The following is a 288,358-nucleotide window of genomic DNA, read 5'->3' as shown; positions in this document are numbered from 1 at the left end:
TATCGTCCATGTTCCACTTCCATACATGGCTACACTCCATACAAATATTTTCAGAAACGACTTCATGACACTTAAATCTATACTCGATGTTACATATTTCTCTTCTTCAGAAACGCTTTCCTTGCCATTGCCAGTCTACATTTTATATCCTCTCTACTTTGACCATCATCAGTTATTTTGCTCCCCAAATACCAAACCTCCTTTACTACTTTAAGTGTCTCATTTGCTAATCTAATTCCCTCAGCATCACCCGACTTAATTCGACTACATTCCTTATCCTGATTTTGCTTTTCTTGATGTTCATCTTATATCCTCCTTTCAAGACACTGTGAATTCCGTTCAACTGCTCTTCTGAGTCCTTTCCTGTCTCTGACAGAATTACAATGTCATTGGCGAACCTTAAAGTTTTTATTTCTCTCCATGGATTTTAATACCTACTCTAAATTTTTCTTTTGTTTCCTTTACTGCTTGCTCAATATACAGATTGAATAACTTTGGGGAGAGGCTACAACCCTTTCTCACTCCCTTCCCAACAGCTGCTTCCCTTTCATGCCCCTCGATTCTCATAACTGCCATCTGGTTTCTGTACAAATTGTAAATAGCCTTTCGCTCCTTGTATTTTACCCCTGCCACCTTCAGAATTTGAAAGAGAGTATTCCAGTAAACATTGTCAAAAGCTTTCTCTAAGTCTACAAATGCTAGAAACATAGGTTTGCCTTTTCTTAATCTACCTGTAGCGTCTAAGATAAGTCATATGGTCAGTATTGCCTCATGTGTTCCAATATTTCTACGGAATCCAAACTGATCTTCCTCGAGGTTGGCTTCTACCAGTTTTTCCATTCGTCTGTAAAGAATTCGCGTTAGTATTTTACAGCCGTGACTTATTAAACTGATAATTTGGTAACTTTCAGATCTGTCAACACCTGCTTTTTTTGGGAGTGGAATTCTTATATTCTTCTTGAAGTCTGATGGTTTTTGCCTGTTTCAAACATTTTGCTCACTAGATGGTAGAATTTTGTCAGGGCTGGCTCTCCCAAGGCTGTCAGTAGTTCTAACTGAATGTTGTCTTTGTATTCCTTTTTGCCTGCTTCATTTACTGCATTTTTATATTTTCTCCTTTCATCAATTACATTCAATATTTCTTCATTACCCAAGGATTTCTACTAGCCCTCGTCTTTTTACCTACTTGATCCTCTGCTGCCTTCACTACTTCATCCCTCAAAGCTACCCTTTCTTCTTCTACTGTATTTCTTTCCCCCATTCTTGTCAATTGTTCCCTTATGCTCACCCTGAAGCTCTGTACAACCTCTGATTCTGTCAGTTTATCCAGTTCCCATTTCCTTAAATTCCCACCTTTTTGCAGTTTCTTCAGTTTTAATCTACAGTTCATAACCAATAGACTGTGGTCATAGTCCACATCTGCCCCTGAAAATGTCTTACAATTTAAAACCTGGTTTCAGAATCTCTGTTTTACCTTTATATAATCTATCTGATACCTCATAGTATCTCCAGGCTTCTTCCATGTATACAACCTTCTTTCAGAATTCTTGAACCAAGTGTTAGCTGTGCAAAATTCTATCAGGCAGCTTCCTCTTCCATTTCTTACTCCCAATCCATATTCACCTACTACATTTCCTTCTCTTCCTTTTCCTATGATCGAATTCCAGGCACCCATGACTATTAAATTTTCGTCTCTCTTCACTATCTAACTAATTTCTTTTATCTCATCATACCTTTCTTCAATTTCTTCATCATCTGCAGAGCTAGCTGGCATATAAACTTGTACTACTGTAGTAGGTGTGGGCTTTGTGTCTATCTTGGCCGCAATAAGGCGTTCACTATGCTGTTTGTAGTAGCTTACCTGCACTACTATTTTTTTTATTCATTATTAAACCTACTCCTGCATTACCCCTATTTGATTTTGTATTTATAACCCTATATTCACTGACCAAAAGTCTTGTTCCTCCTGCCACCGAACTTCGCTAATTCCCATTATATCTAAGTTTAACCTATACATTGCCCTTTTTAAATTTTCTAACCTACCTGCCTGATTAAGGGATCTGACATTCCATGCTCCGATCTGTAGAATGTCAGTTTTCTTTCTCCTGATAACGACATCCTCCTGAGTAGTCCCTGCTCGGAGATCCGAATGGGGGACTATTTTACCTCCGGAATATTTTACCCAAGAGGGCACCATCATCATTTAACCATACAGTAAACCAGAAAATGGTAGCACGAATAATTACAGGTTTGTTTAAACTGTGTGAGAGAGTCATAGAGATACTGGAGGAACTGAACTGGAAGACTCTTGAAGATAAACGTAAACTATCCCAAGAAAGTCTACTAACAAAGTTTCAAGAACCAGCTTTAAATAATTACTCTGGGAATTTGCTACAACCCCCTACATATCGCTCACATAGCGATCATGAGGATAAGTTTAGAATAATTATTGCGTGCACAGAGGCTTCAAACAATCATTCTACCTGTGATTCGTATATGAAAGGAATAAGAAGAAACCTTAGTAATTGGTACAATGGGATGTACCCTCTGTCATGCACCTTACAGTGGTTTGCAGTGTGCAGATGTAGATTGTAGCTCTGTCTAGTGTCAGTCTATTAAATGCATTTGAGCTATGTGTGTTTAAGTCTAAATTTGAAACGAATGGAGAGAAGTAATAGGAAAAACCCAGCAATTAATGACTGATACAGTTTCAATTTCAGAAGGGTGCTCTGCTGCAATATCTTAAAAGTTAAACAATTTTACACCATTCCACCATAAATTGAGTGAACAGCCTTTGATCTTCACTCTGCAGGATAATTCCCATTATTTACAAAGGAGAGTGTGCAGACAATGATTGGCAAGCAGACCATGCACCCAGCACGCACCTGCTCAAATGCTGCCACTGCCTATGAGGAAAAAATAATTTTAACAATTAATTCTTAGCCAATACATAGGAACAGTTGGTCACAAGTTGCATGAAATATAGAACTACTTCACTTTCCGTAGTACACAATGACAGTTTGCTAAGACAAGTTTTGGATTATTCATTCTGTAAAAATGCTTCATCTTTACTTTACTTATTTGTTACTAATTACCTTTCAGTTGAACACAACCACAACAACTTAGTTTACTGAAGCATTATCTTTGAAAAGACGCCAACACCATGTGATACTCTTCTGTTGAATTTGGATATAATTCTTCTTTGAGCTCAAATTTGTATCTAAGAAGAGCACACATCAGCCCCTACTCAACACAGCAAGTTCATGATTTATAGCCATAATGAGTTTCTACCTTGGTTGTATGAATCAGATTATCAGATATTTGAGGGGTAGTGCAAGGAGTGGTGATCTTCACAAACCTGTCTGAAAAAGACAGATCAGTGTTATTGATGTGGCAGCCTGGAAAATTACAGTCCACCATGCCATGGCTCACTAGTTACTATTTCGAAGAGTGGAAGCCATTTCTTTGAATGATACAGGGTGTACATAAAGTCCGGAAACACTTTCAATTACTTATTGCATAAGAACCAAACATTGCACATATATCATACATATGTCATTTTGAAGAGGAGAAACCCTGAAAGGTTTTTTCATGTATACCACCACAGTGTAGTATGGTAATTTGCCAATATCCAGCACTAGTCACAAACATGGTGAGTTCAGGTATGGAGCGAGTTTTCTGTGTGGTGGAGTTCAACAAAAATAAGTGTGCTACAGCTGTTCAATGGATGTTTAGAACCAAGCACTGTAAGTAGCCACCAACAAGGAAGGCCATTTAACACTGGCACAACAAATTCCCTATGACAGGTTGCTTGTGCCCAGCAAAGAGAAGTGGACATCCCATTGAGAGTGAAGTAAATGTAAAGCACATACACAAGACATTCATAAGGAGTCCAAAGAAACTGGTGTGTCATGCATCCCATGAACTTGAAATGGCTCCAATAGCAGTGTGGAAAGTCCTGCGACAGAAGCTGTCCACGAAGCCATTCAAATTGGAGCTAATGCAGAAGCTCAATGACAATGACAAAGACATGTGTTTTGAGTTTTGTTCACAGTTGCAACAATTAAATGAAGATTGGGATGGCATTGTTGATCGCTTAATTTTTAGCAACGAAGCATTTTTTCACACTAATGGGAAAGTGAACAGGCATAATTGTCTAATATGAGGTACAAAGCATCCACACGAATGCATTGAATTTAAGTGTGATTCCCCAAAGGTAAATGTTTTTTGTGCCTTGTCACATCAAAAACTGTATGGGCTATTCTTCTTTGCTGAGAGCACTGTCACTGGATATTCCTACTTGGACATGCTGCAACAGTGGCCGATGCCTCAAATGCAATTGAACTCTCCGTTCATCTTTCGGCAAGATTGGGCTCCACCCCATTTTCATTGTGAAGTTCATGGGTACCTGAACATGGAACTGCTGCATTGATGGACTGGCTGTGCTACAGAAGGGAACAGCTGTTTTCGTGAATTGGCCTCCCTGATCACGAGATCTCACTCCGTGTGACTTTTTTTTGTGGGGACATATTAAAGATCTGGTGTATGTACTGCCTCTACCATGTGATGTAACAGAGCTCCGGGAGGGAATACAGAAAGCGACTGCCACGGTCGACAATGCCATGCTGAGACGGTTATGGCAAGAATTCGATTACCGCATTGACATCTGCCGGGTCACTCATGCTTCGCATTTTGAATGTTTGTATATTTAAAAAAAAAAAAAAAAAAAAAAAAAATTAAAAAAAAAAAAACTTTCCGAGTTTTTCTTCAAAATGCAATATGTATGCCATCTGTACAATGTTAAGTTCTTGTGCAATAAATAATTGAAAGTGTTCCAAGACTTCTTGTACACCCTGTATTATCTGTCCAGATTGTTGCTCTGCAGCCTTGCATGCACATTTAGTAAAACCATATCTGAAGGTTCTACTTCATAGATGTTTGCCATCCAAGTTTCCTGTAACTAGCCTATTTCTGATTCCTAGCTGTTGGTATCACTGATGCAGACAGCTTAGAAAGTTAAGGTATTTAGCAGTGCTAATTTCTGTGGTGGATAGTGATGTAAAGTGGCATCCATCTACTCATGTTGATGAGCTACTTGTGCACCAATGTGAACTGACAAAATTCCCAGTAGCAGTTGGTTTTACCATGGAACATTTTGAACAACAGGACATCAAGTAGTGTGAAATTAAAAGTATCTTGTTGGCATCACTGCATGGATGATACATTTGTTATGAAGCCACAAACTACAACAGCAGAGCTATGTAGGTTTCACAAATAGAATAATGACAGTCATGTTAAAGTCAACTTAATACCTTTGTTGGTTTATAAAAGATACGACAATACATAGGGACACAAGAGTATACAGGAAGTCTAAAAACACACACAGGTATTTATTTGTTTAACTTTTCTTAATCTTCAACAGTAGGTGGAACAGGCAGTGGAGCAAAGCTCCAGATGTTCCGGTGATGAATGGAAGCAATGTGTCTTGTGAACATCGGTGATGTAGCGGGGCTTTGAATTTCGCTGCGCTACACTCGTTCCCTCAGATAAAAAATATCTCGTCGCAGCGGTATGAGCACTCGACGGCAGAGAAACTACTAAAATTGTTAACTTTTTTTTGTTTTTTTATTCAGTTTCAATTGTCTCTTGATAGCCGTAGCTTAAGGCAGGCGTGATCGGATGCTGACGTAAAAAACTTAATGGCTAATCTTGATCTGATTGTAATGTGTAGACATTGTGGAAGTTGTTAAGAAATTCAGAGGATGGAAGTAGCAAAGTAAATTAAATTGCATACAATATCAAGATGATTTTAATTGGTATAAATTAGTGATTCCTTGACTATTGCAAGATTTCGGAGCAGATTTTTCACGCAGAAATGAAGGAGATTTTTGAAGACCTGGACGCCGCCCGAAAGGAGATAAGTTAACCTGGTAAAGGATGATCTCTCATCTACGCCACTTCCCCCTGTCAGTTACATTCTGTTATTCTCTGTTTCTTTTCAATAACTTTTGTAGTGAAAATTGGTTTAACTTTTGCTCAAAAACGCCACAAGGACCACCCCAACTATAGCTTTTCTGTAATACGAAGTCCGATCTGCATTTTTTTCATTCTTTCCCTTTTTCACGGTCTCTCTTCTCCCATTTTTTTTATTAACCACTACAGTGAGCAGCCGTGTGACCAATTTGGCACATGGTTTACAATATCCAAGGTGCTGGTGAGCAAAGGAAAATACACTGCTATACAAAATATTCAGTTCCTGCAGTGCTATATGTCAATCCTCTCTAGTGTTTACATCCACTCAGTCAACATTTGCAACAATACTTGATACTGCGGGCCTGACTTTGCAATATTCATCATTGAGATCCATATGTCTGGCATCAAACTGCATAAACCACTTTACAATATCTGTGTGAGAGACTGCATGATAACCATATACAACAGTGATGATGAATGTCCATGAAATTGAGCCCTTTGGCCAATAGAAATCCAATCATTACATGCTCCTTGAATTCGGAGTGAACATCCAGTTGATTCACCTTTGAGCCTAGCCTGCTCAGCACAAACACCACCATGGGATACAACACCACCCACCCTGCCAAATGTCAGCAGTTACTGTTGTGTGCTACACATTGGCCATGGTCAAAACATACAGCATGCTCTCACAGTGAGCTGGTGTAATATACTTTATGATTCATCCTCGAATTGTAACACTTCTTGTCTGAGGAGTCATAGGTACCACAAACAACATGTTCTCAGTTGTGTCATCACTATTTCAAAATAAACACACAATATTGTCAGTGTTAGATCTGAGGTTTAGTAGTGGTTGCAGACTAAATGACATGGATGCAAACATTGCAGTGCCATGAATTGAGAACTAGGGAGCCTAGTAATGAAGATAGCTCAGTAAAAAGTAGACACTATTTCACAGCATCATCCAACTTAGCAGCAAGTGGAAATAAACAATCAAACTTTCTTACTAACAAAAAAACAGCTTGGAATCATATTTAAAGTACTCCAGGCAGAGACCGGTAGTCAGTGGCTATGATGTTCTGCTGAAAGCACAAACAAGAAGGATGAGAAGGTCTTCCTGCTCTGTAAGTCAATCATATTTAACTGACTTGACAGGTCAAATTCTTTGCCAAAGTGATGTAAAATTTTAATTCTTCAGTCAATATAAAATTTTTGTTGCTTAAAAATATCCGAATAGTGGACTGGCCTACCACAGACCCTTCTTATGATCTCCACACTCCATGATTTTTTGTTGTGACTAAACAACACAGGCAAAACTGTGAGATAAGAAAAAAATACATGAAGGGAGATGAAAGATTCAAAACAAAACTGAAATATGTGGACAGAGAACAGGATATAGATTTTAACAACATTTGTTTGTTGGCTGCACAATATAATATTTAGAGAAAAAAATTCTAGAAAATAACAGTCTAACTCTAAAAGAAATGTTGACTATTGGATTTTAGTTATGTATTTCCAGATATCAGGCAAGTACTAGCAAGGTTCAGTGTGTGAATAGTAGAAACATTGTCTAGAAAGCACCTTCAAATGCAACATAATTTTGTTAGGACATATGTCCAGTGCTAAACTTTGCCAGAGCAAGTGTTACAGCAGTTTCAAACCTTATCTGACTTCTTATAAAACTCAGACTTGGACTTCAATCAAGCCAGTTTACACAGTGAATAAATATCAACAAACGATTGTCTTGTAGTGATTAGTCAACATCACTTTCAGTTATTATGTCTAGAAGACAATAAAGTCTGCTTAAAAGTTAGCTGACATCCACTATGTTATCTGAGTATGAAAACAGAATTGTTCGGTTGATATCAACAACATCTTCAGTAAAGGATTGTTGCTCCCAAAAAGTGCTTGATTTCCAAATAAATATTGCTTCCAACTTACCATCACAAATATTTTTGGTCACACAAATACACTCCTGGAAATTGAAATAAGAACACCGTGAATTCATTGTCCCAGGAAGGGGAAACTTTATTGACACATTCCTGGGGTCAGATACATCACATGATCACACTGACAGAACCACAGGCACATAGACACAGGCAACAGAGCATGCACAATGTCGGCACTAGTGCAGTGTATATCCACCTTTCGCAGCAATGCAGGCTGCTATTCTCCCATGGAGACGATCGTAGAGATGCTGGATGTAGTCCTGTGGAACGGCTTGCCATGCCATTTCCACCTGGCGCCTCAGTTGGACCAGCGTTCGTGCTGGACGTGCAGACTGCGTGAGACGACGCTTCATCCAGTCCCAAACATGCTTAATGGGGGACAGATCCGGAGATCTTGCTGGCCAGGGTAGTTGACTTACACCTTCTAGAGCACGTTGGGTGGCACAGGATACATGCGGACGTGCATTGTCCTGTTGGAACAGCAAGTTCCGTTGCCGGTCTAGGAATGGTAGAACGATGGGTTCGATGATGGTTTGGATGTACCGTGCACTATTCAGTGTCCCCTCGACGATCACCAGTGGTGTACGGCCAGTGTAGGAGATCGCTCCCCACACCATGATGCCGGGTGTTGGCCCTGTGTGCCTCGGTCTTATGCAGTCCTGATTGTGGCGCTCACCTGCACGGCGCCAAATACGCATACGACCATCATCGGCACCAAGGCAGAAGCGACTCTCATCGCTGAAGACGACACGTCTCCATTCGTCCCTCCATTCACGCCTGTCGCGACACCACTGGAGGCGGGCTGCACGATGTTGGGGCGTGAGCGGAAGACGGCCTAACGGTGTGCGGGACCATAGCCCAGCTTCATGGAGACGGTTGCGAATGGTCCTCACCGATACCCCAGGAGCAACAGTGTCCCTAATTTGCTGGGAAGTGGCGGTGCGGTCCCCTACGGCACTGCGTAGGATCCTACGGTCTTGGCGTGCATCCGTGCGTCGCTGTGGTCCGGTCCCAGGTCGACGGGCACGTGCACCTTCCGCCGACCACTGGCGACAACATCGATGTACTGTGGAGACCTCACGCCCCACGTGTTGAGCAATTCAGCGGTACGTCCACCCGGCCTCCCGCATGCCCACTATAAGCCCTCGCTCAAAGTCCATCAACTGCACATACGGTTCACGTCCACGCTGTCGCGGCATGCTACCAGTGTTAAAGACTGCGATGGAGCTCCGTATGCCACGGCAAACTGGCTGACACTGACGGTGGCGGTGCACAAATGCTGCGCAGCTAACGCCATTCGACGGCCAACACCGCGGTTCCTGGTGTGTCCGCTGTGCCGTGCGTGTGATCATTGCTTGTACAGCCCTCTCGCAGTGTCCGGAGCAAATATGGTGGGTCTGACACACCGGTGTCAATGTGTTCTTTTTTCCATTTCCAGGAGTGTATTTCTGGTCAGAACTTAAGGGTGGAAATAATGTTATCTGACTGAAGTGTTAATGTAGTTGCCCATTTATAATATATGTCTGTGCTGTTGAACATGCACTGCAATGAATTAAACTTAAACTACACACTTTGTTAACATAATTAAATCATCCTAAAAAATGAATGGCATGTACGTAACTTGTGGCATACATTTTGCTTCTAAAATGCTATTTTATTCAGCTTGACTGACTGTAAGTGCCATCACCAAGGTAACTGGGACCTGTAGTAACTAAAAGTAGTTACATTTCACTGCAATCTTAAAATGGGTTAACAACTCGTAACTGAGTCCTGGACTCATTTTTGGGATTGGCACTACATTGCCATCCTTAATTTTGTAATTAGATGAGAGTGCAGGTTTTTCAACCACAGAACACTTACAAAATCTAACACAAACCATACAGGGTTATCAGGAACTAACAACATCTATATTACGAGCAGCACAAGCATTAGCAAATGTAGCAGAAACATCTCCTGCATCTTCCTTGTTTACAGTTTTGCTACCATTTAACCAACAGTCTAAAGAATGAGATGCTTGTAGCGTTGCCACAGGTTCTGGAAATCAGGGAATTTCAAACAGAAATTTAAAGAAAAATAATAATAATAATCAGGAAAAATTTCGTTTTTGTCTCAGTAGATGAAATGGTTTGCTTACTGAGGTGTCATGCATTGTCGCCTGCTAGATGCAGCTTAGTACATGCACCACTTCCTACTCTCTCATTACAATTGCTTCTCCCCTTCCTATCACTGTTCTCAGCTTGCAGTCAGTGCTGCACCACTTCTTGCCACTAGCCTAGCAGTTGCCAACGAGAGGCACGGAGGCATGAGGAGTGGTCTGTTTGAATCTAATTGTTAGAGACTGTAGATGCTGCTGCCAGAGATGATGCTCATATGTGCACGAGTTGTGTGTGAGTGATTGTGTGTGTGTTCTGATTTTCTGACAAAAGGTGTTGCTGAAAATTTAGTTGTGAGAGTGTGATTGTCTTTTCTACTTGCCTTTCTGTTGCTCAGCGACCATCTTTATGGTGAGTTGCTACCTATCTTCATTATTATTCATTCTGAGTATCTGTTGCATGGAGTGATCACCTAGGTCTCATTTCATCAACTTGCTGTCTGTGACTCGTGAATAACTGGTGGATTTCCACAGTAGGCCAAAACTGCAGGCCATTTCTGCAGATGTCTCTAATAGGTCGGGCCTGCCGATCTGAAGCCCATTGTTCCCCACTAATGTGTAGGCCCTGCCTGTCAGATATAGCCTCATTGATCTGCCCGCAGACCAGATGGCATAATGCAGTGGATTTTCGTGGTTTATTCATGGACCCAGGCCTGCAGTGTTCCTCAGCAGGCCAGAGGTCATGGGCGATGGATTTCAGGAACTGTGACTGTCTCACCACAAGTGCATTGTACAGTGTGGCGTTTTATAGACATTTGATTTGTTCTAGTACATTTTGGCTTTTCAAAAGTTGCTTGTATATTAAAAAGTATGGATGATAAGAATAAGAAAACTGTGTCAGTTGCTGGCAGCTTTTACATTATGTACTCAAACATTCTCAAAAGAAAAAAATCATGCAATACCTGTAGAATGATAGATATAACACAGAGGGTAATACTTGACAATAATGAACATTTTATTGGTGGTCACCTACAGTGTTGGTTTACATGATTCTTCCCCATCTTATACACTTCTTTCAAAATGCCTACTTCTTTCTGAGGTTATTTCTGAAATCAGTGAAGGTATTTTAAATCTGTCTTGTGACTCCAAGACCATGCGTATTTCTGTCACCAAACATGCTTTGTTTTTGTGAAATAAAATAACATAAGTGGTCTTAATGAAACACACATACCATTTGGCTTGCTTCCTCCATCTAAAACCAGTTCATTATAAGGAACATTGATGTTAGTACTTAAGACTTTTCCTCACATCAGGAAATTTTGACTGCTTGCAAGTCTTTTTTCAGATTTTCCTTGTTTCCACTATTGTTTCTTGTACCGTAGTTGCAAAGACAGATTGTCATCTTACATCTTAACTTACCCTGGAGATATGAAAATTTGTCATGGGAAAATGCTAAAACTTGTCTGGAAATATCAGGGAATTTCACTAGGGGAAACTTGTGGCAACCCTGTGTTTGACTCTGATGACTGTCATTATATTTTTTGGCTTGTCAAGTTTTTATGCAGGAAGACTAAATTCCATACTCTTGTCAACTTGAGATTGTTTTCATTACTGTCAAAACATTTTCCAGCAAAGATACTCATTATTGCAGACATGTTAGAATTCTGGCAGCGGATAAATGGGGCCCAATCAGTCTTATGTAGACTGGAAAACCAACCTACTGTGGTTAAGTAGGAATTGGAATTTTAAATGTTGTTGTGGGAGACTCACACGGACTCTAAACGGGATGTTATGGTGCATCTTAACTATGACATGGAAGTGAGAAACCACACATTGAGGTAATTAGATCTGTCCCTGATGCAAGTAATGCAAGTGGATGAAGCCTATAAAACTGCCTACACAGCCCAGAGTTTGTTTATGATGGAAGAAGATGTCGCAGCAGTCAACTCCCTGGCAGCTGTCAGCTCCTTGTCACCAGGACATCACACTGCCTCGTATGGGATTCCCACTTGCTCCACAGATCTGACAATCTAAAAACAACCACACTTTAGTGAAAGGTCATATCAATGGCAGCACTGTTGCCCAGGTGTAAACATTGTTTCCTTCACCACTTAGTGCTTGCCCCCATTGACATGCAACATGCCACATGTGCAGCAAAAACAGGCACTTACAATATATGCCCCTCCCTATTCAGATATATCACTCCCTTGGGAACTGTACTACAGAGATATAGACTTCTCGGAATTCAATCCAGCAAATACGCCTAGTTATGTTCGTTGCCAAATATCCTGAGACATTACTCATTGACACAGATGCTTCTTTGTTACTGCTAAAGCAAACTCCTTACTCAAGTAAGACAGGCAGCCAGGGCAAATCTTTGAGCCTATGGAGGTCATCACGTGACCTAGGAAAAATACAATTGTAGCCATATACATTCAAGTCACTTGACCAGTAAATTTCCTAGTAATAGCTGATCCTGCTCAAGAAAGAGTATGCACCATGCAATCCAAAGGGCCTTCCACCACTTTAAAGACCCTCTGTGACAGGGATGCTCAAATATTCTCACCTGGGTGAGAGTAGACAAATGATTTCAAAGCTCATGTTACTCTTAAAGTGACAGTAGCCTGTAACTGTTCCAAAGCTTCTTTGTTGCCCCAGGCTCTAATGGGTGCTCTTCAAACAGAACTGGATTGACTCACTAACAGAGATGTAGTGCATATTCCTCGTAATCAATAAGCCACTCCACTGGTAACATTATTCAAACCCCATGAAACCTTAAACTTTATGGTGACTTCAAAGACACAGTCAGTACACAAGCAGAAGTGGAAACTTTAGAGGTCCTGGATTAATTCTTTTCAAAGTTAAGCCACTGACTTTATTCAATAGAACTTACCTTGCAAAGTCATACTTTGAAATTTGTTTGGATACTTCATCACAAACTCACCTGGTGCTCAATACATGATGTGATCTATACTGCCATAATCAGCTACCTTTCAAAATCTCTTTGGCCCCTGCCATATTCCAGTGGTTTATGGAGCAGTTACTAAATGTTATTCCAAACTGTGCTGCATACTTGGTGATATATTGGTGGTTGCAAGTGCAACTCTACATGGACTGTCTTCACAATCTCAAGCTTTTGTTCTAAGGGTTAGCAAAAAAAAGCACTAAAACTGCAACCTGCACAGTTGTTCTCTCACACAATCACCTTTGACAGAATTGGTATCCAAAGCATTGGGCTCGCATCAATGAACCATTTTATCGCAGCGGTCACCTATATGAAAATGACGTCCAACACCACACCCAACTCCCTCTGTCGTTTTCTAGCACTTGTATGGAAAATCCAATTAAAGGCTGCAGCCCTGAAGCACAGCATCATGACCACCTTTCATTGCACCATCTTGGACCCACTGCTGGTGCAAGGTATCACCAAAATCTCCCCTTTCTGGCTGGGCACTCCAGCATGAGCCTGCAAGTTCAGATGCACTCAATCTGTATCTAAAGGGCAGTCTCCAATAACAGGTTCATGTTGTGTAACATGACCTCTCCACATGGACTTATCAGTGGCACTAAAACCAACTTCACCTACTGTTCCCTCCATCCCAATACCATCAATATATATTTTTAAATGCCTGGAAATGATAAGTAAAAATAACTGCAATCTCCAAACCAACTCAAGCTACCATGATCACAATACAAGGCATTGTAAAGACTTCCACATTCCCTATGTAGCAAAAACTAGAAGTCAGAAACATGTTAGCCACTTAGGAATAAAGCTTTTAAATGCACTTCCATCTCAAATTAAAGAATTGAAAGGCAAAAATAATTTCAAGCATGAAGTAAAAAAATACTTGATGGAAAAATGCTGCTACAGTGTAAATGAATACCTGTCTCAGACTGTGGATTGAAACCTGTAGCCTACTTATTTTCTAAAAATTCAGACTAATTTAATGATGTTTTCAACTTTGTAATGATGATACTTAGGAAAAATCTGTTAAATATCCGTAATACATTTTGTGTATATCTGTGATACATTTTGTGTATAAGGCATAGTTCATGATCTAAAATTGTTTATATTGAGCACGTACTTTTGTTTTTTTGGGTAATAAGTTCTTGTACACTACTTATGTACTATGTGTATGTAATTTGTTTGCTGTTTTTATATGTTTGTCAATTTATTATGTGTATGTGTTGTTATGTGTTACGTGTAATCAAATGACAAATCCTATATCACATGTGTGATCTATTGGATGCTAAATAAATAAATAAATAAATAAATATATAAATAAATCCCCAGGAAACCCTCTCATCCTGTGCTGACTCTTGCAACTTCCATCATCCATCAAGCCTTTCTTGTCAATGCTTTTTGCAACTAATCTCATGGACCCGATCCACTGTCCTTCCTGGTGGTGATGCCTCTGGACCATGAACTACCTATCACCTATGTTCCTCTGCCCCCAGTGGTTGGTGCTGGGGGTGGTGGAAAGGGGGGGGGGGGCTGGATGCATTGGTGCCATCTGACATCGCTACGCAAACAGAATAGCTGGCACAGTATTACTGCTAACTGATGTGGTGTCACTGCCCAGAGGGCGCTGGTCATCAGGAGGTCCCTCTGATGGGACCACACATATAGTAAGTGTGCTACTGGTTTGGCTCAGCTGGTAATATTGTGGGCATTATTTGTCATAGGTGGAACTTTGTACTGCATGGCTCGAAGTGGCATTAGAATACAGACTTCATCACTTGCACTGTTTCCAATGAGCCTCCTGTATATTTTTCAAGGTGAAACTGGTCTTTACAAAACTTATTTAGATTTTTCTTTATTTCCTGAACCACTTCAAATGCTAGGGTGGCTTCTTCAACAATAATAATAATAATAATAATAATAATGACAATGATGATAATATTCAATAATTCTGTGGCTGACTCCTTTCTCCATTACTGTCCAAACTGAAATAGTTATACATATGCTACGGTTTCAAAATCAATGAACAGCTAAACTACAGCATCCCCTCTTTTCCATGTTGTATCTGCTAAAAATAGTAACTGCAGGAATGTTACCTGCAAACAAAAGTGAGAAAATAATTTCACAATTGTTCTGTCAGAATATTCAATGAGCAGTGATAGATGTCACAAAAGGAGAGGTAAGTGTCAGTGCCATACAATTCATCTTTCACATATCTTGCTCAGTTTAATGCGTTTTTCATTCACTATACAAAGTGAAAAAGTTCGGTTGTGTAGAAAATTTACATTATGATCTGTAGATCTTAAAATAAATCACAATACAAAAATATTAATTTCTCCATCTTAGTACAAATGATAAATTCTGCAGTATTGGGTGCATAATACATTACAATGTAGTTATATGTCTTATCACAAGACCATTGAATTCTCATTTACAGTTGAAAGGCAGTGGCCTAACAGGTTTCACAGGCACATTGTTCTACAAAATATATGAGTTTACATTGGTGGTCCACACTGTATCTTTACAAATTATGTATGATAACACTTATTAAAATGTAAAAGGTATATGCCATCACAATACATCTTGTACATATGTAAAATTATTCATATTTTATGCTTCTCACATAAGAAGCCTGGCAGGAAGTTTTTACAGAGTTACAGTTCGAGGCACTTTATTCTGGAAACAATGCACATGCTGTAGTACGCTGCACTTTGATGTGGCCCTCACAGAGTTACAAGTAGAATTCTTGTAAAGTTCCATATCACTCACTGAAACATGCAAGTATCTTGTGATGGTTACTATGTTGTTCTTCTGCCTTGTTCAGATTTGATTAATCCCATTTGAATCAAATACTTCAGATCTTGTTCTTTGTCTTCAGAACCTAAAAACATATTTGTAGGTAAAAGCAAAAGCTTTAGCAACAAAAATCACTTAGTTTGCAGTACACATAATCCATTATTGGAGAAAATTTTCAATAAGCAGTTAAATGTACATTCTTTTGATGGCTGTGTTTGGTTTCAAATTTAAATATACTGTACAACAAATGTCAAAGTTAATGTGTGAAATCTATGGGACATACCATCACACTTCAACACCATGTCAGTTACACAATCCCATGGATGAAAACATCAATAAATGTCAGAATTATTACACAATCAGCATTCAAATTAGTGAAAAGAATAATACACAGAATAAAATAAAAGAAAGTAAAGGATTTGTTAGATAACAATCTTTTGGACAGTTAAAGGCACCAGGGAGTGAGTTCTGGTGTAACGTTTCAAATTAAAACAAGCAAGAGGAAACAGGAAGAATGGAAGACAAAGAGAAAAATGCTTGATCAAAAAGGGCATAAGGTGATGAAGCAGTCTTCCTCCCCTACTGGTAAACCTGTACCTCAAAGAAGTGATGATGTAAATAAAGGAACAGTTTAAGAGTGAGACTAAAATTAAGGTAGTTGGAGTATCAACGACAATAAGGACCTGAAAAAATCACATCTGTTTTTAGCAAAATTTGTGTTTTTTCATTTTTTAATTACTTATTTACTTTTATAACTTTAAACTTTTTGTTTGTAAATGATTACTCATATAGATTTAAAATCTTGTCATGCTAGCTGCCTGAATATGAAGGCTTAGTGCTTGGGAACTGACTGAATAATTTATGTAGGAGCTTCTGGAATGGAATGTTTGTTTTTGCTACAACTTCAACTTTTTTTTCCGGGATGCTCTTTGGCAGATTTTTTTCTTTTCATTGTATTTGACCTTTCAACAAAAGATTGTTGCTGTTGAGATGAAGCATCTTTTTCATGGCTCTGAGTAAGGGGGTTTCTCAACATAATTTTTCCCCTACCCAATTTGATAATTACAAAATCTGCAAAGCATTGATTTCAACCTTTCATGAGCATTCATAGCCGTGCAACCCATAGTTGACAAAGTAACTTAGAGACTTGATTAGGTACTTGTCTATAAGTAAGACTGAAAAAACTCTGCTTGCACATAAAGGAAGAGTTTTGGTATGCTTGAAATACAATGGCAGGCTTTGTTTCTGGTCACACTATAGTAAACGTAACTAGGGCCTCCCATTGGGTAGACCGTTCACCGGGTGCAAGTCTTTCAATTTGACGCCACTTCAGTGACTTGCACATCGATGGGGATGAAATGATGATTAAGGCAACACAATACCCAGTCCCTCAGTGGAGAAAGTCTCTGACCCAACTGGGAATTGAACCTGGGCCTGTAGGATTGACATTCTGTCGCGCTGACCACTCAGCTACTGGGGGCAGACTCTCACTATAGTGCAGAGTGTAAACTTGCAGTTGGCCACAAGCATAATAAATTTTGAATTCTGACAACCAGAGGGCAGAAGAGCAATGTGGGCAAAGAAGCCCACATGCAGGGCAGCCAGCCTTCACCCATGTTCCGTTTTTCTGCAAAAGGAGACCTTGTCAGATGGTCTAGAGGATTGCCAATACATTCTTGTGTATCATGGTCAACAAATAATCAAACTTTATGAAGCAATAGGATTAGTTTCTTCATTCACCTTACAAAAAGGAAAGAAAACAATGAGCAATGCATAATGCAAAAGATTCAGTAATGGCTACCACACAGTTTTTGCTGATGTTGGCAGTGTCGTAAATGAGGTAGTTCAGTCCTGACCTCTACCAGTAATTGATTCAACCACAGTCAAAACCTCTGCCACCTTAAACTGTCACGTTAAAATATATGTGTTAAATCAAATTTCAAACATTTTCAGTATTTATAAGCAGAAAATAAAGCTGTTTCAAAGTATCTCTGATAAAATAGACACATCTAAAAAAGTCTTGCATCATCTCGGTTCTGAGAGTTCCAGAACCTGTACAGAAAGTTGGAACAAAGAGCAACATAAACATCATTTCCGCCCTTTTTATTGCTCATGAAAACCACACATTGCATGTTGTACCACAATATGGCGAGACCCCCAGAGGTGGTGGTCCAGATTTCTGTACATGCCGGTACCTCTAATACCCAGTAGCATGTCCACTTGCATTGATGCATGCCTGTATTTGTCATGGTATACTATCTGTAAGTTCATCAAGCCACTGCTGGTCCAGATTGTCCCACTCCTCAATGGCAATTAGGTGAAGATCCCTCAGAGTGGTTGGTGGGTCACATTGTCCATAAACAGCCCTTTTCAGTCTATCCCAGGCATGTTCAATAGGGTTCATGTATGGAGAACATGCTGGCCACTCCAGTTGAGCGATGCCATCATCCTAAAGGAAGTCATTCACAAGATGTGCACGATGGGGCCACAAATTGTTGCCCACAAAGAAGATGAATGCCTCGCCAATATGCTGCCAATATGGTTGCACTATCAGTCAGCAAATGGCATTCACATATTGTACAGCCATTACGGCACCTTCCATGACCACTAGCAGAGTATGTCGGCCCCGCATAATGCCACCCCAAAACCACAGGGAACCTCAACCTGGCTGCACTTGTTGGACAGTGTGTCTAAGGCATTTAGCCTGACCAGATTGCCTCCAAACACGTCTCCAACAACTGTCTGATTGAAGGCATATGTGACACTCATCAGTGAAGAGAACGTGATGCCAATCCTGAGTGGTCCATTTGGCATGTTGTTGGGCCCATCTGTACCACGCTGCATGGTGTCATGGTTGCAAAGATGGACCTCGCAATGGACATCGGGAGTGAAGTTGCACATCATGCAGCCTATTGTGCACTGTTTGAGCCATAACATGACATCCTGTGGCTGCACAAAAAGCATTATTCAACATGGTGGCTTTGCTGTCAGGTTTTCTTCGAGCCATAATTAGTAGGTAGCACTCATCCACTGCAGTAGTAGCCCTTGGGCGGCCTGAGCGAGGCTTGTCGTCGACAGGTCCTGTCTCTCTGTATCTCCTCCATGTCCGAACAGCATTGCTTTGGTTCACTCTGAGACACCTGGACACTTCCATTTTTGAGAGCCCTTCCTTGCACAAAGTAACAAGGTGGACACGATCAAACCGCAGTATTGACCGTCTAGGCATGGCTGAACTACAGACAACATGAGCCATGCACCTCCTTCCTGGTGGAATGACTGGAAATGATCGGCTATCGGACACCCTCCTTCTAATAAGTGCTGCTCATGCACAGTTGTTTATACCTTTGGGTGGGTTTAGTGACATCTCTGAACAGTCAAAGGGACTGTGTCTGAGATACAATATCCATAGTCAATGTCCGTCTTCAGGAGTTCTGGGAACCGGAGTGATGCAAAACTTTTTTTGATGTGTGTAGCTCACCTGGATGGAATTTGCTGTGAAATAGCAGTTGTTAGATAATTTTGCTTTTTGAGGCAGAATTTGCAACTGTATTTGCATTTGTCACAAACTGTAAATTTTTATGGTATCTGGTGATAGCATTCACTGATGACATTGCTGTTCTCATTGAAGCTCAGGAAGCTGTATACAATGGAATGAGAAGTCTAGTGCTCACATAATATGCATTATATGCAAAAAAAATGGCAAGGAGGCTATAAGAAGCAGATGTAAAAATAAATCTACAAGAATGAAATATAGGCCTTGACTTGAGGAGTAAATTTCTGAGAATGGACATCTGGAGCTCCGTAACATACAGACGTAAATTGTGTGCTGGAGAAAAACCAGAAAAGAAGATAACTGATCCATTTCTACAGTATGAAAAGAACACTTTGACGATAACTGGATTATTTGTGATGTGGTGTTACAGAACGATACTGAAAATTAAATGGGCTGGTAAGTTAAGGAATTGGGAGGGTGCCCTCTGAATCAGTAAGGAAAGGAGTGTGTGGAAAACACTAAGAAAAAGAAGATACAGAATGTTGAAAGTGTCTTAAGGCATCAGAGAATATCTTCTATGGCTGGTCTTAGATGAAGAGGTGGGCACAGTAGAAGAGAGGGAGTCCTGGTGGGTCACATTAAATCTGTCAAGAATGATCCATAAAAAAATAAAAGGAGAATGTACCCAAGAAAAGTTATGAGGCAGATATGCTGGCCAGTAGTACACATTAAATTTGTCAATTGGCAGTTCAAAATATTACGCCTCCTGAAGGCAATGACGAGCAGTTTTTTCTCCGTTTCTTATAATTACACAGTCCAGTCATATTATTGTGACCACCATCTACATTCAGTGTCAATGTGCAATAACCACTCTCAGATGGCAGGTGGCAGCATAGGCTGTAGAGAACATGTAAAGTGTGTCGAGGGGATGCGGAAGACAGTGCCGTCTTTTTCGTATTGGGGAAATTGAGTGATTTACCTAATGTCCAAAAGTGCATAATCATTGGCTCTCAGGATTAGCATGGAAGCATTTCTTAAATGACTAAGTTTGTAAACTATTTGCATGCTGCTGTGATTAAAGCATACCATGCCTGGCAAAATGGTGATATCCAAAACTGGTGTGGGACAACTTTGGTGCACCACGGGCCATAGATGACAAGTGAATAATGTCTGTGGAGGGTATATTTGCCCACACACCTGTTGCACAACTGATTGCCGGGATGAACCAAGGGGGCAACCAATAGTTTCTCCTCAGTGACAATTCAGAAAACGTTGCTGCGTACGGCCATCCGCAGCAGGTGCCTGTTTCATGTACCCAGGTTGACTAATGCTGGAATTTGCAGTCAAAAACTGCAACTGGATGTACACTGAGTGGCAAGAGGTAGCCTTTTCGGATGAATAAGTTTTATGATTCATCAGACAGGTAGCGTGTACAGCATAAAACATCTGAAAGCAAACACCCTGCAAGAACTGTCGCAAGGGCTGAGGCCAAAGGGCATTCCCTGGGTGTTCTTGTCATTCTGGGAGGCACAATGGATCAACACAAATATGCCCCCACCCTTGGGGACCATGTCTAACCTTACATGTAGTTCGTTTTTTCTCAGCACAATGGCATCTGCCAGAAGGACAATGCAATTAATCACACCGTTTTCAGCATACATGTGTGGTTCAAAGAGCACCATGATGAGTTTACCATACACCCCTGGCCACCAGACTCCACAGATTTAAACTCAATTGAGAATCTGTCTGATTCGGGCTGTTCATGCACTGAATCTTCAGCCAAGAAACTTAGAACAGTTGACCATGGCAGTGGAGTCTGCATGGCTCCATATTCCTGTTGGTACCATCCAGAACTTCACTGACTCTCATCCTGCGCATCTTGCAGTGCTCTGCACTGCACAAGGTGGTTATTCAGGCTTTTGACAGCAGATTACATTAATGTGACTGGATGGTGTGTATACATTTAAGACGACAATGAAACCTGTGTTCAGGACTGATGAATGAAAAATCTGATAAGGATGAGAGAAAGGCAGGCAAATGTTGCTCAGAACTCCAAATTAAGAAGTATTCAAAAAGGATATGTCTCTGAGAACTCCATGTCAAGAGAGGTGCTGCAATAAGGTGGAAGTGATACCAAACTACTTTTGTTATTAAATTCAATAGCTTTGATGCAAAGAATGGATAAATTATAGATGATAGCTACACATTGAAAGTGAATGTAAAGTATATAAATAAAAGATAAAGTTAGAAAATAAACAAAGAACAAACTTATTTCTGGAGAGGAAAGAGGATAACAAGCAAAGTACAAAGTTGAACTTGCTATTTCTTAAGTGTTATGAATGGTTTAGGCATTCTGTTTCTATCTTCAGAAGGTTAAAGTCTTGGAGTTGGAAATTAAATAATTACCTGTACATAAAGATGACAGAGAGCTTGATACACTCCTGCTGCCTTCACAGAAATAGATATGTATGTCGTCATTAGTTTTCAAATGTACTTCAGCATCAGTTTTATCTTTGTATTTGTTTATAATGCTTCTTAGTGTCCTTTCATGGTTTTGTTGTAGATCTGAGTATGGAAAAGATACATAAAAAAATGTGTTACATATAACCACATGTGCATAAACACAATAGATTTCTGGGTGTAAACAAAAGAAATCAGTGATTAGAACATAAGAGGAATAAACAGTGAGATACAAACCCAGACAAAAGGATAACAACAAATACAAAGGGAACCAATGAAGGAATATGCACAGAGAATGATAAGTTGTCATTATAAAACATACAGACACTTTCAAAAACACAGGGACATGAGGAGAACAGGTAGTCACAATGAAGAACGGAAGCTCTTTTACTTATAGTACTGAAAAACAGAGAAAGTAAAGTAAAAAAAGGCCAAAATATTATCAAGGCCTTGGTAAAAAACTGTAAGGATTAAGGAATTACGAAAAGATTTAGAGGGAGTCAGAATGAACAAAACAGAGGAATATTAGCACTAGGAAAAAAGGGGATGGAATGAAACAAAGAATAACCAACTCAGGGAGAAAGTATTAGTGTAAATTATAACATGGCGGAACATAGAGTCTACAAATGCTTATAGTGGAGAACAATGAACACTTTTAAAAGTAATTTTCTTATGAGTAATATGTTACACACACATTTTGTTTTCAAAAACTGTTTCATACAAACTATTAATAATTTGTAGCATTTTTCATTTTATTGTACTGTTTTGTAAGAACACAAGAAAAAAATGTGATTATTTTTCTAGTATTTCAAAGTGGTAACAAGTAGTAACAAATGGAAGTTTCGTATTATTGTTAAATATGCAGTTCCATACCATTTGCAGTAAGATAATGAACATTGATTCCAGATGTGAGAGAGTTAAGTGACAATAATCTTATACCAGTGTACTTTTGGCTGTAACTCACACAATTATTTAAAACAAAATAAATATTTTTATAAGATCTCTATTTTATTGCACATATTTGTTAACATTTTATTTGTTTATGTTGCATTAATTAGTTTACTAACATTGTGTTATTTATTTTCTGTACTGTACTGTTATTGACTGAACAATTTTTTATCTCATATATTCCATGTACTATGTAATAATATTTGAAATAATATTTGTAAAATGTATTTTCATGAATCACTTGCTAATAGGATATTCAGAATTTGAAATTACAAATAAATAAAACTGAATGTCAACTTACATGAATGTGTGGTGTCTGTTTTTTTGGACATGTCCAGAAGAAAAGACACCACACAGAATCCACAGCCAAATTGTAGGTGGATGAGGGAGAAAGAAAAGGAAAGGGAAGGGATTACTGATGTCAGCTGCATAGAGACACTATGTGGAATCAGCAGCAATGAGTGAAAATTGGCTGGCCGGTGTGGCCGTGCGGTTCTAGGTGCTTGAATCCGGAACCGCGTGACCGCTACGGTCGCAGATTCAAATCCTGCCTTGGGCATGGATGTGTGTGATGTCCTTAGGTTAGTTAGGTTTAAGTAGTTCTAAGTTCTAGGGGACTGATGACCACAGATGTTAAGTCCCACAGTGCTCAGAGCCATTTGAACCATTTTTGAGTGAAAATGTGTACCAGACTGGGATTCGAATCTGGGATCTCCTGCTTACTAGGCAGATGCGTTAACCACTGCGCCATCTGGGACACAAAGTTATCACAACTGCACGGACTGTTTCAACATGCCTCATGGCTGAATCACATTCCATCGAGCACCACCTATCTGCAGCCCTGTCCATTTCCTCCATGCTTTCTACTTTCAGTTTCATGCAGGTTGTTGAGTGTATTTGGGCATCTGCACTGAAGAAAATGGATCCATTGCCCATCTAGGGGAATCAACTGTATGAATGTGTGGTGTTTGTCGTTTTGGACATGTTGGAAAGAGAAGACACCATGCATTCATATAACTGATCCACCTCAATTGGTAATGAACCCACCACCTTGAGTGCAGATGCACAAGTATGTCCAATGACCTGCAGGAAACTGAGAGCAGCAAGCATGGAGGAAATTTACTGGGACTGGAGATAGGTAGTGCTTGGTGTAAATGTGGGTCAGCCATGAGGTGTGCCAAGATAGTCCGTGCACTTGCGATAACATTGTGTCCTGGATGGTGCAGTAGTTAATGCATCTGTCTTGTAAGCAGAAGATCCTGCACTTGAATCCCAGTCAAGTACACATTTACACTCATCATCACTGATTCCATGTAATGTCCCAAAGCAGCTGACAGCGGTAATCCCTTCCCTTTCCCTGCCTTTATCCCCCGTCCACCTTCAGTTTACATATAATGAATGTCATTTTGTCAATTTACATTGTTGTTAAAGAATAGCATCTGTTTCATAGTTGCGTGGTCCTTATCATCATTTCATCATCATTGACATGCAAGTACCCAATCATTTCATCTATTTGATACACAAAAAAAAGTTCTTTAAATATAGTAACACACTAAGAAGAAGTTCTTGACATGGCTGCTCAAACCATTATAAATACAAGGACATGCTTAAAAGAAATATCTCTGAATGTTTTATATGAAAACTCAATAGTTTTTTAAACAAAACAAATGTTAATATTCTACACAATATGAAATTTCCTGGCAGATTTAAAATGTGTGCCGGACTACCAACAGAGCTACCCAGGCACAACTCATGACCCGCCCTCACAGCTTTAATTCCACCAGTAACTCATCTCCTACCTTCCAAACATCACGCAAGCTCTGCACCTTGCAGAACTAGCACTCCTGGAAGAAAGTATATTGTGGAGACATGGCTTTGCCACAGCATGGGGGATATTTTCAGAATGAAATGTTCACTCTGCAGTGGAGTGTGCGCTGATATGAAACTTCCTGGCAGATTAAAACTGTGTTCCCAACTGAGACTCAAACTTAGGACCTTTGCCTTTCACAGGCAAGTGCTCTACCAACTGAGCTACCCAAGCATGACTCACAACCCACTCTCACAGCAAAGGTCTTGAGTTCGAGTCTTGGTCTGGCATATAGTTTTAATCTGCCAGGAAGTTTCATATCAGTGCACACTCTGACCTGGCCCTGTCAGATTTTAGTATGTTACCAAAACTTAAAAACAACTTCAAGGATGTCACTGTGATAGTGCTGAAGCAGTAAATGCAGAAGTGAGGTTTTGGCTCTGTCAATAGTCACATCCTGCAGTGATGGTGTCAACAAACTGGTCTGTCATTGGGAGATATGTGCTAATTGCCAGGGTGACTATGTTGAGAAATAAATATGTAGACATGAAGAATAAAGGTGTAAATTGCTAATAACATTTGTTCTACTTAAAAAACTTTAAGAGTTTTCACACAAAAAATTCAGAAGCATTATTTTTCAGCATGCCCTTGTACCTACCTTTCTCACAAATGGTGTGAGATTTTAAAGAATATACATTGAAGAAAGCCTTTCCTGAAAGCATATGTCTGGAATGTAGCCTTGTGCAAAGCTAAAACAGAGGAAAAGTAGTTCCAATAAGAACAGAAGCTTTTGAAATTAGGTGCTACAGAGGAATGCTGAATATTAGAAAGTTTGATGGGATAATTTATAAGAAGGTACTAAGTCAAACTTGATAGAAAACCAAAATTTTGGCATTGCTTGACCAAAATAAGGGGTTTGTTGATAGGACGCATTCTAAAGCATCAAGAAATCGTTACTCTGGTTGTGAACGGAAGCATAGGGGATAAAAATTGTGTAATAGAGGTCAAAGCTTGACTGCAGGATCTCTTAATCTGGGCAGTATGTAAACAGGTGAAGTCAACGTACATTGTAATAGTTATGCAAAGATTAAAAAGATTGTACAAAAAAGTCAAGCTAGGGAGCTCCATCAAACCGGTTTTGGAGAGTAGACCAGAACAACAACAACAACAACAATAACAGTGTTATTGGAATTAATGTAAGGTGTATCAAGATTTGCCATTACTATATAAGTTTGCAGACTTTATGGCAGTTGTCACTGAAGGAAAAATCTTCTACATTGTTAGATCACTTCATGTTCCTATTCAATTTGTTCTTGTACAATCAACATTTTAACACCACTGCAACTGAGCGAGGTGGCACAGCGCTTAGCACACTGGATTCGCATTCAGGAGGAAGACTGTTCAATCCCATGTCCAACCATCCTGCTTTAGGTTTTCTGTTATTTCCCTAAATTGCTCCAGGCAAATGCTGGGATGGTTCCTTTGAAAGGGCATGGTCAACTTCTTTCCCCATTCTCCCCTAATCCTATGCGACCTTCCCCCAAAACAACCCAACCCAACACCACTGCTTGGATCATCAAGATCTTGTGTTCCTGGTTAGTTGAACACTGTCAAAGACTACTGCCATGTCCACTTATAAAAGAAGTTTTTCCTTCTCTTATTCTGAAGAACTGGGGTTACTGGCTACAATTCTTTCAGCTACTATTAATACGTAACTGTCATTGGATAGATAGCAAAGTAGGCTGAGCAAGAGAGTAGGAATGTTAATCAAAATATTATCATCATGCTGTCACGTTGGCTGTCTGGTTGATATTTGTACCCCTCCCACACCATGGCTGAGTATTTACTTCATTGATTAGGGGAATCCACAAAGTTGAAAGCCTATAGCTTTCTCCTACATTGAAATTATATTCACTTTTGTAAATTTCTCAGATTTTCCTTGATAAATATTGCTTTCCCGGGCTAGCAGATGTACACTGTTGAAATTTACACCCTTTCTGCAGATCTCCTGATATTCTGTTACCATTCTTTTCAAACTTTGTTTTAACAATGTACGAAAAGACAGACTGCTTCTTACTGTAAAGAAGACACGTCAAGTTGCAGATGTGCACAATTAAAAGACACTCACATACTGCTTTTGGCCACAGCCTTCATCAATAAAAGACACACACACACACACACACACACACACACACACACACACACACACACACACAAAGAAAACTGCGACCGCCATCTCCAGCATCTCGAGTCGGAATGCAACATCATGTGGAATGCAAGCAGCAATCTGGAGGGGCTGGGGAAGGGGAAGGGGAAGGGAAGGGATACTCATGTCCAGACCACTACTATCCCTTCCCCTTCTCCACCCCTCCAGATTACTGCTTGCATCCCACATGATGTTGCAATCCGAACTGAGATGTTGGAGTTGGTGGTCGTGTATGCATTTGACATGTCTTCGTTACAGTAAGTAGCAATCTGTCTGTTCCTACATTGTTGATATTCCTACCTGGAGTTTCCACACTTTGTTTTAACCACATATGGTATGCATATTTTTTAATACATTGTTTTACCACCGTCTTGTTTCATCCATATATACTTTCCAGTCACACATCACGCTATCTGTACAAGAGGCATTTCCAAAGAGTGAGTACTGTTTTTTTCTACCACCCCAACAGCACTAGTGTCACAGTTTTGCACATTCACATTCATCTCTCTGGATTATTGTCTTTCCACTGATGCCATTGCAGTTGAATTGTGTTCTGTTCACATTTGTTAGTGATCATTCAAAATGTTTAAGACAATATCTGAGCCTGTCAGATATGAAGAGCATTCTGTAATACGGTTGTTGAATGTGAAGAATGCTAAGCCAGTTGAAGCTTACTGTTAAATTATACAGATTTATCATGCTAATGTAATAACTCATGGGACCCTGATAGAGTGGCTGGCACAATTAAATGATAGATGAACCAAAGTTCATCACAAAGCATGGAGTGGGAGGCGTTCTGTAGTCAGTGTTGGTTTGGTTGAGAAAGTGAGTGAGAAAATTTATGAAAACAGATGGTTTATAGTAAGTTTCCACAAATTTCAAAAACCGTTTTGTATGAAATTGTCACAAATGACTTAAATTTTTGCAAGTTGTGCTGCTGTTGAGTTCCAAAAATTCTTAAGGATCTCCATAAAATGAAGAGACTTGGCAGGGCTTTGACATTTCTTACCTGATACGATGATGAGGGAGATGAATTCTTAAATGGAATTGTGACCTGTGATGAAATGGGTCTGTCATGTCACTGCAGAATCAAAGCAACAGTTGATGGAGTGGAGGCATTCACGATTCCCCAAAAAACAAAAATTCAAAACAAAATTGTCATCACAAAAAATCATGAGCACTGTGTTCTGAGACAGAGAGAGCATCCTGCTTGTTGAGTTACTTCCCAGAGGTGAAACCATCATATGGTACAATTCTGTGAAATATTGAAAAACTTCAGTGTGCAGTTCAAAACAAAAGGTGCGGAGTGCTCAGTCAAGGCATTGTTTTTCCTCATGAGAACACACATCCACAGTCTACTGGTATCACTCAAAACCTTATTAAACAGTTCGGTTGGGAGCAGTTCAGTCACCTGTTGTATATCCTTAATATCATACGTTCTGACAGCTTCTTGCTTTTGAAGTTGAAGTGTGGTTTTGGAGGGAGGTGCTTTGACACCTGATGACAGTGAAAAAAACAGTATTCAGCAGTGGCTATCCTCACTGGTGACATCTTTCTATGAAGAAGGCAGAGAAAAGTTTGTTTCCCACTTGGACAAATGCCTGAACACAGGTGGAAACTATACAGAAAAATAATTTAAGAGATGCTCTTACTTATAAAAAGAAATTTTAGTTTGAAAAAGATATTTTTAGGACGTTCTTTTTCCAAAATGGTACTTATTTTCTCGACATACCACACACCATTTTCTCAACAATTCTCCTTATGTGGTCAGCAACTCTAGCATAAAATGGTAGCCTAACAGTGAGAAGGTGGTTCATCATTCATCTTTAAGCATTTACACAATGGAAACTCCAGATAGGAATATCATAGATGTAGAAAAAGACAGATTTCTACTTACCATAAAGAAGATACGTCAAGTTGCAGATGGGCACTCTCAAAAGACACTCACATAAAACTTACGGCCACAGCCTTCATCAGTAAGAGAGAGGCGCGCACACGCACACACACACACACACACACACACACACACACACACACACACACACACACACAAGCAAGCAAGAAAGCATGCCTTACACACACACAGGACTGCCAACTCCCGCATCCCAGACTGGAATCGTTCCAGCCCAAGATGCTGGATTTGGCTTTCGTGTGTTCATGCGGTGTCTCTCTCTCTCTCTCTCTCTCTCTCTCTCTCTCTCTCTCACTCTCACTGATGAAGACTATGGCCAAAAGCTTTATGTGAGTGTCTTTTAATTATGCCTGTCTGCAATTTGATATGTCTTCTTCATGGTAAGCAGCAATCTGTTCTTTCCTACATTGAAACTTCCTGGCAGATTAAAACTGTGTGCCTGACCGAGACTCGAACTCGGGACCTTTGCCTTTCGCGGGCAAGTGCTCTACCATCTGAGCTACCGAAGCATGACTCATGCCCGGTACTCACAGCTTTACTTCTGCCAGTACCTCGTCTCCTACCTTCCAAACTTTACAGAAGCTCTTCTGCGAACCTTGCAGAACTAGCACTCCTGAAAGAAAGGATATTGCGGAGACATGACTTAGCCACAGCCTGGGGGATGTTTCCAGAATGAGATTTTCACTCTGCAGCGGAGTGTGTGCTGATATGAAATTTCCTGGCAGATTAAAACTGTGTGCCTGACCGAGACTCGAACTTGGGACCTTTGCCTTTCGGGGGCAAGTGCTCTACCATCAGAGCTAGCAGAAGTGAAGCTGTGAGTACCGGGCGTGAGTCGTGCTTCGGTAGCTCAGATGGTAGAGCACTTGCCCGCGAAAGGGAAAGGTCACAAATTCGAGTCTCGGTCAGGCACACAGTTTTAATCTGCCAGGAAGTTTCATATCAGCACACACTCCGCTGCAGAGTGAAAATCTCATTCTGGAAACATCCCCCAGGCTGTGGCTAAGCCATGTCTCCGCAATATCCTTTCTTTCAGGAGTGCTAGTTCTGCAAGGTTCGCAGAAAAGCTTCTGTAAAGTTTGGAAGGTAGGAGACGAGGTACTGGCAGAAGTAAAGCTGTGAGTACCAGGCGTGAGTCGTGCTTCGGTAGCTCAGATGGTAGAGCACTTGCCCGCAAAAGGCAAAGGTCCCGAGTTCAAGTCTCGGTCGGGCACACAGTTTTAATCTGCCAGGAAGTTTCATATCAGCGCACACTCCGCTGCAGAGTGAAAATCTCATTCTGGAAAAATCTCCTTTCCTACATTGCTTAAGCATAATTAACGACTTTTTGTTTGAAAGCCCTACCTACTGATAAACCTACATAGCTGCTGGCCTTTCATCTCTCATGTACGAAACAACTCCAATTCAATGTTTCCTGTCACTGATGTGGAAGGCAACCGATGACAGAGTGTTGAGCACTGCTTGTTCTGGGTTGGATAATAGTGCAAAGTTGCATCTAAATGCTCCATATATTTGTGACCTGATTGAATTATGCCTGTGATCAAGCTAGGATTCATCTTTTGTTACCAGTAGCAGCTGAAGTTTTTATGGAACATTTTGAACAACAGGCAATAAGTAGTGCACCGCTGAAGCCTTCTTGGCAACACTGAAGCCTTCTTGTTAGCCCCACTATGTGGATGACACATTTATTATATGGCCATGCAGCAGAGTCTCTCAGATCCCACAATTTCTTACATGTGATTCATCTCAAAACCAACTTCAACTTGCAGATAGAGAGTGAGGTCAATCTTCCGTTATGGGGTGTTACTTTATAGAAGATATGACATTACTCTAGGACACACAGTGTATACAAAACCTGCAAACACAAATATGTGTTTTGATGCCATTTTGTACAAGCACCCAGCCTAGAAGCGAGTAGTACCCAACACTGTCTTCATGTGTCGTCTGCATCAGTGACAATAACAACTTGTAACCAGAGTTGAATTTCCTAAAGAAGACACTGGAGGCCAAAGGCTATGATGATTTGTCCATAGACAGGGCTCTCAAATGAAATAATATTAACTGTTCTGACAAGATGGATGAGTACTCACCTTCGCAGTCTGTTAGGCTACCAATCGTTACTGGGTTACTGACTGCATCAGCAGAATTCTTTGGAAAACTGGTTTACAGACTACATTTTTCAACACAGAGCAAATAACTTTTTCTGATGCAAAACAGACAAACCTGATTACCTTCAAGCTGTGGAAGTCAATGAAACGGCGTGTGGCTGCAGAAAACTGTGCATAGGTGAAACAGACAAGACAGTAAGGTAACTAGTAAAGAGCATGACTACCATATGTGGTTCAAAGTGTGTAACCTGTGGTAGTGAAACATGAGGAGACTATGACAAAGAAATTATTTTAAACTATGTATGTGTGCCATTCAAGGAAAGTGGCATTTATAGAAGGAAAGTCCAAGGAGCAGTTGAGATTTACAAAGTGAAATGTAATTTCAACAAAGGAGATGGAAATAGGCTTCCAGCTTCATGAATTCCTACTACCAAAGAAGTAAATACACAGCTACAGTGTTAAAAGTACACAAACAATCACCAGGAAGTCATCACTATGGCACAACAATAATATTTTGATTAACAGTCCCACTCTACTGTTCGGCCCATTTTGCCATCTATTCCATCACAGTGGCCCACCCATAATAGCCAAATAAATTTTATCTGATGACCCCACCTCTTTATCATAAGCATGGGAAGATCCCCTTTTACAGCAGGAAAACTTCCTTTTATAAGTGCATGCAACACTGGTTGCTGACAGTGTTCAGCTAACCTGGAAAATAAGAAGGTCCTGATGATGAAGCCAGTGCAGGTATCAAAATGTTGGATTGTACAAGAAGAAATTGAGGAAGAACATGACATGTCCTGGCAACCTTGAAGACTTCATATTAATGTCAGAACAGTGAGATCTTCACAGTGGTCTCGGTGTAGTACAGTTAAAAGAGGAATAAAAAAGCTAGAGGAATTTTCAGATCTATACCTACATACATATTCCGCAAACCACTGAAGTTCATGACAATTAACACCTCTACTAATATGCAGTGTAACTGCTACCCATTCTGTCACTGCTTTAAAGTCCTATAAGTGTGACAACATAGAATAAATCAAAAGAGAAGGATTTTCTTCTTGAAAGTTCCTGACAGATTTAAATATGTGCTGGACTAGAACCTGACGAGAAACCTAGCCTTTTGTGGACAATGATGTTACAGACTGAGCTATACAGTCTGTAAGGGATCCATGATCACACGAACATAGATGCTAGTATCAGACACCCAGGTCGATAGTAGACAGTAGTCGATTGTCGAGCGCTGCAGTAGGTAGTGAGACGAGTGTCGAGTGAGTAGTACTAGAAAGTAGAAAGTATCGAGTGAGAAGTAGTGCAGGAAAGATGGGCAAGAATGGTGGTCGAGTAAAATTCACCGGAGTATGATGAGTGAGCACGTCCCCCTGATCGTCGTGGGGTTGACCCTCACTAATACCCATTCACGAGTGATATGAAACAGAAAGTGACAAGTGCCGAATTACGTGTTTCGCGTCAACCGCGTTGGCCAGCAACAACCATGGATTGCAGTGAGGATTGTTGTGAATGTTAACCATCAGCATTGCGTGTGACAAAGTACTGAAAATCAACAACCAATAAAAAGATATAACTGTGATTAGACGTGTAAGGCGAAGGTAGCAACTGCCTCAGCATTTGTGTGTTAGTAGGAAATATATATCAGTTTGTACATCGCAACCTTTGTGGTCCTTAATAATAGACAAACTTTCGATCATTTCCACTATTCAATCTCAGAACAGCCGCGCTCGGTTGAAATACCCCCGAAACCAGCAGAAAAACCGATAGCCTTTCTTCCATTAAGCACACGGTCATATAATCATAATAATTAACTGCTTGGTGGCTGTGATAAATTACACAAAACCCAATAAGGAATTAAACGGGGGTGTTTCAAGTCACAACACATTACCTGCTTTCACAGTTTCAATTCTGCCAGCAACCTCGTACTTTCTCAACTTTTAATTTTTCAGAAATTTTCAAAGCTAAAAACTTGCTACCCTAGATCCAGACTTACCTTTGCTGTAGCTGAATAAAATGCTGATTACAGAGGACTGAAGCTTTAATGAAAATTTGATTTATATGTTAGACAGAATGTTCTGTCATTTGACATGAAATTAGTATAGAAATAAATTAAGCACAATTTTCATTCCTGTGACTGCCCATATTGTCAGCTTGCTGCACACAAAAGTACATGTATCCTCTGTTCTCATTTTTCATCGAACTCCTTAACTCATTTACATATTCCAGAGATGTCTTATTGTGGGAGCTATGAACTACCACTAATATAATACAGTTTCAGATTTCCTGCTCATATGTTATCATCTTTTGCCTCAGAAAAGCAGTCAGCTCTGACACATATGAAGCTGTTTTGTTTTATAAATTTTTCACCGCAGTTTGTAGGCACTAGTTTTCTGTTATAAAGTTTTCCAGCACATAATACTGGCGTTTTTCCAAAGAGTAAAATAATAATTAAACAATAATGGATCAAAATAAAACAGGAAGATAAACTGCCCACTGGGTTCTGTCCATAAATTAAGCAATGAAGCAATGGAAGATGCATGAATACTCTTGGTGTGGCACAAATGGCTAACATTGCTACTAGGGTACAGAAAAACTCAGCATCAGAGATACACCGTGTACTTATGGACACTGACAGAGAAAAGTGGACAGTATTTGTAAGAGATCTTTGTCTTTCTGGTTATTACTGTCAGTTAATAAAGCTAAAGACAGCTAAGTTTTCTAGATTCTGCACATTGTTTGAACTAATTTTTGAGGAGACATTTCCAACAGCAGCCATAGAACATCCACAGGGATTGGCAAATACTGTAAACGACTATTTGTGTAGTACTGCAGAGACATTCCAACTAAATTTCCTAAAACACATGTAGCACCCACAGTGACTTTGTAATGATGTTGTATCCCACAACAGAGTTTTACACAACAGAGCTGGAAACTTTTTCCCTGCCCCCCTCCCCATCTCAACCACATTAAAAGAAGCACTTAGTTTTCTGCTCTTATTTGCTGTTTTCTGTTCAGATTATCTCTTGCATGATATTTTGCCAGTTTATTGATCCAATAATATTATGTCTCCAGAGCTTGAAGTTGGGAGGTAATACAGAAATTAGAATATAAGAGGTTAGCAAGCACAGATGAAGTTTCATTCTCTGTTCTGAAGGCATGCATGGAGAGCACACAAGCTCAGTTAACAAACATAATAAATGGGTCCTTTAATTCAGGTATTTTTTCAGAGCACCCAAAGCACATGAGTTGTGCCCTCACTAAAGAAAGGTAATCTGAACAGTATTGAAAGCTACAAGCTAGTTTCACTACTGTCTGCATCGTAAAAAAATTACTGAATCAATCATGAAAGACTAAAGAACTACATGAAAAAATACAACCCTTTTATCAAAGCACACTTTGGTTTCCAAAGTGGAAGAAGTACCATATTAGCGAATATAGAGTTCACGAAAGTTGTACTTGAAGCTCTTCATAAGGACGACTGTGTTACAGGCATATTCTTAGGCTTCTCCAAGACTTTTGGTACTGCTGGCGATAAAATACTTCTAAACAAGCTAGAAGCTTTACATATAAGAGGAATAGCAAATGAGTGGTTCTAATCTTACCTGGAAAACAGGGTGCAAAAGTTAGAGATAGTTCTCACATCTACTGATGATACATATTTAGTAAAACAACTTTCAGGTAAGAAAAAAATAAACATAGATTTTCTTCAGGGTACTGTAAGGGTCAAATTCTGCTGCAAGGGCTATCCAGAAAGTAACAGACATTTGGAAAAAAAAATTGACAATACAGATAAACCAAATTTTATTAAATGCATTTTAAAGGTACTCTCTTAAGCTATTTTTCTACACAGCCACCATTAAAACTGAGACACACATATCATATTTTGGCACAAGTTTTTCAGTACCATCTCTGTAGAAATCTGCAGCATGTGATTGCAAGCACTGGTTTATACTGGCATGCAATTCAGCAACAGTATCAAAGTGTTGTGTAGTGAGCCATATCTTCGTTTCTGGAAAGAGGTAGTAGCTGTTCTGTTGTGTAGTGGGCCATGTCTTCATTGATGGAAAGAGGTGGTAGTTGCTCAGTGTCAAATCTGGGCTGTATGGTGGATGATCAAGCACCTCCCATCCAAAAACCCTTGGAGCTCTCAATTGTCCGCATGTGGGCATGTGTATTCATGAAAAAACACAACTTTTATGCTAAGTTGTCCTTGATGCTTGTTTTGTATCACCTGCCTTAACTTTACCAGTGTTTGGCAAATTTACATTGGTTTGAAGATTTTTGCTAACAAAATCCTAACCACAGAATGCACTTCAAAAATGGCAGAATTTTCTATTGCAGCGCGTATTTTAACACATCACAGAAAGCAAAGCAGCAGAGAAACAGACCATACACTATCATTGCTGGATGCATAGTGAGTGTAGGAATGTTACAGCATAAAGATGGTGGCTGTAGCCCCACCCACTGCTGCAGTAGACAAAATATCTGTTATCTTCTGGGTAGCCCTCGTATATCAATGACTTTTCAGACAGTATAAGACATGGACAAAAGTTCCCTTCACTATATCAAAGTCACTGATAAAACACCTAAACTGCTATTAGAGAAAGCAAATGATACCCTGAAGGATGTTTATGATTGAGCATTATATAATACTTTAATGGTCCACTTAAAGGATACAAACATTATGCACTTCATAGTAAAGACGGAAAACGATTCTGTTGCATTAAGCACAGATGATAAATCTATAGATTGTGTAACAAGCACAAAGTTTTCAGGGATGAATTTTGATCATAAATTAATGAGCAGACAAAGAAGCTGGCAAAAAGAATGTCATTAGCATGTTTTGCTCTTAGGGATCTATCAAGAGTTTGTAACACCATTGTCTTGTGGTGACATACTGTACCTACATTCACTCAGTTCTTGGCTATAGGGTTCTTTCTGGTGGTTGATGGAACAAAACATGGGCACAATTTCAAACTGCAGAAAAGGCTGCAGAAACAACAACTAGAAATTGTAGGTGGGTTTCTTGTAAAAAAGCCTTACAAAACTAGGTATCCTCACTACAGCAAGTGTGTACGCCGACCACTCTGTTGTGTGTATCAGGGAAAACATTCTACACATAATCATTGAACCAGTGCCAGTTTGGAGTTAGATTAACCATGAAAAAATAAAAAAAGAGCTCAAAACAGCATTTTCTATGAGAAAATGAAATTGTACAATAAATTGCAAAAAGAGATGAAAAATAATATTAAAATATAGCTATTTAAAAAGGTAGCTAAAACATTTCTCATCAGTAATGCATACTACACAATCAAAAATTTTGTAGAGGTCTCATAATAGTGGTTAACAATGAAAGGTGGTAACTACAACAACTTATCACAGGACAAAGCTTTTACAAGAGAACCATGTACTAAGATCTGCAGTGAATGATAGTGATGTATTGTCATTTTTCTGAGTTCAGAGTGTCACTCATCATGGGGAAAGACATGAAGATGTGCATGGGGTACAGTAACATGTTTATGGGCCTGGTGTCAGTTTTATGAACAGCCTGGATTTAGCTCAAGAGGTATAGCACCTTGCTCACAGTGCAGGAGTATATAGTGATGAAGAACCAATCAATGCTTACATTACAAGTTGTCTGGAGAAAATTGAGTGTATGTCATAGCACTCTGTACAATAGGGACAGCCAAGCACTCATCCTATCCTCACAAAAGGATGCTCATACAGACAGAGTTCAGTAAGCATTACTTCTTTCTTTTTTTCTGAAAATGGGTTGGTTCTATTCAGGATCCCAATGCACTATGTCATTTTCCTCTCTTTTTTTATTTTTATTTATTTTTTATATTTTTTCTATCTAACCCTAGTTTCAAAACAATCTCTGTTCAATGTAATGGCCTTTTGTCACCTCACTGGGAAAGCCTGTATGCCCACATGATACCACTCTACAGGTCGGCATCAAAGACATCTTGCTGTGTCAATAACCTCCCTTTGATCCACATGCTGATTCCTGCAAAATGTACCCTTTATTGGGCTAAACATGTGGAAGTTGGAAGGCATGAGGTCCAGACTGTAGGGTGGATAAGGATGAACAGTCCAATGAAGATTTGTGAGCTTCTCTCAGATGTGCAGACTTGTGGGAGGCCTTGGAGAAGGAGAAGTTTATTTGCATTTTTCTGGCAACAAACATGCTGAAGTCTCTTCTTCAATTTCCTGAGGGTAACACAATAATTGTTGCACCACAGAATAGCACCATGACAGTCCCAGATCTTCACCATGATTTTACTGACTGAGGGCATGACTTTGAACTTTTTATTCAGAGGAAAGCTGGTGTAACACCACTCCGTGGATTGCCATTTTGTTTCCAGTTCAAAGCGATGAACTCATGTTTCATCACTTGTGATGATGACAAAAAAAAATTGTCACAATGAGCCTTGTAATGCACAAGCAGTTCCACACAGATGATGCTTCATTGCTCTTTACGATCTTCTGTTAGGCAGTGAGGAACCCAGCACCCAGCAGGCCCAGACTTTTGAGTACCTGAACAGATGGCACTGTGTCAGCACTACCAAAAGAGACATCCAGTTGAGCGGTGAGGTGTCTGATCGTGAATCACTTCAAATGAGAGTGTCCACAAGTTACAACTTTGCAGGAATCACAGCTGTGTGTCGCCGACTGGCACACAGGAGATTGGACAGGCTTGTGCAACCACATTGCAATGATGACAGATGTCTCGCCCAGTGACTCATGATGATTTTGTTCACTACCAGGTCTCTCTAGACATTTGGCAAGCAACCACAAATATCTGTAATGCTCTGGTTTTCCACTAAAAGAAACTCTATGCTTGGAGCACACCACAGTTACAGACATCATTTTGAAGGCTATGTATAGTGCTGCCACCTACCAGAGCTTCAAGAAACTGTGGGAATATTCCACAATGTTCCACAACAGATTCTGCACTTTTTTTAACCAAAACTGGCAGAGAAAAAAGTTATATTGCATTGCTTATTGAATACTCCTTGTATATTCTGTGTGTGTGTATATTTTTGAGCTGTTTATCTTCATTGTATTATCATGGCAAATCGTACATCATTGTAAGATGGTCCCTGGATGAATGAATGAATAAATAAAATAAATCCTGCTACTCACTGTTAAAGGTGTGTATTTTCCACTATGTTGAAGTAAATGCGAAGTATGCAGTATATGAGTAACACAAATTTTAAAGATTATATGTTGGGTATTTTGTAGTACCATCTTCAAATAACTGTTGCAATCTTACTTACTTTGTAGTTCAAAAGATACTACAATTTCAGTTTCGTTGACAGGACTCATCAGTGGTTTCACATTGGAGGAAGTCATGTCACCTTCACCAACACCTTCATCATCATAATGAATTACATTTTCTCGTACATCATTTTTTATCTGCTGTTTCTTCTGATCAGTGTTGTGGTGATGTTTATAAATAAGAATAATTCCAGCCAGAACTGTAATTTGAAAGAACCTCATAAGTATAATTTTTATAAATAAGACTAAAATGTAGTTACAGACAGGATTTCACTTAATATACAAATGCACGGTTGTGCATTGACATGTACTTAAAAATTCTCTAGAGCTTCCACCATGTCCAGTCATTTAAAATCCATGAACTTCTGGCTCAGTAGTCCTCAACCACTGTCAAGTGGAAACAGTATTTTCGTTGGTGTTACTGTCCTTACATAGCCATTCTGCCTTCTGTGATGTCACTGGTGCTCACTCCAGCACCATATAATGGAATTTCTTCATTGCATGACCACTACACCTGCTTCAATCTTCTGATAGTCAGGTCCCAAACCATGCTTAGCTGCAGGCCACCAGCTTTGTTGAGCATGTTGTCACAAATTTTTATCTCAGTCGCTTCTTTTATTACACTACCCCAGAAACTCTTAGTTTGTGTGATAACAGATGTTTCATTGATTGCCATACAATGTCCATTTTTTAGAGCATGCCCTGCTATTGCTGATTTCTCAGGGTACCAAAGGTGAAGCTTCTTTTATGTTCTACACAGCTCTGTTCAATAGTATGCACCCACATGGTATTTTATATAGTACTGGTGTTCTGAGGTCACGTCATCAGAATGTGCCTAAATAAATCCACAACGGTGTTGTCAAATAACTGGGAGAGAAGATCTACAGAACTTTTGATGGTAATGTGTGTGAAGATTCTATAGACTGCTCTCCAAATTATTTGATGACAATGATGTGGATTTATTTAAGCACAGTCTGAGAGCACTGTAATTTTTTTGCATGATGAGAATATTTTAACCAGCAGATAGTGTCATGCTGTGGAGCCTATTAGCTCCAGTTGTGGCCATCCTGTTTATGGAGTACTTCGATGTTATCACCCTGGACACCACTCCTACATAGTCTTGTTACTTTTATCATTATGTCAGTGACACATTCATTGGATGTGAAAAGCTGGAAGAATTCTTGGACCAAATCAAAGATATCATGTTCATGATTGAGACAGAGAGAAAGGGTACCCTGCCATTCCTTGACATCCTTGTCTTCCATGAAGCAAATGCATGTCTCAGCCACAGTGTTTACTGAAAACCCACCCACACAGACAAATATCTGCACGCTATCAGCACCCACACAGAAAAATTCTATTCTGAGGAGCCTGATGCATTGAGAAGAAGCTATCTCAAAAACTGAAAACCTGTTGAAGGTACTAAGCCATTTATGGAAAGTCTTCAGGTGCGATGGTTACAACAACTGCCAAATTTCACAAGCCACCTTTCAGAAAACATGTGGGCAGATGGACTCCAAGGAGGACTCAAAGCAGCTTGTGTCTTTGCCATTCTGTCGCTCAGTCATGTAAAATCAATTCAGTCTTTGCAAAAATTACACAACTCATGACACCTGTGAAAGATGATGATGGCCTCAGAACTCCAGGAGTATAAAGAACACCATGTGGGCATGGAAAATTTTATGCTGGACAAACTGTGTGTAGTAGTGTTTACTGAAAACCCACACACACAGACAAATATCTCACACTATCAGCACCCATCACAGAAAAATTCTATTCTGAGGAGCCTGATGCATTGAGAAGAAGCTATCTCAAAAACTGAAAACCTGTTGAAGGTACTAAGCCATTTATGAAAAGTCTTCAGGTGCGATGACTACAACAACTGCCAAATTTCACAAGCCACTTTTCAGAAAACATGTGGGCAGATGGACTCCAAGGAGGACTCAAAGCAGCTTGTGTCTTTGCCATTCTGTCGCTCAGTCATGTAAAATCAATTCAGCCTTTGCAAAAATTACACAACTCATGACACCTGTGAAAGATGATGATGGCCTCAGAACCCCAGGGGTATATAGAACACCATGTGGGCATGGAAAATTTTATGCTGGACAAACTGTGTGTAGTATTGAACAGTGCTGCTTAGAACATAAGCTATGCTTTCACCTTTTGTATCCTAAGAAATCAGCAGTAACAGAGCATGCTCCAGGAAGTGGACATTGTATAGCATTCATACACCTGTTATTGCATGACTAACAGTTCTGGGGATAGTGCAATGAAAGAACCAATCAAGATAAAAATTTGTGACAACACCGTTAATGGAGGCGGTGGCTCGCAGCTAAGCATGGCGTGGGACCCAGACATCTGAAAGCTGAAGTGGGCATGGCAGGACGGCAAGCAAGCAATGAAAACATTACCTTATATGGCTCTGGAGCAAGTACTGGACATGTAATAGAAGGCAGCATGGTTGTATAGGGACGGTCGCAGTCCCTTGACAAGGGCCAAGTAGTATTCAGCCAAAAGCTCTTGGATTTCAAACCACTTGATGCAGCTGGAAGCTCAGGAGAATTTTATCAAGTTTTTACTTAGATAATATTAATTTTAAGTTGCAGAAGTACTTTTTAAAAGAAAGTGAGAATATACCAAGAGCAGGTTTTCAAAAATAGCTACAAGTCGCCCTTTGTATTTTTTATTATAACTGGTTTCACTCTTCAAATGAACAAGAGCATCATCAGAATATACAGTTTAAAGTTGCCTGACATATTAAGATTACCTTTACATTTGGCTGACAGCTCTAAGTATTAATTTGGCTGTACTATAGTACTTAAACTTATGTTTACAGTACGTTTAAAGTGCAGTAGTGAATGATGACATTGACAGCAAGAAAGATGAAATTTCATCTGTTTTCAAAAACTAAGTGAGAATATGTTGATCCTAATCACCAGACAATGTTTGTTATGTTCTTAATACCTGAAGGATATAAAATAGGTCACTCAGTCATACATTGGACACATTTGCTGACAAAGATAGTGTCAACAAAACTGTCACTCAGGTTACAAAAGACCTTTGATTTTAAGAACAGGAAAAAGTGAATAAGTGTTAACAAACACAATAACATATGAATAACATTTTCTTAGTGTGAGCTAAAGATAGTGGAGAACAGAGCTCTTCATTATTAATAACTTTTTAAGGTTCTGAAGCATCTGTAGCAGCTTCAGTCATATGAAATAAAGAGGTAATGGTTCATTGATCACACTAATTATCACCTTTTCAGAAGATTCTGCAAAAACTGACCATATTGAACTGTATTTTTATTGATCCTTTATATCATACATTATTATGATGCATTTCATTGTACAATGTATGATCTAAAGGACCAATGAAAAATACGATAAAAACTGTAAGATTTTGCAGCATCTGCTGAAAGAAAGTTGTTGCAGGTATTATTAGATTAATGAAACACTAAGTGCTTATTTCATGTTGTGCTCAAATAATTATTCTTCACATAGAATATGTAAATGAAATGGAATAAATAAAGCAGTCAACTGTTACTACTCCTATATTCACATTGTACATCGCTGATACAAAACAACATGAAATACACAATTCATAACTATATATGTGTAGCCTACTATAAAATGCTTCCACAAAATATGGAAGTTGGTAGTACGACATTCTACTACTATGTACCGTACTTCTTGTAACAGGAGAGAAGTTTAACCCAACTTTTTTTAATTTACTACAAACAAAAGAAAAAATGTTGATGGTGATAAGTGCTTATGATAATGCTTTTGTGTTTAAGCTTCAGTTAAGGACAACAGTGAAGACATTCATGTTACTTGTCTAATTCTTTGGCTGGTTCCTCCTTGAGGTGAATACTGGAATGTCTGAGATGCATATAATGTTTGCTGTGTGAGAATGGCTCCTCTAGCAGGCTAAATCACATAAAAGGTTGACAATGTCATTATTCTCTGTCTTTTACAAATGATTTGAACAAATCACGTGTCTGCATTCCCCACAAGATCTTACTCAAACTATCAGAATGCAGTGGTGTGGAAGGTGCTGTTCACGCTATCCTTCAGTGCTACTTAGAAAACAGATGGCACATTATTACAGTTCAAGGAGCAACAGCTCAGGAACAGGAGTTAGAACATGCCAATAACACAAGGTTCTGTCACAGCTTCCACCTTTTTCTCAATTTTGCAAATGATCCAAGCCAAGATGATAACACACCACAATTGGCTTATGATACTACTCTTATTGCAAAGGAGGAAAATCCAACTTGAGCAGTCCTGCAATCAGATGCGCTATTTGGAAGGAATGGGTCACCTTAAATAAGATGAATGTAAATGCAGACAAAACTCAGCATGTGGTATCCAGCCTCAGCAGAAATACATGTCTGGAAAATGGAGAAACTGTGAAACTGCTGGGTTCTGTAGTGTACCACAAACTCACATGGAATGGACACTCTTAGCATGCATGCAGAAAAAGGTTGCATTTAGTATACCTCCAGAAGAAATTAAAAAGCATAGCTACAGGGCAATATCTACTGCATGGTCTCTTCCATAGCCATATTACCCATGGACTATAAGGTCTGGTGTCATTCATCAGGTTGCAAGGACGTGCTATTACTGCAAAAGGAGGCAGTAAGAATTATTACACCAAGTATGACACAGGAAACTACATGCCATTGTTCACAAAACTGGGAATAATGAGTATTTTTGTGCCTCCTTAACATTAAGGAAATTTAGATTCCTTCACAACAGCTGCAACAAAGAGAACATAACTGTACCAAAACAAGAGACCTCTTTCCAATGACTGCTCTGAGAATGTTCAAATACCTGCCCATGTCCTGCCACTAGACAGGTTCAAGAAATAAATTTCACAGGACTCAAACTATGTCCGCAACACTTTATCCAGGAATCTTTTGATTGTGAGGAAATAGAATGGATTTCCTGAACTTTGATCAAACAAGTAAATCTTGGAGGGAATTAAAATGTCAGTGGTAGATGAAATGTATCTGTAGCAAAACGCTAAACATGTTCAAATATTTTTTAATATCACATATTATTTGTACCGTAATATATCAATTTTGTAGCTTTGAAGCAGTCTATCTAGCCATGGCTGGTGAGCAACAAAGACTTGGTAATAAATAATGATTAAGGGCCACTAGTTAGCTCTTTGCCCACACTATCCATTCAGCAGCAATACTATCAGGGTGGAGTAATTTTTTGCAACTATAGTAAGACACCTATTCTGTTTCAAAAATTTACTGACACTGTAAATTGTCCCTTAGTATAAAAGAAAACTGATGTGTCCTCATGAAAGCTTCATTGGGGCAAAGAAATGGGATATGTAAAATTGGATTTTATTTATATTTGAAAATATTTTGAGTATGCATGGTCAAAATTAGAAAGATATTTAATATTGATCACTGCAGAAGCAGGAAGAAATAGCACAATTGCATAACAAATTTACTTTAATGCCAAAAGACTGCAGTCACATTCTCCCTTACAGGAAAAAATATGAGAGAACAGATTACATTTTCAAATTATGGCCTGCCTTCCTATACGAGAGTATGGTTGCAGCACAATTTAGTTGTAACTATTTATACTCAAAATAGACAATAATATAAAGGGTCCACAAAAGAATGTCCCAGTTTCAATCATACATAACAGTTTAATTTAGACTATTTACAACAAATCAAACATCAAACTGAAGATAAACTAACCTAGTTTTGTATAAAATATTCTTGGAATAAGTGTAAAGCCCTAAGCTCTCAATGATTACCTCCATCACCTTTGTCCCGAGCAACTGACTGACAATATTGCTGCTTTGGTGGCATTATATAGCCCATAGATGGCTTGTGATTGGTCAGTAATTATGTATTGCTGCACCACTCAGATTATATCTACTGTCACACTCAAAGTTCTTCTTGCACATTCTTATTTCTACAGCCTCTTTAATTACAGTCAACCATTACAGCAGATATAATCTTAGCTTGATGTTGGGACAAAGTGCACAAAACATTTAATTTTGGTGACTCTCTTTGATTTTGTACAGTTTCATGGGTATGTTCTGACATGGGTATTTATCTTCCCTTATAGGTGAAAATTTGCCTCATCACTAAACACCGCACAATCAAGAAAGTCTTCTTCTTGCAGCATCACTTCACTCACAAAGTTACATATTCATCTGTCTTTAAAGAAATTATCAATTGTATCCACATGTGTAAATGTTGTCTTAAAATCTTCCATACTCTGATGACTGAAATTCGAGATTTTATTTCCAAACAGACTTCTTAGGACCATGAATGTAGTAAGATGCTCTGACACAGTCAAAATCCTCTTCAGAAATATTTGGTCATCCAGTACTTTTCCCTTTACACACTTCTGCTCGTTTTGAACTTATTATGCCATCAGTGTATCTTTTTGTATGTGGGACATCACAGCTAAACTTTAAACAAAACACACGTTTAACTGAAATTACAGTCATTTTTAACAAATTCTCCTTCTTTTGCTTGTGCTTTTGTCCTGCGTCAGCACAATGTTATGAATGAATTTGGCTTTGTTAGTTTATGGGGTGACTAGGTGCCCTTCCTGCCATCCCCCTTTTCCCCCCTCTCAGAATGGAATATGTGCACCAAAACTGTCTGAGTATTCCTGTAGAATCAAGTGAAAAATATTTTAAATGTTTGTGACACATGTAACTGAGGTGGGAATTGGGTACCAGCCTAGTATTCACATGGCACATTATGAGGAACCACCTGAAAACCACGTCAAGGCTGGCCAGCAGACTGATGCTCTTCACTAATTCCCTGAGCAGAGCTGATCCTGGGCTGGCATACCATGCCATCCCAGAATTGGCACTTCAAAATGCACAGTTGTCAGGTGTCTTAGAAAATTGCAGAACAAAAAATGTGTTACACTCAGTAGCTGCCATTTTGCATGTGTGGCCTGCAAGTGGGAAAATGACAAAGCAGTACTTGTGCATGCACTTAACTGAATATTTTTGAGTTACTCTTTAATTAGGACCTTTAACCAACACTCTACAACATTTACAGTTGATGCTAGTCATATTTACTGCTGGGACATTCTTTTATTGACACCCTGTACAATAAATACACTGCCAGCAACGTAATGAAATAGTTAGCATGAGAATAAAGAGAGAAAGCTAAATATTTTTTTCAATGTTATAAATATTTTAACTGATAGAGAAGGCAATAATCATTGTGAAAAACCTGAGAGAGGTAGGATGTATAGGCACAAAAATCTATATCAACATGCAACCTTTGTTTTTTTAAGCATCTAAATAGTGATGTTGTAAGGAAATGTTCCTCACAAAGGTTAAATATTATGGTTTTCTTAAATGAATCCTTTACAATTATGTATTGTACTTCAGTTCTTACCTAATATTAAGAAAAGTGTAGACAACAAAGCTATTAAAGCCCAAACACCAATTCCAAATGTGTCTTTATCACCAAGAAATTTGCAGTTCATGGTTGTTGTATCATCAGGACACCGACATTCATAATAGAACTTGGAATGAAGATTCAGACAGTTCTCAGTATTACCACAAGAGGTACTTGCACAGTCTTTCTCAGTGCAATCCTTACTGGTTGCAGCTAAAATCTGAGCATCACTGCACCTGAAGAGAATGACACAAACATTGTTTTTATTTATAATTTTATCATGAGCTTTGTTTTTCCCACAGTACAAGGTGCGTCCAGAAAGTAAGTACAATCGTTCTGCCACCACCAAAGCACTAGTGTCACAGTCCAGCACATTCACACTCCTCTGTGGTTCATTGTATTTCCACTGATGATGTTACAGCTGGATTGTGATGTGTTAACATTTTCTAGTGATAGTTCAAAATTTTTAAGACCCTCCAACTGTGAAGTGCATTCTGTAATACATTTTTTGAATACAAAGAATGTTAAGACAGCTGGAATTCATTGTCAACTTGTAGAGATTTATGCTGAAAATTCAGTGAGTGATGGACTGGTCAAAAAGTGGGTGAGACAATGATTGACGAAACAATTTTTATGATGAAGCATGGAGTGGACAGCCTTCTGTTGTCATTGATGGTTTGGTTGCGAAAGCAGATGAGAAAATTCGTGAAAACACACATTTCACAATAAGAATGCTTTGTGATGAGTTTCCATAAATTTCAAAAACTTTTTTTGCATGATATTGTTACAAATTGCTTAAATTTTAGCAAATTATGTTCCCATTTGGCTCCAAAAATGCTAATGGATGTCCACAAAAATGAAGAAGCTAGTCAGTGCTTTGACATTTATTATCTGATATACTGATGAAGGAGATGAACTTTTAAACAGAATTGTGACCAATAATAAACTTGGGCTTGTCATGCCATGCCAGAACCAAAATAACAGTCATTGGACTGGAGGCACTCATGATGCACCAAAAAACAAAAATTCAAAACAACATTGCCTGCACAAAAAATCATGGGCTCTCAGAGGTGAAACTGTCACTGCAGTAGGATACTATACAAAATTAAGAAAACTTTGGGAAGCAGTTCAGAACAAAAGATGTGGAATGCTCAGTCAAGGCATTGTATTGCTTCATGGCAATGCACATCCCCATTCTGCTGGTGTCACTCAATTTTGTTGGGAGCAATCTGATCACCTGCCGCACAGCCCCGATCTCACCCCTTCTGACCACCACTCATTTTTGAACCTGAAGCATGATTTTGGAGGAAGCCACTTTGACAGCGGTGACAACACAAAAAGCAATGTTCAGTAGTGGCTGTCTTCACTGGTGGTATCTTTCCGTGACAAGACATAGGAAAGTTGGCTTCCTCCTAAGAAAAATGTCTGAACAATGGTGACAACTATGTTGAAAAATAGTTTAAGAAATGCTCTTTCTTGTAAAAATAATTTTGTTTTGAAGAAACAAAGGTTTTTATGGTTTTTTTGGTTTCAAAACAGTACTTACTTTCTGGAATGTCTCATATTTGAGTAGCTAGGATATGGAATGAGTCGGTGTTTTAACAGTATTTACAATCACATCATCATCATCATCATCATCATCATCATTTAAGACTGATTATGCCTTTCAGCGTTCAGTCTGGAGCATAGCCCCCCTTATACAGTTCCTCCATGATCCCCTATTCAGTGCTAACATTGGTGCCTCTTCTGATGTTAAACCCGACTCCTCCTACCCTCTACTGCTGAATCCATGAGTCTCTTGGGTAACCTTGCTTCTCCCATGCGTGTAACATGACCCCACCATCTAAGCCTGTTCGCCCTGACTGCTACATCTATAGAGTTCATTCCCAGTTTTTCTTTGATTTCCTCATTGTGGACACCCTCCTGCCATTGTTCCCATCTACTAGAACCTGCAATCATCCTAGCTACTTTCATATCCGTAACCTCAACCTTGTTGATAAGGTAACCTGAATCCACCCAGCTTTCGCTCCCATACAACAAAGTTGGTCGAAAGATCGAACGGTGCACAGATAACTTAGTCTTGGTACTGACTTCCTTCTTGCAGAAGAGAGTAGATCGTAGCTGAGCGCTCACTGCATTAGCTTTGCTACACCTCGCTTCCAGTTCTTTCACTATGTTGCCATCCTGTGAGAATATGCATCCTAAGTACTTGAAATCATCCACCTGTTCTAACTTTGTTCCTCCTATTTGGCACTCAATCCGTTTATATTTCTTTCCCACTGACATTACTTTCGTTTTGGAGATGCTAATCTTCATACCATAGTCCTTACATTTCTGATCTAGCTCTGAAATATTACTTTGCAAACTTTCAATCGAATCTGCCATCACAACTAAGTCATCCGCATATGCAAGACTGCTTATTTTGTGTTCACATATCTTAATCTCACCCAGCCAGCCTATTGTTTTCAACATATGATCCACAAATAATATGAACAACAGTGGAGACAGGTTGCAGCTTTGTCTTACCCCTGAAACTACTCTGAACCATGAACTCAATTTACCGTCAACTCTAACTGCTGCCTGACTATCCATGTAAAGACCTTTAATTGCTTGCAAAAGTTTGCCTCCTATTCCATAATCTTGTAGAACAGACAATAACTTCCTCCTAGGAACCCAGTCATATGCCTTTTCTAGATCTATAAAGCATAGATACAATTCCCTGTTCCACTCATAAGACTTCTCCATTATTTGCCGTAAGCTAAAGATCTGGTCCTGACAACATCTAAGAGGCCTAAACCCACACTGATTTTCATCCAATTGGTCCTCAACTAATACTCGCACTTTCCTTTCAACAATACCTGAGAAGATTTTACCGACAACGCTGATTAAAGAGATACCTCTGTAGTTGTTACAATCTTTTCTGTTTCCATGTTTAAAGATTGGTGTGATTACTGCTTTTGTCCAGTCTGATGGAACCTGTCCCGACTCCCAGGCCATTTCAATTATCCTGTGTAGCCATTTAAGACCTGACATTCCACTGTATTTGATGAGTTCCGACTTAATTTCATCCACCCCAGCCGCTTTATTGCACTGCAATCTATTGACCATTTTTTCCACTTCCTCAAATGTGATCCTATTTCCATCATCATTCCTATCCCATTCTACCTCGAAATCTGAAACATTACTGATCGTATTTTCACCTACATTGAGCAACTCTTCAAAATATTCCCTCCATCTGCCCAAGGCATCCACAGGATTCACCAGCAGTTTTCCTGACCTGTCCAAAATGCTTGTCATTTCCTTCTTACCTCCCTTTCGAAGACTGCTAATTACACTCCAGAATGGTTTTCCAGCAGCTTGACCCATAGTCTCCAACCTGTTTCCAAAGTCTTCCCATGATTTCTTCTTGGATGCTGCAATTATCTGTTTGGCTTTGTTTCTTTCTTCAACATAACTTTCTCTGTCTACCTGGGTTCTGGTATGTAGCCATTTTTGATACTCCTTTTTTTTCCTTTTACAGGCTGCCTTGACTGTATCATTCCACCAAGCTGTTTTCTTCATCCTACTTTTACACATTACTGTTCCAAGACATTCTTTAGCCATTTCTAGTACTGTGTCCCTGTACCTTGTCCATTCCTTTTCCAATGACTGTAATTGACTACATTCAACTAACTGGTACCTTTCTGAGATCGCTGTTATGTACTTGTGCCTGATTTCCTTATCCTTAAGTTTCTCCACTCTTATCCTCCTACATATGGACCTGACCTCTTGCACTTTTGGCCTCACAATCCCAATTTCACTGCAAATTAAATAATGATCAGTGTCATCAAAGAATCCCCTGAATACACGTGTGTCCCTCACACCCTTCCTGAATTCCTGATCTGTTATTATATAGTCAATGACAGATCTGGTTCCCCTACCTTCCCAAGTATACCGGTGAATGTTCTTATGTTTAAAAAGGGAGTTTGTGATTACTAAGCCCATACTGGCACAGAAATCCAAGAGTTGTTTCCAGTTCCTGTTGGCCTCCATATCCTCTCCAAATTTACCCATAACCTTTTCATACCCTTCTGTTCGATTTCCAATCCTGGCGTTAAAATCACCCATGAGCAGAACACTGTCCTTGTCCTTTACTCTGACAACTACATCACTGAGTGCCTCATAAAAACTATCCATCTTATCTTGATCTGTCCCTTCACAATGCGATTATACTGACACAATCCTAATTTTCTTGCTAGACACTGTCAAATCTATCCACATCAGTCGTTCGTTTACATACCTTATTGCAACTACGCTGGGTTCCATTTCTTTCCTGATGTAAAGCCCTACACCCCATTGTGCTATTTCTGCTTTGACTCCTGACAGGCAGACCTTGTATTCTCCCACTTCCTCTTCTTTCTCACCCCTTATCCGGATGTCACTAACAGCTAAAACGTCCAGCCCCATCTCACTTGCAGCCTCTGCCAGCTCTACCTTCTTCCCAGAGTAGCCCCCATTGATATTAATAGCTCCCCATCTCATTACCATTTGTTTGCCAAGTCGTATCTTAGGAGTCCCTGGTTTGTCAGTTAGAGGTGGGACTCCGTCACCTCCAAAGGTCCGAGGCATTTTGCTCTGATTGTTGCCAGCATCATATTTAAAGTACCAGGGAAGCAGGTTGCTAGCCTTACTTGCCCCGAGTCCCATTGGGTTTTACCCCTAACAGCTGAGGGACTAACTGGTGGATTTGATAGTCTTTGCCGTATGAGCACAAAGGTGACCACGACTCAGAATATGTCCGAGATGCCCAGCCTTATTCCAAAGTAACTGGTATCCCGACTGTCGGGACCACTTACTTGGCCACTCATACGTTGCTCGTGTTTCATGAACTAGGACATGACTACAGGAACCCACACCATGAACAATCACAACATTTTGTAAAATTTACAATAATGGAGATAGTAAGGTGCAATATAGTACATTCAAGAAAGTACTCATATCAGCTAACATTACACCATAATACATGAAAATAAATTAGCTATATAGCACAACAAGGTACCAGTATTCTTTTTATTCACTATTGAATTCTGGCGTTTCAACAGCAATATTTTTTCTGTCACAGATAGAACTTAATAACTGTGTTAGACTTTCACACACTATACGTAATTTACTTCTTGCTTCAAAGGGTGAAGTTTGTCTGGTTAATAAATAAGTCTGTTTTGACCATGTAGTGTAGCTGCGCACACTATCAGTTTTGAAAAGAGAATGGTTTTCGTTAATGAACATAAAAAGGAAAGTTACATTACTTTCATTATCATCATAGCTACTGTTTGTCTTAGCATTAATTGTGCATTTATACTTTCAAATTCATTCACTCATCATGTTCCAAATTAGATTCCGTTATGGAGTACAATCATCAGTCATATGCAATGAATCAAAATATTATTAAAAATGTGAAGCAGTTCTAAATAGCTGCTACTTATCTCCTACTGTTAGCATGATAATACTAGTATTCATAACAGAACAGTTATTAGCTGCATTTCATGAGATAGAGGCCCAACTGCCAAAAACATTGTTACTTTTCTTGCTAATGATTTCTTTGAAACAGACAATGCTTTCTAAAGAAGAGACGACCCTCAGTTGTATAGATGACTCCATTCTGGTTTGCTTTAACAGACAGTACACTGAACTTCAGCACTCTTTTGGAACTCTCAGTCACATGACTTGAACGTTAATGAGCATTTATTATTTGTTTCAGTGCTGTGAATCTAGGGTAATTCATTTTCTCCTCACAGATGGTCCTTATTGCAGCTCTGGATGGCAAATGGGAAGAAACATTCTACAGAAAGGGTTAGTATGTTAAACACTTATAGTACTTAATTGTGAATAATATCTGTGTCACAGATGAAATATTGTCCAGTGCTGCAATTAAGTATTTTCATTGTGTTAATAATGATCTGCAGCATAGAGTGACATATTAAGTAGTGAGCCACTCACATTATTACACATCATAAAATGATATAAAGGCGCAGCATGGTACCAAATAATATAAAAACTTCCAACATCATTAAAATAATTTTTGCCTGTGATTTGTAGTTACATTATAAGAAAGCTTCCAGGAATATTGACAGTGGTATCTCATGCAAATTCTACATGTAGGAGCTATAAAGATACATATATAATTTGTTTACTTGCAGATTAATGACATTCAGCAATCCTTATTTGATAACCACTCTCTCATTAAATGCAGGAATTTATAATGTCTGACATCAGTGAGTTGGCATGTGCTAGTGCAGAATTAAGTGTTTGCCTAGTGTTGGTGGTGCAGTGTGATGTGATGTAGCCAAGTGAACCATGGCTGTCAAAACAGTTCCACACCCTTTTACCAGGGGTACTGGATTTTTTATGTGTGTTAAGCTTATTCTGTCTATCCTTTTATTCCTTGTTTTTCTGAGCTTATTATGTCATGTTTGCTGTTTGGAATAAAGGCATCTCAAACTCACATGTCTTTGACTGCAGTGAAGGAACTTGCAGACCGAATACAGGAAGCCATCAGCTCAGCCCAGGCTATCACATTTACAACATAGTTCAGCACTATGACAGCCACAGCAACTGTTGCACTCACTGATTATGACTTGCTCATGGAAAAGGTGGAAATGTTATGCATGCAGGTCGGCACGCTGTAGCCAAAAGACGACACTGGAAACAGTAGAGCATGCTACTGCAAATGTTTGAGGAGCTGGTTCCCTAGCAGTGTTACTTCTTCTCAGGTTGAGCTACCTGGGTGTTGGTATCACCAGAGATTCAGCAAGGAGGCACCAAAATGTATGGCACCATGCTTTCACACAAATGCCGGTGGCAATTGGTCACAGGTGCCACTGACTGCCGATCACCATCTCATCACCTTTTCATTAGCAACAGAAGTTCTGGCCTGAAATTCCTGGTGGACATTGGTTCAGACCTGAGTACCCTACCGCAGCTTCTGAAACATTACCGCAAGCTGCCAACTGCCTTCTGTCTAGCTGCTGCCAACAACTTGTCTGTTGTGACCAACAGCATACAGATGATTAACTTTATCCTAGGATTACACTGTCTATTCACCTGGGACTTTACTGCCACACATGTCACACAAGCTATAACTGGTACAGATCGTTTGACACATTACAACCTCTTAATCAGACATAATGAACACCCGGTTGGTCAACAGTATTACAAAGTTAACTGCCACAGGTTCGTCTCAGTGCGCCCATCCACAGCATGAAGCTGATAAGGGCACAAGTGAGTGAATACACCTTTCTATTAAGTTAGTTTCTGAATTTGACCAGACCATCAGCAGCTCCAAAGCAAATACCATACAACACAGTGTATCACATCAAAATGACAGATGGTCCGCTAGTTTCATGCAGACCTAGGTCTTTTGCAGTAGACCACCTCACTACTGCCAAGGCAGAATTTGACACTGTACTAAGAGAGGGCATTATCAGATAGTCAAGAAATATGTGGTCCTCCACCTTACACCTGGTTCCTAGGAAAGGAGGAGCCTGGCACCCCTGCAGAGAGTACTGTGTGCTTAATGTGAGAACACTGCCTGACCATTATTATGGGACCACTTTTTAGGGACTACAATTTGAATTACATGGTGAAATGAACTGTGTGAAAGCCAATAAACAGATACCACTGGCAAAAGAAGACATTCCAAAGACTGCAATTAGATCACCCTTTGTGCTATTAGAAAGCATGTATATGACACTGGGATTAGGGAATGCAGCACAGACATGGCAAAGGTTTATTGTCTCTGCCCTTCAAGGCCTTCTATTCTGTTTTGCATACCTGGGTGATGAGCTTGTATTTTCAGCCACCCTAGAACAACATCAGCAACACCCACAGGAAATGTTGAAGCATTTGGTGCATTACATAGTCATTTGGAAATGTTGCTAAGTATATTTTCAGGCAACCAGAGGTTATCTTCTCAGGACACAGAATTTCGTCTGTGGGCTCTCCTCCTTTGTTACAGAAGGTCAAAGCAATTCTGCAGCTGGTTTACCAACCACAATCAAGAAACTGAGGTGGTTTCTCAGCATGATAAACTTTTATTGTTGTCACCTACCTCATACAGCAGAATTGCAGGAACCTTTGCATTTGCCTAATGTGAAAGGCAGTTTCTCTGTGAAGTGGACTGAGGCTATGCACTCCATATTCAAATCCGTGAAACAGTTCTTGACTGATACAGCACTCCTTGCACATCCAAAGTTCAATGCAACCCTAGTAATAGTGGTGGATACAAGCCAGACAACTACTGGCATGGTGCTACAACAACGTTCAGACGGGCCATGGCAGCCACTGGTGTAATTCTCTCACAAACTGTTCACATCTCAGAAAAAGTGGAGCACCTATGACCATGAGCTTCTGGCTGCATAGGAGGCCATTAAATACTTTCGACCACAGATCGAAGTATGAGCATTCACAATCTTCACAGGCCATAAACCGTTGAGCTGTGTATTTAAGTGCAGCAGCATCAACTGCTCTCCTGTCCAGTATAACCATCTGGAATTTATACTGCAATACAGTACTGACATCAAGCACATTTCGGGTATTGATTATGTGATGGCTGACTGTCTTTCATGTGTCAGCAGGGTGTCAAGCCCTATTGACTTTCCTGCACTGGCCCAAGCACAAAAAGATGGTTCAGAGCTCCAAATAGTCATTGATGATGCTAGTCAACATTACAATTGCAACCCATTGACATTCTGGGAGAAGATGCCAGGCTGCACTGTGATGTCTTCGAGGAAGACCTTGCCAGTTTCTTCCATCAGCATTCAGAAGACAAACTTGCAATAGTGTCACAACATGTGCCATCCAGAAGTCTGGCCCACCTTTAGTCTGATGTCTCAACATTTTGTTTGAGCAGGGATCAAAAAATACTGTTGAGGATGGGTATGAGAATGTCTACAATGCCAACAGCCTAAAGTTTCTCACCACATGCATGCATCAACTGGTGATTTTCCCAAGCAACACTATGTTTTGTGCATGTTCACCTCAGTTTAGGAGGACTGCCTCCTACATCAAACATCAATGTTATTTATTGACCCCAACATATCTTTTCACCTGCTGACCAGAGGTGATGCCCATCAACAACATTAGCACTGGAACATTGGCCTCTACATTTGCATCAGCATGGTTAGTGAGATTTTATGCAGTCTGTATATCACTATGGATTGTGGCCACCAATCTGAGTCAGGCTTCTTTAGGCAGGTTGCCAAGTTTTGTGGGCATGTCCACCACAAGACTGGCAGTTATCATCCCGCTAGTAATAGAGTGATTGAGTGCTGCCATTGTTCCCTGGAGGTTGTCCTCAGGTGCCACAACACAACTTAATGACATGTGTTGTTGTTGTGGTCTTCAGTCTAGAGACTGGTTTGATGCAGCTCTCCATGCTACTCTACCCTGTGCAAGGTTCTTCATCTCCCAATACCTAATGCAACCTACATCCTTTTGAATCTGCTTAGTGTATTCATCTCTTGGTCTCCCTGTACAATTTTTACCCTCCACGCTGCCCTCCAACCCCAAATTGGTGATCCCTTGATGCCTCAGAACATGTCCTGCCAACCGATCCCTTCTTCTAGTCAAGTTGTGCCACAAATTTTTCTTCTCCCCAATTCTATTCAATACTTCCTCATTAGTTATGTGGTCTACCCATCTAATCTTCAGCATTCTTCTGTAGCACCACATTTTGAAAGTTTGTATTCTCTTCTTGTCTAAACTATTTATTGTCCATGTTTCACTTCCATACGTGGCTACACTCCACACAGATGTTTCCAGAAATGACTTCCTGACATTTAAATCTATATTCAATGTTAACAAATTTCTCTTCTTCAGAAATGCTTTCCTTGCCATTGCTAGTCTACGTTTTATATCCTCTCCACATTGACCATGATCAGTTATTTTGCTCCCCAAATAGGAAAACTCATTTACTACTTTAAGTGTCTCATTTCTCAATCTAATTCCCTCAGCATCACCTGATTTAACATGACTACATTCCATTATCCTCATTTTGCATTTTTTGATGTTCACCTTATATCCTCCATTCAAGACACTGTCCATTCTGTTCAATTGCTCTTCCAGATCCTCTGCTGTCTCTGACAATGTCATTGGCGAACCTCAAAGTTTTTATGTCTTCTCCATAGATTTTAATTCCTGCTCCAAAATTTTCTTTTGTTTCTTTTACTGCTTGCTCAATATACAGATTGAATAACATTGGGGATAGGCTACAACCCTGTCTCACTCCCTCCCCAATCACTGCCTCCCTTCCATGCCCCTCGACTCTTATAACTGCCATCTGTTTCTGTACAAATTGATAGCCTTTCGCTACCTGTATTTTACCCCTGCCATCTTCAGAATTTGAAAGAGAGTATTCCAGTCAACATTGTCAAAAGCTCTCTCTTAGTCTACAAATGCTATAAACATCAGTTTGCCTTTCCTTAATCTATCTTCTGAGATAAGTCATAGGGTCAGTATTACCTCACATGTTCCAACATTTCTACGGAATCTAAACTGATCTTCTCTGAGGTCAGCTTCTACTTCCCATTTGTCTGTAAAGAATTCTTGTTAGTATTTTGCAGCCATGACTTATTAAACTGATAGTTCTGTAATTTTCACATCTGTCAACATCTGCTTTCTTTGGGATTGGAATTATTATATTCTTCTTGAAGTCTGAGGATATTTTGCCTGTCTCGTACATCTTGCCCACCAGATGGTAGAGATTTGTCAGGGCTGGCTCTCCAAAGGCTATCAGTAGTTCTAATGGAATGTTGTCTACTCCCATGGCCTTGTTTCCACTTAGGTCTTTCAGTGCTCTGCCGAACTCTTCACTCGGTATCATATCTCCCATTTCACCTTCATCTACATGCTCTTCCAGTTCCATAATATTGTCCTCAAGTACATCACCCTTGTATAGACCCTTGTGTAGACCCTCTAACTATAAAGATACATATATAATTTGTTTACTTGTAGATTAATGACATTCAGCAATCATTATTTGATAACCACTCTCTCATTAAATGTAAGAATTTGCTCTCCCTTTATTGCTTAGAACTGAGTCTCCATCTGAGCTCTTTATATTCATACAAGTGGTTCTCTTTTCTCCAAAGGTCTCTTTAATTTTCCTGTACACAGTATCTATCTTACCCCTAGTGATATATGCATCTACATCCTTACATTTGTCCTAGCCATACCTGCTTAGCCATTTTGCACTTCCTGTCAATCTCATTTTGGAGACGTTTGTATTCCATTTTGCCTGCTTCATTTACTGCATTTTGACATTTTCTCCTTTCATTAATTAAATTCAATATTTCTTCTGTTACCCAAGGATTTCTACTAGCCCCCATCTTTTTACCTACTCAATCCTCTGCTGCCTTTACTATTTCATCTCTCGAAGCTACCCATTCTTCATCTACTGTATTTCTTCCCCCCATTTTTGTCAATCATTCCCTAATGCTCTCCCTGAAACTCTCTACAATCTCTGGTTCTGTCAGTTTATCGAGGTCCCATCTCATTAAATTCCCACTTTTTTGCAGTCTCTTCAGTTTTAATCTACAGATCATAACCAATAGACTGTGATCAGAGTATACATCTGCCCCTGGAAATGTCTTACAATTTAAAACCTGGTTCCTAAATATCTGTCTTACCATTATATAATCTATCTGAAACTTTCCAGTATCTCCAGGCCTCTTCCATGTATACAATCTTCTTCCGTGCTAGCTATGATTCTTTCATGTTAGCTATGATTAAGTTATGCTCTGTGGAAAATTCTACCGGGTGGCTTCCTCTTTCCTTCCTTACCCCCATTCCATATTTACCTATGTTTCCTTCTCTTCCTTATCCTACTATTGAATTCCAGTCACCCATGACTATTAAGTTTTCATCTCCCTTCACTATCCGAATAATTTCTTTCATCTCATCATACATTTCATCAATCTCTTCATCACCTGCAGAGCTAGTTGGCATATAAACTTGTACTACTGTTCTAGGCGAGGGCTTCGTGTGTATCATGGCCTCAATAATGCCTTCACTATGCTGTTTGTAGTAGCTTACCCACCCCCTATTTTTGTTATTAATTATTAAACCTACTCTTGCATTACCGCTATTTGATTCTGTATTTATAAGCCGTTAATCACCTGACCAGAAGTCTCGTTCCTCCTGCCAAATGACATACACGTATCAAAAAATGTTTTGCATCACTTCAGTTTTGAGAGTTCCAGAACCTGTACAAAAACTGAAATAGAGATCAAGATAAACATCATTTCCGCCTTTTTTATTGCTCATGAAAATGACACATTGCATGTTGTACCACCAAATAGTAAGACCTTCAAAGGTGGTGGTCCAGATTGCTGTACACGCCGTTACCTCTAATACCCAGTAGCACATCCTCTTGCACTGAAGTATGCCTGTATTTCTCTTGGCATACTATCCATAAGTTCATCAAGGCACTGTTGGTCCAGATTGTCCCACTCCTCAATGGCGATTAGGTGAAGATCCCTCAGAGTGGTTGGTGGGTCACATTGTCCATAAATAGACCTCTGCAATCTATCCCAGGTATGTTCAAGAGGGTTCATGTCTGGAGAACATGCTGGGCACTCTAGTCAAGCGATCCCATTATCCTAAAGGACGTCATTCACAAGATGTGCATGATAGGGGCACGAATTGTGGTCCATGAAGATGAATACCTCACCAATATGCCGCCGATATGGTTGTACTATCGGTCGCAGGTTCGCATTCATGTATCGTACAGCTGTCATGGTTGCTTCCGTGACCACCAGCAGAGTACGTCGATCCTATATAATGCCACCCCAAAACAGCGGGAACCTCCACCTTGCTGCACTTGCTGGACAGTGTGTCCAAGGCGTTCAGCCTGACTGGGTTGCCTCCAAACACATCTCCAACGATTATCTAGTTGAAGGCATATACGACACTCATCAGTGAAGAGAACGTGATGCCAATCCTGAGCGGTCCATTCAGCATTTTGTAGTGCCCATCTGTACCGTGCTGCATGGTGTCATGGTTGCAAAGATGGACCTCGCCATGGATGTCTGAAGTGAAGTTCTGCATCATGCAGCCTATTGTCCACAGTTTGAGTCATAACACAACAACCTGTGGCTGCACAAAAAGAATTATTCAACATGGTGGTGTTACTGTCAGGGTTCCTCCAAGCCATAGTCCATAGGTAGTGGTCATCCATTACATTAGTAGCCCTTGGGCAGCCTGAGTGAGGCTTGTCATCGACAGTTCCTGTCTTTCTGTATCTCCTCCATGCCCGAACAACATCACCTTGGTTCACTCTAAGACACCTGGACACTTCCCTTGTTGAGAGCGCTTCCTGGCACAAAGGAACAATGTGGACATGGTCAAACTGTGGTAGTGACTGTCTAGGCTCAGCTGAACTACAGACAACATGAGCCGTGTACCTCCTTTCTGGTGGAATGACTGGAACTGATCGGCTGTCATACTCTCTCCATCTAATAGGTTATTTATATCTTTGGACGGGTTTGGTGACATCTTTGAACAGTCAAAGCGACTGTGTCTGTGATACAATATACACAGGAATTGTCTATTTTCAGGTGTTCTGGGAACCGGGGTGATGCAAAACTTTTTTTATTTGTGTGTAAACGCAACACTGATTCTTAGGCCATGGAGCTAGTATACAGGGAAACACTGCATCTGCCAGGGGAATCCATTCATGCCAATGGCCTCCTTATTCCCATACAAGACCAGCTAGAATTGTTATGTCATCTACAGGCCCATATCACTTAGATCTGGCCTTGCAAGATTCCCATCATGGCACATCACCTTGTTACATGCATCAAGATCTACACAGCTGCTCCATTGTCATGCTCCATACTGACAGTGTGAAATGACCAGTGCAACATCCATACAGTGGCTGATACAGTTTCAGGGGTGCACTACACACAGAAAGCAGCTACATGGGTAGCAAAGTACGTGTGGCGAGCACATGGGTTTTTTTTAGATTAGGTTCCTCCCCATGGGAAACAAATCGCTGGCCCGAAAAATTACCAGTTCATGACACTGATGTGGGTGTGCCAACTGTAAAAATTGTTAGTTTGCCTAAACAGGCCATTCCAAAGGATTTAAATATGCTTAAACTGATGTTAGTAAATTGTTGAAGTGCCTGTAGCAAGATCTCTGAGTTAATCTCCGAAATAAACAGTAGCAATGCCAATATTGTATTAGGTACCAAAAGCTGGTTGAAACCAGACATAAAAAGCAGTGAAATTTTGAACTCTGATTAGACAATGTTTATGAAGTATAGAACTGATGCTATAGGAGGTGGTGTGTTCATTGAAGTTATAAGCTGTTTAAATGCAGTTGGGATCGATACTGCATCGGACTGTGAAATAGTCTGAATAAAGCTGTCAATCACACAAGGATTGAACATTGTATTGGGATGTTTTTTATAGACCACCAGCATCTGCAACAAATGTTGCAGAACATTTCAGGGAAAGTGTTGAGTACATAGGAAGTAAATAACCATATTATCCATTAGTTATAGGTGAAGACTCTAATCTAGCACCCATTGACTGGGAAAATTACACATTTATCACAGGGGGGAGAAGCAAAGATTCATGTGAAGTTATTCCAGGAGTGCTCTCAACATACAACCTTGAGCAGTTGGTTAGAAAACCAACTCGAGATGCGGACATGTTAGATATCCTGGCGACAAACAGACCTGATCTTTTTGAGGAAGTTAATCTAGAAGAAGGTATTAGTGACCATAATGTTGTTGTGGCTTCTATGTCAATGGAAGTTGCAAAAAAACCAAAGAAAGTATAGGGGAGGGAAGGATCCACCTTGGTTCAACGAACATATTAGGAAGTTGCTGAGAAAGCAGAGAATTTTGCACAGTCGTTTTAAATGTAGTCACTGTCCCGCTGACAAACAGAAATTATGCGAAATGAAAGCAGCTGTCAAAGGACAAGGAGAGACTCTTTTAATGAATTTGAAAGCAATATTTTATCTGCAGATTCTAAAAATAAACCCAAGAAATTTTGGTTGTACGTAAAATCTATGAATGATACAAATAACTCAATACCTTCTCTTGCTGACAGTACGGGTAATGTAACTGATGATGAGAAACAGTAGGCCAAAATACTAAACCTAGCTTTCAAAAACTCGCTTCCGATTGAGGACTGCAGCACCATTCCTCCTTTCAATTATCGAACAAAGGAAAGGATGGCTGACATAGTGTTTAGTGTATCTGGGGGTGTAAAACAGTTAAAGTCCTTAGACGCCAGAAAGGCATCTGGCCCAGGCAGTATCCCCATAAGATTTTATGTTGACTATGCTACAAATATAGCATCATTCTTATCCATCATCTATCAGAGATCACTGGAATGGCAGAAGTCCCAGGTCATAGCAATCTATAAAAAGGGTAGAAAATCGGATGTACATAATTACTGACCAATTTCACTGACATTGATTTGTTGTAGAATCATGGAACATATTTTGTGTTCAGACATAATGACCTTTCTAGACACTGAGAAGCTCATCTGCTGGTTTCTGCATGGTTTTAGGAAACAGCGGTCATGCGAGACACAGCTGGTCCTCTTTGTGCATGATATGCAACAGGCTCTACTGGCTCCCAGGTTGATGCCATATTTCTTGGCTTTCGAAAGGCATTCAACTCAGTTCCGCATTGTTGCTTGCTACAAAAAGTGCACGCTTATGGTCTATCCAGTGACATATGCGGTTGGATAGAAAGTTTTCTAACAGACAGGGAGCAGTATGTCGTTCCTGAATGGGGTAACTTCAACAGAAACAAGAGTAACTTCAGGTGTGCCCCAGGGTAGCACAATAAGTCCTCTGCTTTTTACGATTTACATAAACGATCTGGTTGATGGTATTGACAGTGGCCTTGGACTGTTTGCCAATGATGCTGTACTCTACAGGAAAGTAGTAGCACAAGAAAGTTGTGAACAAATCAATGAGGATTAGCAGAAAATAAATGTGTGGTGTAATGACTGGCTGTTATCTCTCAATATTAGTAAGTGTAATCTACTGCGTATATCTAGGCAAAAATCCCCATAAATGTATGAGTACAAAATAAGTGATCAGTCTTTGGAAGCAGTAACATCTGTCAAGTGGGGTGTGACTATTCGAAATGATCTCAAATGGAATGATCAGATTACACAAGTAACGGGTAAGGTGAACTCTAGATTGTGGTTTATTGGTAGAATCCTGAAGCGATGCAGTCCTTCAACCAAGGAAATAGCTTACAGTACATTAGTTCGTCCAGTCTTAGAGCATTGTTCATCTGTATGGGACCCTTACCAGTTGGGTCTGATTCAAGAGACTGAGAAGGTCCAAAGGAGAGCAGCAAGATTTGTGACTGGTACATTTAGCCATCGTGAGAGTGTTACAAATCTGATAGAAAGTTTGAGGTGAGACACACTAGCAGTTAGATGATGCGCTAAACAGAAGCGGCTGCTCTCTAAAATCTGAAATCCAATCTTCACCGAGGATGTAGAGCATATATTATTACCACCAACTTTCAAATCACGTAATGATCATCATTGAAAGATACGGGAAATAAGATCTCGTATTGAGGTGTTCAAACAGCCATTTTTCCCTCGCGTAATCCGTGAGTCGAACAGAGGGGGGGAGGGGGGGGGGGGGAGGGGGAACATGATTTTGGCGTGAATTGTGCCCTACACCACACACCACTTAGTGGCTAGTGGAGTATATATGTAGATGTAGATATGTAGTCTGATATGAAGAGGTACAAAGATGTCAGGCATGTTGGTGAATGGCAAAACAATGACCATTTCCCTGGTAGAGTCGACCCTGCATATATATTCCAAAAGACTTCACCATCTGCAACTGCACAAACACTTCGGAAACTTCCAGAACTTGAGACACAACCACAAGTACTGCAACCACCGAAAACACTCAATGCAGAACAACCACCAATGTGGACAACCCATTCTGGACAACAAGTTCACTTCCCTACATTTTTCCTTGACACTAATGCTCCACTTCCACCAGGGGGGGTTGATTTAGTGTCTGACACAAATTTAGTCACTTGCTAGTGCAGAATTAAGTGTTCACCTTGTGTTGGTGGTGCAGTCACACATGATATAGTCAAATGAACAGCAGTTGTCAAAGCAGTTCTGCACTCAGCCGCCAGGAGCACTGGGTGTTTTACGTTTTATGCTTACTCTTTGTATTTCTTTTATTCCTTGTTTTTGTGAATTTATCATGCCATGTTTGCTTCTTGCTGGTTAACTGTGTAACTACAGCTTAACTAGTTCCCTTTGAGAAGTAATTCTGTTGCCTGTGAGGGATCAGTGCATTAAAGTATGATATGTCTCTTACGTTGATTAGCAAGGGTATCGGTAGATGATGCAGTCATAATAAATCTATTATAACTCCAGATAAGTGTTTGATTGCTATTTTTAGTTATGAACATGTCCAAGCAAAAGTTGGTCAGCTGAAGATGAGCCAAAACTGACAAATTTTGCTAATAACTGTTTTCTATCTGTTCTTGTCTAGCAAAGACACTAAACCACCTTGCACCCATTGTTTTTCTTAGACAGATTTTCACCATATTCAGTGTAGAGAAATAGTGTTCAGGTTCACTTGTTGTTAAAGTAGGTCATGGTCATTTCAAAACTTTCATTATTGGTATTTAAGCAAAAATGGAAGCAAAATGGTTTTCTCAAAAATACTAAAGTAAATTTACAGCTCCACTAAGCTTTCTGAATTCTTCCTTAGAGTACATTACAGAAAACTTTGCACACAATTTTCCCTTCTAGAAGATTATAAATAATTTAACACATATGTTTAAAAGTGTGGACTGTACAACAAAATAATGATATGTCATGTATGACCCTAAAACCATTGGGATTTGACTTGGCATGCTAAACATGGTAATGCTAAATGAATTAGAACCCAGTGAGACAGATGTACTTAATTTTTACACCAGTTGGGTAAGCAACCATCTCCACTTTGTAAGTGCAGAGAACCACAGTACATCAGACACATCAAAAAAGAATGACCCACAAGATCATATGATGGTAAACTGGTAGATTTCTCAATGGCAACTCCAAGGTTGTTAGATTAAAAATATGCTCTAGTCCATTTTATTTCTTTCTTCTACTGAACAAAAACTTTAATTAGTTTAGGCACATTGCTCCTGAAGATAATTCTATAAGACAATAGGAAATAAAAATGAGTAAAATAGCCAACACTCTTGCCTGTAGGTGAACACAGTGACATAACATTCTGAAATGAACTTCCTTGATTAGTTTATCCATGTGTTGACCTCATTGTAACTTATTCTACAACTGGATCACAAGGAATTTTACACAGTGTGCTTCATTCAGTGTACTACGTCTGGTGCTAGAAGGTCATTACTGCTTGTTTCAAAGTGCATAATACAAGTTTTTGTAAGATTATGAATTAAAACCATTATCTGTGTAACACTTGTAGGCCTGTTCAGCTATAATCTGAGTTGTACTTGCTTGGGTTGAGGTTGAACCATTGATCAGTATTCTTGTGTCACCAGCAAACAATGATATAGGTTTGTAATTGTAAATGAGTGTTACAACAGCTTATTTAATCTTGCAGGAAACATGCTACAGGTCATTGATTGCGTACAAAAATAGCTTAAAGAGAGTCCTTTTACATCAGGACAAGAATTTAATGTTCTGGTAGAAACAACATCATAGTCTGCAGAATTATCAGTTTTTAGCAACCAGATGAATTCTCTTTTCTTCTGGGGGGAGGGGTTGTATTTTTGAAGCTAATATCTGTTAGTTATGCATACAGTGACTGCACATGTAAATTTAATGACCTGTGTTAGGTTGGTCATAGTTGTGAATTTTCCTCAAGCAATTCTGATCACTGGCAATACAAGAGGGCACCAGCTGTATCTGTCTCCCACCTGGAAGTTATTAACAGTTATTTCGAAGGAACATCCTCTTGATTGAGTGCAATATGACAACAAATATAAAAGCTCTGCATTCATATATTTCACCAAGGAAGTATAAAATGACATTTATTATCCTTTGACTTGAGAGAAGTTCACTCATAATAAACAGTAAAAAAAAAAAAAAATAATGTGAGTAAGACTTACTTACACACATTTGTGTTGTTTTAATGTGTCACTGCACTTTGTTGGTTCTGTACAAATTGTAAAGCTACAGTCTGTAGAAAAACTGCAACCAAATTCCAAATTAAGAGCCACTGTTGCTTGTCCCCATTGAGTGATGTTGGCAGCTGGAGGCAAGGGAAGAATTCTTCCATTCAGGCGAATATCATCCACACAGCCTGTAGGGAAGAAGAGAAGAAGGAAGTACTAGAAACAAAAGTGATGGCCTTTTTGTGATTATTTTAACTTGTGAAGCTGTGCTACTAGTTACTGTTAGTTTTAATCATTGTTGTTGTTGTTGTGTTCTTCACTCCAGAGACTAATTTGATGCAGCTCTCCATGGTACTCTAACCTGTGCTAGCTTCTTCATCTCCAAGTAGTTACTGCAACCTACATCCTTCTGAATCTACTTAGTGTATTCATCTCTTGGTCTCCACCTACGACTTTTACCCTCGATGCTGCCCACCAATACTAAATTGGTGATCCCTTGATGCCTCAGAACATGTCTTACCAACTGATCCCTTCTCCTAGTCGAGTTGTGCCACAAATTCCTCTTCTCCCCAATTTTAATCAGTACCTCCTCATTAGTTATGTGCAAGCTTCTTCATCTCCAAGTAGCTACTGTGACATACATCCCTTTGAATCTGCTTATTGTGTTCATCTCTTGGTCTCCCTCTACTATTTTTACCCTTGACTCTGCCCTTCAATACTAATCAGTACCTGCTCATTAGTTATTGATCTACCCATTTAGTCTTCAACATACTTCTGTAGCACCACATTTAAAAAGCTTCTATTCGATTCTTGTCTAAACTATTTATCCTCCATGATTCACTTCCATACATGGCTACACTGCATACATATACTTTCAGAAAAGACCTCCTGACACTTAAATCTATACTCGATGTTAACAAATTTCCCTTCTTCAGAAACACTTTTCTTGCCATTGCCAGTCTACATTTTATATCCTCTCTACTTCAACCATGGTCAGTTATTTTGCTCCCCAAATAGCAAAACTCATTTACTACTTTAAGTCATTCCATAATCCTCATTTTACTTTTGTTGATGTTCATCTTATATCCTCCTCTCAAGACGATGTCCATTCTGCTCAATTGCTCTTCCAGGTCCTTTGCTGTCTCTGATAGAATTACAGTGTCATTGGAAAACCTCAAAGTTTTTATTTCTTCTCCATGGATTTCAATTCCTGCTCCGAGTTTTTCTTTTGTTTTCTTTACTGATTGCTCAATATATAGATTGAATAACATTGGGGATAGTCTACAACCACGTCTCACTCCCTTCCCAACCACTGATTCTCTTTCCTGCCACTTGACTCTTCTAACTATAATCTGGTTTATGTACAAATTGTAAATAACCATTTGCTCCCTGAATTTGACCTCTGCCACCTGAAGAATCTGAAAGAGAGTATTACAGTCAAAAGCTTTCTCTAAGTCTACAAATACTAGAAATGTAGGTTTGCCTTTTCTTAACCTATCTTCTAAGATAAGTCATATGGTCAGGATTGGCTTATGTATTCCAACATTTCTATGGAATGGAATCCAAACTGATCTTCCTCGAGGTCAGCTTCTACCAATTTTCCCATTCATTATTAGGAACTCGTGTTAGTATTTTGCAGTTGTGGCTTACTAAACTGATAGTTCAGTAATTTTCACACCTGTCAGCACCTGCTTTCTTTCGGATTGGAATTATTATATTCTTTTTGAATTCTGAGGATATTTTGCCTGTCTCACACGTCTTGCTCACCAGATACAGTTTTGTTATGGTTGGCTCTCCGAAAGCTATTAGTAGTTCTGATGGAATGTTTTCTACTGCAGGGGCCTTGTTTACACTTAGGTCTTTCAGTGCTCTGTCAGATTCTTCATGCAGTATTGTATCTCCTATCTCATCTTCCTCTACGTCCTCTCTTCCATTTCCATAATATTGCTCTCAAGTACATTGCCCTTGTGTAGACCCTCTATATACTTTTCCACCTTTCTGGCTTCCCTTCATTGCTTGGAACTGGTTTTGTATCTGAGTTCCTGATATTCAAACAAGTGGTTCCCTTTTCTCCAAAGGTCTCTTTAATTTTCCTGTAAGCAGTATCTATCTTACCGCTAGTGATAAATGCCTATACATTCTTACATTTGTCCTCTAGCAATCCATGCTTAGCCATTTTGCACTTCCTGTCGATCTCATTTGTAATTAACTGTAGCAAATTGTATGTCTTTGATGCTGAAATGACAAGAGATATGAAAGTACCTTGTTGAGGGGAATTAGAAAAAATGATGACCCATAAAAATCAGGACAGAAGGGCAAAAAGAAGGATAAGAAATGTCTTAAACATCAGGAAAACATGAAACTATCTTTCTAGCACAATTAACATTTTTGCTACATCCTCTTCCAGTTTCTGATTCTAATTTGAGTTTCCTACACAGGTTCATGCCTGGGTCTAGTCTAACGAATAATCTAAATTTAGCAGTCATTTCTGTGTACATTTTAGTATAAGAGATTATTATATGGTGTTATACATGCAACAAAATGTGAAGAATTACCATTTCTGTAGTCAGAGTAAACTTCTATCGTATTTATGCCTGTATTCTCTGCCCTCCCACCAGCATGAGCACCTTCTTGTTTATCAATGATGAGCCACTGATGCCCCTCAAAAAATGAGGTCTGATTGCGTCTTAAGAATTCGCCATCATCCAGTTGCAATATTGACAATGAACCATATCGTGAAACCTGAAAATTGAAAATTTGGTTCATCTGTGGTAAAGGTTATTAAAAGAGAAGCTCTTTTACTTATTATTTGCAATTACTCCTGTTTCAAAGTGAGTAATATTAAACCAAACTTACCTTTGCCATGTGCCAGTATCCATCATCAACAGAAATATAACATAAACAGATACTTTTTTCTTCAATACGTTTACTATTCAAGTTATAACGAAAATATAAATATCCATGTTGTATCTAGGAGGGAAGAGAAAAGTGTTTTGTTACTTAGAAAATAATTAAAATATATATCAGTATAATAGAATCTTACAACAATTGCAACTTAAACATGGTAATGTCACAATATACACCATTATTATGAAAATTATCTAGTGAATTTCTTCAACTGTTCATGAGTACATAAAAAACTAGATTGATGGAAGGACCAATAACATGGAAACCTACCTATTGTAGTGCATGGTATTTTGAAAACGTGAAGAGTATTGGTGAACAAACTGACAGGTATAGAAACCTTTAAGCAAATTACCTGTTTACAACTAAAGAAAGTGCAAAATTCCCAACCCCACACCACTGAACAAGCAATGCATTACTGTATACAAACCTCAAGTATATTACATTTTAAGGACAAATATAACAGTTCTGTTTGTGCTACACCAGACTAACTGAAACTCACTCAAAATACACATTTTAATATTATTATGTGTTAACATTTTCACAAATTTATATAACTGCCAGTTTGATAACTTAATAAACATTAAATTTATTCCATTTTAATAAATATTCGAAAAAAGAAATTATGTATCTCTTTGATTCAGTCCACACTTCACTACCCTGTTTTGTACCTCAATTTTGATTCTGTAGAGGAGGCATCTCAGAAATTTATGGCAACTTCATTCCAGTTAAACTATACACAATTAATTGAAAGAACACTTAAATATTAATACAGTTTTTACTGTATGTAAATAGCTATTTCTACACAATAAATTTGTGATCAACTACATCCTCCTAAACTCTTAAGTCTTTCTTTATCAAGTCTTCCACAGTGCTGTAACACCTCTGCAGTGATGTACCATTAGTAAGTTTCTTTTCAGTTGACATAACATTTTGTTTTGAATGGCCTTGTCTTGTAGGCTTGTAAATTGTATTCTGGTACACTGAATAGTCTGCGCACATAATTTATTTACTGTAATATGAATCATAATTTTTTCCGCATTTTTCTATTCATGTCCTCAGTGATTATTCCACTAATCTGTCCTTTGGCAACCTTTATCTTAAGAAGGGCCAGCAGATTGGTTTCATTTTTATCTGACCCCATTTGCGTTGACGGTTCTCCAATCCTGCTATCAGTGGAGGAGACTTTAAAGATCCAATAATAAACTGAGAAAACTGGTTTTGAAAGAGGTGGATGTGACAAGACATTCAGATGCTTTGGCAGTTGTCATGCAGGTAATGTAAAACATTCTGATACAGTTCGAATGTAACCAAATAAAAGATATCATGTAAGTCACACTCACATGTGAATATCCATTACCTTGAGTGATTCCAAATTCCTGCATTTGTTTACTCGACAGTACCTTCCACTGAAGGTTTGTCTTTTTACTCAAAAAGTGACATTATTTGTATTTTTAATTCAGGGATTGTAATACTATGTAAATGACAAACCTCAAGGATGGCATACTCCAGAGACTGTTGATCAGACAGACCAAATAATTCACCATCCTTTTCCTCTGTCCTGAATCTGAGCTGGATAAAAGTTGTGAAGTGCCCAATTTCAAATGAGAGTGCAAACTTGACGTAACTGTGAGGTAGAAATGTGACAGGTTGTGTTGGTGAAGAGCAACTTGGACCCCTCCACCCAGCATCACACCAACACCATGGTTCTCTGGCTGTAAGGTCTGCTTGGCAGGTCCCATGTCCAGAGCAGTCCAGATTGCTGCATGCAGGCTTTGTATGAGAACAACCAGTTACTGTGCCCAATGACAGCAGTACATCAGACAAGTCCAAAATCTGTGGGTAACAGTGAGAGTCAGGAGTATTTGTTCACACAATCTGAATACTTAACAGTCACACACATATTTAAAATTGTTATAATAATTAAGTTATGTTGCAGTTGAACGCCATTACACTGTATACTGAGCAAATACACACTATAGCAAAATCAAAAGCGAGAGGGAACTGTGTTATAACATCAAATTGTATTCTTAATACATGCCTGAGTGCAAAAGGCATTTCCTTTGAATTTTATTTCGTTAGTTGTGAACATACACTGATCAGCCAGGACATTACGACCACTGACTTAACAGTCAGTATGTTCAGCTTTGGTATGAATAACAGTGGCAGCGCATCATGGCATGGAAGCAATGAGGCCTTGATAGGTCATTGGAGGGAGTTGACATCACACCAGCACATACAAGTTACCTAAATCCTATAAACTCCAGAGGCGGGGGGGGGGGGGGGGGGGGGGGGTGACAACCTCTAATGCCATGTTCAATCATATCTCAGATACATTTGATCAGCTTCAAATCTGGTGAGTTGGAAGGGCCAGCACATCAATTAGAACTCCTCACAGTGTTCCTTGAACCACCCACCACACTTCTGGCCTTGTGAAACAGCGCATCATCTTGCTGAAAAATGCTGCTGCCATCACGAAACATGATGGTCATGATGGGGTGCACGTGGTCAGCAACCAGTGTACAATACTCCTTGGCCATTGTGGTCCCTTGCACAAGCTCCACTGGACCCATGGATGCCCAAGCGAATATTCCCCAGAGCATAAGAGAGCTGCCGCCTGCTTATCTGCGTCATGCAGTACAGGTCTCAAGGAGTTGTTCCCCTGGAAGATGACGGATTCGTGTCCTTCCATCAGCATGATGAAGACAGTATCAGGATTCATCAGACCACGCAATGTTCTGCCATTGTGCCAATGTCCAGTGCCAAAGGTCAGGGGCCCATTTCAGTCACTGTTGCTGATGTCATGATGTAGGAAGTAGGTTACAGTACGCTTGTTCGCCCACTGCTTGAATACTGCTAAGCAGCGTGGGATCCGTACCAGGTAGGGTTGAGAGAAGAGATAGAGAAGATCCAACGGAGAGCAGCACGCTTCGTTACAGGATCATTTAGTAATTGCTAAAGCGTTATGGAGATGATAGATAAACTCCAGTGGAAGACTCTGCCGGAGAGACGCTCAGTAGCTCGATACGGGCTTTTGTTAAAGTTTCGAGAACATACCTTCACCGAAGAGTCAAGCAGTATATTGCTCCCTCCTACGTATATCTCGCGAGGAGACCATGAGGATAAAATCAGAGAGATTAGAGCCCACACAGAAGCATACCGACAATCCTTCTTTCCACGAACAATACGAGACTGGAATAGAAGGGAGAACCGATAGAGGTACTCAGGGTACCCTCCACCACACACCGTCAGGTGGCTTGCAGAGTATGGTTGTAGATGTAGATGTTAACATTGGCACATGCATGGGTTATTGGCTTCGGAGGTCCATCCTGAGGAGTGTTCGGTGCACTGTGCGTTCGGTGCACTGTGTGTTCAGACACACTTGTACTCTGCCCACTATTAAAGTCTGATGTTAATTCCATAACAATTTGCCGACCTGTCCTGTTTTCCCAGTCTGATCAGCCTACAACATCCAACAACTGTAATGAGGGGTGGCTGCCCAACCCCAAGATGTCTGTACATGGTTTCATCTTGGTTTTGCCACCTGTTGAAGACACCACAGCACTCCTCCAACATCTAACAAGTCACGTAGTTTCTGAAATGCTCATGTTGAGCCTCTGGGCCATTGCAATCTGGCCTCAGTGAAACTCAGGAAGATTGTGCACCTTTCCCATTCAACACACTGACAGCATGCTGACTGTTACTACATACACGGTGTGTGTGTCTGACTAGCAGTCATTCCTCACCAGATGATGCTGCTATTGCCTGGGTGGGGTTACATCAATAGAAGGTGAATGGTCATAATATTCTGGCTCACCAGTGTAATATAATGTACAGATGGACAAAGAAGTATTATTCCTCAGTGTTCATCGAATCTGTATATCTCTTCTTTAAAGAGGTGGTTAAGTACATGATTTATGCATGAAATAACAAGGACTGTTGAGGGAGAAGGGCAGTAAATGATTGAATGGAAAATTTGCTACAGAAAATAAATAACAGTGTTACATTAGACTGTTAGCTGACTGATTGGTTCATTCCTTATTTGTACCATATACCTGTTAAGTACATAATTGTGCAGGTGGCATGAGACAATTCAATTGTATTACAACAAAATAAATTGCTATTTACAGAATAAACAAACATTACATATTCACTTCTCTTAGGTGGGATCCAGTCACATAAAACTTTTTAAATGACATTACAATCACCTTTGATGTAAAACTGTATATTTATAAAATCCACTATTGCAATTTCAGCTATTCAGCCATGCAGCCATTATCAATTTAGCACATGTCAAAACCTGAAAAAATATTTGACTTTTAAATATGTTGTTTTCATGTCCATATGTTGGTATTTAATGTCACTGCTGTAACTACTCCCCCCACCCCTCCAAACCTAGTTTTCAGGCTCCTAGTCCTCCATCCCACTGGTTGCACATCACCCATTAACTAGAGTAACTAAACCACCAGGACTGCAATTACCCATAAGTGAAGAACATCCAATTCACAGTCCTTCCCACCTCTCACAAAAGGGGTATTATGCTGCCCTTGAAATCTCCAAAATATTGTGGTTCAGCCTTATGCTACATCCTCACTCAAACACTTGACACACAGATTATAGCCCTGTGGAAGATAATTAGGCAAAATTTGTCTTATGTACCCACCCTGTACTACATCCCATTCCAACCCTAACACAGTCCTACCCACAGCTCTATCAGTGTCAGGACCACCAACTCTGCTATACCTTCTGTAGAGTCTTTTATTGTGGGCATGACCACTGACTAGCTGTCCACCCGAATGATTAGCCGCCATGATATTGTGACCAAGAACAGAGTTGAGTGCCCAGTGGAAGTACACTATGCAGCATGCAGCACGCTCTACTTCAACGGCTGCTTCACAACTGTACCATATGGATCCTACAGCTTCTCTGAACCTTGCAGATGGAAACTGTCCATACAACACTTGTTCATTGCCACAATCCGCGTGACCTCAATCTTCATTAGTCCGTGTCCCACTACCAGTTCAACCTCTGTCCCCACTACCCTTGCTTCACCCATACTACATACACACCATTCTCTCCTTTATTCTTCCTCATCCTCTGTTCTATCTGCTGCTTCCCAGTTCAGTCCTCCACATCACAGTGTGCAACGTGTACATCCCCTTTACCTGTGCTGGAGTGAGCACACAAAAGCTATAAGCCTATGTCATCTTTTCTTTTTCCATTATATACATTATATTCCATCCAGGACTTTCAGTTATCATATTAATTTTATCAAATTCTTGAGATTGCCCAATTTTTAGTGACTTAATTACATTCACAGTCCCTTTAACAGAGCATGGAGTAGTTATAATTTGGTTGTTTGTATGTGGCATAGACATTTCTTACCTCATGTACTCTACTGCTTTGTACCTTGAACTGCCCATGACAATTTCTCAAGTTTTGCTGCTAACGAAAAATAATGTCAAAATGTACTTCTTAGGGGTATAATACAGAAATAATTGATAAAAGGAACAGAAAACAAGTAAAAACTGTATAATGTTTTTTTAAAGCTGTTAAAATATTAGTACATATAAAAGAAGAGTGGTCAAATTTGAAGAGAGCTGATAATATAGTGTCAAATGTGTTCCTATTAGAGTTTTCTTATCTGCTGAACATATCCTAAGGTTCCTTCCTACACATGTTGTAAAGTTAAATTGCTTTGTTAGTTACTTGTTCCATGGATCATTTTGCGTGGTACTTCATAATTATGTTGAATGAATAATTTTACATTCACAGTGAAAATTAATTAATATGTATGGTTACATTCAGAACACCACTTCCAAGTTTTTTTCCATAAAAAGGAAAAAGCTATACAGATGTGAGTTAGCTATTCCTACTCCACACCTTTTACACATTACAATAATTGAAATTCTTCTATGGAATAGAAGAAGTTCTCAAGGAGAAACTTTCTCAGTTTGTTATCAAATTTTACTCTGTTGTCTATCAGACATTTTACATTGCTGAGTAAGTGATAAAAAAATTATTGTTGTAGCATTGTACATCTCTTTTTGTGCTAAAGACAACCACAATGTGGGGTAATGAATGTAATTTTTCATTTTGGTATTGTAATTATGTGCCTAATTGTTCCTTTTGAACAGCAATCAATTATTTACAACAAACTTCATGAGGAAATAAATATACTGCGAGGCAGTACCGTATTTACTCAAATCTAAGCCACACTCGAATCTAAGCCGCACCTGAAAAATGAGACTCGAAATAAAGGAAAAAAAAATTCCCGAATCTAAGCCGCACCTGAAATTTGAGACTCGAAATTCAACGGGAGAGAAAAGTTTTACGCCACACCTCCAAATCGAAACAAAGTTGGTCCATTGCAATATGAGACACAATTTAGGTCGAATGAATGACGATACGCCTACAGTAGTTTGGTTCGAGTTGTAAGCTTAGCAGTTAAGCTTTACCAGGTAGCCATTGCTATGCGTCAGACGCTCCGTCTGTATTTGTACGGGTACCCTCTCTTTTTCACGTGCTTCATCTGGTTTGAATCAATTGCTTATTTTGCTTTGATCTGATAAGTGTCGTTCTCTTTGTTATAGATGTTTACGTCACTCTAAGCTGAAAATGCATTACTGTACTGTGTCATGCATTGTTTGTTGCATTCTGATAGTGCGTATTTACGACCTGTCAGTGCTCGCAGCATGGCTTGCTTTTGTGCGCGCTACTGCCGCTTACAATTAAAAAAAAAACAAAGAAAGAGAGGAATCGTCTCATTAGCGAAACAATGGCAAGAGAATGCTATTTGTTGTTACTTACACTGCTGCTTTCTTTGATAATGATCAACAAGAACCAAATAATAGACTGCGTATGATAGAACATGTTCTGAACGAGAGTTAGGCGAAAATTTTTCTCCGTTTGAAAATCTTTGCGGCCGCTTCTTTAGTACATCAAATTCTGCACAGAAATTAGAGTCATCTTAGATTTAAAAATCTAGTCAGTTGCCGTGCTTCATTTCTGACTGTATCACTACTAGGCATAAGAATAATATGAATATAAACATGACACGATATGTATATTCTTCCGTGTTTGCTGTTGTCTCACTCTAGTTTCGTAGTTTATTAGGCAGACAGGATTTAAATGAGATAGCAGCAAACACAAAAGAATACATGCCAAAATGTTTATATTCGTATTATTTTTATGGTGAAGAGAATACTGTATGTGATTCACTTTTCGTCAGGTTCTTATTAGCAACCATCACTTCTCACAGGTAGGAAAAAATTCAGAACGTAGAGTTGGCCATATTGACAAACATCCCAAACAGTCTTGCCAGTCGGATTTTCATAGTACATTGTAATTCTGCTACATTCGAAGATGAACAATGCGGAATTTATATTTACTTCGATGGATAATGTATGAGAATGCAGTGGTCGAAACTTGGGGTGGAGAAAAAAAGCTCGTCTTCCACCTTTTTTTTTAAATTTATTTACTGACGCAGAGGTTCTGGCACCAGTATTTATCTTTGTGCCTACAAAGCATGCCTGTGTAGCGCTACATATATTCGACGGCAGAACTTCCGCTTGCTTTGCACTCGATTCTAAGCCGCAGGCGGTTTTTCGGATTACAAAAACCGGAAAAAAAGTGCGGCTTAGATTCGAGTAAATATGGTAATCAGATTGTCCAACTCCTTAACCAGACATCTACAAGATGATCATAGGGCATCACTACGTATTATTCTTACAGAACATTTTTGTACAAAGAAGACTTTTTTCTTAAAGATGAAACCATGGAAATTCAAGGATGGACTAACAATACTGTGAAAAGAATAGTTGCTACTCACAATACACTGGAGATGCTGAGTCAACATATCCACCACAGGGTGAGTAGCAATTATCCTTTTCATAATATTGTTTCTTAAAGATGAGTTACCTCAAGACATTATTCCATATGACATTACTAAATGAAAATATGCAAAATATGTCAACTTATTGATTTGTCTCTTCCCACAATTTACAATGATTCTAAGTGCAAATAAGGCTGAAATAAGTTGTTTTAGGAGGTCAAAAAAAGTGTTTTTCCAGTTTAAATTCTCGTCAAACTGGACTAATCCTAAAAATATTCAAGTTTCCAAACTATTTATTATTTCCTCTTCACATGTTACACTTATCATTGGTGTAGTACCTCTCAATATGAAGAACTGAATATATCATGCCTTTTTAAAACTGAGGGTCAGACCATTCACAGAAAACCTGTCAATGGTACTTTTACAAACCTTGTTTACCATTTCTTCTATTTCTGACCATATGCTTGGACAGATTACAATACTAATGTCATCTGCTAAAAGAACTAATTTTGCTTGTTGTATACGAAATGGAAGATCTTTTACATATGTGAGGAACAGTAGTGGACCTAAGATTGATTTCTTCCCAGGCAGAATTATGTCCTGTGACTATCCTGCTTGAATTATAAATTTTTGCATTCTTTTGGTTAGATGTGACGTTATCCACAGGTTGGCTATACCATCAGTTTCATAAAACATCAGTTTATCCAGAAGAATACTATGATTCACACAATCAAAAGTCTCAGAGAGGTTGCAGAACATACTAACTGGAGCTATTTTATTATTGAATGCTTGTAAAATCTGGTGAGTACATATGTAAATGGCATTCTCAGTAGAGCAACCCTTCTGAAACCCAAAACTATGATTTGCCATGGATATGGCTGTTACTACAGTGAGATACTATCCCAAAATACATCATCTTTTCAAAAATTTTGGAGAATGATGTAATCAGTGAAACAGATTGGTAGTTATTGACATCTCTCTAATCACATTTTTAAAGAGGGCACAGTTCAGTCTCTCTGGAAAAATGCATTGAGTTAGTGATACATTATATATTTCAGATAAGACTGGGCTTATTACATGGGAACAAAATTGTAGTACTGTTTTGGAAACACCATCAAGAGCAGATAAGCTTTTATTTTTGAGAGAATGTATAAGCTTCTTAATTCCAGAAGGAGAAGATGGTGTACATTCATATGATTTAATTTTATGAAAGTTACATTTTCAGCGTACTGCTGTGACTTTGCTCCTGAACTGCAACTGTGTAGGCTGCAGATCCCTTGATTTGGACCACATAGTGGCTGGGTTTCAGGTTCCATTGAATAGGTCAGGAGTCCACTACATGCAGGAAGCAGCTGCACAGGTAGCATGGGCTGTGTGGTGAGGACTGAGTGGTTTTTTAGGTTAGAGGGTCTTGGGGAAAAATAATAAAGGCTTCAGTCTCAAAGGGTGCAGGACAAATGTAGGTCCAGGAACCATTGGTATAACAGTTGTAAATTAGCATAGCTGTGTTGGGAAACTACCAGAGCTCCAAGTGCTAATAGAAAGCACCTGATGCTCAAATTGTTATATGCAGTGAAAGCTGTCTAAAGCCAGAAATAAGTTTAGCCAAATTTTTTTTAGGATCTGATGGCATTCAGAAAAAATGGGCTACACACAGTTGGCAGTTGTGTGTTTACTGTTCTTATAAAAAGTTTATCTTGTAGTGATATTGAAGTAGGCAATCCCTCTGAGCCAGTGGTGGCACTAGGCAAAAACTGAATTTCAGCAATGAATCAACTTTATGAGGCCTCTTTAACTTTTGAGCCAGAAAGAAAATTAAATTAAATGAACTGAATTATATGCTAATAATAATTACATACAAATTTTATTATTATAAAATACTAGGATTATTGCAATGACAAAAATTACATTAAACAACCACACATTAAAATAAACAAAACTTCTGGCTTTTCCCCTCATTGAATTTTTTTTAAGATTATGTCATAGCTAATACCAACTGTTATTTCTGCTTCACTTGATAGTACTGAACACAGATAGTATTTCTTGGCGCATTCTGCTTGTTAAGTATGTCTTAATCAATTTTAATTTTGAGGAACTTCTCTCAGCAGAAACTGTATTGAGCACAAATGTGAGCACTATTCTGATCGTTATGTAAAGATTTGGATATACTTCTCCTAAATTATTTTCTAGTATGTACTGAATAAGTTGTTTTGCATCTTTGATTGAGTCCTGTAGGTTGGATTTTAAAAGTTGGAGTTCCTCATAAAGTTTGAAAGGCTGTATGTCACTATTTTCACTTTATTGGAAGTATTGTACTTAATCACTAAAATGTTTGTGAAGGTTTTCCTTGGATAACAATTTAAAATAATTCGTATCATAAATTAAACCACATCATTCAAAATATTCATTGAACACTTTGAATTGACATTTGGTGTCAATTACAAAGACCAACAAAAATTTTTTAAAAACTTTTTTTACTTTGATAGCTGATCTTTATAGATTTTTATGACCTGAATCCAAATCTAGCCTTAGTTGTTTTGTATCACCCATAGTTTTCGAGCAACATGCTTTTTACTATACAGTATAAGAATCCTATGCTGAATGGTAAATGGGGAAATTAATGAAACGCTTTGTTACAACATAAACATGGTTTGTATTTACAGTAAGCTACTTAAAACGATGATGTGTGTTAATAGAGGTTTTGCTTGTCGGCTGGAATTGGTTTGTATTTTATTTCTCTTTTTTCTTTGAAGATTCTTGTGTAACTTTTTCTACAGTGAGTCACTGCCAAACTTCTCGGTGAAGTGACCAACAGTAGTCTCCCATCATGTTGGTGTTCCAAGAGCCTTGGTAGCATTTTTCCATCACTTTACTGTCCTGGTGAAAAAGCTCTCCTTGTTGCTCACTATCATCTCCCATGTTTTCTGGGAGGTAATCAAGGTGACTGTTCAAAAAGTGAACTTTCAAGCTCATTAAACATCCTAAAGTTTTAAACTTCTTTAACATTGTAGCTATAATAGAAACATATCCTGAGTCTTTTTCATGTCCTAAGAACCTTGAAACAACTTGCTTGAATGATACCCATACTTCTTTCTCGTTTAAGGTCATTGTGGATTCAAAGTTAACATCAAACATCAATTTTCTAATGTCAGCTCTGAAAAAAAACGCTTTGTTTTAGTTCATCTTTTGAAAGCTGTGGAAAGTTTTGGCAGAGATACTTAAAACATGATCCGTCTTTAGGTAAAGCCTTTACAAACTGTTTCATAAGGCCTCACTTTATATGTAGAGGTGCTAGGAGTATGTTTTTTGGATCTCAAGGTTTTTGCGTAGAATGTTCTTCTCACCAGGTTTTAAAGACTCCCTCACAGGCCAGTTCTTTCTGCAACAGTGTTGATCCCTAGCCCTACTGTCCCATTCACACAAGAAACATGGAAATTTGGTAAAGCCACCTTGCTGACCAAGGAGCATGCATGTTACTTTTAGATTGCCACATATCATCCAACCATGAGCAGAATAGCCTATTTTATTTAGCACTATTTCTAGGGTTTAATAGCTTTTTTCGTATGTAAGATAGGTATAGATACATACATGTTACCATTGTTTAATAAAACAGCCTTTAAACTAGTTTTGGATGAATCAATAAACAGCCTCCAGTCTTCCTTTTTGTATTCAATATCAAATCCATTCATTATACCGGGAATGTCTGAGCAGTACACTAAATCACCTTCTTGTTGAAAAAACTTGGAAAATTGCTTCTCTGTCTTCCTATTTATGTTTATGCTTGTTCCAACTGCCAATAAGTTCTTTTCTTTTAATCTAGAGCCAAGCAATTCAGCTTTTTCTTTCGCTGAGCCCAGATCCCTAACCAAATCATTAAGCTCAGTCTGAGTTTCTGTATTACAATGGAATTCATCATCATTTGGTTCATCTAAATCACATTGTACATCAGAAAATACTTCTGTTGGAATAGAATTTAAATCATCTGTTGGTTCAGGAACTGGCAAATCTACACCATGCCCTGCTGGTCGGATGGTGCGGAAGGTTATGGTAGCTTATTATCTTCTTGTTTTTCATTTTATGTCCAGTAATAACAGCACTGCAAAAGTAGCAATCATCAGAATGATTTCTTGGCTCCCTCCATATCGTAAAAACAGCCAATCTAAAGGCTTTTTATCCTTTTTGGACCATTTTCTCAGATCTTAAACACACACATAACATATCTTATATGGCGCCCAAGTTTAGATCCAAAGTATGATAGATAACCTTTTTCAAAAAGTCTGTAACGTTTCTTTGGCGTTTTTTAATCACAAATTCACCACAAATATAATAAAAAACTCTCAGCAGAATTTTTACAACCACGATTAGAATTGTGCTGAGCACATGTACAGAAAATGGGACAGTGAGGTTAGGTTGATATAAACAATACACCATCTCAAACAGTCCATGGGTGGTCTGCCAGTCCATAGTGTCCAACAGGCACAGTATTTCAGCAATCAGAAATGTCGCCATCGTCAGATGCTCTGACGAAGGTTCACTTCATCGGCACATCTGATGATGGTGACATGTCTGATCGCCAAAATATTGGCATGTTGGAAACTATGGACCGGCAGTATACCCATGGATTGTTCAAACAAGAAATACACCGGGAGAAACTGAAAAATTAATAAACACCATCTGTTAACCAAAAAATAGAATCGACGTTTTTTGCCAGCAAATGTTTTGCAGCAGTGCTACCAACAACATCTACGTTCATTAAACCTATTTTTAAAATTATTTTAACTATATATATGCTGGTACATTCTTTAAAAATGGCTTAATTTGATAAATTTAACTGTAAAATGTGAAGTAATGGTGGGTGATACAGTTTTTTAAGTATCATAAACATAAGAATAAGGTATTTTCAGCAAAAAAGTTTTTCCATCGTTGGCCTGTGGTTATAGCATCTATCAGTGTGTCAAAAAAAGTAAATCTGTACTGCATTTCAGCAGATTGTATAGGTTCATCAGTTTGTTCATAACCAAACATTTGTTTTTTTTCTATGTTATTCTTTAAACTGAGACTAAATTACAAAATTACTTTTTTCTACAAACAATCAAGCTTCTGCAATGCTTGTTTCAAATCCTGTGTTACTGAATTCTTGAATCCAGTCACAAAATGAACGTAAAATATCAATAGTGACATTCAAGTTCACTTGAACCAATTGCTGTAGTTTACTTATATTATTGACACATAGTAAAATCCCCATACAACACATGTAGTGCAACAATAAACTCAAAAGTTAACATTTCCTTCAGACTGCTTTACAGTCGCTAATAAGTTTCCGAATCATCAATTTTGTTTTTCAGATCACTCACACTTTCGATGAAATATCACTTTTATGGCTCCAAATCTCCCATTGTGTTTCTGACAGAGGTTTCAATGTCAATTTCAATTTACTTTTTATAAGATCCTAATGCTTGCTTGATTTTCTTAAAAGCACATAAAGTTGACTGCTGAAGATGAAAACTGTGGTGTCACCGCCAGACACCACACTTGCTAGGTGGTAGCTTTAAATCGGCCGCGGTCCATTAGTACATGTCGGACCTGCGTGTCGCCACTTTCAGTGATAGCAGACCGAGCGCCACCACACGGCAGGTCTAGAGAGATGTACTAGTACTCGCCCCAGTTGTACGGATGACGTAGCTAGCGAAGCACACTGACAAAGCCTCGCTCATTTGCAGAGCAGATAGTTAGAATAGCCTTCAGCTAAGTCAATGGGTATGACCTAGCAAGGCGCCATAGCAATTGATAGTTATCGTATGAAGCATGTCTCATCAAGAACGATGTATACAAATGATGGATTAAAGTTAAGTATTCCAGCAGCTACGTACTTTTCTTTATAGCATTCATTACGTATCCTGTTTCAGACCTCACGCCATCCTGCGTGAGCTTAGCGCGTGCCTTTCGGCTACTTCCTTGGCGTGGCTGTCTTGCTACGCCACAACAAAAACATTTTAGCTGTTGTAGAAGTTTTAGTGGCATCTAGCAAAAGAAAATTCCAACAATGGCATCTGCGTGGCATGAACAACACTCGTGTATTATGAGTATTCTTGTTCTAACACCTTTCTTAATGCCAACCATATTGGCACTGTTATCATATCCTTGTTCTCAACAGTTTTGGATATCTAGACCATTATTTTCTAGTTCCTTTAAAATGGCGTTTGTTAAATACTCTCCCACTGCTTCTATTATGGCAATAAACCCAATGAAATGTTTCTCTATCTCTCCAGTTGAGGAATTAAAAATCTTAATATTATTGACATTTGTTCAACATGGCTCAAATACCTGGTACAATTGAGAATGGAGGCATAACATTTTGCTTGTTTGACTCTGTTTATAATTTCATTGATAGCAGATTTGGACATTAATGTAACTAATTCATTTTGTGTGTCACATCTCAGATAATGCTGACAAAGTTCCTTTTTGTTAATACACTTCAAGTGCTCTTTTGGTGTTACATCATAATTGGATAACAGTTGAAATAGATCTATAAAATTTCCACTGCTTCTGCTATCATTCAGGTTAAGGGATTCGCAATGCCAGATCATGTGAAACTAAGTATTCTATAATATTGATCAATCTTTTGCTCAATTTATACCAATAATTTTGGGGTCCCCTACTCAGTCTCCCGTTTTTCTCATATATTAGTCTTCCATATTTGATTCCTTTACAGGATTCCAACCATCTAATCATGAACTCCATATGTCATTGACTTTGTTCATGCCTTTGCAATATACTACTCAGATCTTTCCAGTCACAACATCCTTCTTTTACCATCTGTATATGCAAATGTGAAAAAAGTAGACATGAAAAGCAATAAACTTTGTCTTGAGATATGGAGTACGCTAACCATCTGCAATGTTGCTTTTCACCATTACTCAATTTTCTAGTAAAATGAAATTTAGTAAAATGTCTTTTATTTGCATCTTTGGTGTAACTTTTATCAGGTTTCTCTAGGTTCTGTTGGGGACCATTTTGAATTAAATCATGATGCTGCGAATCTGTTACTGGAAATACCTACTCTCCTGGATCTAATTCTATAAATGACTCTCTTATACAAACAGTTTGCTCTTGATTATCACTTTTGAAGTCTTTATTTGGCTCACAATCTCAGATCACAGCAGTTTCACCTGCTCTGATGCTATATGAGAGAGGGTGACACATTCATTCAACCCTGAAGCAGGTTCTGTTTCAGAAACTAAAGACTCTTGGATAAGAGCTTCATCAGAGGCCTCTGGAGCAGTAACACCTTAAGTTTTCTTAAGAAATTTCATCATACTCAAACTCATAGCTTGATTGGATATAATTGTCTCAGTGTTTTTTTTGCTTTCTGATGCACCGGATTCCCATTTTCTCCCTATTTCTCTGTCTCTTGAGGGTCTTCCAGGCATGTTGGTCTAAAAAACATTTTGTGCTTAGTACATTGATAAGTACAGTAGGGTACTTAAAGTACTCAGTGTCATAGTACAGAGTGAATAGGCTGTGTGATTATCATAGATGGCAGAATATTTTTTTTATTCTGTCATGTGTCATACCAGACAAATAAATACACGAAGAAATGTATTTGTATATTGATTTACCGTAGGATGGGGTTCCTTTAGTATGTATGGCTGAAACTGATACAACCACACCTTGAGAGATAAAAGACTTGTTCACTTGTACCAGTTCAATAATTTGAAAAAAGAGTAAGGTGTCACTTGGCAGGATTGGTTTTAGAGAGCTGACATTATTGGCCAAGACAATGCTCCTGCCTGTATTGTGTCTTCCACAGAGCATTGTTGCATCTGCTTGTTTTTGAACTGAAGTGTCAATTCAGAAAAACTGTGCATACCAATTGGGTTTTTTAATATGGTGTAAAGAAAAGTAAGTATATTTTCCATTTTACCTGCATCTTTCTTTATTATGGTGATCAGCTTCCTGTCTAAGAATATAATTTAATAATTTGTTTTACAAAACATTTTTAGTCTGTAAGAATGACTTTACAACAAAGTTCCATGTGTTACTGCCGTCTAGTGTGCCTGTGCTGATTCACAACAGCTATATTCCATATGAATCATGTAATGTAATAGGCCTATCAGTACCAGTCTGCAGTCCCAAATTTGTATTCTTGGTGCACTGCCACGTAGGTGTACAACTTAGATGCCACATAGGTGTACAACTTAGAGGCATCTTGTAATGGGGCCTAACTGTCATAATGTTGCCAGACAACCCTAGATAAATACTGCTACATTCATATGTAAATACAAACAGACAAGTAATTGGCTACAATTTTAACAGCTTCAACAACATTTTTTGCTAGGTCCTCACAGGCATAAGGCCATCTGTGATCTCCAATGGGTATCGCTGTCGCTGCTGTCATTTACTATGGCCAGAGGTAATTCTTGGCAACCGAAATAAAATAATTATTGGATCCTTTTACCAAACTCCCAACTCAGATGATACATTTTCTGAAAGGTTAAAAGAAAATTTAAGTTTAATTTCAAACATGTACTTGACTCATAGAAGTATAGCTGGTGGTGGCTTTAATTTACCCTCAACATGTTGGCGAAAATACATGTTCAAATCCAGAGGTTTGCATAGAACATCATCCAAAATTGTGCTAAATGCATTCTCTGAAAATTATTTAGAGCAGTTAGTTCATGAGCCCATGTTGTTAAAACACACTTAACCTCTTAGCAACAAATAATCCAGAGCTAATGACAAGCATCAAAACTGGTACAGGGAATAGTGAACGCAGAGTTGTCATAGCGAGACTGAGTATTGTAACCCCCAAACCCCCCAAAAATAACTAAAAATATACCTATTCAAAAAATTAGATAAAAATTCACTTGATGCCTCCCTGAGAAACAATCTCCACTTGTTCCAAATTAACAATGTAAGTGTATACCAAAAGTGAATTGAATTCAAAGAAATAGTATCAACAGAAATTGAGAGATTTATTCCAAATAAATTAATGAACGATGGAGTTGATCCACCTTGGAACACAAAACGGGTCAGAACACTGTTGCAGAAGTAATGAAAAAAGCATACCAAATTAAAACAAATGCAAAATCTCCAAGTTAGGTGATCTTTTACAGAAGCTCAAGATTTAGTGCAGACTTCAATGTGGGGTGCTTATAATAGTTTCCACAATAAAACTCTGTCTCAAAACCTGGCAGAAAATGCAAAGAGATTTTGGTTGTATGTAAAGTAGCCTAGCGGCAAAACACAGTTAATGCCTTCCCTGTGTGATAGCACTGGAAACACTGTTGGCAACAGTGCTGACAAAGCAGAGTTATAAAACACAGCCTTCTGATATTTCTTCAGCAATGAAGATAAATTAAATATTCCAGAACTTGAATCAAGAACAACTGCCGATGTAAGTAGCTTGCAAGTAGATATCCTCAGAGTCACGAAGCAACTTAAATCACTTAATAAAATCAAGTCTTCTGATCCAGACTACAAACTGATTAGGTTCCTTTCTGAGTATGCTGATGCAATAACTCCATACTTCACAATCATATACAACTACTTGCTCGATGAAAGATCCATATCCAAAGACTGGAAAGTTTCACAAGTCACGCCAACATTCAAGAAAGGTAGTAGGAGTAATCCACTAAATTACAGTCTCATATCATTAATTTTGATATGCAGCAGGATTTTGGAAAATATATTGTGTTCGAACATTATGAATTACCTTGAAGAGAACAGTCTATTGACACACAGTCAACATGAATTTAGAAAACATTGTTTTTGTGACATGCAACTAGCTCTTTACACACACAAACTGTTGAGTGCTACTGACAAGGGATTTGAAATTGATCCTGCATTTATAGATTTCCGAAAGGCTTTTGACACTGTACCACACAAGTGACTTGTAGCGAAATTGCGTGCTTATGGAATATTGTCTCAGTTGTGTGACTGGATTCATGACTCCTGTCAGAGAGGTCACAGTTTATAGTAACTGATGGAAAGTCACCGAGTTAAACAGAAGTGATTTCTAGCGTTTCCCAAAATAGTGTTGTGGGCCCTCTGCTGTTCATTATCTATATAAATGATTTAGGTGGAAACCTGAGCAGCTGTGTTAGGATTTTTGCAGATGATGTTGTCATTTATCATCTAGTAAAGTCATTAGAAGATCAAAGGAAATTGCAAAACAATTTAAAAAGGCTGTCTGTATGGTGTGAAAATTGACAATTGACCCTAAATAAAGAAAAGTGTGAGGTCATCCATATGAGTGCTAAAAGAAATCCATCAAACTTCAGTTACACGATAAATCACTCAAATACAGAGGCCATAAATTCAACTAAATACCTAGGAATTAAAATTAGAAACAACTTAAATTGGAAAGAACACATAGAAAATGCTGTGGGGAAGGTGAACCAAGGACTGCGTTTTTTGAGAGGATTGCTTAGGAGACTGCCTGCATTATGCTTGTCCATCCTCTTTTGGAGTACTGCTGCATGGTCTGGGATCCTTACCAGTTAGGATTAACAGAGTAAATTGGGAAAGTTTAAATGTTTTGCAATATCGTGGAATAGGGGAGAGTGTGACACTGACATTTGGGGTGGACATCATTAGAACAAAGGTGTTTCTCATAGCAGTGGCATCTTCTCACAACATTTCAGTCACCAACTTTCTCCTTGAAATGCAAAAATATTTTGTTGATGCTGGCCTACATATGGATAAATGATCATAATAAAATAAGGAAAATCAGAGCTCACGCAGAAAGATACAGGTGTTCATTTTTTTTTTTTTTTTTTTTCTGTGCACTGTTCGGGATTGGAATAATAGAAAATTATTGTGAAGATGATTCAATGAAAGCTCTGCCAGGCACTTAAGTGTGATTTTCAGAGTATCCATGTAGGTGTAGATGGTCTGTTTGTCCTTATGCTTTCTACTGTATTTAAGAAATGATTATTAAATGCATTTGCAACCTGTGTCTCATCATTTATAGCCCTCCCATTCAGTTTAATAGCAATTTTGTCTTGTTCTGTGACTGGATATCCTTCCTTTTGTTTCACTAAATTCCTTATAGCCTTAAGTCTGTTGTTGGAAATACTGATTTCTGACATCATGTGCATGTGCTTTGATTTTTTAATAATTTTTCTTAGTAATTTTGAGTAGTTTTTGTAGTGTGCAGCTACTGCAGGATCCCTACTTGTTCTTGCCAAAAGATACATCTCCCTTTTCTTTTAACAAGATACTTTAATCTCTCTAGTGACCATGGTTTTTGCATGGCTGTTTAATGTCCTTTCTGATTAGCTTATGTTAAAAAATTATGTAAATTTATCATGGAATAGGTTAAATTTTATGTTAGCATTTGGTTCACTACAAATTACATCCCATTTCATCTCTTGTAAGCTATTCTTAAAAGCATTTGTCCTGGAGTCATTGATTAATCTAACTGATTTCTACTGAGGAGTACACATACTGTAAGGTGCTATGTTATTTGAGGTGGTTCACTATTGTTCCCTCTATTGGGTTTGACTTCTTCCATTTCTTTTTCTTCTGCAAACTGTTCATATTGTCAAAAAACATCATTGGGAGTGGTGTCCACTAGTAATATTATGTAACTCAATAACCCTGGATATACATCAGTCATTTATCAAAGTATCTTTTGACCCTATGACTACAGTTTCAAATTATGCCAACTGATTATTTGCTTTTGATAAAACAAATTAATTTTTGAAAATACTATTTGTCCTTTATATTTAATGTATGAAACAACCCTCATTTCACATTCTAATGCATTTGTATGAGAGTGTCAATTTTATTTTTATTAAAAAAGTGGGACATCTTAAAAAATTAGGGAAAAAATTGGAACATTTAAGGAAGAAAATGGGACACAAATTGCAGTGACAAAATTTAATGGACATCAAACTTTAGCTTCGCATCATGCACTCAGATGACCCCAAATGATTTTTTACATTTATTCTGCAGTGCTGTCACTGTACTTTCAAATTTTGTGTCTTCGATCATGATTTTGTGAATATGTCATGGAAATCTGTTTCCAGATTGGGTTTGGGGGATAATGTGTATCAGCAAAGGTACTAGTAAGACCTTCAGCATGCTGAGCAAAGAGTGTGATTCCACTTGCCTTTTTAAATCTTGGCAAAGTTAAAGGAAGGTTCCTCTCTCACATCACATGTGCTGAGCTGCATGTTGTACCACTGGGTGGTCAAATTTTCTCTTGACCACAGTTTGGTGGTGGCCCTTCATACTGCTGGACAGTTGGTTGGTTGTCATACCAACATAAAAAGCTGTGCAGTGATTGCAGAAGAGTTGGTATATGACTTGGCTGCTTTCACAGGCGACCTTGCCTTTTCCGGTGGTCAAGGACAATCCTGTGACAGGACCAGAGCAGGAAGTGCTTGATGAGTAGTTTGGGCAGATCTTGCACCTGGTCTTCCACAGGCATATGATCCCTGTGACAAGGGGATGGGAGTGGGAATGGAAAAGAGATGGACTAAGATGTTGTGTAGGCTGGGTGGGCAACAGAATAATACTTTAGTAGGGTGGGAAGCATTTTGGGTGAGATGTCTCCCATTTTAGAGCATGCTGATAAATAATCTAAGCCCTGAAAGCTCTAATCGTGTACTGCTAGGAGCTCAACATTCCAAATTATACCTAATTACATTTGATGCAGCTACGTGCCAGTGGTATCACATTTTACAATTGTGATGTAATTTTGTTACTGAGTTTTATAAGTAGGCAATATTTCAAGTTTCTAAACACAGAAGTGAAGTGTTTCATTTACTTCAGAGACAGGAGGAAAATGCTCTATCTAGGCAGCAAAGACTGTGCTATTAGGGGAAAAAAGGTTGTAATCTGATTGGGTTCCATTTTAGGTCAGTGGACTATATCTAACATTTTCATCTTTTTATTTATTTATTTATTTGTCCATATAAATCTCTTTTACGGTACATATGTTGTACACAGGATATTGGACAGAAAACCTTTTTAGCTATTGGTTTTACAAATGTCAAACATACATTATTTAAATTTTTTATAACAAACTGGATAATACAGTTAATAATTACAAATATTTTTAAAATACTGTATATTTATAACTTATTTCTACAGTTAAAGATACAAATTACATTTTTTCTTGCATAAGATACTGTGAGATTGAATAGTAGCAGATTTTCAGAAGGTAGGCTGTCACAGACTTTTCAAAGCTCTGTAGTCAGGAAGAGATTTTATGTGCCTTGGTAATCTGTTGTAAAGTTTTGTTCCTGCATGATATACACCTTTTTGGCATGATGTGGTGTTACAATGATTAACATGTATGTCACTGTCTGATCTGGTACTGTAATCATGGACACTTTTGTTTTGAGGAAAAAGTTTTTCTTTCCTCAGTATGCTTTTTTTGACATGCATGACTACTTCCAATATATAAATGAAGGGAAGGGGTAGGATCTTTAGATCTTTAAAGAAAGGTTTGCATGGTTCTCTGCTGCTCACTTGTCTCATTATTCTTACAATTGCCTTTTCTTTCCTGAAAACTGTTATGGCCTGGTGTACATTTCCACAGAAAATGATACTGTGCTTCAGTATTGAATGTACACGAGAAAAGTGTACACCCCTAACTGTTTCTGCACTACTATTGTTACAAATAATTCTTACTACATAACTCATTTTTGCTAGTTTTGAATTTAGGGATGTGATATGAGTGCTCCATTTAAGATTTCTGTGGATATGAATCCCAAGAAATTTAGTTTCATTGGCAGCATTTTTATTTTGATCAGTGTTGAAATTCTTGAGTACTGGTTTTTGGGGATTAGCTATTGGCTTGTTTCTGGTAAACCATTCAGACACTCCTTTTGTAATATCTTTTGCAGATGCATTAAGATTTTCTTATTTATTCCCTTTAGTCAATACACTGGCATCATCTGTAAACAGTACTGGTTTAGAATCCCTAATGTGTGATGGGAAATCATTAATGTACACCAAAGAAAGGAAGGGGCCTAAAATGGAGTCCTGTGAAACACCATGACTGAGTCCACATGGTTCTGAAAGTTGTACCTGGAGTTCATTTCCTTCCATGTACTTAATTTCAGTTACCTGAGAGCAATATTACAAATATGATTTAATCCACTTATTTGACACACCTCTTACACCATACTGTTTGAGCTTCCTCAGGAGTGCAGAATGATCAATCACATCAAAAGCTTTTGTTATATCCAAGAATAAACCTGAGATATTTCTGTGGTTGTCCACTGCATTTAAGACATGGTTTGTCAGATTGAAAGTGGCTGTTTCAATTGATTGCTGTGGTTTGAAGCCATGTTGACATCCAGAAATAATATTATTCTTGTCAAAGAATGTAGTTAGTTTTGAAAGGAACATTTTTTCAATAATTTTTGAAAACCCTGACAATAGAGACATAGGCCTGTAGTTACCCATACATTGATGATCACCTTTTTATATAGGGGTATTACTTTTGCCATTTTCTGTTGCTGAGGGAAGACACCACATGATAAGGATGAATTGCATGTACCCACTAATGGTTTCACCAAATTTCAATGAATGTGAAACAATAAATACCAATGAAAGAATTCTTGAATTTTTACATGAATCCAAGATGATGATGTCATTTGTTGCTCTAACAGTAGTGACATTGTAAATGTCTACGCTACTTCAGCAGTAATGTTACAGTACAGAGAACAAAATAAGTCTGGAAAGCATATTTTGTACGAATTAAAATGTAAATATATGTCTAAAACAGTGTTTGATGTGAATGCAAAAACTATAGTGTCAGAATATTTTCTGCCAAAAACTTACCTGACCATTGTAATAAAGATTCCTTATACACCCTGTGAAGCCAACAGCACTTGGACTTGCATTCCATTTAAATGTTTCCTGTGATGTTTCATCCCAGTAAATGCCACCAATCTGCAGAGGGCTGTTTAAAGTCAGGTGCCCTCCAAATATTGGTAATTTCCCCTTAACCAGGCAACTTGTTCCATTGAAAAACGATGTTGTCATATTTTTTGTTTCCCTAACATCAGCTGATTTACAATAATCCAATATGAGATGAACATACTGTAACAAGAGATTTTGTTACATAAATATACTTTATTGACAACATTTACTAAGAGACCTAAAAGACTTTTTATTTTAAATTGCCAATCCCAAGTATCAGACTTTCTTTTATTTTACTACAGTAGAAAAGCTCTAATTATAAATATAATTAGATAACTATACCTCTGAATTCCAGAATAAATCCATTTGGTGCCACATTCCATCATTCAACTTTTTCTTTACTTTTATAAATAACTCAGTAGTACTGTATCCAAAATGAAAAAGTAGTCTTGGTTTACCATCTTGTAGCTCCAGTGCAATATAGTCTGTAATTAGAAAGCCTGTAGAGAGGTCAATAAATAATGAGAATATGTCTTCTGACTTGGTGTGATCAAAAGTGTAATATACCTGACATAATAACTTCATCTATTATGACGGAAGACAATGGGCCATTGTAAAATAGTAAACCATGATCTTTATTTGTAAGGAATTCAAGACTAATGTGATTTTCAGCTTGTGGATGAATTGCCTGAAACCAAGCCCAGCCACCTCCTTGGAAACTTATTCCCATCTGTTGGCAACGTGGCCCCTCATATCCATCTGGGCAAGAACACCTGGATAAAGAATGGAAGTAGTAAGATAAAATGTTATGGTATAGTTATTATATGTACAACTTATAGCTTTAATTTTTTGTCACCATGTGGAAAGTAAGCAATATCATTTGAGTTTGCTATTATAGCGTACATTTTCATAAGAGAAATGACTATCTTTCTAGCTGTTGGTAATGATAAATCACTGCTTATGATTCACATTGATTGGAAACACAATTTACAGTATTTGAAAAAATCAGTTAAACCAAAAAACGTTCCTCTAAATTATCTTATTTTACATATTACATCACATTAGTGTAAAATAAATTCCCTTATTGCTGTACAGAACATTATAAGAAGAAATAAAAGAAATTCATATATCCAAAGTTATTAAAATCAAACAACAGAAACTCCAGAGTTGAATATCAACAATATTAGGAAAAGGATAGATTGCTACTCACCATAAAGAGTTGCAAACAAGCACAAAGAAAAGACTGTTACACATTTGTCTTTTAATCAGAGCCTTCTTCAGAAAAGAAAACACACAGACAGACAGACACACACACACACACACACACACACACACACACACACACACACACACGCACGCACATTCACACATGCAAGCACACCTCAAGCACACATGACCGCCACCTCCAGCTGGAATGCAACTGTCACATTGAATAAAAGTAGCAATCTTGAGCATGGCAGGAAAGAGGGAGCAATAGAAGGATATTGGTGGGAGTAGAGAAGAGTGCCATCTGGTGTGGCCTGTAGGAACTATATGGAGGCACAGCAAAACTGCCAGGCACAGCATTGAGAGGTTGTGAGGCAGGGAGGTAGGGGTTAGGGGTGGGTTGGGAATGGAAAGCAGAAAAGGAGAAAAGGAGAAGAGCATTGACAGGGAAAGACAGGTAGGTGCATTGGCAAAGGACAGCACACAGTGAGGATGAGGCCATGATAATTTTGGGACCAGAGAATGTGTTGTAATGACAACACACATCTGTGCAGTTCATAAAACCTGATGGTGGAGAGGAGGATCCAGATGGTTCAGGTTTGTGAAGCAGCCACTGAAATCAAATATGTTATGTTCAGCTGCGTGTTGTGCCACAGTGTGGTCTATCATGCAGCAATGTGCCCTTGCTTTGCATGGGTAGCAGTAAGCCTCTATAATGGGACCACTTGTCTGATGTAGCAGTTATTTTGCTGACTGGCCACTGTGAAGAGTTATGATAAAAATTCAGGGAACAATTTCAGGTATTGAATAGCATCACTTTCAAACAACTTAAACGATGCAAGCAGCATTTGCTAGGAAAGCCTTCAGGAGGCATGAGTGTTATCCATTCCAAATTTAACTGATGTGACTGGTGTTTAGAGTGACATCTTGTGGCAATGATATGAGCTGCAAGCTACCACACCAACCATTCTGCCTGACTACTGCACCATTTTGGCATGAGCTTCAGCCACTTACCAGCCGCCCAACAGCAGTGACAGTACGGTGTGGCCTGCCAGACTGCAACAGAATATTGCACAAGCTACTCCCACTGCCAGTCCAGCTTCAACTACATTTTCTGTGTGACCTTTTCCTGTTTATCACTACAAAGCAGCCTCTGCTATGCAATGTTGGTAGAATACACTCTCTGCCACAACACATTGGGATGTAACACCCTTACAAAGCACCCTCTTCATGCATGATTGGTGTGGCATACCCTTCACCTCACAAAATGGTACAAAGCCCCCTTTTCCATGCAACTTTTTTATGTAGAACCCTCTGCCATGCAACATTGACACAAAGTATCTTCTGTCATGAAACTTCATTACGAAGCACCCTCTACCATCACCCTCCAACAGGCAGCATTTGTTTGAAGCACCCTCTGCAATGTAACATTGCTATGGAGCACTTCTACAACCCAACATCAATTTATGTATATATAGGTAGGTCAATATTTTGACACAAGAAATAAGGAGAGACGCAGCAACTTTGAGAAATGCACAGGTTCTTCTCATACTCAACTGAACAGTTGGTTTTATCCAATTCATCAAATTTATATAACTTTACAAAAACGCTACCAGATATCTCCACTTCTGACCATCAAAAATGACATGCCATGAAATCAACATGAGACAAAAGTCAAATTGGCATGACTGCTTAGATAAGCAAATGATTTGCATTTCAGAACAACTACACAAAGTAGGTAGGAGTAATTCCATCTACATCCTGTGTAAAAGGAAAGCAGTTCGTTTCCCATTCAGAAACAGCATTTGATTGTTTACTGTTTGTGACAAGATGTTACATCCATTGGAGGAGAAATATCTATTACTACATGTTGAATTCAACAGTGGCAGGATTGTGACCTATTGTTCCTCGATACTATTGCAAATGTTGCTTATGATTCCAAGAGTGACATATGAATAGAGAATAAATGGATTCAGGAGGGCCATACTCAATGCTATCCAGTATCTCAATAATGTGACTAGTGCCTAAGAGGCCAGGAAAAGCACAAAACTGCAAACGAGCACGATTTTAGAAAGTATCACTGATGTGGAACTAAGCTTGCCCTTTCCCCACATCATATCCTGTGAAATATGGATGAAAGTCAACAGGCAGATTCAATATTCCTAGATTTCCAAAAAACATTGGACAGGGTGGCCCACTGTCTGCTCCAGGTAGCTGAGTGGACAGCGTGACAGAATGTCAATCCTAAGGACCTGGGTTCGATTCCCGGCTGGGTCGGAGATTTTCTCTGCTCAGGGACTGGGTGTTGTGTTGTCCTAATCATTATCATTTCATCCCCATCAATGTGCAAGTCACCAAAGTGGCATCAAATAGAAAGCTTGCACCCAGCGAACAGTCTACCGACAGGAAGCCCTTGTCACCTGACATTTAGGGTGGCCCACTGCAGACTGTTGACAAAGGTACACGAATATGAAGTATGTTCCCTTATATATGAATGGCTTTAAGACCTCTTAAGTCATAGGACCCAGTTAATTGTCCTCAATGGTTAGTGTTCATCAGAGACAATGGTGTTGCCAGGAGTGCCCCTGGGAAGTACGATAGGAATGCTATTACCCTTTATATACATAAATGATCTGATGGACAGGAAGAACAGCAAACTGTAGCAAGTTGCTGATGTTGTGGTGTACAGGAAGGTGTCATTGTTGAGTGACTGTAGAAGGATACTAGATGAGTTAGGCAAAATTTCTAGTTATCTGGTGAGTGACACATAGTTCTAAATGAACAAAAACGTAAGTTAATGCATGTGAGTAGCAAAAACAAACTTGTAATGTGTGTGCTATCTGACACAGTCAGGTCAATTAAATATCTAGACATAACGCTGCTAAGTGGTATGAAATGGAATGAGCATCTAAGGATTGTAGTGAGGAAGGAAAATGGTTGACTTAGGTGTACTGAGAGAGTTATAGCCATCTGTAAGGAACACCACATATAGAACACTAGTGTGACCTATTCTTGAATGCTATTCAAGTGTGTGGGATTCACACCAGGTCAGATTAAAGGAAGACGTCATAGCAATTCAGAGGTGGGCCATTAGATCTGTTACCCATAGGCTCAATCAACATGTAAATATTGCAGAGATGCTTTGGGAACTCAAATGGGAATCTCTGGAGGGAAGGCAATGTTCTTTTCAAGAAATGCTACTAAGAAAATTTAGAAAACCAGCAATTTTTAGTTTACTGCAGAATGATCCCCCTACCACCAACAAACATTTTGTGTAATTACCACAAACATATCTTATAAGTTAACAGAAATTAGGGCTTATATGAAGGTATATTGACACCCTCACTTCATTTGTGAATGGAAAAGGAAGGAAAATGCTAGCAGTGTACCATATGGTGTTTTGCAGAGTATGTATGCAGATGTCGATGGAGACATATATTATTTGCTTGGCCATGTTGCACAGTATAACCACATTATGCAACTAGAGTCAGGAGATGGGCTTGTCTGCTTCTGTGAACAGCGTCACCGTGGTTGCATCCATGTGTTGAAGCTCCATGTAGGAGAAACTTTGACTTGCAGTCATCATTGGCATACAGGGCTCAGCACCTGGCAACTTGTGGGATACCATTGGGTAAAAAATGAGATCACCTCAGGTTTTGAGTAGTGGGTAATTTGGGCAGCAGGTGCTGCATTTCTGATGTGTTAAGTACATAGTTTGTACCTCCATCTGTGAGACTTACATGGCATTATCTTTCATCAAGATAATGCAAAACTGCATGCACCCATGCTGTCCTAATGTATCTCAATACAGAGTGTGTTTGTCTGTTACTGTGGCCAGTGAGTTCTCCAGATCTCTCACACATTAAAACACCTGGTCATGGGTTCCCAAGAGACTGGCATGTCATCACTTACAAGCCAGTACAACTGATGAACTCTAATAAAGAGCATGGAACTGTGTATTCGTATCTGTCATATAAGCACAATTTGATACATCTGTCATCCAAGGACAGTCTGTATCAATGTCCAACTGGGTTGGAGCCACTGTTACTGCCAGAGATGGTAACTCTGTGTACTAGATTTCACACATCTACAAGTTTAATCATGTACTCTTCCTATACTCTATACATAGAATAAGTAAAATTCCATTATTTGCCATTGTTTGTGGTGTTGCAGTCTTAATGGCCAGCACTGTAAATACCGCCTACATCAGTACAACATCCCTGAGTCCAAATACAAAGTGTTCTAAAAGTCCCATTACAAGCTTCCAGGACTTGCAGAGGAGAGTCAGTAGATAATATTTTGAATTGGAACCCATATCTTGAAACATACCATTTCCACACTACAGCCATTTGAAAACATGGCAATGTGGCAACTTTTAGAAGTAATTGATTAGACATGACCCAGTGCATCACTTGTCTTACAATTACACTCATCAATAGTCAAATGAATTGCTCATGTACTTGTTGGTGGGTTCTCTTCAACATGATGCAATATGGGCTCTCCCAATTTGGGTGTGTGGCATCTTGTTGCGCAACAGTCATGCCTGCTGACAATGAAGGTATCCTTTCTGAGAGGTGTTGTGTAATTGTGGTGAGTAGGGTATGCAATGGAATCAGACATTGTGGAGAATGAACTTGAGGGACGCAATGGACAGCTCTTCCATTACTGTGAGCTTTGTCATTCAGAAGGTCCATACAATGTATTCCTAGCAAACATGTTTTCAAATGGCTGTACCAAGAAAACAATATGTTTTTGGACATGAATTTCTATTCAAAATAGCATGCACTCACTCCCCTCTACACGTTCTAGATTTTTGTGAAATGCATTTCCGAACAACCTGTATACTGATAAATTGTAGAAAAAGTGGTTAATAATTTTTGTTTCTTTTTGTTTTTTAATGTTTGAAAGCAAACAGAATGCCTCTACCTTCAACCTCTCAGTTTTTAAGGCATTAGTGTTGAATACTCACAAAGCAAAGATATATTTCTGCTATGCAAAGATATATTTCTGCTATTTTTATCAATAAAGAGGACTTAATGCTTTTCCTTCACTATTTAATACCTACAGAATCTGGTGAGATATCCTACAAACTTAATTTAAAAAGAAATAGAATCTGCCACTCCTAACTGTGTGAAATGAAAACATAATAAGTGCTTTATTGTGCATATATGATGTTCAGCAGAAATATGTGTTAATAAGCATTGGAAGATCTTGTGAAGCACACAATAGGAATCTAAATACTGGATTTTTAATTTATTCCTGCAAAAGACAAAAACAAATGCTCAGAAAAGTAATTGTGATGTGGAAGCCAGTATGAACATAAACATTGTTAAAGGTGTCTGGGATGTCTTCCTAGAAACATTGGGTTCTCTGGAATACACTAACCACTGGGTAGGTATATAGAGCAATTAAAGTGCAGGTATTCACAAAGTCCAGAGTGGGCTGTAATTATCATATGACCGCAAAACTTGTTAGACAATCTCACATGTTAATGAAAAACCCATTTACACCAGAAAAAAATGAGATCCAATTTTGGTTACAATGTGTAAATCTAGCACCGTGAATGCAAGAATGATGTTTCCACTGTAATGGATTAGAGACACGATGTGGGCAGAAAAGGTCAAACAAATGAGAAAGACTTAAGGTTGATTTTATTATTAACTACTGCCTACACAATTTGTTCAATATGAGCATCAAGATATCAAAGAATTGATGTACAGTGCCATATATGCCCCTGGAGGCTTATATTGGAACTATTTTTTTCTGGTGTGAAATGATTTCACATTAACACATTAGCATACCTACCAAGTTTTGTTGTGACAGGAAAATTACAGCCCGCACTGGGCCTCCATGAGTAGTTGCACTATAATTATAACCATCTGGTATAATTACAACATGATGTGAAATGTGGTTGCTTTAAACATCAAAGAAGATCAATCACTTTGATATCTAAATAAACTATTAAATCTACAGTCATGATCAGATTTTAATTTTTTTTGAAAAGGTAACTGTTTTTGGCTTTACAGCCATCATCAGGTGTTATAAAGTTGGGATCATGGAGGATGCACAGTTGTTAATAGCTGTGTTGATGGCTGTAAAGCTAACACCATCTATATGTTGAAACATAGGGGGCAATTAAAAAATTTCTGTTTAAAAACCATACAGTCCAGAATTGGTATGCCAATCATACAAAATTGCTGTGAGCATTGAGGCAATCATTGCAGTGACACACCAGGCTGAAGATATCTGTTTGGTAAAACACCATGTGCTGCTGCTTGAAGAAGTCTGTGACTGCCTGGTGTACATCCTCAACCAACAGGAATTGTTGATCCTTCGAGGCCTTTTGTAAGGGACTGAAATCATGATAATTGCATAGAGAGAAATCAGGATTATAGGGTAGGTAATCAAGTGTCTCCCACTTGCATGGGCATAACTTCTGCATTGCAACATTTGCAATATGAACGTCTTGTGTCGAATCATTACCAGCACAGAATTTGGAACAGCATATCACAACAGTGATGTTTAACAGATATGCTGCCCCTTTTACATTCCACACTCTCTGATTGATGTCTACCAGTGTTTGTCCTTTGGCAGGCAAAAAAACAGAACAATAACATGTTGTTCATGCTTTGATGCATTTTGTAAGTATGTAGCTGTAGTTCACATGGCCGCATTTACAGAAAGCATCTCAGCAAGAGGGTTTAATTTCATATTAATTCCTTATCAATGTTGGCACTTGAATACTCACATTGGAGTAATGATATGATGTGTATACTCTACAGCAATGCCCTCAAACAAAAGTGGTTTTATAGCCCTTATAAATTAAGATATGATGAATACTGCAGAACTGTACATTATACAGAGTGTAAGCTTCATAACTATAATAAAGTAACAGTTACTCATATCTTTTTCAAACCATGAATGTAAATAATTGAGTCTGGTATTCATAAATAATCAAAATCCGCTTTCAGAAATATATTTTCAGTATTACAATTCCTTCCTGTGGAAATTTTAATAGGGAACTTATGGTCCAGCTTGGAATAACAAACAACATTAGAACTAAAGATAAGCACTCACTCACTGTGTTGTTGACATATTGAGTGGTTGAGTGGTCAATAGGAGCATAAAGAAGTTCAAAATCATCATTACACTTTTGGGAAATTCCCTTCCTTGGAGGCAAGAAACAAACAAAATAATGTGCGCGCACACACACACACACACACACACACACACACACACACACACACACACACACACACACAGAGTCAGGCTGCAGCAGTAGGGCAATGCTACCATGTCTGAAGGGCACTGTGAAAAAGCATAGCAATTATTTCAGTCATATTTATCTGCTTGACAAAAACTCATTGCCTAAATTATATAGTCTGTGGCTCCCTTAGCTTCTTCCATTGATCAAATGTAAATTTTGTGTGGCATTACTGCCTGGGATGGCCTCTCGGCATTCAGCTGCTTAAAGTGGAAATTCTTTCTTTATTCATACCTGCTGGACATCAGTATTTTGTAATGTTTGAGTGTTGTGTCTTAAGTGTGATTTTTTGGCATAGGTCACAGTGATTAGTGAATGTGTAATGGCAAGGCTGCCAGATTTCGTAAAATAAGAAACAGAGTGTCGACTCATCACCTTTTTATAACAATATTTTGAATACTGAAATACACGTATGTACCACACAAAAATTACATAGCCCTTCCATATATTTAATAGAGTGCCAAAATATTAATAGTGAGGAAGAACACAAAAAGTACATCTTTCTGTATTATGGAAAGGATAGTTGCTACTCACCATATAGCAGAGATGCTGAGTTGTAGATAGGCACAACAAAAAGACTGTCAGAAAATAAGCTCTCTCTCTCTCTCTCTCTCTCTCTCTCTCTCTCTCTCACACACACACACACACACACACACACACACACACACACACACACACACACACACACACACCAAAGAAGGCCTTGTTGTCCAAAAACTTACTTTCTGACAGTCTTTTGTTGTGCCTATCTGCAACTCAGCATCTCCACTAGATGGTATCAACTATTCTTTTCATAATATTGTTACAATCCATCCTGGATTTTCCATTGTTGAAAAGGATATATTTATCATTCTGAAGGGCTACTCAATCAGATTCAGATTTATTCTAATTTATTTCGCTGAACTTTTGGTATCTTTTAATAAAAATATCACTCTTTCCTGGAGGAATCTTTGATGGAACTTCTTCACCACCAAACATTTTTAATTTGAAACTAATTTTCTACTGAGAACTAACAGTTTAAGTACACACACTGAACCATGCTTGAATCAGGCTAGGGACACTAGAGAAAGCAGTGTAAATTACTATTATTGGTTGTCACTTTGGTTTATAAACTCAAGTGTTGCCAGCACTCATTAGATTTAGCATAAGTAAAGAAAGGGTAACACAGTAATTTTTCAAGGGGATGGGTTTTAAGTTTAGATGTATTCCATAAATTATAATTCATAATAGCATGTAATATAAAAATAGAGAATTATTTATTCTGGATGAAAAGTAAATTAAGGGAGAAAATTTGAGTGAAAAAATTGAAAAGTCCATTAATAACAGAGTGTCTGGTAACCATAGAGAAATGTAGTGCTGTGCTGACAGTGGAAGGGAAAGAAGACAGTGAAACCAAAAGTGTCATGCAACCTACTTATTTTGAATAACATAAATGCGACCACTAAGCTTAACATCTTTATCAGACAAACAGATCAATGTCAACAGTGTCACAGGCCTTCATTCAGTGACTCATGCCATCATCACACCTCCCCTTGCTGAAAATCAGTTGTAGTGATTCATATGTGGGGGTTGTAATGAAATGTAATATAGGAAAAATGAGAATAAAAGGAGAAATAAAAGATAAAAATATTACAAGAAATGTCTTCTACATAGACAAATTCATAAAATTTACCTTATAAATTTGCCTTTCTGAAAACACTGGCCACCATTAAAACAATGATTCTCATGACATCTATCAATCGTAGCCAAGTTTTGTATAGATGAGTCACATTCTGGTGTAATATTTACTGAAATTCCTACTAAAGAGGTCATGTTTGCATCTACTAAGATTGGTTGGCTGTTTATCCTGTATCTGTCAATGCATGGTCCTTGGCATTTTATTTTATCAATGAAGCAGTAGTGTATTCCAGCCACAACCAAGTTGAGATCAGTTGTCCTTTCTATCTGAAAAATATGTCAAATGACCTCAGAATTATTACAAAACAGAATATTAATTAAAATATTACAACAAATCAATAATAGCTTTGCATAGTGATGAAAATATTTGTGTTAATTACTTTGCTAAAGATGTTTTCATTAATAAAGCAATTGACAGAAATGACTGTACATTGTGCCTGAATTGCTGTTGTTCCCCTCTTTAAATGCAGCAAACAGTAGGGCGAGAAGGAGAGGGAGAGATGTAGACACAGAGAAAGAGAGAGAAGGCAGAGACCAATAGTAAGTTAAATGAACACTTTGACTAAAATGTAGACTTGGGTTAAAAAATTATGTGAAAAAGAAGCAACAAGTCCATGTGGAATTGGCTGCGGAGCCAAATAATCTTAAGGGCAGGCTCCCTCCTGCTATGTTATGCTTTAGTAGCAAAGAAACATAAAATGACCCACCTGGTGAAATAGATATCTGATTAATGCCATCATACTGTATAATAAAATGCACCATTTGCTCATCTATTCCCTTTTGTAGATCAACCATAATGTCTTCATTACTGGTGAATAACATTCCAGGAAGTAACACTTTATCTGGCATAATCTTATATTTAATTTGTTTCACGCATTGTACATAGCCTATTCCTTTAACCAAGCACCACAGTGATGTGTGATTCTTTGCACCAATCTTCTTGTTTTGTAAGTGTTTTCAGTTCTCCTCTTCCCTGCCCTTTGTCACTGGATCAATTAATAGGAATTTATAGCCTGTAGAATTAGAGTTTCTCAGATTTTTCAAGATTTCTTTGAATTTGCTGCCATTTCTTACTAGCCACAAACACACTAAAAGTGTACAGTTTTGAGGTATTTTTTGTACATGCTTTTTCTAATTGCATATTTGTTTTAGTATATAGTAGTCTCACATAAATTTGGAAATGGAGCTAATACTGATATATGTTACCCACAAATCATACATGTTAAATGAGAAATAATGTCATGTGGTAGAAATGAAACTAGTGACCTGCATGTTGGATTCCGATTGTTTTGTCACATCGTAATGTTCAGTGAAATGTTCAAATGGTATTGTTTCTGTTCAGGAATTGAGACTGCTTCTGGTCTTCATGTTCATTGCATTATGGGCCCCATCATCATCATCTTCATCTCAGGACAGGCTTTATGCAGGGGTCATGGAAATAATTCTGCTGTTTTGTCTTCTCATTGTAGGATATCATCTTTAACTTTGTAGGTACTACTGGCAAGTCATATGGGATTCATTAGTGGTAAAAGTAGTGTTTTAATAATTTTTCTGTTAGCTTGACATTCCACGTTATCTTACAAATACTCACTAAGGTCATGTGGGTTGTAGCTTACAGGCCAGTTCTTGGCAATCTAATATTCACATGTCCATAGTCCATATATGTGCCAGATACCTTGCTTTTTCAGTTGATTCAATTGTCATAAGCATCCATTGTTGTTTCAGTCTGTTGAGTGTGGATCAGGGAAAGTGGCATGAAACCTGTAGTGTCTTGCTATGCTGTATTGTATCTGAATGTCATGATAGGGAATATTATAATCCTGTTTCCATTTTTTGTGTCAATGTACACTTAAAGTAGATCTGTGGACATCTTATTAAAACATTTCATGAGGCCATATATCTTCATAATGCTCCATGCTTTAAAATTATGTTTTTCACTAGAAACTTTGTGACTTCTAGAGCTTCAGCAGTTGGTACAACCTTAGCAACAGTAGAGAGGATGAAGCAGGCAGTGTAAACAGTTATCAGTTTATTCATATTTGTTGACTTCGGACCACAAGTCATTCACCTATGAGACATGCCAGTAAATCTTCAAAAGGTCTCAATCCATCCTACTTAACTGCTGATCATCTAATAATATGCTCACTCCATAAACTGTTTCCTAGTGTGAAACAGAATTGTCTTATTTACTTTTCTCACCTCTTACCCACATGCAATATGTGTCAACAGTCCAGAAGGAGCCCAGGAGGCATTTACTTAAGCTTTGAGTGTTCGAACACATTGTGAGATTTATATCCCTTGAAGCACAGTTATTTTAAGTCCTAATGGGAATTGCTATCTTCCATATTGAACAGTTAAGAAATGGCTTTGGTTCCTGCCATTCTCCAAATGTTAAAATCAACAGTAGAGAGCACAATAATAATTGTTTATTGACCAGTTTTGGCTTACATTAAAACCATCCTCTAAATTTTTTGACCCCCTGTGGCTGGTGCTGGTAGCTCCTCAATTTTTCATGTGATAAATGTGTGTGTGTGTGTGTGTGTGTGTGTGTGTGTGTGTGTGTGTGTGTGTGTGTGTGTGTGAGTGTGTGTGTGTGTCTGTCATCCATTTTTGACAAAGGCCTAGTTGGCCAAAGGCTTATTTTGTGACGGTCTTTTTCTTGTGCCTATCAAAAACATGACTCACCATCTCTGCTGTGCAGTGAGTAGCAACTATCCTTTTCATAATATTGTCTAAATTTATGAACTTTAAAAGTAATTGTGCAGTATATAACTGATGAGTGCTGACAAACTATTGTCTGTCTTTGAGCTTATACAGAGACAGGCAAAGCAGGTAATGGTGATACACATCATTCTTAGCTTAAGCTTAGCAGTATAATTGTATGGCAGTGGTGCTGTGTTGGGTGGTTCTGTCCACCAGAAATACAAGCTGACCAGTCCCTGCCAACAAATCTACCACAACAGGATTGCACATCTTGGCTGACCATAACACATTTGTTTGTTTTTCAGTGGAACTCCAGCAGACACCATACAAATGGGTGTCACCTGACTCAACATAGATGGCTCTGGTATCACCATTGGTACTACCCACTTCTGCTGATCACTTGCACAGAAGTACATGGAGAAAATAACATCCCATCTAAGCTGTATATAAGTGGCCATACAGCCACAAAGAAGGCAGTTCCAACCACACTGCCAAGAAGTTCAGCACAGCAGCCTATCACAAGTAACCAGCTGTTGCAGCCAGAGCCCTCACCTCTTCCAGCCTTGGCCTCACTTGGACTCTTTGCTCCAGGACTGGTAAAAACTTGAATATTGTGATCAGTTAATTATCATCTGTGATAGGCATCTGACCTGACATAGATCTGTTCCAATTAATTGTCAGCAGTGATTGGTATCTGATCAGACTTATTTAAGAACTTCAAGTGTTTTTGTTCCCTGCCAATGAACTACTCACATCACAGACCATTCATTATTCCTTACCTAAATTCAGATCAAGAAGATTATTATTTTTGTGGTAACAGATGTAATTTGTTTTTATTTCTAACAATTGAGTTTTGTGAATCCTGTCATTTTATCTTTTATCAGAATAGTGTTTTATTTTGTCACTAGAGGGTAGTCTTGTTGTAGAGTGTGTAGATTCACTCAAGTCAAAACAATTGGTTATATCCTAGTTGTACTCTATTAAAGTTTATAGTTATTCCTCAAACTTGCCAGCTGTTGTGGCCGAGCGGTTCTCGGCACTTCAGTCTGGAATCGCGCGAACACTATGGTCGCAGGTTTGAATTCTGCCTCGTGTATGGATGTGTGTGATGTCCTTAGGTTAGTTAGGTTTAAGTAGTTGTAAGTTCTAGGGGACTGATGACCTCAGAAGTTAAGTCCCATAGTGCTCAGAGCCATTTGAACCATTTGAATCTCAAATTGATGTGCAGAAGATCTTATAAACAGTTGAAGTGGAAGCAAATAAAAAGTTCTCATGTTTACATAACTGTGCTTGAAGATTCTGTCATGAGTGTATAATACACAAATTGATGTTCCCACAGAAGACTACAGAAACTTCAGATTCAGAATGACTTTGGAAGTGGATTCTTGCATGCACTAGGCTCCAATGATCATGAACAACCAGGTTTACAGTGAGATGGTGTGCTGTAACTGGCCTAGTGGAAACACTACTCAGTGGACAGTGCAAAATCTGAAGATGTCATAGTGGTAGCAGAGCACAGTTGCAAGCAAGAAACTTTACCTTTAATCAGTATATTCACTGAAGAAAGGAAAATACAATAGACACACTTTATAACAGCACATACACATATACTCAATGTACAGAAGCAGTCAGAGACTCTACATTACCAAAAATGAATACATAGCAAACAAATCATCAGGAGCGCAATACAGAACTGCTATTATTTCACATGCAACCTTAAATATTTCCATTCACTGAAATGAGATTTTGATTACTCTAATTCACAGCTCATCAGTATATATCCATTCTTTCATTCTCTCCCTCCTCAGATCAAACAACACTGCTCATATCTGAATGAATGTCACAAAATATCATCAAAAAAACAACAAAAACAATCAATTTTTGACAAAATAATTAAACTTGGTAGATAAAAAATCTACTTACTGAACACAGCAAAACACATACATAAAAGAAGGTTGCAATTAGGCAAGCTTTCAGAGCCAGTGGCTCCTTCTTCAGACAGAAGGGTTGAAGGAGAAGGAAGAGGGGTGAAGGAAAAGGACTGGAAAGGTCTAAGAAAATGGGTAGATTTCAGGAAAAACACCCAGAACCACAGGTCAGGGGAGTCTTACCATATGGGATGAGAAGGAAAGTCTTACCAGACAGAAAGAGAAGGAATGAGTCTTTCCTTCTCACCCCTTCTGGTAAGACTACCCTGACCTGCAGTTATGGGTGACTTTCCTGAAATCTATCCCTTTTCCTAGACCTCTACAGCCCTTTTCCTTCACTTCTCTTTGCTGGACAGTGTGGCTGAGCGGTTCTAGGTGCTTCAGTCTGGAATTGTGTGACTGCTACAGTCGCAGGTTCGAATCCTGCCTCAGGCATGGATGTGTGTGATGATCTTAGGTTAGTTAGGTTTCAGTAGTTCTACGTTCTAGGGGACTGATGATCTCAGATGTTAAGTCCCATAGTGCTCAGAGCCATTTGAACCATTTGAATCAGCTCTCTTTCTTCCCATTCAACCCTTCTGCCTGAAGAAAGAGTCACTGGCTCTGAAAGCTTGCCTAATTATAATCTTCTTTTATGTATGTGTTCTGCCACTGCTTGCTGACAACATATCATCAGCTAAAACTGTTATAATATGTTCTCTGCTTTTAAACACTCCACACAATAACTGGTTATTACTTGCAGTAAGATTTGTAGAAAGTGTATATGAGTAAATCAATGAACAGATATGACAACTGGATCCAGGAATAATACAGAGTCAATGATAGTAAAGTATTACATGTGCAAGTTAATAAATACCTCTGCTTTATGTACTTGAAGTAGCCCATTTATCTTTTCAGGGTTGTCGTATCTTGAATCTTTTACAGAAAAGAAGATGTCCAACATAGGTATTGTTCTTTTATGTTGCCTTACACTGAATATGTCAAGATTTTTCTTTTCAGTATTCAGAACTTCTGACAAGGCTTGCTTAAATCGTTCTGCCTTACTTTCCTGCAATTAATTTTCAGGAGGAGTATAAATTTTGGCACTACAACATTTTATATGTAACATAAATTGGAGGAAAAAAGTTAATTTACCATGTTGTTCCATTCCTTGATGAAGTCTTCATCAGAAAGATGTGAAATTCTTACAGAACCACAACTGATTATGGCATCAACGGGAATCTGTTTCACAGTAACAGTCACAGTTGCTGAAACATTGTTTTGTGAATGTCTGTGATCAGATACTCTGAATGCCAAATTGTATCTGAAATCATTTGTTCCTCCTTTTAACAAAATAAAGATAAATTGAAATGTAGAAATGTACAGTACTTGAAACATTTGACTGGCAAATATCTGGATCTAATTAATGAAAATTAACTTACATCCCTTCTGGTGTGTTGTATTTCATAGTAATCATTCCTGAGGCTTCATTAACTTTAAATCTATGATGTTCATCCGCCAGCCAGTAGAATTTCTTGTCCGGTAAATCCCAGTCATCTGGATCTTGAACATATATCCTTCCAATATCTGTTTCTGGAGTTTGATCCTTTATATCAGTGTGGAAACATATTAACACGCACTAAAATATGCATGCAGGTCCAGCAACCTTCCTAATAGTATTACTAATAGAAATGAATTTTACTGTTTTGAGTTTTTTCTGATGTTACATGATATATGAGAAGAATAGTGATGTACATTCTGAGTAATGCCTTAATGCAAAGACACCTTTCTTGACACTAATGTCAGATCAGGTTCATGCATTATTTAAACTACACAGAATGGTAAAGGAGCAGTAAAATTTATTTATGAATTTTATATTAGTTTTTTTATAAATACAGACATCATTTGAAAAGGTTAAGAAATTTGTCAAAAGTCTTTTGGGTATAAAATCTTGACACTTACTTCACTTATTTCCATTGCCAAAATGTAGGAAAAAATTAACATATCACAAATGCTATAATAATGAAAGCCAATTTCAAATTATGATATCCACTGTACAAAAATAGTTATCTCTGTCTATAGTACGAGGTGTGTTTTTTAAGTAAGTACCATTTTAAATTAAAAAAATACATGCTAAGATATCTCAATAATTTTATTTTTACGTGACACCCTGTACCTTAATCTACTTTTCTGCATAATTTCTGCCAATATTGAGGCAGTTGTCATAGCATTGTATCAATTTCTGAATACCCTCTTCATATAAATCTGCCGCCTGACTTGTTAACCACTGCATCACCACTGTTTTGACTTTGTCATCGTCTTGAAGATGCTGACCCCCCTGGTGTTTCTTCAAGATGAAACATGGGTGGCCTATGTCACACCAGAATCAAAGCAACAGTCCATGGAATGGCGGCATTCAGATTCACCCTGAAAAGTGAAGTTCAAGCAAACAATTTCTGCCCAGAAAATCATGTGTACAGTTCTTTGGGACAGAAAAGGAGTATTTGCTTGTGGGATCTCTGCCTCATAATGAGACAATCAATACAGCAGCTTACTGTAACACATTGCACAATCTGCACCGTTCACTTCAGAACAAAAGACGTGGCAAGCTGAGCAAGGGCACCATTTTGCTGCAAGACAATGCCCTTCCACATGTGGCAAATGAGACCAATGATCTCATCACATCTTTTCAATGGGAAACTCTAGATCATACTCCCTACAGCCCCGATCTTGCGCCCAGTGACTACCATCTGTTCCTGCACTTGAAGAAACACCTGGGCGGCCAGTGTCTTCATGACGAAGTCAAAACAGTGGTGATGCAGTGGGCAACAAGTCAGGTGACAGACTTCTATGAGGAGGGTATTCAAAAACTGGTACAACATTATGACAAAGCCTCAATATTGATGGATATTGTGTAGAAAAGTAGATTGAGATACAGGCTTTCATGTAAAAATAAAATTATTGAGATATCTTAGCACGTCTTTTTTTAATTTCAAAATGATACTTACTTAAAAAACACACCTCGTATTTCATCTTTTGTGGACCACAATGCTCCAAATTTTGTTGCAACACAATCCTGTCCAGAAATGAGTGAAGAAGGACCAGTGTCAATATCCTAGAGCTATACGCATGTAGTAACGTAAGAATTTTTATACATAATCTGGGAAAGATAGGAGATTTTTATCCAATATGGTCATCATTCGGCTACTATTCAGGCATTAATTTATAGACTGTGCTGTCATAAAGCAGAAATTCTAACCATCACTTTCACTATAACATATTTGATACGTCCAAAGTCAGTTACCCACATCTGCCAGTTAGTTCAAATCAATTATGTGCCCCTCAATACATGACTGACAACATAGGAACTGCAACTTGCCACTACTGTGGACACTCTGAGTGTTAGAAGACACTCAATAAGTTGTACCTTCTGATTTCCATTATCTCATGCCAAACTATTGAGGTCTGCACGCTAAGTAACTACTTTTTTTCCACTGTATTCATAAGAGAACTACACTGTACAATTAGTGAATGAGTTAGCCCTGTCTTAAATAACAATTAGATGTAACTTTTGACAAAACTGAACACAGATCAACGTAGATAATTAACCGCTTAAAACAACATATAAAAGAAATGTTGAAAAACTTAAATGGCTGGCACTCAAAGCAGGAGTTATATATCTCAGGAGAAACTGCTTAGAAAGTGTCAAGAACTGTCCAAGAAAGAAACTAAGAAATTTCTTTGGCACCTTATGGGTATATTTCATAGAGATTGTGCAGATAAAATTAGGCAGATAACAGCATGTACAAAGGTAAACAAGCAATCAGTCTTTCCACACTCCAGTCATTAATGTAACCAGGCAAACTTAAATATATATGGTACATAAAAAGGAAATCTGCAATGCACTTCACAGTTATGTGCATAGTAAAGATGTACATGGGACTATATAATTTACAGCTACACATGTGAACATTCATTACCTGTGTTAGAAATGATTTAGACAGTGATTCAGAGGAAAGGATCATAATAGCACACTCACAAGAAATTGTGCATTCAGATGTAAATAACATAACTTATGTGCATATATCCTGATCAGTAGTGAGAGAGACAGCCATGCCACCTGTTGGACAATGAACAAATCGCTCCAATGCATGTAGGAAGGCTATCAGTCATTCTGTGCACTTTCATCAGCTGCTCCAGCACCCTCTGTTGGTAACTGCCTGCCAATATATATGACTGTGATGGCTTGTGCCTGTCCTTGTCATTGTCATTGTCATCCAAATACCTATGTTACCACTGCAGCATCAGCATGACCAACAGTTCCTCTTTGTGGCTGCTATGATTTTAACATGACCACCACTGGATCCCACACTGTCCTAAATTGCTATAATTTGCCCCTGTACAGCAGATTACTCCCACTGTGAATTTCCAACAGTTCTTTAATAATGCTGTCCCAGTAAAAGACAATTTTGGAGTTTTTGTAGTTCATACTGGGTACTTCACTGACAATGTTTGGCCACTGTCTGCATTTTATTTGGAAATGAATGCTGAATAGCACCTTGATATGCTTCAAGATTATGTTCACAGTGTTGGAACCACCTGGAACAATTGTAATGACCTAATCTTCATGCAGGATAGGGCACCAGCTCACTTTGCAATGGCTATCCATGCATGGCTCAGTGGCTCAACAACAATTTTCTAGGATGCCCCTCTTGAATGTCGAGCAAGAAATCCTGACTTATTACTTCTTCTTCTGGAGGTAGAAAAAACATGAAGTTTATCAGACAAAACTAAAATCTCTTGATAAGTTGGAAAAGCAAATTTGCCAAGTTCTTGAAAATATACTGCTGGACTATCAGTAGAAGTCTGACCCAAAGATACCCTTCTGTTTATGGAAACAGACTGATAATGATGTTGCATATGTGTAGTTTTAGCAATGAGTAATAATTATACCATTATAATGAACAGATTGTTTTTGTTTCACAAAAATTGGTTAAGTATAAATAAAGTTGTAATAGAAACAAAGATGAGGTGACTTACCGAACAAAAGCGCTGGCAGGTCGATAGATACACAAACAAACACAAACATACACACAAAATTCAAGCTTTCGCAACAAACTGTTGCCTCATCAGGAAAGAGGGAAGGAGAGGGGAAGACGAAAGGAAGTGGGTTTTAAGGGAGAGGGTAAGGAGTCATTCCAATCCCGGGAGCGGAAAGACTTACCTTAGGGGGAAAAAAGGACAGGTATACACTAGCACACACGCACATATCCATCCACACATGTAGACACAAGCAGACAAGCAGAAATATGTCTATCGACCTGCCAGCGCTTTTGTTCGGTAAGTCACCTCATCTTTGTTTTTATATATAATTTTTCCCACGTGGAATGTTTCCTTCCATTATATTAAAGTTGTAATAGTTTTTAATAGGAAGTTAATTGTTGACCACCCTGTATTTTGTTACATAGTATGATGTTTATTTAAGAGAGAGAGAGGAGGGGGGGGGGGGGGGGGGGAGAGTGTGTGTGTGTGTGTGTGTGTGTGTGTGTGTGTGTGTGTGTGTGTGTGTACTGGCTGGAACAGCCACAGCTGTTTTTCTTGATGTAGTTTAATGCAATAAATAACCAAATGCTGCTTACAATTTTATTTTGTTTGAAGCAAAACTTACTGCCTCATATTTCTATCAAGTACCAACAACTGTTGTTTCTCCTAGTGCTACACAGTATTAGTTTATAAAAAAAACTCCACTCTTTCACTATAACATTACTTTCCTCAATACAAAAGCAAAAATAATAAATCATTTACTGTGATGGTAATCAAATAAATTTCAGAAAAAAATCCATATGTGCAACATGGGCAAGTGATATAATCACTTAAAAAAATATTTTTTTCTGCCAAATAATCATTAACATAATTATTAATGAGTTAGAGAGAACTATTTTACAGAAAGGTAGTGCATATTACCTGGTATTTGTAAACTTGTATATTTTTTCTCCCAGGTTTCATTTTATTGTCATTAATATCACCAATAACAATTCTTACAGTAGTTGTTCCTGTCAGAGGTGGGTAACCAGAATCTGTCACTAGTATTGGTATGAAATATTCTTTCTTTTCCTCTCGATCAAATGACCTTAGTGATGTTATTATTGCTGATCCATGGCCATTTGGGCCCTCTGTAAATGAAAATTACTTGAAGATACAATAATTTCCTCAATACCACATTTTACAGCTACAGTGCACCTTTTCCTTGAATGGGAATTGAAACACATTAAGGTGGTGCTGTCCGTTTGATCAAAAGATCATTAAGCCAACAAAAACATTAATATATTTTGTCTAACAATGGAAAATCCAAGATGAAATTTAAGAGTTTGTGACAGTCTTTTGTTGTGCCTATCTGCTACTCAGCATCTCTGCTGTATGGTGAATATATTTTGTCTCTTATTTTTTGCAGCTTTACTGTATGGTTAATGATGATGGCGTCCTCTTGGGTAAAATATTCTGGAGGTAAAATAGTCCCCCATTCAGATCTCTGGGTGGGGACTACTCAAGAGGACGTCGTTATCAGGAGAAAGAAAACTGGCGTTCTATGGATCGGAGCGTGGAATGTCAGATCCCTTAATCGGGCAGGTAGGTTTAGAAAATTTAAAAAGGGAAATGGATAGGTTAAAGTTAGATATAGTGGGAATTAGTGAAGTTCGGTGGCAGGAGAAACAAGACTTTTGGTCGGGCGAATACAGGGTTATAAATACAAAGTAAAATAGGGGTAATGCAGCCTACAAACAGCATAGTGAACACATTATTGTGGTCAAAATAGACATGAAGCCCACACCTACTACAGTAGTACAAGTTTACATGCCAACTAGCTCTGCAGATGACGAAGAAATTGAAGAAATGTATGATGAAATAAAAGAAGTTATTCAGATAGTGAAGGGAGACGAAAATTTAATAGTCATGGGTGACTGGAATTCGGTAGTAGGAAAAGGGAGAGAAGGAAACATAGTAGGTGAATATGGATTGGGGCTAAGAAATGAAAGAGGAAGCCGCCTGGTAGAATTTTGCAAAGAGCACAACTTAATCGTAGCTAACACTTGGTTCAAGAATCATATAATTAGGTTGTATACATGGAAGAAGCCTGGAGATACTGACAGATTTCAGATAGATTATATAATGGTAAGACAGAGATTTATAAACCAGGTTTTAAATTGTAAGACATTTCCAGGGGCAGATGGGGACTCTGACCACAATCTATTGGTTATGAACTGTAGATTAAAACTGAAGAAACTGAAAAAAGGTGGGAATTTAAGGAGATGGGACCTGGATAAACTGAAAGAACCAGATGTTGTACAGAGTTTCAGGGAGAGCATAAGGGAACAACTGACAGGAATGGATGAAAAAATACAGTAGAAGAAGAATGGGTAGCTTTGAGGGATGAAATAGTGAAGGCAGCAGAGGATCAAATAGGTAAATAGACGAGGGCTAGTAGAAATCCTTGGGTAACAGAAGAAATATTGAATTTAATTGATGAAAGGAGAAAATATAAAAATGCAGTAAATGAAGAAGGCAAAAAGGAATACAAACGTCTCAAAAATGATATCGACAGGAAGTGCAAAATGGCTAAGCAGGGATGGCTAGAGGACAAATGTAAGGATGTAGAGGCCTATCTCACTAGGGGTAAGATAGATATTGCCGAATATCAAGAGCTCAGATGGAAACCCAGTTTTAAGCAAAGAAGGGAAAGCACAAAGGTGGAAGGAGTATATAGAGGGTCCTTACAAGGGCGATGTTCCTGAGGACAATATTATGGAAATGGAAGAGGATGTAGATGACGATGAAATGGGACATACGATACTGCATAAAGAGTTTGACAGAGCACTGAAAGACCTGAGTCGAAACAAGGCCCCGGGAGTAGACAACATTCCATTAGAACTACTGACGGCCTTGGGAGAGTCAGTCCTGACAAAACTCTACCATCTGTTGAGCAAGATGTATGAGACAGGCGAAATACCCTCAGACTTCAAGAAGAATATAGTAATTCCAATCCCAAAGAAAGCAGGTGTTGGCAAATGTGAAAATTACCAAAATATCAGTTTAATAAGTCACGGCTGCAAAATACTAACTCGAATTCTTTACAGACGAATGGAAAAACTAGTAGAAGCTGACCTCGGGGAAGATCAGTTTGGATTCCGTAGAAATATTGGAACACGTGAGTCAATACTGACCCTACGACTTCTCTTAGAAGCTAGATTAAGGAACGGCAAACCTATGTCTCTAGCATTTGTAGACTTAGAGAAAGCTTTTGACAATGTTGACTGGAATACTCTCTTACAAATTCTGAAGGTGGCAGGGGTAAAATATAGGGAGTGAAAGGCTATTTATAATTTGTATAGAAACCAGATGGCAGTTATAAGAGTTGAGGGGCATGAAAGGGAAGCAGTGGTTGGGAAGGGAGTGAGACAGGGTTGTAGCCTCTCCCCGGTGTTATTCAATCTGCATATTGAGCAAGCAGTGAAGGAAACAAAAGAAAAATTCGGAGTAGGTATTAAAATCCATGGAGATGAAATAAAATCTTTGAGCTTCGCCAATGACATTGTAATTCTGTCAGAGACAGCAAAGGACTTGGAAGAGCAGTTGAACGGAATGGATAGTATCTTGAAAGGAGGATATAAGATGAACATCAACAAAAGCAAAACGAGGATAACGGAAGGTAGTCGAATTAGGTCGGGTGATGCTGAGGGTATTAGATTAGGAAATGAGACACTTAAAGTAGTAAAGGAGTTTTGCTATTTGGGGAACAAAATAACTGATGATGGTTGAAGTAGAGAGGATATAAAATGTAGACTGCCAATGGGAAGGAAAGTGTTTCTGAAGAAGAGAAATTTGTTAACATCGAGTATAGATTTAAGGGTCAGGATGTCGTTTTTGAAGGTATTTGTATGGAGTGTAGCCATGTATGGAAGTGAGACATGGACGATGAATAGTTTAGACAAGAACAGAATAGAAGCTTTTGGAATGTGGTGCAACAGAAGAATGCTGAAGATTAGATGGGTAGATCACAATACTAATGAGGAGGTGTTAAATAGGATTGGGGAGAAGAGAAGTTTGTGGCACAACATGACTAGAAGAAGGGATCGGTTGGTAGGACATGCTCTAAGGCATCGAGGGTTCACCAATTTAGTATTGGAGGGCAGCATGGAGGGTAAAAATCGTAGAGGGAGACCAAGAGATGAATACACCAAGCAGATTCAGAAGGATGTAGGTTGCAGTAGGTGCTGTGAGATGAAGAAGCTTGCACAGGATAGAAAAGCTTGTAGAGCTGCATCAAACCAGTCGCAGGACTGAAGACCACAACAACAACAACCTTTTTATAAAATAGTAGATCGTAAATTTTTAATACTAGTACATTTTTATTTATAACTTAAAACCCAATAATTTTGATCATTGGTTTTTAATACTAAAGAACTTTATTTCTCTGAACCTATTTGATGAGGAAGCTTTCCACCATCTGTTCTTTAATGTAACTGAAACAATATTTAAATACAGATCATCATCATCATCATCATCATCATTTAAGACTGATTATGCGTTTCAGCGTTCAGTCTGGAGCATAGCCCCCTTATACAGTTCCTCCATGATCCCCTATTCAATGCTAACATTGGTGCCTGTTCTGATGTTAAACCTATTACTTCAAAATCATTCTTAACCGAATCCAGGTACCTTCTCCTCAGTCTGCCCCGACTCCTCCTACCCTCTACTGCTGAATCCATGAGTCTCTTGGGTAACCTTGCTTCTCCCATGCGTGTAACATGACCCCACCATCTAAGCCTGTTCGCCCTGACTGCTACATCTATGGAGTTCATTCCCAGTTTTTCTTTGATTTCCTCATTGTGGACACCCTCCTGCCATTGTTCCCATCTACTAGTACCTGCAATCATCCTAGCTACTTTCATATCCATAACCTCAACCTTGTTGATAAGGTAGCCTGAATCCACCCAGCTTTCGCTCCCATACAACAAAGTTGGTCGAAAGATTGAACGGTGCACAGATAACTTAGTCTTGGTACTGACTTCCTTCTTGCAGAAGAGAGTAGATCGTAGCTGAGCGCTCACTGCATTAGCTTTGCTACACCTCGCTTCCAGTTCTTTCACTATGTTGCCATCCTGTGAGAATATGCATCCTAAGTACTTGAAACTGTCCACTTGTTCTAACTTTGTTTCTCCTATTTGGCACTCAATCCGTTTATATCTTTTTCCCACTGACATTACTTTCGTTTTGGAGATGCTAATCTTCATACCATAGTCCTTACATTTCTGATCTAGCTCTGAAATATTACTTTGCAAACTTTCAATCGAATCTGCCATCACAACTAAGTCATTCGCATATACAAGACTGCTTATTTTGTGTTCACATATCTTAATCTCACCCAGCGCTTCTATTGTTTTCAACATATGATCCATAAATAATATGAACAACAGTGGAGACAGGTTGCAGCCTTGTCTTACCCCTGAAACTACTCTGAACCATGAACTCAATTTACCGTCAACTCTAACTGCTGCCTGACTATCCGTGTAAAGACCTTTAATTGCTTGCAAAAGTTTGCCTCCTATTCCATAATCTTGTAGAACAGACAATAACTTCCTCCTAGAAACCCGGTCATATGTCTTTTCTAGATCTATAAAGCATAGGTACAATTTCCTGTTCCACTCATAACACTTCTCCATTATTTGCCGTAAGCTAAAGATCTGGTCCGGACAGCCTCTAAGAGGCCTAAACCCACACTGATTTTCATCCAATTGGTCCTCAACTAATACTCGCACTTTCCTTTCAACAATACCTGAGAAGGTTTTTACCCACAACGCTGATTAAAGAGATACCTCTGTAGTTGTTACAATCTTTTCTGTTTCCATGTTTAAAGACTGGTGTGATTACTGCTTTTGTCCAGTCTGATGGAACCTGTCCCGACTCCTAGGCCATTTCAATTATCCTGTGTAGCCATTTAAGACCTGACATTCCACTGTATTTGATGAGTTCCGACTTAATTTCATCCACCCCAGCCACTTTATTGCACTGCAATCTATTGACCATTTTTTCCACTTCCTCAAATGTGATCCTATTTCCATCATCATTCCTATCCCATTCTACCTCGAAATCTGAAACATTACTGATCGCATTTTCACCTACATTGAGCAACTCTTCAAAATATTCCCTCCATGTGCCCAAGGCATCCACAGGATTCACCAGCAGTTTTCCTGACCTGTCCAAAATACTTGTCATTTCCTTCTTACCTCCCTTTCGAAGACTGCTAATTACACTCCAGAATGGTTTTCCAGCAGCTTGACCCATAGTCTCCAACCTGTTTCCAAAGTCTTCCCACGATTTCTTCTTGGATGCTGCAATTATCTGTTTGGCTTTGTTTCTTTCTTCAACATAACTTTCTCTGTCTACCTGGGTTCTGGTATGTAACCAGTTTTGATACGCCTTCTTTTTCCTTTTACAGGCTGCCTTGACTGTATCATTCCACCAAGCTGTTTGCTTCATCCTACTTTTACACACTACTGTTCCAAGACATTCTTTAGCCACTTCTAGTACTGTGTCCCTGTACCTTGTCCATTCCTTTTCCAATGACTGTAATTGACTACACTCAACTAACTGGTACGTTTCTGAGATCGCTGTTATGTACTTGTGCCTGATTAAAGATCTCCACTCTTATCCTCCTACATATGGACCTGACCTCCTGCACTTTTGGCCTCACAATCCCTATTTCACTGCAGATTAAATAATGATCAGTGTCATCAAAGAATCCCCTGAATACACGTGTGTCCCTCACAGCCTTCCTGAATTCCTGATCTGTTATTATATAGTCAATGACAGATCTGGTTCCCCTGCCTTCCCAAGTATACCGGTGAATGTTCTTATGTTTAAAAAAGGAGTTTGTGATTACTAAGCCCATACTGGCACAGAAATCCAAGAGTTGTTTCCCGTTCCTGTTGGCCTCCATATCCTCTCCAAATTTACCCATAACCTTTTCATACCCTTCTGTTCGATTTCCAATCCTGGCGTTAAAATCACCCATGAGCAGAACACTGTCCTTGTCCTTTACTCTAACAACTACATCACTGAGTGCCTCATAAAAACTATCCATCTTATCTTGATCTGTCCCTTCACAATCCGAATATACAGACACAATCCTAATTTTCTTGCTAGACACTGTCAGATCTATCCACATCAGTCGTTCGTTTACATATCTTATTGCAACTACGTTGGGTTCCATTTCTTTCCTGATGTAAAGCCCTACACCCCATTGTGCTATTCCTGCTTTGACTCCTGACAGGTAGACCTTGTATTCTCCCACTACCTCTTCTTTCTCACCCCTTACCCGAATGTCACTAACAGCTAAAACGTCCAGCCCCATCTTACTTGCAGCCTCTGCCAGCTCTACCTTCTTCCCAGAGTAGCCCCCACTGATATTAATAGCCCCCCATCTCATTACCATTTGTTTGCCAAGTCGTATCTTAGGAGTCCCTGGTTTGTCAGTTGGAGGTGGGACTCCGTCACCTCCGAAGGTCCGAGGCATTTTGCTCTGATTGTTGCCAGCATCATATTTAAAGTACCAGGGAAGCAGGTTGCTAGCCTTACTTGCCCCGAGTCCCATTGGGTTTTACCCCTAACGGCTGAGGGACTAACCGGTGGATTTGATAGTCTTTGCCGTATGAGCACAAAGGTGACCACGACTCAGAATATGTCCGAGATGCCCAGCCTTATTCCGAAGTAACTGGTATCCCGACTGTCGGGACCACTTACTTGGCCACTCATACGTTGCCCGTGGTTCATGAACTAGGACATGACTACAGGAACCCACACCATGAACCATGATACAGATAATTTAACATAATCCCCAATAATAATAATAACAATAAATGTATCTGCACTAAATGTCATTTATTACTATGTAAAAGTTTTAATGATAAGAAAAATACATTAGCACACAAACAACATCTATTACATCATAGTTGCTTCATTAACATGTACATTCCATAAATGATTTAAAATATATGGAAATATTACAATTTGTGATACAATCTTCTTGGGTGATCAGCTGAATGGTGGCATCATCATTTTGTCAGAAATGTTTCAATGAGTTTCTTACCCATTATCTTCAGGCAAAATGCACATTAAAGGGATTGTTCATGTCTGAATAGGAAGAAGGCCTAGTCGAACATTATACAGTAATGCAATTTTAATTGAGTAAGAGATGTTGCTGGGTGGATATACTGACATGCTTCCAGCACTCCTGATGTAAATTGTATTGATATGTTTAAATATATTTTCTTATTTTATGTAAGAATTATATATTTTGGGTGTTATAAAACTCAGTAATGTCTAAATAAAACCCGTATGTGTTTCATTTTACTCAAAATTTTGACATAGAAAAAATTCTGATTCACTAAATTTTATTATATTTTAGAGCATAAAAGTTAAAATGGTAGCCTTTATGGTAACTTCCCATAAAGAAATAGTTTACCTGAAAGTCTACCCTAAGAAATAGGCCTCATTTTTTATGTTTAAGAGAACATCAAAAAATAAGTTGCACATTATTACTGCAAGCCAAGTAACTTTTATTGAATGCTGCACTACAATTCACAATGACGCAGATACATAACACTATCTTGCAATGTAGTCACCAAGTTTCTGTAAACAATGGTTAGAACATTCTACCAACTGCTCAGTTCCTCAACAATATAAATATGTTGTTTGTTCATGTATCCATTTGAGAACCACTCTGTGCACATCCTAATCGCAGGAAAATCTGCAATTGCTGTGAATCAATCCTCAACTGTCTGGACACTGTCATCTGTGGTTGATGTGAATGGGATGTCTTATTGATCAGCAGCCCTTATCAAATTGCTGGCACCATTTCACTGTTGCAGGAAGCAGCATTGCATGTGTCCTATACACTGCCAAAATTTTATGGTGAATCTATGTGCTTGTTACCGTATTTACTCGAATCTAAGCCGCACTCAAATCTAAGCCGCACCTGAAAAATGAGACTCAAAATCAAGGAAAAAAATTTTTCCCGAATCTAAGCTGCACCTGAAATTTGAGACTCGAAATTCAAGGGGAGAGAAACAAAGTTCGTCTAGTTGTAATATGAGACACAATTTAGGTCGAATGAGTGACGATACAGTTGCAGTAGTTTGGTTCGAGTCGTAAGCTTAGCAGTTACGGTTTACCAGGTAACCATTGCTACACGTCACGCGCTCCGTCCGTATTTATACGGATATCCTTCCTTTTTCGCCTGCTTCGTCTGGTTTGAATTGATGGCTTATTTTTCTTTGATCTGATAAGTGCCGTTCTCTTTGTTATAGTTGTTTACGTCACTCTAAGCTGAAAATGCATTACTGTACTGTGTCATGCATTGTTTGTCGCATTCTGATAGTGCGTGTTTACGGCCTGTCGCCGCTCGCGGCGTGGCTTGCTTTTGTGCGCGCTACCGCCGCTTACAAATAAAAAATAGAGAGGAGTCGTCTCATTAGCGAAACATTTGTTGTTACTTACACTACTTCTTTCTTTGATAATGATCAACAAGAACCAAATAATAGACTGCGTATGATAGATGATGTTCTGAACGAAATTTTAGCGAAAATTTTTCTCCGTTTGCAAATCTTTGCAGGCGCCTCTTTAGTACATCAAATTCTGCACAGAAATTAGAGTAATCTTAGATTTAAAAATCTAGTCAGTTGCCGTGCTTCATTTCTGACTGTATCACTATCAGGCATAAGAATAATACGAATATAAACATGACATGATATGTATATTCTTCCGCGTTTGCTGTTGTCTCACTCTAGTTTCGTAGTTTATTAGGCAGACAGGCTTTAAATGAGATAATAGCAAACACGAAACAATACATGGCAAAATGTTTATATTCGTATTAATCTTATGGCGAAGAGAATACTACATGTGATTCACAGTTCATAAAAGCTCCTATTAGCAACCATCTCTTCTCACAGGTAGGAAAAAATTCAGAACATAGAGTTGGCCATATTGACAAACATCCCAAACAGTCTTGCCAGTCGGATTTTCGTAGAACATTGACATGCTGCTACATTCGAAGATCAACAATACAGAATTTGTTTTTACTTCGTTGGATAATGTACCAAAAGGCAGTGGTCGAAACTCTGGGTGGAGGAAAAAGGCTCGTCTTCCACTTTTTCTTTTTTTTAAATTTATTTACTGACGCAGAGATTTTGGTGCCAGTATTTATCTTTGTGCCTACAAAGCATGCCTGTGTGGCGCTACATATATTCGACGGCAGAAGTTAGTTGTGGCGGCACCCACCAACATTTTTCAGAACTCCCGCTTGCTTTGCATTCGATTCTAAGCCGCAGGCGGTTTTTTGGATTACAAAAACCGGAAAAAAGTGCGGCTTAGATTCGAGTAAATACGGTAGTCGTTTTGCACACAAGAATCATAGTGCCCCATGTCATCGATGGCTGCAACTTGATTCCAAATACATATAGCTTCTTTCTACATAGAGTGAGTATTTCTGTTCTTATGGATACGTTTCTGGTGGCTGAACAGACCAATCCTGGCATAAAACATGTATCCACACAAATTGTATTGAATGGTCGGAGGAGGGCAGGGTTGTAACTGACAGAGCTTTCTTGCTTGTTGACTGGCCTCTTCATGTCTGCAGCATTCTCCTTCAAACAGGCTGACAGTGGTGGGTCTAGTGTTCCTCCTCAGTAAGCAGTCCACAGCACAATCTTCCCATCCTTTTATCTATATTCTAGTCATCTTCATGATGTGTTGTAGCTGGTCCTTAAAGCACTTGAGAGGGGCTTCTTGAGATCTGTTGCCAGAACAGAATTCATCATAAAGGATTTGGTGGAGAAGTCTTGTATCACTCAGGTGATAAAAATTTCCTAACCATTTCAGATGATGAGCAATGGTGGTTGCCTCACTCCTATTTAAATGAGCTTTCTCAACAACCACAATGTGGGTTGCATGGTCCTCCCACTTAATGTTCAAGATGTATCTCATTTTTTGTTGGTGGAAGTGCTTGAGTTCCTTGATATCTTGGTAATGGAGTGTCCAAGTTTCTCAGCCATACAGAAGCACAAAAGTAACAACAGCTCTCTGTACACCATGAGTCTGGTAGGCAGCTTTAGGTATTTATTCATGAAGACTCTGTGTATTAATCATCCAAATGCTGCATGGGCATCCCGAATCCTTTTATCAACATCTTTTTCACAGGTACACCATTTAGACAAGATGCTTTGAAGACATGAAAGTGTTCAGTCTGCTCCAGTATTGTGTCTAGGACAGAGATATTGAACCAAGGGAAACTTAATCCTCAGGTAGGTTGTGCAAGTACCTTGATTTCTCCTGCACTGTTGGTGAGACCAGAGCAATAACATGTAATTTCAAAACAGTTGACTGACTGTTGTAGGTCTGTCAGCATTAAATGCAGTGTCATCGAGATACTGTAGGTCTGTCAGCCAGGTAACTTGGGTACATACGTCTTTGCGAACAGACTCTTGCCAGATTTAAGAGACTTCCATTGAAACAAAATTTAATCTCCATGCCTGATTATTTGCGGAAGGTTCACACAGCATGGCAGCCACAGTGCAAAGAGTGTTGGAGCAATCACACAACCTTGTTTCAAACCTAGAGTGTCTGGAAATAATCTGATGCAGAATTACTGTGAAGAACCTGTCCAGAACTGCCATCGTGTAGAACTTAAATCAGTTCCACATAGTGTTTAGGACATCCAAATTGTTTTACTATCTTTCACATGGCAGATCCAGTACCGAATAAAATGCTTTTTGCAGGTCATAGTAACTAAATATAGAAGCTTCTGTTGCTTCCTGCATATTTCCTGGAGTTGTCTAGCACAAAACATCATATCTATTGTGCCTCTGGAGGTTTGAAAACCACATTGGGAGTCATGCAAAATCCTCTGTGAAATAACATGAAGCTGATTGAATATAATCCTTATGAGAATTTTACCTGCAGCTGACATTAGCGAAATACCATGATAGTCACCACAAACACTACAGTCACCTTTCTTGAGGAGAATGATGAGTGTATTACTCTTGAAGTCATCAGGTATTTCTAAAGTTTCCCAAATTAAGAGGACAAGTGTAAAAAGTCTAGTCTTTAAGGGTATATCTCAATTTGGTATCAGTTCAAGAGGTATGTTATCAGGATCCCTTTCTTGGTCTTTGTTGACTGATGCTGTGGTAAAGTCTGTGTATGTGGGTGGAAGTGCCATCTTGGCTGTTGGGTTGCTGAGGGACATTACAATGAAAGTCCTCAGCAACACTGGTGACATGATTTAGAAGCACAGAGATATGTTCCTTCCAATGCTCTAAGATTTTTCCATTCTTAGTTAAATTGATGGAACTGTCAACAGTGTCCAGTGTTCCTGATGAGGATCAAATTGTGCCCTATATCTCCTTTATACTCATGTAGATGTTTTGCTTGTCAAGAGCATCCGATAATCTTCACAGTTCTTCAGTTTTTTGTTGTCATCATTTGCTCTTGATTTCCCAAATTTGTGCCTGACAAGTTCCTTGAAATGTGATTTCTTCACACTGGAAGACAGATCTTTAAGAAAGGACAGATGGCTTCCTGTTTGGCATTGATCAGATGCATAATTTCTTCAATATTTTCATCAAACCAGTCTTGTCTTTTTTTCTTCATGAAATCACTTGTTTCTTTAGCTGACTCACTAATAACCTTCTGAAGTGTGCCCCATTCCCAATTTGTGTTATTAGTGCTGACCATGTACTTCAGCTTGTAACACGTATATCGATAGAAGTAAGTTCATATTACGTAATTGTGTATCTGAAATTATGAAGAGTGTATTCTGTGTTATTTAAACTCCTTGATCTGTGGCAAGAAAATTAGAGTTTTGTAATGTATGTATAAAAAAGCAAAAGGATATGTTAAAATGATAAATTATTATAATATATGGTAATATGCGTATGTTCAAAAAAAGAAAATGTTTATTGAAAGCTGGTTCATGCTTACGGAACTTGTATTTCTAACATGTAAAAGCTGTAGGTAAGTCCCCCGGCAACGGAAGTCAAATGGTGCGATGTAAAACGTGGTTTTGGTGGTCAAACTGAGTGGCCTCTATGTGTGAATGGCACACAGTATGTGGCTAGCTGTAGCATGGTACACTTTGATGGTGCTAAGAGAGGCAATTGGAAGCTGCTTTACGAAGGATTTGCCTTGGATGTGGATCTGGCTATTATTTGGTATTCTCGACATAAAGGAATGGCTCTAATATGTTGAGAGTCTGATGTCAAGATGAGATTTTATATAGCATTCTAACATCAAGAGCCATGAGTACAGCTAGCCACCATATCGCTTGCCATCAATCTCTGCCACTGCTTCACTAACTTCATACATTCAGTAATGTATATGGGCATGGACCAGTTAATTTGTGTGTTGTTTTAATAATAATCACAAAAACATAAATTTGTGTCCATAATCATATTTTCTATCTTGACCACGAACCTATGCAGGGTCCTCACCTAAGTGCTACTAAAACCGAGTATTCTGATTTAAATGAACAGTTCTTGCATTCAAGTGTTTAAAAGTAATTTTTTTGTCTAGTATAAAAGGAGTAGTAAAAGTTAAAGCTAAAACCACAAAAGTGAAGTTGGATAGGTTTTAACTAAAGTATCCTCAGATTACTACAAAAAATAGTTTTGTAGGAATACAGTGCAAGATTGCGTAAATATTATTGTCTAAAACACCTGCTTCACAGGTGATAAAAAGGCAAATAAGTTATGCTCATTTTCAAAAATAGTGTGGTTTTGATTTGTATCATGAATGGTTCCTTGTTTGAAGTTAATTAAGCCCAGTGTTGTATTTTAATGTCTTGCAAAGTAAATCATGAACTACTCCAAGTGAAATGAATGATTAATTTTTTTGAATTAGTCTTTTCTACTGCAATAATCAGAGCGCATTGACTAGTGAAGCTATACTAGTCTTTGGGTCCCCATCATATTCTCCACACATTAGGAAAAAAATTGAACTATAACCATTTGCTATGGAAAACTGATGTGTTTAGAGGAGTTTAAACAGTGTATTTATGATATTATTCATCTTTATTTGTGGTTTTTTTCATGTCAGTCAAGATAGAAGCCCCTCATGTTGAAATTTAGTTCTGCACTGCATGCAGTAACATTTCAGTATTTTATTAAGTAATGCTCTTGAGTGTAGGTGTCATTAGTATGAGTTTGGTGCAAAATTACTTCATATAATTTACTGGTGTGTGCATTATTGGTAACTGCTGCTACACACATTTGAGAGTGCACTGTGTCAGTTTGTATTCTGTTTGCTATTCAAAGGGAAATCTCAATGAAAGTAACTTCAATAACCAATATTCAGTTTTCTTAAACATATATTTCCAAATTAATGTGCCTAATTGGGCTGGCAACAGTTCATTTATTTTTTTTCATTCATTTATGATTTTACCACTTTCATTAACTCCCAAGGATAAAGTCTATTTGGTTTTTTCTGTTAATTTCACAAAATTCAAAATTATAGTTTGATACTTTTGTCCATTAGACACACATGTGGTCAATCTTCGAAATCCTCTCACCCCTATGGTCAAATTATGCTATCCAAAACCAGTGCAAAGGCAATTGTGGTACACCATGGGCAATAGATGACAGAGGTGAATGATGGCTAAGGTGATGTGCATGGGCAAACAGATGTTCAGTTCTTGGTCAACTGACTGCCCAGATGAACCAAGGGTCTACTAATGATGTCTCCACAATGACTGTTCAGTGAACTTTGCTGCATATGAGCCTCTGCAGCAGACACCTAGTTCGTGCACCCATGCTGACTCTTGTTCATTTCCGACAGAGGATGGAATTTGCATGGGAATACTGTAGCTGGATGTCCACTGAATAGTGACAGATGGCCTTTTCTGATGAATCACATTTTCTGCTCCATCAGACAGATGGCCTTTGGAGTGTACAGTGTGACATGTTAAAGCACACACCCTGCATGTTTTGTGAGCTGGGAAATGTTTTTGTGTCATTCCATTTGTGGTCTCATCATTCTGGATGGTACAGTTGATCAAGACAAGTGTGTATCCATCCTTGGGGATCACATTCACCTTTACATGCAGCAAGATGGTGTCTACCAACAGGACAATGCAAGATGTCACACAGCTCGCTGTGTACATGTTTGGTTCAAAGAGAACCAGGATGATTTTATTGTACTCTCCATAATCCCTGGAGTTAAACCCAACTGAGAATCTTTGGAACCACCTCTATTAGGCAGTTCATGCCATTGATCCTTAACCAAGAAACCTAGTGCATGTCTCACAGTGGTCCACAGCGCAAAAAATGGTTATTTAAGCTTTTGATGGGTGGTCACATTAATGTGACTGGGTAGTGTATATCCAGTGAAAATTGTTACTATTTAAGCAGTGATTAACTTGGTTGGAGAAGAGTCATTGAGCAGAGAAAGCTGTGTTATCACTTATAATGTAAGTATTCATGAACTGTGAACTTCTTGTATCAGAAATGTTGCTGGGATGTTGTTAGTTATAGTTTGGAGAAATGCAAATTTTAATGAGAGTATAATAATTATGAAGGCTGTATTTTGAAGTATCTAATGGAAATTTATGCATTTGTATGTGAATCCTTACATTCTATTGGTCACTAACAACAATCACATATGTTTTATTGTTATTTATTATAGTTATAAATCGGGCAAAAGTATGGTGTTTATTCTGAATTGTGGTTAAATAAACAAAAAATGCTACACTGTTCTTCTTAACTAATTGAATTCTGAACAAGCTACCACAGAACTAAATGAAATATTATTTATTTAAAAAATAGCTGAAATGATCATGGAAATAATTGTTTGCTTGCAGTTAAAAGAAAGGGACAAGGAAATGAGAAATTGAGAAATTTTATTCATTTTTAACCTGGGGTTGATTGACATAGATGGGGAAAATCAGCTGTTTCCATTGTAATTAACAAATCACTCAGCACTTACATCAATGACTAGGCATTTGTATATGAAAGAGCTGTCACTCATCATCATGTTTTATGGAATTGAAATAGTTATAATTGGAGCATATGCACTAAATGAAGATATGCCACAGAAAATAAAGTTATCTCCTGCCAGAAATTAGACCTCCTACTAAAACAAGTTAAAAAAGAACAAGAAGCAGTAATAGAAGGAGATTGTAAGATAAGAGTGGGTTCAAAAGCAAATGATACAGTAACAGGAGAAAATGTTATTAATGGCTCTGGAGAAAATCCTATAGAATTCTGTAGTCAGTATAAGTTGAGAATTCTGAACGCACTATTCACATAAATATATTCACAGGTACGCATGGGGAAGACCTTCTGTACAGCAAAAATAAAAATCATTAATTAATTACATCATAACTAGGCAAAGATCAAAAATAGTAGTTTGAGACTAGAGTCATGTATGGAGCCAACTATGGATTTGATCATTGCTTAGTTGCAATGAAGATGATATATCTGTTTAGGAGAAAACCATCAACAAATGGACATCTGGCTAACCAGAAGAATGATGAGAAAGTAGAGCTCTTCAAGCAATTCTGAATAAAGAATTTCTTTAAATGCAGATTATTGTGAAAGCTAAAAATGATACCAGAATATAATTATGTTGAAAGAGAATATGATATTATACTAATTGGAAGGGAAAACTGTTATGGAGACATTGGGAACTGAAAATAACAATATAGAAAAACAGAAGTCTCTATGGATGTCAGATGGACTTAAGAAGGTGATTTGGCAAAGGAGAATGCATATAAAAAATGGGTGTCAATTAAATCACCTCATGGTAAACAAAATCACCAGACAATAAACCAGGAGTTAAAAGAACAAGATGTAGGAACAGAAATGCATGAAAATTGAGAATCCACTAAGTAGATCACAAACTACCTAAATGTAGGGGACAAATACAGCTATGAAAGAAACCACTAGTAAACAAAGCAGTAGACAGTTTAATTCTATTAGCATAATGGGAAAAGCATCATATAGATCTTATAATTGAAAACAGGCACACAAGAATGAAAAACTCATAGTTAAATGTAAATATTCAGAAACTGTCAATCAAGTAGGAACTTCCTAATTGGATGCTGATTTACAAATATAAGACTAAGATGAAGAAGCTGCAGACATGAAGGTGGAAACCTGAGTAAATAAGGATCAGCATCAAGAAGATTGTTCAAAAGAAAAGACTAATCTACAAGTAATGGATAGTAGTGTAACTGAAACGGATGGAGAAATGTATACCATCAAGACTTCAGTAGTTCCAAATTTATGCACAGATAGCACATTAAAAGCAGGGGGGATGATGGAAAATAAAGTAGAGTTCAATTTTAGGAAAAACATTGTGAAGATTTGGAAGGGTGGACACAACAAACAGTTATGTCTAAAGAGAAAGAAACTGTTGAGAACACAAAAGCATCTTTGAGAGTATATTGGACTATGGTAGAAGACAATGATGAGAAGCAAGCAAAAATGGATTATGTAAAAAACAGCAGTGTGAGCAGCAGCTAGAAGAGGAAGAAACAGCATTAAAGAAAAAGAAATTACCCAGAAAATTGAAGACAATGGGCCATAACAAGAAAGTGAACAGAGAAAGGGCATGTTGAAGAAAGAAGAAGGAAGAGCCAATGTGACGGGAAAGCTGATGAGGCACAGGACATGAATCAATTTGAAATATGTGATATATATGTCATGAAAGAAGAAATGGAACTTATTGTACAGTGTGACAATGAATGGTAAAAAGATGAAGAAAGACATTGTACACTGAAGTACACTGAAGTGCGAGCCAGGAGACAGTGGTGTTTTTATTAAACTTTATGAATGTGAATGACTGTGTTAATGTTAAAATGTTATTTACAAATGGATGCTTAGGCACAGTTAGTTTTACTTCAAGTTTACAACACATCAAAAGAACAGCAGCAGATCCAGATATCCACACTGCACAGGTGTGGAGCAGGTTGCTATGCCAAGTCCAAATCTCAACATGGCGCAGGTGTGAAACACGTCTCCACACTGAACATAACAACCATGTGTTGGGATTGCCAGGAAGACTAACTTGGCAACCAGCAGCAGAGCAGAAACATGACCTGCCAACAGCTGATTGCTAACGAGGCCATAGACACTGATGCACAGACCATGGTGTACACCTGCCACATCATGATGAACTACAAGTGGTATGACAGCTATGGGTCTAATGAAAGTATTTCACTGTGTGAGTGCATGTGTGGAAAAGGGTGTACTCCATGCATTGTGCTTTTGTTTTCTTGTTTTGTTTCAGTGAACGAATTCAAACTAAAAGACACAAGGTGATTGATAATATGGATAGTGTTTAAGATGGATCAATAAATGATGGATGAGTAATATTTCATTTTCTGGGTTAAGGTTTGACCTATTGTTTTCTTCTTTCTACATTGCAATTTTAAAAGAAAAAGAAAAAAATCAGAGGACAAGGAATCACATGATTAGCACAAGTTTGTTTAGTGTATACACTGACGAGCCAAAACACTATGAACACTTGTTTTATAGTGTGTTGATCCAACTTTGGAATGCAGTACAGCAGTGATTCTGCATAACATGGATTCGACAAGCCCTTAGTAGACTTCTGGATGCATCTTGTAGTGTGTGTCAATACACTTTCTGTAAATTATGGGCTGATGGCTTCTCAGTGCAGGGTTGACACCTGATAACACCCGCAATATCTTCTTTTGGGTTTATATCAGGCGAATTTGATGGCCAAGATATCAGTGTGAATTCACTGTCAAGCTTCCCAAATCACTGTAGCACAATTATGGCTTTGTGACATGTACCATTACCATTTGAGAAGATGCCATTGCCACCATGGAAGACATTACCCTCTAAAGAAGAAAGTAGCTGCAATAATGTCCATGTGGGTCACAGCTATAATGACACCTTCAATTACTAACACAGGCCTCATGGAAGCCCATGTAAGTGACCTTTCTAACATCACTCTGCTCCTAACAGCCTCCAACCCTGGTGTGGCACATGTATTGAACATGACGACATATCTAGACATGATCATCAATCTGGTGTTAAGAAGAAATGTGAGTTTTCTAACCAAGTGATGTTTTTCAATGCTTTATGATCAAGCCTTGATGATCCCAGGTGTACTGAAATCATAATTGACTTTATAGCTGGGTCAACATGACAAAACTAGAGGTCGTCTTCTGCAGAGCACCCTGTTCGACAAAGTATCCTGAATGTTGTGCTCCAAAACATTTATGCCTGCACCAGAATTGTAAGACATTGTCAAAATGCCTACCATACTTTAGAGAATGGGCAGGTCTCCAAGCTCTACATTCTGTGATGAGGCATGGATGTCCAACAAATTGTCACCTACTCACCATTTCACCACCTTTTAGATACTTTTCATAGGTGCTCATGACACCAGTATGTGTAAACTCGACCAGATTCATAGTTTTTGAGATATATGTCCCCAGGTACCAGGTTTGAACTTTTTAAAATTCACTTACTTTATCTGATTTCCCCCTCTGTGGCCCATACCATCACTTGAATGACTCTCTACTTGTTTCTGCTCTATTCACATACTTTTCTTATCACATCACATAACTGCCAACACTACCAAGTGCAATTAAATCTCACAATGGGCAGTGGTCATAATGTTTTGGCTGATCAGTGTACATATATCTGTGTATGCTACAATAAACAGAGCACTATATGACACGTGAGTTGCCTCTAATATTACTATGATGTCAAATGTTTGGTGGGTAGTTTATTGTAACCATACTAGTTATGTGGTTTTGTCTGATTTTGTTACTTGCAAGTAACCTGTGCTTGTTGTGTTCCAAATTCTTTTGCTATACATGAAAAAGAAGTCAATCGTGGAATACATGGCATCTTTGCCTCACAGTTATCTTTGGTGGACACAGTAGTAGTAGTCAAGTGCCAGATAGCATGCCAAACTGGTTGAAGCTGAAGTGAAGAGCTAGATTTCTTGATACAAAAACAGCCTGAGTGTTAAATGGATAAGCACGCAAATTATAAATGTATGTTGATGGAATTGTGTCCAATTAGTTGCTCATGGTTCCCAAGACTGGCAGATGTGGTTTTGTTATTGTCCTCTCATGTTTAACGAGCAAATCAGTACAGCATCAGACATTAGGCATAGTGTATAAACGTATTCTTATCCTGTGAAAATTAACATATTTTGGTGTAATGGATAGAGTGTTTAATTAAATGCTGTGTATGAAGTATTATTTATTTCCTTTTACCCATCAGTATGTTGTGTAACTGATTACATATCTGCCAGGTATTTACTCTTCCCTGCACTTGGAGCATTGAAAAATCAAAATATAATCTCATTTCATCAGCTATAAAACATATTTTAAGCACTTACTGCGATCAAAATACACAGCAAATGATGATCTTATTTGATCATTTGCACTGGGATGCAGCCGAAAGGTGAAAGGAGGTCCATTATTTCTGGAATAGTCATCAGCATCAGCTCCAAATATTTCTAGTATTTCTGTAGGAGAACTATGTTCAGACAAAATGGCCTCATAATTTTCTAGAAGATGAGGAGCATTATCATTAACATCTTCAACAATTACTGTCAGTGTTGCTGTGGATGTCTTTGCAGGTGTTCCATCATCTACTGCTAAAATATTCACCTGAAATACAAACATTTGAAGTAAGTAAAAGTAATCCTCTGCTCTCAGATACATATATTACAAAATGCATTATTGGGGTATAAAAGTTGAAGTAATCACATACTCAGGTAATGAGTGCTGGGCATTCTACTGGATGCAGTGGGAATAATATCAACATTACTTGGAGCAGATAAAATTCAAATTGCAGCCTGATAATAATCGAATGGGCCAATTCACTGGTCAAAGAAGAAACACTGAAATAACATGACATGAAAAATTGAGGGAGTTCAACATTTTGTGGATAAGGATCTCATCAGAATGAAACAGAAGGTAGGATTGTGGAAGTATGGTAATGGTAAAATAAGAGAGATTTAAAAAAACCATGAGGAGGCATATGGACTATCAAATATTCAAATCCATGTAACCTAGAAAACAGGAAAGGACAGTTTTGCTGTGATATTTTTAAAGGAACCATCCAATCAGTCATGCTAATGAATGTTTGGAACCCTTGGACAATTTAAATCTGGATGGATGGATCATCCTCATCAATGTTAGTTCAGCATCTTTACCATTGTAACAACTCGCTCAATGATCATAGAAGAAATTAGAAAAGAAAGACTTGTTTAGGGAAAAGGAGCAAAATACTGAGTAGATATTCAAAGATAACAGAATGGAAAAGTTATTTTAATCATATGTACAATTGTTGTTCTGGAATGGGAAATGATAAACATGATACAATGAGTGTAAGTATTTAGGAAATATAGGTGATGATTGAGAAATATCATAATTCCATAATAGCTGAAAGATGTGCTGTTCAGCAAGTGCTGCTCTGAGACTAGGAAACTCCCCATCCAATCCAGATAATGATAGCTGTAGGAAACAGAGTATTAAAATCCTAATGCTAAACTACTGAAGCATTCACAAGAAAGTGCCACAGTTTGAAGCACTCATAAAAAGCACTGAAGCTCATGAAATGCTGTGTACAGAAAGCTGGTTGAAAGCTGAAACTGATTGCAGTGAGATTTTTGGGGAAAATTTAAGTGTTTATCAAAAGGTTAGGCAACTGGGAAATGGGGGTGGTGTATTTGTCACAGCAGACAAGAAACTCAAATCCACCAAGATAGAAATTGAAGCTGCATGTGAGATCATTTGGTCAAGACTCAGTATCTGGGGTGGGCATAAAATGATAATTGGATCTTTCTACTGCTCACCAGACTCATCTGATGATGTAACTGAAAACTTTAGAGAAAACCCCAGCTCACTTGTGCTTCCAGTCATACTATAAACATCAGTGGAGACTTTAATCAGGCAACAATTAACTGGGAAAATCACAATTTTGTTAGTAGTGGGTGTGATAAAACATCCTGTGAAACTTTTCTATATGTCTTCTATGAAAACTACCTATAACAGATATTAGCCCCACTCATGATGGTAATATACTGGATCCAATGGCAGCAAACAGACCTGACTTCTCTGAGAATGTCTACACTGAAACTGGTATCAGTGACCATGAAGACAGTCATGGCAACAATGATTAACTACGTACAAAGGACAACTAAAACGAGCAGAAAGATATACACTCCTGGAAACTGAAATAAGAACACCATGAATTCATTGTCCCAGGAAGGGGAAACTTTATTGACACATTCCTGGGGTCAGATACATCACATGATCACACTGACAGAACCACAGGCACATAGACACAGGCAACAGAGCATGCACAATGTCGGCACTAGTACAGTGTATATCCACCTTTCGCAGCAATGCAGGCTGCTATTCTCCCATGGAGACGATCGTAGAGATGCTGGATGTAGTCCTGTGGAACGGCTTGCCATGCCATTTCCACCTGGCGCCTCAGTTGGACCAGCGTTCGTGCTGGACGTGCAGACCGCGTGAGACGACGCTTCATCCAGTCCCAAACATGCTCAATGGGGGACAGATCCGGAGATCTTGCTGGCCAGGGTAGTTGACTTACACCTTCTAGAGCACGTTGGGTGGCACGGGATACATGCGGACGTGCATTGTCCTGTTGGAACAGCAAGTTCCCTTGCCGGTCTAGGAATGGTAGAACAATGGGTTCGATGACGGTTTGGATATACCGTGCACTATTCAGTGTCCCCTCGACGATCACCAGTGGTGTACGGCCAGTGTAGTAAATTGCTCCCCACACCATGATGCCGGGTGTTGGCCCTGTGTGCCTCGGTCGTATGCAGTCCTGATTGTGGCGCTCACCTGCACGGCGCCAAACACGCATACGACCATCATTGGCACCAAGGCAGAAGCGACTCTCATTGCTGAAGACGACACGTCTCCATTCGTCCCTCCATTCGCGCCTGTCGCGACACCACTGGAGGCGGGCTGCACGATGTTGGGGCGTGAGCGGAAGACGGCCTATCGGTGTGCGGGACCGTAGCCCAGCTTCATGGAGACGGTTGTGAATGGTCCTCGCCGATACCCCAGGAGCAACAGTGTCCCTAATTTGCTGGGAAGTGGTGGTGCGGTCCCCTACGGCACTGTGTAGGATCCTGCGGTCTCGGCGTGCATCCGTGCGTCGCTGCGGTCCGGTCCCAGGTCGACGGGCACGTGCACCTTCCGCCGACCACTGGCGACAACATCGATGTACTGTGGAGACCTCACGCCCCACGTGTTGAGCAATTCGGCGGTACGTCCACTCGGCCTCCCGCATGCCCACTATACGCCCTCGCTCAAAGTCCCAGTGTTAAAGACTGCGATGGAGCTCCGTATGCCACGGCAAACTGGCTGACACTGACGGCAGTGGTGCACAAATGCTGCACAGCTAGCGCCAACACCGCGGTTCCTGGTGTGTCCGCTGTGCCGTGCGTGTGATCATTGCTTGTACAGCCCTCTCGCAGTGTCCGGAGCAAGTATGGTGGGTCTGACACACCGGTGTCAATGTGTTCTTTTTTCCATTTCCAGGAGTGTACATGCTAGAAAACTAGATAAAAAATCATTAAACAATGGAAAATCTAGGATGGAATGTAATAATACTATGAAAAGGAAAGTTGCTACTCACCATGTAGCAGAGATGCTGAGTCGCAGATGGGCCCGATGGGAGTAGCAGCAGCAATGCATGATGGGAGTGCCTACTGGATGTGGGTAAGGAGGAGGCTGGGGTGGGGAGGGGGCTGGAGAGGTGGGGCGGGGGGGGGGGGGGGGGAAGGGAGTAGCATAAAGGAGAAAAGTAAAAAGATGATTGTGATGGTGGAATGATGGCTGTGTAGTGCTGGAATGGGAACAAGGAAGAGGCTGGATGGGTGAGGACAATGACCAATGAAGGTTGAGGCCAGCCAGTTGGCACTCCCATCATGAGCTGGTGCTGCTGCTTGCAGTGTGGTTTCAGTTGCTTGAGACTGAAGTTGAGTGTGCAAGTTGCGTTTGTGTGTGTGTGTGTGTGTGTGTGTGTGTGTGTGTGTGTGTGTGTGTGTGTGTGTGGTCTATTGTTGACGAAGGCCTTAACGGCCAAAACCTTTAATTGTAAGAGTCTTTCTGTTGTGCCTATCTGCGACTCAGCATCTCTGCTAAATGGTGAGTAGCAACTTTCCTTTTGAGAAAACTGTAAAAAATCATTACTGTCATATGTCAATGAGGAACCTGAAAATTTCAGCACATGGCATGTGCCTTAGTGGAATTGTGGCTGGAATTTATAAGAATAGTTGACTATACTCTGGATAGACATGTGCCCAGTAGAACTGTTCAAAATGGGAAGAAACTTATCTGGCCTACAGTCACAGTAAAAAAAAAGAAAAGAAAAAAGGGAGATGCCGACTGAAACACATTAGACTATCAAGAGAGCAATGCATTATGACTTTACTTGTCCATAAATGACAGCGTCACCTGCAAACAACCTAAGACGGTTGCATGATTCCTGAAGTGACTACCATAGCAGAATAGAATAGAGAATGGTTTGAGAAAGCTTGCAAAATTGGCCGGTTTTTGCGTTTGCTGTCCACACAGTCAAGCAAGTCTGCTTACTGCCATCCCACTTCCTGGTCGTAATAAAAGTCCATAGAAAAATAATGGCAATAAGCCTTCTGTTCAGCTATTGGTTGACGCTGTGACATTATTAAGGATCAGCGCGAGGCCTACGAGAAAGACAGGCCACGGCACGTACGTCACAAAAGTAGATCTGCACTCGCTTGCTCACTCAACTCAGCAGACAAACTACGTTTCTACACGTGTTAGCTCGTAACTAGGTGTGTATGTACAAATGAGAATTCAGTCTTCTACTGGAATCCGCTATTATAGTCTTACTGTTACTGTATTTGTCCTGCAATGATGGGAAGTCAATATGCCTACTTATAATATCTTACGGCTGCACTGGTTACAATAAAATTAGTCATGCCAAAATGATTATCAGTTGCATAAGGCACCATTTCCTGTATGAAATAAGGGCTGTTAAGAAAATGTGACTGATATAGGCAAGCCGTCATACCATTTATAAGGATCATTGATCTTAAATTAAATTTTGTTGTAGTACTGTTAACCTGTAAGACTTCATAATAGCAGATTCCAGTAGAAGATGCAATTCTCATTAGTACGTACACGCCCAGCCGTGAGTTAACAGGTCTAGAAACGCATTTTTTCTGCTGAGCTGAGCGAGCGAGCGAGTTCAGGCGTACCTTCCTGACGTACACACCATGGCCTGTCTTTCTCGTGGGCCTCGGGACTGGCGCTATGACATATGGGCGGTGCATTTATGCGATGTAAGGGAGTACGTTTTCGTTTATGGTAGAAAAAATGAAATATAAATTGCTATTCCGCTACTGCTAGAGTGTTACTGTGTAACTTGTCCAGCTTTTAAACAGATAATGATGATTTTTAAAAAGTTCAAGCATGTATCGAATCGAAACCTGCAAAAAGAAGGGTAAAGTGTAGTCTGTTTTTTGGGCTTTTCTGTCAAAGTAAATAGTCGAAATGGGCTTGCAATTTGTTAAGCTGTCTCTGTGAAAAGTGTTATCGAGCGTAAAAGATCTACATAACACTCATTTTCATTTTGTATCTCTCACATGTTTAAAAGAACTTCAGCTTATAGGCGTGCACTGTCGTTTTCACTCAAGAAATTGTAGTTACAATTACTTTATCTGTAGAAAGCATTTGAATTAGCTAATGTAACTAAACCATCCTTGAAAACACCTGGGTGGTAACTTAAAGAATGTATGGTTGATACTGCAGGTAGAGGATAACTGAGTTTTTTCCAAAGAAAATTATAAGCTCTCTGCGAAACGGCACCAACTTGCAAATGTGCACTTTGACATACAGAACCTATTTTAATGTCTGTAACAAATTTCTGACTTTACTGGGTTAAAATATTTTACCCAGTATTCGATTAGTCTCTTTAATGCCCCTTAACCTAGGGTTAAGACAGGGTAATGTATTATCCACGCTACTCTTCAACGTAGTGTTGGAGAGAGTGATGCGAAGGGTGGAGATTGATAACTGAGGTGGCACTCTGTTTAACCGTATGCGCCAAACTCTAGCTTATGTCGATGATGTGTGTATACTGTCTAGAAGTTTGAAAGAAATGGAAGAAGGATTTGGCAGAGCGGAAAAGTAGACAGAACAGTTGCGACTTAAAAAACACAAAAACACAGTATCTCTTTGCTTCCAGGAAAAATGCTGTTGTTAAAGAGAAATATATTAAGTTGAACAGAGGCAATTACGAGAGATGTGAGAAGTTCCAATACCTGGGAGTGCTGGTTACAGAGGATAGCAGAATAAGAGAAGAAATAAAATCTAGGATTACTGCAGGAATTAGAGCTTACTGGGCCCTGATCAAGATCCTTCAGTCACATAGCCTGAGCAGAGAATCGAAGGTGACTATCTATCGAACAGTCATAAGACTGGTGGTAATGTATGGCTCAGAAACATGGACAACGACTGTAGCAGAAGAAGAGCTCTTGAGAAGATGGGAGAGGAAAATATTAAGAAAGATTTTTGGAGCCGTGTATAACGTGGGGCAATGGAGGATAAGGAGGAACAAGGAATAGGAAGAAACGTATAGAAATCCTGATTTGGTGACTGAAATAAAGTGTAACAGATTGAGATGGCTGGGCCATGTAGAGCAAATGTCAGAGGATCAACCTGTCAAGAAGGTTTACGCAGGACATCCAGGTGGCAAAATGAGCAAAGGGAGACCCCAGAAACGATGGCTGGAGGATGTGGAAAATGATTTGAGAAAGATTGGAGTCAGGAGATGGAGGAAACGAGCAGAAAATGTCGGGATTGGACTGTGATCATCAGAGAGGTTAAGGCCCTACATGGACTGTAGCGCCAAGAAGTAAGTAAGTAAGTAATGCCGCTACAAAAGTCTGTAAACTAGATTTATACACTCCTGGAAATTGAAATAAGAACACCGTGAATTCATTGTCCCAGGAAGGGGAAACTTTATTGACACATTCCTGGGGTCAGATACATCACATGATCACACTGACAGAACCACAGGCACATAGACACAGGCAACAGAGCATGCACAATGTCGGCACTAGTACAGTGTATATCCACCTTTTGCAGCAATGCAGGCTGCTATTCTCCCATGGAGACGATCGTAGAGATGCTGGATGTAGTCCTGTGGAACGGCTTGCCATGCCATTTCCACCTGGCGCCTCAGTTGGACCAGCGTTCGTGCTGGACGTGCAGACCGCGTGAGACGACGCTTCATCCAGTCCCAAACATGCTCAATGGGGGACAGATCCGGAGATCTTGCTGGCCAGGGTAGTTGACTTACACCTTCTAGAACACGTTGGGTGGCACGGGATACATGCGGACGTGCATTGTCCTGTTGGAACAGCAAGTTCCCTTGCCGGTCTATGAATGGTAGAACGATGGGTTCGATGACGGTTTGGATGTACCGTGCACTATTCAGTGTCCCCTCGACGATCACCAGTGGTGTACGGCCAGTGCAGGAGATCGCTCCCCACACCATGATGCCGGGTGTTGGCCCTGTGTGCCTCGGTCGTATGCAGTCCTGATTGTGGCGCTCACCTGCACGGCGCCAAACACGCATACGACCATCATTGGCACCAAGGCAGAAGCGACTCTCATCGCTGAAGACGACACGTCTCCATTCGTCCCTCCATTCACGCCTGTCGCGACACCACTGGAGGCGGGCTGCACGATGTTGGGGCGTGAGCGGAAGACGGCCTAACGGTGTGCGGGACCGTAGCCCAGCTTCATGGAGACGGTTGCGAATGGTCCTCGCCGATACCCCAGGAGCAACAGTGTCCCTAATTTGCTGGGAAGTGGCGGAGCGGTCCCCTACGGCACTGCGTAGGATCCTACGGTCTTGGCGTGCATCCGTGCGTCGCTGCGGTCCGGTCCCAGGTCGACGGGCACGTGCACCTTCCGCCGACCACTGGCGACAACATCGATGTACTGTGGAGACCTCACGCCCCACGTGTTGAGCAATTCGGCGGTACGTCCACCCGGCCTCCCTCATGCCCACTATACGCACTCGCTCAAAGTCCGTCAACTGCACATACGGTTCACGTCCACGCTGTCGCGGCATGCTACCAGTGTTAAAGACTGCGATGGAGCTCCGTATGCCACGGCAAACTGGCTGACACTGACGGCGGCGGTGCACAAACGCTGCGCAGCTAGCGCCATTCGACGGCCAACACCGCGGTTCCTGGTGTGTCCGCTGTGCCGTGCTTGTGTCCGGAGCAAGTATGGTGGGTCTGACACACCGGTGTCAATGTGTTCTTTTTTCCATTTCCAGGAGTGTATGAATCATTACAAACAAATTCATCTCTACATTTACATTTATCAGCATTCATCTCCTGTGATGGAAGCTTTTCTAAAGTCTCTGTGTTTCTTCTATGGCTCCCATATCTGTTGAAACATTCCTTCTTTCCTTCTGCTGCATGTGATGTGCCATTACAGGTGCTACTACTACAAGGCAAATTACACGATAGAAATGAATTACTTATAAGCATTTGTTTCTGTGGCAGATTTAGCAAGTCTCTGACATAATCAGTTTCTTTGAAATGATGACAGCATATTATAGCAATAAGGTTTCCTGTAAGCTATTGATCTCTTTGGTCGCCAATTGCTTGTTTTAGAGACATTCCGTTTTAGCATTCTGTGGCGATAGCTGCTGCAAGGTGAGTTTGTGCAAATTATATTGTATTTTGGCAAACACAATGAAACCTGTCAACAAGATAAATGTAGCTGTTACTCGTAAATGATGATGCTCCTTCGAATGAGAAAAGGTTAACGATTTACACATAAAGAAATCCCCAATTCTGTTGAAGTTTTGGTTGACTCCCCGTAACCCATCGTATTTTTAACACTGAGCAATCGAAATGGAAACTTCCCAAAGGGTTTCATTCCTGTTCCTCATCTGAGCAATATTAAAATAATGACTCCGTCAGGTGGAATGACGTGCACATGCCAGACGCTGGTTACTCATCTACGGTTTGCCAAACTGACAAAGCGTGATTCGAGAATAGAATAGGTATTATTCAGAAAAGTAAACAATTAGTGCACTGTCAGCAGCTGAGGATAATGGGTGCGACAGGAATCCGGAAGCTAGTCAGGTATGCCCTGTTGGGAAAGAGTTCACGTCGTTTGAAAAAACATTGTCATGAATGTAAGCCTGCCTCCTACCTCGTCAGCTATACATTTCAGCAAATTAAATATATCATAGCCCCAGACACTTCCAGGACACTCATATTTTCCGAAAAATACCCACTGTATGCTTCATTGGTCTAGCCTGTTGTGTAATCAGTTTATCGATGATGATACCCTGTATGCAACCATTGATATGCTTTTTTTCACTAGGCGTCAATTAAAACGTTGTCATTCAGTTGGGTTTCTCGATTGTTTCTAAATTACTGTGAGAACATGATGTCTGCACGCATGTAGTGTAAAGTCTTTTATTACGTCATATCCAAGTAATCACAGTGAAACTCATATACTTCGGATCTTGGACGCCTTGTAGCAGGAGCACAAAGGAAACTAATACATCTATGGAACTTCCTCTTTTCGAATTTTTGTAACGGATCGTACAGAAATGCCAGCAAAGGTAGCACCTTGTTTCACTGTATATTTAAATTTCCAGCCGTGCTTTTTGATCATATGACTTTTATAACATTACTTCCCATTCCACTAGCCTTGCGATGAACTGTCTGTCCCTTCTTGCAATTTGAAGACATTATGAAGGCAGAAGATACACTCCTGGAAATGGAAAAAAGAACACATTGACACCGGTATGTCAGACCCACCATACTTGCTCCGGACACTGCGAGAGGGCTGTACAAGCAATGATCACACGCACGCCACAGCGGACACACCAGGAACCGCGGTGTTGGCCGTCGAATGGCGCTAGCTGCGCAGCATTTGTGCACCGCCGCCGTCAGTGTCAGCCAGTTTGCCGTGGCATACGGAGCTCCATCGCAGTCTTTAACACCGGTAGCATGCCGCGACAGCGTGGACGTGAACCGTATGTGCAGTTGACGGACTTTGAGCGAGGGCGTATAGTGGGCATGCGGGAGGCCGGGTGGACGTACCGCCGAATTGCTCAACACGTGGGGCGTGAGGTCTCCACAGTACATCGATGTTGTCGCCAGTGGTCGGCGGAAGGTGCACGTGCCCGTCGACCTGGGACCGGACCGCAGCGACGGACGGATGCACGCCAAGACCGTAGGATCCTACGCAGTGCCGTAGGGGACCGCACCGCCACTTCCCAGCAAATTAGGGACACTGTTGCTCCTGGGGTATCGGCGAGGACCATTCGCAACCGTCTCCATGAAGCTGGGCTACGGTCCCGCACACCGTTAGGCCGTCTTCCGCTCACGCCCCAACATCGTGCAGCCCGCCTCCAGTGGTGTCGCGACAGGCGTGAATGGAGGGACGAATGGAGACGTGTCGTCTTCAGCGATGAGAGTCGCTTCTGCCTTGGTGCCAATGATGGTCGTATGCGTGTTTGGTGCCGTGCAGGTGAGCGCCACAATCAGGACTGCATACGACCGAGGCACACAGGGCCAACACCCGGCATCATGGTGTGGGGAGCGATCTCCTACACTGGCCGTACACCACTGGTGATCGTCGAGGGGACACTGAATAGTGCACGGTACATCCAAACCGTCATCGAACCCATCGTTCTACCATTCCTAGACCGGCAAGGGAACTTGCTGTTCCAACAGGACAATGCACGTCCGCATGCATCCCGTGCCACCCAACGTGCTCTAGAAGGTGTAAGTCAACTACCCTGGCCAGCAAGATCTCCGGATCTGTCCCCAATTGAGCATGTTTGGGACTGGATGAAGCGTCGTCTCACGCGGTCTGCACGTCCAGCACGAACGCTGGTCCAACTGAGGGCCCTAGGTGGAAATGGCATGGCAAGACGTTCCACAGGACTACATCCAGCATCTCTACGATCGTCTCCATGGGAGAATAGCAGCCTGCATTGCTGCGAAAGGTGGATATACACTGTACTAGTGCCGACATTGTGCATGCTCTGTTGCCTGTGTCTATGTGCCTGTGGTTCTGTCAGTGTGATCATGTGATGTATCTGACCCCAGGAATGTGTCAATAAAGTTTCCCCTTCCTGGGACAATAAATTCACGGTGTTCTTATTTCAATTTCCAGGAGTGTATAATACCAGTGGCTAATGGCTCATGAGTCACTGATTTGCGCATTTATCCTGATAAAAAAAAATAACGAAACAAAACAGCGAACATATACACGCATAAATAACAGAAAAATATAATGAAGTAATGAAAACAGATCGAGAGCTTAAATGGCGAAAAACGAAACACTATTTAAGGACAATAAAGTTCAATTATCAGGCAATATTTTTCGAACGGCCAACAGTACCACAGCCCATATGCGGCTTGCCTAAGGGATCATATGGCAGAACTACCTACCCCCTCCCCCCCTTCCCTCTCCACCACCCCGACAGTGTTCGCACGGCGCGAGATACTGTGCCGCAACCACAACGCCGCGCGACCTGGTGTAGGCGCGTTTCGCGTCACCATAGCGTCGCGTTCCAATTTGCGCGGTCCCACTTCAACCTGTTGAGTTACAGCCTTCGGAAACGCCTTCACAAAAGAAGACGAAGTAAATATTCCCAGATTTCGAATCAAGAACAGCTGCCAACATGAGTAACGTAGAAACAGGTATCCTCGGAGTAGTGAAACAACTTAAATCACTTAATAAAAGCAAGTCTTTTGGTACAGCCTGTATACCAATTAGGTTCCTTTCACAGTACGCTGTTGCAATAGCTCCATACTTATCAATCGTATACCACTGTTCGCTCGACGAAAGATCCGTACCCAAAGACTGGAAAGTTGCACAGGTCACACCAATATTCAAGAAAGATAGTAGGAATAATCCACTAAATTACAGGCCCATGTCATTAACGTCAATATGCATCAGGATTTTGGAACATATATTGAGTTCGGGCTTTATGAATTACCTCGAAGATGACGGCCTACTGACAAACAGTCAACAACGATTTAGAAAACATCGTTCTTGTGAAACACAACTAGCTCTTTATTCGCATGAAGTGTTGGGTGCTACTGACGAGGGATTTCAGATCGATTCCGTATTTCTGGATTTCCGGAAGGCTTTTGATACTGTACCACATAAGCGGCTTGCAGTGAAAATGCGTGCCTATGGAATATCGTCTCAGTTACGTGACTGGATTCGTGATTTCCTGTCAGAGACGTCACAGTTCATAGTAACTTACGGAAAGTCATCGAGTAAAACAGAAGTGATTTCTGGAGTTCCAAAAGCTGGCTTTATAGGCCCTTTGCTGTTCCTTATCTATATAAACGATTCGGGAGACAATCTGAGCAGCCGTCTTAGGCTGTCTGCGGATGACGCTGTCGTTTATCGACAAGTAAAGTCATCAGAAGATCAAAAGAAATTGCAAAACGATTCAGAAAAGATACATGTATGGTGTGAAAATTAGCAATAGACCCTAAATAACGAAAAGTGTCAGGTCATCGACATGAGCGGTAAAAGGAATCCGTTAAATTTCAGTACACCATAAATCAGTCAAGTCTAAAGACCGTAAATTCAACTAAATACCTAGGAATTACAATTATGAGCAACTTAAATTGGAAGGAACAGACAGAAAATGTTGTGGGGAAGGTTAAGCGAAGACTGCGTTTTATTGGCAGGACACTTAGGAAATGTAACAGATCTCTGAGACCGCCTATACTACGCTTGTCCGTCGTCTTTTAGAATACTGCTGCGCGTTGTGGGACCGTTACCAGATAGGACCGACAGAGTAGCACATCGAAAAACTTCAAAGAAGGGCAGCACGTTTTGTATTACCGCGAAATAGGGGTCACTGAAATGATGCAGGATCTGGGATGGACATCATTAAAACAAGGTTTTCAGCTGCGGAGTAATCTTCTCACGAAATTCCAATCACCAACTCCTCCGAATATGAAAATACTTTGTTGACGCCGACCTACATAGGGTGAAACGATCATCATGATATGCGAAATCAGAGCTCGTACGGAAAGATATAGGTGTTCGTTCTTCCCGCACGCTATACGACGTTGGAATAATAGAAAATTGTGAAGGTGGTTCGATGAACCGTCTGCCGGGCAATTAAATGTGATTTGCAGAGTATCCACGTACATGTAGATATATTATAAAGCGCTACGGATTTTGTCCTCGGCTCAGGGTCTCCCTTGATAGTTGTGCAGATCATGTAAGCATTGGATCCTTGAGATACAGAAACACATGAACACCGACTTATTAACCTTCACAACTTCATTTCCATAAAAACCGTTACAATAAAGCCCCCGCTACGCCGACCCGTCATAACAGCGTCTGACGTCTGAACACGAAAAAATGCAGGTTTATCGAGAATCCATTGTGAGCCAAAAAGACATAAATCCCGTCTAAAATAACATGACGAGCCGTAATATGACATGAGGTCACACGGCCTTCGTGATGATGCATTCATATTTTCGCAGAAGCTGATATTACTGAGCTGCAATTGCTTAGTGGTAACCTTAATGATTTCCTATGTATTTTGTTGGTGTGAGTATTGTAGAAAGTGTAGCACAGCTGATTGGTTATTTATTTCGTTTCGTTAGAATGTAACCAACTCCACAATGCTCACACGGCAGTTCATTTTCAGTTCTGAATTTCAGCAGAGGTAAGTAATGTATTTATAATCCAAGGTCGTAAACAATGTGATATAGCTCTGTTTTCAATTAAATAAAATTTTGGCAAACAAACTCACATACGTTATATAACTTACTTACTTTGAAAACAGTTATGCATTCATAATAATGCGTGTTTGGAATTCCATGACTTCTTAAATTTAAAAGGAAGTAAACATTTGCAGCACAAAATTCATTCACCACAGAAGTTTGGGGGCATGGACAATTGGCAGTGAGTGTTGTAAGCTTTGTGTAGTGACATCAGTAAGCGTTGTGTTCTGTTTACTAACTTTTAAGGTACGAGTATATTATAACCACACAGTAACTAGGAAAGTGCCTACATTTCATATTACATTTATTACAATTTCATTTGGTGCCTAGTATTCATTTTGCCGTACCCTTTAATAATGTACAACAAGTACAGAGCATTGTCGCACGCCGAGCGGTGAGCAGTTATAATATTGGTCCCCGTTTCTATTCCCAGAAATATGGTTACCTTACATTCGGTAATTTCAGAACTAAGAGTCTCAAAAATGGCAAGATATTGGAAAGAATTGCAAGCTTCGTTAAACATAGGATACTTTTCACTCGCGTGGATTAGTTTGCGGCCTGGTTGGCTACAAGGAACATTCTAGGCAGGAAAAGGCGCCCATTCACGTGCTCACCATACCTGCTGCCAACAACAAATCTGACTCAGTTCGTAAATCCACAGGTGGAACTGAAAAACTACAGGAAGTTGAGAGAAAGAAATACAAAAGGAGAAAATGCTTCACTAAGGTACGTAGTTTCTCACTCGTATGTGGAAACTACAGAAAGGTAAAGCATTGCCTCCCCACTGCCGTATTCAAATGCTCTAGTGACTGTAGTCTACAGACCTGCGTTCACATTCTTAGAGCTAAGTGAAATGCAATGATCACTAAACACTTCAATCTGACATCGTATACGTTATGAAGCTGTGAAAGTTTGTTGCCCCATTCCTTTATTTTGTGAGAGGTCAGGGATCTTCTTACGCCTTCTCAACTACAGTAGACATCTTTTCGCCACGAACGCTGTCATCGCCTGCGATTGTCTGCTTTTTATGTTCTCTTTGCTTCCAAGGAAGCAGAATTCCTTCACTTCCCCTACTTAGTAGTCCCCCATTTTCGTATCAAGTTTATCAATAATCTCACTTCTGCTTCTCATTCCATTTAACAGTTCATGTAATTCTTCCTCGCTTTCACAGAGGACAGCAATGTCATAAGCGAATTCTATTATTGATATGGTTTGACCCTGAATTTTAATTACAGTTCATTTATTTCCATGATTGCTTTTTTGATGTACATACTAAATAGTAGTGAACTTCTTTCTGGTCTTCTTACTTATTGTGGACTAGCTTAACGCCGCTGCTTCGTTCGGAGTAGACCGTTGGTCTGCACAGATTTTTTTCTTCTTTTATTGAATTTTTATGTTGCTCACAATTTGCAATACCTTCTAAATTTTCACGTTAATAGAGACCATAGAACCATGGTCTTTTATGAATGTACTTGCTAGAGTCCTAGCTTTTTGTTAATCATGCCTTTTGCGTACTTGTGTTGATATTTCGATAGAAACTTTTATCCGATTACGCATATTTCTTTATATTTATCAGAGAAATGGATTACCAATTATTATAGATTTAGCATAAATTTTTTTTTAATATAACAAAATATTTCCGTCCCCTAATTTCCGAAAAAGTGAGACATTTTTAATTCTCTAACCGAGAAGCTAAAAACCAATTTTCAAAGATTTTGCTTAAAAATGCTTTCAAAATGAATTATTTTCCTAAAACTTTTCACTCCCTATTTCGCCCCCTTAAGGATGAATTTTCACAAACAGTGAAACATATACATTTTTTCTTTGGTACAAAGAAGCCAAATGCAAATTTTCAAACACGCTTACATAATGAAATATTTCCCTAAAACATTCATCCCTTTTATCACCACCATAGGGAATGAATCTACAAAAACAACGAAACACGATTTTACTATAGATATTATCTTAGATTTAGCTTTAAAAATGGTTTCATAATCAGATATTTTAATAAAAATTTTCATCCGCTGTTTGACCCCTTGACAGGTTGAATTTTCAGAAACACTGAAGATGTATTTGTTTCTTTTCAGTTGAGAAGTCAAATACATATTATCACAGCTTTAGTAGTATTTTAATAATGATTGGTTTTCAAAAACATTACACTCTCTGTTTTATCCTCTTAGTGGCTGAATTTCCAAAAACGCTGAAACTTTTCTTCATTTCTGACCGAGAAACCTAATACCAATTTTCGTATTTCTGGCTTCAAAATTGCCTTAATAGCGATACATTTTCAAAACACGTTTCATCGCCTACTTTATCCCCTAAGGGAAGGAATTTCGAAAAATTCTTTCTTAAATCACACCTACAGTATAAGATTAACACCCTCACCAAATTTTAGGCTTCTGTTCTTAGCAGTTTTGGCTGGTCGATGATGAGTCTATCATTTAGGACATCAGCTTTTTTAGGTATAGATTATGCTTATATCTCTGTACCTTTATACCTCTATATCTTATCCCTGTCATTTGTTTCTGTGATTGCTTCTTCACTGAACAAACTAAACAGTAGGGACATTTTATTCTTGATCTTCTTATTCTTATTTTTATTCTTCTTTATTGTACACATGGTACATTACCCTTACATCTCTATACCTTAACCCTATTTATCTCCGAATTTGGAACATCTTGTATAATTTTACATTGTCGAACGCTTTTCCTAGGCCGACTTATCCTATGAAGGTGTTCTCCTTTTTCTTATGTCTGACTTCCGTTATGAAACGCAACGTCAGAACTGCCTCTCTGGCGCCTTTACTTTTCCTAAAGCCAAACTGATCGTTATCCAACGTATCATCAATTTTCTACTCCATTCCTTTGTATGTTATTATTGTTAGTAATTTGAATGCGTGCACTATTAAGCTGATTTGCGATAGTCCTCTCATTTATCTGCCCTTGCTTTATTGGGGTTCGTTTGGATATTCATTATAGTTCTGAAACTAATTGCACTTCTAAAATTTTTGGACAAAAGCCTTACAGATGTTATATGTACATGAGCTGCAATAATAGTAATAATAATAATAGCCGCGCAAGGTAGCCACGAGATCTGAGGCGTCTTCTAACGGCCCGGGCGACTTTCCCCGTCGGAGGTCGAGTCCTCCCTCGGGCATGGGTGTGTGTGATGTCCTTAGTTTAAGTTAGATTAAGTAGTGCGTAAGCTTAGGGACCGTGACCTCAGCAGTTTGTTCCCTTAAGACCTTACCACAAATTTCCAAAATAATAATAATAATAATAGTAATATTTTTTATGAATAGGCAGCTGTGTCTTGTTAAAATTAAGGAAGAAGGGAAGTTACATTTGGAAAAGGAAAAGGGGGTGGCAGAGCAGTTACAAACTGGATTCCTCCCCCTCCCCGTCGCTAGAACTGAACCCTAGATTCGCGACTGCTGCAAACTCCTCTTGTATTTTTTTTTTTTTTTTTTGAGAACCTTGACGAATTTCTGAGTTAACAATAACAAATGAAATATTTTAAAACAATAAAAAAGGTCATTTCTCAGCAGCGCTATCTAGAGTTCGTTTGTAAAAACATAAAAGACCGGTGTCCTACTCTACATTTAGCATTACGTACGGAGAATACATGAATGCTTTCACCATTAAACAAATAATAGAACAAAGGAGAGAAAAGAATTTGGGAACACATCTCGCTTTTATGGATTCTGTTAAAGTGTTTGACAAGATAAACTGAACAAATTTATGGAAAATATAAGAAAATGCGGGCTATCCAGTGCACCTAATAAAATGTCAGTTTAGAAATATTACTTTTATTATGGACACAGCAATTAAAAGTTAACAGATTTTAGAAAATACAGGCCTAAGAAAAGCTTTTCCTCCACTTCTTTTAAATATACTTATTGGCGACATTTTAAAGAAATGGAAATTGCTGTTAGATCCAGGAATTAAATTATCAAATATGTCAATTCAAACAGTCTTCTATTAGGTTAGTGAATAAGTTCGTAGCGTTTTTTCTTTCTTTCTTTTTTTTTTTTTTTTGCATGTTGGTATTCCGGTTGCTACGGGTTTATTTATCGACTGTAATTTTTTTATTTGTAGTTCACTGTTGCTATCCGAGTTTACATAGTGTCACTGTGTCACTTGGAGATACCGAGTGGAGCAGTGGACACTAGAAAATGGAGTGCCAAGTAGAGAAATCGGAACATCTCCGACAGTCTTCTGTTTGAATTAAATAGAGGGATGATAGCAGCGGAGGCTGTCAGAAACATTCGGGCAGTGTGTGGGGATAAAGGCACTGGAAAGAGCACGGCAGGAAAGTAGTTTTCTTGTTTTAAGGAGGATATTTTGACATTAGCGACTCTACATGTGCACGGAAACCTTCGGGGCTTGGTGAAAACGGTTTAAATGCATTAATCCACAATGATTCACGTCAGTGTACTAGAGAACTGGAAAATGGGATGAAGTATGATCATGTCATCATTGTGTGACATTTGCATGCAAGAGGGACGGTTTAAAAATTCGTGTATCGGTACCGCATGCTGTAAGCCAAAATCACAAAAATCAGCAGCTGGCCATATGTGCATTTCTGCTAGCTCGTCATTAACTGGCTCGTGATCAACACCGATCACTCCTCTCCTGCATCATTCTAAATGCTGTCTTTATGCTAATTTAAGAAAAAGAAGGAAATGGTTGACCACAACAAAGCATCAATTGCCTGTACAAGAACATGCGCTCATCCACAAAATATAAAGTTTTGAATCTGGTGGAACAGTTGCAGTTTGATGTACTGCGAATTGCTTCCCCGAGGTTTAACCATCTCTGTCGACATTAATTGTCAGCAACTGAGACGTCTTGCAGATGTAATCCAAGAACAACGACTAGGAAATGTGGGTGTAGTGGTGCACTCCATGATAACGCCCGCCTGCGTTCTGTTGCGTTTGCTAGTCACCCCGCACCCACTTATTTTTACCTGATCCTGTGCCCCCAGATTTTTACATTTTTCTCTCTGTATCGAAAAGCTTCAAGCAACTTCCTTTCCGGATGAAAATGTGCTCCGAAAATGGCTCGACGAGTTTTTCGCCTCAAAAGCACGTGATTTCTACAATCATGGGATCGGAAAGTTACTCCAGCGTCGGGATACTATTGTAAATAGTGCAGGAGAATATATTATTGACGACTAAAGTCTCTGTTACGTGTATCTGTTGTGTTTATTAAACTTATGGGAAAACGCTATGAACTTATGCACTAACCCCATATCTGCAGACAATCAAATAATGAGTCAAGTGAAGGAGACACACCTACAGCAATACATCTTTTAAATAATCTGTGTAAATCTTACAGTTCTAAAATTTCAGTAAAAAAACGAAAAGTATTATTTTTAGATCCAGTCAGATCAAAGATTGTGCTAGAAAACAACATATTAAAACAAGTATTGAATTTTAAATATCTTGGATGGGGCATGAATTTTTACAATGACAAGGCCACTGCGCAAAAAGAAAATTTCAGCCTGTATGGGGGAGCATTCAAAGAACTTTTGAAAATAACGTTATGAAAGAAACGAAATTGAAATTTTATAAAGTAATGGTTTTACTGACGTTGCGTTATGGCATCAAAGCCTGGTTGCCGACTCTAACGCAAGACAGTAAAATACAATCGACAGAAATGAGATTCCCAAGGATTGTTAAAAGATGTAAAAAGGACGGAGAAAATACGAAATGAAGTATTAGGAAAGAATTAAATGTAGAATCAATACACAGTAAAAGTCATAAGTGTTATAAAATTATATACGTATTTATTTATGTATGTACGTTCAACATGTCTTGCTAAACCACTGGACCGATTTCAGCTAAACTTGGTACATGTATCACTTACTGTCTGGAAAGAATCGCTGTGGGGAAAGAACAACCTACCCATTACAGGGGAGGAAGTAGTAGTGAAAAAGCAGTGTAGCTCACGACGCCCGAATATCCATACTTTATTCATACCATATTTGAGAACGAGAGCACTTAATGACTTGTAACAAACTTTACGGATAATTTCAAACCTGTATGAACCCCCCAAAATGATGAAAGAAAAATTCATGTAGTAAATAAGTCTTGTGAAACAGGAGTTATTACTTCTTTACTATTAACTGCATTCGCGACACATTTTGCAGACAATATTCATACATACCAATGAATGCACCAGCAAAATAATATCATTATATGACCTATAGTTCAGGAGAGGAGATGCACAGCGAGAGGGGGAGCTGGAGGTGAGCAAAGAGAGGGGCAGGAGGAGATGGACAGATAGCGAGGGGGGAGTAGGTGGACGGAGAGTGGGAGTGGAGGAGGCAGAGAGAGGAATAGGCAAGAGGCGATGGATTGATGGAGAGGTAAGGAGGAGAGGGACTAATAGAAAACTGGAATAGATACATACTCGGGCAACGCTAGGTACACAGGTAGTGTTAAGCAATAGACAGAACTGGACCAACCACTTACAAGGAATGGGAACTACCACACTTCCAAGGTGGCGTTGGATTAGATGCCGGTGGGAAGAAGGGATCGAGGACGACTCACGATCCGCTAGAGTCAACTGTGAAGCTGTCAACGGACAAGAATGCCTAATTCGTAAAGTGCAGAAGAAGAAAGCGATCTCTCACCAACACAGCAATTATCTCTAACCCATTTACCCAAGAGAGCTGTTCGATTTGTCGCTAGAACCTGATTTGTTACTCACCGTGTGCCTAGCAGTCTCTTCCCTGTCCAGTTCTCTATGGACAAGCACCTGTCCGAAACGATTTACTTGGAAGTGCCTTCCACTGTTGGAGGTGTGATCTATGGAGTAAGTTACGCCGCTCTTTCCATCCTGGTCTGCGTCTTTTGCTTCAAATGCCGCAATTACTTTTCCAACTGCCGTGTCCTCTGGCACGGTAACCTCAGTGCTGGAATGGTCAAATACTGGGGCGTTGTCGTTGATATCCCTGAGCTTGACAGAAACCCACGAATAGGTCGTGTGATGCTGTTCCGTCGTATCATTCTCATTCTGCAAAATACAAAAATAAGAAGAAATTGAATACGCAGTAGTACTTTGCCACTTAGTACACAGTAAATACTCTGTCCAGTTACATTAACGTGACAAGCTGCCAGAATACAGAATAACCTTTTTTTGCACCACGGACCGCTGCGAGAAGTGCAGGAAGAGAGTCAGTGAGATTCTGGAAGGTACTGAAAGGGATGTGGAGCCATGCCAGCTATAGTGGCGTGGGCAGCTGCGCTAGACTTCTCGGCTGAGTATCCATGGCGTGTACAGCCCGATCAAGGTGGTCCCACAAGTTCTCAATTGGGTTTAAATTTGGGGACTCTGGTGACCAGAGAAATATGGTAAACTCATCCTGGTGCTCTTCGAACCATGCACATACACTGCAGGCTATGTGACACATTGTCCTGCTGGTAGATGCCATGCTGGGGTAGTTATGGTCCCTAAGGTTAGATATATACTTGTGTTGATCCACTGTGCCGTCTAGAATGACGCCCACGCCCGGGTTCCCGGGTTCGATTCCCGGCGGGGTCAGGGATTTTCTCTGCCTCCTGATGACTCTGTGTTCTGTGATGTCCTTAGGTTAGTTAGGTTTAAGTAGTTCTAAGTTCTAGGGGACTGATGACCATAGATGTTAAGTCCCATAGTGCTCAGAGCCATTTGAACCATTTTGAATCTAGAATGACGAGGTCACTCAGGGACTGCAACGAAAACATTCCTCAGACCATAACGCTCTGTTTTGGAAATGCTGCCATCCTTGGCCATTTTGGTCGTCAGATAAATTGGTTATTGCACATTGGCGTCCAACATAGACGGCTGACATATTAATGTGACTGGACCGTGAACATATATTATTAAACTGAAAGCATCTTACAAGCTCTACAAAGTTGCTGAGGAACCACCACTCTTCCTTACGATACTTTATTTGTGTTTATTCTCTTGTTTAACTTGACCAGATTAGGATCTTCATGTCCTATCTTTAATCGCACCAGATACAGTATGCCCAAGATAAAAGCGGGCTCGATTCGGAAGCAACACGACGTTATTTTATTGTTCTCTCTTCCCCATCATTACCCCTGTCTGATTTTCCGAACACGTCACCTGTATGGTTCACTGTCGCAGATTAAGTATTTGTTTGCTGCGTCTGTGTGCTGTGTCTTTCCGTCGTACTAAAAGTTTTTCCAAGTAAAATATGTCGTATTCTGTGAATGATAGCGCGTGTATAGCTGAAGCTCACATCCGTAGCGCTTCGTTTAAGTATGCTCGTGAATTCTCACAGAACTGCGGTTCTGCAATTTTTCTAGGCTGATTTAGCTAATTTTGTAAGTACAGTTGACAAAATTAAGCATTTTTGAAAAATCTTACTTAAGTGAGCAAAACTTGTGAAACATTACGCACAACATGTTACACATATCATTGTAATAAATTACAAGCTGTTGAAGCTATCTAAAAAAAAAAAAGTAAAACGATTTCTATCCCTCATTTTTTATGGTTCCCACTGTACACTGGTTTTAGTATGACGCGTAATAAAGAGATCTGCAGAATGAATTTTGACTTCTCGCTCACTTAAAACTTCCTGGCAGATTAAAGCTGTGTGCTGGTCTGGGACAGGAACCTGAGACCTTTTCCTTTCGTAACTGATCTATCCGACGAAAGAGCTTTTTTATTTTTATTTATTTATTTTTTCCCGCAGATCGATACCTATGTCTCACGGTTGTCATTGGAAGGGATTCACAGGTTGTCACAATCTCCTGTCTCATGTCACCCAGCATAAGTGACTTTGTGGTGTAAACGATTTTCTTCAGAGTTCTGCACAGAAAGAAATGCAACGACATTATGTCAGGTGATTTGGATGCAAATTCACCTCTTCCTCGTAATCTCATCCACCTCTCAGTAAGTGATTCATCCAGGAATTGTTCCACGTCACGATGGAAACGTGACGGTGCACTGTCTTTTTGGAACAAGAAATCTTCATGTCGGTACAGGTGGTGAACAGAGGGTGCAGTTTGTTCCTGCAGTATGGCAAGGTATTTTATGCTAGTCACTGGTCCTTCAAAATCTGATGGTCCTCCAAGTCCTCTGACAGACATAACACGTCCCACTGATAATCCAGGAAGGTTATCAGCTAGTTCTTCCGTAACACGGGGATTATCTCTTGGCCAATAGACACACTTATGGGAACTGAAGGTTCCATTCAATTCAGCCTCATAAGAGCAAACTGTTCACTATCGCAATTACACTCACGAATTTCGAGGCGCCTCTACGGATCGTCCTCGTTCATAGTGTAAAGCAACCTGGGAATGTAGGGTTTCCACTTTGTTTTCTCTAAAATGCGGCGAATACTTGATTTGCTTACACCTGATCACGCGCAGCTTGCCGTATGGACTTCTTTGAGAATCCTGTAAAAGCTTGTATCACTACGTGCACCCACCTTTCATCCCTCATTCGTCCGCTATTGATATCTCCCTGCTACGCGGTTCCTTCTTCAAATCACGCACATTTCCTTCCCTCTCGAATCTGTCGCGTAATTATTGTGACACATAATGGTGGCGCAGTATCAAACTTTGTCCGAAATCTTCTCTGCACTTCATTAATGTTTTCTCATTTCCTGTATCACTTCAAAATCCACTTTCTTTACTCCAAACCATCTTGTTATTTACGAGTAGTTATTGGCTACTGAAAAATAAACAAAATAAAAAAATGACTGATTACCATCATTAGTCATGAGAGAACCGTATAATCAGAATTGGATCAGGAGGCAGCTGAGGTACCGACCACACTGTTGTCAGATAAACCATATTTGAAATAGACGTCTGTTTGGCAGTAGTCGTTTCTTTATGATGCTACTTGGGCGGAATGACACTGTAGGTATGACATTATGAGAACTGAGTGTGTTTAAAGTCGCGGACCAAGGGTAAGATTTCTTCCTATAGGCAGAAGATGGGAACTCGAGGGGGTGAAGAACTCATGTAACTCCGCTGGTTACTTCTTAAATCGCATTTTCTACTGGTTTTTCTTTTTTTGTCTTTCTTTGCACTTCCTCTGTACCGGCAGTATTGGCGGTGGCATCTCTCGCCACATCCTCAGTCGGCCCTCAATAATTTCCGAAATCCTGTTTTCCTCGAAACTGAAGAGTTCAAAAGCTGATTAGAAAATTGTGGTTCGTTGGCGATGTCTCTAATTTTAAGTGTAACCGTAAACCTTCAGTTCGATAACATGCAAAAAATTACTGTTAGTGCTAAGAAATTCGGGTTGCCTACGCCGAATTAGGCGGAAATCGATAAATGTGATGCACATGTACAGACAACACAAACGACAGAAGTTCAGAAATGATCGAAGATTTATGTAAGAGAAAGAGCTTCACAAATTGAACAAGTCAGTAACGCACTGGACCCTGTCTGGCTCTTATGCAAGCATTCGTCTTGGCACTGACTGACAATAGTTGTTGGATGCTCTCCTGAGTGACATTCTGTCCAATGGGCGAGTTAGATCGTAAAAAACCCAAACTGGTTGGAGGGCCCTGCCCATAAAGCTCCAAATGTTCTCAGTTGGGAGAGCTGCAGCGACCTTGGTAGCCAAAGTACGGTCTGCTAAGCACGAAGACAAACCGTATAAACTTTCGCCGTGTGCGTACGGAAATTGTTTTTCTGAAAGTAGGCCCAGGATAGCTTGCTATGTAGGGCAACAAAATAACAAAACGGGGCATATAAAATGTAACCGTGACGCGGATGACAACCAAAGCGTTCCTGCTATGACATGAAATGGCATCCTAAACTCCTGGTTGTCGGGGTGATAGCGGGCGACAGGCAAGATAGTACACCACAGCTGTCCGGGACGTCTTCACACACGTCTTCACTGATCAACGGGCAGAAATTTGAACCTGAACTCATCACTGAAGACAATTCTACTACACTCAATGAGATTCCAGGCTGCGGACGTGTTTGCAGAAGCCCCACAGGGATAATGTCCGTCCGCACACAAGAGATTTCTACTGCTAGTCCTCGTGCTTGCCAAATCCCTCCTTGGACAGGAAAGTCGCCGAACCTCTCGCCAGTGGAGACCCTTTGCAGCATTATGGGTAGGGCCCTCCAACCAGGTCGGGTTTTTGACCACATAACGCGCCAAATGGACAGGATTTGGCATGATGTCACTCAGAAAGACATCATTCAGCGCCAAGCCGAATAACTGTTTGCATAAAGACCAGAGGTGAATCAACGCGTTACTGAATAGTTGAATTTGTGAAGCTCTTTTTCTTGAATAAATCATCCAGTTTTTCTGATACTGTTATCATTTGTTTGTTTGTACATGTACATCACCTCTTCCTAACTTCACCGTATTCAGATAATTACTGCTTGTGTCCTGTCTTTTTTTCCTTCTTTCTTGGCATTCCGTATTTATATCCTTACACTTGAAGTCTTACGACGATTCATCTGTTAAGACATTACCTTCAGCTGAGAAATAAAAGAAAGTTTAGTATTGCGAGTGGTTGTTCAAAAAGATTGTGAATGGGGAACTTGACCGCCGTAGTATTTCACAAATGATGCACCTTGGTTTCACCTTTCTGGCTATGTGAATGGCAAGATTACAGTCAGATTCAAGAACGATGGCTATTTGAACAGGTCAAAACATTGACAGAAATTGAACTGCTGCCGGTTCCAAGCGACAATTGCAGTACGAGCGTACGAACGTTTTTTGCTTGAAGAAAGCGTGCATCCTGCAAATTGTGGCACTCGCTTGCTGTTATGGAATTTGTCGCTCATCACCATGTCAGCTATGACAACTCACAACAACTGGAATAATATTTGACCAAATAACTCCTCACGATTAGGTTTAATGCTCTCATTGCCTACTAAAATTGCAGCAGAGCTCTCAGGTCACTACTGAACGCTCATGGGCTGTCGGTGAATGCGTGATGTAGGTGCGTAGAGCAAGGATGAACTCGACCGTCATCTTCCGTGACTCCAACTATAGTCGCTACTGGTCACCAAAAAGCTTCACCTTGTGATTCAAATTCCTCTACAGTCAAAAAAAAGTGTATGCACGGTTTCTGATAGCCAAATTATTTGCCTGATGTTCTTTCAAGCCACTGTCAATACAGACGTTTATCTTCAAATTTTCGGTAACTTCCACTCTCAGTTAAAGGAAACTGAAACACAATACTGCATTCTTCAGCGAGGTGTAGCTACGTGGGCCGGCCGTGGTGGCCGAGCGGTTCTAGGCGCTACAGTCTGGAACCGCGCGACCGCTACGATCGCAGGTTCGAATCCTGCCTCGGGCATGGATGTGTGTGATGTCCTTAGGTTAGTTAGGTTTAAGTAGTTCTAGGTCTAGGGCACTCATGGCCGGCCGTAGTGGCCGAGCGGTTCTAGGCGCTACAGTCTGGAACCGCGCGACCGCTACGGTCGCAGGTTCGAATCCTGCCTCGGGCATGGATGTGTGTGGTGTCCTTAGGTTAGTTAGGTTTAAGTATTTCTATGGTACCGATGACCTCAGCAGTTACGTCCCATAGTGCTCAGAGCCATTTGAACCATTTATGTAGCTACGTGCCAAGTGTCTCATGCCTTCACAGCAAGTAGAGATTTGTGGCCGCCTAGTTCGGCGGAAAAATGTAGGTAAATAAAACAGAACATAAAGTGAAGGAAAATATGCACCGTAATACTGAAACAATCGATGTTCAGTTCTACAGGATGTGAGTTTCACTGCGATTTCATGACCAAAAGAAAATGAACAGAGATGAAGGCGACTTTGTAAATATACGCTGCAATTTTAAAATTATAATTTTTAGAAGTATTTTCAGTTTCAGGATTCCGTACCTCAGTCGGAACAAACACTCCATCTGTCTGCCTGTCTGTACATCTGCCTGTCTATCCTACTGTTAAAAATCCTTTTTCTCAGGAACTAGTAGACGTATCACTTTGAAATCTACGACACATACTGAAAGTCTACGGTCCGTTGGCGGTGTAAAAAAGTGAAGCCCCTAAGTCTACGGAATCAAAAGCTACGGACAGTTACGTCACCTGGGTTGACGCTTGCAAACTCCATCATCAAAAAATGTAGGGTACTTCCTGTTGGTCTACAAATTTGGAAAAAGTAAGCTTTCACATTACAAGTAAAGTAAAAAATGGGAATACATAATTTATATCACATAAAAAATATTTCTTTTGTCATTTATTAACCGACTTCGAACTTAAAATTAAAACTTTCTCGAAAGTCTCGAAATTCCCGGAATCGATATCTCGCCAGTATCAATGTCTATAACTGGCAAAAAGATTCTCGAATCCCCGGGATGGATGAACTGCCTACATACATAATTATGTTTTGTATGGAACCCCCAGAGCGCGAGTCCTACTCACATATGGTCAATTTAAAAAAAGAAAAAACGAATGGTGGTTTTGTATGATTGAGTGCACGTTTTATTGACATTTGACATGGCGTCGCTTTTATGTTGGACATAGTATAATTTACAGTTTACTGTGTAGTCGCGTATTTTCTACGTGACCATTAAACACATTGTAGGAAAATGTACAAGCAATTTATATTATACTAACTATAGTACAATCAAAACATACAGAAGAGGAGGAAAAAAAGAAAGAAAAAGAAAAAAAAGTAAGAAGCTAAAAACGCTTACAAGACTTGAGTAACAATATTGAGACTGTAGACTGTGGTTTCTATTGGTTCAGTGAGAAGTGAAGAGAGAGCTACGTGCATTTCACGAGATAACCATCAGCATACTTCTGAAAGTTAGAAATGTAACTTGTCTGATGTTATACGGTCAGTTATTCCACAGTCGAGTGCTTGCAACACGGAAGGGCTTAGCACAAAGAGATTACGGCTACATCAAGGTTTTTTTTATTTTTGCTATTTTTTCACTATTTTGTGCTGGAATTGCCAGCGACTACATAGGCCACTGTTAGCTGAATGGGACTAGCCAGGCACACTGTGGGTCACAGAGCGATGCGTTCACACAGATCAACTCATTGTCGTGTGCTCGTTAGTCGGATTTTCATGCTGCGTTTTGGCTGCCATCTGGTCGCACTGTGATATAGCGGTGCATTTGCACCGCTGTATCAAGGTCTCGGCTTACAGTCTATGAAATGGAACTTCCAAACTGTTAATTAATCACACTGGATGACATGTTTCTGTACACGGGATGAAATAACATAAAAAGAGATGAAGGATGAGAGAACCAAACTGACAAAATTTGGATGGGATGGAGGGAAAAAAAAAAGAATTAAATAATGGTTAGTGGCATAGGTAACTGTTTAAAATAACGCCCGTAAAAATTAAAGTTTAAATGTGTTCGCCAACATGCATGAAAAAATTGATAATTGAATTATGATATTACAACAATTAAACGCCGTTAGATAACATTAACTTACCGATCTCGTTATATTACAAATCGTTCAGTGGGATGGGAGATAACCAAAAGGCTATTATTTCCTGTGGTCGTGTACCCAGAAAGGCTTTACATTCGTTAGCAAAATCTTAGTGCTCTTGTTGTTTCACAAAATTTTCCCTCATATCCACATTAACATTAACAGTTGTTCGAGGACAAATTCTATATTCGTTAGCCAAAATGCCAAATGAACCTCCCACAAAACGCTGCGTTCGTGGCAGCCTATAGTTTATGATTTTTAATTTATTAATATCTTTTGTTTTTGGAATCAATAATTTGTCACTCGTTTCTGAAGTCTCTTCGGCCACAAACACGTTGGTGACTTTCAGAGCGTTGGAGCAACGAATGCTTCAAGACTTTGCATTTGAGCGAAGCATTCTTTTGTCGTTAGTTATGAGGACATATAGTGAGCAGCTGCACGTGCATCTCATGCGTTTTCCTACAAAGGGAGATGGATTTAAACTAATAGACTGTATTAAGACCGTTGAAGATCTTTTGGTTGCAATTAATTTTCCTTTAATTTGTGTTAAAGGTTCCTTCACGTATTGGATTGGCTGTGAAAGTTTGTTTACTATCGCATATTTCATTGACATTAGTCAGACTGCGTTGTCGTTCATTAATGGGTCAAATTTCATACAAAATTCAATATTTTCGGGTCGTTAATACTGGAATCATAATTTGTTATGCACGCATAGGTTAAATGAAGAAGGTAGTGGCAGCTTTCATTTCAACAAAGTGTTAAAAAAAAAGGAAAGAAAAATATATTGGTCTATAACCAGCGTGACAGTTTCTTCTATCTTTCGTTACTTGAGACTGTTAAGCATCACATAGATTAAAATTTCAAGTATATTCTACGGAAATAGACAATCATATAAATTATACAGGACTTCCCGTACTAACCATGTCAGTGACTTGAATTTTGAATCTCAGAACGTTACCATGGACGTCTTCATAATCCAGTGGCTTAACCACTTTCAACGAACCAGTTCCGTCATTGTTTCGCACAAGTGCAAATTTATTTGCTCCGTAACCACTGTTTGCTACTACCTGCAGAAAATAAAAAAACCGGTAAGAAATTGCTTCAACTTACATATGAGAGTACTAAACACTGAAACTCGCAAGTCTTAAAAGATATTCAGATGACATTATTTTACCTTCTAAATCTGAAATACTCAGCTATTGTTTAAATAACACAGAAATTCTAAGACTATCATTGAAGCTACTGGTTCGTTAAAAATTTAAAAGAATGTATTCATAGTTATTTCACGATGGTGTAATGACTTACCTCATACTGAAATACGTTTTGCTCATCTTGGTCCCGTACAGTCACTGTGAGGATAGGTTTTTGTGGTAGATTATCGCCGTCTGTTTCATCAACTTCTACAAACCATTCATCCTTCGAGAATTTCGGCGGCGTATCGTTAACATCCCTCACTGAAATTGATATGGTAGCAGTTCCTGCCAGAAAAATTAAATTTAAATCTATGTTTTTTTGTCTTCTTACTTAACATAAATTTTCTACCATAGGTTAAGTCGAAAATATTTCCCTTCTAAATGCATCAGATAGAGGGGAGTTAAATGGGAGACACAAAAGCCAACATGAGTTCTATGGTATACTGCAAATATTGAGAAGAGACGTGTGAGCTGTTTGGGTACTGGAAATATGCACGTGGTATGACCGTCAACCGCGAGCCTTTTCCTCACGTCGCCGCCTCCAGGTAAAATACTGATTTAGCACTTCAATGCGTGTGCCGGTATAAATTCAATACCTTGTGTTAGTTTATAAGCTTAGTGGTCAGTGAGTTATCCAGTCAGAAAGAGAATGGAACACCTGAGGTGCAATACTAGCAATGAAAGCATCATGCATCCATGATTTCTGTGAAATTCGCAGAAAATTTAGCTCTTTTTCTTTTAACACGGTTTTATTGGGTCGCTTTCTTGTCTGTTCATTCGGTACAAATTTTACAACTGATTTTAAACTAACTTCCCGATGAACTAGAGACTTGAAACTTTCTACACTGCAAGGAACTCGATGACAATGCAGTATTAATCTGCTTTCGTGGCTGGTGTGTGGCGGAGGTTACTTTGGTACTTTTGCTATTTTCCCCTTTTCCTGTTCCACTTTCGTACGTTTCGTGGTAATACCGGTTACTGATAAGGCCCCGTATGACCTCAGTTATCTCTAATTTTTACCGTACGAAGAAGAAGTGTATTGAAAGTCAGGTGACGAGAAACTGAAATAAACCTAAAATTTCCAACATGTCTCTATTGTCATCTCATCAAAATGTTAGAAATCGACTGCAAAATGTGACACATATAAGACTAAAGAGCAGGAAATAATTATTTACATAAAAACTTTTTAATACACTCCTGGAAATTGAAATAAGAACACCGTGAATTCATTGTCCCAGGAAGGGGAAACTTTATTGACACATTCCTGGGGTCAGATACATCACATGATCACACTGACAGAACCACAGGCACATAGACACAGGGAACAGAGCATGCACAATTTCGGCACTAGTACAGTGTATATCCACCTTTCGCAGCAATGCAGGCTGCTATTCTCCCATGGAGACGATCGTAGAGATGCTGGATGTAGTCCTGTGGAACGGCTTGCCATGCCATTTCCACCTGGCACCTCAGTTGGACCAGCGTTCGTGCTGGACGTGCAGACCGCGTGGGACGACGCTTCATCCAGTCCCAAACATGCTCAATGGGGGACAGATCCGGAGATCTTGCTGGCCAGGGTAGTTGACTTACACCTTCTAGAGAACGTTGGGTGGCACGGGATACATGCGGACGTGCATTGTCCTGTTGGAACAGCAAGTTCCCTTGCCGGTCTAGGAATGGTAGAACGATGGGTTCGATGACGGTTTGGATGTACCGTGCACTATTCAGTGTCCCCTCGACGATCACCAGTGGTGTACGGCCAGTGTAGGAGATCGCTCCCCACACCATGATGCCGGGTGTTGGCCCTGTGTGCCTCGGTCGTATGCAGTCCTGATTGTGGCGCTCACCTGCACGGCACCAAACACGCATACGACCATCATTGGCACCAAGGCAGAAGCGACTCTCATCGCTGAAGACGACACGTCTCCATTCGTCCCTCCATTCACGCCTGTCGCGACACCACTGGAGGCGGGCTGCACGATGTTGGGGCGTGAGCGGAAGACGGCCTAACGGTGTGCGGGACCGTGGCCCAGCTTCATGGAGAATGGTCCTTGTCGATACCCCAGAAGCAACAGTGTCCCTAATTTGCTGGGAAGTGGCGGTGCGGTCCCCTACGGCACTGCGTAGGATCCTACGGTCTTGGCGTGCATCCGTGCGTCGCTGCGGTCCGGTCCCAGGTCGACGGGCACGTGCACCTTCCGCCGACCATTGCCGACAACATCGATGTACTGTGGAGACCTCACGCCCCACGTGTTGAGCAATTCGGCGGTACGTCCACCCGGCCTCCCGCATGCCCACTATACGCCCTCGCTCAAAGTCCGTCAACTGCACATACGGTTCACGTCCACGCTGTCGCGGCATGCTACCAGTGTTAAAGACTGCGATGGAGCTCCGTATGCCATGGCAAACTGGCTGACACTGACGGCGGCGGTGCACAAATGCTGCGCAGCTAGCGCCATTCGACGGCCAACACCGCGGTTCCTGGTGTGTCCGCTGTGCCGTGCGTGTGATCATTGCTTGTACAGCCCTCTCGCAGTGTCCGGAGCAACTATGGTGGGTCTGACACACCGGTGTCAATGTGTTCTTTTTTCCATTTCCAGGAGTGTATAACTCATTTTTAAAACTGGCTATAAAGTATAAAATAAGTTCTCAAAGCCCCATACACATTCCTAAATTCATACAGATAATCCTGAAAATTTGTGCTTGTAAATTTTTATAGCTATGGAAATACTTGTGGACTTTAAAACGAAAAACGCGGGGGGAGGGGTGGGGTACTGGGGGTGGCATGCATTACATAATTGATACATGAACACCTCCTTACTATTTTCTATTACATGCACCCCACTTTCTTCGTTTTAAATTCAGCTATTAAAAATTTACAAGCACCAGTTTTCAGGAATATCTCTGTGGTGTTAGGAAACTGTATGGGGCTAGGAGAAATTATTTTATACTCTCTACTTTTTAAAAACGTCTTACACTGGAAGGTTTTTTTATTGAAATAATTATTTTGTTATTTACCCCTCACACGACATTTGATGGTGCTCAGCAACCAGTGAGTACCCAAGATGTAAGCTGGAAGCTGGTGTTTGTGTGTGAGGGACGGCGGGAGAGGCTATATTAATTTCACGGAAGGGTAGTGGAAAAGAGTCATAATTTCTTATAAAAACAATCTCAAAACTATTGAAAACAGTGTTTATAAACAACGAAATACACTATATTTGTAATAGCTGCCAACTATCTACTATGTTCATAAGTGATAATTCGTACATCTGGCCGAGCGGTTCTAGGCGCTACAGTCTGCAACCGCGTGACCGCTACGGTCGCAGGTTCGAATCCTGCCTCGGGCGTGGATGTGTGTGATGTCCTAAGGTTAGTTAGATTTAAGTAGTTCTAAGTTCTAGGGGACTGATGACCTCAGAAGTTATGTCCCATAGTGCTCAGAGCCATTTGAACCAGTTCGTACATCTTGATTTGGCGTCAGGCAGGAAACAATCAGTCACCTTGCGAAAACTTTCCGTGTTCACTTTCTTGTAGTTTTTGACATTTACAAAAGAAAAAACTAAGGGAATTGCAGGTACTACTGGAAGCATTTAAGCGTTTAGATTACACGACAAATGATTGTGGTTACACTTGCTACTAGTCATTATTCATTAAATGCTCTGACTCTCTTGAAACTTATACCGAGCCGATACATTTGTGTGTGGCGTGGCAGAACACGATTTTATGTTCGTGTGTGTGGTAGTGGGCGGAAAATGACCTCCCCTACTCCTCCTTCGCAACGCCCTTGTTCAGTTTACTATCACCACCATCAACGTTCTTATTGAGTACCCAGGTCTATATTACTAAACGCCTAACCAGGTTCATGGTTCACTGTGCGCAATTCAAACTGCAAGCTGCCTATCTAAAGGCTTTCTGGAGATATAAGAGTTTAGTTAGGTTTGCGGAGTATCTATGTAGATGTAGATGAATAGATCAGTGCGTTGGCAGAGCTGTCATTTATACTCAAGTGATTCGTGTGAAAAGATTTACGATGTGATTATGACCATACGCCGGGAATTAAGATGCTTTGAACGTGAAATATTAGTTGGAGCTAGACGCAACGCATGGGACATTGCATTTCGTAAATCATTAGGGAATTCAAAATTCCGAGATTCACGGTGTCAAGGGTGTGCCGAGAATACTAAATTTCAGGCATTACCTCTCGGTTCGGACAACGCAGTGGCCAGTCGCCTTCACTTAACGATCGATAGCAGCTGCGTTTGCGTATATTTGTCAGTGCTAAAATACAAACCACACTGCGTGAAATAACCCCAGAAATGAATGTGGGACGTACGGATAACGTATCCGTTAGGAGAGAGCGGCAAAATTTGGCGTTAATGGGCTGTGAGAGTAGGTGACCTACGCGAGTACCTTTGCTAACAGCACATCACATACAGTGCCTCTTCTGGGCTTGTAACCATATCGGTTGGACCCTGGATGACTGGAAAACCTTAGTCTGGTCAGATGATTTCAGATTTCAGTTGGTAAGATGGTAGGGTTCGAGTGTGGCGCAGACCCCACGAAGCCATGGGCCCAAGTTGTTAACGGGACTTTGCACAAGATGGTGGTGGCCCCATAACGGCGCGGGCCGTGTTTACATGGAATGGACTTGTCATGTCAAGCTGCTGCATTATGCCGGGCAAAAGAAGGTTCCACACGCTATTAGGAGGTATCCCATGACTCACGTCATCTTAGTGTGTATCGGTCAGTGCACTACAGCGTACAGTACCAATATGTTCCATAAAGCCGCGCGCGAAAATGCGATTTGGCACGGGTGGTATATCGGGTACTGTTGATCACAGAGAGAAGGGGTAAGTGTTCTGAATAATCCTTGGCCTAACGACCGTTTGTGAATATTTTGGAAGAATGGGCATATTGTAACTTTACTACAGTACAAGATCAGCATTTAAATACTATACACTTCCTCCAACCCAGGAAAATTGAGCAGATCGAAATCAAACGGCTCTGAGCACTATGGGACTTAACTTCTGTGGTCATCAGTCCCCTAGAACTTACAACTACTTAAACCTAACTAACCTAAGGACATCACAGACATCCATGCCCGAGGCAGGATTCCAACCTGCGACCGTAGCGGTCACGCGGTTCCAGACTGAAGCGCCTTTAACCGCACGGCCACACAGGCCGGTTGAGCAGATCGGTTCGTTTTTTTACATTAGGTGTTGTCTAGGGTGGACTTAAGGCGGCTCATGAAGCGTCATTTGTTCAGGTACGGTTCCTGAGAAAACAAGGGAAAACTATCGTTTTGGGGTTCGAAAAGCACCAATTGTAGGGATGGCCACATCTATGATTTCTGTTCATGGCAGATCGTCGAAATTTTTGTCTTATACTTTTAAGATGATATTCTTGGGAATGGTGAAGCTTTTTTCGGGATCATTGTCCGTCACCGAGATACAGAGGTTCAAAGTTACCGTACTTACGCAAGTAAAATATGCACGTAATATCCGGTTTGAGTCGTAAATGTTGTTTAACTGACGTAGCGAAAACATAACAAATGTTATTAGATGGTGCCACCCGGTGGCGTAAGCACCTCAAAAATATTTTGTCATACGCAATGCCGCGCGGGACTAGCCGAGCGGTCTAGGGCGCTGCAGTTATGGACTGTGCGGCTGGTCCCCGCGGAGGTTCGAGTCCTCCCTCGGGCATGGGTGTGTGTGTTTGTCCTTAGGATAATTTAGGTTAAGTAATATGTAAGCTTAGGGACTGATGACCTTAGCAGTTAAGTCCCATAAGATTTCACATACATTTGAACATTTTTTTCACCCGAAATTCTTTGTACTTGCAAATCAAATACCGTATCATGTGGTATACCGTAGTTCTAGCTAAAAATGAGCATTTTTATGTAAAATAGTGTAAGGTGTGCTTGTGTTGGATGAGAGACAATTTTGTGTTAACCTTATACTACGAGAGGTGTTCACCAAGTTTCCAAAAGGATGTTGGGTTTATTTACGATTCCAGTTCACCATATCATTCCCCACGATTTTGAATACAAAACCCTATTTTTAAACATAATTTCCGTTCAATGCGACGACCTTAAGCCACCTCATTGGGAGGGGTTGTATACCCGCATGGTACCACTCTGATGGTCGTCGTCGGAGTCAAGTCTTGATGCATCAGTAACCTCCCCATCATCCAAATACTGTCTCCTGCGCAGTGCCTCCTACAGTAAGCCACATGGAAGTCAGAAGGTGCCAGACCAGGACTGTAGGGCACACACTTTTGAACACCCCAGCTGGTGGACGAAGGTGTAAGCACTACCAACAGAGATGTTCAGTTATGCAGCGAGGTTGGTGTTAACGATCCGTCTATCGCCTCGACTGCGAGTGTCCGCACGCTCCAACATTGCAGGAGTTCCTGCTATGTGCGGCCGACTGGTACAGAGTAGGTTTACGCGACCTTGTTGTGATGACGTCACGTGCCTCAACCAACGACTCATTAAGCGTCTGATAACTGCCGGGTCTCCGTAGACACTCTTCAAACGCCTTTGAATATCTGTGGTGCTATGCTTTTCCGCAAAAAAAAAAAAAAAAAAAAAAAAAAAATTCAACGACAGCGCTCTGCTTGGAACGAATCTCCATTACAGACGCTATCTTGAAGGCTACATAGAGCGCCGCCTATCGGAGTTTCATGAAATTATAAGGGCTGAAGCAGTAATATTTCACTATAGCTGCAACCACAACGGATGGGTATCTGTTGAGAGAGGCCAGACAAACGTGTGGTTCCTGAAGAGGGGCAGCAGCCTTTTCAGTAGTTGCAGGGGCAACAGTCTGGATGATTGACTGATCTGGCCTTGTAACACCAAAACGGCCTTGCTGTGCTGGTACTGTGAACGGCTGAAAGCAAGAGGAAGCTACAGCCGTAATTTTTCCCGAGGGAATGCAGCTTTACTGAATGATTAAATGATGATGGCGTCCTCTTGGGTAAAATACTCCGGAGGTAAAATAGTCCCCCATTCGGATCTCCGGGCGGGGACTACTCAGGAGGACGCCGTTATCAGGGGAAAGAAAACTGGCGTTCTACGGATCGGAGGGTGGAATGTCAGATCCCTTAATCGGGCAGGTAGGTCAGAAAATTTTAAAAAGGGAAATGGATAGGTTAAAGTTAGATATAGTGGGAATTAGTGAAGTTCGGTGGCAGGAAGTACAAGACTTTTGGTCAGGTGAATACAGGGTTACAAATAGAAAATCAAATAGCGGTAATACAGGAGTAAGTTTAATAACGAATAAAAAATAGGAGTGCGGGTAAGCTACTACAAACAGCATAGTGAACGCATTATTGTGGCCAAGATAGAACTATGTCCACGCCTACTACAGTAGTAGAAGTTAATATGCCAACTAGCTCTGCAGATGATGAAGAAATTGATGAAATGTATGATGAGATAAAAGAAATTATTCAGGTAGTGAAGGAAGACGAAAATTTAATTGTCATGGGTGACTGCAATTCGAGAGTAGGAAAAGGGAGAGAAGAGAGAAGGAAACATAGTAGGTGAATATGGATTGGGGGTAAGAAATGAAAGAGGAAGGCGTCTGGTAGAATTTTGCATAGAGCATAACTTAATCGTAGCTAACACTTGGTTCAAGAATCATAAAAGAAGGTTGTATACATGGAAGAATCCTGGAGATACTAGAAGGTATCAGATAGATTACATAATGGTAAGACAGAGATTTAGGAACCAGGTTTTTAACTGTAAGACATTTCCAGGGGCAGGACTCTGATCACAATCTATTGGTTATGAACTGTAGATTAAAACTGAAGCAACTGCAAAAAGGTGGGAATTTAAGGAGATGGGACCTGGAGAAACTGAAAGAACCAGAGGTTGTACAGAGTTTCAGGGAGAGCATAAGGGAACAATTGACAGGAATGGGGGAAAGAAAAACAGTAGAAGAAGAAGAATGGGTAGCTATGAGGGATGAAGTAGTGAAGGCAGCAGAGGATCAAGTAGGTAAAAAGACGAGGGCTAGTAGAAATCCTCGGGTAACAGAAGAAATATTGAATTTAATTGGTGAAAGGAGAAAATATAAAAATGCAGTAAATGAAGCAGGCAAAAAGGAATACAAATGTCTCAAAAATGAGATCGTCAGAAAGTGCAAAATGGCTAAGCAGGGATGGCTAGAGGACAAATATAAGGATGTAGAGGCTTAACTCACTAGGGGTAAGACGGATACTGCCTACAGGAAAATTAAAGAGACCTTTGGAGAAAAGAGAGCAACTTGTATGAATATCAAGAGCTCAGATGGAAACCCAGTTCTAAGCAAAGAAGGGAAAGCAGAAAGGTGGAATGAGTATATAGAGGGTCTATACAGGGGCGATGTTCTTGAGGACAATATTATGGAAATGGAAGAGGATGTAGGCGAAGATGAAATGGGAGATATGATACTGCGCGAAGAGTTTGACAGAGCACTGAAAGACCTGAGTCAAAACAAGGCCCCAGGAGTAGACAACATTCCATTGCAACTACTTACGGCCTTGGGAGAGCCAGTCCTGACAAAACTCTACCATCTGGTGAGCAAGAAGTATGAAACGGTCGAAATACCCTCAGACTTCCAGAAGAATATAATAATTCCAATCCCAAAGCAAGCATGTGTTGACAGATGTGAAAATTACCGAACTATCAGTTTAATAAGTCACAGCTGCAAAATACTAACGCGAATTCGTTACAGACGGATGGAAAAACTGGTAGAAGCCAACCTCGGGGAAGATCAGTTTGGATTCCGTAGAAATGTTGGAACACGTGAGGCAATACTGACCCGACGACTTATCTTAGAAAATAGATTAAGGAAAGGCAAACCTACGTTTCTAGCATTTGTAGACTTAGAGAAAGCTTTTGACAATGCTGACAGGAATACTGTCTTTCAAATTCTAAATGTGGCAGGGGTAAAATACAGGGAGCGAAAGGCTATTTACAATTTGTTCCGAAACCAGATGGCAGTTATAAGAGTCGAGGGACATGAAAGAGAAGCAGTGGTTGGGAAGGGAGTGACACAGGATTGTAGCCTCTCCCCGATGTTATTCAATCTGTATATTGAACAAGCAGTAAAGGAAACAAAAGAAAAATTCGGAGTAGGTATTAAAATTCATAGAGAAGGCATAAAAACGTTGAGGTTCGTCAATGACATTGTAATTCTGTCAGAGACAGCAAAGGACTTGGAAGAGCAGTTGAACGGAATGGACAGAGCCTTGAAAGGAGGAAATAAGATGAACATCAACAAAAGCAAAACGTGAATAATGGAAAGTAGGCGAATTAAGTCGTGTGAAGCTGAGGGAATTAGATTAGGAAATGAGACACTTAAAGTAGTAAAGGAGTTTTGCTATTTGGGGAGCAAAATAACTGATGATGGTTGAAGTAGAGAGGGTATAAAATGTAGACTGGCAATGGCAAGGAAAGCGTTTCTGAAGAAGAGAAATTTGTTAACATCGAGTATAGATTTAAGTGTCAGGAAGTCGTTTCTGAAAGTAATTGTATGGAGTGTAGCCATGTATGGATGTGAAACATGGACGATAAATAGTTTGGACAAGAAGAGAACGGAAGCTTTCGTAATGTGGTGCTACAGAAGAATGCTGAAGATTAGATGGGTATATCACATAACTAACGAGGAGGTATTGAATAGAATTGGGGAAAACAGGAGTCTGTGGCACAATTTGACAAGAAGAAGGTACCGGTTGGTAGGACATGTTCTGAGGCATCAAGGGATCACAAATTTACCATTGGATGGCAGCGTGGAGGGTAAAAATCGTAGAGGGAGACCAAGAGATGAATACACTAAGCTGATTCAGAAGGATGTAGGTTGCAGTAGGTACTGGGAGATGAAGAAGCTTGCACAGGATAGAGTAGCATGGAGAGCTGCATCAAACCAGTCTCATGACTGAAGACCACAACAACAACAACAACAACAACAACAACAAACAGCACACCCTGCTGTAGCAGGGAAAAGAAGGAAACAGGCTGAAAAATTCTCCTGTCAGAGCACAAAGAAGGGAAACATCCTCCTCTTTCAAAGACTCTAACAGAAATGTGGGGAACCAGCTGCCAATGGTCACTTCTCCTTCCTCACCAAAACTTTTGACAGGCAAACATATTTGCGCTTTTTGTGCTGAAAGGTAGAAGCAGGGAGACAGTAATAGCGAAAGAGAGAGCAGACAGTGCCAATGGGAGAGAAAGAGAGATGACGGTAATAGTGTGAGCCAAAGAGAGAGGAGATAGTCATGGTCACAGAGACAGTGTTAGTAAAAGTGAAAAAGAGATGGATGGAGAGAGTAGCAGTGAGAGCAAAAGAGAGAAGAGACAGCGGGAAAGTGGTATGAGTGGTGACCATACATAGGGTTGAGGAGTCTGGACTCCTCCTCCGCTCCCGCCCCTCCCTCTCCCCACCAGACCGGCGAACTACAACACGAGGATATTTGCCTCCTTTCCTCCATCTCTTGTACCCACAAGTTAAAGTTTCCCAGTATTTGATCAAAACGCCAAGAAAACCACCCCCAAAGACGTGTGTGGAGAGGAGACAATGGCGGCTCAAGTGAAAGACAGCAGACTAAGCCAGACAGAAAGAGACAGTGGGAATGGAAGAGAAAAAGAATGGGACGATGGCAAAGAGGCCGAGAGACAGTGGCAGAGAAGGAGACTAAGGAAGAGTGTGGAAAGGGGATAAAGATAGTGGGAGAGACAGACAGGAGAAAGCACCAACGGGAGAAAAGGAGACACTGGGAGAGAGGCATATATAGACCATCGCAATGAGAGAGAGAGAGAGAGAGAGAGAGAGAGAGAGAGAGAGAGAGAGAGAGAGAGAGAGGTCTGACTATGAAGGCCCCACTTCAAAGAGAGACTGGGTGAAAGGACTTAGAACACCCTGTGTTAAAAGAGCGCAAATATGTTTGCATGTCAACATTTTGGGTGAGGAACGCTGAATTAGGGATGAGGCGGCTGGTTGCCCAATTTTCTGTCACAGACTTTTAAAGAGAAGCATATTCGTCTTTTTTTCGCTCAACAGGAACATTTTGCAGCTGATTCATCCAGTATTTGAGAATGAGAACGCTTAGGCATTTGCAACAAACTTTACAGGTAATTTCAAACTTTACCAAAGTTTTTGTCGCTGGCATCCCGAACCCGAACCCTCCCCCCAAAATGAAGGAAAGGAAAACATTTATTGCTTACTACATTTTCGCTGTTAATGCATTGAGACTACCATATCAGGCATGACGTTTTAATTTATTAATACTTTACTGCTATCACTATTCGCAACACACAGTATTCGCAGACAGTATCCACATTTACCACTGAATGTACCTGCAAAATTATTTGTACTACACATAGTTCAGAATATATGAAGCTATAAACATTGAGATGCATGAAAAACTAACTTTTTCTTAAAACAGAACGCAAATTGAGGTTTTTCCACAGTAATAAGAGCTCTTAGTGATGTCCAACAAACTTTAAATGTCGTTTCAAATCTTTCTTAAACATTCATTTGCTTACATGCTTAGCGACAAAATTTCAACACATTAACTCATCTGTAAAATAATCAGGAGTTTGGAGATCTTTTGTACACGGGAGTCTGAATCTTTAAAGAATCATGGGTTTACTAGTGGGTAGCTAGCTGTATAACATGAGGTCGACCTGTCAATTCGTTTTTGAGGTGTTTTGAGCTGTTGTGTAAGGATAGATAGTTACATCTTCCAAGGATGGACAGTTATGAAAGTGATTCGTTTTCTGATAAATGTTTAACAGAACTTTGAAACATACTTGAACTTCACAAAACGTTGTGCAATATTTTATTTTCAGCTTATTGTATTGAAGGGTAACTTTGATATTTAAAGGCTGATAATGACTAGATTTGCTGTCATGGGGACATTCATGAATGGCCAATAGTTTCTGGTGAGTAAAGGTGTTTCCGGAAGAGACACAGCAGTTACTGAATTATCAGTGCCGTTACCTTGGAGTCCCCCTCCGTCTGTGGCGACCACCTGGATGGAGTAACCAGGCGTGCGCTCGCGGTCCAGGCAACAGATTGCAGTCGACACTTCGCCCGTGTCTATGTCAATTTTAAATATGGCCGAGTCCGTGTCCTCATCCACAGCGTTCTTCTCAATGGAATATCTGACCCTCGCGTTGCTTCTCTCATAAGGATCGTCGATGTCCACTGCTGTCACATTCAGGATGAACGTACCTAGTAAGCAGAAAAGGCACATTTGAATGTAGATATATTCAGTCTGCGACAAACAATGAGCTTACAGATGTTAAACTTGTTTATTGGAGTTGACGCGTGTTGAACCTGCTAGTTGTGTGGTCTGACTGTGATTATATGATGCTGGTGAAGAGATGAATAGCGTATATTAGGTGTCATAACGTCTTGTGTCACAACAACGCAAGTCAACAGTGTTTTTTAACTTAGGAAGCGAAATGTTCAACTCGTCTGGTTTTTTGCATAAAGTGAGGAATGCAACGTTAGAAGACTGTTGCCAATCACCGTGCTATGACAAACTGAGTTCCTCGTAACATAGGTTAACGGTGTACAGCTAACAAAAATGCTGCCTGCTTTTGTGTCTTAAGAACGAATAAGGTATCACCGAACATTATTTGATCAACAGTATCCGGACACTTATTAGCAGACATTAGTGCGTGATGTGTCCAACCTTCGTCTTTATTACGGCCTGAACTCTGCTGGGGACACTTTCAATGAAGTGTCTGACTGTCTGTGGAGGAACGGCAGTCCATTCTTCCTCAAGGGCCGACACTGGAGATCGTACTGATGCAGGACGCTGAGGTCTGGAGCGAAGCGAACATTTTAATTCATTCCAAAGGTGTTCCATTGGGTTCAGGCCGGAACTCTGGACAGGCTGTTCCATTTGAGGACTGTTACTGTCGACAAATTGTCGTCTCACAGATGCTGCGTTATGCTGAGGTGCACCGTCGTACTAGTACAGAACTCTTCCTCTACCGCACACACCAAACAATGCTGTCAAATGTATTCATATCCTTCCGCATTTAGTGTTTTCTGAAGTGCAATAATCGGACCACATCTTAACCACGAAGTACACCTCCACACCATGACAACACCTCTTATGTACAACCCTGTTGTCACTACACTTGATGGTACGTACGGTTCTCCAGGCATTCGCCAAATCCAAATCCATCGGATCTGGCTGTTCAGTTCCAATGATTTAGGTTTGCCAATGAAGTCCACATAGCTGCGTATGTGATGAGAACTTTTTCCCACTGAAGATCTTCATAGCGACGCCAGATGTTTGGCACACTCATAGTTTGGAGAGCCAGTGTTAGTCACTATTGAACGCATGGGATCATCTTTCTTGTGTACCTCTGGAAGTCCATCAGCAGATTTTGGTTCGGTTAAAGATGGCTAGATGATTCAGAAGATCGGGATTTACAAGATCCCCCGCGAATGTAGCTTTTCATATACTGGATACACGACTCGTACAGTCCATGGAAAATATGTGGAACATCGCTTTTACAGCTCTATAATCGGCTGCAGCAGAGAACCGCATTGATACAGGTCACTCTGTGTTGTACGAAAAAGTCTGAAATCAGTGAATCACTACATTTTAGTAAATAAGCTAGCGGATCAAGTAAGGGATACAAGGATTTATAGAGAACAAGATATAGGTTCAGACCATTTTCTATTAATCTCCAGAATAGATCCTTTTGCTAAATGGAACAATATGATAAAAGAAATAAGTAACCAACGAGATCAAAAGGTTTATAAAGTATGTTTGCTTGACGTGGACAGCATCAAGCATCATCGCCAAAGGAGACTAATTAAAGAGTTAGCAAATTTGCAAACTAAACATAATACAGAAGAGGAATGGAATAATCTAAAGAAAGTCATGAACAGAGTACCAGAAGAAACTCTTGGTAAAAAGAAAAATTAAGGAAGAGCTAGGGCCTAATTATGTGAAATGAGAATGTAATAGAAGCTGTTAAATAAAAACAAAATGCATATATAAAATACTTGAGCAACCCCACAGTTGAAAAGATGCAATTCTACATTGCTAAATGTGCAGAAAGGAAAGGCACACCAAGAACACTGGCATAGATTTGTTATAATATCGACAATGATGTTTACGAGAGGCAGCAAATGGCTTATAAGGTTTAAAAACCTTTAAACAGAACATTGAGAAGGGAAGATACTAATAAAAAATGTTCAAGCGGAACAACGGGAAAGTTATTACAAAGGATTACGGTATGATGATTCAGTACAAGGAACTTAAACTGAAACAATAGATGAAAGGAGTTTAGATGAAATGCAGTCTGACGAAATAAAATCTGCCTTAACATCACTTAAGAACAGAAAAGTGATAGGAAGAGATAGTATTAATATTGAACTGGTACAATACGGAGGAATGATGTTACATCTACGAATGCTGCATCTCTTTAACGAATGTTGGAAAAGCAAGAGAATCCCAAAAGCCTGGAAGACTGATAGAGTTGTATGAATTTTTAAAAAAGGAAACAAAACCTTATGCAGTAACTACAGGGCAATAAGTTTACTGGACTTAACATGCAAGATATATGCTAAGAATTAAGACTTAAGACATAACGAAAGTAGTACTGCTTAGGGAACAAACGTGTTTATGAAAGGACGCTGTGCGATAGATGCAGTTTTTATTTTACAACAGATAGTACAAAGCCGTAGAGAATATAATAAACAAACACGCACTGCTTTTATTGATTTTAAAAAAGATTTTCAGAGTGTCAATAGGCAGAAACTTTGAAAGATAACGACGAAACGCGCTTATCCGAAATATCTAATAAATGCGATAGAAAGTGTGTATCAGAACACGTCTATCACTCTATCCTAAACGGAAAAATGAGTAAGGAGATACCGACTAACAAAGGAGTTCGACAAGGCTGCTGTACCTTCCCAAATTTGCTTAACATTTACATACATGAAATAATACGTATGTTTTAGACAGAATTCTAAAAATGTACATACCTAGACGGGAGGATTCTTTCATACAACTTACTATATGCTGACGATGCAGTGATCCTAGCACATAAAGAAGAGCACTTTCAGAAAGGAATGTGCGTACTGAAATAAATAACTACGATATTTGACATGGAGATTTCAATAGAAAAACTAAGACAATGGTCTTCCTGGGGGAAAGAACACAATAAAACTAAAATGGTGGTAGACCAAAAGATTTTAGAGCAAGTAAAACATTTCAGTTACCTAGGAGGCGAGGGGACGTAGGACTTCAGCAAAGATAGAGAGATTAAGCTTAGTAAATTTAGCCGGGTATGTGGAACAATTACCGGCCGCGGTGGCCGTGCGGTTCTAGGCGCTGCAGTCCGGAACCGCGGGACTGCTACGGTCGCAGGTTCGAATCCTGCCTCGGGCATGGATGTGTGTGATGTCCTTAGGTTAGTTAGGTTTAAGTAGTTCTAAGTTCTAGGGGACTGATGACCTAAGATGTTAAGTCCCACAGTGCTCAGAGCCATTTGAACCATTTTTTGTGGAACAATTTACAGAAACCTTAACAACAAAACTAGGAAGGATGTTCAAATTAAATTCTACAAAACATTTGCAGTCCTCACTGCGCTCTATGAAACTGAAATCTGGATGATTAGCAAGAAGCAAGAAAGTCGTATTCAGGCGCAAGAAATGAAATTACTTAGATGAGTTAAAAGTTGCAGAGTAGAAGAAAAACTAAGGAATCAAGATTTTACTTTAAGTAATAAAATTACGGAGTACAGAAAGCCGGCCGTGGTGGCCGTGCGATTCTAGGCGCTGCAGTCCGGAACAGCGGGACTGCTACGGTCGCAGGTTCGAATCCTGCCTCGGGCATGGATGTGAGTGATGTCCTTAGGTTAGTTAGGTTTAAGTAGTTCTAAGTTCTAGGGGCTGATGACCTAAGATGTTAAGTCCCATAGTGCTCAGAGCCATTTGAACCATTTTTTGGGTACAGAAAAAAATTGAACAAACACCTTGAAAGAATGAGGAGTGACAGTCTTCTCTTAAAGGCCAGAAATTGTATGTGCCAAGAAAGAAGAGACAGAGGAAGTCCCACGTAACGATGTATACCCTAACAGGCGATTACCCCTAAGAAGAGGGAGAGGTGGAGGAGAAGGAGGAGGAGGAGGAGGAGGAGGAGAAGAAGAGGAAAAATAAGAAATGGGTCGTGTAAAAGAGATTTACGCCACACGCTGCATTGTACCATTCCTAACCACTTTTTTTTTCGTAGCCGTCTGTAAGGAGCCAGGCGCCTTTTGAGTCGCAGTTATTGGAGTGATGTCGCCCGCTTGAAAGCGAGTGATACCGAGCATTGTGGAAGTGAGTGGTCGGGAACTTCTAGAGAACGATTTCGCCACTGGCTGCAATGCTGCAGTCACACTGCCTGTACTGTATTGTCTTACCTGCTGGCGCGTTTTCGATGACTTGTCCGTGGTAGAGCTGCTGCGGGAACGTGGGCGCGTTGTCGTTGACGTCGGTGAGGGCCACCTGCACGTCCGCATAGCCCACCAGTCCGGCGCCGCCCTCGTCTTGCGCGAACGCCGTGAACCGCCACAGAGGGCGGCCTTCCGGGGGGTCGCGATCCAGGGGCTGCAACACCAGAAGCAAGTGCTAAAAAAAAGGCGAATTAAAGCCAGGCCCTGGAAGAGCGTGCCTTTGATAGAAAACTACAGGTAGTGTTTCGCTAGAACTGCCCGCCTTAGCCGCTGGTAGTGACGGCTTGCAGTTGACTACTGTTATCAGGAAAAGTAATGCACCAGTTGTCCCTGGAACTGTTGAGCAGTCACTGGTAACTGACATCATCGTTTCGCTCTTGCACCTCCTTAGGTTCAGCTGCTGAAGGAGCAGTCTGGCAACCACGATGCGATTCCAAGGTGGGGTAATTGTTGTACCCGTCATATTGCTTAGCAACTGTTGTAATGGTGGTAGTTGGAGTGGCAGCACTGTGTTGAGCTGTGAGTGAATACTTGCTTTTAACCATTTATTTACGAAACAAACAGAATCTCATTTTACAAAAATCATTAAAATTGTTTTAGTTTTCAGTCAATCACCTGGAGAGCCCAAAAAACAGAAAGAATTTACACTGAAGCGCCAAAGAAACTGGTATAGGCATGCGTATTCAAATATAGAGATATGTTAACAGGCAGAATACGGCGCCGCGGTCGGCGACAACTATACAGGGTGTTACAAAAAGATACGGCCAAACTTTCAGGAAACATTCCTCACACACAAATAAAGAAAAGATGTTTTGCGGACATGTGTCCGGAAACGCTTAATTTCCATGTTAGAGCTCATTTTAGTTTCGTCAGTATGTACTGTACTTCCTCGATTCACCGCCAGTTGGCCCAATTGAAGGAAGGTAATGTTGACTTCGGTTCAAAAAATGGTTCAAATGGCTCTGAGCACTATGGGACTTAACATCTTAGGTCATCAGTCACCGAGAACTTAGAACTACTTAAACCTAACTAACCTAAGGACAGCACACAACACCCAGCCATCACGAGGCAGAGAAAATCCCTGACCCCGCCGGGAATCGAACCCGGGAACCCGGGCGTGGGAAGCGAGAACGCTACCGCACGACCACGAGATGCGGGCTGTTGACTTCGGTACTTGTCTTGACATGCGACTCATTGCTCTACAGTACTAGCATCAAGCACATCAGTACGTAGCATCAACAGGTTAGTGTTCATCACGAACGTGGTTTTGCAGTCAGTGCAATGTTTACAAATGCGGAGTTGGCAGATGACCATTTGATGTATGGATTAGCACGGGGCAATAGCCGTGACGCGGTACGTTTGTATCGAGACAGATTTCCAGAACGAAGGTGTCCCGACAGGAAGACGTTCGAAGCAATTGATTGGCATCTTAGGGAGCACGGAACATTCCAGCCTATGACTCGCGACTGGGAAAGACCTAGAACGACGATGACACTTGCAATGGACGAGGCAATTCTTCGTGCAGTTGACGATAACCCTAATGCCAGCGTTAGAGAAGTTGCTGCTGTACAAGGTAACGTTGACCACGTCACTGTATGGAGAGTGCTACGGGAGAACCAGTTGTTTCCGTACCATGTACAGCGTGTGCAGGCACTATCACCAGCTGATTGGCCTCCACGGGTGCACTTTTGCGAATGGTTCATCCAACAATGTGTCAATCCTCATTTCAGTGCAGATGTTCTCTTTACGGATGAGGCTTCATTCCAACGTGATCAAATTGTAAATTTTCACAATCAACATGTGTGGGCTGACGAGAATCCGCACGCAATTGTGCAATCACGTCATCAACACAGATTTTCTGTGAACGTTTGGGCAGGCATTGTTGGTGATGTCTTGATTGGGCCCCATGTTCTTCCACCTACGCTCAATGGAGCACGTTATCATGATTTCTCTACCTGTGCTGCTAGAACATGTGCCTTTACAAGTACGACACAACATGTGGTTCATGCACGATGGAGCTCCTGCACATTTCAGTCGAAGTGTTCGTACGCTTCTCAACAACAGATTCGGTGACCGATGGATTGGTAGAGGCGGACCAATTCCATGGCCTCCACGCGCTCCTGACCTCAACCCTCTTGACTTTCATTTATGGGGGCATTTGAAAGCTCTTATCTGCGCAACCCCGGTATCAAATGTAGAGACTCTTCGTGCTCGTATTGTGGACGGCTGTGATACAATACACCATTCTCCAGGGCTGCATCAGCGCATCAGGGATTCCATGCGACGGAGGGTGGATGCATGTATCCTCGCTAACGGAGGACATTTTGAACATTTCCTGTAACGAAGTGTTTGAAGTCACGCTAGTACGTTCTGTTGCTGTGTGTTTCAATTCCATGATTAATGTGGTTTGAAGAGAAGGAATAAAATGAGCTCTAACGTGGAAAGTAAGTGTTTCCGGACACATGTCCACATAACATATTTTATTTCTTTGTGTGTGAGGAATGTTTCCTGACAGTTTGGCCGTACCTTGTTGTAACACCCTGTAGAAGAAAACAAGTGTCTGGCGCAGTTGTTAGATCGGTTATTGCTGCTACAATGGCAGGTTGTCTAGATTTGAGTTTGAACGTGGTGTTATAGTCGGCGCACAAGCGGTCGGACACATCTCTGAGATAACTATGAAGTGAGGATTTTCCCGTACGACCATTTCATGAGTGTACCGTGAGTATGAGGAATGTGTTTCAACATCAAATCTCCGACATCGCTGCGGCCGGAAGAAAAATCCTGCAAAGATGGGTCCAATGACGACTGAAGATAATCTTTCAATGTGACAGAAGTGCAACCCTCTGTTGGTCCATTACGGCCAGGGGACATGCTGGTACGTACTGTTCAATTCAATAAACTTTACCAACAGCCGTACACATTAAGATACTTTATTTGAAAGAGTGATAGCAACTGTCACGCTTTCGTATGAATCAGCTGCACGACTGGAATTCACGATATCTAGTTTTATGGCGCCGTACTATATGTTCGTTGATTTGAAAAAGAGTGTATGGGGCCTGAAGATGGCAAAATGAATTGCAGAAACTGGTTGCTTTCAGAATAAAATAAAATATCTTAAAGTGTACGGCTGTTGGTAAAGTTTATTAAATTGAAAAGTGCAACCCTTCCGCAAATAGCTGCAGATTTCAATGCTGGACCATCAGCAAGTGTCAGCATCCAAACCATTCAAGCGAGCGGTTCTAGGCGCTACACTCTGGAACCGCACGACCGCTACGGTCGCAGGTTCGAATCCTGCCTCGGGCGTGGATGTGTGTGATATCCTTAGGTTAGTTAGGTTTAAGTGGTTATAAGTTTTAGGGGAGTGATGACCTCAGATGTTAAGTCCCATAGTGCTGAGAGCCATTTGAACCATTTGAACCATTCAACGAAACGTCATCGATATGAGCTTCCGGAGCCGAAGGCCCACTCGTGTACCCTTGATGACTCTACGAGACAAAACTATACGCCTTGCTTGGGCCTGTCAACACCGTCATTTAACTGTTGATGACTCGAAACATGTTGCTTTTCCGGACGACTCTTGTTTCAATTTGTATGGTGCAGTTGGACGTGTACGGTTATGGAGACAACCTCACGAGCCGGCCGAAGTGGCCGAGCGGTTCTAGGAGCTTCAGTCTGGAACCGCGCGACCGCTACGGTCGCAGGTTCGAATCCTGCCTCGGGCATGGATGCGTGTGATGTCCTTAGGTTAGTTAGGTTTAAGTAGTTCTAAGTTCTAGGGGACTGATGACCTCAGATGTTAGGTCCCATAGTGCTCAGAGCCATTTGAAACATTTGAACCAGCCTCATGAATCCATAGATCGCGCATGTCAGCAGGGGACTGTTCAAGCTGGTGGAGGCTCTGTAATGGTGCGAGGCCTGTGCAACTGGAGTGATATGGGACCTCTGTTACGTTTAGATACGACTCCGAGAAGGTGACACGTACGTAAGCATTCTGTCTGATCACTAGCATACATTCTTGCCCATTGTGCATTCCGACGGACTTGGGAAATTCCAGCAGGACAATGCGACACCCCACACGTTTAGAATTGCTACAGAGTGGCTCCAGGAACACTCGTCTGATTTTCAACACTTCCGCTGGCCACCGAACTAGTCAGACATGAACATTATTGAGCATATCTGGTACGCCTTGCAAGATGCTGTTGAGAAGATATCTCCACCCTCTCGTTTTGTTAAGGGTTTATGGACAGCGCTGCAGGATTCATGGTGTCAATTCCCTCATTACTAGTTCAGATATTAGTCGAGTCCAAGCCACGTCGTGTCGCAGTTCTTTTGTCTGCTCGCGGGGGCCCTACACGATATTGTGTAGGTATACCAGCTTCTTTGGGTCTTCACTGTATTAACAAGACACACTTCCACAACAGAAGTCAAGGAACAATAGAAAGTTATATAAACTCCCGGTGATCGCGCAACCCCAAAGGCAAACGTCAGTAATAATCAAATACGAAACTCGGATAATGAAATTGCACTGTTCGAAGAAACATCGGAAAGCCAAACACAGTTCCAGACCATAAAATATTCAATAACCAGTAATTATTAAAATATTAAAGGCAGAAAATAAATGTATACTATTACAAGGAATGAAAATGAAAACAGAGAACCAAATAAAATTACCCTACAGAATACAGGGAAGTTCAAGATCAGCACTGTGATTTAATGAGAATATCACTGTGCCCGACATATGCATAAGCAACAGCGACAAAAGCACAATTTAGAATTGCAGTCTTCTTTTGGAAAACTTTTTATTTGCCAAGATAGCAAGGAAGGATACAACGTATATTAGTTTCGACCAATTCAAATGGCTCTGAGCACTATGGGACTTAACATCTATGGTCATCAGTCCCCTGGAACTTAGAACTACTTAAACCTAACTAACCTAAGGACATCACACAACACCCAGTCATCACGAGGCAGAGAAAATCCCTGACCCCGCTGGGAATCGAACCCGGGAACTTCGACCAATTAAATGGCCACAATTATCTATGAGTATCGAATTGTAAAGCGTCTCGCTTTAATAACCGATGTATGTTATGTGATCTGAAGATGGCCATTTAACTGGTTGAAACTAGTAATAGTTGGATTCTTCCTTGCAATCTTGGCAAACAAAATGTTTTCCAAAACTGCAACACTATATTGAAAGATCACCGCCTGCAACTGTGGCAATGTCAGGTAGTTGAAAATAAATCATAGTTTAATTCACTGGTTGCTATTATGTAAATCTACAATCCAACTTAAAACTTCTGATCAAAACAAGAGTCACAAACATTATACAGCACTGTATATTAATACAGTCATACTCATCAGAGCGAGTGTATATATCCGCCGTACAGCTCTGTCTTCTACTTACTGCAAATACGACAACTCCCGTGCATCATACAGGTTTACAAGATGCACCACAGCCCGAGGAGAGCTGCATTCAAACAGGTACACATCCACAGAGCTCAAAGTCGAACCCCAGTCCTCAAACTCCAGTAAGCGCACAGCAGAGACTGTTTTCCTGAAACAGCACCGTACGTGCCGTACCTGCTTCCATTAAACACCAGGCTCTTCTTCCCAGCCGCGGACCGCTGCGAGACGTGGAAGAAGGAAGTCAGTGAGGATCTGGAAGGTACCGAGAGGAATGCGGCACCATGGCGACTCCAGTTCTGCACTGGGTTTCTCGGATCTCGGTTCGAACAGTCCGACTGAGATGGTTCCGCAGATTCTCGATCGAGCTTCAAACCGGGGTGTGTGTTGCTGAGGGAGTGAGGTTTACTCGCCCTGGTGTTCTTCGAAACACGCACATATCCTGTGAAGTGTGTGGCAGGTTGCGTTGTCCTGCAGATAGATTCCATCGTGCTGAAGAAAAACAAACTGCAAGTAGGGGTGGACATGGTCTCCAAAGATAGACGCATACTTGTGTCGATCCATTATACGTTAGAGATCGACGAGATCACCCTGGGAATGCCACGAAAACATTCTCCATTTGTAACGTCTCTCCTCCGGCCTGGACCCTTCCGACGATTGTTGCGCTTCACGCCTTACACGACAGTGCCCATCTTTGCGATGGAGCATAAACCGTTGTTTATGTGAAAGGCCATCTGTCGCCACTAAGTGGACAGTTGCGGTACTGGCGTGCAAATTCCAGCCTTCGTCGGCGATGAACAGCAGTCACTATGGGCGAATGAACTAGACGCCTGCTGCGGAAGCCCACAATCAGTAACGTTCGCTGAACAATAGTTCAGGAGACTCCATTGTGAGCCCCTTGTCTTTGTCTCATCTGGGGGGTGGGGGGGGGGGGGGGCAGCTGCTCAACAGTTGCCCCTCTGTTCTCCACCGTCATCGTTAACCCCTGTTATATATGCTCCTTGGTGAATCACTGTTGCCTTGGCACTGGTTTCGGGTAGCACCACTTAGCAATGAACGGTATACTTTAAACAGGTCGGCACGAGAACAGTTTACTGACTTAGCTCCTTCGGAAATACACTACTGGCTATTAAAATTGCTACACTACAACGATGACGTGCTGCAGACGCGAAATTTAACCGACAGGAAGAAGATGCTGTGATATGCAAATGATTAGCTTTTCAGAGCATTCACACAAGGTTGGCGCCGGTGGCGACACCTACAACGTGCTGACATGAGGAAAGTTTCCAACCGATTTCTCATACACAAACAGCAGTTGACCGACGTTGCCTGGTGAAACGTTGTTGTGATGCCTCGTGTAAGGAGGAGAGATGCGTACCATTACGTTTCCGACTTTGATAGAGGTCGGATTGTAGCCTATCGCGATTACGGTTTATCGTATCGCGACATTGCTGCTCGCGTTGGTCGAGATCCAATGACTGTTAGCAGAATATGGAATCGGTGGGTTCAGGAGGGTAATACGGAACGCCGTGCTGGATCCCAACGGCCTCGTATCACTAGTAGTCGAGATGACAGGCATCTTATCCGCATGGCTGTAACGGATCGTGCAGCCACGTCTCGATCCCTGAGTCAACAGATGGGGACGTTTGGAAGACAACAACCATCTGCACGAACAGCTCGACGACGTTTGCAGCAGCATGGACTGTCAGCTCGGAGACCATGGCTGCGGTTACCCTTGACGCTGCATCACAGACAGGAGCACCTGCGATGGTGTACTCAACGAGAAACCTGGGTGCACGAATGGCAAAACGCCATTTTTTCGGATGAATCCAGGTTCTGTTTACAGCATCATGATGGTCGCATCTGAGTTTGGCGACATCGCGGTGAACGCACACTGGAAGCATGTATTCGTCATCGCCATACTGGCGTATCACCCGGCGTGATGGTATGGGGTGCCATTGGTTACACGTCTCGGTCACCTCTTGTTCGCATTGACGGCACTTTGAACAGTGGACGTTACATTTCAGATGTGTTACGACCCGTGGCTCTATCGTTCATTCCATCCCTGCGAAACCCTACATTTCAGCAGGATAATGCACCACCGCATGTTGCAGGTCCTGCACGGGCCCTTCAGGATACAGAAAATGTTCGACTGTTGCCCTGGCCAGCACATTCTCCAGATCTCTTACCAACTGAAAACGTCTGGTCAATGGTGGCTGAGTCAACTGGATCGTCACAATACGCCAGTCACTACTCTTGATGAACTGTGGTATGGTGTTGAAGCTGCATGGGCAGCTGTACCTGTACACGCCATCCAAGCTCTGTCTGACTCTATGCCCAGGCGTATCAAGGTCGTTATTACGGCCAGAGGTGGTTGTTCTGGGTACTGATTTCTCAGGATCTATACACCGAAATTGCGTGAAAATGTAATCACATGTCAATTCTCGTATAATATATCTGTCCAATGAATACCTGTTTATCATCTGCATTTCTTCTTGGTGTAACAATTTTAATGGCCAGTAGTGTATTTCTACCCTAGACCGAAAAGTCAATGATCCTGTCCTTTTAGACGTCAGGTGAAGGTCTGCATTTCCAAGTTACGGCAACGACTGCATTGTCTCCCCCCCCCCCCCCCCCCCAATCCCTCCCGGACATGCTTTATATACCGTCTATCGCTAGTGCTGTCATCTGCCGTCTGCGGGTGGTTATTACACTTTGATGTCGAGCATAGGTCGAGGTCACATTAATGTGACTGGACCGTGTATCCGTGCTTTCTGTTCGACCGTTCCACAATGCCGTCTTCTTCTCTCCGCGGTACTCGACATTCTGTCTGTAGTACACAGCAGACTCCCACGTTGGCTCCGGATGGCGCTACTGTAGCTTCGCTCCGCTAGCAGTGCCCTCATGGTGCAGCGCTTGCGCAGCCACAGCTGTAATCGCACGATCCTTCGAATTGCCGCGAAAGCGTAACCTCTAGTGACGGCACAATTACAGCGTCATAGAAGAATTTTGACTTTAAGAATGACGAGCGACTACGCTCATCCTAAACTTATCTAAAATGTAAGAAATCAGATCACGTAAGTCGGCCGCTCGCCCTCATGAGCTTAGTTCGCCAGCGCACCTGACGATGGCAACATGTCTGATCACCGAAATATTGTGCCCCTTGGATACTATGGCTGACAGTACAGCCGTGGACTGTTCAATCAACAAATACGCCGGGAGAAACAATTACAAGAAATAGAACGTTCAGCATGCTCTGACGTTGTTAATCGGACGCAGTGAATCTACACCACGTATCGTAATGTTATTAGAAATAAGCTCTACTTGTTATCAGTTGTTTCGTTATAATATGTGGATAAAAAAATCCTAGATCAAGATCACTTTATTTGATAACTAGTTTCAGCTCATTGACGAGCCATCTTCAGATCAATAAAAAATGAACAGATTATGATGATGTGTAATGTCTGGTGCCTGCTATACACGGAATCAGATAAGAAAAAAAATAGAGGAGTTTTAGAGATGTTGATCTAGGAATTTTTATCCAAGCATTTTAACATAAGAGATCGCATATCTTCGATTTGATAAAGTCAAAAAACAAAACTATATCGTTGTTATTATAGTGTGAATGACACAAGTAGCGGATCAAGTGCGCCTTTAGATTTCACCCACTTGCTTTGATCAATGACGTCCTTTGCGACGCCATTAGTTTTCGTTGCGAAGGATGTAGGCGGCCTGTTATTAAATGTTAACTGTGGTTGTCTTAGTAACCAGTGTAATCTCTGGTGTTTGTAAACCGTACTGCATGTTACAAACATTTAGTGATGTCCGAGAATATAGTTAGGGTGCAACCTGAGACCATAGGTTAAATTGTTGGTAGAGAAACTGATAGCGATTACATTTTTATTTTGTTTTTCTCACAAAGATTAGACTGTTTCTCTCTGTAGTTGGAACGATTTCCGAGGGTAAGGTGAATCGAGTAGTAGTGTTATTTATAATTTTGCTTGTTACAAATATTTGGCGGTTTTTTTCTAATGTAACATGGAGGCGCTGCGTGTATGGATTGTTATTATAGACGTCGTGTTGATCGCATCCCATGTACGCGGTTCCGTACAGATCGGAGAAGCAATCACTATGGTACGTTTTATTTTGGACCTATCCACTATACAGGAATCTGGCAGTTTTTAACCTATAACATACTGTCTTTTAGCGGTGTTTTGTTTTGACGGACAACGAATGTTGTGTAAGTAGATTCCGAGATTTTCCGTTCTAATGTTTTAATCGTATGTTCACCTGAAGATGTGGCTTTTAGTGCCACGAAACCGGTAGTGATCCAGTAATAAAGGACTAAATACAGCTAAGCGGTTATTAATACCCAAGACGAATACTAATAGCTGTGATTGTCCCACCTACAAGGCTGTCTGCATCTCAAGTATTAGTTGAGGAAATCCAGCAACCAGCCACTTTTAGAGTTTCATTTGCGCCAGATGCGTTTCTTGTTGTCACTCATAGTGACCTGGTGTAATATATTTATATGTTTTCGTGTATAAAGACATAATTTAAGGCACTTTAGTGGTCTCATACAGATACGAATATAGACTGAAGCATGGAGAGAAAATTTGTGTCAAGGCCGGGAATCGAAACTGAGTCTCTTGCCTTCTAGGCAGGTGAATTACCCGCTAAGCCACCTTGGGCTTACATTCTATGATGAGGTTCTACGCCCGAACATGGAGAGACTTGGAATTTTGTTCGTGTGTAAGGGGTAATTTAAAGTAAACTGGGGAGGCAGTGAGAATTTGTCTCGAGGAGGGAGGCAAGCCGGGATAGTCTGTGCAGGTGTATGAACTGCTGTCCCAAAGTGGCTTAGTGGCTAACGCACCTGCCTAATAAGCAGGAGACCTAGCTTCGATTCCCGGCCTTGTTACAAATTTTCACTCGCCGCTTCAGTATGCATACATAAAATCATATCAGTATAGTGTCTGAAATTCAGTCATTTAACATTTATATCTTAGTTAATACAACGGGTTTGTCAACTATATTTTGAGGGCTCCAGCTGCCTTTTGCTCTGTTACGTATAGTTTCTTTTTCCTCCTTCATATGCATAGCACACACACTTTAAGCTTACTGATGCTGTGGCTGTATTGATGCATCAGTGGAGCTATAAACATAAACACAAAAAAGGAGAGATTTCTGCACCCAATTATTAGGTAAACTTAAATACACTACACGGGAAATGTGGTAGCTGAGCATACAGTTATTTTGCTCAGGACACAGCATGTAGTTGACAATAGCATTGCACTAATGAAGATGTAGATGTGTTCCGCTAAATGAAGGTAGGTGAAAACGGGAAGCATGTCCTGAAGTGAGTAAAGCTACATAAAAAGGGCCTGGTTGCTGCATTTCTTTACGTTACTTAATGCACGTCCTCGGAGCTCTACCATCATCATCATCATAGATGAATTAATATTTCCTGTTGCCAGTGCTGATTTCTTGTTCTGTCTTAGTTGTAGACAGTATTGTAATATGTATATTGCATTCTGATGAACTGTCCCTGTGTTGCTGGATGCTTATGAATTCTCCAATGTAGATATGTCCATTTTGAAACGTCGTTCCTTATTTAAACTGTCCATGTTAACTGTCATATAAAACAACCTCCCAAAAAGACGTAATTACTTTAAAATGGGGTGTGGAAATTGGTTCGTGAAAATGTTTCTCTTTATTTCAAATTGTGCAAATAATTGTAATGACAACCAAATAATACACAATGAGTTAAGTACTTTACAGGGATGAGTCTCTTGTATCATATTTTGATATACAAGTTTTGAAGTGCACATGTTCTCTTCGGTTCGATGGTGAGGACCAAAGCGGTTAAAGTTTCTTGGGGCCTGTGTTCATGAACGCGAAACAGTTTTATTACGCACTTTATGAGTCGATGACACTGGCTGCAATTTTGATTGATTCCTGAATCAATGTAAGGCCCATGAGGATTGAGACGCGTAAAAGTGACCTGTGAAAACACTTTATCCTGTGTTATTTTGCTGCAAAAGCCATTGTAGCGATCTTTTAATGTCCGCTTACTGGTACCATTGTTTTATAGTAAAGCAAATAATTTCTTATTGGATATCGAGTCATGTGTATGCATTTTAGGTTCAGTGAACGGTTTCTCGTTGTCAAGTGTTCTTCTCTCCGTGTTGAGTAGCAATTTTTCTAGGGATGGATGTTTCCCTTTCATTTCAAGAAGTGTGGCTTTATCCATTTGCATATTATCTTGGCTTAAATTACTGTTTAACGTAAAGTTTCTCTTGCGACAAAAGCAGCTTTAAGAGCAAGAAGATTAACTCAGTTTCAAACAAGAGGTGGGGAAGATTGAGGATGAGTGTCCTTTCAGTCCGTCCTCCACCCATCCTACCGCCTCGGACCCACGCCTGCATAAACAGGAAAAATGTACTAACGTGTCGGTAGGTTTAGATCTCACCATGGCGTTATTTATGGATAATGCAACACAAAGGACTCTTTTGTTCATATCTGTTAACGGAAATACATTTAATCACAGATAGCGCAAGAAACAGTTAATATGGGTTATTTCACAGTTATGTTGCGTTTGACATACAGTAATTCGTATACTGAGATATTTTTCTGCCGACTCAAAAATCTATATGAAAATACAGTTTTAAATCTTCCATGTATATTCGCATTATGGTGTTGATTTAAATCCCTCCTGTGAATAATCATTTTTGTTTCATTACTTGTTATCTCAGATAGTACTTACATGGTACATTAAGGTCTTACAAAGTATAATTAAAATAGTGTTAACAGATGGGAAAATGTGCTCCACAATTAGTGAGTATGAAGCAAAAATTAAGTTTTATGCTAGCAAGGTTTGTCAATGTAATATTTTTTGGTAAGGTCCTCTTCTGGCTGGTGACAAAGATAGAACACAATAAAGGTCCGCACTAGCACTACGAATATTTAATACGTTTTTTATCTTTATTCGTGGCCATAACCTAGGACAGTAAAAATTACTTTTTTACATTGCATTTTTGAAACAAGCTGTGCAAAATGCGTATACTTTGTTTTATTGTTACACGTTTTTCTTGATGGGACATCCAAATATGTTGATATTGATCATCAATGATGAAATCCGCTACATTAGTTTTACAAACTTAGCGGATTCTTTTACTGAAGACTTTTTTCGTTGTTACTTGATGTGAACTCTTTCCCGGTTGGCGAATGTCCATTAAGGCAAAATATATTGCTATGCACTTTTGGCAGCACTGTTTTGGAATTCAGTACCGACACAAATGATTCTTACTAGCGCCTCGAGTATTTTAATTTAAGCAGCTATATACCTGCCCATGACTTTGCAGACAATGATGCTGTACTGATAATGCGAGTAAAATAAACCTAAGAACACAAAATTGTGTTTATATTTAGTACACGTAGTTGGCATAACTTCTGATATTGTTCTTGGGTTTGTAGCAAAGTCTTCAAGTCAGATTGACACCCTATTTCGACGGTACAAATGGACACGATATACAGGTGATATGCTCTGTTTCTGATTTCGTCGAACAATTGTGTCAACTTGAAATCTGAGAACGCAATCATGCGTTTAAATTTAGTTTAACAATCAAGAAAATCAGAGGAAACATAAGATGGTTGGTTGGTTGTTTCGGGGAAGGAGACCAGACAGCGAGGTCATCGGTCTCATCGGATTAGGGAAGGACGGGGAAGGAAGTCGGCCGTGCCCTTTGAAAGGAACCATCCCGGCATTTGCCTGGAGCGATTTAGGGAAATCACGGAAAACCTAAATCAGGATGGCCGGACGCGGGATTGAACCGGCGTCCTCCCGAATGCGGGCAACATAAGAGACTGATGTCGAGTTGTAAAGCGGATGCATATCCGCGTAGACAGGTAACACCTGAACACATATTAAATATCTGCAACATTGTGAAGACGCTGACGCCATAGAGAAAAACCCTCAAGAACTTCGTGAAGAGTAAATAGGAGTGACAAATAATGTGGAGTTAGAGTGCTGACACACTTATGACTTAAAAAGGGGTTAAAAAATAACTTGAATATCGGTTTGATGGAGTGAACAGGAATTTATTTAGCTGACGGGAGGGAGGGAGGGGGAGCTTGAACTTGCATGTGTAAGTTAGCTGTAGGCTGTGATGGTCTGCCTAACACACCGCTAGTGTCACATACATCCTTAACTGTGGTTCGTCTCGTTATGGATTGACCACCCCCCCCCCCCCCCCCCCCACCACCACAAAAATCACACGTAGTTACTTGAAACATCGTAAATAACAATTACGATTCCATTTCATTCGCACACGATTCTTAACTTTATCCCTTAGAGCCACTTTCAATTGGAAGATCATTTAGTTACCCTCTACTCACGATCTCTTCATCCTTGTTTAACTGATTTTCTTCTGTTTCACTAACCTAACTCATGGTCTATCGTCGTATCATAGTGATTACTGTTCTGTTCACCGCCAACCTACTAACCACCACTAACTCAAAAATTGACTCCCTTCACCCAACGCCAACGATTCACTCACTGTACATAAATGTACATGTTCTCGAATAATAATAATAATAAACATTGTCAACACTGCGCTTCCCAAAAGTCTCCCTGTCAGGTTATTCAAGAACGTGACGTGGGTGGATATGATAAGCTTGCAATCGGAATCGCGTAATACTGGCTGCTTAGACCGCGGCTCACATGGTGGCGACTCTACTGCCGGTTAGCCTTTCCTCCATCCATGCAGGTTACACGCAGCAGCGTACGCGCCAGGCGGAAAGAGACCGCAAGCAATGTCGCCAGCATGACAGGAACTATGTAGGACGTCAGCAGTCACGTGGAAAAATTAGCGTGCCGTTTCATATCACTGGACAAACCAGGTAGTGTTCCGCAGCTCTTCCTCTAGAATTTTTACCCTCTACAGGTCTCTCTAGTACCATACAAGTTATTCCCTGATGTCTATCATACTGTCCCTTCTTCTTGTCAGTATTCCCCACATGTTCCTTTCCTCTCCGATTCTGCGCAGAACTTCCTCATTCCTTATCTTATCAGTCCACCTAATTGTCAACAACAACTCAAATGGTTCAATACTCTTTTGTCTCGGTTTTCCCACAGTCCTTGTTTCATGACCATACAATGCTGTGCTAAGAACATACGTTCTCAGAAATTTCTTCCTCATATTAAGGCCTACCTTTGATATTAGTGGACTTCACTTGGACAGGAATGCCCTTTTTGTCAGTGCTAGTCTGCATTCGATGTCCTCCTTGCTCCGTACGTATTTTGCTGCCTAGGCAGCAAAAGTCCTTAACTTCATCTACTTTGTGACCGTCAGTCCTGATGTTAAGTTTCTCGCTGTTCTGATTTCTGCTGCTTTTCATTACTTTCGTCTTCGATTTACCTTAATCCATAAACTGTGCTCATTAAACTGTTCATACCATTCAGTATATCGCGTAATTCTTCTTCACTTCGCTGAGGATAGCGATGCCATCAGCGAATCGTATCATTGATATCCTCCCACACTGAATTTTAATTCCGCTCCTGAGCCTTTCTTTTATTTCCATCATTGCTTCTTCGATGTACAGAGTGAACAGTAGGGGCGAAAGACTACATCCGTGTCTTACAACCTTTTTAATCCGAGCACTTCTTGGTCTTCCACTGTTATTAGTCCCTCTTGGGTCTTGTACATGTTACGTATTATCCGTCTCTCCCTGTATCTTACCCCTATTTTCCACAGAATTTCGAACATCTTGCACCATTTGACACTAAAGCCAAACTGATCGTTATCTAAAAAATCCTCAATTTTCTTTTGCATTTTTCTGTATGTTATTCTTCTCAGCAACTTGGATGTATGAACTGTTAAGCTGATTGTGTGAAAACTCGCGTTCTTGATCAGCTCTTGCAGCCTTCGGAATGGTATGGATGATATTATTCCGAAAGTCAGATGGAATAGCGCTGGGCTCACACATTCTACACACCAACGTGAATAGTGATTTTGTTGCTACTTCCCCCAATCAGTTTAGAAAATACGATGTAACGTATTTGATCTTAAGTCTTCGAAAGCTCTTTTAAATTCTGATTGTAATACTGAATCCCCCACCTCTCCTAAATCTCCTGCTGCATCTTCTTCTATCAAATGGTTCAAATGGCTCTGAGCACTTTGGGACTTAACATCTGAGGTCATCAGTCCCCTAGGCTTAGAACTACTTAAACCTAACTAACCTAAGAACGTCACACCCATCTATGTCCGAGGCAGGATTCGAACCTGCGATCGTAGCAGCAGCGCGGTTCCGGACTGAAGCGCCTAGAACTGCTTGGCCACAGTGCCCGGCCTTCTTCTATCACATAAGACAAATCTTCCCCCTCATAAAGACCTTCCTTGACTCTTTTCATCTACCTTCTCTTCCCTCTCCATTTAACTGTGAAATTCCTGTCGCGCTCTTAAAGTTACCACCCTTGCTTTTAATTTCACCGAATGGTGTTATGTTTTTCCAATATGCTGAGTCAGTCCTTCCGACAATAATTTCTTTTTCGATTTCTTCACATTTTTCATGCAGCCATTTCGTCTTAGCTTCCCTGCACTTCCTACCTATTTATTTCATTCCTCAGCGACTTGTATTTCTGTATTACTAGATTTCCCTGAACATTCTTGTGCTTCCTTCTTTCATAGGTTAACTGAAGTATTTCTTCTGTAGCTCATAGTTTCTTCACAGTTGCCTCGTTTAAGCCTTTGTTTTTGCCTTTTCAACTTCTGTGGTTGTCTGATTTAGAGATGTCCATTCCTCTGCAACTGTACTGCCTACTGAGCTATTCCTTATTGCAGTATCTGTAGTCTTAGAGAACTTCAAGCGTCTCTGTTCATTACTTAGTATTTCCGTATCTCACTTCTTAGGGTATTGATTTTTCCTGAATAATGAAATCTATGTCTGACCATGATGTAATCTAAATGAAATCTCCCCGTATCTCCCTGTCTTTTCCAGGCATACCTCTTCCTATTGTGATTCTTGAACAGAGTATTCGCTATTACTAACTGAAATTTGTTGGAGAACTCAATTAGTCTTCCTCCTATACCATTCCTAATACCAAATTCTCCCGTAACCCTTTCTTCTACTCCTTCTCCGAGAACCGCGCTCCAGTCCCCCATGACTGTTAGATTTTCATCTCCCTTTACGTACTGACTCACCTGTTCAATATCCTCATATGTAAATTCTATCTTCGCATCTTCAGCTTGTGACGTCGGCACGTACACCTCGGCTTAATGGGAACTTACAGTTTCACCAAGCTCTGCTTTGCATGGAAGCCCACCCCTCGGGAATTGTTTACCAATTTGGACTTAGTGTCTGAGCGGGATGCGGGAACAGGCTAAGATTGTTGGTACAAAGGCCACATGCGAGTTGAGTGTTTGTGTTATTGAATTAATTAGGGTTTTGTACATAGACATTTGTAATTCTTTCAGTAGCTGTAATATTTTTGTGTATGAATGCCTGACAATGTTTTTTGGGAAAAGCGCCACTGTTCCCCAGGCATTTTTGCGACACCAGCAGGATGTTGTTAGTGTATCGAAGCCACAGTAACACATGTCGCTAGACGACGAAGTGAGGTTGTAACAGACGTTTGGGAATTTAGTAAGAGCATATTCGTTTTCAGTGGAGAAAAGGTTATGCTAATCCACTGTCGTCGTACAGTACAAGAGAGCAATTCTGGGATCCCTCGCAACACGGTCGTAATCGTCCAGTGTTGACACAGTAGCAGCCAATGGTTTTAGAAAATGCTCACTCTACATCAGTCTTTATCACTAAAAACAGTGTAAGATGAAAGATTAGTGGTAATATGGAAATTTGTGGTGAGCTCTATGGGACCAAACTCTGAAGTCATCGGTCCCTAGGCTTACGCATTACTTAATCTAGCTTAAACTAACTTACGCTAAGGACAACACACACACACCTATGCCCGAGGGAGGACTCGAATCTCCGACGGGGACAGCCGCGCGAACCGTGACAAGGCGCCCTCGACCGCACAGCTACCCCGCGCGGCGAAAGCAAAGTGTTACAAAAGCAGTTTAGAGAATGAACTCACCGTAAGGACGAACACGTCGCCTGTGTTGGCGTCCACTCGAAAGTGTCCATCATCACTTCTATCAAGAGCGACTCCTGGCCCCGAGATGGAATACACCACGTCTTGTGGACGCTCCACGTCGCCGTCCACAGCCTTCACCTGTAATGTTTTAGAATTTGTGTAACATAGCTTGCGTAAATACCAACTAGAATTGGGATCTGTTTAAATATGCTCAAAAAATTTGTAAGACATGACATCATCGCGTGAAGGAGATCCAGCGATTTGTATTATTTGTTAGAAGTTTTAATAATCGTAGTCGTAATAATAAGCAAGTTGTAATTACATTCTGTTTCCATTAAGACTATGGAATTTTTCATCAAATTCTAAATATTTCGCTAAAAGCGCCAAAATGTCGAGTTCGTGTACGAGTATGAAACTGAGTACTGGCTACTGGATCGTAACTGACATTTCGATACAAGACAAAACCAAGATGGTGGCCATTTTGGAATCCACCATCCTGGATGCAACTCGTAATTTTTGTTTGGAAAGGGATAATGAGATGTGTCAAACAGACAGAGAAAGAATGGATCTCCAAAAACAAAGTGATCTGATTAGAAAGGGGAGAAGTAAAAACGGAAATACAACGTAGGTTTGGAAGTGGTATTAATATTCAGGGTGAATGAATATCCAAGGTAAGCTTAGCTGATGACATTGATATCCTCGGTAAAAGTGAGGAAGAGCTGCAGGACCTGCTGAATGGATGAACAGTCCGCTGAGCACACATTATGCATTGAGGGTAAACCGAAAGCATTGAGCAGTAGTGGAAATGACATCAGCGATAAAGTTAACATGAAAACTGGGTGAAGACAGAGACTGGGATACATTCAACAAATAATGAGCATGGTAGAGGTAATCGTGGCTCACCTAATGAAAGCGGACCAGAGGACTGACGGACCCCCCCCCTCCTCCCCCCCCCCTCCCCCCCCGCCCCCCCGCCACCAAAGAAAAGTATTTGTCGCACAAGCCGTAGAAAATGGGGTGGAAACTCGTAGTAAATAAAACACATCCTTTGTCTTCCAGGAAGGTTGAATTCCTACAACTGTTCCCGTAATACACTGATGTGAAAAACGGCAGGGATACCTAATATTGGGCCGGATTTCCTTTTGCCCGGCATAATACAACTCGACGTGACATGGACTCAAGAAGTTCTTTAAGTGCCCTGCTGAAATCTGAGCCATGCTGCCTCTATAGCCGTCCATAATTGCTAAAGTGTTGCCTGTGCAGGATTTTGTGCACAAAGTGACCTCTCACCTATGCCCCGTAAAGTTCCTTAGGATTCACGCCGGGCGGTGTGAGTGGCCAAATCATTCGCTTCATTTGTCCAGAATGTTCTTCAAACAATTGTGGTTCGGTGAACTGTCGCATCGTCATCCATATAAATTCCGTCGTTGTCTGGGAACATAAAGTGGATGAATGGTTGCAAATGGTCTTCAGGTGGCCAAACGTAACCACTTCCAGTCGATGATCGGTTCAGCCGGAACAGAGGACCCAGTCCATTCCATGTCAACACAGCCCATTATGGAGCCACCACCAGCTTGGGTCCATGGTTGGTGGGGTCCGCGCCACACTCGAAGCCTACCATTAGCTCTTACCAACTGAAATAAGACTCATCTGACCAGACCATGTTTTTCCAGGCGTCTAGGGCCGAAACGCTGTGGTCACAAGCCAGGACAGTCACTGCAGAGCATGCCATGTTCTTAGCAAAGGCACTCGAATCGGTCATTTGCTGCCATAGCACATTAACGCCAAATTTCGCCGGACTGTCCTAACGGATACGTTCGTTGTAAATCCTATATTTTATTTTTATGGTGATTTCAAGTAACTTTGTTTGTGTGTTAGCGCTGACAGCTCTTTGCAGAAGCCACTGCTCTCTGTCGCTAAGTGAAGGTCTTGGCCACTGCGTTGTCCGTGATGAGAGGCAATGCCTGAAAGTTGGTATTCTCGGCACACTCTTGACATCCTTGATCACGGAATATTGAGCTCGCTAACGATTTCCGAAAACGATATCATCCCGTGTTCAGAGTCTGTTAATTCCTGTCGTGCAGCCATAACAAGGTCGGAAATCTTTTCACATGAATCACCTGAGTCCTGGTGACAGCTCCACCAACGCACCTCCCTTATACGAGGGCAGTTCAATAAGTAATGCAACACATTTTTTTTTCTGAAACAGGGGTTGTTTTATTCAGCATTGAAATACATCAGGTTATTCCCCAATCTTTTAGCTACACAACACTATTTTTCAACGTAATCTCCATTCAGTGCTACGGCCTTACGCCACCTTGAAATGAGGGCCTGTATGCCCGCACGGTACCATTCCACTGGTCGATGTCGGAGCCAACGTCGTACTGCATCAATAACTTCTTCATCATCCGCGTAGTGCCTCCCACGGATTGCGTCCTTCATTGGGCCAAACATATGGAAATCCGACGGTGCGAGATCGGGGCTGTAGGGTGCATGAGGAAGAACAGTCCACTGAAGTTTTGTGAGCTCCTCTCGGGTGCGAAGACTTGTGTGAGGTCTTGCGTGATCGGGTGCGAAGACTTGTGTGAGGTCTTGCGTTGTCATGAAGAAGGAGAAGTTCGTTCAGATTTTTGTGCCTACGAACACGCTGAAGTCGTTTCTTCAATTTCTGAAGAGTAGCACAATACACTTCAGAGTTGATCGTTTGACCATGGGGAAGGACATCGAACAGAATAACCCCTTCAGCGTCCCAGAAGACTGTAACCATGACTTTACCGGCTGAGGGTATGGCTTTAAACTTTTTCTTGGTAGGGGAGTGGGTGTGGCGCCACTCCATTGATTGCCGTTTGTTTCAGGTTCGAAGTGATGAACCCATGTTTCATCGCCTGTAACAATCTTTGACAAGAAATTGTCACCCTCAGCCACATGACGAGCAAGCAATTCCGCACAGATGGTTCTCCTTTGCTCTTTATGGTGTTCGGTTAGACAACGAGGGACCCAGCGGGAACAAACCTTTGAATATCCCAACTGGTGAACAATTGTGACAGCACTACCAACAGAGATGTCAAGTTGAGCACTGAGTTGTTTGATGGTGATCCGTCGATCATCTCGAACGAGTGTGTTCGCACGCTCCGCCATTGCAGGAGTCACAGCTGTGCACGGCCGGCCCGCACGCGGGAGATCAGACAGTCTTGCTTGACCTTGCGGCGATGATGACACACGCTTTGCCCAACGACTCACCGTGCTTTTGTCCACTGCCAGATCACCGTAGACATTCTGCAAGCGCCTATGAATATCTGAGATGCCCTGGTTTTCCGCCAAAAGAAACTCGATCACTGCCCGTTGTTTGCAACGCACATCCGTTACAGACGCCATTTTAACAGCTCCGTACAGCGCTGCCACCTGTCGGAAGTCAATGAAACCATACGAGACGAAGCGGGAATGTTTTAAAATATTCCACAAGAAATTTCCGGTTTTTTCAACCAAAATTGGCCGAGAAAAAACATGTGTTGCATTACTTATTGAACTGCCTTCGTATATCTCGTGTACACGATACGACTACCACATGCGCATATCGTTGTCCCATGACTTTTGCCACCTTAGCGTACGTTGCGGAAAGAATTGGTTACAAACAGCCATTGTTAAAACATTGAAGCTTACAGCCATATGAGTGTATCACTTCCTCTTCCTGGCTACAAATTGACGCTAATTCTATTACCGCTCGGAGGTTAGCATCTGCCCATGTAGGGAGATTCTGTATAAATCCCACCTCATCCACAAATAAAATGCACTTTGTGAAATTCCGATCTGCGGCACTTTAAGCCATTGATAGATTTACAACCTGGCTTACTGATCTTGTGGTGATGGATCTTTGATACGCTGTAAGTGATGCGAATAAAGTGACTCCCCGAGCTGTATTGATCTTTAAACGTCGCGATTGTTTTCGTGAACACAACCAAGATAGCAGCAATACTGTTTACAAAAAAGGCGGGTGCAGCGAACGTACGCGGACATTGCCAACCAGAAGATATCATGGTCCAGCACGGTGACGTACCTTGGGACGATACTGGACAAAGAGCTGACATACACCACATATTGGAGAACGGAAACAGAATTGAACGAAGATGTTGAAAGCCTTCACACCCTTCTTTAAAATTATGCAAGGGAACGGTACATCACTTAATAATACTGGGAATGACATCTTTGGGAACTATTTGCGTATCCAACATGATCAAACTAAAGCCACTCCAAAACAAATGTCTGGTGTGAAGCCTGGAAGCCTCCAAGGTGAGCTAGACCATGGGACACGCATGAGGTCCTGGAAGAGAAAATAATGACTTATCGATAAGATCAAAGAACACGTGACAAACTTGCTCATTGGAATCATACGATAACGCGACATTGTAGCCCAAGCCACCTCACAGAGCTTACACAAATATGAATGGCTCAGAGCCAGTACTCAGAATTCACCGGAAAGCTCAGGATAAAGTGGTAGGCACTGAGCTACATGTCCAAGAAGATGCAACTGCAATACGAAATAGCAAACAATTTAATCGGTGAAAGGCACAAATGAATCCTCACGATTATCTAACATTAAAAGACCTAAAGAATGCGCCCAAGTTTGAAAGTGAACAAATAAAAACTTTATAAAATCCTTGAAGTACCTAAAACAGCAGAAGAATAAAACTTTGAAGATGATCACTGTTCGTCTCCGAAAACACAAAGAAATTTAAAAAACGGCTGATCTCTTTAGCAGCTCCAGTACTCTCCTTATGAGAAGACTGAATTTTAGCTCAATAGCTATTTCTTTCAGAACATACAGTATTTTATATAGTTTTAATTGTTAACAATCTTGTAAAAGCACGGGATACATTTTTTTTCAAACACAGTGCGTGAAATGGACAGTAATCGTCCTAATACAGTTCCTGGGACAAATTTGCATTTGTGGAAAGATGTCCGATCAGGATAGCAAGCTGCGGATTGACTGTCGACCTCATGCTAAAGTATCCTCGTCAGGTGAGTCGAAAGCTTTCGGAAGGCTATTGCACACACACTTAGTGACTTTTGTTCGTGTTCCCTAAGATATCTGTACGAGTCGAGTTTTGCATTCTCAGTGAATTTATTATGCTTGCCTTCGAGATGGTAGTTATATCTGAACTCGTGGTAGTTCCACTTTTCAGCTAGTGTTCCTTTTTAGGATTGCGTTTCTCAATCAATATAACTGGAACCCTTACAGGATCACTTTGTTGTCCTTCGTCTGTTTGTTAGACTGTTAAAAACCCTTCTACTCAGGACTGGGTAGACGTATCAACTTAAAATTTATGCCGTATGGTGAGATCTGCGGTTGCTTGGAAATGTAAAAAGTCGAACCTTCTAAGTCATATAAAAATCTATAGGGTACTTCCCGCTGATGTACAAACATGAAATTTGGCGAGAAGCAAGAATTCATAATAAAACCACAGGCAAAAATCCGAAAAGTTTTAATTTGTAATTATATCGTACGAAACAAGAATGTTGAAACTGAAGTGGACTGATAAGGTGAGCAATAAGGAGGTTCTCCTTAGAGTCTACGAAGGAAGCAATATATAGAAAGCACTGACAAGAAGGGACAGGGTGATAGGACACCTGTTAAGAGAACAGGGAATAACTTCCATGGTATTAGAGGGATCTGGCACAGGAGTCGAATTCGTGGTGGGCTGCATAAAACCAAACAGGCTGATGACAAAAGAACAAGCGAAGAAAATTGTAGACATTTGTTGTCCGGCTGTCTGTCCGTCTCTTAAGACCGCTTTATCTCATGGACGGGTGGATGCACAGAGTTGAAATACATGTCGCATACTAAGGCCTATCGTATCCTTGGTGACGTATAAAAGTTTAGCTTCTAAGTCGTTGCAGTCAACAGATACAGCTATTTATGTAACATATTTTGATAATCGCAAATCCAACTTATAAAAAACTACATGTTACTTCCCGTTGACTTTGAACCACGAAATTTGCAGGAAGCAGGGTTTCACAGTACAGGTTAAGGAGAAAGATCTGAAAATTGTTAATTTGTAATTATATCAGAAAAAACATTTTTATTTTGTGATTTATTATCCGACTTTAAAGTTAAAATTAAAACATTTTTCGAAGTCTTGGAATTCCAGGGATCGATATCTTGCGAGTATCATTATCGAAACACACAAAAATCGTCGATATTCTGGATTCCTGGGTTGAATGAACTGTCCATACAAATAACTAAGTGTGCTCGGAACCCTCGGAGCCCGAGTCCTATTTGCACCTGACCAATTTCTTTTTGTAAATGGGCGTGATGACAACACCTGTTTTCCATAAGCAACGGAAAGGTGTGTCGCACAGATGCAGGATACAAATGAAGAATATATAAGAAACTATCAGCCTCGATTGCAGTAATGAAACCAACCTTTACCTAGGTTTCAGCGCAAATAATTGAGCCTTATTCAGAACATAGGCCCGAATCTATAATTTGTCTGAGAGGACATGGTCTAGGAAAATGGTTCAAATGGCTCTGAGCACTATGGGACTTAACATCCGAGGTCATCAGTCCCCTAGAACTTAGAACTACTTAAACCTAGCTAACCTAAGGACATCACATACATCCATGCCGGAGGCAGGATTCGAACCTGCGACCGTAGCGATCGCGCGGTTCCAGACTGAAGTACCTAGAACCTCTCGGCCACTGCGGCTGGCCATGATCTAGAAATAAAACAGCCTGAATAGGCGTAGTCACATTTTAAAAATACGGTACATAAGTATTAAGCCAACACCAAGACTTAACGTAAGCTCTGGCGTGCGCCTCGTCTCCATGGACGCCGTGTGTTGGGCCTCCGTTGAGTTTGGGGCTCACGTTGAGTTTCACGTGAGCACCCGAGGCCCACCACACGGCGTCCATGCAGACGAGGCGCACGCCAGAGCTTAAGTCTTGTGTTAGCTTAGTACTTATGGACCGCATTTTTAAAATGTGACTACGCCTATTCAGACTGTTTTAGTTTTATTTCTAGACCATGCCCTCGTAGACAAATTATAGATTTAGGTATACCTTCTGAAGAAGGCGCAATTCTTTGGGCTGAAACCTAGGTAAAGGTTGGTTTCATTACGGCAATCGAGGCTGATAATTTCTTATGTATTAGATTATCATGATTGTTGACTGGGCTGCAATGTCGAAAGTACGTAAATGAAGAAGCCTACTGACCGTGAGTATCCTCCTGGGCAGGTGGGCGGGGTCCTCCTCCTCCTGCAGCTCTGCGCGGTACACGGGCTGCTGGAAGACCGGCGGCAGGTCGTTGGCGTCCAGCAGCGTCACCACGAGCTCTGCCCGGGACACGGCCGGCGCTGTCGATGCCTCGCGTCCCCGCGATGCGGCCAGCCGCAGCTCGTACTGTCAAACAAAACGTCGCCATCACCGTTGATACCGTGGCCCGTGATTCACGATTGGCTACCATACGATGCTATGCTGCAGGAAAACCGGAAAAGAAGATAATCGAAATGTGTCAATTGTGGTGCTATACAGGGTGATAAAAAGTTTCCGTTACAGGCTTCTAGTGGCTGTAGATGTGACTTAGTAGATGAAGTTTTGATAAGGAGCCCATGTCCGGAAATATATAATTTACATGTAAGATCAGTTGGAGGATCGGCCGGCCGGAGTGGCCGTGCGGTTCTAGGGGTTGCAGTCTGGAGCCGAGCGACCGCTACGGTCGCAGGTTCGAATCCTGCCTCGGACATGGATGTGTGTGATGTCCTTAGGTTAGTTAGGTTTAATTAGTTCTAAGTTCTACGCGACTGATGACCTCAGAAGTTAAGTCGCGTAGTGCTCAGAGCCATTTGAACCATTTGAATCAGTTGGAGGATCGGAACACTTTTAAATATTCCGCTTTGCTGTACGCGCATAGCGGAGACAATGAGTTCTGACCTGCGTAGGAGCACATGTTAGGGGCAGTGTTTCGAGCATTTGTCCTCGGGTTCTCTTCTGCAGCCGGCCGCTGTGGCCGAGTGGTTCTAGGCTCTCCAGTCCGGATCGCGCTGCTGCTACGGTCGCAGGTTTGAATCCTGCCTCGGGCATGGATGTGTGTGATGTCCTTAGGTTAGTTAGGTTTAAGTAGTTTGTAAGAGGTCCATGACTAAGGAATTTATTGCTAGCGCACTAGAGGAGATGTAATTTCGATGGATTGCTCACGCGCTGCCTGCGATATGTAAGCTATAAGAGAATCTCAGACCAAAGAGCAGTGTCGTATGCAGAGAGCAGTGTCGGCTGCAGTAAGAGCTGTGTGGACAGTAGTAGTGGTAGCTGGCAGTCGTGTGTATGGAGTTGGTTGGGCCGGTCGTGGGGAGCGATGGCGGTGCCTGAGCTATGTTGTTGTTGTTGTTGTGGTCTTCAGTCCTGAGACTGGTTGGATGCAGCTCTCCATGCTACTCTATCCTGTGCAAGCTTCTTCATCTCCCAGTACCTACTGCAACCTACATCCTTCTGAATCTGCTTAGTGTATTCATCTCTTGGTCTCCCCCTACGATTTTTACCCTCTACGCTGCCCTCCAATGCTAAATTTGTGATCCCTTGATGTCTCAGGACATGTCCTACCAACCGGTCCCTTCTTCTCGTCAAGTTGTGCCACAAACTCTTCCTCTCCCCAATTCTATTCAATACCCCATCATTAGTTATGTGATCTACCCATCTAATCTTCAGCATTCTTCTGTAGCACCACATTTCGAAAGCTTCTATTCTCTTCCTGTCCAAACTACTTATCGTCCATGTTTCACTTCCATACATGGCTACTCTACATACGAATACTTTCAGAAACGACTTCCTGACACCTAAATCTGTACTCAATGTAAACAAATTTCTCTTCTTCAGAAACGCTTTCCTTGCCATTGCCAGTCCACATTTTACATCTTCTCTACTTCGACCATATCAGTTATTTTGCTCCCCAAATAGCAAAACTCCTTTACTACTTTAAGGGTCCCATTTCCTAATCTAATTCCCTCAGCATCACCCGACTTAATTCGACTACATTCCATTATACTCGTTTTGCTTTAGTTGATATTCATCTTATATCCTCCTTTCAAGACACTGTCCATTCCGTTCAACTGCTCTTCCAAGTCCTTTGCTGTCTCTGACAGAATTACAATGTCATCGGCGAACCTCAAAGTTTTTATTTCTTCTCCCTGGATTTTAATACCTACTCCAAGTTTTTCTTTTGTTTCCTTTACTGCTTGCTCAATATACAGATTGAATAACATTGGGGAGAGGCTACAACCCTGTCTCACTCCCTTCCCAACCACTGCTTTCCTTTCATGCCCCTCAACTCTTATAACTGCCATATGGTTTCTGTACAAATTGTAAATAGCTTTCGCTCCCTGTATTTTACCCCTGCCACATTTAGAATTTGAAAGAGAGCATTCCAGTCAACATTGTCAAATGCTTTCTCTGTGTCTACAAATGCTAGAAACGTAGATTTGGCTTTCCTTAATCTTTCTTCTAAGATAAGTCGTAAGGTCAGTATTGCCTCACGTGTTCCAATATTTCTACGGAATTCAAACTGATCTTCCCCGATGTTGGCTTCTACCAGTTTTTCCATTCGTCTGTAAAGAATTCGTGTTAGTATTTTGCAACTGTGACTTATTAAACTGATAGTTCGGTAATTTTCACATCTGTCAACACCTGCTTTCTTTGGGATTGGGATTATTAAATTCTTCTTGAAGTCTGAGGGTACTTCGCCTGTCTCATACATCTTGCTCACCAGATGGTAGAGTTTTGTCATGACTGGCTCTCCCAAGGCCGTCAGAAGTTCTAATGGAATGTTGCCTACTCCCGGGGCCTTGTTTCGGCTCAGGTCTTTCAGTGCTCTGTCAAACTCTTCACGTAGTATCGTATCTCCCATTTCATCTTCATCTACATCCTCTTCCATTTCCATAACATCTTCCTCAAGTACATCGCCCTTGTATAGACCCTCTATATACTCCTTCCACCTTTCTGCTTTCCCTTCTTTGCTTAGAACTGGGTTTCCATCTGAGCTCTTGATATTCATACAAGTCGTTCTCTTATCTCCAAAGGTCTCTTTAATTTTCCTGTAGGCGGTATCTATCTTATCCCTAGTGAGATAAGCCTCTACATCCTTACATTGGTCCTCTAGCCATGTCTGCTTAGCCGTTTTGCACTTCCTGTCGATCTCATTTTTGAGACGATTGTATTCCTTTTTGCCTGCTTCATTTGCTGCATTTTTATATTTTCTCCTTTCATCAATTAAATTCAATATTTCTTGTGTTACCCAAGGTTTTATACTAGCCCTCGTCTTTTTACCTACTTGATCCTCTGCTGTCTTCACTACTTCATGCCTCAGAGCTACCCATTCTTCTTCTACTGTACTTCTTTCCCCCACTGCTGTCAATTGTTCTCTTATGCTCTCCCTGAAACTCTGTACAACCTCTGGTTTAGTCAGTTTATCCAGGTCCCATCTCCTTAAATTCCCACCTTTTTGCAGTTTCTTCAATTTTAATCTGCAGTTCATAACCAATATATTGTGGTCAGAGTTCACATCTGCCCCTGGAAATGTCTTACAATTTAAAACCTGGTTCCTAAATCTCTGTCTTACCATTATATAATCTATCTGATACCTTTTAGTATCTCCAGGATTCCTCCATGTATACAACCTCCTTTTATGATTCTTGAACCAAGTGTTAGCTATGATTATGTTATGCTCTGTGCAAAATTCTACCAGACGGCTTCCTCTTTCGTTTCTTACCCCCAATCCATATTCACCTACTATGTTTCCTTCTCTCCCTTCTCCTACCATCGAATTCCAGTCACCCATGACTATTAAAATTTCGTCTCCCTTCACTACCTGAATAATTTCTTTTAACTCATCATACATTTCATCAATTTCTTCATCATCTGCAGAGCTAGTTGGCACATAAACTTGTACTACTGTAGTAGGCGTGTGCTTCGTGTCTATCTTGTCCAGAATAATGCGTTCACTATGCTGTTTGTAGTAGCTTACCCGCAAGCCTATTTTTTTTATTCATTATTAAACCTACTCCTGCATTACCTCTAATCGATTTTGTGTTTATAACCCTGACCAAAAGTCTTGTTACTCCTGCCATCGAACTTCACTAATTCCCACTATATCTAACTTCAACCTACCCATTTCCCTTTTTAAATTTTCTAACCTACCTGCTCGATTAAGGGATCTGACATTCCACGCTCCGATCCGTAGAACGCCAGTTTTCTTTCTCCTGATAACGACGTCCTCTTGAGTAGTCCCCGCCCGGAGATCCGAATGGGGGACTATTTTACCTCCGGAATATTTTACCCAAGAGGACGCCATCATCATTTAACCATACAGTAAAGCTGCATGCCCTCGGGAAAAATTACGGCTGTCGTTTCCCCTTGCTTTCAGCCGTTCGCTGTTCCAGCACAGCAAGGCTGTTTTGGATATTGTTACAAGGCCAGATCAGTCAATCATCCAGACTGTTGCCCCAGCAACTACTGAAAAGGCTGCTGCCCCTCTTCAGGAACCACACGCTTGCCTGACCTCTCAACAGATACCCCTCCGTTGTGATTGCACCTACGGTACGGCCATCTGTATCGCTGAGGTACGCAAGCCTCCCCACCAACGGCAAGGTCCATGGTTCATGGGAGGGCTGAGCTATGTAATATAAGGTAAAAGCAGTCGCGCGCATATATAGTTTGTTACAACAAAATTTGTGCTATTGTTATATCAAGTACCATGTAAATGTTTCAAAAAATCTTTTAATAATAATCCTTTTTATAAAATTAACTTTTTGACAATCATTCATCTGAATTTAAAGAATTTACTAATTTCTGCAATCCATGGTCATACCGATTATCGTAAAGAGAAATCAGTCGTTTCCTTTTATACATGACAAATCTAGCGGCCAGCATTGCACTGGGCTGTGCCAGAAAAATTTATTATTGGAGCAGATACATACGCGTTATCCGGCGACTTAATTGAGGTAAGAAATTTCAATTTATTCAGAATGATCTTTCACGGCCATGACGCAGCACTGCTGACGTTCAAAATTTACCAGTTTAAATTCACGGTCAATTATTGAAAGATTATAAGTGAGCCACAATTTTATTGAGAAGTTAGTCACGTTATTATTGCGAGGTTACGGAATAATAGACTGCTGGGAGGTGACACAAAATGTGAATGTTATAATTATTTTTTAACTGTTGGGAGGTTACAAGTTTTAAGTCTAAGGGACTAAGTCCTATAGTGCTTAGAGCCATGTGAACCATTTTTTTTTCTTCTGCGTTCGTGGAACACCACAATCAATCCTCCTTGTTGCGAACGTACCAGTTCCTAGCTGCCGTTGCTGTAGTCGGACGAAGATGTCATGTGACGTCATAGTTACAACACCGACTGAAACGGTGCTCTCTTCTCAGCCGTGTGCGTAGCGTGAAGCGGAATATTTGAGTGATCCGATCTTCAGACTGAATTTACATTCAAACGGTACATTTCTGGACATGTGTTGCTTATCAAAACTTTGTCTACTTAGTACACGGTGTTTTGATAACGAACACAGGCGGCTGTAAAAGGAATTTTCAATCACCCTGTAGAAAGATATTGAAAATTATAGGGACTGGTAAGATAAGGAAGGAGCAGGTTTTCCGGAAATCGGTGAGGAAAGGAACATATGGAAAACCTGGAAAACATATACAAGGAGAAGTGACTGGATTATAGGCCAACTGTTAAGACAGCAGCGAATAACTTTCATGGTACTATAGAGAGCCATATCGAACTAGCCAAAGTGGATTTGAAAGAGAGAGAGAGGGAGAAAGGGAGGGAGAGAGAGAGAGAGAGAGAGAGAGAGAGAGAGAGAGGGAGAGAAAAGAAGTCCGATGTACAAGCTTCTTGGTTACCACTTTTTTAGCACCTTACTTTACATCTGCACTTTATATGTAATTATACGGAACTCGTCGCTGTTTTCATAAATCTGAGATCGATTGCAACCACTCAATCTGTTCCCAATAGATTGCTTGAGATGAAAACTCCTTCGTAAAGGATAGCTTGAAATGTACGTAATGGAAGTTGCTTCTCGTGTAACAAAACTAACAATTTCCGGCCAGTATATAAAACTACTTGAAATCGTCCCTCCTTTTCCATTTCAATCTTTTGACTTGAATTTACATTATCAGCTTTCTGCGTGTTGATCAACTTTTAGTACTTGGTTGCTCCTTTAGAAATTATTCCCGGCTTTAATAACATGTGTTGGAAAACAGAACCACATCTTATTCGCCGATACATGAGGGCACTATTCAACTTAACTTCGACACTTTATTTAGGAAAGTTTTTGAAGCAGTTGGCGTATTTCAGTTGCAGCACAAGGTTAAAACTTCTCGATTATGGTAACTTCTTTTACTTAAAAGACGATAATTTAATCGCTATTAATTGAGTAAACCACTGATAAAGATACTTACATTACTCTCGTAATACTTTGCCTAGACGAAATCCAATTTTAATTTCGTAATCCTCTGATGAAACGGGTCATTCGATTCAGATCACAGTAAAATTATGTGCTACTTTTATTTTGCCAGTTTTCTGTCGATTTTGATAATTGTATGTTTCCAGCCATTCCAGCTCCCTTTCAAGCCGGATCAGTTAATAATTGTAAACACGTTTTGCATAAAATGGCTCTGAGCACTATGGGACTTAACATCTGTGGTCATCAGTCCCCTAGAACTTAGAACTGCTTAAACCTAACTAACGTAAAGACATCAGACACATCCATGCCCGAGGCAGGATTCGAACCTGCGAGGGTAGCAGTCGCGCGGTTCCGGACTGAGCGCCGAGAACCGCGAGACCACCGCGGCCGGCGTTTTTTGCGTACGAACAGAACAGAACAATTTATGAATGACTTCTAAGTCACTTGGATACGCTGCATTTATCCATATAACCGTATAATAAAATCAAATAATTTTTTTGAAGGATCAGTTTTCCGACTAGTCTACACTATGCGTTGCAAGTTCGTTGCTTTTGCCAGCCTCTCCATCTCAGAGTACCACTTGCACTCTATGCCCTCAATTACTTGTCGGATGGATTCCAATCTATGTATTCCCCTCAAATCTTTATCCTTTATCGATCCCTCTACTACCACAGATGTTATTCCCTGACGTCTTAATATTCGTCCTGTCATTCTGTCCCATATTCTTGTCACTGTTTTTCATGCGTCCCAAAGTATACGTAATGGCAATATGGCAGTGGAGCTCCACAACAACAAGATGTGACTATATCTAGCGTTAGTGAAAGTGCTGTGTGCTAAAATCTATCATATGTGACTAGAAGAAAGTGAAGAGTGGTGTAATAAAAAAGGTGGTCACGAAGTTGCTTTAAAATTAAGCGAAACCCGTTTTCTCTTAAAACGACTTTCATTGCTGTCGCAAACACGAGTGTAAGTGCTATTTCGAGGTGGAAAAGGTTGGCACTAGAGAAAAATTTATTGCGCGTGGCATCAAAGTCGATAGAAGACTAAAAGCACAAAAAAAGTATCAAACTCGCAAATTCTTCAGGTAGGTCCATCGTCATCTGCAGTGACTCCCTGAGCAGCCTTCAGGCCATCGACCGCTGCTATCCCTCTTCTCCTCTGGTGTCCTCTATTCAGGAGTCTGTTTCCGCCATTGCCCGTTCTGGACGTTCGGTGGTCTTGGTTTGGACGCCAGGTCATGTTGGCATCCCGGGGAACGAACGTGTTGACAGGCTGGCCAAAGGGGCGCTCGACGCCCCAGCTTTGGAGATCGGCCTCACGACTCCCGATCAGCAGCTGGTGTTGCGCCGTAAGGTGCTTGGGATGTGGTCTGCTGAGTGGCGAGGCTTGACAATGCCTAATAAACTGCGGGCTGTCAAGGAGACGACCGATGTGTGGCGCTCCTCCCTGCGGTCTTCTCGCAGGGACTCTGTTATCCTGTGTCGGCTCCGCATCGGCCATACATACCTGACGCACGGCCATCTTTTGCGTCAGGAGGATCCCCCCCTGTGTCGGTGTGGGTCCCGGCTGACGGTCGCCCACATTTTATTGGAGTGTCCCCGACTGCGCACCCTTCGGCAGTCTTTTAATTTCCCGGGCACCTTGCCTTTGATTTTATGCGACGATGCCTCCATGGCTGACAATGTTTTACATTTTATCCGTGCTAGTCCTTTTTATGGATCCATTTAGGGGGGTCCTGCACTTTTCCGTTTCTGTGTCTTTTGTCCTCGCGTCTCTCCATATTTGTTGCTGTTTTGGTGTCTCATCGGATGGTTGACTCTTTCCCTTTTTTGTTGTCGTGGTCAGTCAACCAGTCTCCGGCCATCTTCTTTTCTTCTATTCTGGTCTGGTGTTCGTCTGTACTCTTCTTTTCTGTAGTGTTCGTTGCCTAATTTGTGTTCTTTAGCATCTGGGGGGGGGGGGGGCAGTCTCCTTCCCCTTGGGGTTTTATCTGCTCTGCGACTTTGTCTCGCTTGTTTTTGGAATGGGGGACTGATGACCTTAGCTGTTTAGTCCCCCTTAAACATCCCAACAACCACCACCACCATCCCTGTACTTCCAGCCCTACTCTTCGTTTCAGGATTCGATCTTATTATTGTGCCAGGGTGACGTTTCAGTTATTGTTCCGTGCTGGACTAAGTTTCAGCATTGTGTATCAGTTGGCGGTATAGCAAATTGGCACGATACTGTAAACTGTTTTGGCTGACGTAACGAAACCACTGTGTCGTTCTGAGTGATACATACGGGTAGTTGCCAGAATTGACACCAAATGGAATATGGTTTTTTTTTTGGGGGGGGGGGGGGGTAGAGTGAAGTGGAGAGAGTTTGTTATTGCCCACAGGGACTCAAAATACAAGTATACCCAGAGCAAGCCCAGTCTAGACGATCACTTCATGGGAAAAGCTATGCTGCGTCAGAGAGGATGCAAGGAGGCAAGGTCTCCCTGAGTTACATAAATATTACACAGAAGCGCATGCCAGAGAAAGAGGTAGAAGGAAGGGAGATTAGGATTCATCGCCCTCTCAACGATGGGATTATTAGAGATGGAAATGAACTTCAGATTAGAGAAAAATCTCTCACTAGCTTTAATCGATTTACGGAAGCTACGGAGAACCTAAATTAGGGTGATAGAACGACAATTTGGAACGTGTTCTAACCAAATGTGAGTACGGGTTGTAAACCATTGCACTATACAGTTTTCTTGGGCATGAGAAGTCGGCCTCAACCATATTCATTGGAGTATAGTTACTCATCGGCGAAAGACGTAATAATGGCGAAACGGCGAACTAAATTTCGCTTCATTCGTAAATGGTTCAGAAGTAACTAAGAGAATTGTGATTGTCTCATATATCTTGCGTACCGAGGGGATTATTTGTGGCATGGCCGGCCGCTATGGCCGAGCGGTTCTAGACGTTTCAGTCCGGAACCGCGCGACTGTTACGGTTCCATGTTTGAATCCTGCCTCGGGCGTGGATGTGTGTGATGTCCTTAGGTTAGTTAGGTTTAAGTAGTTCTAAGTTCTAGGGGACTGATGACCTCAGATGTTAAGTCCAATAGTGCTTAGGGCCATTTGAACCATTTCATGTGTGGCATGGTAAGTTCTCTCGACGACCTCAGCAATTCTGAGAAAATGTCGACCATTCCAGATGCTTTGTTTTCACTTCCACTATCTGACGAAAGTATCCGGACACCTATTAGTGTCTCTGCCTCGTGATGACTGGATGTTGTGTGATGTCCGTAGGTTAGTTAGGTTTAAGTAGTTCTAAGTTCTAGGGGACTGATGACCATCGATGTTAAGTCCCATAGTGCTCAGAGCCATTTGAACCATTTGAACCTATTAGTGGTTATTATTAATAGAGGACGTGTCCGCCCTTCTTCTCTGAATGGTAGCCCATTTTTCCTCAAGAAGCGAAATCAGATGAGGCAGTGCTTGTGGATACTAGGGCCTTCAGCGAAGTCCTCGTTCTGATCCCAGAGGTGTCCAATTGGATTCATGTCAGGACTATGGGCAGGGAAGTCCGATTTATTAACGTTAGGTGTTCACAAACCATGGCCTCACAGATGTTGCTTTCTGACAGAGTGCATTGTCATGTAGATGCAGTCATCGTCTCGGAACTGTTCCTCTACTGTACGCAGTGTACAGGACTGTAAAATGTGTTCATATCCTTCCGCATTTAGACTTTTCTTAAATGAGTGAAGGAACCATAGCCTAACCGCGTAAAATACCCCCATACTGTAACGCCTCCTCCTTCATTCTTCACTGTTGGCAGTACACATGATGGTAGGTAACGCTCTGCAGGTGTTCGCCAGATCAAAATCCTTCAGTAGGTATGCCACAGGGTACAGGGTGTTTCATCATTTCAGATTACTCTTTTGCAGCACAAAAAAAAAAAAAAAAAAAAATGGTTCAAATGGTTCTAAGCACTATGGGACTTAACATCGGAGCTCATCAGTCCCCTAGAACTTAGAACAAATTAAACGTAACTAACCTCAAGACATCACACACATCCATGCCCGTGGCAGGATTCGAACCTGCGACCGTAGCGGTCGCGCGGTTCCAGACAGTAGCGCCTAGAACAGCTCGGCCACCGCGGCCGGCTTTTGCAGTCATCTACTGCTCAATGGCGTCGCCCTTTATGCCTACAGTAATGTGTGGCTTATGTGGAACTGCTGGAGCACTGTACCCCATTGTCTTTAACTGCCTATGCACAGCCATTGTGCTAGCAGGACTGCTGGAAACACTTCGGAATTCACAAGTGATTCCTTCCAATAAATCCAAGTGATATTTTTAAGCGCCCTTCGGGTTTCCACTTCACATCAACATCACCAACAATCAGCTTAGGCAGCTTTAGAAAAATCCTTTGTTGGATTTGTTACTCAGACGACCTGCAGTAACTTTTTGCGAAGTCACTTAGCGCTCATGGCTGACCCATTCTGCTTCTACTGCTTGTCTACTGACAGTAGAATAAGCCCCGCCTCCTTTTATACAGGCAGGTCAGCCTCTCGTAACATCTAGTCGTTAATATCGCATTACGTAGGGGTGCAGGGATGCTTTTGATCAGACAGTGTAGGTCTTTCAGTACTCCGTCGAAGTCCTCTGTCTGTATTACATCTCCCCTCTTCTTGCTATAATGTTATCTTTGTTTCCTTTGTGCAGGCGTTCTATACATTCCTTCCATCTTCAAGTTTTCCCTCCTTTGCTTAAGAGCTAAGTACGTAATTTCGGGTGCTCGGAGGATGAAAATGTGGTTCAAAATGGTTCAAATGGCTCTGAGCACTATGGGACTTAACATCTGTGGTCATCAGTCCCCCAGAACTTAGAACTACTTAAACCTAACTAACCTAAGGACATCACACACATCCATGCCCGAGGCAGGATTCGAACCTGCGACCGTAGCAGTCGCGCGGTTGCGGACTGAGCGCCTTAACCGCGAGACCACCGCGGCCGGCATGAAAATGTGCTTAGAATCTAAATCGCTCATCCCGAAAACAATGATGTGAGCTATTCACAACAAAACTGCGTGTCATACCACGTGAAAGGAAGACAGGAAGATTAGAATTTAGCGTCCCGTCGACAGCGAGGCCGTTAGAGACAGGACAAGCACGGTATGCGAGCCCGCCCGGTTGGCCGTGCGGTCTAACGCACGGCTTTCCGGGCGGGAAGGAGCGCCTGGTCCCCGGCACGAATCCGCCCCTGCGGATTTGTGTCGAGGTCCGTTGAACCGGCCAGTCTGTGAATGGTTTTTAGGCGGTTTTCCATCTGCCTCGGCGAATGCGGGCTGATTCCCCTCATTCCGCCTCAGTTACACCATGTCGGCGGTTGCTGCGCAAACAAGTACTCCACGTACGCGTACACCACCATTACTCTACCACACTAACATAGGGTTTACACTCGTCAGGTGTGAGACGTTTACTGTGGGGTCCACCGGGGGCCGAACCGCACAATAACCCAGCGTTCGGTGTGGGGTTGCGGAGGGGTGAAGTGGACTGCGGTAGTCATCGTGGGGTTGTGGACCACTGCGGCTGCGGCGGGGACGGAGCCCCTCAGTCGTTTCTAGGTCCCCGGTTAACATACAATACAATATGGAATCCGAAATGGTAGGGAAGAGAATATTCAAACGAATCATACCGGAATATGCCTGGAGCGATCGAAGGAAATCACGGAAAAGTTAAATCTGGACGGGGATCTGAACCGACGTCCTCCTACCACGAGAGGAGTATGAATGATGACCAAGAAAGGAACTTTGGTAACGCGAAGAAACAAGATATAGATGTAATAGGATCAAGAGGACATCGAAGACACCAAAATATTGCCAATCTTTTGATGTGTACCTCTTTAGGCCATGTGAGATATACGTGACAAGGATCGTTCATTTAATAAGACCTATGTGAAGAACTACAAGTAAAGTCACACAGTCGTCATTTCATCGCCAGACACCACTCGGTGTAACGCCGAAGTACAAGCCTGTATTACAGTTTTCTTTTGTTGAGTCATTGGTCCTCTGAATGGTTTGATGGGGCCCGCCATTAATTCCTCTCCTGTACCAACCTATTCATCACAGAGTAGCACTTGCAATGTACACCCTCAGGTTTTTGATGGATGTATTACAGTCTCTGTCTTCCACTACAGTTTTTACCCTCTATAGCTCCCTCTGGCACCATGGACGTTATTCCGTGACATCTTAACAGATGTTCTATCATTCTATCCGTCCTTCTTGTAGTGTTTTCCATAAATTCCTGCCGATTCTCCGATTATCTGTCCAGCTAATTTTCATCATTATTTTGTAGCACCACATCTCAAATGCTTAGATTTTCTTCTGTTCCGGTTTTCCCATGTTTCACTGCCATACAATGCTGTGCTCCAAACGTACATTCTCAGAAATTTCTTCCTCTGATTATGGAGTGTGTTTGATACTAATAGACTTCTCTTGGCCAGGAATCACTTTTTTCCAGTGCTAGTCCGCTTTTGCTGTTCTCCTTGCTCTGTCCGTCATTGGTTATTTTGCTGCCTAGGAAGCAGAATTCCTTAACTTCATATACTTCGTTATCACCAAGCCTGATCTTAGGTTTCTAGCTGTTTTCACTGCTGCTACTTCTGATTACTTTCGTCTTTCTTCGATTTACTCCCAATCCATTCTGTATTCATTAGACTGTTCATTTCATTCAGCAGATCCTGTATTTATTCTTCACTTTCACTGAGAGTAGCGATGTCATCAGTGAATTCTTTCACATTGCATTTAATTCCACTCTTGGATCTTTGTTTCCATCACTGCTCATTTGATCTATTAGTTGAACAGTAGGATGGAAAAGATGCATCCCTTCTTATACGCTTTTTAGTCTGGCACTACGTTCTTGGAAAAAGACAGGTACTGACACTGACAAGCCGGTATAATAGTTTGTAACTGGGGAACCGTTTGATATTGGGTTGCTTGACTGCAGATGTGATGTTGAATGTGAAAAAGTGACATAGTCAGATGTGCATTTACTCTGCTGCATTTTGCTTTACCTCTTCATTAAAATGCGACACCTGCATTTTCATGTGCAACACTTGCAGACCAGTAAAAAAAATTGCTGTTCAAAACGCGTAATTATTCTGAGCAAAGTAGAACACAGCCACGACATTGCAATATGTGTGTTTGGTTCTATTACAACGATATTTTTTTTTCTTAGCGTTTTCAAAGTTAATCTCTTAAGTCTTGAAGAGGTGTCGTTCAAATGTCTCTCGTGGTAAGACGCAATTTTGCTTGCGAATGGCTCGTTTTTGATGTGTTGTTTATATTCTAATCATATTTTCGCGTGGTTCTGAGTGTCAGGGGTCACGCAGTTCCATAGTTAGTACTGGTTGTCATCTGAGCTCTTGATATTCATTTCTCTTTTTCCCAAACGTTTTTTTAACTTTCCTGTAGGCTGCAGTTATCCTAACTGCAGCATTGCATTTCTCGTCTAGCCATTCCTGCTTTGACGTTTAGCACTTTTAGTCGGTCTCATTTTTTTGGTGTATTTCTTCCATTTGGCTTGCTTCAATTGCTGCATTTATTTTCTCCTGTCGGCAATTAAATTCAGCATCTCTCATGATATCCACGGATCTCTACCGAGGTTTGTCTTTTTGCCTGTTTGGTCGTCCACTGTCTAATCTATTTAATCTCTCAAATCTAGCCATTCATATTCTGTTTTATTCCTTTCCCCCGTTTCAGATCATCTTTACCTAATGTTCCCTTTGAAAGATTCAGTAAGCACTGGTTCTTTGAAAATCCGGGTCTCATATTAATTTCCTATCTTTCTGCAGTTTCTTAAGTTTTCATCTACAATCCACATTTGCTCCTGGTTTTGGACTGAAGTTTAAAATCTTGTTTCGAATGATTTGTCTTATCGTTATGTAAACTATCTGAAACTTTCCGGGGCACCAGGACTTCGTACGATACTTAAACCAAATGTTTGCACTGATTAAGTCATATTCTGTTCAAAACTCTATCAGGCGACTTCCCCTTTAATTTCTTCCCCCATTCCAGGTTCTCCTACAGTTGTTCCTTTTATTCCATTTCCTACTACCGAATGCCAACCCCTTGTCACAATCAACTATCCGTCTGTCATAGCTATATGAATAATTTTTTTAACTCCCCGTACTTTCTTTGTATCTGTTCATTATCTATGAAGTTAGAAAGCACTGGAACGGGAAGAAACCTTAACTTGTGGTGGCATACCAAGTTCCCTGTGACATGCTTTTCACGGTGGTTTCCACAGTACGTTTGTAGATTTAGATATAAACTTACACTACTGTGGTAGATGTTGTGTCGCTCTTGGCTACGATTATGAACTCACAATCCTCTTCGTAGTAGCTTACCTGAATTCCTATTTCCGTATTCATCATTACTTCTGCATTACCCCTATTTGATTCTGCGTCGATAACCCAGTGCGCACCTGACCAGTTGTCCTTTTCTCCTGTCATAGCTTCTCACAAATTTCCGCTATGGTTCAATAAAGACTGTCAACTGTGAAAGCGTCGTCCTGGCACAGATGATAAGGAAGATGTTTAGAGTCTATTTATGAAACTACTGTACAGTCTATATCCATGGTTTTTAGCTGTATCGTGACACGTGTGGGATAAGAAAGTCAGCTTCACTATCACTTACTTGTTAAGTATTATGCAAAATTCAGTTTCACATTTGTGGCTTCATTAGCAGGTTCAGCCTGATGAAATAACATATTTATTATGTGAAGGAACAAAGTTGTTAGATCACAATGTAGTGCTGCAGGACTTCTTGGTATGGGTTACAGACAGAAATAAGACAATGAGTGACGGAAGAGGGTAATGTTCCAAAGGCGCTAAGAGTGGATGAGCCTATAGGGGGGTGGGAGGTGTCTCCAAAGTGAGCTTAGGGTACGACCAGAGGCTCAAAGATAGCAGGCATACGTCTCCATCGACATCTACATCCACACCGATACTGTTCAGTTCATACCTAAGTGCCTGGCAGAGGGTTCTTTTAACCACTTTCAGACTTTCTCTATCGTTCCACACTCTAACAGCGCTTGGGAAAAATGAATACACAAATTATTCTCTTCGATCTCTGAATTCTCTTATTTTAGTACGATGATCATTTATTCCCATGTAGCATGGCGACAATAAAATATTTTCACGTCCATAGGAGAAATTTGGCGATTGAAATTCCGTGAGAAGATCTCACCGCAGCGCAAAACGCATTTGTTTTAACGATTGCCACCTCAACTCGCTTATAATATCCATAATAGTTTCTCCCTATTTCGCGGTAGTACAAAACGATCTGGTATCTGGTAATTATCTCATAAGGATCCCAAACCGCAATACTCCAGCAGAGGTCGAAAAAGCGTAATGTAGGCATTCTCCGTAGCAGAACTATTGCATCTTCCGTTCTGACAATAAAACGCAATCTTTGGTTTGCCTTCACAGCAACATTATCTATGTGATCGTTCGAGCTTAAGTTGTTCATAACCGTAATTCCTAGGAATTTTGTTAAACTGACGGTTTCTCAATCTGTAATAAATGAATAAACAAACACCGTCTATATCCCAACTTTGCGTGATTTATCATGGAACCAGAATTTAACTGATTTCTCTTCGTACTCATGTGGATGACCCCACACCTTTTCTTATTCAGAGCAATTGCCACCTTTAGTACCATACAGACATTGTGTCTAAGTCATTTTTCAATTGGTTTTGATATTATGATTACTTTACTAGACGTTAAATGACAACATCATCTGTAAAAAATCTTAGAGGGCTGCTCATATAGCTTTTTAAATAGTTTATATAGATTAGGAACAGCAAAGGACCTTTAACACTTCCTTGGAGAACGCCAGATATCGCTTCTGTTTTAATCGACGATTTTCCATCGATCACTACGTACTGTGATCTGTGACTTTTCTGACGGGAAATCACAAATCCATTTTCACAACTGAAGCGTTATTCCATAGGCATGCAGTTTGATTAGAAGTCTCCTGTGAAAAACGATGTCAAAAGCCTTGTGGAAATCTGGAAATATGGAATCATTACTAAGTGCAAATAAAGAGTTAGTTCAGTTTCGCAAGAACGATATTTTCTGAACCTGCGCTGACTACGTGTCAATGGGCCATAACCTTTGAGGTAATTTGTAATGTTATAATGCAGTATATGTTGCAGAATCCTACTGCATATCTGCGTCAGTGACGTAGGACTGTAATGCAGCGAGTATCTTTCTTCAGACGTTGTGGGACCGCTGCAATATTCTAGTCTTTTGGCACGATCTGTCTTCGAGTAACCGGTTGTATATTACTGCTAAGTATTCTCGTATTGCATCGACGTGCTCAGAAAGGAACCTCAGTGTGTAAGGTGTGAAACAAATAACACACCTTACATTGAATTCCTGAAACAATTCCGGTTAAATTGAAACATCATATGACATAGTTACGTGAAATTGTACGAATTTTACTGATACGGAGATCAAATAAAAAAGCCAGCATTTTGAGATTATAAACCACGAACACTCACAATAGTAGTTCAGCTGACAACTACACAGCAGGACACCTACCGGACACAATGAGACGCCGGAGCCATTGCGTAGGCCGCCGGCCAAAGCCGCCCCTTGTCCCAGCTTTTAACGACGATCCTTCGGAAAGCCTTTCTACAGGAACACGGCCAGATAAAGTTCCGGGAAAACCCAACTGAAAACAATGATGACTCATGTAGCTACCTGTGATAAAACTCGCAAGGAAGAAAAAGCTGTTTATATCACTGTTACGTAGCAGAAGTTAAACTTGGCCCCACAAAAGAAACAAAGCCTGTGATAGGCAACAAAAACACTAGTGGGGTGGAGTTATAACACGTACGAACTCTCTGATTGGCCGGAGAGAAAACGCATGGCCACCAGCTTTGATATAGGCAAATTGCAGACTGAAAATTCGTTCTCTCTCCTGCAGAATATCGTTGAGTGTTTGAGCAAGGCGACTCCCGCCACGCTGAGATGATTGCGAGAGACATTATGTGAACACCTGTTGAGAGACTCGTCTTAACTTGTAAGGAGTTAAACTGAGAAGTCTCCTAGTACGGAGAAATGCACCTAGAACAGATTGTTAACACTTGCGAGTGATTTGAAGGAAATGACGTACGTGCTGTTCCAGCCAAATAGCATGTACGATACCAATTAACTTAGTTAGGCAATAACTAGAAGTTTCGGCTTCATCGAAGACGTAGGAATTGTAACAAACTGGTGTTTAACAGTAGAGAGAGATTTAGAATTGATACTCATGTTCACAGCTCGCGCCGACAGCCGCCACTGCCGCCTGCCGACGAAAGGTAAACACGCGCACTTGCACTATGCCACTTCAATTGACATTCAGAACTGCGCCGGCCGCTGTGGCCGGGCGGTTCTAGGCGCTTCAGTCTGGAACCGCGCCGCTGCTACGATCGCAGGATCGAATCCTGCCTCGGTTTTGGATATGTGTGCTGTCCTTGGGTTAGTTAGGTTTAAGTAGTTCTAATTCCAGGGCACTGATGACCTCAGATGTTAAGTCCCATAGTGCTTAGAGCCATTTTTTTTTCAGAACTGCGGTCGTCTCTGTCTCCTATTTTTTCGTAAATTTAATTGTGAGCTGTAGTTAAACGTATTCGCGATTGTCGCGCTTAATTGAAGCAGAAACGCGAGATATCCGATCTAACGGAAAGGACAGATCAGCCACTGTAGAGTGCTTCATACTCTAAAGTTTTGCATCGTTTTAATTGCGTACTTCTTTTAGATTACTCTTTACTGACCCGCTTTCATTTCTGGGTATTTTCATTGTGCGTTTTTCTTAATTGGTATTTCTACCTCCAATTGTATTTAATTTGTTTGTATTCTATCGATCCCCAGACATGGTTATCAACCATCTTACTATTAAAGAACCTTCGAATAGTAAGGAATTTGGCTTCACAGTTGTGAACACCCGGTATCAATATATATTTTACCATCCTGTACGTATTATAATATGTCATGAAGTCATACTTAGAGTAAAAACAAACATTAATAACGAAAATCTAAGATTTTCATTTTTTGCTGACATAGTTACGCCTGAACCCGTACACTAATTTCTGTTAGCGATAACGTTCCCTTTACGGGGAGGGTAGTGGAACCGGAGCACCCATGGTCTCGTCTTTGATTAGTAATAAAGATGTCTTTGCTCCTGGGTTCGAATCCCGCCAATGTTTAAATTTTGATTAATAATCAGCATTGGCGGCCGAAGACCTCAGGTATAAGAAGTCACCCTCGTTCTGCCAACGGCCTTGTCAAAGAGGGCAGAGAAGTGGAAAGAAGTTCAGAGCACTCTCTTGTCCTAGGGGTGGGGAACGTTCCCTAAAAGTAGAAAAATCAGCAGTGATCAACGCCATGAGCATGCAGAAGGCAATGTAAACCGTTGCATTACAGACACGTAACGTGTATCCATAAGACATGTGGCCTGTAATTGAAAAGTGTTATAATCAGCACTCCATTGGCCAAAGATTCCTGAATATTCCCCATTCGGAGCTCTGGGAGGGGACTGCCAAGGGGGAGACGTCCATGAGAAAAGATTGAATGATCAACGAAAGGATAACGTTCTACGAATCCCGGCATGGAATGTCAGAAGCTTTAACGTGGTAGGGAAACTAGAAAATATGAAAAGGGAAATGCAAAGGCTTCGTTGTGAATAGGAAGGCAGGGCAGAGAGTAAATTACTGTGAACAGTTCAGTGATAGGTGTGTTCTTATCAGAATCGACAGCAAACCAACACCAACAACGATAGTTCAGGTATATATGCCGACATTGCAAACTGAAGATGAAGAGATAAAGAAAGTTTATGAAGATATTGAAGCGGTAATACAGTACGTAGAGGGAGACGAAAATCTAATAGTTCAAATCGTTCAAATGGCTCTGAGCACTATGGGACTTAACTTCGGAGGTCATCAGTCCCCTAGAACTCAGAACTACTTAAACCTAACTAACCGAAGAACATCACACACATCCATGCCCTAGGCAGGATTCGAACCTGCGACCGTAGCGGTCGCGCGGTTCCAGACTGACGCGCCTAGAACCGCTCGGCCACTCCGGCCGGCTAAAATCTAATAGTCGTGGGTGACCGGAATGCAGTTGTAGGGGAAGGAGTAGAAGAAAAGGTTACAGGAGAGTGTGGGCTTGGGACAAGGAATGAGAGAGGGGAAAGACGAACTGAGTTCTGTAAAAAGTTTCACCTAGTAATAGCGGATACTCTGTTCAAAGATCACAAGAGGAGGAATTATACTTGGAAAAGGCCAGGTATTACGGAAAGATTTAAATTAGATTAGATCATGGTCGGACAGAGATTCCGAAATCAGATACTGGGTTTTAAGGCGTACCCAGAAGCGTGTATAGACTCAGATCACAATATAGTAGTGATGAAGAGAAGGTTGAAGTTTAAGACATTTGTCAGAAAGAATCAATATACAAGGAAGTGGGACACAGAAGTAGAAAGGAATGACGAGATACGTTTGAAGTTCTCTAACGCTATAGATACAGCAATAAGGAATAGCGCAGTAGGCAGTACAGGTGAAGAGAAATGGACATCTCTAAAAAGGACAATCACAGAAGGTGGAAAGAAAAACACGGGTACAAAGAAGATAATTGCAAAGAAACCATGGGTAACAGAAGAAATACTTAATTAGATCGATGAAAAGAGGAAATACAAAAATGTTCCGGGAAACTTAGGAATACAGAAATACAAGTTGCTGAGGAATGAAATAAATAGGAAATGCAGGGAAGCTAAGATGTAATGGCTGCATAAGAAATGTGAAGAAATCGAAAAAGAAATGATTGTCGGAAGGACAGACTCAGCATAGAAAAAAGTCAAAACAGCCTTCGGTGACATTAAAAGCAAGGGTGGTAAAATTAATAGTGCAACGGGAATTCCACTGTTAAATGCATAGGAGAGAACTGATAGGTGGAAAGAATACATTGAGAGCCACTATAAGGGGAAAATTTGTATGATGTGATAGAAGAGGAAAGAGGAGTCCATTTAGAAGAGATAGGATATCCAATGTTAGAATCAGAATTTAAAAGAGCTTTGGAGGACTTAAGATGAAATAAGGCAGAAGGGATAGATAACATTCCACCAGAATTTCTAAAATCATTGGGGTAAGTGTCAACAAAACGACTATTCAAGTTGGTGTGTAGAATGTATGAGTCAGGTGACATACCATCTGAATTTCGGGAAAAAATATCATCCACACAATTCCGAAAACTGCAAGAGCTGAAAAGTGAACGATCAGCTTAACAGCTCATGCATCCAAGTTGCTGGCAAGAACAATATTCAAAGGAATGGAAAACAAAATTGAGAATGTGCTAGCCGGCCGGGGTGGCCGAGCGGTTCTAGGCGCTGCAGTCTGGAACCACGCGACCGCTACGGCCGCAGGTTCGAATCCTGCCTCGGGCATGGATGTGTGTGATGTCCTTACTTTAGTTAGCTTTAAGTAGGTCTAAGTTCTAGGGGACTGATGACCGCGGAAGTTAAGCCCCATAGTGCTCAGAGCCATTTTTGAGGATGTGCTAGATGACGATCAGTTTAGGTTTAGAAGAGATAAAGACACGAGAGATGCAATTCTGACGTTGTGGTTGATAACGAAAACAAGACTAAAAAAATCAAGACACGTTCATAGAATTTATCGAACTGGAAAAGCGTTAGACAATGTAAAATGGTGCAAGATGTTTGATTTGGAGAAAAATAGAGGTAAGCTATAGGGAGAGACGGGTGATATACAACATGTACAAGAGTCAAGAGTGAATATTAAGAGTGGACGACCAAGAACGAAGTGCTCGGATGCAGTCTTCCCTCCCCCCCCCCCCTCCCCCCTACTGTACTGTCCGTACATTGAAGAAGCAAAAATGGAAATGAAAGAAAGGTTCAGGAGAAGAATTAAAGTTCAAAGTTAAAGGTTACCAATGATACGGTTCGCTAATGACATTGCTATCATGAGTGAAAGTGAAGTAGAATTACATGATCTGCTGATCTGAATGAACACTCTAATTAGTATAGAATATGGATTGAGAGTAGATCGAAGAAAGACGAAAATAATGAGAAGTAGCAGAAATGAGAGCAGAGAGAACTTAACGTCAAGATTGTTGGTCACGAAGTAGATGAAGTTAAGGAATTCAGCTACCTAGGCAGTAAAATAACCAATGACGGAAGGAGAAGAGAGCAGACTAGCAATGGCAAAAAGGGCATTCCTGGCCAAGAGAAGTCTACTACTATCAAACATAGGCCAAAATTGGAGGAAGAAATGTCTGAGAACGTACACCTGGATTACAGCATTGTATGGCAGTGAAACGCGGGCTGTGGGAAAACCTAATCAGAAGAGAATCGAAGCATTTGAGTTGTGGTGCTACAGATGAATGTTAAAAATCAAGTGGACTGATAAGGTAAGGAATGAGGAGATTCTGCGCAGAATCGGAGAGGGAAGGTGCATGTGGAAAACACGGATAAGGAGAAGGGACAGGACGATAGGACATCTGTGAAGACATGTGGGAATTTCTTCAATGGTAATAGAGGGAGCTGTAGACGGCAAAAACAGTACAGGAAGACAGAGATTGGAATACATCCAGCAAATAATTGAGGACGTAGGTTGCAAGTTCACTTTGAGATGAAGAGGTTGGTATAGGAGAGGAATTCGTGCCAGGCCGCATCAAACCAGTCGGAAGACTGACGACCGAAAAAAGTGGAACTGACATTGAGATCATTGTCTGATTACACCACAGTCCGCACTGCGGCACTCTTGTGAACTCTGCATGCGTGAGATGGTATCTTCCTGACTTGCAGGCTGTAGGTTCAACACCAAATTCTTAAAACACTCATAGAGCGTCCTTGCGCAACTGTGGTATGAAGACAGATCAGAAACAGTCTCACACGTGTTTGAAGTAGTATGTTATCTGGACCTGAAGACTTGCTTTTATTAAGTGCTTTAAGGTGCTTCGCTACGCCGTGTATATCTACTGCTCTGTTACTCGTGTTGGCAGTTGTTCTTCATTCGAATACTGGAATATTTAGTTCGTTTCTCTAGGTGAAGAAATTTTGAAAAACTGTGTTTATTAACTCAGCTTTAGTGGCATTGACCTTCGGTAATATTACCATTGGCATCACACAGTGATTATACTGATTGTGTCTTGCCACTGGTGTACTTCGATGTACTATCAGAATCTCTGTGGATTTTCTGTCGGATTGCGAGACAGAGTTTCGGTTTGGGAGCTATTAAAGACATCTCGCAATGAATTCCACCCAAAGCTTCGGTCTCTAGTAAAACATCGCGTCTTGGAGGTAGTGTTGTTTAAATTTTATGTACTTTTTTCGTTGTTTCTGCAACAGTGTTTGGCCTGTTTTGCGTACCGTGGGGGGCCAGTACCATCTTTTAGTAATGTACTCAATATAAATCTCTCAGTGGCCTCAGACCCTATTTTGTTTGTACTTAAGTCACATCTGGTCTACACTTACATATCAGGGAAAGGACAGAGACTGTCTCTCAGGAAGATGTCAAGCGAATTTTTATCTGCTTTTTTAAAGAGATATTTTTTTCGTTTACTTTTGGTGGATTTGGATGCTGTGGCGGTCAGTCTTGCTACAGCGACCTTGTCATCGCTAATCCCTATATCCATCATGATATTCCCTATTTGGTGAGGATTATTTGTTACTAAGAGATCATATGTACTCCTATTTCCGCAACCATTTACACTTCGAGTGGCCGCCAGAAATAATTGCTCAAAATATGAGGGGTGGAACTTTAATAGTGGCAACTATCTATTTACAGCTCTTAAAAAGTAGATACGTGTTTCAATGTTTTACTGATCTTCAAAGTAGTCCCCAGCATTGTGTATAACCCGTTGCCAGCGATGTCGAAGTCGTAGGATACTCTTAGCAGTGCCAGTTGTGTTGACAGTTCGACCGGCGCGATCTATTGCCCGACGAATTTGTAGCAGTTCTGAAGCGAATTCCGTGAAATGTTTCCTTCAGTTTAGAAATCGAGTTGAACTCAGGAGGGCTTAATTCAGGGGAGTGCAGTAGGTGGTATAGCACTTAGCAGCCCCATCAGTCAAACAAATCAGTAACAGCTTGCACTGTACGTGCTTGAACATTGTCTTGCAAAATGATGGTCAGGTCCTGCTGTAAGTGTCATCACTTCTGTCTCTGAGCTGGTCGTAGGTTGTGTTCCAAAAATGAACAGCATAGAGACAGAAGTGATGACAGTTTCTACAGAACCTGACCATCATTTTGCAGGACAATGCTCAAGCACGTACAGTGCAAGCAGGTTACTGATTTGTTTGACTGATGGGGCTGCTAAGTGCAATACCACCTACTCCACTCCACTGACTTAAGTCCTCGTAAGTTGAACTAGTTTTCTAAACTGAAGGAAACACTTCACGGCATTCGCTCCAGAACTGCTACAAATTCGTTGGGGAATGGACGGCGCCGCTCGAACAGTCAGCATAACTGGCACTGCTAACAGTATCCTACGACTTCCACATCGCTGGCAACGAGTTTTACACCAACGAGTTAAGTCCGCAGTCGGTCCTGTCGACTGTGCTGCAAATGGTGAGCTCTGCCTTCCTCTCGCAAGCAAGACTGGTCGTCCTTACGACTTCAGCTAGCCGTTACCATAATACAAACCGCCAGCAACGTTATTACAGAATTTCAAGTACTCATCAGTCATGAAGAAAAAAATAAACTAGATGAAACATTGCTAACAGATGTTGATGGAATGAGGGAATGTCTTTTGGTATCACAGAAATCTTAAATCTGGATACGCAGGATGTAAAATTCTTCTTCCGTAAAGAAATAGGTTCAGACATTAGAAAACGTTATTATTGATATGGTATGTAAAACAAAAAAGAAGCTGAAAGGAACAGTGAACCTGGGAGATTACTTTTACAAAACTGTGAAGTACTACAGACCACTAAAGTTCGCCTTGGCGGATCATGGCTGATTGATGTGGAAGAACCAAATTAAATCAAAGATCATCAATGAAAGTGTGACAGTCATAAAATTTGAAGTTGATAGAGGAATTCGTATTGTGATCAGTATATATACCTCAAAAATGTTTGAGAGGAACACTCTAAAACGTTCTACCATGATCCTCCATAAATCAAATTTCTCTGTTTTTTTTATTTTTTCAGTAAGCGCATTTAGCAGGAAATATAGCACATCTGCGGCACATATACGTCATAAAATTCATATGACTGTCGGGCAAGTGTTGACTCCTGTCATTGGCGCTGAAGCAGTGGCAGACAAGGTAGCTTTATTCTTGCTTCCGGCAACTGCGAAGTGCAGTTTGTTATAAAACTTACTGAACATGACAGCCTCATTAATATCTGGATTTTCTCAAACCGTTGTCTTAAAATTGTTTTAGTACATGTCGGCTATAATACTAGAAAATACAACTGATTTACTTTGGGAAGACATTATTTGTTGCAAGTCAAATTATTTCATTTGCTGGGTTTTGTAATCCTACGCATGTAACAGACGACACGTGTATTTTGGACTCCTTAGCAAACAAGTTATCATTCCAGTAGGTTATGTACCATTGATCTGAATGACTGGTTAAAGTAGCAATGCTACTGATAACGATTACGAGTTCACCACAGTTATACTCTTTGTTGAGTCGTCAGAATGACTATAAAAGCCACAATCTAGTACAAATGTTGACACCACCAAATAACAAGTGTCTCAGTTCTACTGCTGCTTGTATCAAAACACATCTCAAACATTGTTGTATCTGTTGCCAATAAACTTAAAAAAAGTGAGAAACTTAATTTATCGATGAACAAGTAAATAAAGGACTGAAATATTCAACAAAACAGACTGTATTACCGTAGTGTGAGATCTCAACGTGAAAGACGAAGTCAGTCAACTGAAAACGCAGTAGTATTTTGTGGAGAACATCTCAATGAAACCGGAAGGAGCGAATTACCTACTTCCTGAAAAAAATGAGCGGAAGAAGTTCTGAATTTTAAATTTAATTTTTTTTCCTTAAACTTCTCCGGATTTCACTGCTGAAATTACATATTTCAGGGTGCAGAAATATTTCACAGAAATTATTAAAATACGCGGTGCAACCAAATAAGAGGGTAACATTTTTGAAACACCGTAGCAATCTCCAGTGTTCTAGGAATAGCCTGTTTGATTAGTAATCAAAACTTTTTCGGTCCCGGTTTCGAACAACGCCTTTTAAATGTTGCAAAAAAAAAAAAAAAAAAAAAAAAAAAAAAAAAACCATCAGCAACGGCTGCCGATGATCTTACATACAATAAGTCACCCTCATTTAGACAATGGCCTCGTCAAATGCAAAGAGAAACGGAAAGAGGGGCGGAAAAATGTCCCTAAAAATGGAAAAATCAGCAATAATTAACGACATGAGGATGCAGAAAGCAACGGAAACCACTGCACTAAAGACACATAATGTGTGCTCGTAGGACAAGTGGCCAAAATTTGAAAAAGTGTCGTGATGATCTCTCCATTGGCAAAAGATTCCTCAATAGTCCCCCATTCGGATTTCCGGGAGAGGACTGCCAAAGGCGAGGTGACCAGGAGAAAAAGACTGAATAACCAAAGGCGAGGTGACCATGAGAAAATTACTGTATAACCAATGAAAGAATAACTTTCTATGAGTCAGAGCGTATAATGTCAAAAGTATGACGTGGCAGAGAAGCTAGAAAATGTGTAAAGGGACACACAAAGGATCAGTATCGGTAATGTGTGTGTCAGTGAAGTGAAGTGGAAGGACAAGGATTTCTGGGTAGATCAATATAGGATAATATCACCAGCAGCAGATAATCGTATAAGGGGAATGGGATTCGTTACGAACCGGAAGGTGGGGCATAGAGTGTACTGGACAATATGAGATAGGTAGTAGGAATGAGAGAGGGGAAAGACTAATTGAGTGCTGCAATTAATTTCAGCTAGTAATAGCGGAAAAACTGTTCGAGGATTACAAGAGGAGGACTGTACTTAGAAAAGGACGGAAGATACGGAATGATCTCAGTCATATTGCATCATGGTCGGGCAGAGATTCCGACATCATACACTGAACTGTAACGAGTACCCAGGAGCAGATACAGATTCAGATCACGATTTAGAACTGATGAAGAGTAGGCTGAAGTTTAGAGACCATGGGAAGAAGAAGTGGGGTAAGAAAGCACTAAAGAATGAATGGATTGTATTGTATTAAACTGGGGACCTAGAAACGACGGTGAGGCTTCGTCCCGCCATAGCCCTCAGGGGTTCACAACCCCACAGCAGTCCACCCCCCACCAACCCCCGCCCCTACCCTGTTCGACACTAATCCGCCGGTCGGATTCGTGCTGGGGACCGGTTTGCCTTTCCGCTCGGGAATGCGCAGCTAACAAGAGGGGCTTAATGAAGTGATACCCTTGAAGTTCTCTGGGACTATAGACACTGCGATAATAATTAGTTCAGTAGGCAGTTAAGTTGAAGAGAAATGGTTGTCTCTAAAAAGGACAGTCTCAGAAACCGGTACTAGGACAGTAACTGCGAAAAAACCATGAGTGACAGAAGAAATACATCAGTTGATAGACGAGAGAAGGAAGCACAAAAACGTTCAGGGAAATACAGGGTTACAGGAATACAAGTCACTTAGGAATGAAATAAACAGGAAGTGCAGAGCAGCTAAGGCGTAATGGCTCCATGAAAAATGTAAAAAAAACAAAACAAAAAAAGAGAGAAATGATTGTCAGAAGGAATCACTCAGCATATAGAAAAGTAAAAAAAGCAGAAGGGGTACACATCAAGAGTGCAATGGGAATTCCACTGTAATGTGCAGAGTAGAGATAGGGTTGGTGGAAAGAGTTCATTGAAGGACTATGTGAGGAGTGGGAGGGGGGGGGGGGAGGACTTGCCTGATGACGTGTTAGAAGAAGAAGGTGGAGTTGATGGACAAGAGATATGGGTACAGCATTAGAGTCAGAATTTAAAAGGGTTTTGGTGACTAAAATCAAATAAGGTAGAAGTGAGAGATAACTTTGCACCAGAATTTCTAAAATAATTTGGGAGGTTGGCGGGGGGGGGGGGGGAGGAGAAACGACAACAAAACACTGTTCACGTTGTGTGGAGAAAATACGACTCTGGCGATATACCATCAGTTTTCAGAAAAGCATCATCCACACAATCCCGAAGATTGCAAGACCTGACATATGCGAGAACTGTCCAAGTTGCTGATAATATTATACAGAAGAATGGGAAAGGAAAGGAAACTGAGGATCTCTAGTTATTGACTAGTGGATTATAGCCTAAAGGCTTAAAATAGTTCGACAGTGTGCAACAAATGAATGCTGAACGGCTAATATTTGCACGGGAGTTGTTTCATATCAAATCCAACAAATCTAATTAGGGTGTCAGGTAGCAATAATCGGAACATATTTTGTTGTTAATATTCTATATCTTTTGTCTAAACAGCACGAATGAGGTCTGACAAAGTAATAACAGCTATCTCATCATGTATTAATGTCGTGACACGCCAATATTCTTCATGTGGCACTGAATACACAATCTTTACTGCAATCCAAATCGTGGGTGTCCGGCGCGATTGTCGCGAAATCACGGTGCACAAATGAACAAATGAACACATCAAACAAATCAATTAACTTCATTATTTTCAGCATGGCAGCAACACCAGCAACCGTTACGAAATTTTCAGAATGAGATTTTCACTCTGCAGCGGAGTGTGCGCTGATATGAAACTTCCTGGCAGATTAAAACTGTGTGCCCGACCGAGACTCGAACTCGTCTCCTACCTGGCAGAGGTACTGGCAGAAGTAAAGCTGTGAGTACTGGGCGTGAGCCGTGCTTCGGTAGCTCAGTTGGTAGAGCACTTGCCCGCGAAAGGCAAAGGTCCCGAGTTCGAGTCTCGGTCGGGCACACAGTTTTAACCTGCCCGGAAGTTTCATATCAGCGCACACTCCGCTGCAGAGTGAAAATCTCATTCTGGAAACATCCCCCAGGCTGTGGCTAAGCCATGTCTCCGCAATATCCTTTCTTTCAGGAGTGCTAGTTCTGCAAGGTTCGCAAGAGAGCTTCTGTAAAGTTTGGAAGGTAGGAGACGAGGTACTGGCAGAAGTAAAGCTGTGAGTACCGGGCGTGAGTTGTGATTCGGTAGCTCAGTTGGTAGAGCACTTGCCCGCGAAAGGCAAAGGTCCCGAGTTCGAGTCTCGGTCGGGCACACAGTTTTAATCTGCCTGGAAGTTTCGTAACGAAATTGTCTAGAATGAAAAACAGCCCACAGTTGCACTAATTATGTTTGTTCTAAACCTTGACCTTGGTTTCAGCTATAATAATATAGCCTCCTTCAGAAGTCATAAGCAGATGTAGTGGCCTAGGACATACCTTGCCATATGTAGTTTTACTTATGATCGAAACAGGCTTACGTCTGTTGAAGTTGTTTTATTTTACTGATCTTGACACAGCCGCTGGGCTAAGACATTTTTCGTTTTTAAAAGGTTATGTCTTCTGAAGAAGTCTATATTATTATAGCTGAAACCATGGTCAAGGTTTAGAATAAACATAATTAGTGCTACTGTGGGCTGTTTTTGATTCGAGGCACTCAATTAACGCCATTTACGTATTTGCTGGAGGTCAGGCCCATGGCTTTGGGTGACACACACAACCGTTAAACAATTGTAAACGTGGTCGGCCGTCCTGCCGAAATCCACTCTGCTCGCTTAGCAGCCAACAACTTACTTGCTCGGAGACTCAACACAGACTGCTCTCTCTGGCGCACTGGGCGCTCGCTATTGACAGAATCTACTGCGACGTACGAAGGACGGAGATATATTGTTCTCAATACCTAAGGAGCGGCTGACCCCTTACAATGTCCACAGGACTTGCTGGCGTGAAAAAAGCATTTGACAATGTCAAACGTTGCAAGATGCTCGAAATATTGCGAAAAATAGCGGTAAGCTACAGGGAAAGATGGGTAATACGCAATTTGTACAAGAGCCAAGAGGGAAACATAAGAGTAGAATACCAAGAAAGAAGTGCTCGGATTAAGAAGGACGTAAGACAGAGATGTAGTCTTTCACTCGTAATGTTTAGTCTGTATATCCAAGAAGCTATTACGGAAATAGATGAAGGATGCAAGAGTGAAGTTAAAATTCAAGTGACAGGGTATCAGTGATAGTATTTGCTGATGACGTTGCTATCATCGGAGAAAGTAAAAAAAAATTACAGGATGTGTTGAATGGAATGAACACTCTGACGGGTACAGAATATGGACTGAGAGTAACTCTAACGGGTAAAGACTATGGATTGACAGTAAATCGAAGAAATACGAACGTAATGAGAAGTAGCAAAAATGAGAAGTGAGAAATTTAACATCAGGATTGGTGAACCCGAAGTAGATGAAGTTAAGGAATTCTGCTGTCTAGGCAGAAAAATAACCCATGACGGAGGTAGCAATGAGGACATAGAAAGCAGACTAGCAATGGCAAAAAGTGCATTCCAGGCCAAGAGAAGTCTGCTAGTACCAAACGTAGTTAATCTGAGGAAGTAATTTGTGAGGTTGTACGTTTGGAGCACAGCATTGTATGGTAGTGACACCTGGACTATAGGAACACCGGAACGGAAGAGGATCGAAGCATTTAACAAGTGGTGCTACAGAAGAACGTTGAAAATTAGGTGGACTGATAAAACAAGGAATGAGGAGGTTTTGAGCAGAATCGGCAAGGAAAGGAATGTATGTGAAACACTGAGAAGAAGGAGGGACGGAATGGTAGGACATCTGTTAAGACATCACGGAATAACTTGTATGGTACTAGAGGGAGCTGTAGAGGGTAAAACCGTACAGGAAGACAGAGATTGGAATACATCCGGCAAATAACTAACGCTGCAAGTGCTACTCTGAGACGTAGAGGTTGGCACAGGAGAGGTATTCGTGGCGTGCCGCATCAAACCAGTCAGAAGATTGGTAGCTAAAAAAAAAGTAGATTTCTGAAATATGGCTCAAAAGTACAAACTTCCACTGTAATAATGCACAAGCATTGCGTCCTGCGCACCCTTGGGCTTGGCGATGCTTCAAACAGTATGGTGTCGACACATGCAAGAAGAAGACCAGTTGCCCAACGTCGCCGTGGACGTGTCGCACGATAGTAAGGTCGTGATACTTCTTTTTACCCAAATTTCCCCCATTTATTTTGATTATTCTCCCGTGGATGGCGCTCGGAACTGCGACACCCGGCATTCCATAGAGGAAATGATTTTAGGTTCGTTTTAAAACTTACTTTGCTAGTTGCCAGACGTTTTATGTAACTGCAAAAATATTAAAATAATTGTAGCTTCATATTGAACACATGGCACCCTTAGTAATGTGTAATAAAAATAATTTTTTCCTTTAGTATTTTAGATGTGGACATCACTATACTTCTCAAATTGAGATGGGATGCAAGAAGAAGACCAGTTGCCCAACGTCGCCGTGGACGTGTCGCACGATAGTAAGGTCGTGATACTTCTTTTTACCCAAATTTCCCCCATTTATTTTGATTATTCTCCCGTGGATGGCGCTCGGAACTGCGACACCCGGCATTCCATAGAGGAAATGATTTTAGGTTCGTTTTAAAACTTACTTTGCTAGTTGTCAGACGTTTTATGTAATTGCAAAAATATTAAAATAATTGTAGCTTCATATTGAACACATGGCACCCTTAGTAATGTGTAATAAAAATAATTTTTTCCTTTAGTATTTTAGATGTGGACATCACTACACTTCTCAAATTGAGATGGGATGTTTATGACAAATTTCATTGGCGAATATATACTGTATATTATGACGGTGCAATTACAATGCTTAAATAATTGAAGATGAACCTACATGACAATCCACCACATATCATTCTTAGTGCTCGCTTTTGTGTACTCAATAATTTCTTTCTATTTTATACTTACCCCAGAAAATTATTCTGTAAGGCATAACTGAGCGGAAATATATAAAATATGTCAGGACATTGACTCGTTTGTTTTGAAGACTAGAAATTATATGAATAGCAAAAGTGGCTGAACTTAACTGTTTGAGAAACTTAGTAAAATGCTACTTCCAGTTAAAATTTTCATCAATATGTACACCCAAAAATTTGGATCAGTCTACCTAATTTCTTCATTTTGATATATCATGTATTGGTATGATTATTTGTTCTAGAGAACTGAATGTAGTGTGTTTCCTCAAAATTAAGGGAGGCGCCGTTTTCAGAGAAGCATTTAACAGTTCTTTAAAAAACATCATTAACGGTGTCTTCTGTTTCTTTATTTCTAATGGGATTTATTACAACAGCAGCTGCAATTCTGCTTATTGAATGTGATGTGGAAGGTCATTCAGATATATAAAAATAGAAGTGGAACCAACATTGAACCCTGTCGGACTCCCTTTGCAACTTCTCCCCAGTCTCTAAAATTTTCTACATTTCGAGTATTGCCTGAAATATTCGGCACAATGGTTTTCATTTCGTTAGTTAAGTGTGATTCAAGCCAATTGTGTGTAAAGCCATCACTTCGATACAAATTAAATTATTCTAGGATTGTAAAATGACATAAACCATCAAACACTTTAGAAAGAGGACAAAAATACCAATGGCGAATGGGTTAATATATAAATAGCATTCTCAGTCGAGTAACCTGTTTGGAATCCAAACTGTGATATGCTAAGCAAATTATTTCTACCTAAATGTGTAATGTGGGGGTGCCAATGTGAAGTGGTGACATGTGGTCCGAAAAAGACCCGTTGGTTCTTCTGTAGTGTGATTAGTTACTATGAAGTACTCTGAAAGTATGAAGTGTACGCTGTCTCCTTTTTGGGTGAGAATGAGCGCTGCAATGGGACAGTAATTTTGCCAGTTTGTTTCGGTTGGTTGGTTGATTTGGGGAATGAGCCAAACAGCGAGGTCATCGGCCCCATTGGATTAGGGAAGGGTGGGGAAGGAAGTCGTCCATGCCCTTTCAAAGGTACGATCCCAGCATTTGCCTGAAGCGATTTTGGGAAATTGGGAAACCTAAATCAGGATTGCTGTACACGGGTTTGAACCGTCGTCCTCCCGGATGCGAGCCCAGTATGCTAACCACTGCGCCACCTCGCCCGGTAGTTTGTTTCGGGGCCAAAGATCATACGACTCCTTAACAGGTATAATCTTAAATGAAAGGTTCAGCACAGTAAGACAAGTATTACAGCTATAAAGTGTCAACATGTTTTGCGACAGCGTAACTCACTGCGTGCAGATGCTAAAACAGAACTTCGTCCAACTACCCACCGATCGCCGCTTCATCCTCAGCTGTTAGCCGTCACTGGATGTAGTCAGCATTCGTGACCAGAGCCGCTACTTTTCATCAAGTAGCTCCTCAACTGGCTTCACAAGGGTTGAGTGCATATCACTAGCCAACAGCGCTCAGCAAATCCGGACCGTCATCCATCAAAGTGTCACCCATCCAAGTGATTGCCAAGCCCAACAGCGTTTAACTCCCTGATTTAACAGCAACCAATGTTGCTTTGTCGCAATGCCGTTGACGCATTGCGCGCAGATATCTTTACTACATTAATACAGTATTTGAGAATATGAATGAACTCCAGCTAGCCGTTTTGCTATCCCGAATAACGCGACGACACTGCACGCATCTGTTTGTAATGAAAGCAGTTTGGCATCGTAGGATGGCGGTTAAAAACGCGGAAGCCCGTCTCCATGCGCCAATTGCGTCGCGGCATGCCTCGGTCCACCAAGAGACTGGGACACAACGCGGTAAAGAGGAAGGGCGAGGAATGGAACGTTCTGCAGCAGTAAGGATAACGTTTGTGAGATATTCCACTTGGTCGTCACAACTGGGGAAATATTGCTCTTTGAGGGTCGCCAGAGAGGACTAAAGCTGCTATTCAGTCTTAGTAAGCTGCCATTAGGGTGTGCACGCAGATGGGGTAGGAGTCAACAAACAGATAGCACACGGGAAATGGTTGCTCAAGTCAGAAAATAAACGGACCACTCAAGACGATGGTCAAGCTGGGCAGTGCAGAAGGATAGGTCCAAATGGGAATAGGTGTGCGAGGAGTCGGAAAAGAAAGTGGCTGCCCCAGTGTTAAGGCAGGTTAAGTTAGTTAAGAAGGTCAGCCAAAAGAGTACCTCTCTGACAGGTCCTGGGAGAACACCAAAGGGGATGATGCACTTTAATGTCACCAAGTAGCAAAAGTGGGGGAGGTAGCTGCCTAGTAATCTGAAGGAAGTCTGCGCTGGTGACATAGAATGATGGAGGGACATAAATGGTACAGAGGGGGAAAGTCAGGTGGGGATGGAAAAGGCGCACTGCGACAGTGTGAAGGTGGGAAGTTAGGGAGATGGGTTGACTATTAATGTCATCCTATATGAGCAGTATGACACCCCATGAGATGGAATGTTGACCTCAGGGGAAGGTCAAAACTGACTTGTAATATATGTGAAAGCTCAAAGTGGTCGTGAGGGCACAATTTCGTTTCCTGAAGGCAGAGAACAAGGGGACGCCTCGATGCTAAAAGCATCCTCTTTTTGGGACCAAAGGCAGCGAACGTTTCATTGGAGGAGAGTCATGATGAGGATGAGATGTAGGGTGTCACCTCGCCAGCTGCCGACTGACAGCCTGTGAATAGTCACTACTACAGGGCACAGAAACAGGAGGATCCTGCTCCATGGGGTCCACAGAAGCATCAGCTTGCTTGTGCGGTTGGTCTGTGGAGTCCAATGCTGAAAAACGGTTGGTGGTGCACACCAGTAACACAGAAGCCAGACGGGCAAATGTATCACGTGGCGACATCATCGAAGAGTAACTGCGAGTTGGCGAAGGAGAACATATTCCTTTGGTGGACTTCTTCGAGCCTTTCCATTCAGAGGAAGACTCGGTTGTTGGTTGGCTGGAGGTACGTAGGAAGTCTTCGCAGGAGTACTTCTACCAGTTGTGTAGCTGGTGGCTTCGTCCCTTGAGGGTAGAGACTGATGGCTTGTTGCACAGCTGGACTGGGGGATGTCGATGCTACCTTGACACTGGGTGATTTCACAACCTCAGAGCTGAATTGGAGGTCGCTTGTCTGCTTGGCCGTGTCTGTCATGGAGCGAGAAGTAACAAGAACAGAACAATAGGTGGCGGAGGGGAGAACGCAGGGTTTGTGGCTAGCCACTAACTTGCGAGCGACTAGGTGAGGCACTTATTCTTGTACCCGGATGTCTTGGACAGCCTACTCATCAAGATACATGGGAAAATCCTGAAAGGAGGCGGCATGGCCGCCATTGCAGTTGATACAGCCAGAAGAAGGAGACGGAGTCACCCTCATGCGGATCCCTACAACAGGTTACACGTTTGGCTGGGTGTCGAGAAGACGTTCTAGTGTGGTTGAAACGATGACACTGGTAGCAGTACATCGCGTTCAGAATGTACAGACACTCTGTTATAATTTCATAGCATGCTTTGATCTTTGACGGAAGCACCGCTCTAAGAGTGAGAAAAAGAACATGGGTGGGCACAAAGGAGGAATCTAACTCTCTCATTACATGATGGATGGCAATGACACCCTAGTCAGAGTGGTAAGATTGGATTTTGGCCTCCGTTAGACCATCGAGCAGCCTAGATACAATGGCCTAATAATTATTGCATGTCTCTCAGTTTACTGCTTAGGTAAATTTCTGCGATTCTGTGACAATTCGTCATTTTTTCTTAAATGAAAAATGAACAGATTTAACGTATTTTTAGTTTTTTCCATTTCCATGACAAACATTTCACTTAGGATCTGTGGTTATGGGAATTAAGATATCTCTTTTTTTGTAAATGCATATTATGTATTCTTGTTTCATGAGAATTCTTACATCCTTGAAGATCTCCTCACTATGGATGTACGGAGCAAAAGTATATTCAATTTAATGTAGTGGCAATTCTCGTGGTCCACCATCCTTCCCTACCTCGGTGCCACGTGAGACAAAATCAAGACAGCCTTGTCTGGCTGCAATAAAAAGTCAGTTACTGATTTCGAGAGCCAGTGCTCCGAGCTATTCTTCCGTTCCGAGCTATTATTTTGTATTTTGACGCCTAATTGCGCTGCGGGTGACTGGACTTGGACAGGCTATGACAGACCATGACTGGGAAATTTTGCTGTGCGTATGGAATTGGTTTGATTATGGGTTCAGTGCTAGTTTCCTTCAGGCGTACAAGAGAACTCTTTTTATAAGTAGGAAATAGGTACTGGCGGAAGCAAAGCTTTGAGGACGGGTAATAGGTGGCTCAGTGGGAAGCCGGCATGGTAGCTCAGCGCGTTCGGTCAGAGTGGTAGCTACCACTGCAATAAAAAAATCTGAGTGAATGGATCAATGAGAACTTGAATGGGTGTCAGAAGACGTCCGCCCCGAAAAAAGGCAACGAACAGTAACAAACAAAATGAGATAAAAGAAGTGGGTAGAACACTGTCCGCCAAAGGCACGGTTCTGTGTTCGACTCCAGGTCCAGCAAACAGCTTCAATGTACTACAAAACTCCAAATCATGGAGAACATTTTGTGAGCTTGCCGAAGAGTGTTCACGTGGTAATGGCAGGATGGAACTAGCCTTACTCCCTTGCGAAGACCAGTATCGCCTGTTTTCTCCAAAACACAGGATTGCTTACACGTTCTAAGAGTTACCTAGAGAGGACGGCGCCTGTGCTCGACCTGAGTGGTACCCACCATTTTGCGCTTTTCGTAATCGAGTTGTCCAGCCACCACGACGCGCCCCGTGGTGGCGTCTATGGAGAAGGCGCCGCCTTCGTTGCCCGCCTCGATCTCGTAGCGGACAGCAGCATCTAAAAACATGAACAACTTCAATCAGATTAAAGGCTAAAAAGAATAAGCAGAAAAGTTTATTTAAAAAATGCGATAAAAATTTGGAGAATGTCCATCATATCTAAATAAAACTCTTTGTACATGCCCAGAAAAACGATGAAATTCATATAGTAAATATCTCAGTAAGGCACATGCAGGCTAGAACACTATACCCCAAAGGAACAAATAGTCCTGTCACTGGAAAAGCCACTTGTAACACTATTACACAGGGACACAGGGAACTGTGCATATAGTATAAACGTCATAAACGTGCCTACGTTCTTCAACTGTCGTATAATGTTACCTCTTTTACAGGATGTGACTGTGATGTATACTAATGAATGTGGAAATGAGATTATTAGTCCGTTTTTTGTCCGTTTTTTAAAGAGTTTTCTAGCTGTTACGAAGAAACGCAGTAAAACTCGAGTAATACTGAATCTAAGACCTTTCCGATCCAAATTTATTAAGTGGTCTGTGTAATGGATTTATGGTCGCCAGCCTACCTAGGCAAATAAGTGGTTAAGTTTCAGAAAAGCAGAAGAAGCAAATTTGGCCTATCTTCCTGTTGTTCACTAACATAACTACACAAATGAATATAACGTTTCAGGATACGGCTCTGAGAAAGAAAGTCTTTAAGTTACTACACACACACACATATAAAGCTTTGATCTAGAAACGTTGCGAATTTTTGATCGTCACTAAGTGCTAAGAAAATTTTGGCCGTGGGGTGGGTGGAGGGATGACATCTATGTTTGCATTTTGTGTAACCAACAAATTAAATACATAAATATTATAATAGCATAATATACAGATTTAAATTTAGTAATACATTTTGTGTATACCAGGCCGTAACAAATAATCTGTCAAAAGCCGAAGGTAGGGTGTGGTCACTCTGTATTGCCATTCCTTATTTTTATGCAATACTGCTTCTGTGTTACTAAGCCACATAAGTAATTTTCATCTCATAACTCTCTGTACCGTACTAAACTTCACTTATAACTGAAAGAATTTTATCTTTATTTTACACAAAACTTAAATTTGGCAAAACCTCAATTTTTATGCACGACATGTTCGTCTTTCTAGCAAAACTTATTTACTCACTTTCACTTTACTTGTTACAACAAAGAGAGAAAGAGTATTAAAATCATTAAATTTGTCTGAAGACATCTACTTGCGTACTTAAGCAAAATCACCACTTCTACTTCGTAAATAATACAGTACTGTTACCTGCACTTTAAAAGTTAGTCCATAGCAATTATTTTTAGACATTTATTCAGAGATAAAAATTATTACTTGTAGATACTGACTGAAGCACTTGAAATGTTTTTATAACAGTTTTACTCGGAATAATTAAACACCAGCAAAGGACCCTATATACGTGAACAATAACGAATAAAACAACAGGATAAACCAAAATTTATGTTTAACAGAATAATTATTCAGAAAATGTTAATTTTGAATGAATGGTTCACGCCTCTACAATTCTAATTATACAGTTCATAACCAGTTGGCTGCAGTCGTTGGGTGTGGCGGATAGGAACGGCAGCTGTACTACCCATGGTACGGCATACGACTTTTTTGGATATGGACTAATTAATTATTGTTGGCGTCGTTTTAACGTCCATAACATAGCCCGACAACTTGTACCAAAACTGTAATAATTCAGCAGTCGTCATCCGAGGCTGTTGTGCAACAGTTTCCTGGCAAGACATTGCCTGCTCCATACGAGTGCTGCCTCTTTCACTGCTGCCTAAAGACTGTCCCCTCGCTCCCGATCGCTCTACAGGTAGCGCGGAAAAAAAAAAAAAAAAAAAAAAAAAAAAAAAAAAAAAAACCCAAGCCACCTTTTACGCTTTCCACAGTAACTTTCGTGCAGTACTAAAGCATTACATCTTTTACATAAAACATATCCTACATATTATCCCTAGGGGTGGTGTACCATTATATACAAATCACAACTTGCCCAAATGTATATAATTACACACATGAGGTCTATGGCATCTTGCCACAGTCCGCTCCCCCCACCCCGCCCTCCCTTCCCAGAGGTACGAGTCCTTCCTCGGGCGCCGGCCGGTGTGGGTGTGGCCGTGCGGTTCTAGGCACTTAAGTCTGGAACCGCGTGACCGCTACGGTCGCAGGTTCGAGTCCTACCTCGGGCATGGATGTGTGTGATGCCCTTAGGTTAGTTAGGTTTAAGTGGTTCTAAGTTCTAGGTGACTCATGACCACAGATGTTAAGTCCCATAGTGCTCAGAGCCATTTTTGAACTTCCTCGGGCATGGGTGTGTGTCGTCCTTAGTCTCAGTTAGTTTAAATTAGATTAAATAGTGTGTAAGCTTAGGGAACGATGACCTCAGCAGTTTGGTCCCGTAAGACCTTACCACAAATGTCCAAATTTTTTTACACACACGAACATTTTCATTTAATTAATCATTGACAAAATAGTATTCTTTACAAACAAAAAAATGGCTCTGAGCACTATGGGACTCAACTTCTAAGGTCATCAGTCCCCTAGAACTTAGAACTAGTTAAACCTAACTAACCTAAGGACGTCACACACATCCATGCCCGAGGCAGGATTCGAACCTGCGACGGTAGCGGTCTGGCGGTTCCAGACTGCAGCGCCTAGAACCGCACGGCCACTTCGGCCGGCAGTATTCTTTACATAAGTTACAAACATACATTAGCAAAGCATTATACTGTCGCATATTTTATAAATTAGGTGACTGATTGAATAATAGAAAGTTAGCTCAACGAGATGAGCAATGACTGTATCTCTTATTGCTTATAAGGGTTGAGACATAGCTCCTGAAACGTGAGATGTGTCGGAAACGGCCGTTCTATTACACGGAGAGACCGAGGGCCTTGGTTCTACCTGCGGTAACCATGCTGTTACCGAACTCAAGGAACATTAATTCAGCAGCACACATTTACCGCCGTTCACACTGATCAACCAAAACATTACGACTAGTGAACACCGCGAGAATGGATGCCGCCTGGTGTCCTCGCGGTCACGTGGCGCGGCAAAAAACATAACGAGCAGTCAAATGAAAACAGACAGATAGAAAAAGTAAATTAACTAGAGGGTGTTCCATTTATACGAAAACCGTACGCGCGTGTCTGTGTTTGCCAGCCACCGGAGCCGCACAAGCTGGTCGAATGGGTTGCCCTGTTAAGGCCGTTGTGCGCGCGTTTTCGGCGAGTGTCATTCGAACAGTGAAACAAACATTACAAGTGTAACACTGAAGTTTGCGAACGCAGCATGGGTAAAAACTAGTTATTCCATTCCACGAAGAGTGTCTAGCTACTTTTCGTTTGTGCGTCCGGCGATTGTTTAAACAGAAGTTTCCATGTGTCTGAATTCTACATCGTCATGCAGTTCACAAATTAGTGAATACATTTCGTAAAACGGGAAGTGCTCGTAATAAGAAGGGGAATTGATGCTGTGTGGTACTTAAAGCTAACGAACACTGATATCAGGAGATCATTACACGTCGTGGAGGGACAATAAACAATTATTATTGGTCCTCGCAACCTAAGAATTTACCGTCAGACAGGGAGGCGTGCTCGATGTCTGCATAGCGGACGTCCAGCGCCCTCGCATCGGACCATTCACTTTTAATTTTTTATTCCGACGACGAGTAAGCCGTTTTGATCCCAAGACGGCGAACTGATGAGAAATTTGGAAAAAATTTCAAGAACATCTCTCGGATGATCTCGCAAATTTTACGCAGCAGTGGAAGATACTGATACTGTGCTGCAACGTTTTCCAACGTCTTGGACTCAGACAGTGGCGCCTCACCGCCAGAGAAGCACAATAGCTACTTCTTGTTCATCAACTACTTCCCAGCTGCGTGCCGCAATTGCAGAAAATAGGATTTGTCTGGAATGGCAGCGTCTGCTAAACTGAGTGCGCCGAGAAATACGCAAGAAGATCGAAAACCGCAGTAACCAAGTATGAGCTAACAAAATATACACTCTGAAACCCAGCGTAGGCCCGGCGTGGAAGAATATAACACGATTCCTTTCTCGAAACAGGATTCCTTCACCTCAAGTTGGAAAAACAGTGGTAAGAGGCTTCAACTCAAAGACCGAGGGCCTGGAGGATGTCTTTACGAAAGATTTCCAGCCAATAGACGATCTGATGCATCAGGTACAAGATGAAAGGCTACCAAGATTCTTTGGAACCACAAGTAGATGAAGAAACACAGACCCAATCATGGTGGACAAGTTCGCTGCCAGCTTGACCGCCTAACACTAAGGAAGGCTGGAGGGACGGTACTTATCTCCTACGGCATGCTTCTCTACCTGCCGCCGACGGCTGTTGACCACGTTGTGATCCTTTTAAAGGCGTTAATGAGAATAGGCAACTTCCATACGGCACGGAAACATGTGGATATCGTGGCCAATCTCAACCTGGGACAGACACACGATCCCTGCTGCCGACAGTATACCTAGGTTCCGAGTATAGCCGGATTCTCTCAAAGGTATTCGAGAGTATCCAACAGCCACGTCTACTGGACCACGTGGAAGGGGACAACCTTTCATCAGATGTCCAGTTTGAGTTTTGGAAATGGTATTCCACAATAAAACAAGACCTACACTTTGTGGAGGGTGCAATGGACGCCTTTCGCCTCCACAGCTTCTGTGGAGCCCTACTGCTAGATGTCACCATAGCTTCCGACTGAATAGCATGAGCTAAGACAAAGAGTCTGCTTAATAGAAAATTCAAAACATATTTGTACTATTATATGTTGTCAAGCCTTCGTACAACTGTCTCATGAATCGTTATTGTGTTATGGTACCAGTTGTCAAAGGGTGATATTTTCAGCACTGCGTTACCCCATTACCAAATGCTTAAAGCTTCTATGCCATTAGGTGCCGTCAAATATAAGAAACCCAGCAGCAAACATGCACTGTTACACTGCGAATTCTTCTTAGAACATCTCACGTTTGAGCTTTACTCTGTCAAAGCGTAGTTGTAAACTAACGACAGCCCTCAGTTAACGACTGCTTTGAGTGTATAACGCACCAACGGGAGATGTTCTACGAAGAGTTTTGTGTGTGACAATGCACGATTGATGCTGGATTTTTACGTGATGTCTAACGCCTAAAGGCATAGAAGCTTTAAGCTCTTCAGAACAGGATTTTTTTCCTTTATTGAATTTCGATTCCCCTCGGCTGACAGCATCTTAATACGCTCTACAGCCGATAGGACAGTTAAAAAACATAATGGGAAGATGACAAACAATATGTAATGGCGATAAAACGCAGATTTTGTTATAAACAGTAAAATGGCGAAAATTTGCGGAAGTTAAAATAGAAAAAAAAACTAATGAAGACACAAAATAAGTACACTGGCATAGTTAAGAAAACACAGCAACAGTATGGTTTCTGTTTGCAACACTTTAAAAAGGGGGCACACAACATTGAACACTCAAATACTGCACCAGAGATTAGAGACAAAGATAACACACCACAGCCTGAAGCAGATGGTGGGGGGGGGGGGGGGAGGACAACCCAGACTGATTAGGGGAAAAAGGGTGGGGAAAGTAAAAAGGGGAGGGGGCAGCCGATGGACGGAGAGGACACTGAAAAAGGAGGGGGGAGCAGCGCAGACACGAGAAAAAGAGTGGGGAAGAGAGTGGAGGGGAAATAAAAAGGACTCGGGGGGGGGGGGGGAGAGAATGGAGTCAAGGAGTGGGTAGGGGGAGTAAAAACAAGATGAAAAGGGGGAGGGAGAGGGAGCCCGGGAAAAGGACAGAGGAGAGGAAGGGAGGGGAAGGTGAGGATCAAAGTTTGTAGGAGGGATAACTGGAGGGAGAGAAGGCATCATCCGGGCGGCAGAGTGAGAACAGTACTTTTTTTTTTCCTTTATTGTAATTTTAATCACCTATACAGGCGGGCTGGCAGCAGCACATTACGCTGCTCTTCAGCCTTAAGTGGAACAATAACATGACATAGAGGTGATACAGACAATACAAAAAACGGCGGGCAAAAAAATGGAGATACAAAAAAACAATAAACATGAAGCCGTTCACGTTGGACGATAAAAACACCAACACTTGTGGACATGGCGCACAAAACATGGAGAACGGCGATGGCACACGTGAACAGTGGAGCCGTAACTGCACAAAACACAAAACGAAGCACACACATGAGATACTGATGTCGACGATCTCCAGCGCGCGAATGTTCACTATGCGTGTGCGAGTCCGGGGACCTGCCAAGAGAGGAGGTGGAGGAAGGGGAGTGGGAGAGCGAGAGGGGAGAGCAGAGATGCCACGGGCAGGGGAGAAACGAGGGAGGGAGGAAGGGGGAGGAGAAGCCCGGGGGAAGAGGGGTGGAGGGAGGGGACGTGGGAAAAGGAAAGAGAAGGGAAAGGAAGAGAAGGGAGGGAGGGTGCCTAAAGGAAAGGACACCGGAAGTGGGGGGTGGGGCAGGGTCAAAGTTGATAGGAGGGGTAGATGGAGGGGAGGAGGACATCATCAGGGAGGGAGAGCTGGCGGAAGCCACCTTGGGAGAGGGTAAGGAGGGTGGAGAGATGGAGACCGCGTGGGACGTGCGAATACAGGCGCGGCAGCGGGCGGGGGTGGGAGAGGATCGGGGAGACGAGTGGGTGAGGAGGATCGAGTTTGCAGGAGGTGTACAGGATCTGTATCCTTTCAAGGAAAAGGAGGAGGTGGGGGAAGGGGATGAGATTGTACAGGATCTGCGTGGGGGAGGGGAGACGGATGCGATAGGTGAGGCGGAGAGCATGACGTTCAAGGATTTGGAGGGATTTATAAAATGTAGGGGGGGCGGAGATCCAAGCCGGATGGGCATAACAAAGGATAGGGCGGATGAGGGATTTATAGGTGTGGAGGATGGTGGAGGGGTCCAGACCCCACGTACGGCCAGAGAGGAGCTTGAGGAGACTGAGTCGGGAGCGTGCCTTGGCTTGGATTGTCCGGAGGTGGGGAGTCCAGGAGAGGCGACGGTCGAGGGTGACGCCAAGGTACTTAAGGGTGGGAGTGAGGGTGATAGGACGGCCATAGATGGTGAGATAGAAATCAAGGAGGCGGAAGGAAGGGGTGGTTTTGCCTACAATGATCGCCTGTGAGAACAGTACCTACTACATCTGCTTACATACTCCACGAGTCACTGTACAGTGTGTGGAGGTGTACCACTACTAGACATTTCCTTCGCCGTTCCACTAGCAAACAGCACCTCCTAATTTCTCGTATCTTATCTTCGTGGCCCTTACGCGAAATAAACAGGTTGATTATAATTAAACTTTCAAACCGCTGTAGAAATAACACCGCAGGTCAGAATGACATCAAATTGCAACGGAATGTTATCGGAGATGGGGGAAAACGTATAACAGAAGAAAAATAGATAGTTACAAAATGTAGCATTAGATGGCGATGTAAGCATCACAATTTAACAGTGGTCGACTACAAATGACAAATGAATCATACAACAATACCTAAGGTGTACGTTTGACGTTAAACAAACTGTACTATTCAGTATGCATGGGTGTACAGGAGTGATACTGTTAGTTACGTAAGCCCCTCCACCACGGTATAGTCACATCACATTGGATGGGAAAAATCGATTTCTAATTGTCCTGAGGCCAATAATCGCATAAAAAGCATCACTCACATCGGTTTTTTTTTTTAATTGTCATGAGGTCAGAAACTGCATAAAAAGCATCAATCAAAATCAAATCGGATTACTGATTTCTGTGTGAGTGGCACAAAACATGTTCAGTGTGCTGTCCACCGTTTTCCGCAACAAGTTGAAATCGAGAAACATGTAATGGATCGTAAATGGTGAAGCGATTACAGAGATCAGACGTGTTTTATGTTGGAGAGATTTTGCTGATGTCTTGTGACGCTATTAAGCTCCATTGTGAATGTTTAGTTAGTCGATGGCACAATAAACAAAATCAAGAAAATGTTACGCATTCAAGAGATTTCAGGTGGAGCAGATCCGACGAGGAGTATCAGCGAGATCGACGCTGCGGGACATATATCTAGCTCTCCTGTGGTATTTAAGACCAAAGACTTATATTCTTCAGCTTTTAAAAGACTAAAGCTAAAATCTAAATAAAACCACTGCAAATCATAACTAAAAATACCAAAAATAAATAAGAAGCAGAGAATTTTCTTAAATAAATTTCTTAAATAAATAAATAAATTAATTAAAATATAATAAAAACAGCATGTTCCACAACTGATTGAAGTGCTTCTGGGGTCACGTTCAGAATGTGTTGCGCAATGCGTGGCTTCAATACAACTAAGTTTGCAATCTGAACATTGAACACAACGTCTTTCAGACAGCCGCACAATCAGAAGACACAAGGATTAAGACCAGGTGATCGGGTCGGCCAGGCTGTAGGGAAATGGTTGCTGATAATTCTAGTATTTCCGAAGTGACGCTTCAGCGGCTGCTTAACTGATTTGCAATGTGCGGAGTTGCGCCATCTTGCACAAAAATGATCCCATCCACACATTCACGCTGTTGGAGAGCTGGAATGACGTGATTGCGCAAAAGACCTCATAGCTCTTCATAGTGATGGTACAGGTAACAGGACCGCAAGCATCTGTCTCTTCGAAAAAATAGGGCCATATGATAAATGATGCAGTATACTCGCACCACACAGTGACCTTTTCAGGATGAAGTGGTACTGGATAATTCGTGTGTGGATTTTCCGTTGTCCCCCCCCTGTCAGGTGGAAGTCGGTTTCGTCTGTCCATGAAATCTTACACCGCCAATCATTGCCCACTTCCATGGGAGAGAAATTCTAAAGCAAAGGTCTCTCTTGCTGGTAGGTCAACAGGAAGCAACTTGGGTACATGAGTAATTTTGAATGGATGGCAAAGAAGGATGTCTTGTAGGATTTTACTCACTGTGCTCAAGGTTATGTCCAATGTTTGGGCAATTCTCCGTGCACTACACGTTTGAACACTACCACTCGTCTACTCCTGCACTGCTGTGGCCACTGCTTCCACTAACGTCGAATCAATTCGTTTCCGCCCTCTACAAGGTTGATCACCAAAAGAACCCGTCTTTTCGAATTTCCGAAACATTTTCTCCAGACCCATAGCATTTATTGAACCAACGCCTTTTTGCAAACCCTTCAGTGTCCAGAACTTCCGCAGAGCGACGTGTGTACAGCCATCATTCTTGTAATACAGCTTTACAAGCAAAGAGCGATCCTGCTTGAGACAGTCATGGTGAACGTCGCAGACGCTAAAGGAGGAAAAGCTTTTTGTTTTTCCTTTATTAGATTACGATTCCCCCTCCCCCCCCATAGAGGGAGGGGGGCGGGCTGGCAGCAGCACAATACGCTGCCCTGCAGACTACAGATAAGTTTAAAAAACAGAGTTGGGAGATATGAAAAGAAAAGCAGGCGACAAAATGGTGACTGTTAAAAACTCAAAGAAGGCGAAAAAGTTGCGAAGAAAATATAAAACATAAAGGTCGGTTATGCTGATTAAAACACATAATAAGTAGGCAGGAACAATTAAAAAACACGGTGACAGTCTGGTTTCTGTTCACACCTAGCAACAGTGGCTGGTCACAACACTGACAGGGGACACACACCACTGAACAGCACTATAGAGGCGACACAGCAGCAGGTGGGGGCGAGGGGAGGACCAATGAGGGGGAAAGCAGCGGGGGGGTGGAGAGGAAAAGAAGAAAGGGGGAAGCTGATGGAGGAAGAAGACATAGAAAAAATGGGCAGGGCAGACGCGAGGAGGAGTGGGGGAGGTAGTGGAGGGGAAAGCAAAAGGACTCTGGGCAGAGGAGGGAGTCAGTGAGTGGATAAGTGGGGGAAAAAACAGGATGGAAGTGTAGGGGCGAGAGGGAGCCTGGGAAAAGGACAGAGGGAAGGAGGGGGAGGTTAGGATCAGATTTGATAGGAGGGATAAATGGAGGGAGAGAGGACATCATCCACGAGGGGGAGTCGATGGAAGCCACCTTGGGAAAGGAGATGAAGAGTGTAGAGGCGGAGGGTAGGGGGGGGGGAGGGACAATGGTGAAGGAACGGCAAAGGGCGGGGGTTGGGGAGCAGAGGAGCAACCAGGGGATGAGGGTTGGCAGAAGGTGTAGAGGACGCAGATATGTTCGAGGAAAAGGAGAGGGTGGAGGTAACGAATCACGTCATAGAGGATCTGTGTGGGGGACAGGAGGCGTATATGGAAGATGAGGTGGAGTGCATGGCGCTCGAGGATCTGGAGGGATTTATAGAATTTGGTGGGGGGTGCATATTCAGGTGGGACTGGCATAACAGAGGATGGGACGAATTAAGGATTTGTAGGTGTGTTGAATGGTAGAGGGGTTCAACACCTATGTCCGGCCAGAGAGTAGTTTAAGGAGTCTGAAGCAGTTGTGGGTTTTGGATTGGATAGAGCGGAGATGAGGGATCCAGGTGAGGTGACGGTCAATGGTGAGGCCAAGGTAGGTGAGGGTGCAGGCGAGGCGGACAGGACGGGTGCAGATGTAAGTGAAAAATCAAGGAGCTGGAAGGAGAGAGTGGTACGACCTATGATGATTGCCTGGGTCTTAGAGGATTTATTTTCAGGAGCCACTGGTTGCACGACGCGGCAAAAAGATCAAGGAGATTCTGGAGAAGGCGTTGGGACCGTTGAATGGTAGAAGCGAGGAAAAGGAAGGCAGCGTCATCAGTATACCGCAGAAGATGTACTGCAGGGGGGGGGGGGGAATTGGGGCATATCTGCCGTGTACAGGAGGTCAGAGGACTGGGGCACACCCGCAGAGGGCGAGGTGTGGAAATCGGCGTTATGGATGGTAACATAGTAGGGGCGGCGGAAGAGAAACAAGGCAATCAGACGGTCATAGTTGATGGGAAGGGCGTAGGTCTGGAGTTTAAACAGGAGTCTGGGATGCCATACACGGTTCTAGGCCTTTTAGAGGAGGGAGACAAAAATGGCGGAGCGACGGGAGTTAAGCTGGAGGGAGAGGAGAGGAAAAGACGTGTAGCCGTCGTTTTTATAACAACTTCAATGGGTCGTGCGCAGGCCAGGTGTTCTCATTTACGTATTCTGACACATACAGCGCCACCTATTGACCTTTTCACACTTATTTTTCTTCTGCCATACGTTTTCCCCCTTCTCCGATAGTGTTCCGTAGCAATTTGAAATCATTTTGACCAGTGGTGTTATTTCTACAGCGTTTTGAAAGTTTAATTATAATCACCCTGTATATTGGTGGCAGTAGAATCGTTCTGCACTTAGGTTAAAATGTACGCCCTCTAAATTTTCTCAATAGTGTCCTCTAAAAGAAGTTCGTCTTCCCTTCAGGGATTCAAACTAGGGTTACCGAAGTCTCTCCATGATATTTGTGTGTTGTTCGAAACAGATCTAGCAGCCTGCCTCTGATTTTGTTCGATGTGTTCCTTTATTCTGACTTAGTACAAATTCCAAACACTCTAAGTAGTACTCAAGAACAGATCGCCCTAGCGTCCTATATGCGGAGCTCCTTTAGAGATGAACCACAGTTTCCAGAAATTCTCCCAATAAACCGAAGTCGACCATTCGTTTTCCTTGCCGCCATACGCACATGCTCGTTCCATTTCATGACGCTCTGCAATGTTACGCCCAGATATTTAAGCGACATGACAGTGTCTAGCTGGACACAGATAATGCTGTATTGGAACATTGCGGATTTGGTTTTCCTAGACATCTGCGTTGACTTAGACTTTTCTGCATTTAGAGCTATCTGTCATTCATCACCAACTAGAAATTGTGTATCATCTCGTAGCCTCCTACATTCACTCAAATTCAACACATTCCCGTACACAACAGCATCATCAGAGAACAACCATAGACAGCTGCCCACCCTCTCCGTCAGAGGCCGGCCGCTGTGGCCGAGCGGTTCTAGGCCCTTCATTCCGGAGCCGTTCTGCTGCTACGGTCGCAGGTTCCAATCCTGCCTCGGGCATGGATTTAGCTTATGGAAAATAACAGAGGTCCTAATACACTTCCCTGGAGCACTCTTAATGAAACCCTTATCTGCGATGAACACTCGCTGTAAGGACAGCGTACTAGGTTCTATTATCTGAGAAGTCTTCGAGCCACTCACATGTCAGCGACTCTGTTCCGTACATTGGTCGACAGTTTTCAATGGGGCACCGTGTAAAATGCTTTGTTGAAATCTAGATATATGAAATCTAGCCTGTTGCACTTCAGCTATAGTTCTCAGTATGTCAGAAAAGAACAAACTGAATCTCGCACGAGCCATGCTTTCTAAAACCATGCTGATTCGTGGACAGCGCGCTTTTTCCAAGTAACTCGGAACATTACGCTGGGCGAGAGATACGCGATAAATGGAAGCCAGATAAGGGACTACTGCCACAGAGTACTCTTTGTAAAACCAAACTAGGATTCCTTCCGGACTTGGCCCCTTATTTGTTTTCATTTCTTTCAGCTGTTTCTGTAAGTAATGATGCTTATTACTATGTTGTCCATAGGGGAATCTGTTTGATGTTCAAACGATGATACGTTTGTACGATTCTTCTGTGTGACTGACTTATGAAATGTGAAATTAAAAAAAAGTATAGTCCCGAAACATGTTGTGCTAACAATAACACGCATTGCCAGCTGGTAGCGCAATATTCATAGCATTGGTATTTTTATTAATTAGAATAAAACTAAAATCATTAGCGGCTCATAACCATACAATTGCATTAAGTGTTCGCGAGCGATTTTGCTTCTACTGTCGTGTTCTTTCAACCGTGTTAGTTTCCGCCGTTAATTGTGACACACCCTGTACATGTATATAAATCTATTCTATCTAAAACCAAGCTGATGCAGCTTATAAAGCTTTTCAAGATTCAATAAATTTTTGGTTTGTGAATACTGTAGTACAATTTCACAGACCCCATCGACAAATTAGTGAATTAAAATGCCCAATAAATAGTGGGATGCACAGCTATGGAACCCTGAACCTCAAAAAACACGTGAGAATACAGAAATGAAATCTTACTGAGAATGTTCATCACTGCAGAAAATCACTGAAGAACTGTGTTAAGCTGAAATAGATCTTTCCCTACGTTATTTTTATTTTGGGGATCTGCTGCGTTAAGGCACAGGTAGAGTAATGTTAAATAGAGAACAGCCACCATCTTGGTCGATCGTGGCTGAAATGGATGTCTCTGTATTAGCGTTTGTACAATCCAAGGGTAGCGTAACCCAAATTGTTGCAAGACACGAGTTATATAATTCGTGTTTTCTCTGTGCTGATAGTTTTACGATGAGGTGTGGCTTAATATTTCCAGGAGAGAAAATGGTTCTGAGCACTATGGGATGGGACTTAACATCTGAGGTCATCAGTCCCCTGGAACTTAGAACTACTTAAACCTAACTAACCTAAGGACATCACACACATCCATGTCCGAGGCAGGATTCGAACCTGCGACCGTAGCAGTCGCACGGTTCCGGACCAAAGGACCTAGAACTGCATGGCCACTGCGGCCGGCAATACTTCCAACACTCTTTAATATAGTAACCACGATAGAGGAAAAGCGTAGAGTTTAATTCCCATCATTAATGACACTAGTCTGCGTGGGTGTTGACGTAAAATCAGTGCTGTGAAAATAAATTGCTTCTATGATACACATTTCAGTATTATTTCCTCTCAAACTCCTTCCTCTCCTTCTACAGTTTTGAGTAGCAGCGCATTTGAGGTACTACTCCGCCAATCTACCATCTGATCACAGATGAGCGTTTGCGTTGCTTATACAGTTAAAATTGCTACACCAAGAAGAAATACAGATGATAAACGGGTATTCATTGGACAAATATATTATATTAGAACTGACATGTGATTACATTTTCACACAATTTGGGTGCATAGATCCCGAGAAATCAGTAAACAGAACAACCACCTGTGGCCGTAATAAAGGCCGTGATACGCCTGGGCATTGAGCCAAACAGAGCTTGGATGGCGTGTACAGGTACACCTGTCCATGCAGGTTCAACACGATACCACAGTTCATCAAGAGTAGTGACTGGCGTATTGTGACGAGCCAGTTGCTCGGCCACCATTGACCAGACATTTTCAATTGGTGAGAGATCTGGAGGATGTGCTGGCCAGGGTAGCAGTCGAACATTTTCTGTATCCAGAAAGGCCCGTACAGGACCTGCAACATGCGGTTGTGCATTATCCTGCTCAAATGTAGGGTTTCGCAGGGATCGAATGAAGGGGAGAGCCACGGGTCGTAACACTTCTGAAAAGTAACGTCCAATGTTCAAAGTGCCGTCAGTGCGAACAAGAGGTGAGCGAGACGTGAATCCAATGGCATCCCATACCATCACGCCGGGTGATACGCCAGTATGGCGATGACGAATACACGCTTCCAATGTGCATTCAGCACCATGTCGCCAAACACGGATGCGACCATCATGATTCTGTAAACAGAACCTGGATTCATCCGAGAAAATGGCGTTTTGCCATTCGTGCACCCAGGTTCGTCGTTGAGTACACCATCGCAGACGCTCCTGTCTGTGATGCAGCGTCAAGGGTAACCGTAGCCGTGGTCTCCGAGCTGACAGTCCATGCTGCTGCAAACGTCGTCGAACTGTTGGTGCAGATGGTTGTTGTCTTGCAAGCGGCCCCATCTGTTGACTCCGGGATCGAGACGTGGCTGCACGACCCGTTACAGCCATGCGGATAAGATGCCTGTCATCTCGACTGCTACTGATACGAGGCCGTTGGCATCCAGCACGGCGTTCCGTATTACCCTCCTGGACCCACCGATTCCATATTCTGCTAACAGTCATTGTATCTCGACCAACGCGAGCAGCAATGTCGCGATACGATAAACCGCAATCGCGATAGACTACAATCCGACCTTTATGAAAGTCGGAAACGTGAAGGTACGCATTTCTCCTTCTTACACGCGACATCACAACAACGGTTCACCAGGCAGCGGCGGTCAACTGCTGTTTGTATATGAGAAATCCGTTGGAAACTTTCCTCATGTCAGCACGTTATAGGTGTCGCCACCGGCGCCAACCTTGTGTGAATGCTCTGACAAGCAAATCATTTGCATATCACAGTATCTTCTTCCTGTCGGTTAAATTTCGCGTCTGTAGCACGTCATCTTCGTGGTGTAACAATTTTAATGGCCAGGAGTGTATTTCTTCTTTAGGCATGGGCATGAACTGAATAACTGTTTTTAAATGTCATTATCGAAATTACAACCCAGTACGATCATGACATCTTAAATATAGTTATAATGAATTTCTTTACATGAATTAGTTGTTGTTCACAACGCGACTGTACTAACGTCTGAAGATGTTATCAATCCCCGTAATACTTCTGAAATATCTAACTCATCTTTTTTTTATCTTTACCTCGTAGTTTCTTAGTGTATGCACTTTGTAGCATTACTTTAATGTCCATCAAGGTAATCTATTTGTGCAATTCACGTTTTATTCAAACATTATACGAAGAAGTCTTTGTGCTTTCCATGACAATTTCATTAGAGACTGACAACATTTCAAGAGGTGAGGTCGGATGTTTACCCTCTCGTTCTGCATGAGGAAGAACTGCAAACAAACCACCCTCTGAACATTATAAGGATGTTATCAGAAGGAAAACAAATTTTCACAGCTAGACTACGTCTCACATCTCCACCCAGTGGGAAGGACAACAAAGGATGCACGCCTGATCGATAATAGTCGCGTGAAGAATTTGCCAGAAAAGATAGCATCGGCGCCAGCCGACTTGTTTTTTCACGAGCAATACTCATCCCTTTTTTCCGTTTTTCAGTGCACTCAAGCTTGATTCAGATCTCTGGTTCGATGAGAAAAGCTGTCAGTGACTTAGAGATAACGATTATGAATTTAGTGTGACTTGCGGCACTTAGCGCTTACTTTTCATATTACGTAAATGAACACCATACTTGTCACTGACTATTTTATGTCAAAAGCAACTTTGATTAAAAAAATCTTGAATGAACCCCAAGCACGAGAGATGTTCACCTACGACAAGAATCAAGCGAACGTACTCGTATTTAGTCTATGATCGAGAACGGAATGCTGGTATTCCGCCGTACTATGTTCAGAAACTTTCTGTGAAGTATGCTATTAGGGCTTTGAATCGGTGACTTGAATGGTACGTTGTTCGCGCTCCAGTCTATTGCGACAGCCGTTAATTTATTATAACGACAGACTCTCTTTTGTATACAGCCACCCACGGTGACGGCATAAAATGCACTTGGGGAAACGAGAAATGCACTTGGGGTCGCCGAAATAAGATGGTCGTATAACATACATGGCAGAGATTTCGAAAGAGTAAAAATGGAAAATGGAATTGAATCGCTTGTTACTAAAAGAGGATAACTCCCCAAAAATTTAAAATGCTAAGTTTTCGGTTTCGGTTTCTTGAGGCCTAGAGATGCACCGATTGGAGCTAAATTGAGAAGCCATCGATGCTTTGTTGCTTGTAGAGGGCGGATTTAATTTGGCAGTTGTTTGTAATACGGAATTACTCCAGACCGTCATGTTTTAGACATAACCGTGTGTCCAGGCTAGAATCATACTGAAAAAATTGGTGATTTTTGTCGTAACCTTTGATTGTTTATTTCACAGGGAACAGCTCAGAGTTTGAAGTTTCAGTCATTAAGCAACAAGGCTGGAAACATAATCTCTTTTCAGTATGATACGGCTTTTTGATTTTGAAATAAGCAATATGAAAATAGTTGAAAGGATATTTTATTGTTTTCATGAGGGCAATGGTAAGAAAGGTCATAATGAAGTCTGACAATCTCTGCCACTATTTTCCCGTTAGATGACCCTCGTATCCACCGTCTGAAGTACATTACATAACCGCAGTATTGAGTGATTTTAATCAGCTGAGGACGTGGCCTCCCAGAGAAGTGAATAACGATGAAAAGTGACAAGAACCAGTTGTCTTTTTTAACATGTTTTGTGCGGATTTTTGTATGAGCTATTGACGTTTGGAAAGACTTAGCGTTACGAAGCTAATATTAAACTTACATTGTGGTTTAGGTTTAAAAGCTTTGAGAAACAATATGATATATATCATTTAAATGTGCTTTATAACGTGATTATGTGTGGTAATATCGCCTTTTTCTGTGTAATATTACGCTCAGCACAGACATATTAACTTTATATTACATTTGCTGCACTCTACGACTGTCATTATTAGGTTATATGTCCGCCCCCGGTAGCTGAGTGGTCAACGCGACAGAATGTCAATCCTAAGGGCTGTGTCGGAGATTTTCTCCGCTCAGGGACTGGGTGTTGTGTTGTCCTAACCACCATCATTTCATCCCCATCGACGCGCAGGTCGCCGAAGTGGCGTCAAATCGAAAGACCTGCACCAGGCGAAGGGTCTACCCGACGGGAGGCCCTAGTCCACAACTTTTTTTTTGTTAGCTTATATGTCCTTACTTTCATGTAATTTAATTAAATAGTTTAAATATATTTGTTTCATCATTGCCGGCCGGAGTGGCCGTGCGGTTCTAGGCGCTACAGTCTGGAGCCGAGTGACCGCTACGGTCGTAGGTTCGAATCCTGCGTCGGGCATGGATGTGTGAGATGTCCTTAGGTTAGGTTTAATTAGTTCTAAGTTCTAGGCGACTAATGACCTCAGAAGTTAAGTCGCATAGTGCTCAGAGCCATTTGAACCATTTTTGTTTCGTCATTTATTTCTATAAAATGACAGCTGTAGATGATTTTGAAACGTCCCCTTTGAACAATTATACATGACTGTGCTTAACCTGACACACAATATTTTTAGCGCAACGCAATGTGACTTTCAAAATTCCCTACTAAAGAATGGCCCTGACAAACATTAAACTATACCTTTCACAAATCACTTACCTCACAAAAATCTTCGCTGCTCAAGCTACTGCAATACAGCGAGCGCCACTACTGCCAGCTAAATAGAAGATTCAAACTACTGAAGGCACTAACTACTGATAGGGATAGTTAGCAAATGAAAGATATTAATAGAGAACAAACAATGTATTTACCTTGATATCATCATATATAAATATAGCAGTTCATGACAAATTTCAAATCTCCGCCATCTCTCTCCCCACATCCACCACTGCTGGCGGCTCACCTCCAACTGCGCAACGCTACGCGCTGTTCACAGCCAGCTGCCTAACACTACAATGGCAGACAACAATGCAAACTAGCCACAGACTGCACACAGCACAGCCAGTGATTTCATTTTCATATTGAGCGCTACGTAACGTTGCCAATAAGAAAACATAAACAGCCTACTTACATAGAGAAAACTTAAACAGCCTACTTACATAGCCCCCATGCTCCCCACAAAAAATTTTACAAAATTTTTTTTGGGCAGTGGCCAATAATGATTTGATAAAATTTTTCATAATTACAATAACAAAGAAATCAAATGCACACACTTATTGATACAACGTTGGTCAAAAGCTAAAATTTTCTCACAGTTTATAAAGACAGTCCTGATCATTCATTACGGTAACCACAGGTTTTTTTTTCACAAAGTCTCATTAGTAAAAGAAATTGCACACAGAAGTAGTGGATTTCCATGCAGTCTTGAAGAAGTAGTGTTGTCCTTCCAACGGAAAGACAGTGCTGACTCTCGACATGCAGACAAGTATTGGTCCACAACAGAGCAAACCCACAGCAGAGTCAGTCGAAGTTTTGATGAATATTGGTAGGTAGGTCATCACAGAGCAGACCCACTGTAGTCCTGGTAGAGATTACGGTATTGGTGGGCCATCAAAGATGTAGACCCACTGTAGTCCTTGTAGAGACGGCCAGCAGCCATCTGTTGCAAATGTGCAGGTGCACAATCACCATCGAAGAGTCTTGCAGAGAATATAGCAAGTCCATAAACCACCACTTGTGCACTCACAACGTTTTTGGAATTGTCCTTAGAACCAGCAATGCTGTTATCCAGTCCCTTGCTGAATTATTAACACACGTGCAAACACTATCAGTCCCTACTTCTCACATATTGTCCATGTACTATGACCAACAGAAACGTGCGCAGTGAAATGTTACTTAATTTGAAGAACTGGTAACAATTACAATTTTATAACATGAGAATACAATAACAAAGGTACACAATACATCATTAAAAACATAACAATATAGATAACATTTGTAGTAATAGGGGCTTTACAAAAGAATAGAAATAGACATATACGTCAGTGTTACAAAAATAGTGACATAAGTACATACATAAAATAATGAGAATAGTTTTCGAAACATTAATTTCACACATAAACATTGAAACAGAACAGAATTGTAAACAACTTTACAAAGAAAATAACATATTATTAATGCAACTTATATTTGAGGATAACAGTATTCCTCCTCATAGTGAATATAGCTTAGTATTAGAAGAGAAAAAAATTCTATGAAACAGTACACAGAGACAGGAAGAAAACAAATACTCAAGGGTACACAAACACATAGTGGGATAACACCAATAGGAAAGGACAGGGTTCGTTTTCAGTGTAACATTTGGTACTGCAGTCCAACCCAAAACTTCATATATCTTTCCTCTTATTTCATCCTTTGTTTCCACCAAAAAAAATTCTATCTAAGCATGCTTTCTGTATTTATATGTTCACACATTTCTTACCTCAACATTTATTTCCAAGAAAATCCTACCTAAACCTGTTTTCTCAATGCATTTCTTCCAATTCATCGCAACTCATTCTCTTAGAGGCTACCCCCTCTTAAGCTAACTTAAATCTACTGAGCTCAGATGCTAAACTAAGGGACGAGGCAATGCAGCATCACATAACAAATCAACACAAACAGCAATGCAAAAATGCAAATTGGCAAAGCTAGCAGCATAAATGAGCAAAAGTCAAATTCAATAACACTATGCCTGGCAAACAGCAGCAACTTATACCTAAACATGACATAGCGCAAGCAGAAAAAATATTACACTAAACAACAATGCAGATAAGGGAAATGTATATTCACATCTTAATGTCTATGTAATTAAAGTGGTGCACCACAAGAAGTTATTCTACCAAAAAGTTACCAATTACTTGAAAAGAAAATTATGAATGCAGTTACTAGTTCCTTCTTATTGTTCTTTCCTTTCCAAGTGCTTCTTTTTTAAAGAATGTGGATCATAAAATAATTATTTAATAGATCTGTTGACAGAAAGTGTTCACATTAGCAAATGCATTTAATTTTATTTTATGAAACCAATGCTGCAACACAGCTGGAAAACAGATGTCAAATGAAATAAGCAATTACGCAAACCAAAGCATAAAAACATCATTCAATAGCTATGTGGCATTTCGTAAGTCAGTAGCTCTCAATTCTCGTAGAAAGACACTTGTCATTATCAGGTTTGCAGATGTAAGAATATTTCCAAGGATAATGGCCTCCCCTTTTTTTTTGTGCTACCTGTGCCGCTGAAAAGGGCTCGCAATAATGGCTTTTTCTCCAGGCGTCTGACACAGCTGGGTGCCCGCGACGCATTACGTGCAGGTGGTCACTTAACTTTCGTACGGAAATATTTACGACAGGAGATTCTGCTACCGTGGTAGTCTCATATAAAAATATTTCACAGGTCAAGAATTAGCGTTGCAAATCTGTAGAAACAAAACCCTATAAATATAACAGTGTCCAAAAAAATTTTCAGTGGCATTGTGATACATTCATGCATATACACACACATTTCATAACTCTTAAAGTACGATTCTTGGTTTCCAACAACCTTTTCATAAATCAGAGTCCCTAACCCCTACTCCTTATTCCTTACCTTATTACACATATACATATTCATATTCATCAACACGTCTTCAATATTTCATCATAATAGCTACATAGCATAATCAGATTCCTCATATAGCATCAGCTTATTTATCATAAACATACCTCAACAGCATAGTACACATCGTCGTCGTAATAATAACATCATAACACTTCAGTCAAATCTTAAAAACGTCGTAACTTCCTCCAATAATTTCAAAACGTAAAAAAAATTCTCTGCTCATTTCAATAGTGTCATCTACCTCAAACGTACTTTAAAATCATGCTCCCTTACCAAATATATCATTCAAATCTCTCATAGTATCACAATGGTTCCGAAAAAATATGAACAGTTTACAAAGTACAGACAAAATACAGTTTCATAAGTGTGAAGTTATCCAACCGTGTAATTGCGTAAACATGTGTCACTGATGCAGTAAAATAAATGTTTGTCTCTCTCAGTTACATGATCAGATAGCTGTGTAATTATGTGTTAGAGAAATATGGTACCGATGTGTAAAGTTGTGTAAGCAAATACCATATTAGCTAGGGTTCCTTGTGGTTGCCACACACATGGTACACAAAGTAAGCGTGTACCCCCCTGAGGATAAATGTAATTATGCCCTCAGGTGTTACAAATTACAGCAATGGAATGAAATGTATCACGGAAAACTTTCTTTGTAATTAAAAAATCTTTAAAAATAAATGTTTCAAGTACAAAATTAATCACTCAAATACGTGTACTGTAGCGCTAAATGTGCGTCTTGTTGCAACATAATCTGTGTGGAAGTGTCGTAGTTATCGTCCTCCGAAAGCTAAGTTCTGCAGAAGCCAATGTACTTACCTCATGATAAACAAAAGTGAAATGCTTTGCGTATAGATATCGTAGTTATTACGCTTATTGTTGTGTTGAAGAACGTACTGTGCTGTAACGTATTGTTGTGCTATGGAAAACCCTGTCTCATTGTAGCTATACTACAAAAGTTACTACTAAAACATGTTTTACTTTCCAGAATAAAACAGAAAAACTGTGCAGATATAAAACAGAAACACCGCACAAGCAACATTGTAAATTGTCACTCATTAGTAGCGTCGTGATAAAAATCGTGTAGCTGTCACATAAACTAAACTCTGTGTCATCTGGTATCTCTCAGAAAGCACTTTAAATACAGAATGTATTTTCAGGTAACCAAAATGTTGCATTAAAATCTCATTAGCAGTACTGGTAAATGTTCTAAGTATGTGAGCCTTATAGTCGTTACGTAATCGTACAACTAACAACCAAGAATGTACACACACAATAACACTGTGACGTCTGTTCACTATAACAATGCATTCGTAATTTCTGTTTAAAAATGTTCCCTAGGTTCTTGATTGGATATTTAACTTCAAACATTGTTGTATGTTAACAGATTCTAAGTCTGACAACGCTTACTCGCAATGTAAAGTGAAAAGTTATATGGCAAAGACAAAGTTAAAAAGCAGATTATCTTTCAATAAACGGTTTTACATGTGAAATGTGGTGTAAACCTTTACTCTTCATAGTACTCCGAGTTTGAACTTGAATGCAATTGTCAGGCGGTATACGTCGGTAAAGAATACTGGAGTTTTTCTCAAGGTTAGCGTCTATGTTATTTTTCTCTGAGCCACCTGGCGCACGCGGCTGCCTGCTGTGCGAGTCATTGTCTGTCTCTTTGTTGGCGCGCGTCATTATTGGGATTAGGAGACCTAACTTCTACAAATTCGCCTTGCCGAGAGGGCCCTGCTCTGTTTGAATCCCGCCAGTTCTGATGCAATTGACGTCTGTCGTTATGATCATATCGTCTGTCGTCATTTCGGTAGAATCCGTAGTTTCTTCCTTGTCGGTCACGTGGTGGAGAATTTCTCCCTGAATCGTAACTCCGCGCTGAACTGTTGCGTCTGAAGTTATTCTGTCTCCCCTGGTAATAATTGTTTTGGTTCCCATATTGTCTGTTTCTGTAGTTATCTCTGTCATATTCATTACTACGGAAATGCGATCTTTCTCTGTAACTATTATTACTCTGCCAGTGGTTGTCATATGGGTGGTGTCTGTTTTGGTCACGATATGTGTTGTGAGAATAGCCTTGTGTCCAGTTATTATTTCTTTCATCGTGGAATTGTGACAGATGTGACCTGTAATTGTTGTGCTCCTGTTTCCGCGTTCCCCGATTGTCAGTGTCAATTTCCAATTCTTGTAACAGACCCTGAAATGCTTCAATGTCATCTTTGCAACGTCCTGCTAAAATAATATGTCGTAAATGTTCAGGCAATTTGAGTAAGCAAATGCGGATGAGTTCTGAGGGGCTGTATGGGTTTGAAAGATATTGATTCTTATGCAACATGTCTTCAAAATATTTGACAAGACTGGAAAATTCAGATTGTTCAAAGTGTTTCATCATCATGATGCTATGTTTTACACGGTCTTGTGTAGCTTGAGACCAATACGCTGAGAGGAAGGCATGGTAAAATTCTCCTTCACTGTGGCAATCGTGAATTACCGATCGCATTCTTACAGCTGGTTCATTCTCCAAGTAGCCACACATAAATTCTAATCTGTGTTCCAATGACCAGTTGGGAGGGAAACAATGAGAGAATTGATGGAGCCACGCTTGTGGATGAATGTCGTTGGCAGAATTCTTAAATGTTTTGAATTTACGTGTAGTAATGAACAGCTTATAGTCAAAATCATCGTGTCGGCGAGTAGCATCTCGGTCATAGTTACGTCGTGTCGGCGGTTCCATCTCAAAATTCGGTGTACCTTGCCAATTTCTTTCATAATTACCGAAATGCCCTGTGTTATTATTTTGTGGCTTTTGCGTATTTCTAAGTTCCTCTTCCCGTGTTGGAGCGCGAGTGTCTTCTGAAATACGTAATTCTTGTATTACCTGTGTCAGCTGATCTTGTACTTCCCGGATTTCTCTTTGGTGTTGTGTATTAATTTGATTCTGATTTTGTTTGAATTTTCTGATTTGTTCATACTCTTCTGTGTCAGTGAAGGCTACGGGTCTTGTGTCATTCAGATCATCATCTACCTTTGTAGATAAGTTAGTGACCTGATCCGAAAGTTCGGCTACTTTCTCCGATAGTGTACTTATTTCCTCCATGTGTCTTTCTGAACCAATTTTCAGGGTATCTACTGTGTTCTTTAAGTTTTCCTGAGTTCTTGCAAGTTGCGTAACCGAATCGGTAGATGCAACTGAGTCAATTTTAGCTTGCAAGGTCTCATGATTTTCATGAACAATAATTTGCAGTTCTTTTATGGCTGCTTCGTGATTCTCTAATACATTTTCATGACGCAAAAAAATAGGTTGGAAATGCTCACAAATTTGTGTTTTTACGTCATTACAGACTTTTTGACATTTCGATTCAATGTGATGTAACTCAGTAGTTAAATCTTCACGCGTTTGTTCAAGAGTTTGTTCCAATGAGTCTAACTTTTGAAGCTGTTGCTGTGTTAGTCTTTGATTTTGTTCCATTGTGTCTAACTTTTCAAGCTTTTGCTGTGTTTGTCTCTGATTTTGTTCCATTTGTTGCATTAATTGCAATAATAATGTATTAGTGTCTGGAATCTGTTTCTCTACGCTTTTCGGCAGTGCATTTGCACCGGCAACATTCACATTTTGACAAGCAGAAAATGTGTCTTGACTTATTTGAGAAAACGGTGATGACCCAAAACCTGAATCTACAGTATTTGCGAAATTGTGTCCTGTCATTTCGGATTCCTGAGGCGAGCTATTGCCGACCGTTCGATCGATAATGCTTCCCTCTTCACTAATTGTTTCACTGTCCACGCCATTGTTTGACGCCCGCTCCATTTCCCTGTGCACAGTTACCAAATTACTACTTTGAACATTAGTAAATTCATTACTCGGCGGCGCTGATAAGCTACGCTCGTCATCACTATTATTTCTCAGTTTAGTTTGGAGCCTAGTGTTACGTTTTTCACACGCCATTATTGTCACAGTATTTCACACGACAACACAGAAAAACACAATTTGAAGATCAAAAATAAGAGAACACATTAACATAGCACTGAAAATAATATCTAGTTAATTGCAAGCGCAGCTGCGAAATACTTGCTGCAAATCTACATGCATGCCACAACTGTTACACTGTACAACAATGAAAAACTACAACTACAAAGGAAATTCTCTCTATAATTACGCGCTAGCAATAAACAAAATCTACACTAAATACACAAACTACAAGAAAAAATCAGAAGATTCCAGTGAGGTATCCTAGGCTAAGGGTCGACATATGAAACGTCCCCTTTGAACAACTTATACATGACTGTGCTTAACCTGACACACAATATTTTTAGCGCAACGCAATCTGACTTTCAAAATTCCCTACTAAAGAATGGCCCTGACAAACATTAAACTATACCTTTCACAAATCACTTACCTCACAAAAATCTTCGCTGCTCAAGCTATTGCAATACAGCGAGCGCCACTACTGCCAGCTAAATAGAAGATTCAAACTACTGAAGGCACTAACTACTGATAGGGATAGTTAGCAAATGAAAGATATTAATAGAGAACAAACAATGTATTTACCTTGATATCATCATATATAAATATAGCAGTTCATGACAAATTTCAAATCTCCGCCATCTCTCTCCCCACATCCACCACTGCTGGCGGCTCACCTCCAACTGCGCAACGCTACGCGCTGTTCACAGCCAGCTGCCTAACACTACAATGGCAGACAACAATGCAAACTAGCCACAGACTGCACACAGCACAGCCAGTGATTTCATTTTCATATTGAGCGCTACGTAACGTTGCCAATAAGAAAACATAAACAGCCTACTTACATAGAGAAAACTTAAACAGCCTACTTACAATTTAAATCAACATAGCATCTATAAATATTTTTCAAACTAGGTAATATTAGCCTTACACATTCCAGAACATGAATTGTTTCTTACGTCAGGGAGAAATTTGCCACTAAATATTTATACGAGGTTGTGGATTGTTTTCTCTTCCTCCCAAATAAATTTTCATTCGTGAGTTGTCCTCTTTTAGAAGTTAGAGATTCAAATGGAAGAAAACACGGAAATAAGAAGTGAAAGAATGCCTAGATGTGAATCCAAGAACACCAGCGCATAGGGTAAAACTGAAAATCCACAAATATGTGCAACATAGCTCAGCCTGTAAGATTAGCAAGAAGCTGAATACCCTGCTCAGTGAATTGTACACTTACGAGGACAAATGCTTATTTCATACTTAGTCAGCTGGAAAACTAAAGACGCTGGTATTCCTGTAATTGCGAAGTACGTATCTTTCGACATTTCCTATACATCCACCAACATGCCGATGGAAGACAAAATTATCATTGTTAAGAACAAAGGAATGAAGTACAAAAAACCGAAATCTAGGAAACTATTGACTTCTTGCAACTGACCTCAAGTAAAAGAAATTACAGATTGGCAACTCTCATAACCCTTGGGAAAAATAAATGAACTCTCATAACACTAATATTCTGCTGAGTGCGGAACATATGTAGCTGAAGTTCTATTTGTAAAGGGATATGAAGTGTAAATAAGCAGTGTACGAAAAAGTACTTTTAAATGAAGGCAAAAAAGTACCACGGGTAAATGCACAACTGAGTTTCTTTCGACCTTTGTCTCACATAACAATGAACGAAAGAGCAGTGGTTTGCAGGATATCTGAACAAAGAGGCAGGAAGACCACAAGTAAATTGCACATCAAAGTTATAAAGAAACTAGGTGAATGTCAGGCGTTGCCTGGCTATGTATTTTTTCCGATTCTATTAGTCCGTCTCCTCCTTTCCCCTTTCTCCATCCATCTCATCCATCACTCCTCCCCCCCCCCCCCCTCTGTCCACAACTTTAGCTCCCACTCTCAGGGTCATCACCTCCTGCCCCTCACTGTCCATCTGCTACTCCTCCCCCTCCCCCAATCGCTCCATCTGCTCCTTCTCACTCTCTCTTTCGATATTCTTCTCTCCCATCTCTGTCCATCTCCTCCTCATCCCTCTCTGTCCACATTCTCCTCCCCCCTCTCTCTCTGTCCGTCTCTTCTTCTGCTTCGCTTTCCATTTCCTCTCTCTCCATGCCCTCCTCCCTGTCTCTCTGTTCATCTCGTCCTCTTTCTTTCTTCTTCCCTTTCACCGTCCCACTTCCTCTCTCTGTCAACACTTCCCTCCGCATATCTCTGACCATCACTTCCTTACTTTTCTGTGTCTGTTGATTTCACCCCACCCTCGCTCTCTCCCCCACGTTACCACCACCCCAACAGGAGGTTGCTGGTTCTTATTCCCATGGTATTTCTTTTCAAATAGTCACATGTGTACCGAGTTTGGGTGAAATCGATTCAGGGGTTTAGGAGGAGATTTCTTGTGTGGCTTTGTTCACATACACACATGCCACATATATTTTACATATATCTAACATATTTCACACTTATTTGTACACATATTTCGCCTGTATTTCTAGCGATTTTCGCACTGTAGTTTCGTATTAACGTAGCTCAATGTTTACTACGTCGTATCTTCTTAACTACGTATTGTACAATAATATAATTTTACTGCTACATTCGGTGGTGCATTTGAATACTGTCTGCTAACACAGTTAGTATTAAAGAAGTAATAAATTAAAATGTCATGCTTCATGCGGCAGTTCTACTGCATCAACAGATGAAATGTTTTCTCCTTACATCATCTTTTTGTGGGGGTTGTCAGCGAGAAAAAGTTTTGTAAGGGTTTGAAATGGTGTAAAGTTTAATGCAGGTCAATATGTGCTCCTATTCTCAAATACTATGTGATTAAAATAAGCGTATCCGCCTGTTGTGGGCTATGCTGGTGTTTCACCCCCACCCTTTTGATGGGGAGCTGGTTCTTAGCCCCACAGCGATTTTTGCAGACAGTTAGTGATATGTGTCTCAAGGTTGGTTTAAATCACTGTAGTGGTTTAGGAGTAGATGCGGAGCATACGTACACACTTTTTATAATAAGTATGGATACTGTTTTTAATTTGTAACAAACAAAATGTCCAAAAGTATTTATCCATGAAGACAGAATAAATTTTTAACTGCCAAAATCACTAAAATCAATTATTGATGTAGATGACCGGTTTCGGCAGTTCTCTGTTGCAATATCTAGATCAGTGTTTACATCGTTACATAATCTGGTCCTTCACTACAGTAAGTGGTGCTGTACGATTCACGTCCATGTTGGAACTGTGAGTTATACTAGAAATCGGCAAGTCAGTTTTAAAACACCCATGCACACACACATTACTGCACCGATTACAAGTGCTCATATTTATCACCACTTCGCAACTCAAAAAGTAAAGAGGTGATGATTAGTACGCCGACTTCTAGTACAACTCACGATACCAACTTGGACATACGTTGTATAGCATCACTTAACTGTAGTGAAGGAGTGGAATATGTGATGATGTAAACGTAGATCCTAAGATAGAAACAGAGAATTGGCGAAATCGGTCACATACTGTGTGAATAAACGACTTCAGTGATATTGGTAGCTGAAAATTTATTCTTTGTTCATAATACAACAGATCGTTACCACGCTGACGATGTCAGAAGTGTATGTGTTTCGCTATTTCCAGAATGAACACAGAAGATGCTTTGTAAACAATATCGAAACGTATCAGGAGTAACTCCAGTAAGCATAACACGGAGAAACAACAATATTTCGTTGTAAAAGCTGCTGTGGAAGACGGTGACGTCAAGAAACATAATGTTTCAGCTGTGATGGTGGTATATTTACGCAAAGAACGGCCTCTCAGTGGGAAGCTATCAGGCGGGGATACTTCCACGGGATGAGCCGTTTTGGTTTGACATCCCTAGCGGCGTGCTACGGTACTGCAGCGAGGGAATCTCAGTCTGTACCAGGACTGAAAACATTTATCTACAAAAATGAACGTAACTTTGAATTTTCGAAGTTACCGTCAAAGCTTTATGAGTACACGTCATATACTGCAATCCTTAGAATTGCCAAATGTCGATTTACTTGGGAGCATAGGCTTTACTGAGACGATCCTATTGGACGTGCTTCCCCAACTCAGACAGTATGTCCTAGAAATCATGTACTCCCAGATTACACTAAATTTTTTGTCTCCTTATCCACATTATGAAATTTTGAAGTGAGATGTGCTGAATTGTGCCCTAAATCTAGATTCAATGAACGATATGTACTTTCAGAACGGGTTTCGATACACACTGCAGAAACTACAGAACTGATGAAGACACAACAGAGATGAAAACACAACCCTAGGTCAGAAATGATTTCTAAATCCAACTAACAGAAGGTACTTAGAGTACAGTAATTGGAACAACACGAGAAGAAAGTACGTCATAAATACTGCGTGAATACTCATTATCCTGCGTGAATACTCATTATCTTGCGTGTTGAATGAAAATGTTTCCAATGAGTAACATGAGGCAACGCTGACAGTAATATGGAATTCAAAACAAACTGTTAGATTTTTACCTTCTCCCGTTATTCGTGACACGGAGGAAATGTGGAGATATGGAAGAGTACTCGTTGCCATAGATCATTTCATTTCTCTTTCATGGCAGGCTATCCATTTCCACACGCTGCGGAACGCCAAGCTTTTTGCCTGGATAATTTAAACGCGCAGATTTACGTTTACTGTCCCGGGCCCATTTACCCGGTGTCGATGTGCGCAACGGAAAGCGGAAGTAAATATGAAGCTTTTTGTCACTGGCTTCCTCGTTGCGAGATTCGACGATGTATTGAAGCCGCATAGCACCGTGTTTATGCAAGCGGGTTCTACAGATCTATATGTGACTGAATGCGAGCACAAACTGGTGTCAGAAATTAGAGATTTCAAACTGTACTTGCAAATACGGCCCTGTGAACTATGCTGTCTCAGCTAAATTGAATGGCTAGTGTGCTGAAAAGATGGATATTAACAAAAGTAAAACAAGACTAACGGAATATAGTCGATTTAAATCGGGCGATGCAGTATAATATTGCTAATTAGGTAACAAATTGCAATAGAAAAAGTTTTCTACAGAAAAGTAATTTCTTAACAACTAATATAAATTAAAATTTTAGGAATTCTTTTGCGAAGGATGTAGTCTTGTAAGGAAGTGAAACATGGACGACAAACAGTTCAGACAAGAAGAGAACAGATGCTTTATAGATGTGGTCATTGAGCCGTTCCGTGATCGATTGCTAAGGATGTCGGGCCTCGCTCGAGGCAGCGGTACCCCGCCGCTTCGATAGGAGGCGACAGAATCGCGTCTCTGCGAAATAAAGGAGCACGTACGGCCCCGCTGTGCGTTATCTGGGTCCCTTCTGCGAGCAGTGCTATATGTGACGCCGGACGTGCAGTGTCTGCAACGGCGAGACTGTTGTCATTGCGGTTTGAGGGAAGATTTTGCGGAAGTTGTGCGGTGACCCTCCGGCAGTTGGATGCATGGTGTCGTTCCTTGGTCTAAGTAACGCACCTTGCAGTGGAGTAACCGTGGTAGACATAGTGGATGGCTGCCAGATATGATTTATTAATAGAGGTGTTGCATATCGTCTATCAGAAACACCAGACGGAGGTGTCAACCACTCCCCATATTAGTCACCTGCATTGGATGCTTCCAGAGATCCATTTACTAATGGAGAGCAAAGAAACACTTCAGTAAATGGCGAGCGCCATGTTTGATGCAAACATTTTTCACTGCCATCAGAAAAACAGGATCTGAACGTTCCGGTGTGTGTCTGGGCTTTGAAGTTCCTGAATTTTACTGGGTCAAAAAATTTGGTGTTTTAAGGATAAATGTTGTGGTTCATGGTCTGGGTTCCTGTAGTCATGTCCTAGTTCATGAACCACGGGCAACGTATGAGTGGCCAAGTAAGTGGTCCCGACAGTCGGGATACCAGTTACTTCGGAATAAGGCTGGGCATCTTGGACATATTCTGAGTCGTGGTCACCTTTGTGCTCATACGGACTACCAAATCCACCGGTTAGTCCCTCAGCCGTTAGGGGTAAAACCCAATGGGACTCGGGGCAAGTAAGGCTAGCAACCTGCTTCCCTGGTACTTTAAATATGATGCTGGCAACAATCAGAGCAAAATGCCTCGGACCTTTGGAGGTGACGGAGTCCCACCTCTAACTGACAAACCAGGGACTCCTAAGATACGACTTGGCAAACAAATGGTAATGAGATGGGGAGCTATTAATATCAATGGGGGCTACTCTGGGAAGAAGGTAGAACTGGCAGAGGCTGCAAGTAAGATGGGGCTGGACGTTTTAGCTGTTAGTGACATTCGGGTAAGGGGTGAGAAAGAAGAGGTAGTGGGAGAATACAAGGTCTACCTGTCAGGAGTCAAAGCAGGAATAGCACAATGGGGTGTAGGGCTTTACATCAGGAAAGAAATGGAACCCAGCGTAGTTGCAATAAGGTATGTAAACGAACGACTGATGTGGATAGATTTGACAGTGTCTAGCAAGAAAATTAGGATTGTGTCAGTATATTCGCATTGTGAAGGGACAGATCAAGATAAGATGGATAGTTTTTATGAGGCACTCAGTGATGTAGTTGTTAGAGTAAAGGACAAGGACAGTGTTCTGCTCATGAGTGATTTTAACGCCAGGATTGGAAATCGAACAGAAGGGTATGAAAAGGTTATGGGTAAATTTGGAGAGGATATGGAGGCCAACAGGAACGGGAAACAACTCTTGGATTTCTGTGCCAGTATGAGCTTAGTAATCACAAACTCCTTTTTTAAACATAAGAACATTCACCGGTATACTTGGGAAGGCAAGGGAACCAGATCTGTCATTGACTATATAATAAGAGATCAGGAATTCAGGAAGGCTGTGAGGGACACACGTGTATTCAGGGGATTCTTTGATGACACTGATCATTATTTAATCTGCAGTGAAATAGGGATTGTGAGGCCGAAAGTGCAGGAGGTCAGGTCCATATGTAGGAGGATAAGAGTGGAGAAACTTCAGGATAAGAAAATCAGGCACAAGTACATAACAGCGATCTCAGAAAGGTACCAGTTAGCTGAATGTAGTCAATTACAGTCATTGGAAAAGGAATGGACAAGGTACAGGGACACAGTACTAGAAGTGGCTAAAGAATGTCTTGGAACAGTAGTGTGTAAAAGTAGGACGAAGCAAACTGCTTGGTGGAATGATACAGTCAAGACAGCCTGTAAAAAGAAAAAGAAGGCGTATCAAAAATGGCTACATACCAGAACCCAGGTAGACAGAGAAAGTTATGTTGAAGAAAGAAACAAAGCCAAACAGATAATTGCAGCATCCAAGAAGAAATCATGGGAAGACTTTGGAAACAGGTTGGAGACTATGGGTCAAGCTGCTGGAAAACCATTCTGGAGTGTCATTAGAAGTCTTCGAAAGGGAGGTAAGAAGTAAATGACAAGTATTTTGGACAGGTCAGGAAAACTGCTGGTGAATCCTGCGGATGCCTTGGGCAGACGGAGGGAATATTTTGAAGAGTTGCTCAATGTAGGTGAAAATGCGATCAGTAATGTTTCAGATTTCGAGGTAGAATGGGATAGGAATGATGATGGAAATAGGATCACATTTGAGGAAGTGGAAAAAATGGTCAATAGATTGCAGTGCAATAAAGCGGCTGGGGTGGATGAAATTAAGTCGGAACTCATCAAATACAGTGGAATGTCAGGTCTTAAATGGCTACACAGGATAATTGAAATGGCCTGGGAGTCGGGACAGGTTCCATCAGACTGGACAAAAGCAGTAATCACACCAATCTTTAAACATGGAAACAGAAAAGATTGTAACAACTACAGAGGTATCTCCTTAATCAGTGTTGTGGGTAAAATCTTCTCACGTATTGTTGAAAGGAAAGTGCGAGTATTAGTTGAGGACCAATTGGATGAAAATCAGTGTGGGTTTAGGCCTCTTAGAGGTTGTCAGGACCAGATCTTTAGCTTACGGCAAATAATGGAGAAGTGTTATGAGTGGAACAGGGAATTGTATCTATGCTTCATAGATCTAGAAAAGGCATATGACCGGGTTCCTAGGAGGAAGTTATTGTCTGTTCTACAAGATTATGGAATAGGAGGCAAACTTTTGCAAGCAATTAAAGGTCTTTACATGGATAGTCAGGCAGCAGTTAGAGTTGACGGTAAATTGAGTTCATGGTTCAGAGTAGTTTCAGGGGTAAGACAAGGCTGCAACCTATCTCCACTCTTGTTCATATTATTTATGGATCATATATTGAAAACAATAGACTGGCTGGGTGAGATTAAGATATGTGAACACAAAATAAGCAGTCTTGCATATGCGGATGACTTAGTTGTGATGGCAGATTCGATTGAAAGTTTGCAAAGTAATATTTCAGAGCTAGATCAGAAATGTAAGGACTATGGTATGAAGATTAGCATCTCCAAAACGAAAGTAATGTCAGTGGGAAAGAAATATAAACGGATTGAGTGCCAAATAGGAGGAACAAAGTTATAACAGGTGGACGGTTTCAAGTACTTAGGATGCATATTCTCACAGGATGGCAACATAGTGAAAGAACTGGAAGCGAGGTGTAGCAAAGCTAATGCAGTGAGCGCTCAGCTACGATCTACTCTCTTCTGCAAGAAGGAAGTCAGTACCAAGACTAAGTTATCTGTGCACCGTTCAATCTTTCGACCAACTTTGTTGTATGGGAGCGAAAGCTGGGTGGATTCAGGTTACCTTATCAACAAGGTTGAGGTTACGGATATGAAAGTAGCTAGGATGATTGCAGGTACTAGTAGATGGGAACAATGGCAGGAGGGTGTCCACAATGAGGAAATCAAAGAAAAACTGGGAATGAACTCTATAGATGTAGCAGTCAGGGCGAACAGGCTTAGATGGTGGGGTCATGTTACACGCATGGGAGAAGCAAGGTTACCCAAGAGACTCATGGATTCAGCAGTAGAGGGTAGGAGGAGTGGGGGGCAGACCGAGGAGAAGGTACCTGGATTCGGTTAAGAATGATTTTGAAGTAATAGGTTTAACATCAGAAGAGGCACCAATGTTAGCACTGAGTAGGGGATCATGGAGGAACTGTATAAGGGGGGCTATGCTCCAGACTGAACGCTGAAAGGCATAATCAGTCTTAAATGATGATGATGATGATGATGAAGGATAATGGTTAAACTCTTCAAATTTCATTAGTGTTTGTCGAGAAAATACAATTTAAACATCCTTTTGAGTTGGCGCAATTATTTAATGCCGTTAGACTTTCTGAAGCTCATTTTGAATTTAGTGGTTTTGATGCTTGAAGCAAGTTACGTAAGATTACAACGAGCTAGTAATCGCCTTATGGGTCTCTGTCAGTTGATTGTACTAAGCTGAAATTGTGTTTACATAAGTTTATTATGGGTTCTTAATTCAACTAACTTAAATTCAGTTCAAGATTGGCTATGTAAGTGTCAAGCAGGATTCCTCTGAATTAATTGAATGATTGTTTGCCTTTTCCGTTTTGTAATTATTTGATATACGTGTATTTTAGATTTTGCCTCTACCCCACATGTGTTACTGTATTCTTTGAAGGCATCCGTTAGCGAGGCCATAGGAACTGTTTGTTTGAAAGGGTATACCGCAAGTTGGGTGGCCAACGTCACTGTAATTTGAAAATTGTGTAAACTATTCGGTCTGCAGACTTATTTGTTGGTAATTTATTGTTGGATAAATGTATATAATTTATATGTGTTTCTCTGGATTTATGTCAGCGGTCCTTCTGCGACAGAATAAAGCGTGCTTAAGATTTTTGTCCAGTAGTATGACTCGACCACTTAAGATTGGATGAGTAGTCCATATAACTAATGAGAACGTATTGAATGAAATCGGGGAAAAAGACGTTTGTGGAACAATTTGTCGAAAATAGGGGATAAATGGGTAAGACCCTTTGCATGCGTCAAGGAATCAATTTCATATTGAGGTTGACTCCAGTAAGACAAGTTCAGACGGATGTAGAATTCATTGCATATGCAGAGACGAAGAGACTTGCGCATGACAGACTGGCGAGAGAGGTGCGTGAAACCAATTTTCCGGCTGAAGAAGATAACAACAAGAACAAAAACCACAACAACAACAACAAAAACCACAACAACACGCAAAACAAAAGCAACAGAATATCAAATTTAGATTTCTTGTGCAGATTGAATCAGGAAGACCGGTGCATGCTTTCAAGTGTAATAGTATTAGTGATTCTAAACTAAAAACTTCATGTGAACCTAAGTCCTGTTGTTGAAATTTTAGAGGAAACTAATGAAAATAGTGGGGAACAGTTCAAATACGAGTGATAGTCAATGAAACATTGTGATTTAATATTTTGTTTGACTGTGTGCAATTCCTCACAAACTATGTTCAAAAAATCCTTCGTCAACTGAAACGCATTTTGCAGCTCTTGTAGACATCTGCTGTGTTGCTGACCTGAGCTCATTCGCACGGTCATTTACTTGAGTACGAGCATGTAAAACACGGTCAAGAAGTTCCTCCTTTGTGTCCACTCTGCGCTTGTAGACTTCGCCCTGAAGCAAACCTCACCAACAATAATCCAATGGAGTAAAGCAGAGTGACCTCGGTGGCCCAGAACTGACGCCACTGCGACCGATACAACGACCAGGATATGTCTCAGTGGGGTAAGGAGCTCCATCGTACTGATGTACTTACGACGCCGTGTTTAAAAGAACATCCTTCTAGTATTCTGGTAACATATTTTGAAGGAAATCAAGATACCTTACTCGATGAAGCAACTGGACCGTGCGCCGTCTAGTGAGCGTTGAAAGGGCCACTAAAGACGTAATCTTAGGCCGCTTTGTTGGTATTCGCATGTGAGGACTGATGGAGAAGGACATGCGGCTGATGGAGAATCACTAGTACTATCATCCCTCAAAGCATGTACCTTTCCTCCTAATTCACTCTGCATTTGAACACACTGTCGAGTTGATCACGTACTTATGTTGTAATAATCTGTGATCTTCACATTACAGATATGTGCACGATTGTGGCTATTATGCACATGAACAGGTGCAAGTCGACAAAACTGGTTTCGACTAGGCGGACCAGATGATGTTGGGCATAGTTGAAGTCTTCTGTATATTTTAGACGTCAAGGAGGTCTGACTGAGACGAAAAAGTTCATCCCAAGAGAAGTATTTGATGTAGACGGTGCTTTGTCCGTGATATTAGAAAACAAAATCATTGTTTACTCCTGACGACACAACGGTGCCTTTCTGTAGATTATTAAATCTTCAGTTGATGCTCTTCGTTAACGACGATTCTAAACTTACATTTTCGGAAATTTATGAAATCGTTTAATATTTTATGTATGCAAATATTTGGGGAAAATCAGCTGTTGGATAATTGTTGAAATTCGTTGTGAAAACCTTCAGCTTTCTTTTATTGCGCACAGTGATATTAGTCTAGGCCGTGGACCATTTTCAAGCGTAGCAGGCATAAATGGCAGAAATGTTACACCACAATAGAAACGATGGCTAGTTGGTGTTGCAGGCCAACCATAGTTAACAAAATTGTCAGCAATGTAACAACTGTACGGAGAAATAGTCACCAGAAGACTTACTCACGTGGAAAGTCAATAAGGTCAATTTCTTCAGAAACACCAAAACGTAACTATTACCCCTCAAAGCACGTACCTTTCCTCCCAACTCACCCTGAATTTGAACGAAGTGCCATATCACACACTTACGTGGTAATGACTTTTTATCTTCACATAAGCCTTCTGGTAACGATTGATCTGTACAATTATTATACTCCTGACAACTTTAATGACTATGGTTAGCCTGCAACAGCAACTTGCAATCGTTTGTATCATGATGTAACATTCCTGTCAGCTTTGCCTGCTAATGATCTGTGACCGAAACTAGTTCCACTGAGCAAAATAAAACACACCTGAAGACGTTCATCATGAATTTCGTAGATCCTTTAACTTCCTGTTATTACTTAGGTCAGTCGGTATGGATAGCTTCGTGAGAGTACAGGGGGTTTGATGGTAACAATACCAGTGCCATTAACTATGAAATAAGCACTTTTAAAATTTCTTCCATTTAAAGAACGGAAACATGCTAGAGATTGTTTTTGTGTAACTTTTCTCCGATAATCACTGATTTACTGCTTCAGACGATTCCTGGATAAAATTGCACCGTTATTAGCCTCCTGCAGAGAAGGGATAAGAAAGTTAATGTAAGGGCTGAATCAAGTAATGCTTAACCATAGTTTGCTGCTCCAAGATTATGCTGTAGTCTTTGCGGGATGATTCCTGAAAAAAAAAAAAAAAAAAAAAAGCTGCGCTGGTGTTAGCCTCCCCTGCAGAGAAGAGCTAAGAGAGCACGTGGTCTGAACCCAGCATCTCTAATTACGACAGCGTAAATATCACTCTTGCCCTCGCCTGATCGATGAGCCCCTGTATTAGAGATTTGAGAACGGAGATAGACAACAGCTTCCTGCTACGTATTCAGTCCTCGATTGTGTTATACTATGGAAATCTGAGGTCAACAAAGATTCCATTTTCGAATTAGCATCGTAATTTGTATCCTTCAAAAATCGTAGATTCCATTTTCGAATTAGCATCGTAATTTGTATCCTTCAAAAATTGTCACCGAAGAAAAGGTTGCAGTTGATGAGCACTTGTGTATAGCCAGAATCGAAATATTTTGAAATTAACTCATTGCGCTGTGTTACATAAAGTAAAAGTCTGATCTAAAAGTGCTCTGCAGTTTTTATTTGATTTAAGTTAAATAGTTTTCGGTGCTTGAGAAGAGATTTGTCAGATTTGCGTCCATGGAAATATAAACTTCTCCTTGCTCATCTAGACTAAATAAATCTTCATTATCTGATAGCCCTTTCTTTTGCGGTGTTGTACAGGATCAGTAAGCATCCTCTCACAAGGGGACCTCGTCTACTCGTCAGCACCGATTTCGTCCAAATGTGTGGTGTGTGTGTGTGTCGGGAGTGATAAGAAGTTGAAAATTACAGAAGTGGGACCTCCAAATGGCGAAACGCTAAGGGAAAACGTAGCATTTCTGGCGCGGGTCGACCGAGATACGAGCCATTTATGGTAGCGTAGTTTCAAGGCAATAATGCTCACAACATTGTCCTTATCAATATTTTCATAAAGGGTATAAAAAGGGAGGCAAATGAAAATTTGGGATTGGAAATAAGTGTAATATTTATGTCACCACTATTCAGAATTTTCTTCTTTTTCTAGAGAGAGAGTCTGACCTATTCAGTCCTGTAACGATTTTCTTGAGAGAAATGCTGTTTACGGTTTATTTGACATTCCAAATATTTATATGGTAGAACCCTTTTGATTTTATCATTACCAACTGCAAGAGTACCCTGAATTTCATCTCGGTTTCGCTGACAACTATGCATTTGTAAGTCGATTGTAATTAACACTGCCTTAGTGTCGTTTGTGGATGAAGACAGACATGTTTTCGTCCTAAGAGGTTTATCAAACCTTATCACAAAAAAATGTTCAAATGGCTCTGAGCACTGTGGGACTTAACTTCTAAGGTCATCAGTCCCCTAGAACTTAGAACTAATTAAACCTAACTAACCTAGAGACATCACAGACATCCATGCACAAGGCAGAATTCGAACCTGCGACCGTAGCGGTCGCGCGGTTCCAGACTGTAGTGCCTAGAACCGAAACCCTATCACAGTTAGGGGTGAAGTGTATCTACTTATAACTCAGTTATTCAGTAAACACTTTTTCAAAATTTGTAACATACTAAATTTTCCAAAGTAAGAAATTTTCATCTAAACTTCTTTTCCTCTAATTTTTTCAAATGTCATTTTTTTCTGTGTTCCCTTGAAACTGCCCCTGAGAATAACATCTCCAACATGGAAGCGCATGGTATGTCCTACACTGAAGGACAGGAAAATTAAACATCAGTGCCCTACATGCTGTAACTTTTAGCGCTTAGAACACATTGTTCCAACGTATGAAAATGTTTCAATAATTAAGTAGAGATTGAATAACACTGTCTGCTCGAAGTAGTGTATATATGCAAACTACACAGTAAAATAAAAATTAGGACAATATAAGTGTACTTATTATTTATTTGTTTTATACGATTTTAGCATTATGATTGAAAACTACAAAACGTTTTGTAACTTTAAGTAAATAATACTGTAATGAATAAACCAAAACTTCTTTTAATTGATGTATGTTGTGAAGGTTCATGAATAATGATTTCTTTAAAATCTGGAAAAAAGATTACTTTTTTTACGTCCAAGAAAAAAATTTAATTTAGAGTTGCTCAAACTCCACTACACTAATAATTAGCTAACCAGAGTAACGAAGGGATAAGGCGTTCCCTGACAGGAAATCAAAGTCAACACCACAAAAGGGCCCTTAAAACACGATTTAAAAATTAAAATGTCTTTGTTTCAAATAAATGATGTTTTATATGTGAGAGGTGTAATACGGTATTAGTAATCATACACAAAAAGCTATTTTCTGCTTGCAGAAGATAGCACCAATCGAAACCTGGAAGCAGGAGAACGGGCTGGAGGAGCAAGTGTAGTGCATATCCCCTCCAATTTTTCTTCTTGCTTTTTCCAACGTCGCAGTCCTCTGTCGTCAAAATTCGCAAAAATCTGAGCCCTTTGGTCAAATATTTGCTTCAGCGTCAGTTCATCGACCTTCCTGAGATCCCGCAATTCCGTAGCGAAGTCGAAGCAAGCGCTCCGTTCTTTAACACGACGAACTGTGTAGGGGGCAGATGCTTGATCCAAGCGCACTGTTCCCCCTTACACCATGTTTTCGATAGGCGTCTATTCGGTAGTACTCGCTTCTTTATTATGCTAACTAGATGAAATGAAACCGTGATAACAGCGTGCGTTTACAATCACAGGCCGAGGGAAATGTTTCTTTTTGTAGGCAGAGGATAGAAACGCGGGTGTTCAACCGTCTTTTTTGGTTTCTTGCTCCTGTCAGTTTGTGCCATTCCATCGGTAAGGTCTTGTTTAAGGAGCGACAGTACGGCGCGATTTAAGGTGGAGCAAGTTAATACGTATAATCTGGGAGAGGATGGACGCCAGTTTAGTTATATTACTACTTTTAAGGGAGGAAAATTCACCAGCGAAAGAGAACACTTAAAAAGCCTGGTAAATCGATTTTTACTTGTTGTTCGTCGGTTGGTTTAACAGAAAAGAAAGAGAATATTCGAAACACAGTAATTCGCTTCATCGTGGGTTTCACTGGTCAATTCGAGAGCACCACAGATTGCTCAACAAATGCCAGAGAGCGGGGCTACAACACGGTCACGACGCTGCTGTTTATTTTTGTTATACACTGAGACAATAGCGCACCAAGAGAACAATAAAATACACTTTTGAGTACAATAACGGACGACTGCGAATAGTATCGCTTATTTTGATTTGTAACATAGTTTTTACAAAAGGATGTAGCGCAATAAAACTCACCATTAACTAAAAATTGCATCATATTTATCTTTCTTCAGTTTCCTAAGGACCATGGGAGATATGAAACTGTACATTACAGGACAATTTCTTTAAGATTCTCTTGTAACACGCAAGTATGTACTGAGTAACGTCATTTTCATTTAAGAACAAAAGCTGTCCAGTAAACAACAGAAGTCCTGAATTTTGCAGAAACACGTCGTATATTCGTATTTCCCCAACAACGTGAATTGTTTTCGCTACACTCACAGCCAAATCGCTGAATATTGGACCTAGGGTATTGAACGCAGTACCTACATTATTTAACTTTCCAAATAAGCCTCCACAACCGTAGCTGAAACGAAAACCACACAGACGTGATAGTACAATGTCAAAAACAATAAAACTGTTTTACAACACAGAACAAACAAGTTCTGTAGTTTTTACTTTCTCTGTTCACAGATGACAAACATTCGTTTATTAGAAAGTCGAGTGAAGTATAGGAAATTTTGAATCGTGAGACTCCATACAAAATTGTTACGTGTCAAAAAAAGTGGCTGTGATAATACGACCAGATAGCACCAAAAATACATGCTTCTCATGCGTGAAATACTGTGTTTATGCTCTGCTGCTTTCAGCGGAGTAAGCTGCACTATAAGCACATTCGAATGTATTTCTTCATGAATAGGTTGTAGTTTATGTCACTGACTCCTTTAGATACCACTCTTTTTACATTTATTCCCCGGTCATTCAGGTTTCTTGATAATTTGCTGTTTTCTGGAACGGAAAAATGCAACAATTATTTCTTTCATTAAGCATAAACATAATTAAAAACACTTCTTGCCACAAGGGGTGCTACTGTCGTTTCAACTGTCAGACGATAATAACTTTCACAGTATTTAGTGCCGCGACTGTTTATGTTAGACTGTGGTGATGCTACAGGGAAGGCGTTTGGCATCGCGAACAAAAAAATGGTTCAAATGGCTCTGAGCACTATGGGACTCAACTGCTGAGGTCATTAGTCCCCTAGAACTTAGAACTAGTTAAACCTAACTAACCTAAGGACATCACACACATCCATGCCCGAGGCAGGATTCGAACCTGCGACCGTAGCGGTCTCGCGGCTCCAGACTGCAGCGCCAGAACCGCGCGGCCACTGCGGCCGTCGCATCGCGAACAGGACCACATTTACGTGCGGGCTGAAGAGAACAGTAACCCCGTGCCGAAGAAGTAGAGAATATATAGAGAGACTGTGACACGTTATTCAGCTGTCCCTCTGATATCACGCTACACTATTAGCCTTCATGTTTTGGGAAGACATTCTGCGGTTGTTTTCAAAACGAGAGAATTCATGTATGCTTTTGAAAGCAACACAGTTGCTGAATTGCACGCTCTGTAACTGAGCTATGTTTTGTGTACTAATGTATTTGATTACTTGTGTAAGAAAGCTTGTTTCACCCAACCTAACCATGCCATATACCTTATATGATATACCATCTAAGATATTTCGAGAATTTTGTGATGATGGAGAAATCTCCTAAAGGTTTGCGTCATACTTTGTAACATTTCAGAAACGACAGAAGCATAATATCGTTAAGTTCTTTTTTTGTGGCTAAAAACTTGGTATTTAGAGGGGAGATATTGTTGATTGTGTCTTTTTGTGCGAATGTTACGAAGTAAGTGAATCCGTTTATGACAGCTGCAACAGGCAAAAAATAGTTTTTGTTGCCTTCAGAAATTTTAAATGAAGTATGCTTTCACATTAGGAAACATGGATATTTTCAAGAATGCCTGTAATTCTCTTTGAACATTTAGTTGCATGTTTAAATTACAACTTCAAATTATAATCGGAACATTTGTAAGCTAAGTAAACAGCGTAAATTCCTCTATGAAAAAACCATGGTACACTTTTACATACGGGTAGTCATTTTGCAAAGTTTGGATTTATATAATGAACAGATGATAAACAAATCCAGGAAAAGCTAGTTTGGATAGGAATGTCTTAAGTATTAATTTCGTAAATTTCTTATTATCGAAAAATTTCGTTTTGTATTCGACCGAGTGAGTGGGTTAGGTAGTAATACACCTGATACATGAGTCGGATTTTACGTAATTCATCCACGGAACACACAATATATTTCACTTCTTTCAAACCCAAGTACAAATTTAATATATTTTATATACTGTTTATATAAAAGCAAACTTTTCTAGAATGTTTCTCTCAGCTCTGTTTCTAGAACTACAAAAAATGGTTCAAATGGCTCTGAGCACTATGGGACTTGACATCTGAGGTCATCAGTCCCCTAGAACTTAGACCTACTTAAACCTAACTAACCTAAGGACATCACACACATCCATGCCTGAGGCAGGATTCGAACCTGCGACCGTAGCGGTCGCTTGGTTCCAGACTGTAGCGCCTAGAACCGCATGGCCACTCCGGCCGGCACGGGTAGTCAGTTTGCAAAGTTTGGATTTATATAATGAACAGATGATAAACAAATCCAGGAGAAAGCTAGTTTAGATACGAATGTCTTAAGTATTAATTTCATAAATTTCTTATTGTCGAAAAATTTCGTTTTGTATTCGACCGAGTGGGTGGATTAGGTAGTAATACACCTGATACATGAGTCGGATTTTACGTAATTCGTGCACGGAACACACAGTATATTTCACTTCTTTCAAACCCAAGTACAAATTTAACACATTTTATATACTGTTTATGTAAAAGCAAACTTTTCTAGAATGTTTCTCTCAGCTCTGTTTCTAGAACTACAAAAAATGGTTCAAATGGCTCTGAGCACTATGGGACTTAACATCTGAGGTCATCAGTCCCCTAGAACTTAGACCTACTTAAACCTAACTAACCTAAAGACATCACACACATCCATGCCTGAGGCAGGATTCGAACCTGCGACAGTAGCAGTCGCGCGGTTCCGGACTGAAGTGCCTAGAACGGCTCGGTCACAGCGGCCGGCTTTCTAGAACTCACGGGTTAAGCATACCTCCATCTGATGTTTGTGTATTAGATATGTCTTACGTATAGTGAAAGTACTAAACCAACGGAAGATTTATGCTAAACTGAATTTCCCAGGTCATGTCTTCTTAATCTGAATGTCACGCAAAAGACGAGCTAGAGATAGAGTATCTGTGAGTTTCATAGTAATTGCTCAAAGACGATATATATCAAGCGCTCGTCCACCATGGTCAGAGTCAATTTCGCTTCTACCTTAAACTGCTAAACGTCAACAGTTGGACGTTGTTTCTTAGTTATTTGAAACACTATCCGTCTCTATCCCAATCAAGTACATTAGAATTCCGAAAACACCGTGGAGTGATGTTCAGTTTACTTTATTTAATGTGATGCTTCAGTTTCTCCAGCCGTAATTGTTGTATACTGCCGATTCATAGTGTCCAACGGGCACAGTGTTTCGGCCCTCAGACATGTTGCCATCGTCAGGTGCGCTGACGAACTGAGCTCCCGGGGCGCGCGACCGACTAATACCATTGCTCCCGCGAGCCGTTTCGTCCGCGGTCCGTGCCTGCTTCCGCTCGTCGGCGTTTGCAGAGACGTTAGCGTCAGCGTCTGTGATAGCGTTGGTGTATGTTCTCCGTCAGTCCTAGTCACCAGATCGTACTCCATTGCGTGGTTCTCGGACCACTGACTTGTTGGAATAAATCAGGCGAATATGCCTCTGGTGCTCTTGGCAAAGATCTTCGACGCTGTGCAGTGTCTGTCCAGCATATGTTTTCCCACTCAGACATAGTATCTGGTATACGACAGACGTACAGAAAACTACGTGTCGGGGTCTTGGCACAGACTTCCAAATACTGGGACAGCGTCGTTAGAGAGGCCACAGAAATTCGCCCCAGTGACCGTTTCATCAACCAAGATTGAGGCTAAAGTCTTACCAAGTAACCAGCACTGAGTTTAATTAAGAAACCTCACAGCAAACACGACGACCTGACTAGCAGGCCAGACGAGAACCTACATCAACGCTATCACAAACACCGACGTAATCCCCGAAATATTGTGCCCGTTGGATACTATGAATGGCAGTATAACTGTGGGCTGTTCCATCAACTTTATTTGTAAACCTCACATTGCGGTAGGTTATGCTTCTTGAATTTAAAATAACTATACTTTACATGTTAATTACATTCATTTTGCTGTCTTTCTTTTTTTTATGAAATACATTTGCTTATGGCTACAATATGTTACTTTTAAAAATGAAATGCTGATTTTTATGTAGACATGCATATCTCTAGTTTTAAAACTTAGCAGTAACCCTTTACCCCTATTATTTTAAGAATGGAACTCCTGTGTATAAAAGAACTCAGAAAAATACGTTACGAGTGAATTTGTGTGTTAAATAGTTTATGTTAATCGTGTGAGAGCTCTGTTGTTGAAGATGGAAAAAAATTATACTGATTAGAGAAGTTTCAAATTATTCACCCATAAAGAAATGGGAAAGTCAAAGCCAATGATTATTGAGAAAATCAAGTTTGGCAAGTACCTCACTGTTTATGACGTCATATCTGCTAAACTGTATGTCGTACAATTATATAATTTAGCTGGTACATTTAGTGGTATATGTGGACACTGTCTGCAAATGTGTTGCAAAAAGAGTTAGTTGTAAATAAGTAATAAACTCAAATGTCATGCTTGATGCTCAAGTTTTACATTATGAACAGATATATGTAGCAAGCGATTAACTTTGCTCCTTTCATTATCTTGTGGGGAATGTCAACGACAAGAAGTTCCTAAAAGGTCTGAAAGTATGTGCAAAGTTTGTTGGAAGTAGCTTAGTGCTCTCCTTCTCAAACACTGGATGAACATATTCTGGCCTCAATACATGTACATATTTTCTAACTTTAATATCTATTATGTTAAATCCTTAACGTAAGATTGTATTTCCTAATGAGTAGATTAATACAGCATTTTAGGATTTTAAATTCGATCATTAACTATATGGAACGCCGAAAATCAAAGTTTTGCTGGTCCTGAAGCTTTGAGATAGGCAACCTGCATCTGAATTTTGGTGCCCATATATCCATTTAATCGTTTAGTAATATGGATAGCTGTTTGTAGCAGTGATAATAAATTGCAAAGGATATCTTCGTGATTTCAATTCTTTTCAGTATGTTCTGAATGTGGTCCTGTGGATTATGGAGAAGAAATCTTATTCGCAAAATTACGAGGGCCAACTTCTCAATACAAGAGATCAGAATTGTGAACCTGTCGTAGGCTACCATAGACTATTGTAAGTAAGAGTAAACTATGGTAGTTTTCCTAGTAGCTTTGGTCAGTTAAAATCACATGCACATTACCTGTACGTTAGGTGTGTTGCATACCTATCGGGCGTTACCTCATAACGATCGCTTTCTTTATGTATGCGATCAATGTTATACTAGAAAGAGCAAGTGGTGAAATCTACAAACAGAGTGACGACATATAAAAGGCCTTGTAATCTACGGCACATATCTGTTCTGCGTAGTTGTCCTCCTGCCTGTTATATAAAAATTAACAGTTTTTATAGGAAAACTCAAATTGTCATTATTCATTTCAGGTTTTATGCGAAAATTGTTGATTTGTGGAACAGCTCATGCCTCGTCTATTTTGTGGCTCCACTTTGTACCGCTATGGCGGAATCAGCTGATATGCCCCAAGTCCACCTTGTATTTTACATGTTTTATGACGGATGGATTATATATCCAGTTATCGTTACGTCCGTTTTCTATTTTGTATGGCCTTATGACGGTTAGGTTACATATCCAGCTACTTTTATACAAGCTGATAATGCCCCAAAAGGATGAAACGCATCATTGATATTAAATCATTTCGGAACCAAGACTGTTCTTATACTGAGACATAAAATACACACTGGGCTAACACTGACTGATGTGCGGTTCTAGTTATGTACGAAACAACCAACTAAACAAACAGACAAAGAAATAACCATAGAGCATTCGTTGGCTCCAGTTTAACTTATTCATTTATGTTTCTGTCCCTACCAATGTTACCAATACTACCGACAATCCTACCATTTACTTTGTCGATTATGTACTACATCAAAACTACCGAACCGCAGTTTTGAGTGTGTAACTCTACAATAGATATTACAAAGTTTTGTTATTAGCTTCTCAAACGCATTTACGTAACGGCTACAGCAGTGAAAGTGGAAAAATTAATCGCCGACCGAAACGACTTCTACAGTTGTTCTTCTTGCAGGCAGATGGGAGATAAACACGCGGGAGTAACTCTGGTACAATTATCAGCCTGAAAAACTGTACACAAAGTAGACTACAGAAATTACGAGCGCGTCATCTGATAAGCACGTTGTTTTTACTGCATTATAAAAAAGAACTACGAATTAGAAACGCGAATTAGAAACGCGCAAAAGAATAAAATTGTGATACCAGCTGTAAACATTGTATGGGAAGACAGGCTACTCTTTACCGTGTTACACATAGGAGAACGATTACGGCCAAATACGACGCCTTTTAACTATAGTTTCGCAGCCAGGCAGATAGAGAGCACCACTGTGCCACCGAATAACGTTGCTGGGCATGCGTGGTGTGGTATGCGATACTGCGCCGAATTAATGGCAGCTGGCCGCTCGGTGTCCTTCTGCGGTGCCGTTCCTGCCACACGAGTGGGCAAACAATTTTATTGTTTTAGCCGATCCTCTGTAAGCCGGTAAAAGCTAACTACGTGTCCCTTGTTAGCGGCAGATGCCATCTACATCGTTACAGCCTGGCGGTCGCTTTGCTTATATTTGTACGAGCACAGCCGGGCGGCGCACACGTAAACATGGAGCGCGGCTAAGGCCCACGTTGCGCTTCAGGCTGCTGCTGTCGGGTTTGTATCGCGGAGAGCGGCGCCATCTCGTTACGCGATCCGCCTCTATCGTGGACGTTGTGCTGATGTTGGGCTGCACTGTTCCAGGTTAAATATACATGTCTGGAGTAAAACCGCTTGAGCACATCGCTGCCTTTCTTGGTGAAACGTTAGTGTGTCCAGAGTAACGCAAATATATGATACTTAAATGTTGCTGTTCCATCTCTCTCTCCCACTCTCTCTCTTTCTCTTTCTCTGTACGTATATGTCCATTTTCAGGGTGGGATGAAATTCTGAATGTGGTGTAAATGTTACCAAATTGTGTGATGACATCTCTTCCACTTCTGTTCCCCCACAGGACGTGACATTTCGAAACAACTGGAGCTTGATGCTTCCATCTCACATGTGTTCGGCAAACATTTTTTACTTGAAGGAAGGCGACTTCCCAGCCAAGATCGAATTTCTAAAACGTTTATTTCCTATAATCGATTTCGGTAAACAGAGTTCCAAACATCTGAGCTGTGAATGTGTACATAATTTGTAAAACATACTACGTTATACAAAATAGCCTACTTGTCATAAGTATAATGGATAGACTGAACTGTTGTTACACACACCTCAGCACAGGCTAATACATGTGCCGAATTTGAGCTATAAAACGGGGTAGCCGAGCGGTTCTAGACGCTACAGTCTGGAACCGCGCGGCCGTTACGGTCGCAGGTTCGAATCCTGCCTCGGACATGGATGTGTGTGATGTCCTTAGGTTAGTTAGGTTTAAGTAGTTCTAGGGGACTGATGACCTCAGAAGTTTAGTCCCATAGTGCCCAGAGCCATTTGTACCACGTGAGCTGTAAAAGCACTCCATACTTCAATTAGTGGAACATTTGACATAAGATGCACTGGCATGACAAAGTTAAAAAAAGCATCTACATATACGGGTGACAGTTGTCGAACTATGTGAAATAAAATCGTCGTAACAGCTTGCATAAATTTCTGCAGACACCCACAGTTGTAGGCCCACTGCTTTTCACAATATACAGGACGATTCTGTGATGATGTTGCAAACTTTCAGGGATGATGGAAAAGGGTAAATGTAGCAACTTGAGGTAAGGGCACCCTGGTCTGGAAATGACCGAGTCAAAAGTTATACCCAAAAATCATGCTGATGCCTCCGACAGTGGAATACATGTACCAGTACTGTTGTTGATAACACTATAGGCTAGGCAAACTGCTGATGACCCGCTGCTGTCATGAGTTCCCTCCATCGCTGACAGCCGCGACCTGAAGTTCATACCCAATGGGTCCCCACACTATGACGCCAAAAGTAACGTTGTTGTAACCCTCGAAATCATTTGAAGACCGGTATATCAATCCAAGCAACATAGCTATGCTTCTCACAATATACACTACTGGCCATTAAAATTGCTACACCAAGAAGAAATGCAGATGATAAACGGGTATTCATTCGACAAATATATTATACCAGAACTGACATGTGATTACGTTTTCACGCAATTTGGGTGCAGAGATCCTGAGAAATCAGTACCAAGAACAATCACCTCTGGCCGTAATAACAGCCTTGATACGCCTGGGCATTGAGTCAAACACAGCTTGGATAGCGTGTACAGGTACAGCTCCCCATGCAGCTTCAACACGATACGACAGTTCACCAAGAGTAGTGCAAACTGGACAGTTGGCTGCGGGACATGGTGGGACTTAGTATGGTTTGGTTTAGCGACGAAGATCGCTTTTATTTGGATGGGTTCGTCAATAAGCAAAATTGGCGCATTTGGGTATCTGAGAATCCGCATTTCTCCGCAAGTCTCTTCACCCGCAATGGATGACTGTGTGGTGTGCAATGTCCAATCACGGAATAATTGGTGCGACACTCCTTGATGGCACTGTGACTGCCGAACGGTGCTTGAAGGCTTTGGAAGATAATTTCTTCTCTGTTATCCAAATTGACCCTGCTTTCGACAAGATGTGGTTCATGCAAGATGGAGCTCGACCCTCTAGAAGTAAGAGAGCGTTTGATGCACTCGAGGAGCACTTTGGGTACCGCAATCTGGGTCTGAGGTACCCAGAGGCCACTGACATTGGCCTCGATTGGTCACTATATGAACTGGATCTGAGAACATGCGACTCTTTCTTGTGGGGCAATATTAAAAACGAGGTGTACAGCAAAAACTCCAAAACTATTGCTGAGCTGTAGAACAGCCATTCAGGAGGTCATCGACATCGTCGATGATTCGACACTTCAGCGGGTCATGCAGAATTTGGCTACTCATCTGCCCGACATAATCGCCAACGATGGCATGCATATCGAACGTGTCATAACCTAAATCCGAATATCTGTAGTGACATTTACATGTTGAAAAAAGTGTGGGTACGCCATGGTTTGTAACTAATTTGCGTTTTCTTTCATATGGTTCAATAATTGTCGCCTCTTATGTCTAGACAGATACGCTGCAAGCCACCGTACGATGGGGGTTGGAGGGTACCCTGTACCACTACTAGTCATTTCCTTTCCTGTTCCACACGCAAAGAGAGCGAAGGAAAAACAAACGTCTATATGCCTCAGTATGAGCCCTAATTTCTCGTATCTTATCTTCGTGGTCCTTATGCGCAATGTATGTTGGCGGCAGTAGAATCGTTTGTCAGTCACCTTCAAATGAAGGTTCTCTAAATTTTCTTAATAGTATTTCCCGAAAAGAACGTCGCCTTTAGTCCGGAGATCCCAATTTGAACACCCGAAACAATTATAGCATCCAGCCTCTGAATTGCTTCGATGTCATCCTTCAGTCGTACCTGGTTCTGGTCCCAGACATTCTATCAGTACTCAAGAATAGGTCCCACCAGCGTCTATATGCGGTCTCTTTTACAGATGAACCACTCATTCCTAAAATTGTCCCCATAAATCTACGTTGACCATTCGCCTTCCCTACCACAGTTCTGGCATAGTCATTCCATTTCATATCGCTCTGCAGCTTTACGTCCAGATATTTAAACGATTTGACTGTATCAAGCAGGACACTAGTAATACCGTATCCGACCATTACAGATTTGTTCTTCCTGCTCATCCTCTTTAACTTATCTTCTTTCGCATTTAGTGTGTTGTAACTACGTAGTGTAAAATCTGAGGTGCGTAGGAGGTCTGGTTTGTCGGATCACTAGACAACAATTCAAGCAAATCCTATTAATGGAATTTATTACAAAAGGAAATGATTACAATACTTACCTTTGTGAAATACAGATGTGCCACAAGCAAAGAGTGACAAGCAAATAACAAATTTCTTCAATTTAGACAATGCTACAAAGTAGACGCGAAATGTCTAGTCTTGTTGTTATTCTTGAACTCGCTGGTGTAGAACTTGTAGAACTGGGGCGAACTGGGCCGCGGCCAGGCGGCGCGGCGCTTATGTCCTCTCCGTGTAGAGGGCGCTGGTGTCGCGTTGTCGTCCTAGAGAGGGGTCGGTCAGAGTGCAATTGGATACGTCATGTCACAGCCCTCTCCACTCTAACATTTCCACCTGGCTTGCCGGCGCTTGACTTTACGCAGAACGTAGATCAAGCTGCCATTCATCACACGAACTTAAATTTTTGTGTAAGTCGTCTTGTGTCTGTTGAGTGACTCAACTTAGACACCTTACCGTACCCACAGCACCGTCAGCAAACAGCCGCAGATTGCTGCCCACCCTGTCTGCCAAATCATTTATGTGTATACAGAACAACAGCGGCCCTATCACACTTCCCTGTGGTAGTCCGAATGATACCCTTGCCTCTGATGAACACTCGCCGTCGAACATACTGGGTTCTGTTACTTAAGATGTCCTCGAGCTACTCACATATCTGTGAACTTATTCCATATGCTCATACCTTCGTTAACACCCTGCAATGGGGCACAGTGTCAAACACCTTCGGAAAATATAGAAATATGGCATATGTCTGTTTCCATTCATCCATAGTTCGCGGTATATCATTTGAGTAAGGGGCAAGCTGAGTTTCGCACGAGCGATGCTTTCTAAAACCGTGCTGACACGTGGACATAAGCTTCTCAGTCTCGAGAAATTTGATTACATTCGATATGAGAATATGTTCGAGGATTCTGCAGCAAACCGATTTGAAGGACATTGGTCTGTATTTTTGCGGGTCCATTCCTTTACCCTACTTGTATACAGGAGCCACCTGCTCTGTTTTCCGGTCCCTTACGACTTAGTGCTGGGCGAGAGATTCACGATACATGCAGGCAATGCAAGGAGCTAATGCCGTAGGGTACTCTTTGCAGAACCGAACTGGGATTCCATCCCACCTGGGAGATTTATTTCCTTTCAAATGTTTCAGTTATTTTCCTACGCCAGGGATGCTTGTTACTACACTTTGTGTTCAAAAGTGTCCGGACAACTGGCTGAAAATGACTTACAAGTTCGTGGCGCCTTCTATCGGTACTGATGGAATTCAGTTTGGTGTTTGCCCACCCTTAGCCTTGATGACGTCTTCCACTCTCGCATGCATACGTTCAGTAAGGTGCTGGAAGGTTTCTTGAGGAATGGCAGCCCATTCTTCACGGTGTGCTGCACTGAGGAGAGATATCGATGTCATTCGGTGAGGCCTGGCACGAAGTTCACGTTTCAAAACATCCCATATGTGTTCTGTAGGATTCAGGTCAGGACT

At 40.8% G+C, this 288,358-nt stretch overlaps 1 pseudogene; it reads right to left on the bottom strand.

The window, feature by feature from the left end:
* Nucleotides 1-64,530: 64,530 nt before the first annotated feature.
* On the bottom strand, nucleotides 64,531-283,734 carry LOC124620182 (annotated as a pseudogene).
* Nucleotides 283,735-288,358: the final 4,624 nt, after the last annotated feature.

Source organism: Schistocerca americana, chromosome 6 (genome assembly GCF_021461395.2).
Source record: "Schistocerca americana isolate TAMUIC-IGC-003095 chromosome 6, iqSchAmer2.1, whole genome shotgun sequence".
In the NCBI taxonomy this organism is placed as follows: Eukaryota; Metazoa; Arthropoda; class Insecta; order Orthoptera; family Acrididae; genus Schistocerca; species Schistocerca americana.
Note: the sequence above shows the minus strand (reverse complement) of the source record. Positions and strands in the feature narration are given on the sequence as shown.